The sequence below is a fragment of the Saccopteryx leptura genome, chromosome X, assembly GCF_036850995.1.
Source record: "Saccopteryx leptura isolate mSacLep1 chromosome X, mSacLep1_pri_phased_curated, whole genome shotgun sequence".
In the NCBI taxonomy this organism is placed as follows: Eukaryota; Metazoa; Chordata; class Mammalia; order Chiroptera; family Emballonuridae; genus Saccopteryx; species Saccopteryx leptura.
In genome coordinates this window covers 36,063,109-36,345,662 of record NC_089516.1, presented here as the reverse complement: position 1 = coordinate 36,345,662, position 282,554 = coordinate 36,063,109, and the positions used below count along the sequence as shown (strand labels likewise).

The 282,554-nt window shown below is 38.6% G+C and overlaps 4 protein-coding genes across 6 annotated transcripts; 1 reads left to right on the top strand and 3 right to left on the bottom strand.

Moving 5' to 3' along the window:
- Positions 1–42,397: 42,397 nt before the first annotated feature.
- On the bottom strand, positions 42,398–54,882 carry FUNDC2 (FUN14 domain containing 2). The gene is made up of 5 exons (XM_066357127.1): positions 54,709–54,882; positions 49,842–49,980; positions 48,755–48,830; positions 46,493–46,624; positions 42,398–43,543 (listed from the first exon to the last, which is right to left on the bottom strand). The coding sequence occupies exons 1-5, from the start codon at positions 54,839–54,841 to the stop codon at positions 43,466–43,468; spliced, it is 558 nt and encodes a 185-aa protein (XP_066213224.1). The 5' UTR covers positions 54,842–54,882; the 3' UTR covers positions 42,398–43,465.
- A 4,285-nt stretch (positions 54,883–59,167) lies between these two features.
- On the top strand, positions 59,168–276,007 carry F8 (coagulation factor VIII). 3 transcript variants are annotated; one of them, XM_066356154.1, is made up of 26 exons: positions 59,168–59,478; positions 96,416–96,537; positions 98,899–99,021; positions 106,429–106,641; positions 117,433–117,501; positions 120,418–120,534; positions 141,631–141,852; positions 142,994–143,255; positions 143,768–143,939; positions 167,789–167,882; positions 171,818–172,032; positions 173,746–173,896; positions 200,911–201,120; positions 216,423–219,525; positions 224,893–225,046; positions 227,328–227,540; positions 227,831–228,059; positions 228,271–228,453; positions 230,201–230,317; positions 231,172–231,243; positions 232,454–232,539; positions 238,340–238,495; positions 257,044–257,188; positions 257,599–257,747; positions 258,825–259,001; positions 275,811–276,007. In XM_066356154.1, exons 1-26 carry the CDS (start codon positions 59,333–59,335, stop codon positions 275,964–275,966), a joined length of 7,056 nt encoding a protein of 2,351 aa, XP_066212251.1. In that variant the 5' UTR covers positions 59,168–59,332; the 3' UTR covers positions 275,967–276,007. The 3 variants fall into 3 exon arrangements, 2 of the variants coding, with proteins under 2 accessions (XP_066212251.1, XP_066212252.1); XR_010747809.1 differs by lacking the exons at positions 231,172–231,243; positions 232,454–232,539; positions 257,599–257,747; positions 258,825–259,001; positions 275,811–276,007 and having other exon boundaries at positions 257,044–257,179; XM_066356155.1 differs by lacking the exons at positions 59,168–59,478; positions 96,416–96,537; positions 98,899–99,021; ... (15 more) ...; positions 231,172–231,243; positions 232,454–232,539 and having other exon boundaries at positions 230,269–230,317.
- Positions 245,775–248,005, bottom strand: F8A1 (coagulation factor VIII associated 1). Its single transcript, XM_066356730.1, has one exon. The coding sequence runs from the start codon at positions 247,833–247,835 to the stop codon at positions 246,690–246,692; it is 1,146 nt and encodes a 381-aa protein (XP_066212827.1). The 5' UTR covers positions 247,836–248,005; the 3' UTR covers positions 245,775–246,689.
- On the bottom strand, positions 247,936–249,218 carry H2AB1 (H2A.B variant histone 1). Its single transcript, XM_066356731.1, has one exon. It carries the CDS (start codon positions 249,102–249,104, stop codon positions 248,757–248,759), a length of 348 nt encoding a protein of 115 aa, XP_066212828.1. The 5' UTR covers positions 249,105–249,218; the 3' UTR covers positions 247,936–248,756.
- Positions 276,008–282,554: the final 6,547 nt, after the last annotated feature.

Below are 282,554 nucleotides of genomic sequence, written 5' to 3'. Positions count from 1 at the left end.
TTAGTGGGGTATTAATATCCCCTACTATTATAGTATTGCTGTTGATCTCGCCCTTTATACCCATCAAAATCTGCTTTATATATTTAGGTGCTCATATATTAGTTGCATAAGTATTTATAATGGTTATATCTTCCTGTTGGATTGTTCCCTTTATCAGTATGTAGTGACCTTCTTTATCCCTTAATATAGCTTTTGTTTTAGTCTATTTTGTCTCATATAAGTATTGCTACCCCAGCTTCTTTTTCATTTCTATTTGCATGAAATATTTGTTTCCATCTATTTACTTTCAGTCTATGTGTATCTTTTGTTTTGAGGTGTGTCTCTTGTAGACAGTATATGTATGCATCCTGTTTTCTTATCCACGCAGCCTCCCTATGTCTTTTGATTGGAACATTTAATCCACTTACATTTAAGGTTATTATTGATATGTAGTTGTATATTGCCATTTTATTCTTTAAATCTACCTTCCTCTTTTACTAGATTTCCCCTCCTTTGTTCTGTTTACAGCAGGCCCTTAACATTTCTTGTAGCATTAGTTTGGATGTAATAAATTACTTGAGTTTTTTGTTTGGGGTTTTTTTTTTTTTTCTGGCCTAGAAAGCTTTTTATTTCTCCTTCAATTTTAAATGATAGCCTTGCTGGATAGAGAAGTCTTGGTTGTAGGCTCTTGTTTTGCATTACTTTGAATATTTCTTGCCATTCCCTTCTGGCCTCTGTTTCTGTTGAAAAGTCAGATGTCATCCTTATGGGGGCTCCTCTGTAGGTAATAGACTGTTTTTCTCTTACAGTTTTTAGTGTTCTTTCTTTATCTCTTAATTTTTGTATTTTAATTATGATGTGTCTTGGTGTTGGCCTTTTTGGTTTCATCCTTAATGGAATTCTCGGTGCTTCATGAACTTGTGCGACTTTTTTCTTCATCAATTTATATAAGTTTTTCAACTATGATTTCTTCAATCAGATTCTCTATCCCATGTTCTTTCTCTTCTCCTTCAGAAACCCCTATGATGCAGGTGTTATTTCTCTTCATGCTGTCACAGAGCTCTCTTAGAGTTTCCTTAAACTTTTTGAGCCTCTTTTCTTTTTGCTGCTGTGTTTTCCTGCTTTCGTTTATCTTGTTCTCTAAATAGCTGGTTTGATCTTCAGCTTCATCCATCCTGCGTTTAATTCCTTCTAGTGTGGTCTTCATTTCTGATATTCTATTTGTCATTTCTGACTGATTCTTTTTTATTATTTCAATGTTCTGTTTTATACTTGCTATCTCTTTATTTAGGTGCTCATTATGTACATCCATTGTTGCTCTACGATTTTTGAGCATCCTAACAATCATTGTTTTAACCAGGGGTCCCCAAACTTTTTACACAGGGGGCCAGTTCACTGTCCCTCAGACCATTGGAGGGCCACCACATACAGTACTCCTCTCACTGACCACCAATGAAAGAGGTGCCACTTTCGGAAGTGTGGCAAGGGGCCGGATAAATGGCCTCAGGGGGCCACATGTGGCCCGCAGGCCGTAGTTTGGGGACGCCTGTTTTAAACACTGCATCTGGTAATTTGGTTATTTCTGTCTCATTCAAATCTTTTTCTGGGCATCTGTCGTGATTCATTTGGGTTGCATTTCTCTGCTTTCCCATTTTGTCTGTGTATAAGAAGGGTATGGTCACAGAAGTCCAATGGGTGTGGCCTCTGTGTTCCCTAGTTGTGTTCTATCTGCAGGCCTTCTACCCCCTCTGCTGCCACCTAGGGCCTTTGGGTACGGACTTTGCCGGCACCAGCCTGCTCCAGTAGTCACTGCAGTTTCCTCCTTGCATCTGCAGGCTGGACTGTGTTCACGTGCCCAGGCTGTGAGCCTTGGCCAGCCCGGCCTCCAAAATTCCACTGAGGGTGGGACTGTGCTCATGTGCCTGGGCTTCAAGCTCAGCCCAGCTCTGGCATTTGCCACACCCCTGCAGGTGGGACTCCATTCAAATTTTTGGGCTGCAAGCACTGATTCACCCCTCCCCTTTGGGTGGGAGTGCACTCCTGAATCCAGGCTACAAGCCTTGGCCGGCCCTGGCCTTTGCCCTTAACCCATGTGTGGGACTGGGCTTGTGCACTGAGGCTGAAAGCCTAGTCCTTGCAGGAAGGACTTCAGGCAGGACCTCTCTCACTTGCCCTGTCTACAGCAGCAAGTCTGACCACTTTTGTGTGCCACTTCCACTGTCATGGCCGCTCTCAGCCTCAGCCCCTGCTGGGCAGGACTGCACTTGTGCTAGGCCACAGTTGTGGCTGACCATGGCTTCTGCCCCCACAGGCAGGGCTGTGCTCACGCCCGAGCCACAGCCGCAGCTGGCTTCTGGCTTTTGCCTCCACTGATGGAGAGCACTCAGCAGTGTGGTGGTGGTGGTGAAGCTCAGACCTTAGCACTCAATACTGTATCCCTGATGGCTCCCTGCTTCTAAGTGATTCTTTGCTCTGACTGCAGCAGGGGAGCTTCTGTTTGGCTGGTGACCTGCTTCCCTTTGCTGGTATTGCTGGTTCCAGGAAAAATATTCACTTTAGTTTTGGGGAGTACCTCAACCCAGGTGTTAGCATGGCTGTCCCTGAAAGTGTTTCTCCTTGTGCCTTCTAGATTACACAGTATTCCTGCTACTCTGGTCCTCTCAGCTCTCCCCATCCCCTGGAGCCCCAGGTGAGTGGTTGTGAAAGAGGTTTTCTGCACAGACCCTTTAAGATGAATCTTGGGTCTGAGAAGTCTGTCTCTTTCTCACGAACAGTATCCTGGCTTGTTTTGCAGTTAAATACTGTCTGTATGCCTCTTCTAGGATCTGGGGCTGCAGGCTGGGTCTTCATTCCTGGGTCCCAGGATTTTCCCCTCTCCTCTAAACTCACTTCCCACCATATGAGTCCCTCCAGGCTGCCACTTGCTCCCGGTGGCTGGGAAGCCCTTTCCACGTTTCCGCTTTTCCTACCAGTCTCAGTGTGGCTTCTTCAGTGATCCTTGGTTAAAGAGTGCTCTTAGTTTAGTCCAAAGTTGGTTTTTCCAGATGGTTGTTCTTAAAATTAAGTTGTAATCTACTTTGGTTCTGGGAGGTGGAAGTTGATATGTCCACCCACTCCATCAACAACTTGCTACCCCTCTATTTATATTTTTTAGTTTATTTTTTAAAGTCCTAACAATACCACTCTCAAATGCCATTAAGGAAGAAGAAATAGGATACCATAGATACAGAAGACAGACAAGTAGCTCAGAAAGAAGAAAATATTCCAAAAAAACAAACAAACAAAAAACTTAATCACATGGAAACCTTGCAATTGAATGATAGAGAATTAGAAATTGAAGACCTGATATTACTCATTGAGATGCAAGAAAATACCAATAAGCAACTTAATGAGTTCAGAAAACAAAATGAATACCACATCAAAGAAATTAAAACTTTACAAACAGAAATGTAGAATGAAACACATAACTTAAAACTGAGGTAGCAAGTTTAGCTAATAGAAAAGGCCAGATAAAGGAGAGAATCATTGACATAAAAAATAGGCAACTATAAATGCTATGGAGAGAAGAGAGACTCACAAATTTAAAAAATAAGAGAGCTCTACAAGAATTGACTAACTCCATCAGAAAGAGCAATATAACAGTAAAGGGTGTTTCTGAAGAAGAGGAGAAGGAAAAGGAAATATAGAGCATATTAAAAAAAATAATTGATGAGAGCTTCCCAAGCCTATTGAAAGAGTTAGTCTGAAATCTAAGAAGCAAACAAAATGCCAAGTTATCTCAACCCAAAGGGATCTACTTCAAGGCGCATCATAATAAAATTGTCAAAAATCAATGACAAAGAATGAATCGTCAAGGCATCTAGGGAAAACAAGAACAAAATATATAAAGGACAGACCATTAGGTTATCATGAGAATTCTCAGCAGAAACTCTCCAAGCCAGAAGAGAGTGGACCCAACCATACACAGTACTGAAAGCGAGGAATTACCAGCCAAGAATACTATATCCAATGTTATCTTTCAAATATGAAGAAAAAAAACTTTACAGACATACAGAAGCTGAGGGAATTTATCACCAGAAAACCCCCACTGCAGGAAATACTCAAGGGGGTTATTCAACCAGACACAAAGAACCAAACAAATCAAAAACTACAAGTAAAAATTCCAAAAAAGGTCATAATAAAAACAAGAATAATCTGTGACAACAATAACTTATAAGGGAAGAGGATAAAGATATACAAGGGCAAAGGATAGAGTACTGCAACACTGATAAGACAAAGGACTCTTCTACAAGTGAATATTTTTCTATTAATAACCTAATGGGCCTGACCTGGGGTGGCGCAGTAAATAAAGCGTCAACCTGGAACGCAGAGGTCGCCAGTTCAAAACCCTGGGCTTGCCTGGTCAAGGCACATATGGGAGTTGATGCATCCTGCTCCTCCCCCCTTTCTCTCTCTCTCACTTTCTCTCTCTTCTGTCTCTCCAAAAATGAATAAATAAAATCTAAAAAAGAAAAAATTAAAAAAAATAACTTAATGGTAACCATGCACAAAAAAGCCACTACTGAAGCACACAGCTTAAAGAAACAGAAGAAATGAAGGAAATAAGTATAAAATACCCCCCCAAAAAAGATAAGGAGAACCAAACAAAACACAGAGCTACCAGAAAACAAAACATAAAATGGCTATAGGAAATGCCCCTGTGTAAATAATTATCCTAAATGTAAAAGGACTGAACTCACCAATAAAGAGGCATAGAATAGCAGATTGTATCAAAAAGCAAAACAAGGAGTGACGTCAGAGAAATGGCGCCATGAGGAGTGCTCCCGATACATCTTCCTGAAACTTCAACAAATTCAACAACTAGAGACAGAAAAACAATCTCAGGAGCATCTGAAATACACATACATCAAACAAAGGTTCAATTGGGTGAAAAGGTGGCTGAATATGTAACCAACTCTGAAGGAAATAAGATGGAGAACGAAGTATTCTGCTTTCCTCACTGACCTGAGCAAGGGCTGCTTTCACTTAGAACTGAGAGAAAGCAAGGACTAGGGGTACAGAAAAAGTTGGGCTAGGGCAGAGATATTCAAGCCGAGGAGAGAGTGGGCCTGAAGCTCAGCCCATGTGGAGCTAATGCCAGTGGCAGAACCTGGCAAAGGTGGGCAAGCAGTTGCCTTGTTTACTCCCAGTATCCCGGTCGGCAAGCATGGGCAGTGTGCGAGTGGATCCACCTGGCGCTTTGGGCGTGGGTGCCCACATTCCCGGATGGAGGGGCTGGGTCAGAGACTGTCAGTAGTGACCCTCTGTGTGGGCTGTGACCAGAGTTTCTGAATAACCCCAGCTTCCCAAACAACAGTGCATAGAAAGTGCATGAAAGCTGGCTTCCTTACACCCAGACCTGTCTGGGTGTGGCACCTCCACCAGTCATACAAGCTAACAAAGCACACTCCTGGGGAAGAGAACTGCAGAACTGGTGGGGAAAGGGCATGCAGGCAGCTTGCAAAGAGCCTTTGGAGAGCAGACCTGCGAAGTGCTGAGGCATACTAGATATGCCTGGAGGCTCACAGAAGGACATCTGAAAGGCAATCGAATCCTAGCCCTGCCTGATTATACTGGCAGCTCTGGCTGGCAAAGCCTTACCCAGAACCCTGCATTGAGTGGGGATAGAGGGGGGATTTCACAGCTCTTAGAGCCTCTTGCTCTCCAGGCAGTGACTGGGGCAACTTCACAGCTGGGCCAGAGGCAGCTGGTTCAGGAAGGAGAGATTTGGGGAGAGGCTCCAGGAAAACGGACTCTCCCATTGTCGGAGCCTACAAATGCTAACAAACCCCACCTAGCAATGGGACTGAGGTCTAGTTTATATCATCACCATAGTGACACAACAGCAAATCTCTGCCTAAGAGTGTAACAGGGGCAGAACCTGAGGTACAGCGCCTCTGGACAAAAAGAGAGAGAAGAAAAAAAAAGAAAGAAGATAACTTCTCAAAATCAGGAAAAATGTACAGTCTTTATAAATAACTTTTTCCATTTTTTTTGTATTTTTTTATCTTTTTTTTTCTTTTTACTCCTTCTACCTTGGTCATTTTATCCTCTTTCCACTTTATTCTTTTCTTTTCATTTTGAACATTATTACCCATAGGTGTTACATTTTTCATTCTTTTTTTTCTATGAGTGTTACATTTCAAAAAAACTCAATTTTTTTCCTCTCTTTCTTTTTGTTTCCTTTTTTCTCTTTCACTTTTTCTCTTATTCAAATCTCAGCCACAAACAAATTATTTTATTCTGGATTCAAATTTTATCTTTGTGGGATTTTGTGTGCTCTTTACTTCGCTTTTTATCTCTTTACCATTTCTCCCAACTCTGGCTCTCCATTCTATAGTTTTTGTGCCACTTAATACAATAGAATTTTCATTTTTCACTGTATTTTTTTCTTTTTCTTTTTAAAAGTTTTTCTTACACTATTTCTCTCATTTGACCATCATTTACAAACAAATTATTTTATTCTTTTTTTTCCTAATTTTTTTATTTATTCATTTTGAGAGGAGAGAGAGAATGAGAGAGAGAGAGAGAGAGAGAGAGAGAGAAAGGGGGAGGAGCAGGAAGCATCAACTCCCATATGTGCCTTAGACCAGGCAAGTGCAGGGTATTGAACCAGCAACCTCAGTGTTCTAGGTTGATGCTTTATCCACTGCACCACCACAGGTCAGGCAAAATTATTTTATTCTTGATTCAAATTTTTTCCTTGTGGCATTTTGTGGATTCTTGCCTCATTTTTGGCCTCTTTGTCACTCCCCAAAAACCCAGGCCCTTCTACGTATTTTTGTTCCACTTAGCACAATAGAATTTTCAGTTTTTCACTGCATTTTCTCAAAAAACTTTTTTATCAACTATTATTAGTGTTATTAACAATACCACTCTCAAATACCATTAACGAAAATGAAATAGAATATCATGGATACAAAGGACAGTGATGTAGCTCAGATAGATGAGGGAAAATCTATAGAAAAAACTTTCAATAGCTTAGAAACCTTGAAGTTGAATGACAGAGAATTTAAAATTGAAGTCCTAAAAATACTCAGGGATATACAAGAAATCACAGAAAGGCAATTTAGGGAGATCAAAAAACAATTCAATGAACAGAAAGAATATTTCGCCAAGGAAATTGAAACTATGAAAACTAATCAAACAGAGATGAAAAACTCAATTCATGAACTGAAAAACGAGGTAACAAGCTTAGCCAATAGAAGAGGCCAAATAGAGGAGAGAATTAGTGACATAGAAGATAGGCAACTAAAGGTACTACAGAGAGAAGAGGAGAGAGACTCACAAATAAAAAAAAATGAGATAGCCCTACAGGAATTGTCTGACTCCATCAGAAAGAGCAAAATAAGAATAATGGGTATATCAGGAGAGGAGAGAGAAAATGGAATGAAGAACATATTCAAACAAATAATAGACGAGAACTTCCCAGGCCTGTAGAAAGAACTAAAGCCTCGAATTCAAGAAGCAAACAGAATACCAAGTTATATTAACCCCAATAAACCTACTCCAAGGCACATCATAATGAAATTGGCACAAACCAACGGCAAAGAAAAAATTCTCAAGAGCGCCAGGGAAAAGAAGAATATAACATATAAAAGAAGGCCCATTAGATTATAATCAGATTTCTCAACAGAAACTCTACAAGCTAGAAGAGAGTGGACCCCAATATTTAAAGTCCTGAAAGAGAGGAACTTTCAGCCATGAATACTATACCCATCAAAGCTATCCTTCAAATATGAAGGAGAAATAAAAACATTCACAGATACAGAAATGATGAGGGAATTTATCATCAGAAAACCCCCACTCCAGGAAATACTAAAGGGGGTTTTCCAACCAGACACAAAGAACAAAACAAAACTACAAGTAAAAGCTCCATCAAGATTGCAATAAAAACAAAATTAATCTGTGACAAAGAAACAAAAAAGGAGAGAGGAAAAGATTAACAGTAGCAAAGGAGGATGGAGTACAGAATTACTCATGAGATAATGTACTACAATGAACATGATATGTATGCTTTCCATTACTTCATGGTAACCACTCCTGAAAAACCAACACAGAAGTACATGGCTTGAAAAAAGAAGTAACAGAGGAAAGAAGTATGGATTACAACCAAACAAAAACAAATGATAGAAAAATAAGAGAAGAACCAAACAAGATACAAAACTATCAGAAAGCAAAATACAAAATGGCAATAGGAAACCCTCAAATGTCAATAATTACACTAAACGTAAATGGATTGAACTCACCAATAAAAAGACACAGAGTAGCAATAGCAGAATGGATTAAAAAAGAAAATCCAACTGTATGCTGCCTACAAGAAACACATCTATGATACAAGGATAAAAACAAATTCAAAGTGAAAGGTTGGAAAACAATACTCGAAGCAAATATCCAAAAAGAAGCAAGTGTAGCAATACTTATCTCATAATGCTGACTACAAGACAGCAAAGGTAATCAGAGACAAATATAGTCATTTCATAATGATAAAGGGGACATTGAATCAAGAAGACATAACACTTCTTAATATATATACACCAAACCAAGGAGTACCAAAATATATGACAGCTACTGACTAACCTAAAAACAAAAACTGACAAAAATACAATCATATTTGGAGACCTCAATACACCTCTGACAGCTCTAGATCGTTCATCCAAACAGAAAAATAAAGAAATATTGGCTTTAAATGAAACACTAGAAAAACTGGATATGATAAACATCTACAGACATTTCATCCCAAAGTGCTAGATTATACTTTTTTCTCTAGTGTACATAAAATATTCTCAAGAATTAATCATATGTTGGGCCACAAAAGTAACATGAACAAATTCAGAAATACTGAATTTATAGCAAGCATATTTTCTGATTATAAAACCTTGTAACTAGAATTCAACTGCAAAAAAGAGGTAAACATGGACAGCTGGTATTTGACAAAGGAGGTAAGAGCATTAAATGGAGTAAAGACAGCCTCTTCAACAAATGGTGTTGGGAAAATTGGACAGCTACCTGTAAAAAAAAATGAAAGTAGACCACCAACTTACACCATTCACAAAAATAAACTCAAAATGGATAAAAGACTTAAATGTAGGCCATAAAACCATAAGCCCCTTAGAAGAAAACATAGGCAGTAAGCTCTCTGACATCTCTTGCACCAATATATTTGCCAATTTATCTCCACAGACAAATGAAATAAAAGACAGGATAAACAAATGGAACTATATCAAAGTAAAAAGCTTTTGCACAGCTATAGACAATAAGAACAGAATAAAAAGACAAACTACACAATGGGAGAACATATTTGACAGTACGTCTGATAAGGGGTTAAAAACCAAAATTTATAAAGAACTTCTAAAACTCAACACCAGGAAGACAAAAAATCCAATCAAAAATGGGTGAAAGAAATTAATAGACAGTTTTCCAAAGAGGACATACAGATGGCCAATAGGCATATGAAAAAATGCTCAACATCACTAATCATTAGAGAAATGCAAATTGAAACAACAATGAGATATCACTTCACACCAGTCAGAATGGTACTCATCAACAAAACAACACAGAATAAGTGCTGGCGAGGATGTGGAGAAAAGGGAACCCTCCTGCACTGCTGGTGGGAATGCAGACTGGTGCAGCCACTGTGGAAAACAGTATGGAGATTCCTCAAAAAATTAAAAATCAAACTTCCTTTTGACCCAGCTATCTCACTTTTAGGAATATACCCTAAGAACACCATAGCACTGTTTCAAAAGGAGAAATGCATCCCCATGTTTATGGCAGCATTAATCACAATAGGAAAGATCTGGAAACAGCCCAAGTGTCCATCATTGGACAAGTGGATTAAAAAGCTTTGGTACATATATATTATGGAATACTACACAGCCATAAGAAATGATGACATTGGATCATTTACAACAACATGGATGGACCTTGATAACATTATACTGAGGGAAATAAGTAAATCAGAAAAGACTAAGAACTATATGACTCCATACATAGATGGGACACAAAAATGAGACTCAGAGATATAGACAAGAGTGTGGTGGATAGGAGGGGAGGAGATGGAGGGCCATGGGGGAGGGGCAGGGCACAAAGAAAACCAGTTAGAAGGTGACATAAGACAATTGGACTTCGGGTGATGGGAATGCAGTATAATCAAATGTCAAAATAACCGAGAGATGTTTTCTCTGAACATATGTACCTTGATTTATCAATGTCACCCCATTAAAATTACTAATAAAAAAATAAATTAAAAAATAAATAAATAAATGTATGTTTTGTAAGCTGAAAAAAAAAGAGGTAAACAAACCCACAAAAATGTGAAAACTAAACAACATACTTTTAAAAAATGAGTGGGTCAAAGAAGAAATAAGCACAAAGATCAAAAGATACATACAGGGAAACAAAAATAACAATACAACATATCAGAATCTCTGGGATGCATCAAAGGCAGCAATAAGAGGAAAGTTCATATCACTACAGGCCTATAGGAACAAACAAGGGAGAGCCCAAGTAAACCACTTAGCTTCACATCTTAAAGAACTAGAAAAAGAAGAACAAAGACAACCCAACATCAGCAGAAGAAAGGAAATAATAAAAATCAGAGCAGAAATAAATGAAATAGAGAACAGAAAACTATAGAAAAAATTAATAAAATAAGGAAGTGGTTCTTTGAAAAGATCAACAAAATTGACAAACCCTTAGGAAGACTCACCAAGGAAAAAAGAGAAAGAACTCATATAAACAAATTCCAAATTGAAAGAGAAGAAATCACCACAGATATCATAGATATACAAAGAATTATTGTAGAATACTATGAAAAACTATATGCCACCAAATTTAGCAATCTAAAAGAAATAGAGAGTGATGTCAGAGAAATGGCACTGTAAGGAGCAATACCGATAAATCTCTCCCAAAATTCAACAAGATCTTCAACCAGAAACAGAAAAATCTATCCTTGGAATTTCTAGAAGTTCCACACTAAACACAAAGGTATCATCGAGTGAAAAATTGACTAAATATATAATCAACCCCGAAGGAAATAAGACGGAGGAAGAAACACTCTGCCTTCCTCACTAACCTAAATAAGGGCTACTTTCACTGGGAACTGAGAGTATAGAAACTAAGGCAGGCACCAGGCTGCGGCACAAACTTCCGAACCAGACTGTGGCACCGACATCCAAGCCGAGGAAAATCTGTGCTTGTGGCAACCCAGTCAACACAAGCTAATGCTTGCGCCAAATCCAGACAAAGAAAAGCAAGTGAGGCAGCCATCGGCCCCGATCTTCTGGTTGGCACGCGCAGATAGTGGGCAAGAGATTCCTCCTAGAACCCCGGGAGTGGGCATTCATGTTACCGGAGAGAGGGGCAGAGTCAGAGGCCTTTGTGTGGGCTGAAACCAGAGTCTCGGGATCAACCCTGTGCCCTTTGTGTGGGAGGGGCACCTCACCCAGAGTGAGAGGCAGCCAGTCTGATATCCTGGTCGGCGCGTGCTGATAGTGGGCAAGATATTCCCCCGGGAATGGGAGCCCATGTTACCGGACAGAGGGGCAGAGTCAGAGGCCTTTGAGTGGGCCAAAACCAGAGTCTTTGGGTCACCCCTGTGCCCTGAAAAACAGCGTGCAGGGAGTGAGTGGGAGTGAAATTCCCTATGCTCGAACTTCTCCTGGTGGACAGGGCACCACCTCACCCAGAAAGAGAGGCAGCCGGCCTGATATCCTGGTCAGTGAGCACGGACAGTGGGCGAGAGATTCTCCCAGGAGTGGGCACCTGTGTTCCCAGACAGAGGAGCAGAGTCAGAGGCCTTTGTGTGGACTGAAACCAGAGTCTCGGGTTCGCCCCTGTGCCCTGAAGAGCAGCGCATGAAAGCGAGATTCCCTACGCTCGAACTTCTCTTGGCGGGTGGAAGAAGATAACAGACCCATGAAGGATTAGCTTAACCCAAAGTTTGCTCGCCTCCCAACTGACTTATGCAACCCTAACTGACAAGATCTCTCTCAGGTCAGTGATCTAAGACAAGAGGGGAGATATTTTTTGGTACCTCTTGTTATGCTATGCACATAGGAGTGGGGGAAACCTCTGATTGGCAGAGCTTGTATACTCAGGGCTATATGTTTAAAAGAGGGATTTGGCAGCTTGTAAGTCCTCTTCCTTTGCAAAGAGCAACTAGGGCATCTTCTACCCAGCCAAAACAGGTTACAAAGTGCCAAAAGCCTGGGGAAAGTGGTCCCACAGAGTGCTGAGGCATTCGGGACACACCTAGAGGCACATAGAAAAGCACCTTGAAAACAATTGGCTCCAAGCCCCACCTGATTATACTAGTGGCCCTGACTGACAGAGCCTTACCCAGATCCCTGTGCTGAGTGGGAATAGAGTGGGGATTTGCCAGCTCTTTGAGCCTCTTACTCTCCAGGCAGAGGCAGCAACAACCTCAAAACTGGATCATCAGGCTACTAATTCAGGAAGGAAAGACTAGGAGAGAGGCTCTGGGAAAACAAACCCTCTCATTGCCGGAGCCTGCAAATGCTAATGAGCCTTGACTGCCAACGAGACTGAAGCCCAATATATGACATCGCCATAGAGACTTATCAACTGCAAACCTCTACCTAAGCTTGCCACAGGGGCAGAACCTGGGGTACAGAGTCACCGACCAGTAACGGGGAGAGAAAAAAAAAAGGAAGACGATAACCTCTCAAAATCAAGAATAATCCACAAACTTTATAACCTATCCCATTTTATTATATTTGTTCATTTGTTTGTATTATCTTCTTTTCTTGATTATTTTCTTCCTCTTCCAATTTGGTAGTTTAATTCTCTGCCGGTCTTACTCTCTCATCTCCTTGACCTACACTACCCATAAGTGTTACATCTTCCATTATCTTTCCTTTCTTCTTCCTTTTTCTCTATGAGGGTTCCACTCCAAAACCCTTAACTCTCTCTCTCTCTCTCTTGTTCTTTTTTCTTCTTTTTGTGTTTTCCTCTTACTTTTTTTCTCCCTCTATATTAGTTTCTTCTTTTCTCCTTTAATTTTCTTCTCATTCAATCCTCAATCACAAAACAAATTATTTTATTTGGGACTCAAATTTTTCTTTGTGGCGCTTAGGGGTTTTTTAACTTCACTTTTTTTAACTCACTAGCAGTGCTCCCAACCCTGGCTCTCCATTTTATCTAGTTTTTGCTCCACTAAATACAATAGTAATTTTTTAATTTTTCGCCCTTTTCCCTGTTTCCCTTTTATTCCTCTCATTATATCTCTTAGTTAACCATCACCTAAAAGCAATTCATTTTATTCTTGACCCAAATTTTTTTCTTTTTTGCATTTTGTGGGTTCATACCACCTAGTTTTTGCCCTTTTATCACTTCTCACCTACTCAGGCCCTCCATTATAGGTAATTTTTGTTCTATTTAGCACAATATAACTCACAGTTCACCACAAGATTTTCTCAAGAAGGAGAGGAGAGGAATAAAAAAAAGGGGGAAATAATATTTTTTTTATTTTTAATTCATTTTAGAGAGGAGAGGGAGAGACAGAGAGAGAGAGAGGAGAGACAGAGGGAGAGAAGGGGGGGAGCTGGAAGCATCAACTCCCATATGTTCCTTGACCAGGCAAGCCCAGGGTTTCGAACTGGCTATTTTTATTTTTTTAATTTTTTATTCTTTATTAATTCTCATTAGTACTATCAACAAAACCACCCTCAGATGCCGTTAACAAAAAGGAAATTGAATATCATAGAAACAAAAGACAGAGAGGTAGCACAGATAGATGAGGAAAAATCTATGGAGAAAAAATTTAATATATTGGAAACCTTGGAGCTAAATGACAGATAATTTAAAATAGAAATCCTAAAAATACTCAGAGATATACAAGAAAACACAGAAAGGCAATTTAGGGAGCTCAAAAAACAACTCAATGAACACAAAGTTTATATTAACAAGAAAATTGAAACTACAACAACAAATCAAACAGAGATGAAAAACTCAATTCACGAGCTGAAAAACGAGGTAACAAGCTTAGGTAATAGAACAGGCCAGATAGAAGGTAGGATTAGTGACATAGAAGACAAGCAACCTGAGGAACAACAGAGAGAAGAAGAAAGAGACTCAAAATTTTTAAAAATTGAGAAAACCCTACAGGAATTGTCTGACTTCATCAAAAAGAATAACATAAGAATAATAGGTATATCAGTGGGAGAAGAGAGAGAAAATGGAATGGAGAACATATTAGAACAAATAATATATGAGAACTTCCCAAGCCTGTGGAAAGAACTAAAGCCTCACATTCAAGAAGCAAACAGAACTCTGAGTTTTCTTAACCTCAACAAACCTACTCCAAGGCACATCATAATAAAATTGGCAAAAAGCAATGACAAAGAAAAAATTCTCAAGGCAGCCAGAGAAAAGAAGAATACAACATATAAAGGAAGGCCCATTAGATTTTCATCAGACTTCTAAGCAGAAACTCTACAGGCTAGAAGAGAGAGGACCCCAATATTTAAAGTCCTGAATGAGAGGAACTTTCAGCCAAGAATATTATACCCATCAAAGCTATCCTTCAAATATGAAGGAGAAATAAAAACATTCACAGATACAGAAAAGATGAGGGAATTTATCATCAGAAAACCCCCACTCAAGGAATTACTAAAGGGGATTTTCCAACCAGATACAAAGAACAAAACAAAACAAAACCACAAGTAAAAGCTCCACCAAGAAAATGATAAAACTAAATTTAAACTGTGACAACAAAAAAAAAGGGAGGGAAGAGGACAGAGATTAACAGTAGCTAAGGATGATGGAGTGCAAAAGTACTCACAATATAGTGCACTACAATGAACAGGGTAGGAACCCTTTTCATTACTGAATGGTAACCACCACAGAAGCACATGATTTAAAAAAGATAGCAACAGAGGAAAGATGTATGGAATACAACCAAACAAAAACAAAGGATAGAAAAACGAAAGAGAAGAATCAAAAGACACGAAACTAACAGAAAGCAATGTATAAAATGGCAATAGGGAACATACAAGTGTCAATAATTACACTAAATGTAAACAGATTAAACTAATCAATAAAAAGGCACAGAGTAGCAGAATGGATTTTTAAAAATCCAACTGTATGCTGCCTACAAGAAACTCATCTAAGCAACAAGGATAAAAACAAATTCAAAGTGAAAGGCTGGAAAACAATACTCCAAGCAAATAACATCCAAAAAAAAGCAGGTGTAGCAATACTCATATCGGATAATGCTGACTACAAGACAGGAAAAGTACTCAGAGACAAAAATGGTCATTTCATAATGATTAAGGGGATGCTGAATCAAGAAGACATAACAATTCTTAATATATATGCACCAAACCAAGGAGCACCAAAATATATAAGACAGCTACTTATTGACCTTAAAACAAAAACTGACAAAAAGAACAATCATACTTGGAGACCTTAATACACAGCTGACGGCTCTAGATAGGCATCCAAACAGAGAATCAATAAAGATATATTGGCCTTAATCAAAACACTAAAGCACCTGGATATGATAGACATCTACAGGACATTTTATCCCAAAGAGACAGAGTATACATTTTTCTCCAGTGTACATGGATCATTCTAAAGAATTGACCATATGTTGGGCCACAAAAATAACATCAGCAAATTCAGAAAAATGGAACTTGTACCATGCATATTTTCTGATCATAAGGCCTTGAAACTAGAATTCAGCTGCAAAAAAGAGGAAAAAACCCCCATAAAAATATGGAAACTAAACAACATACTTTTAAAAAATGAATGGGTCAAAGAAGAAATAAGCACAGAGATCAAAAGATATATACAGACAAATTAAAATGACAATACAACAGCAGAATCTATGGGATGCAGCAAAAGCAGTGATAAGAGGGAAGTTCATATCACTTCTGGCCTTTTTGAACAAATAAGAGAGAGCCCAAGTAAACCACTTAACTTCACACCTTAAGGAACTGGAAAAAGAAGAACAAAGACAACCCAAAACCATCTGAAGAAAGGAGATAATAAAAATCAGAGCAGAAATAAATGAAATAGAAAACAGAAAAACTATAGAAAAAATTAAAAGAACAAGGAGCTGGTTCTTTGAAAAGATCAACAAAATTGACAAACCCTTGGCAAGACTTACCAAGGAAAAAAGAGAAAGGACTCATATAAACAAAATCCAAAATGAAAGAGGAGAAATCACCACGGATACCATAGATATACAAAGAATTATTGTAGAATACTATGAAAAATTTTATGCCACTAAATTTAACAATCTAGAAGAAATGGATAAATTCCTAGAACAGTACCACCTTCCTAGACTGAGTCAAGAAGAAGCAGAAAGCCTAAACAGACCCATAAGCAAGGAGGAAATAGAAACAACTATTGAAAACCTCCCCCAAAATAAAAGTCCAGGGAAACACGGTTATACTAGTGAATTCTACCAAACATTCAAAGAAGATTGGTTCCTATTCTACTCAAAGTCTTCCAAAAAAATTGAAGAAGAAGCAATACTTCCAAACACTTTTTATGAGGCCAACATAACCCTCATACTGAAACCAGGGAAGGACAGCACAAAAAAAGAAAACTACAGACCAATACCTCTAATGAATACAGATGCTAAAATACTAAACAAAACACTAGCAAATCGAATACAACAACATATTAAAAAAATAATACATCATGAACAGGTGGGATTCATCCCAGAATCTCAAGGATGGTTCAACATACGTAAAACGGTAACATAATACACCATATCAACAAAACAAAGAACAAAGACCACATGATCTTATCAATAGATGCAGAAATAGCATTCAATAAATACAACACAATTTTATGTTTAAGACTCTCAACAAAATGGGTATAGAAGAAAAATATTTAAACATGATAAAGGCCATATATGATAAACCATCAGCTAACATCATATTAAATGGCACAAAACTGAAGGCTTTCCCCCTTAAATCAGGAAGAAGCAGGTTTGTCCACTCTCTCCACTCTTATTTAATGTGGTGCTAGAAGTTCTAGCCAGAGCAATCAGACAAGACAAAAGATAAAGGCATCCATATTGGAAAAGAAGAAGTAAAGGTATCACTTTTTGCAGATGATATGATCCTATACATCGAAAAACCCAAAGAATCTACAAAAAGACTACTAGAAACAGTAAGGTTACAGGATACAAAATTAACAACATAAAATGTCCATACCCTTTCTATATGCCAAAAATGAAACATTTGAGAACGAACTCAAAAAAATAATCCCCATCACGATTGCAACAACAACAAAAAAAATACCTGGGAATAAACATAACAAAGAATGTAAAGGACTTATATAATGAAAACTACAAAGCATAGTTAAGGGAAATTGAAAAAGATACAATGAGATGGAAGAATATTCCTTGTTCTTGGATAGGAAGAATAAATATAATCAAGATTACCCAAAGCAATATACAAATTTAATGCAATTCCCATTAAAATTCCAATGACATTTTTTAAAGAAATGGAACAAAAAATCATCAGATTTATATGGAACTATAAAAAACCCCGAATAGCCAAAGCAATCCTAAAGAAAAAGAACGAAGCTGGGGGCATTACAATACCTGACTTCAAACTATATTATAGAGCCATGACAATCAAAACAGCATGGTATTGGTAGAAAAATAGACACTCAGACCAATGGAACAGAATAGAAAGTCCAGAAATAAAACCACATATATATGGTCAAATAATTTTTGATAAAGGGGCCAACAACACACAATGGAGAAACAAAAGCCTCTTCAACAAATGGTGCTGGGAAAACTGGAAAGCCACATGCAAAAGAATGAAACTCAACTACAGTTTGTCCCCTTGTACTAAAATTAATTCAAAATGAATCAAACACCTAAATATAAGACCTGAAACAATAAAGTACATAGAAGAAGACATAGGTTCTAAACTCATGAACCTCGGTTTTACAGAGCATTTTATGAATTTGACTCCGAAGGCAAGGGAAGTGAAGGCAAAAATAAATGAATGAGACTACATCAGACTAAGAAGTTTTTGCTCAGCAAGAGAAACTGACAACAAAATAAACAGATAGCCAACTAAATGGGAAATGATATTTTCAAACAACAGCTCAGATAAAGACCTAATATCCAAAATATACAAAGAACTCATAAAACTCAACAGCAAACAAACAATCCAATAAAAAAAATGGGAAGAGGACATGAACAGACACTTCTCCCAGGATGAAATACAAATGGACAACAGATATATGAAAAGATGCTCATCTTTAATAGTTGTTAGAGAAATGCAAATTAAAACTACAATGAGATACCACCTCACAACTGATAGATTAGCTATTATTAACAAGACAGGTAATAGCAAATGTTGGAGAGGCTGTGGAGAAAAAGGAACCCTCATTCACTGTTGGTGGGAATGTAAAGTAATACAACCATTATGGAAGAAAGTATGGTGGTTCCTCAAAAAACTGAAAATAGAACTACCTTATGACCCAGGGGTATATACCCCCAAAACTCAGAAACATTGATATGTAAAGACATGTGCAGCCCCATGGTCATTGCAGCATTGTTCACAGTGGCCAAGACATGGAACAACCAAAAAGCCCTTCAATAGAAGACTGGATAAAGAAGATGTGGCACATATACACTATGGAATACTACTCAGCGATAAGAAATGATGACATCGGATCATTTACAACAAAATGGTGGGATCTTGATAACAGTATACAGAGTGAAATAAGTAAATCAGAAAAAACCAAGAACTGCATTATTCCATATGTAGATGGGACATAAAAATGAGACTAAGAGACATTGACAAGAGTGTAGTGTTTATGGAGGGGGAGGGAGAGGGAAAGGGGGAGGGGGAGGGGCACAAAGAAAACTAGATAGAAGGTGACGGAGGAAAATCTGACTTCGGGTGTTGGGTATGCAACATAATTGATTGACAAGATAACCTGGACATGTTTTTTTTTAACATATTTACCCTGATTTATTGATTTCAGCCTACTTAAATTAATAAAAATAAAAAAATAAATAAAATATAGATATTTCCAAAGACAGCTTGTCACCCCCTGGTTGTTTGGCACTTTTTCTTTTTACAATATGTTTTTTTTTTTTTTTTTACTGAAGTAACAAGCACAAGGGAAATAAAATGTAGTACTTCATTAAAGGTATAATGAGTTTTATGAAATGAATAAATAAATATTACAATAATAAAAAAATAAAAGAAATAGATAAATTCCTAGAACAATACAATCTTCCTAGACTAAGTCATGAAGAACAGAAAGCCTAAACAGACCCATAAGCAGGGAGGAAATAGAAACAACTATTAAAAACCTCCCCAAAAATAAAAGTCTAGGGCCAGATGGCTATACTAGTGAATTCTATCAAACATTCAAAGAAGATTTGGTTCCTATTTACTCAAAGTCTTCCAAAAAATTGAAGAAGAAGCAATACTGCCAAACACATTTTATGAGGCCAACATTACCCTCATATCAAAACCTGGCAAGGAAAACACAAAAATAAAAAACTACAGACCAATATCTCCAATGAATACAGATGCTAAAATACTAAACAAGATATTAGCAAATTGAATACAACAATGCATTAAAAAAATAATTCATCATGATCAAGTGGGTTTCATCCCAGAATCTCAAGGATGGTTCAACATACATAAAACGGTTAAGGTAATACACCATATCAACAAAACAAAGAACAAAAACCATATGATCTTATCAATAGATGCAGAAAAGGCATTCAATTAAATACAGCATCATTTTATGTTTAAAACACTTAACAGAATTTGTATAGAAGGAAAATATCTCAATATAATAAAGGCCATCTCTGATAAACCATCAGCTAACATCATATTAAATGGCATTAAACTGAGGACTTTTCCCTAAAATCAGGAACAAGACAAGGTTGTCCACTCTCTCCACTCTTACTTAACATAGTGCTGGAAGTTCTAACCCAGGGGTCTCAAACTCGCGGCCCGCGGGCCACATGCGGCCCGCCGAACAATTTTGTGCGGCCCGCAGACTAATCCACAAAGTTCAAAATATTTTGGATAAAATTAAGTAAGCCTAGGGGCCTACTTGTATTTTTCATTTCTCTAGCATCCTAGCTAGATATTAGCTTAGTTAACAGCAGTTGTGATGCGAACTACAGTTTCTGGTTGTTTTGTGACACTGAGTAAACTGCATGTACGATTGTGCTTGTTGTACTGATTTTTTTTTTTGTTTTCAACTGCAGTGAGAAAAGTGTTGCGTAACAGTTGCCTTTTGTAGACCTAGTGTGGCCCGCCAAACGGCTGTGATCTTGCTCTGCAGCCCACATGCTGAGTTGAGTTTGAGACCCCTGTTCTAACCAGAGCAATCAGACAAGAAAAAGATATAAAAGGCATTCATATTGGGAAAGAAGAAGTAAACATTTCACTTTTTGCAGATGATATGATCTTGTACATTGAAAACCCCAAAGACTCCACAAAAAGACTACTAGAAACAATAAACTAATACAGTAATGTCACAGGATACAAAATTAATATACAAAAGTCCATTGTCTTCCTATATGCCAACAATGAAACATCAGAAAACGAGCTCAAAAAATCAATCTCCTTCATGGTTGCAACAAAAAAAAAATTAAGAACCTAGGAATAAACATAACAAAGAATGTAAAGGACCTATATAATGAAAACTACAAAGCATTGTTAAGGGAAATCGAAAAAGATATAATGAAATGGAAAAATATTCCTTGTTCTTGGATAGGAAGAATAAATATAGTCAAAATGACTTTATTACCTAAAGTGGTATACAAATTTAATGCAATTCCCATCAAAATTCCAATGTCATTTTTTAAAGAAATGGAGCAAAAAATCATCAGATTTATATGGAACTATAAAAACCCCCGAATAGCCAGAGCAATCCTAGGAAAAAGAATGAAGCTGTGGGCATTACAATACCCGACTTCAAATTATATTATAGAGCCACGATAATCAAAACAGCATGGTGTTGGCAGAAAAATAGACAGACCAATGGAACAGAATAGAAAGCCCAGAAATGAAACCACATGTATATGGTCAAATACCGTTTTTGTTTTTTTTTTTCATTTTTCCGAAGCTGGAAACGGGGAGGCAGTCAGATAGACTCCCACATGTGCCTGACAGGGATCCACCCGACATGCCCATCAGGGGGCGATGCTTTGCCCCTCTGGGGCATCGCTCTGTTGCGTCCAGAGCCATTCTAGTGCCTGAGGCAGAGGCCACAGCGCCCGGGCCATCTTTGCTCCAATGGAGCCTCGCTGCGGGAGGGGAAGAGAGAGACGGAGAGGAAGGAGAGGGGGAGGGGTGGAGAAGCAAATGGGCGCCTCTCCTGTGTGCCCTGGCCGGGAATCGAACCTGGGACTCCCGCACGCCAGGCCGATGCTCTACCGCTGAGCCAACCGGCCAGGCCCAGTCAAATAACTTTTAATAGAGGGGCCAACAACACACCATGGAGAAAAGAATGCCTCTTCAAAAAAAATGGTGCTAGTAAAACTGGAAAACCACATGCAAAAGAATAAAACTCGACTACAGTTTGTCTCCTTGTACTAAAATTAATTCAGAATGGTACCAAGACCTAAATATAAGACCTGAAACAATAAAGTACATAGAAGAAAACACAGGTACTAAACTCATGGACCTTGGTTACAAAGAGCACTTTATGAATTTAACTCCAAAGGAAAGAGAAGTGAAGGCACAGATAAATGAATGGGACTACATCAGACTAAGAAGCTTTTGCACAGCCAAAGAAACTGACAACGAAACAAACAGCCAACTAAATGGGAGATATTTTCAAACAACAGCACAGATAAGGGCCTAATATCGAAAATATACAAAGAACCCATAAAACTCAACAAACAAGCAAACAATCCAATAAAAAAATGGGAAGAGGACATGAACAGACACTTCTCCCAGAAAGAAATACAAATGGCCAACAGATATATGAAAAGATGCTCATCTTCATTAGCTATTAGAGAAATGCAAATGAAAACTACAATGAGATATCACCTGACACCTGTTAGATTAGCTATAACAACAAGACAGGTAATAACAAATGTTGGAGAGCCTGTGGAGAAAAAGAAACCCTCATCCACTGTTGGTGGGAATGGAAATTAGTACAACCATTATGGAAGAAGTATGGCAGTTCATCAAAAAATTAAGAATAGAATTACTATATGACACAGCAATCCCTCTACTGAGTATATACCCAAAAAAACTCGAAAACATTGGTACGTAAAAAACACATGCACCCTCATATTCATTGCAGCATTATTCACAGTGTACAACACATGGAAACAATGAAAGTGTCCCTCAATAGAGGATTGGATAAAGAAGATAGGGTACAGATATACAACGGAATACTACTCAGCCATATAAAAGGATGACATATTGACATTTACAACAACATGTATGGACATTGAAAACATTATACTGAGGGAAATAAGTAAATCAGAATAATCTAAGAACTATATTATCTCACACGTCAGTGGGATATAAAACTGAGAGTCATCGACATACATAAAAGTAAAGTGGTTACCAAGGAAGTTGAAATGGAAGAAGGGGTGGAGGGAAGGGAGTAAAGAGGGATAAATATATGGTGATAACAAATGATTTGACTTTGAGTGATGGGTATAAAACATGATCAAAAGTTCAAATGCTATAGAAATGGTTACCTGATACAATTGTACTCTTATTAATCAATGTCACCCTGTTAAATTTAATCTTATAAATAAAATTTTAAAAAGTTATTAATTGATAGTGGTGCTAGGATTTACATTAAAATCACATAATCAGAATATGAGGTGGGCAAGATGGCGATGGAGTAGGTGGATGTACCAACTTCCACCTCCCAGAACCAAAGTGTATTACAACTTAATTTTAAGAACAACCATCTGGAAAAACCAACTTTGGACTAAACTAAGAGCACTCTTTAACCAAGGATCACTGAAGAAGGCACACTGAGACTGGTAGGAAAAGCAGAAATGCAGATAGGGCTGCCCAGCTCCCGGGAGTGAGCGGTAGGCCAGAGGGACTCACGTGGCAGAAGGTGAGATTAGAAGACAGGAGAGGATACTGGGACCCAGGACCTAAGCCCCAGCCTGCAGCCCCAGAGCCTAGAAGAAGCATGCAGACAGTATTTAGCTGCAAAACAAGTCAGGATACTGTTTTCAAGAAAGAGACAGATTTCTCAGACCCAGGATTTGTCTTAAAGGGACCGCGCTAAAAACCTCTTTCACAACCACTCACCCAGGGCTCCAGAGGACTGGTAGAGCTGAGAGGACCAGAGTAGCAGGAAGAATGTAATCTAGGAGGCACAGGGAGAAACACTTTGAGGGACAGCCATTCTAACCCCTAGGCTGAGTCACTTCCCAAATCTAAAGTGAATATTTTTCCTGGAACCAGCAATACCGGCAAAGGGAAGCAGGTCACCAAACAGAAGCTCTCCTGCTGCAGTCAGAGCAAAGAATCACTTAGAAGCAGCGAGCCATCAGGGATACAGTATTGAGTGCTAAGGTCTGAGCTGCACCGCCACCACCACACTGCTGAGTGCTCGCCAGAGGGTGGGTGGTGGCAGGACGCAGAAGAGCAGTCCCTTTGGTGGGGGCAGAAGTCAGCTGTTGGCCATGGCTGCAACCTGAGAGCGAGCATAGTCCTGCCTTCAGGGGCAGAATCTGGGGCAGGCTGTGACTGAGGTCCAGCGCGAGCACAGTCCCACCAGGCAGGGGCGGAGGCTGGGGATAGCTGCGGTTGTGGAAGGGGCACACAAAAACCGTACGACCTGCGGCTATAAGCCAGGCAAGCAAGAATGGTCCCTCCTGCAGTCCCGCCTGCAGGAGCAAGGCGAAAGCCGGGGAACCAGCTGAGACTTGCAGTTGGGCAAGGGAGCACAGCCCCACCTGCTGGTGCAAGGCTTGTGGGCCCCTAAGCACAGGAGCACAGGCCTGCCTGCAAGGGTGGAGCAAAGGCAAGGGGCAGGCCAGGGCTTGAAGCCCAAACGCATGACTGCAGTCCTACCTGTCGGGGCAAGGCAAAGGCCAGAGGCCAGCCAGGGCTTGCAGCCCAGGCACATGAGTGCAGTTCCACCATCGGGGGTGGTGTGGAGGCCAGGCCAGCCAAGGCTTGCAGCCAGGGTATGCAAATATGATCTTGTACATGGAGGCGAGGCGAAAACCACAGTGACCACCTCAGTGGGCCAGCGCTGGCAATGCCTGTGCCCAAATGCCCGAGGCAGCAACAGAGAAAGTTTTGGGCCTGCAAACAGACCACACCTAGGGAACACAGAGGGCACACCCATTGGACTCCTGTGGCCACACATTCTTATGTACAGAAAAATGGGAAGGCAGAGAAATGCAACCCAAAAGAATAAACAAGAGAAACCCCCCAAAAAAGATTTGAATGAGATGGAAATAACCAAATTACCAGATGCAGAGTTTAAAATAATAATTATTAGGGTGCTCAAAGATCTTAGAGCAACAATGGATGGACATAACAAACAACTAAATAAAGAGATAGTAAGTATCAAAAAGGACATTGAAATAATAATAAAAAAGAATTAGTCACAAATGACAAATACAATATCAGAAATGAAGACCACACTAGAAGTAATTAAAAGCAGGATGGAAGAAGCTGAGGATCAAACCAGTGATTCAGAGGACAAAATAAACAAAGGCAGCCCTGGCCAGTTTGCTCAGCAGTAGAGCGTCGGCCTGGCGTGCGGGGGACTCAGGTTTGATTCCCAGCCAGGGCACATAGGAGAAGCGCCCATTTGCTTCTCCACCCCCCTCCCCTCCTTCCTCTCGGTCTCTCTCTTCCCCTCCCGCAGCCAAGGCTCCATTGGAGCAAAGATGGCCCGGGCGCTGGGGATGGCTCCTTGGCCTCTGCCCCAGGCGCTAGAATGGCTTTGGTCACAGCAGAGCGACGCCCCGGAGGGGCAGAGCATCGCCCCCTGGTGGGCAGAGCGTTGCCCCTGGTGGGCGTGCTGGGTGGATCCCGGTCGGATGCATGTGGGAGTCTGTCTGACTGTCTCTCCCCGTTTCCAGCTTCAGAAAAAATAAATAAATAAATAAATAAATAAATAAATAAATAAATAAATAAAACAAAGGCTATAGTAAGGGATAAAGAAGGTCACTACATACTGATAAAGGGAGCAATCCAACAGAAAGATATAACCATTACAAATATCTATGCACCTAAATTTAAGAAGATTTAAGATTGAAATCATATCAAGCATCTTCTTGATTACAATGCCATGAAACTAGAAATCAAATACAATAGAAAAACTAGAAAACATTTGGAAACTAAATAGCATGTTATTAAATAACGAATGGGTTAACAATGAGATTGAGGAAGAAATAAAATATTTCCTTGAAACAAATGTAAACAAATATACAACAACTCAAAATTTGTGGGACTGCAAACGCAGTCCTGAGAGGAAAGTTCATAGTACTACAAGAATACCTTAAGAAGCTAGGAAAAGCTCAAATAAACAATTTAACCCTGCATCTAAAATAAATAGAGAAAGAACAGCAAGTAAAACCCAGAGGAAGTAGAAGGAAAGAAATAATAAAGATCAGAGCTGAAATAAATGACATAGAGGCTAAGAAAATGATACAGAGTATCAATGAAACCAAGAGCTGCTTCTTTGAAAAGGTAAACAAGATAGATGAACCTTTAACCAGACTCACCAAGAAAAAAAGAGAGAGGACTCAAATAAATAAAATTAGAAATGAGAGAGGACAAGTAAAAACTGACACAGCAGAAATACAAAGGATTGTAAGAAAATACTATGAAGAACTGTATGGTATAAAATTAGACAACTTAGGCAAAATGGACAAATTCTTGTAAACATATAATCTTTCAAAAATCAATATAGAAAAATCAGAAAACCTAAACCAACCAATTTTATCAAATGAGATTGAAACAGTTATCAAAAACTCCCAACAAACAAAAGTCCTGGGTCAGATGGCTTCACAGGAAAATTTTACCAAATATTCAAAGAAGAACTAACTCCTATCCTTCTCAAGCTATTTCAAAAAATTCAAGAGGAGGGAAGACTTTCAAACTCCTTTCATGAGGCAGGCATAATACCAATTCCAAAACCAGGCAAAGACACTACAAAAAAGAAAACTATAGATCAATATCCCTGATGAATTTAGATGCTAAAATTCTCAACAAAATATTTGCAAACCAGATCCAGTAATACATAAAAAAAATCATACATCATGATCAGGTGGGATTTATTCTAGGGAGACAACGCTGGTTCATTATCCACAAATCAATCAGTGTGATTCAACACATAAACAAAAGAAAGGATAAAAATCACATGATAATATCAATAGATGCAGAAAAAGCATTTGATAAAATCCAGCATCCATTTATGATCAAAACTCTCAGCAAAGTGGGAATACAGGGATTATATCCCCACATGATAAAGGCCATCTATGACAAACCCAAAGCCAACATCATAATCAATGTGCAAAAGGTAAAAGAAATCCCCTTAGGATCAGGAACAAGGCAGGGGTCCCCGCTTTCACCACTCTTATTCAACATAGTTCTGGAAGTCCTAGCCACAGCAATCAGACAAGAAGAAGAGATAAATGGCGTCCAAATTGGAAAAGAAAAAGTAAAACTATCATTATTTGCTGATGATATGATACTGTACATAGAATACCCTAACGTCTCAGTCAAGAAACTACTGGACCTGATAAATGAATTCAGCAAAGTGGCAAGATATCAAATCAATATTCAGAAATCAGTGGCATCTTTATACACCAACAATGAACTGTCTGAAAGAGAAATTAAGAAAAGAATCCCCTTCACTATTGCAACAATAACAACAAAATAAAGTACCTAGAATTAAATTTAACCAAAGAGGTTAAAGACTTGTACTTGGAAAATTATAAAACATTGATAAAAGAAATCAAGAAAGATACAAACAAGTGAAAGCATACACCATGTTCATGGACAGGAAGAATAAATATCATTAAAATGTCTATATTACCCAAAGCAATCTATAAATTCAATTCAGTTTCTATTAAAATACCAGTAATATACTTCAAAGATATAGAACAAATATTCCCAAAATTTATATGGAACCAATAACGAACATGAATAGCCTCAGAAATCCTGAAAAAGAAGAATAAAGTGGGGGGCATTACACTTCTTGATATCACATTATATACTAGAAGGCCATCATACTCAAAAAAGCTTGATACTGGCATAAGAATAGCGTTACAGATCAATGAATAGAACAGAGAACCCAGAAATAAACCCATATCTATATGGACAATTTGTATTTGACATAGGAGGTAAGAGCATACAATGGAGTAAAGACAGTCTCTTTAACAAATGATGTTGGAAAAATTGGACAGGTACTTGCAAAAAAATAAAACTGGATCATCAACTTACACCATTCAGAAAAATAAACTCAAAATGGATAAAAGACTTAAATGTAAGCCGTGAAACCATAAACATCTAGGAAGAAAACAGGCAATAAACTCTCCGATATCTCTCGTAGCAGTATTTTTGCTGATTTATCTACACAGGCAAGTGAAATAATGAACAGGATGAACAAATGGGACTATATGAAACTAAAAAGCTTTTGCACAGCAAAAGACACCATTAACAAAATAAAAAAACAAGCCACACAATGGGAGAATATATTCACCAATACATCTGATAAGGGGTTAATAACCAAAATTTATAAAGAACTTTTAAAACTCAACACCAGGAAGGCAAACAATCCAATCAAAAAATGGGCAAAATAACTGAATAGACACTTCTCCAAAGAGCACATACAGATAGCCAATAGGCATATGAAAAAATGTTCAACATCACTAATCATTAGAGAAATGCAAATTAAAACCATAATGAGATACCACCTTACACCAGTCAGAATGATGCTCATTAACAAAACAACACATAACAAGTGCTGCAAAGGGTGTGGAGAAAAGGGAACCCTCTTGCAAGGCTGGTGGGAATTCAGACTGGTGCAGCCACTGTGGAAAAGGGTATGGATATTCCTCAAAAAATTAAAAATGGAACTGCCTTTTGACCCAGGTATCCTACTTTTAGGCATATATCCTATGAATACCAAATCACTGATTCAAATGAAGAAATGCACCTCCATGTTTATTGCAGCATTGTTTATAATAGCCAAGATCTGGAAACAGCCCAAGTGTCCATCAGTGGATGAGTGGATTAAAAAGCTGTGGTACATACACACAATAGAATGCTACACAACTGTGAGGAAGAAGGAAATCTTACCTTTCACGACCACATAGATGGACTGGAAACTATCATGCTAAGTGAAATAAGCCAGGCAAAGAAAGAAAAATATCATGACTTCACTCATTTGAGGAATCCAATGAACAATGTAAACTGAGCAAGGGAACAGAAGCAGAGGTGGGATCAAAGGAACCAGAGGGAAAGTAGAAGAGAAGATGGGATCAGAGAAGGGAAAGAGATTAATGAAACTATATATACATAACACAACATTATAGAGAACAGGACAGCAAATTCTGGAGGGAAGGGGCAGGTGCTGGAACAGTTGCTGGAGAGGGAGCAGCAAGTTCAAGAGCTCCAGTGCAAGCTAGAATCTGAACACTGGCAATTGTTAGAGAAACAGCTGCAGGTTCAAGAGCTCCAGTTTCAGCTACAGGCCAAGAGCAGGCAGTCACAAGAGCTGAAGTGGTCACTGAAGAAGGAGTGCCAGTGAATTGACTCTGACTCAGTAGTATCAGGCATTTCCTTTCCAACTTCTCTGAGGATGAGGTGGAGTTTTGGGCTAAAACTACCATCGGCAGACTCAGATCCTGGCCAGTGGTCACCCAGAAGGTGAAAACCCAGCAGCAAAAAATTGCCTCAGGGGAAGGCTAACCCCTTCCACAAGCCAGTGGAGCACTCTTTGTTTAGGCCCTACACCCATACAGAGTTGATGGAGTTAAGAGTGAATTTAGGCAGAAACCCACCAAGTTTGTGGCAGCTTGGTTGCTTCAGTTGTGGGATATAGGGATGGATGGTATCATGCTCTCCAGAACAGAGATGGAGAAATTGGCTGCTATTGTTAGATTCAGGGAGTACTGGGGCTGCCAAAGAGTGTAACTATTGTAGGAACAATAAGTGCTGATATGGCTCCTGTGAGGCTGGGAACAAAGAAGGTCAGAGACCCTTATCAGAAGTTTAGGTTTGAAATTCACCACTAAGCTAAAACCGGCCCCTGTTGCTATGCCGGCCCCTGTTGCTATGCTGCGTATGACCTCCCTAGCCAATAGCTAAACTGCCACATCTGCTTCTGTCCTATGCTTGCTCACTTAGGATATATAAGGGCCTGGCTGTAAGCTCCAGGCGCGGCTCCCATTTGCAGTTCCTTGTGGGCACGGTGTCTCTGGACATCTCGGGAGTTTGCCCCTGCGCAGGTTAAACTGGCCAATAAAGTAACATCTTAACTCCTGAAAGTCTCTGACATTTGTTCTCGTACCCGGTGGATGCTACATTTTGGGGGCTCGCCCGGGATTCTCCCTTGGCGGAGTTTTGGGTCAGAGACCGGAAGGACAGCTCGAGCTGAGAAAGTATTCACGGAGGATCCTCATTTGGTTTGGTTTTGGGCTCCAGAGCATATAAACCTGAGGTAGTAGGTGGGACGCCACTGGTAACCTACCCAGGGCTTTCAGAACAGGACGCCGTTTTCTGAAAGGAATTGTTAACTCTAGGAGTTAACTTTGGGAGTGACCGGTCACATTAGAATCCGTTTTGCGCTGCGCTGCATTTTGTCTGAGCTCAAATGACTGAGTTGAGTGTGAGAGAGACAAGTGTGTTCCTTGTGTTAATAGTGTGTGTTGCCTGTATCCTACCCTTTCTCATTATTCCTGAGTCATCTAGGATGGGACAACAGGAGTCTGTGCCAGGATCCCTGCTCGAGTACCTGTTGAAGAATTTTTCTGATTTCCAGAAGAGGGCTCAGGGGTACGGAGGTCCGCAGCCGAGTCCAGGTTTCCTCCGGACCTTGAGCCAGCTGGAATGGCCTGCATTTAATGTGAGACGGCCCACAGAGGGCACTTTTGACCTTCCAATTTTGTTTGCTGTCAGAGCCACGGTCTATAGGGCTCCCCACCCAGACCAATACCTGTATATGGATGTGTGGGTAGATACAGCCATTTTGTCTCCTCCTCCGGGAGGGCAGCCATTTTGCCTCTCTGGGAGGCGCTGCCGGTACCAGATGCTGGCCCACGGGCACCTCCTCGCCTCATCTATGTGCCTTTTTCCACTAGTGATTTATACAATTGGAAACATCAGAATCCCCCATTTTCCGAGAAACCTCAGGGACTAATATCTCTCCTTGAAACCATTTTTAGGACCCATCAGCCCACATGGGATGATTGTCAGCAGATTTTACAAACCCTCTTCACTTCTGAAGAATAATGAGAGAAGCTGCTAAGGCAGTATTAGGAGAAGAAAGGGAAATAGAAGACGTTCTCCCGTCTCAACCTCCTACCTGGGACCCTAATACCACTGGGGGAAGGGACACGCTCCTCCAGTATCACCGGGCTCTGTTGAGGGGGCTCAAGGCAGCAGCTAGAAAGTCAACCAACTTCAGCAAGGTAAGTGAAGTCATCCAGGGAAGAGAGGAATCCCCAGCAGCCTTTCTAGAGAGACTCATAGAGGCTTATAGAGTATATACCCCTCTAGATCCTGAAGCAGAAGAGAACAGGAGATTAGTAAATATAGCCTTTGTGACTCAGGCCGCTTCAGATATTAGGAAAAAGCTTCAGAAGATTGAGGGGTTCGAGGGAGAGAATAGAAGCAAGCTATTAGAGATAGCCCAGAAGATGTATGTCAATAGGGATGATCCGGAGGTTGGCAGGGCGAAGGAAGTTGCCAAAATTCTGATTGCTGCCACTGCCCAGAAACCTCCTCCCAAAGGGAAAGGGGGACAGCAAAAGGGCCAGGGACGGCGAATAGCAAAAGATCAATGTGCCTACTGTAAAGAGAAAAGGCACTAGAAAAGAGAGTGTCCAAGGTTAAAGGCCGACAGCCAAGAGCCAAGACAGGGCCCAGAGGTCTTGCTCCAAACCTTAGGCTGACAGGGCCAGGGCTCCATTCCCGTCGGCTCCCAGGAGCCCATAGTCACCTTAACAGTCGAAGGAAAACTAATAGACTTCCTAGTTGACATGGGAGCCACCTACTCAGTCCTAAAGAAACCACAGGGCCAGATGCAGAAGACAACTACTAAGATAAGAGGGGCAACAGACAAAGCAGAAGCCTACCCATGGGCCACCACAAGAATTACTGACTTAGGTCGAGGCACCATCACCCATTCTTTCCTAGTCATTCCAGACTGCCCTACACCATAACCTTCCGACGGGGGGAAAGCCCTATGGGAACAAAGAGGCAGAGGTCAGCATAGAAGTAACTGTCCCACTGTCTGAAGAACACTTACTTGCCACCATCCTAGAAGGTAAGGAGGCTGAGGAAAGGGTTCCAGACGCCCTGCATGCCTGGGTACCTGAGGTTTGGGCGGAAATCAACCCCCCAGGTTTGGCTGCTCACCAACCGCCTGTCCTGGTGCAACTGCTTAGCACTGCTAGACCGGTTAAGATCAGGAAGTACCCGGTCCCAGCCCGAGCTAAACAGGGAGTCGCCTGGCACTTGCAATGCCTGCTGGAGGCAGGCATCCTTCGAAGGTGCCAATCAGCCTGGAACACCCCGCTGCTTCCTGTCCAGAAGCCAGGGAACCAAGACTATCGTCCGGTCCAGGACTTGCGGGAGGTGAATGTACAGGTAGAGACTATTCATCCCACGGTGCCCAATCCGTATACCTTACTGAGCTCATTGCCCCCAACCCATACCTATTATTCTGTCCTAGATTTGAAGGATGCCTTCTTTTGTATTCCCCTGGCACCTCAGAGCCAAGGGATCTTTGCCTTTGAATAGAATGACCCAGATAATAGACTGGTGGGGCAGTTCACTTGGACCAGACTACCACAAGGGTTTAAGAATTCCCCCACCATTTTTAATAAAGCCCTCAGCAAAGATCTGCAGGCTTTCCGCTTCTCCCATCCATCAATCGTACTGCTCCAGTATGTGGATGGCATCCTCATAGCTGCCAAGGATGAAGGAGAGTGTGAGGAAGCTATCCCGGACCTGCTACAAGATCTCAGGCGAATAGAGTATCGAGTCTCTGCCAAGAAGGCCCAGATTGTGATGCAAACTGTAAGTTATTTGGGTTATAACTTACAGGGAGGGCAAAGGACATTATCCAGCCAGCGAATTCAGATGGTCTTGCAGATCCCCGAGCCTACTAACAAGAGACAGGTACGAGAATTCCTGGGTGCAGTAGGATACTGCCGATTGTGGATATTAGGCTTTGCAGAACTAGCTGAACCCCTGCACGAACTGACCAGGGGTAAGGAAGAGCAGTTCACATGGACAGATAAGAAGAAGCAAGCGTTCCAAGCGCTGAAAGAGGCCCTGGTGGCTGCCCCAGCTTTGGCCCTGCCAGATCTGGCCAAATACTTTCAGCTATTTATAGCAGAAAAGGAGGTGTAGCCTTAGGGGTACTGAGCCAGGAACTTGGGCCGTAGAAGAGGCCTGTCGCCTATCTGTCCAAGAGACTTGATCCTGTAGCCTCGGGATGGCCAACATGTCTGAGGGCACTTGCTGCCACCTCCATACTAGTCAAGGAGGCTAGTAAATTAACTTTAGGGCAGGACATCAAAGTCATTGAGGAACACTACGTAGAACAAGTGCTGCGAGCACCTCCTGACAGGTGGCTATCTAATGTGCGGCTAATACAGTGTCAGGCTCAGCTGCTGAACCCTCCATCTGTTCAGTTCCTCAAAACTGCTGCCCTGAACCCAGCGACTCCACTTTGGTCCACAGTTGCAAACAAATCCTTGACACAGTAACTGGCTCCCCCCCGGACTTAAGGGATCAAGCATATGGGAAGGCAGACCTGACCCTCTTTATAGACAGGAGCAGTTTTATTAAGGATGGACAGCGACATGCAGGGGCAGCAGTGGCCATGGAAAATAAGGTCCTGTGGCAGAAAGCACTGCCCGCAGGAACATCTGCACAAAGGGCAGAGCTAATAGAACTAACCCGAGCCTTACAGATAGCAGAGGGAAAAGTTGCCAACATCTATACTGACAGCCGGTATGCATTCGTCACTGCCCATGTCCACGGAGCCATATACAAGGAGAGAGGCTTACAGACAGCAGGGGGGAAAGACATTAAAAATCGCAATGAAATTCTTGCCCTCCTAAATGCCATTTGGCTACCTACCAAAGTTGCCATCATCCACTGCAAAGGACACCAGAGAGGGGCAGCCACTAGGCCACAAGAAAGCCTTCTGCCATTGCTGCCTAAGCCAACGCTACCCCCGGATCCTAGATATTTCCCAGAAGAAGAGCAGGAAGGGATGCAGTTGAAAGGGAAGAAAAATCAGCAGGGATAGATAGAGCTTCCAGACTCCTGGCTCTATTTACCCCAGGGAATAGTAAGAGAAATAGTAGGAGTATTCATACTAGTACCCATCTAGGACAAACCAAGCTAGAACAACTTATTAGGAAGTATTATGTAGGGCCCAACATCAGAGATATTGTCCACTCCATTGTCTCGAGGTGCAGCATCTGTGCCAGAGTAAATGCACAGAATAAGAAGCTACCCCCCTTTGTGAGGTATCAGGGGAAAGCTCCGGGAGAACTGTAGGAAATAGATCTCACAGATATGACCCCTGGGAAGTCAGGTTATAAGTATCTACTAGTATTATTAGACACCTCAGGATAGGTGGAAGCATTCCCCACGTGAGGAGAGGCTGCTTCCACAGTCTGTAAAGTCTTATTAAGGGAAATCATACCTAGATATGGCATTCCCCTAGCCCTAGGATCAGACAATAGACCTGCATTCATATCCAGGATATCTCAAGAATTAGCCACTCAGTTAGGTATTAATTAGAAATTGCATTGCATTGCATTTATAGGCCCCAAAGTTCAGGACAGGTAGAAAGAATGAACAGGACTCTGAAGGAAACTATAATTAAGCTGAGAGGGGAGACTGGTGAAAACTAGGTTGAGCTCCTCCCTTTTGCCCTTTTTAGAACCAGATGTACCCCCTATCTCAATAAATAGACCCCTTATGAAATCTTATTTAGGCAACCTGTGCCCCTTGTACCTCGATTGACCAGAGGGGAACTAGAGATTTCTAATCATAATTTCCTCAAGTCCTTGCAGGCCCTGCTCCAGAGTAGAAAGAAAGGTCATTGAACTGAAAGCCTGCCAGGCTTCCCGGCCCCATCAAGGGACACGTCTGTGCTGTGGAAAGTAGGACATAAGAAGGTTTTACAGGTTACTCAGCAAACTGTTCAAAGACTGTCCAAGAGGCACTTCTAGCAGTACACCACCCAAGGACTGACTCCCACGTAGACGGGTCCACACACCATGATCCTGAGCACCCCCACTATTGCCAAGGTAGAAGGCATACCCGCCTGGGTCCACCGCAGCCGGCTGAAGCTTGCAGTCCCAGCAGAGACACCTTTGTGGACAGCGAAGACTGACCCCGCCAACCCTTGTAAGCTGACCCTGAGAAGGACAGCATGCCCTGCTTCAGCCACAAACCAGAAGTTAACTGGTCCACGCATAGCTAATGCCTAGAGGAACTAAGTAAGGACTCTTTTAATCAGGCTTTAGGAAAAGGGAAACTAGGATAAAAAGAAAGTCAACTTAATTGTCACTAAAGGTTAAAGATTTTTAAATCAAGAGTTTTGACTAGAAAGGAATTGTATGGTTTTGATAATAGAAAGTATGAAATGTAGAGGTACTTTTGAAAAGAAAAGGGAAAAGCAAGTTGTTATGAAGGCCAGTTATTTCTGGATAAGAAAGTGCATAAAAGTTGAAGGTTTATGTAAGTTGCAGAAGGTTTGTGAAAGTTGTAAGAAATTAGTACAGAGAAGAAAAATACAAGACAGGACACGTTCCTTGTGTATCAGCCCTGCAGATATTGCAGGAAAGCAGTTTATTATCTTAAAACAGTGTGTGCTGGTGTACTTTTGCAAAGATATTGTACAAATGTACTAAAAACATTGTAACCTTGTAGGTTTTCCCTCTCCCCCTGAGCTCATTGCTGACCATTGTGAGAGGCGTAGTAGGCTAATCACTAGCCAATGTATAAGACCCAATTAGCTTATAGCTACAGCTAAAGTAGAAAATTCTCATAAGCCCCAGCCTTATACTATTCTCCCCAATGATAAAGAATCAAGGGTTTGATTTATGCCCAAAAGAGATGGGGGAATGTTAGATTCAGGGAGTACTGGGGCTGCCAAAGAGTGTAACTATTGCAGGAACAGTAAGTGCTGATATGGCTCCTGTGAGGCTGGGAACAAAGAAGGTCAGAGACCCTTATCAGAAGTTTAGGTTTGAAATTCACCACTGAGCTAAAACCGGCCCCTATTGCTATGCCGGCCCCTGTTGCTATGCTGTGTGTGACCTCCCTAGCTAATAGCTAAACTGCCACATCTGCTTCTGTCCTATGCTTGCTCACTTAGGATATATAAGGGCCTGGCTGTAAGCTCCAGGCGCGGCTCCCATTTGCAGTTCCTTATGGGCATGGTGTCTCCGGACATCTCGGGAGTTTGCCCCTGCGCAGGTTAAACTGGCCAATAAAGTAACATCTTAACTCCTGAAAGTCTCCAACGTTTGTTCTTGTACCTGGTAGATGCTACACTATCACCTCTCCTCCTTGAGGCAGCATCTTCAGAACTGCCATGACAACCCAGGAAATCATACCCTATTAGAATGGCTGATGGCTGCCATTCATACAGCCTGGCAGAATGCCAGAGACTTGCCAAGGGCAGTGAGTCAATGGCAGTTGTATACTGAGTTGCAGCAGGTCCTTCTGGAACTGGTTATGAGAAATGCTGCTTTCAGCCTGTAGTCCCATTGGCCAGATGAGGAAGTATTTATGGCAGGGATAAGGGACCTTATTCTCAGGAGCACCTCATCAGCCATTTTTGGGTCACTAGTGGGTATCTCAAGCCCCTCTGTGGGGCAGCCCATTAATGCTGTTACATGGATGGTGGCAGATTTAGGGGAAGTAGAAGCAGTGCAGCACAGTAAGGACATGTGGGCTACTACTACCTGTGCTGCCCGGCTGCCCAACTAACAAGAGGAACAGCCCTGTAAAGGTTACCTGAACACAAATGTGGGTGGATTTGATTACAGCCAGGGCAGATAAAGAGAAATTAGATGGTAGGTCTAATAGAGTGCTGTCTATTATATTAGGTCTAATATATTAGACCTATTATAATAGGTCTAATAGCTTCTTAGCAGCAGCTTAAGCCAGAACAGAGGTTCCAGCCACTGAAACAGTGGGGGAAGCAGGCAGCCCCAGCTGCTCCCAAAAAAATGGCTGGTGTTTGTGCAGCATCGTGGCAAGATTACACATTGGAAGCAGCTGCCAAGAAAACGGTTGATACTCATGTCTCACAGCTGCAAGATTACTTGTTGAAGGCAGCTGAGGGAGAGGAGGTCCCCCCACACACCCATTGTTCCAGTTTGAATAGGGTGAAGGCCAAGGAACTCGTCTAATGGGGACAGGCAAGGCCTGGAGGCCCCACGTGGAACTGGCAACCCTCTGGTCCCCTTCTAATGTGCAGCAAGAATTGGCCGTAGGTAATAAATAGGTGCTTTTGCAGCAGCTAAGAGAACTGTCAAGGCAGCACAGGCCTTGAATATGTTCAACCCTGCCAGGCTCTGTAAAGCTTGCTGAGGGTTTTGAGTGGGGCTTGTGGCAACGGACAGAGTGCTTATGGAAAGGCACTGATGTCCATTATCAAAGAGTTGCCTGTAATGAGCTTTCATCTTTGGTAATTTGCACAGACAGCTGGGCTATCATGGACTGATCATTGAGCAGTATAATGAACTCTTGAAAAAGGGACTGTGACAAGAGGGGGACACTAGCTCCCTTGCTGAATGGACATGCCACTTGTGGATGAGAGACCCTGATGGGGGGGGCTAGCACCTGTGGAGGCCCTCCTGAACTGGGAAGCTGCTCCCATCCAGTTGCAGATACACACCAAGGACACTTGACTCAAGCTGGGCTTTGGGCAGCAGGGCAACATGCTCCTGCCTGTCCCAACAGTCCTCCTTAAAGACCAATGGCTTCGATGAACATGGCCCTGGACTCTACAGGCTCCTCACCTACGATGGGTGACTTTGTTGGTACCTTGGCATAGGGGGCTAGAGGTGGGCCTCCTGTTAACTCCCTCGACTACTAGCACCTGGCCACTTAGGTAGAAGTTTACTATCCCTTGAGTGCTCAGGGAGACATCATTGTGAAGGGCACCTTTGTAATTATTGTCATTTTTGGTATAACTTGTGCCTTAGTAGTCTGCTGTTATTGTGAGGCGAGCAACCCTAAAGGGGAGGAGTATAGGGAACAGCTGTTGTTAGGCTTACTCGCCTGTTTTCCGGCTGCAAGCACTTTGCATGATTAGTGTGTGAGCACATGGCAGAAAACCAAGTGGCTGTATAGCCTATATAAGGCCATAGGTACTTTCCCTTGGCACGGATTGCTTGCTCACCACTTCGAGGGGCAGTTTGCCTGTCTGCTAACCTGCTGCCACAAGAAGTGGTTTTTCCCCTGCCTGTTTGCTTGCCTGCCTCTGTGAGAATCCAATAAGTGGGAATGGCCTCATGCTTTCTGCCTCCGCAGCTCCTGTGCCCTCTGCCCGAGTCCTGTGTGAATTTCCCTTGCCTCTGCCACTGGCATTATAGCATCCTGCATTTTAGTGACTAAAGAGCTTGTAAGTAGGTTATTAGTGATAAGTTAGCTAAGCAGTGACAGACATCTTGGCTGGAAAGGTAGTTTTCTCTTTGTAATGGATCATACATGGGGTGATAAGTTGGCACCCTACCAATATCCCACAACCCTCCACCTAACAGCTTTAGCATCCACTGAGGACAAATGCCTCTGGTCTGTCATTATGCTCCAGTGTGACAACGCTCTTCCCTGCATCTACTCCACACCATTCCTATCAAATTTAATCAAGTGTAACATTTCTCTCATGCTCAGTATCTTAAGTTGTACGGCACTTAACTTAAATTACCTGTTAAGTAATCACTTTTAACAGCAGACTATAATTTTATTAGCACCAGCTGCCAACTCTGTATTGCAGTGGTTCTCAACCTTGGCTGCTCATTAGAAACATATGAGACATGTTAAAAACTCAGGCTGTCCCAGTGGTACCCCAGACCAGTGAAGTCAAGAGTCTCTATGGCAGGGGTCGGAAACCTTTTTGGCTGAGAGAGCCATGAACGCCACATGTTTTAAAACATAATTCCATGAGAGCCATACAACGACCCGTGTATATTACACCTTATCCAATAAAAATTTGGTGTTGTCCCGGAGGACAGCTGTGATTGGCTCCAGCCACCCGCAACCATGAACATGAGCGGTAGGAAATGAATGGATTGTAATACATGAGAATGTTTTATATTATTAACGTTATTATTTTTTTATTAAAGATTTATCTGCGAGCCAGATGCAGCCATCAAAAGAGCCACATCTGGCTCGCGAGCCATAGGTTCCCGACCCCTGCTCTAGAGTGACAGCCAGATGTCAGTAATTTGCAAAATTCCACAAGTTGATTCCCATGTGAAAACAAGGATGAGAACTACTGCTCTCAACAATTCCAGTGCCATTTCTTATCATTTCAAAGTCAGAAAGGTAACTAGTTTAGATGAGTTAATAAGCTGACTTAAGTTTTATAAAAAAGTGATAAAAGCATAACGCTCAGTTTTCTTCAGAAAAATAGTGCTCTTAAAATTCATGATTCCTTAGCAATCAAACATCACAGATGTAAACCACATCGTATGATTTCTGGGAAATCCAGGTTCAAATTAAGATATATTTTCTGCTCAGTTCTCCAAGAGACCACACTAACATTGTATAAGTGATTAAGAAGGTCAGATACCTGGACTTCATGACAAAGAAATAAAGCTAAGTTGGTGGAGGAAGCAGAGAAGTCAGCAGTCTTAATTTTCCCTATAGGGTCTAGAATTGGTCTTAAGTGAGTTTCCCTCAGAAAAGAAACAGATCATCCTGAAGATTACTGATACTCAGAAATTTCAAATCCATTCCTATACCATTTTTTTTTGACCAGAGATTTATTGTATTTTCCAAACTATACAGCCCGGCAGGGGAAAACCACTTCTCAGGCAAACAGCAAAAACAGCCCCTCACAGTGGCAGGCCGGCAATCCACAATCTGCCATCTACCATCTGTTACACTGCAGGCAAGCACCCATTGCCTTACAGAGGCTGTGCGCACGTGTCTCTGCCATGTGCTCACGCACTAATCAAAGTACAAGGAAGCAAGCCTAACACAGCTGTTTCCCAACACCATCTTTCTGGCAAATGCCAAACAAAAGGATGATGGAGAGATCATTGACTTAGTTAAACACAGTAACTGCATTTCAAAACCACGAGCACCCGCCCAAAGAGTATGTTAGCTACAATTGTGTGAGATTCATTACTTCAAGAAAAATTAGTAAGGGAGGGAAGGAGAAAGGTGGGGGGGAGTGAAGGTAGGGGAGAGGTAGAGGAGGTGAAGAGGGAGAGAGTGTGCATGAATATGAATAAACGAATCCCTTCTTCTATCGCTGTTATGTGATAATGCGAACAGATCCCCATGTGAAAATACTGTTAACCAATTTTATTACTCAAGAATACATTGGAAACAACAACAGAATAATGTCCTCCAACTTTAATTACCTCCTGTCTTCTGCCAGCATCCATGAGATGGATAACTGCCCAAGTCCAGTAAGGAGGGCTTTCACTGAAGGGGTAGGCCAGGCGGGGAAGTCAAGCCCCACCCCCACCCCCACCCCCGTCCTGTTATTGAAAGTCCCAGGCTGAGTGATGAGAGGTTGAAGTAAAAAGGACAGCAAGAGCAAAATCTTATTAGTTTGTTATCACAATGGCAGTGACACTCATGACAATACAGAAGCTCAGACAGTGGACAGCAACGAGGAGAATCTCCTTAGGGAGAATGAAAACATTGGAGTATTTGTTAAGCTCGAATGCAGCCATGTATAGCAAAACCACCCCTGGATTCCTCACCCCCTCTTCTGACAGCAGGAAGAACTTTGGGGAACAGAACTCCAGCATTATAGCTTTACTGTATCTGGCAAGTCCTCATCCTACTCGGTTCCTCCGCTGGAGGAACGCTGGGTCAAAAGGGTGGCCCAGAGTGGCAAGGACGCCGCGCTCTGAGAAGCCAAAGGGGAGAAAAGCTTCTTCGGGGTTTCAGCCACCCGGTGTGGATGTGTTTTGTTCTGGTACTGATATCATTCAGGGCCAGCGGAGATTCTCCCAATTGGGGTCAAGCTCAGGTAGAGAAGCCGAGGGCGCTGTTACCACATCTCTGCCAGTAGGGGACGACAAAACTCTGAACATGTTCCAAGTCAAGTTACTGGGGCGGAACCGTACAGAGGACGTTGAATCCCTCAATCAAAGGAAAACCTGCTGTCTCTTCGCCCTACAACCAACCACCGCCATCACTAAAAAGGATTCCCAGTATATTATTGGACTCTGAGTATGAGAGAAAAATACGTGCCTCGCTAAACAGGCCTCACAGTCAAATGAAAACAGCGCATTCATGGCTACAGTAGCCTGGCCCTGGTATCTTGATTTTGCATATGAAGAGGAGGAGATCTTTTGAGGGAAATCTCCCACTTCACCACCTGAAGCAAAACTGGTGACAATAGGGCCTCAATTTAGAAGCTCCCCTAAATGCCTGTTCCTACCTCACTGGCAGTTCAGCTCAGCTGAAACCCAAAATGTGAGCCAGAGCACTGGCACTATTTGACCTCAGCACCAGCTCTGCACAGCCACAAGTGGTGGCCTCACTCAGTGGGCACAACTCGAGGCCATTCTCTTAGCAGCAGGATGAGGCCAACATGGAATACTGACCTCAACCATGCCCCTCAGGGTCCCAGAAGCAGACAGTTGGGAATAAATTTTAGGAAGGACCGATAGATCTTATTTCAGTCTATTATCTACTATTACAACCCAATAAAAAGAGCTTAGACCAGCCTGCTAATTTTTGTTCTCATCATCAATAATCACAGAAAAAAAATAGATGGACAAAAGGCAACCCACACCCTACTGGAGAGGCATTCAGTGGCCACTCTCTCCAACATACAGCTGAAAGGTGCACAGGGCACTTCAGTGAGGTTTCATAGTCACCATTCCATGGGTCTGGGTGAATAACGTGAGTAGAGTCATCAAATGGCTTCAACCTTGATTGCCTTATTTAGCACAACCCAGGTACCTGGGCATCAGAAGCAGAATATGAGAGAGGAACTAGGGAACATATAACTCAGTGTCTTCAATAAATATAATGGAAGTCAAAATAAAAAGAACATATAAGATTGAGACTTAAGAGACATATCCAAATGTAATGTGAACCTTATATGGATATTGATTCAAACAAACCAAATGTAAAACTGGAAATTCTGAACTAGATATTTGAATTATTAGTTTTTGGTATGATAATAGAGTATTGTATTTGTGATTTTTAAAGAGTCCTTACCTTTTAGATATACATACTGAAATATAAAATGACACATTTGGTATTTATTTCAAAATAATTAATAAAACAAGCTATAATTTGATTATCATTGTAGGTGAGTGATGGATACATAGGTCACTGTACTAATTTCTCTACTTTCGTATATGTTTGAAAGTTTCCATAATAAAAAAGTGGAAAAACTTCAAGTTCTTGTATAAAAATATGCAAAAAAGAGGATCATAGTATTATTATTGGGGATGATTCATACACATTATAAGCAAAATAACTTATGCTGCCTTAAAGTACTACTGTAATGTATGAGAAAAATACAAATGGATGGAAGTTCCATACATCCACTGGTTGCTACAATTTCCACATTCAATACATCATCATTCCCAAGACAAGTAAAAAGGCAAACATTTTAAAAGGCCTTAAAACATATGTTTTGCAAGAGATTACCTGCAAGTTTAAGAATTAGTTCTAAGTTTTCTGAATTCTCAAAATTCATAAAGTCTGAATTCTTTGCAACAGTCCCTTTTCCAAATACCTTTGTATGATGTCATTATTCATATATTCGACATAATGAGTATTTGTGAAGTGCTAGACTTTGTGGGCATAATGAAGAACACACAAGCCTTGTCCTCTAGAAGCATATATTCTACATAGACTTGCAAATGTGGTATCAGAACATTAGAGCAAAATGTGCTAAGATTTTAAGCATGTGTGTGTCTATAAATGTTTATTTTAAAGAATAAGTCTAAGAGTCAGAGTCATCACGAGACAGCAGATTACATTTTATGATAGAAATAATTTATTTCACATGTGCTATTGCCAACATTCTCAGTTCTGAATACCTGGAATGCCACCCTTTAAAACTCTGGTTCAAATGTCATATATTTTATATTAACTGGATAAAGAAATAGCAGAATTGGCACAGAGGAGCTATGACTACCCCTAATGTTTTGACAAGAAATAAAGAATACTTTACATTTCAAAGCTTAAAACCTTGTATATAAAATAAAAACCCAAGGGCTTCTTCCTTCTCCCGCTTAAGGTTACTAATTTTACCATAAATAAACCCTTTGTTAACAGCCATGAGATGCATTATCCTATGTAGTGGAAACCTCTTGCCCCAGATCATGTCTTATTACCCCTAAACGATTCATTAAGTCTGACTATCTAATGATGTATCTATTGGTTAATTTCCCTAAATATTTTCCCACCAAACACAATTATCTTCAGCTCAGCATGTATACCTTTAACACAAGTTCATTCTATATTCAAAGATTTTCAATTTTAGTGCTTACATAGCCATTTTGTCAGGATAATTGTAACAGGTATAAATATCTCTCTTTCTGTAATCTAAAACCAACTAAAAAAGAAAGTAGACACCAAGATAACAAAATATTTCATGCTTAAAGGCAAATGTATTTACTTCCTTTCCATGTAGCGCGTAATAAGTTATCTATATGCTTGTTATTCCTTTTCCAAATTAAGTCGGGGACAGCCTTTGAAGATCTACTCATCTTCCACGGTGAGCTATCTTGCACTATGTTCTAGTAAGTATCTTATGTAGGGGGAAAGGAACATTCTTGTTGACTTACAGATTAGTCAACTGGGGAGTGTTCTGGGAGGAGAGTTGATGTATATTGTCTCTTCCGTTGTTGCTGTGAAGCTCACAGTAGGGTTGTATCAGTTTGCACCAACAGATGCCTATGGAAGCCATTCATATATGCTACAGCAGAAAGGAAGGCACAGGAGAAAAGGAGGAGGAGGAAGAGGAGACTCGTCTTATGATGGAGTGAAGTGGCTGCTAGGTGGAATAATCAGGAATAACAGAAGCGAAGTCATCCTCCTTAGGATGCCATGCCAAGCAGAAAGCCTCCGAAAAATCCACCAGTCACTAGAACATTCTTCTTCACAAACGACACCACCTAGGAACAGAAGATAGCACAATGGGCTATTTTGCTAAAAATATTATTAGAAATCATATCTATTATCTATGCAATCTTGACAAATGTCAGTCCCCTCATCTGTTGAGTGGTTTGTATTTTACTCACAGGGCAATGGAAGCCATGAATGGACTTACATGTGAAAATTACCCTGGCTGCTATGGGGAGAATAAAACTACAGGAAGCCCAACAAGAAGCTAGACACAAATCAGGAGATGAGACAATAGGTCTTTGGATCAGTGGTGGCCGGGATGCTAGTGCACAGTGATCAAATTCAAGAAATATTTCCAAGACAGCACTTTGTGTGACCAGATAACCGTCCATATGGGGGATGAGAAGAAGTCAAGGCAAACTCAGTGGATTCTGTCTTTAGTAATAGAGCCAAGAAATCCACCCAAAAACTCATGTAGAGACAGGGAAGAACAGTTCATGGGAGCAGTTAGGGGGAAAGAGTAAAGCTGCATTCAGTAAACTGGCTACAGATGCAATTCACAATTTTCAATTCCACTCCTTCCATTTTCTTCAGCACCTACTCTCCAGTGCAGGCTGCTTACTCTGAAGTCTCTTCTCCAAGTTTCTCGATACATTCATCCTATCCATCTGTCTTTACATTCCACCCATCCTCCTCTGAAACTTCCTCTCAAGTAAATGCTTTGAATTCATATTCTCACACTTCACCACATCAGAATGATTAACAAGTGAGGTCCTTATTTTCTTAAATTCCCAAAGCATCCTACATCCTGTGAAAGTTCCCAGTGATCTGAGGCATGGAGCATACACTTGGCCCCTTTGGCTCCCATGTCTGTGCTCTATAATCTCCATTTCAGAGAGAACTTTGGTAAGAGAACTTTCTTCCAACTACAACCACCACCTTAGAAAGTGTTCACAGGGACAACACATCCAGTATTCTGGCCTACTCATCTCTTGAACTGAGGTACAATGACTTCATCAGCCAACCATCTAAAGGTACTCACATCCTGACCTTCCTCTGATCTTGTCCACTCGACTACTCCATCCTCCTGGGACTCTAGACTCCTCACTATAACGGGGCCTAAGTCTTCTGAGTCACTTTCATTCCCCCTGACTGGCCTGGACCTCACATTTCCCAACTTGAGGCATTTGCCATCTGCCATCAGGAGAATGGGGGAAAAAAATCACACAGCTTCCTGAAATAATTTCTTTCATTCATTACCTTTACTTTCTTCCTACTCATTTCTCGAGTTGCTATAGTTTGGCTTTCAAGACCACCACCCCGCTAAAACTCTTACTGAAGTCACTGTTGTGGCTAAATATTGAATTAATCATTTTCATTACCTGCTTCCCAAATAAGACCATGGGCTCTAAGGGGGAAACCAACCACTACCCCTGAGATATGTGACAGTGCTGGGCCATGAATAGGAATACAAAACTTTGTGGCATAAACCAAGTCCAAACCTTTTAGTTAGCTTTTAACAAGTTCCCTCTGTGAGTCAACAGCTGGTTCTAATCAAACGTTAACCTTAGACTTATTATTTTATTATACTTCCTGTATCATAAAAGAAGTTTTCGACAATGATGTATTGCTCTTGTAACTGTTTGAGTAATAAAGGTTTCGCAAAATGAGAAAAGTGTAACTTTCATAACTTGAGTTTGAGGAAGAGGGATGGAAGGAGGGAAGAAGAAGAGGGACTATCTGTGCTCCCGGGCCCCCACAAATTCTACTCCGGATAAATGACCAGTTTTCGCCAACCACTTGCCACTATACAAAAGCTGCCATCATGTACCTGACAATGCAGTTACCTGTTCAGTATTTTTCTAGTCTGCTAAGTCATTTACTACTCATCTATCTGGTTTCCAACTCCTCAAAATTTGCTGACTTTTGTTGTCTACTGGTATTCCTCTCCTGTTCTCTTGGTCCTTGTGGATTTAAATGTTTAACCATTTTTATTGTCACTGTCATTTCAATACATTTCAGAAGGAAGCAGAGATAAATGCATGTGTTTAATCTCCATGTTTAACCTAACTTCACCTACCATGTATTCTATTTGATCCCATGACTTTCTCTTGTCACTGCTACTAGAGTGTGAGTGCGAGGACAAGGCCTATTTCAATTTACCCTTAAATCACAAATCCCTCCCCTTTCCTCTGTGAATCCAGAATTCCACTGCTCCAAACTATGGAAGGTGCCGAGCACCTTGATCCTGGTTTATTTCTCTCCAATTCAGTGCACTTACTTCTTTGGACATTTGACATGTTTTTAAAGGTAATAAATCAGGAACAAAATACATACTTTTATAAAGGAAAATTTTTCATGTTCCTCCAGTGCTAGCCAATATAAACTAGCCCAGTTTTATCGATTAGATCAGGGGTTAGCAAACTACACCCCATGGGCCAAATATAGCCAGTTGTGTGTTTTTAAATAAAGTTCCATTGCAACACAGTTATACCTACTTGTCTACATACTGTCTATGGTTATTTTCTTCATGCTACAGGGTGGAGTTCAGGAGTTGTAACAGAGACCACAAGGCTTACAAAGCTGAAAATACTTGCCATTTAGCCCTTTACAAAAAACAAGGTTGTCAACCCCAAGGCTAGAAGTTCTGCTAGTTATATATAGAAAAAGTAAAGTATGGATATTTCAGAGATGTGTGTCCATGAATATGAAATGATTATATTGGCTATACAATCAACATCGTTATTATCCTCCCCACTTGCTGCACTGCCTCCATCCCTACAAGAACTAGTTCAAGAGATGACTCACATACGTGCATATACCACTTTGCACTCTCAGTCACAAGTCACCAAACACTTCAATTACCCAGCTTTTAAAAAATGTCTCTGAGGTGAAGCTACTCCATACAAAGCTGACAAATAGGTGTGTCTAGCCCCATTTTTTTTTTACATACAAAACTGTACCCTTCTCACACTCCATGTAAACAAAACCAGTCTCACCTCCTCAGCTTTGCTTTTCACCCCTGTAGATATGGGGTTGTTCTTACGGATCTTCAGCTGTTCCTTCGCTTTCTTCATGTCCTTCTCTACTCGTTGCCAGTCAACTTTGATGTACCCAGTATGATTTGCAATCTATAGTTTCAACAGCAATAGCAAGAAATGAGAAATACAGGCCTGTTACTTTGTGTGTGTGTGTGTGAAAAGAAATCACTGAAATACATCATCGAAAACCCTTCTGACTTTCCATTTTTGGAGACATTTGCCATCTAGTTCTTTGTATGATAATGACATTCACTGGACATTCACCCAGCATCCACTCTACGTGAAGGCCCTATGTCTAGTGCCAGAAATCAATGCCCTTCAATGACTGCTAGCAATTCTTTTACTTTATTTATACTCTTACCTCTCTCTAAAACGTTTCAAGTTCGCTTAAAAAATAAAATGGTAAAATGGTAAAGCTAAGATGTAAGGTGAAAAAACAAACTTTACAGCCAACGTAAGTCTGAGTTTCTTGACTATAGCATGGCTATCAGGTAGTAATTATTGTTGCTCAGAAAATCTAGCACATGGCCGGACAGAGACTTCTCAAAAGTGACTTCATATAAGGGATATGGGGAGAAGCACAGCCAATTATAACTATAGATTATGCCTACTTCCCACACACTAAAACTCAGTGAAAACAATATCATCAAGAATGTGTGAACTGGATGAAACTGATCAAATATGCAGTTTTCTGATGAATTAGTATTATCCTTGGAAACAAAAAACTGATTACAGCCTATCAATCAATCCTCCACCAATATCATGTATCTCTATCAAATTTTTGTTTAGTCATATCCACTTGAATATCTCAAGTATCTAAAACTGAAACTCTTCTCCTCCTCTATAGCTTCCTCCTGCACTGTTGCCCTTCCTATAATCTCTATTTTAGTTAATGGAATCACCAATTTACCAAATCAGGCTAAAGAAAATATTTGCAATATATATAATAAACAAAATATTAATATTCATCAAAGTAAAATCCTTCTAGAGATCATTAAGAAAAAATGACCCACTTAAAAATGGGTAAAAGCAACTGACATAAGAAAGTGGCTAATAAAAGGAAAAGTTCAATGTCACAAGTAATCAAGGAAATCAAAATTAATAAGCTACTATAGATTTTTATCAAATTGGAGACAAAAGATTGAAAATATCCAGCAATTGTAAGGATATGGGAAGATAGACACCCTTATCTGCTCTTACTGAGATTGTTATCTAGTAGCCTTTTAAGAGGCTAATTTGACATTATCTACCAACACTGAAACCACATACACCATTCTGCCACATCCAGAATGACAGCTCAAAATAGCATCTTTACTTATAACAATCAATAACTGGAAATAACCCAAAGTCTTACAGGATCTATATGCTGAAAACTATGAAATGCTAAGAACTCAAAGATGACCCAAATAATTGTAGAGATAGGCCATTTACACGGACTGGAAGACCTGACATCAAATTATATCCAAATTGAGCTATAGAGTTATCCCAATTCCAGCAGGATGTTTTATAGATAGATGTACAACAAGCTTATTCTAAAATGTATATGGAAAAGAAAAAAACTAGAAGAGCCAAAGTGATTTTTTTTAAAAAAAGAACAGAGTTGAGGAATCATATTACCTGATTTTAACACTGACTATAATATTACAATAATCAAAATATTGGTAATGAATAAAGGATAGACACATAGATGAATGGGACAGAATAAAAAGTATGGAAACAGAAAACCCAATTTAAAAATGGAAAAAAATGCCTAGACACTTTACCAAAAAGGATGAAAAGATGTTCCACATTGTTAGCTGTAGCATTCTGTATCTATCAATTGGCAATAGCCTTAGGACTGAAGATGAGTGACCAAGGAAAGCCACAAGAGCAACTAAAGCTATCAGATATCTAAGAACAAAATCGAAACACAGGTATACCAGATCCATATGGAAAAAAACAATAAAAGGCTATGTAAATACATTAAAGAAGACCCTGAAAGGGAGGTATGATAAAAAAAAGATGTATACCTATGTCTCCATGTAATAAATGACAAAATAAAATGCAACTAGTCATTGATGAAGTTTGACTTAAAGGTCACTAGCATTTTAAATAGTACATGTAAGCAAGCGTAATGCTATTCTTGTCTAATATTGCCAGGGGTATATCACATCTCCTCACACCACATCTCTAATGGGAAAGTGCGATTTCCAAACTTCTAGGAATATTTCACATACAGACCTGAAGGAGAAAAAATCCTCCTCCCACAGCTGTTGCAGCCAACTTTCCAACCTTCTGGAATATGAAACCCGTGCACCTACAAAAACCAAATCAACACCAGAAAAGTTGATAGGCTGTTGGGCACACAGAAACAGTTGTGCTAAAAATATAAATATGTATATATGTGTATTTATCTGGATATAGATAGATACACACATATGTATATATATCACATATATATGTGTGCCTGTGATATATAATGAAATATTAAATATAAATATGATATATGTTTTAAAACATTATATGTATTAATATGCTACATATATCTAATATATATGAAATATGAAATATTACTCAACCACAAAAAATCGAGGAAACCTTACCATTTGCAACAACATGGATGGACATAGAGGACATTATGCTAAATGCAAGAAGTCAGAGAAAGACAAATTCTATATCATCTCATTTATATGTTGAACCCTAGAAAAAGAGATAGAGGGCAGGGGGAGGAACTGGAAGAAGGTGGTCAAAAGGTACAAACTTGCAGTTATAAAACAAATAACTACCAGGGAGGTAATTAGTGGACATGATGTTACCACTGCTATATGATAGATAGGGAAGTGATTAAGAGAGCAAATCCTAAGATGTCTCATCACAAGAAGAATTTTTTTCTTTTTCTTGTGTCTATATGAAATGATAAATGTTGACCAAATCTACTGTGGTAATAGTTTCCACAATATATGTAAATCAAACCATCATACTGTATGCCTTAAACTTATACAGTGATGTATGTCAATTATTTCTCAGTAAAACTGGGGTGAAATGAGGTTAGATAATAACAGTACCAATTTCAGAGTTGTTGTGAGAAGAAAATGAGGTACATATATAAATACTTTAAACAGTACCTGGCATGTAGTAAATACCATATATAACCATTAAATAGCACGTTAACATGACGTTTAGATAAATCCTACACATTAAGAAATCTATTTCACAGATGTCAATGTGTTTTTATTGGTTAAAGGAGATGATTCCTATAACCGCAATACTAAGCCATGTAAAATAATTTTTAAAAAAAGAGACACTGGACCTCTTTCACATCACTTACCATCCAGTGACACCTCCAATTAACAGCTGCGTTGCCACACTATACTTTTCAGCTGAGGGCCCAGACTCCTGCCCAAACAGCTTGCGCCACCATGGCTGCTTTTTGGCCAATTCTGCAAGGTCCAGTGAGTCAAAGTGTCCTACAAGAATTAAGATACTGAATAAGAAAATAGTTATTTTTTACAATAAATTACTAGTATTCCTAACTAGATTAAGAGATTTTTAAAGAGATAGTTATAATAAGAACCTCCAAATATTATTCTATTTTAAATGGTTAATTAACTCTTAAATTCTGACTGCCAATTTCTGAAAATCAGACTAAAATCAACAAATCATATCTGTCTTAGAGGGGAAAAAAAACCTAGACTACTTAAAATCAGTACTCTTAGTTTTTCCTGTCAAATTTAAAAACAACCAAAAGTACCTAGAAAAAACTGCTAGTAATACTTAATGTTATGTATCTTAAATGAAATGGATTTTCTTCTCCTTTTCAGGAGTAACTCAATACTATTCAATAACTCACAAATTCACAGCTTCTCAATATTATGTGGATCTCCAGGTACAGTAAATATGAGGTAATGTTTACTTGAACTCTTGTTTGGTACCAATGTGCTAAGCAATAAATACGTATATCTAATTAAATCCACAGAACAAGGTACTATTCACTAACCCCATCTTATAATAAGAAATGGAAGTTCAGAAGTTGAGCGATTTGAAGATGATTTGCAAACATAACTCCCGTCTCCCCAGATTGCCGGCCATCTGAATAAAACACCCATAAAGATTAAAGAAAAAGAAAAGAACTTAAGTGATTGGCTCAATAAGTAAAAAAGAGTTACTAAAATGTCTAATCCCTCTCTCAGTGGGAAGATAATATAGGAATAAATTTAATGAAAGATGCACTGTAAATAACAAATCACCACAGAGAGAAACTGAAGAATGGCCTAAATTAATGGAGATATATCATATATACTATGTCTATTTTTTGCAAGACTTAGTATTTTTAAGATATTCATCCTCTCCATGTTGATCTATAGACTCAATGTAATCCCAATTAAAAAAGCGGGATTTTATCTAGAAACTGACCAACTGCTTCTAAAATTTATATGGCAATGCAAAGGGCTATTCCAGTTACTATGAGTACTAATCCAGTTTCTATAGCTTAATCCAGTTTCTATAGCTATACAAAAAAATTTTCCCCAAGACTTCATGGAGAAAAACAATCATTATACTCTCAGAAATTTTAGATTAGGAATTTAGACAGGATACTGCATTATACAGCACATGTCTGTTTCATGATGTCCAAGACTTCAATTGGAAGACTTACAGACAGGGGCCAGGAATCTCCTACTAAAATCACAAATACAGGCTGCCCCTCTGTGTAGGTTAGTTTGGACTTACTGGACTTACTGAAAATACAGTGTCTAGGTTCAAGGGTGCCTGTCCCAAAGGAGAAAATGAGAGACAGAGGGAGCCCAAGTGGTAGGCAGAAGATGAAGCTATATTCTTTAAGACGTAGTCTCAGAAGCCAAGCAGTGTTACTTCCACTGCACCCTGTTGGAGTAGTTCATATAGAATCTGAATACAGAGACCCCATCACTCAGTGGTACAGTGTCAAAGTCACAAGGGAAAAAAAAGCATGCGGAATGGAAGACATCATTGCAATCATTTAGGAAAATAAAATGTGCCATAAGGGGCCAAAGCAATTTTGGGGGAAAAGTACAAAGGTCAAGAGACTTCAAGACTTACAAAGCTATTATATTTGACACAGTGTAGAGATGACCTAAGGACACACAAATATATAAATAGAAGAGACTACAGGGTGCAGAAGTAGATCTATGCCTGACCAGGCGGTGGTGCAGTGGATAGAGCATCAGACTGGGATGCAGAGGACCCAGGTTCAAAACCCCGAGGTCGCCGATTCAGTGCAGGCTCTAGTTTGAGCAGGGCTTTCCAGCTTGAGCCCAAGGTCGCTGGCTTGAGCAAGGGGTCACTCAGTCTGCTGTAATCCCCTGGTCAAGGCACATATGAGAAAGCAATCACTGAACAACTAAGGTGCCACAACGAAGAATTGATGCTTCTCATCTCTCTCCCTTCCTGTCTGTCCCTATCTGTCCCTCTCTCTGTCACAAAAAAAATAAATAAAAGTATATCTGCACATATAGTCATTTGCTTTTCAAAACATGGCACCAAGGTAATTCAATGGGGAAAGTCTTTTCAACAAATTGTGTGAAACTATTATATTTAAGTGTCTTTAAAAACAAAAACCTCAATCTCTATTTTACATATCATACACAAAATATAATCCAAGAATTCTAAAAAAGTCATTATCACCAGAAATCCCTCCACGAAAAGATAGTCAATTCTTTCTATGTGTGATCTACCATATACCTCCCTAGAGATGTCTTAATAAATTTTAGAAATTATTTAGCAGAAGATCTTGAATTTAAAGATCAAGATACTCTTTTTTAGCTCTAGATAAACAGAACCTATAAGTTTCCCTGTGGTCAGTTTGTACATTTCAAAGGCATAAAATGTATCTCATCCTCTCCTAATGTTGATGTATAAAACTGTTACTTTAAAAACATATATATTGCTGAGTTTCTATTACTAGAAAAAATAATTCAAGATGTTTTGTAGATCCCAATTCATCAGAACCAAAATATGGATGTTTGAGGAACTGGGCCTCCTATGGCCTCACAAGTAATTAATTTTTTTTAAAAAAAGTTTTTTTGGCTTGCTCAGTAGTAGAGTGTCCCACCTGGCATGTGGAAGTCCCAGGTCCAATTCCCCTGTCAGGGCACACAGAAGAGGCGACTATCTGCTCCTCTCCCTCTCCCGCCCCCGCTCCCATCTCCTCCCCCTCCTCCCAAAGTCATGGCATGATTGATCCAAGCACATCGCGCTGGGAACTGAGGATGGCTCCTTCGAGTCTCCACCTCAGGTGCTAAAACTTAACTGGGCTGCAAGCAACCCAAGATGGGCAGAGCATCGACCTCAAACGGGAGTTGCTGGGTGGGTCCCAGTCAGGGCGCATGCGAGAGTCTGTCTCTGTATCTCCCCTACTCTCACTTGAAAAATTATTTTCCAATATAATAACAAAACATGACTGCTATGATAAAGAAGAAACTCTCTCCTTGGATTAATTATAACTAAAAACAAGAATGAGTTTTGAGGGTTTTTTTTTTTTTTTTTTTTTTTTTTTTTTTTGTATTTTTCTGAAGCTGGAAACAGGGAGAGACAGTCAGACAGACTCCCGCATGCACCCGACCGGGATCCACCCAGCATGCCCACCAGGGGCGATGCTCTGCCCACCAGGGGGCGATGCTCTGCCCCTCCGGGGCATCGCTCTGCCACGACCAGAGCGGAGGGGAAGAGAGAGACAGAGAGGAAGGAGGGGGGAGGGGGGAGGGGGGAGAAGCAAATGGGCGCTTCTCCTTTGTGCCCTGGCCGGGAATTGAACCCGGGTCCCCCGCACACCAGGCCGACGCTCTACCGCTGAGCCAACCGGCCAGGGTCGAGTTTTGAGTTTTGCTTTAATGTAATTTTACCAAGCCCCTTAGCTCAAAAGGGGTATCAGTCCAAAGAGGGATTAAATTAGAAATGTTTAGTTTGCAGAACTTCATTCAGTCATTCAATAAAGACTGCTAAGCACTACATAGACAAAAATAAGTTACTAGCCTTGCTTATGGGAAAATCAATGATCACACTGAGCATCACTGTAATAAAGATTGAAATTCATGATGACAACCTCAAAATTTCTCACAACAATTTCCTACATGCAAATACTTGACCAACCTACTCATCTTAAGTAAATAAGGGCAGTCTGCTATGCAGGAAAATAATTACATTGTGCATTCCAATCCCTTAGTCACCTATATTCAGTGGTGTCTGATAAATATTTAACAACTGGTTTTGAGGGAGGGCTGATTTGTAGAAGAGGCAACCATCTGCTCCTCTCCCTCTCCCTCCCCTCTCCCCTCCCCCTCCCAGTTTCCATGGTAGGACATTATTGAATTGTGACATCACTGAATTGTGACATCACTGAAACTTTGGGAAGAGATGCACAGTTATCATTTAATACTGTTATTTCCACCACATAGACACAATAAACACAAATAGTCTTAAGAGCATAGATAACAGTAAAACATGGCAAATAAAAAAAGTGATGAGTTTTGAGTATTTTATTGCCTTTGTTTTCAACATAATTTATGTAACCTGTTTATATAATTGAATTTTCAATGATGGTTCTGTTTAGTAATCGGATCTTGTAAGCAAGTACAGTACCGAATTGAATATAACCATGGAGCATTCAAAGTAGAGTAAGAAGTATGAATTAAAGACGTGCTCCACTACATATTATATTATTATATTATTGGGAATCTTCGTTTGACTATGAAGACTAAATAAAAGACTATTTCAAAGTACAATCACTAGCATATAACTCTTTAAAAACCATCAAAAGCGCCACGAAAGGCGCCCTACACACAGTAAAACACTTGTCAGGTGGCAGAGTAAACACAGAGTAAACGGCTAAAGAAGCCGCTTTAGTCCCCAAGTGGCCAGAGCCTTCTGAGAACTGGGACGGACTGTCTCAGGGATTAGGCTTCTGGGGGCGGTGCCGGAAGTTTAAGCGAGACCAAGGGGAGACAACAGCCCGGGGCAGTTCGGCTCAAGCCGGCGCCTGACCTTGGCCGGACCCTGGAAGTGGCTGGGCTTGAGGCAAATCCCCAGCACTCATCACCCTCCCCGCTCCGGCGCCACTTGGGCCCCCTGGGGAGCTCAGCTGGGACGTGGAGCCCTTCCTCTTCCGCAGCCCAGGAAGGCGGCTCCTTCAAGGCGCCGGCAGCGCGCAGGCTAGTTCTTACCTTGACTGGACGCGGCCATTTCAACTAGCTGATCTCGCGATGACACCTGCGGGGTTTCGGCGCCGTAGGACAACGAGTGGCGCGCTGTCAGCGCCGCACTGTGGCTTCCGGCACGTGGGGCAGTTGTTTCCATTCCCAAGGCCACAGCGGAAGAGGGCGGGCTGGGTGCTCGCGGGGACACTCCCTATCCCTGCCTGCAACTGCGTCACAAAGCCTCCCCCGCCCCCGCCCCTCTCCCCTCCGCCCCCGCCCCGCCCCTCTCCCCAGCCCCGCCCCCTCCTCGCCCCGCCCCCCCCCGTGGTGTCTCAAGCCCAGAGGCCCGGCACCGCAGCTGCTCCTAGCTGCGCGTGCGCAGAAAGCCTACCCTGGCGGAGTATCTCCGTGGTACAGGGGGGCTAGATACTCACCTGATAGGGTGTTCTATAGGCATGATCATGACCCAGCTGTTCCCTAGTAAAGACTATTTAGCTGTCACTTTACTAAAAATAAAGAAAACAGGATTGTCATTTTTGTTAATGTGGACATTGAGCAAATATTTATCAGTGCTGGTATCTATGTGCCTGACGCTGTTCTAGTTCAGGAAGACAGACATTTTAAAAACATTTAAGCAATCACAATACGAGAAGCGCTTGGAAAGAAGAGTTTCATTGCCTGCAATGCTACCGCGCCCTTTAACTTTGTGCTAGGGCATATCTCCCCACCTTACCCCTAAGCTACTCTCGCTGTCACCCCATCTCAGTTAACAGACAACTTCACCGGTCCAAAAACCTTAGTGTTATTCCAAACTCCTCTCAAATCCCACAAATCCAATTTATTAGCAACCCTCATAAACTCTACCTTAACAGTAAATCCTGCCATTTTCCCCTCCTCCAGCACTACCATCTTAGCCCAGGTCACAATCTTGTCTCAATCTAGTGAACAGGTTGACATGCTCCTACTCTTGCTCCCCTAAAGTCTATTTTCTCCACCACGACCAAAAAGAGCAATATAAAAGGTAATTGAGATGAAAGAAGTGAAAGGATTAAGAAAAAAAAAAAAAAGGCCCTGGCCAGGGTAGCTCAGTTGGTTAGAGCGTCATCCTGATATACAGAGGTTTTGTGGGTTCCATCCCAGGTCAGGGCACATACAAGAAACAACCAATGAGGGCATGAATAGGTGGAACAACAAATTGATCTCTCTCTCTCTCTCTCTCTCTCTCTCTCTCTCTCTCTGTCTTTGCCTCTTTCACCTCCTCTATCTCTAAAAGTTCAACCAATAAAAATAATAATAAAAAAGACCAAAAAACACATACAAAAAAACCCCCAGAACTAATAGACACAGACAAACAGCACTGTGGTTACAGTAGAGAAAAGGGGGTAAGGAGAGGTAGAAGAGGGTAAAGGGGAATAAATGAAAGAGACTTGACTTTGGATAGTGAATACAAAGGACAAGATACAGATGATGTATTGTACAGTTGTACAATTGAAACATACAGTTTTATTAACCAATGTCACTGCAATAAATTCAATAAAAAATAAAAATAATAGGTAACTGCAATCACATCCCTCCTCTATTCAGAACCTTACTGTGACTCTTTGTTGCCCTCAGTGTAGAAACCAAAGTCCCTTTGCTGAAATGTAACCTTCTCAGTGAGACTTTCCATAACCCATCCTTTTTTAAAATTGCAAACTGGTACACCCCTTTCCCTTTTTATTCTTTGGTATCTGTGGGAGACTGGTTCCAGGGCCCCCACAGATACCAAAATCCTCAGATGCTCAATTCTGTTATATAAAATGGTGTAGAACAATGATTATCACTGGCCCTCCACATCTGACAATTCCCAACCCTGGGAAGCAGAACTCATGGATACAGAGGGTAGACTGTACTTTCTTTTTGTGCACAACATTTATTTTACCTTCTAATATGTATAAGGTACTCATGTATTATGAGTATTGCTTATTTTCTCTCAGTTGTTTTTATTTTTCACTACTGTGCCCCAGTGCCTAACACATTGTCTGGCAAGGACAAATGGGTAGTTGCATAGCCTTAGGCAAACCATTTAACCTCTCTGCACCTCAGATGCTTCATCTGTACTACTCACTTTGTAGTCTCATTGTGAGATAAATCAGATCATGTGTAACGTATCTGGCAGAGAATATATCACCCTGTATTGTGAATATTGGGCTACCTTTCTGTCTCCCCTATTGGATTATATCTCCCAGAAGGCAGGAAATGTATTTTATTCATCTCTGAGGCACAGGGGTTGGGAGCATGACTTCTGAGCTAGATTACATAGGTTTGCATGCTACCACTTATAACTGTGTGACCATTGCCAACTTGCCTAACCTCTCTATGCTTCAGTTTCATCACCTATGAAGTGAAGACAAGAATAGCAGCTGTGTTAGAAAGCATTTAGAACAGTTCCTGGCATATAGTGCATGCCAGCTATTACCTCTACATCCCAGTGCCTGGCAAAGAGAGAGCACATTTTTATCAAAGGACCTTCTTCCAGCTTGTTTCTAACCTGAACAATGTCTCACCAGTTGTTCCCAAACACATCATTACCCATGCAGAACTGGACTCTCAGCAGTAACCTTTCTTACTGAAACCCTGGTCAAGTTTTTTCTTATTATCTCCTATACTTTAGCAGGGATCCCCAAACTTTCTACACAGGGGGCCAGTTCACTTTCCCTCAGACCTTTGGAGGGCCACCACATACAGTGCTCCTCTCACTGACCACCAATGAAAGAGGTGCCCCTTCCGGAAGTGCGGCGGGGGCCAGATAAATGGCCTCAGGGGGCCGTAGTTTGGGGACGCCTGCTTTTTTTTTAATCTTATTTTTATTAATTTTAACACAGTGACATTGATAAATCAGGGTACATATGTTCTGAGAAAACATCTCCAGATTATTTTGACCTTTGATTATGCTGCATACCCCTCACTCGAAGTCAAATCATCTTCCGTCACCTTCTATCTGGTTTTCTTTGTGCCCCTACCCTCCCCCCACCCCCTTCCTTCCTCGCCCCCTCCCCACCCCTCCACCCCACTCCCTGTTACCATCACATTCTTGTCATGTCTCTGAGTCTCATTTTTATGTCCCATCTATGCATGAGTTCATATAGTTCTTAGTTTTTTCTGATTTACTTATTTCACTCCATATAATGTTATCAAGGTCCATCCATGTTATTGTAAATGATCTGATGTCATCATTTCTTATGGCTGAGTAGTATTCCATAGTATATATGTACCAAAGCTTTTTAATCCACTCGTCCTCTGACGGACACTTGGGCTGTTTCCAGATCTTCGCTATTGTGAACAATGCTGCTATAAACATGAGGGTGCATTTCTCCTTCTGGAACCATTCTATGGTGTCCTTGGGGTATATTCCTAAAAGTGGGATAGCTGGGTCAAAAGGCAGTTCGATTTTCAATTTTTTGAGGAATCTCCAAACTGTTTTCCACAGAGGCTGCACCAGTCTGCATTCCCACAAGCAGTGTAGAAGGGTTCCTTTTTTTCCACATCCTCGCCAGCACTTATTCTGTGTTGTTGGGACGCCTGCTTTAAGGCCTACTCCCCCTAATATACATTAACCTGAATAGGAGACATAGTATTGGATACCTGAGCCAAATGTAAACAACCTTAAGAAGTATCAGATAACAACAATGCAAGATAAATAAATACATAATTTCTGGTTAGTTATGAGTGCTATGTATAAAAATAAAACCAGGAGGGATATCAGGAGTGCCAGGGTAGGTAGAGAGCTTGTCATGTAAATGTGGTCCATATTTGAGCTCATTAGAAAGGCAAGATTTGAGCTAAGACTTGAAGGAGGTGTGAGAGTAGAAATGTGTGGGTATCTGGGAGAAAGGTGTTTCAGGCAGAGAAAATGGCGAGTGCCAAGGTGTAGGTGCAAGAATGTGGTTTGTAGATTAAGGAAGAGCAAGGAGGCCAGTAGCCAGAGTGCGATGAAACCACAGAGGTGGGATGAAGGAACATGCAGATTATGGCACATATTCTAGGCCCTGGTAGAGACTTAGGATATTACTCTGAGTGTAGTCAGAAGCCAATGGAAGGTTCTGAGCAGGGGAGTGACAGGATCTGCTTTATAGTTTTAAAAAGTCACATAGTGGTGTCTGTGTGAGGGGCAAAGGTATAAGTAGGAAAACTATCAGAATACTATATAGTTACTCTTGGTTATACAAATGGATTCCACAATCTTCTATGGCTAGTAAAGAAGAGGATTGAAGTAGTCTAGGAATATGAATACAGATTAAAGCTCCCTTTCACCTTGACCTCCCCCACCCTCTCTTCCTTTCCTAAAAGGTTCTGATTAAAGCAGTATTCTTGTGCCCCTACTGCACTCAGAGGTGAATGGGTTAAGCGTCAGCTCAGCCTCCCTTTTCCTATTCAGTTCTTCCTGTGGCTGCTTCCCACTGCCAGAAAGGAAGCGATCCTATCCCCCATGCTTAGTACTGCTGCTGTCACATTCAGCAGGTAAAGTTCCCTAAAATTCTCTGCAAAAATTTTGGGATTTTTCACGAAATCAGAGAAAATTTACCTTTTTTTCTCTTGAGAGCCAAAAGGTATTTTAGAGAAGAATTCATCTTTCATTTCTCCAGTTGAACAATTCCTAGCCATAAGAGCCATGCAAATAGAGCTCTCCACCTGCTTCTTTCTGTGCCTTTTGCCATTCAGTTTTAGTGCCACCAGAAGATACTATCTTGGCGCAGTTGAACTGTCCTGGGACTACATGCAAAGTGAACTGCTCAATGAACTCCATGTGGATACAAGGTAAAGGCATATTCTATAGGGTCCGACCAGGATTTTGGAGATGTGACTCTCGTTGGAGGAAGGTACAGACATCAGGTTAGAATGGCTGTAATGGTAGTTAAGTCCCAAAAAAGCATTTCCAGGTAAAGCATGTATGCATCTGTGTTATTAGCACAAATGCTAACTGCCAAATCTTTTCATAGATCTGACCTATTCGTTGATATTTTGTTCAATTTTGTTCTTTGATTCTTATTGCCACATGTTGCCACTCTGGAAACTAGAGCATAAGAGAGAGAACAAAGCTGCCATAGAAAAAAGCAGAGCAATGAAATCCCCTCAATATTACACACACGATTAGTCTCTATTTCTAGTGTGTGTGTGTGTGTGTGTGTGTGTGTGTGTGTGTGTGTGTGTGTGGTGTGATTTTGATCTCATTGCCCAGTTTTGGTGTAAGGATAGTAGTAGCCATTAGTTCAGAATCTTTTCATCTTTTATAGGTTTTGGTGGATTTGGAGGAGGTAGTATTAAATAACCTTTTCAATATTATCTACAGTCATCAACTTATTCAGATTTTTCTACCTCTTTTTCAGTCAAATGTGGTTATATATATTTTTCTGGAAAGTAATTATCCCTACATCTGATAGTCCATTGGTATCAAGTTACATAATAGTCTTGTGATATTGTTAGACTGTTCTGTAGTTATATTTTCTTTTTCATACATCTGACCTATTCGCTGATATCCATTGATAAACTGTAGTTATATTTCCTTTTTCATTCTTATATTGTGTATAGTTTTTTCCTCTCTAAAAAAATAATACTTCTAGAAACTTTCCCAGTTCTTTACTGGTTTTATCAGGAGTCATCTTTTGGTTCTATCAATTTCTGCTTTTACTTGTATTGTTTCATTCCTTCTTTCTAATTTACTTTGGTTCATTTTGTTGATCTATTTTTTTCTTATTACAAGTTGACTGCTGAAGTTATTTATTTTGAATTTTGTTTTGTTTTCTTTAAATGTGTATTATAAAGATTTAAATTCAATACTGTTAAATGTGTTCATGTCATACATTCTTTATAGTCACTTTTGTTCTTTCTGTTTGGCTCCCCACCCTCCTTCTACATTAGCCTTCTTCTTACTTATCCTCAACAAGGTAACCCTAGTGTAATAATATATCTACACACACATGCATATATATGCAAATATAGGTTTTCTTATTCTACAAAAATGGGATAATAAAACACTTTTCTTGCACATTAACACTTCGCAGAATTTTATCCAAGTCATTTGGCATAGCTTCAATTTATTCTTTTTAACGGCCATATAAGATTTCATTTTATTCCAGTTTTTGACCATTATAGCCTATCTCATTACATAGTGATCTTTTTATTCCTATGAGACAGATTCTCATGAGTGATATTGCTGAATTTAAGGTAATATTTTCCTTTTAGTTTTAATTTCCAAAAATTCCAGAACTCTTCAAATATTTCTATGATCAATGTTCAGGAATGATTTTCTCCCTACATTCACATCAAAAATAAGAGTTTATCTTGCTTTTTATTCTTTGCCAATCTAGTAGATAGAGAGTGATATTGCATCATTACTTAATTGTGTTCCCTTTATTTCTGATGAGGTTGAGTATCTTTTTAAATGTGTGTTGGCTATTACATTTTATATTTTGATATTTGATTATTCATATCTTTTGTTCATTTTTTTCTTTGGATTTTTTTCATTTTTTCAGTGCAAACCCTTTCTTTATTACAAGTGTTAACTCTTTGTTATTGACTTTGTTGAGAACTTTAACCAAAAATGTTTTTAATTTTAATTTTTAAAAATTTTAAATTTTATTTAGAAAATTAACTTTAACAGGGTGACATTGATCAATAAGAGTACATAGGTTTCAGGTGAACATTTCTATAGCATTCAAACTGATTATAATGTTCTATACACATCACCCAAAGTCAAATCATTTTCTTTCACCTTATATTTGTCCCTCTTTACATCCATCACCTCACCACCTCCACCCTTGCATTCCCCCACGTTTTCTTCCCCTCCAGCACATTCCCTTCCTCCTGGTTACCTCTTTACTTTTATCTATAGCCATAGGTTTCAGTTTTATATCCCACCTATATGTGAAATCATACAGTTCTTAGCTTTACCTTATTTACTTATTTCACTCAGTAAAATGTTCTCAAAGTATATCCATGTTGTCGTAAATGTCACTATGTCATCATTTCTTATGGCTGAGTAGTATTCCATTGTACATATGTACCACATCTTCTTTATCCAATCATCTATCGAGGGACACTTTGGTTGTTTCCATGTCTTGGCCACTGTAAATAATAATGCGACGAGCATAGGGGTGCATATGTCTTTACATACCAATATTTTTTAGTTTGGGGGATAGATACCAGTAAAGGGATTGCTAGGACATATGGTAATTCTATCTTTAATTTTTAAAGAAACCACCATATTTTCTTCCATAATGGTTATACTAATTTGCATTCCCACCAGCAGTGAATGAGGTTTCCTTTTTCTCCACAGCCTCTCCAACACTTGTTATTACCTGTTTTGTTCATAAAAGCCAATCTAATAGGTGTGAGGTGGTATCTCATTGTAGTTTTGATTTGCATTTCTCGATGCAAATAGCTAGTGAAGATGATTGTCTTTTCATATATCTGTTGGTCATTTGCATGTCCTCTTGGGAGAAGTGTTTGTTCAGGTCCTCTCCTCATTTTTTAATTGGATTGTTGGCTTGTTTTTAGCTGAGCTTTGTGAGTTCTTTATATACTTTGGATATTAACTGTTTAGCAGTGCAGTTTTTTGCAAATATCATCTCCCATTTAGTTGACTGACTACTTGTTTTCTTGTCAGTTTCTTTTGCTGTGCAGAAGCTTTTTATTTTGATATAGTCTTATTCCTTTATTTTTGCCTTTACTTTTCTTGCCTTTGGGGTCAAATTAATAAATTATTCTCTATGGCCAAGTTCCATGAGCTTAGTACCTATGTTTTCTTCTATGAATTTATAGTTTATGTCTTATATTTAAGTCTTTGATCCATTTCAAATTAATATTTGTGCAGAGGGACAAACTGTAGTCAAGTTTCATTCTTTTGCTTGTAGCTTTCCAATTTTCCCAGCACCATTTATTAAAGAGACTTTCCTTTCTCCATTGTGTGTTTTTTCGCCCTTTGTCGCAGAAGATTTGTCCATATATGTGTGATTTTATTTCTGGCCTCTCGATTTCATTCATACTCTGTATGTATGTTTTTCTGCCAAAGCATGCTGTTTTGATAATCACAACTCTATAGTATAATTTGAAGTCAGAGAGTATCATACTTCTGGCTTCATTCTTTTTCCTCAGGATTGCTTTGACTATTCAAGATTCTTTATGGTTCCATACAAACCTGGTAATTTTTTGTTCTATTTCTTTAAAAAATGACATTGAGATTTTGATGGGGATTGCACTAAATTTGTATATTGCTTTGGGTAATATGGCCGTTTTAACTATGTTTATTCTTCCAATTCATGAGCATGGAATATTTTTCCATTTCATTTGTCTCTTTCAAATTCTTTCAATAATACATGGTCATTTTCAGTGTATAGATCCTTCACATCCTTTGTAAAGTTTATCCCTAGGTACTTTATTTTATTTTTGTTGCATTTGTAAAAGGAATTGTTTTTTAGTTCATTTTCCAACGTTTCATAGAAAAGCTGTAGACTTTTGTATATTAATTTTGTATCTTGCTACTTTACTATATTGATTTATTTTTTCTAATAATTTTTGGGTAGAATCTTTGGGATTTTCTATATGCAGGATCATGTTATCTACAAAAAGTGATACCTTTACTTCCTCTTTTCCTACTTGAATGCCTTTTTATTTCTTTCCCTTGCCTGATCGCTCTGGCTAAAACTTCCACAACTATGTTGAATAAGAATGGAGACAGCAGACAGCCTTGTCTCGTTCCTGATTTTAGAAGAAAAGCCTTCATTTTTTTCACCATTTAGTATGATATTAGCTGATGGTTTGTCATATATTATATACCCTTTATTATGTTGAGATACCTTCCTTCTATTTCGATTTTATTGAGTATTTTAAACATAAAGGGATGTTATATATCATCGAATGCCTTTCTGCATCTATTGATAGGATCATTTTGTTTTTGTTCTTTGTATTGTTGATGTAGTGCATTACGTTGATAGATTTCTATACAATGAACCATTCTTGTGCCATAGTCATGAATCCCACTTGATTGAGATGTATTACTTTTTTTTTTTTTTTGAGATGTATTACTTTTTTAATGTGTTGTTGTATTTAGTTAGCAAGTATTTTGTTTAGGACGTTTTCATCTGTATTCATTAGAGATATTGGTGTGTACTTTTCTCTTTTTGTGCTGTCCTTGCCAGGTTTTGGTAGGTATCAGGGTTATGTTGGCCCTGCAAAATGTGTTGGGTAGTATTGCTTCTTTTTTTATGTTTTGGAAGACTTTGAGAAAAATGGGTACCAAATCTTCTTTGAATGTTTGGTAGAATTCACTAATGTAGCCATCTGTTTCTGGATTTTTGTTTTTTGGGAGGTTTTTGATAGTTGTTTCTATTTCCTCTCTGCTTATAGATCTACTTAGATTTTCCACTTCTTAGTGACTCAGTCTAGGAAGGTTGTATAGTTTTAGAAATTTACCATCTCCTATAGGTTGTTGAATTTGTTGGCATTTAATTTTCCATAATATTCTACTATGATTCCTTGTATATCTATGATGTCTGTGATAATCTCTCCTCTTTCATTTCAGATTTTGTTTATATGAGTCCTTCCTCTTTTTGCCTTAGTTGGTTGAACCAGTGGTTTGTCGATTTTATTGACCTTTTCAAAGAACCAGCTCTTTGTTATATTACCTTTTTGGTTTTTATTTTGTTCTCTATTTCATTTAGTTTTCTAATTTTTACTATTTCTTTTGTTCTGCTGACTTTGGGTTCCCTTTGTTCTTCCTTTTCTAGTTCTTTCAGATGTGTTATCAGGTTGTTTACTTGGGATCTCTGTTGTTTCTGGATATAAGCCTGTAATGATATAAACTTCCCTCTTATTACTGATTTCACTGCATCCCAGAAATTTTGATATGTCATGTCATTTTCACTTGTCTGTATATATTTTTATCTCCCCTTTCTTTTATTTCTTCTTTGATACAATCATTTTTTTAGAAGTATGTTGTTTAATTTCCACATTTTTGTGGGTTTCTTTACATTTTTTCTATAGTTGAATTCTAATTTCAAAGCCTTGTGATCAGAAAATATGCTTAGTATAATTTAATCTTTCTGAATTTGTTAATGTTAGTTTTGTGGCCCAACATATACTTTAACCTTGAGAATGTTCCATGCACACTGGAGAAGAAAGTATAATCTGGCATTTTGGGATGAACCGTCCAGTAAGTGCCTACTATGTCCATTTGGTCCAGTGTGTTTTTAAGGCCGATATTTTTTTTATTGATAATCTGTTTGGATGATCTATCTAAAGCCGTCAATGGTGTTTTGAAATCTTCAAGTATGATTGTGTTTTTGTCTACTCCCATTTTTAGATCAGTTAGTAGCTGTCTTATACATTTTGATGCTCTCTAGTTTGGTGCATACATATTAAGAAGTGTTATGTCTTCTTGATACAATTTCCCCTTTATCATTGTGAAATATCCATCTTTTTCTTTGGTTACCTTTGTTGTCTTAATGTCAGCATTGTCAGAAATGAGCATGGCTACATCTGCTTTTTTTTATATATTTGCTTAGACAATCGTTTTCCAACCTTTCACTTCGAATCTACTTTTATCCTTTCAGCTTAGATGTGTCTCTTGAAGACAGCATATGGTTGGGATTTGCTTTTTGATCCAATCTGCTATACTCTGTGCCTCTTTATTGGTGAGTTTAGTCCATTTACATTTATGGTAATTATTGACACTTGAGGATTTCTTATAGCCATTTTATGTTTTGTTTTCTGGTAGCTCTGTGTATTGTTTTGTTCTTCTCTTTTTTGTTTCTGTCGGTTGTTTTTGTTTGGTGTTATTCTGTACTTCTTTCCACTTTTTCTTCTTCTTTTTTTTTTTTTTTTTTTTTTTTTAGCTGTGTGTTTATGTAGTAGCTTTTTTGTGGGTGGTTTCATTACATGATGAAAAAAAATGTTCATATGTACCAGAGTCCTTTGTCTTACAAGTACTTCTGCACTCCATCCCCCTTTGCTACTGCAGATCTTTATTGTCTCCCCTTTAATGTTATTGTTATCACAGATTATCCTTGTTTTTACTGTGACCTTGTTGGAGCTTTTACTTGTAGCTTTGATTTGTTTTGTTTTTTGTGTCTGGTCAAGTGAACCTCTTGAATATTTCCTGCAGTGAGGTTTTCTGGTGATAAATTCCCTCAGCTCCTGTATGTTTGTGAAAGTTTTTATTTTTCCTTCATGTTTGAAAGATAACTTTGATGAATGTAGTATTCTTGGCTGGTAATTCCTTTCTTTCAGTACTTTGAATGTTTGAGTTCATTCTTTTCTGTCCAATAGAGTTTCTGCTGAGAAGTCTAATGATAACTTAATGGGCTTTTCTTTATATATTATTTCTTCTTTTCACTAGATGCCTTGAGGATTCTTTCTTTGTCATTGATTTTTTGACAATTTTATTACAATGTGCTTTGGAGTAGGTCTGTTTGGGTTGTGGTAACTCAGCATTTTGTTTGCTTCTTGGATTTGAGGCTCTAATTATTTCTATAGGCTTGGGAAATTCTTATCAATTATTTATTTGAATAGGCTCTTTATTCCCTTCTCCCTCTCTTCTTCTCATATACTCATTATACTTATATTGCTCTTTCTGATGGAGTCCCACAATTATTGTAGAGCTCTCTCATTTTTTTTTTAATTTGTGAGTTTCTCTCCTCTTTTCTCTGTAGCATCTCTAGTTACCTGTCTTCAATGTCACTGATTCTTTCCTCTATCTGGCTTGTTCTATTAGCTAAACTTGTTAGCTCAATCTTCAATTCATGTATTGAGTTTTTCATCTCTGTTTTTAAAGTTTAAATCCCCTTGGTGAGGTATTTGTTTTGTTCATTAATTTGTTTTCTGATCTCATTAAGTTGCTTATTGGTGTCATCTCACATCTCATTGAGTGTGTTCAAAACTTCAATTTTGAATTCTCTATCACTTAACTCCCAGGCTCCCATGTGATTGAGTTTTTTTCCTGGAGATTTTTCATTTTTTTTCTGAACTATATCTCTGTCTTATGTAGCAATGGTATTCGATTTCTTCTTCCTTGATGACATTTGTGAGTGGTATTGTTAAGAAACCTAACAAAAATACAGCTAAAAAAATGAAAAATTAAAAAATATACAATAAAGATATAAATTTTTTTTTAAATTATGACAGGTAAAATAGAAAAACCACTAGAAAAAGTATTGAAAGGAAACAAAAAAAAATCAAAAACAAAACACCCACAAGACATAAGAATAAAAAATATAAAAATTAAAAAAAATGAAATTCAAAAATGAAAAAGAGAAAAAGGTTTAAGGAAAAATGTAAAAAAGGGGGAAAAGAAAAAATAAATTTCAGTTTTGAGAGGTTTCTTCCAGTAACTGGCACTGTATTACAACTTTTAGTTTTGTGAAGTTCTTGAGCTGTCTGCTTAGATGTTGCTGTAGCAATTATGTAGTTGGGATCACAGTTGCATTGGTGGGTGGGGCATGTTGTGGAGGGTTTTTCTGCTTTTGCCTTATGACTTTGGCTTTATGGCTTCAACTTTCCAGCTTTATGGTTCTTGCAATGCCAATTTCATGCTTCTGGGAACTCCTTTCCACATCTCAGCAAACCTGGGGACCAAATTTGGATCAGTTCTGTTCTTCAGGGGAGAGAGTGGCTCTGGAGCCATAGCTGTGGGGTCTGTCTCTGCCACTCTCCATACCACGAGATGAAAGAGGCAGTGTCTGGGAGGCTGGGTGCTGCACTTCAGCTTTCTCTGCCTTTGCTGAGTGTGAGCTGCAAGCAGACTATGGGAACACTAGCCATGAACCCATACTCTGGCCACTTTGGTTTATCTCTCACTCTGCCTCTCTGACTCACCACTCTCCCAGTCACTCTGAGTTTCCTTCTCCATACACCCCAAACAAAATTCTAAGAGCCTGAGCTTCCTTCCTTTCCATAGTCCAGCAGAGGGGAAAAAAATTAAGTCACTCTAGGTTTGTCTCTTCTCCTCTCTAAAACCCACTGCAAATGCATTTTATCTTCTGCCCTCCTTTTCACCCTGTCCCTCCTTTAGTCCATCCAGTATGTGGATCTTTCAGGCACACCTGTGAGCCCAGCTTGGTTCCTTTGCTGTGTTATAGTTGTTCAACTTGTTGAAATTTCAAAGGGAGAGATCAGGAGTATCTCTTATGCCGCCATTACTCTGATGTCTGCTTTTAACTTTTATAATCACATTTATCTATCTTTTCTTTCATAGCTTCAGAATTGCCAGTGTTTGTTAAAAATGTTTTCTGCACATCAAGACTGTATGTATATTCTTTCAGATTTTCTAGCAAAATTACTACTGTTTTGCTTTTTACATTTATGGCTTCAATTCATATATATATATATATATATATATATATATATATATATATATATATATATATTTATATTTCTGGATTCATATTGCTGTTTCACTGATTTAATTTTATCTTGCTAAGTCAATACCATGTTGATTTGATTACAGTGGTTCTATAATATCTTCTAATATCTGGTAAGTAAAATAAATCATTGCTATTCTGTTTGTACATCTTTTAGCACTTCTTAGTAATTTTATTTTTCATGAAAAAATGTTAAAATATTTTCCAGTCAAGAAGAGCCCAAGTCTTGTGATTTTAATTTTAATTTTATTAAATTTAATTATGTAATAAATGTTAATAATTTGTTATTATACTTATTCTCATGCATTTTATAAATGTATTGCTATTGTTAATAAATTGTTTTCTCCTATTTCCATTTCTTAATGTTTAGTATCAGAATAGAGGAAAGCTATCTGTTTGTGTTTATTCATCATGAACCTGGGTATCTTACTGAATTCTCTTAATCTATAGTAATTTTACTCTAGAGTTTCTATAGGTATTAAATCATATCCAAATGAAAAAAAAAATAAGACAGATTTTAGCTCTTTTCCAGTGTATATAACCAATTATTTTTCTTATCTTACTGAATTTATTTTAAAAATACAATAAAATGTTAAGTAATAGTGAAAGCAAGCATTCCTCTATCCTCTGTAATTTTACTTGAAATAGTCTTAATATTTTGCTTTTTAGAATAGCATTTGCTGTTTGTTTTTTATAATCTTTGTTACTTCTAATACCATTTACTATAAAATTTTTTATTCAAAATGACTTCTCAGCATCTAGAATTACCTAAATTTTACTCTTTAATATGTTGATGAACAAGCAGGTTGCTAATAGATTTCCTGACATTGAATATCCTTACATGCTTGAAGTAAAATCTAATATTCATATCATCTCATTATTGCTGGGATCTATGTACTAATATTTCTTTAGATATTGTGTTCCTTTATTATGTAGGATTGATCTATATGTTTTTTACTATTATTAGGTTTTGATATAAGTTTTATTGGCTTTAGCAAATTATTGCCTAGAATAGCTCAAATAACATTAGAATTATCTATTGTTTCAAAGTTGTATAAGACTCAGTTATGAATTCATTAGTTCCAAGTGACTTTTGCAATATCTTTTGTCATCTCTTCAGGCTCTTCTATGAATATTTGTCAAATCAAGTTTTAACTTTTTTTTGAGTCAGCTTTAATAATTTTATACCTTTGGGCCTGACCTGTGGTGGCGCAGTGGATAAAGCGTCGACCTGGAAATGCTGAGGTCGCCGGTTCGAAACCCTGGGCTTGCCTGGTCAAGGTACATATGGGAGTTGATGCTTCCAGCTCCTCCCCCCTTCTCTCTGTCTCTCTTTCCTCTCTCTCCTCCCTCTCTCTCTCTCTCTATCTCTCTCTCTCTCCTCTCTAAAAATGAATAAATAAAAAATTTTAAAAAATAATAATTTTATACCTTTCCAGAAAACCATTTCTTTTATTTTTCAGCTTTATTGCCACCATGTTGCTTATAACACTCTCTCATGATTCTTTTACTCCACATTATCTGTAGTTATATGTCCTTTCTCATTCTTAAATTCCTATATCTTTGTTGTTTATCTTGTATCAGTGAGCAGGTTTGCCAGGGATTTGTCTATATTATTGATGTGGTCTTTTCAAAAAAATAGCTTTTGGGTTTCTTTGTTCTTCCTAGTTATTTTTTAATACCTAATTCATTTCTTAGATTTTGTCTTTATCAATGATCTCATCTTAGTTTCTTTTGGTTTATTGTGCTTTATTTTTCTAATACCTTAGAAAAAGTGATATGTTCTTTTCTCTTTTTTGTCCTTTTTTTTAAAACTAATGAAGATACTTAATGCTATATATGATATTTTTCTCTGACAACAACTTTTCCATATCCCATAGGTTATGGTATGATGTGTTTATTTTTTATTTTATTTAGGATCATGGTTTTAATTGCATTTTTATTTGCTTAACAAGTTATTTTTAATATTTAGATCAATTTTGAGTATCCTATTAGTTTTCTATCACTTTGCAACAAATTACCTCTAACTTAGAAACTTGAAAAAAAATCCATTTCTTATCTCACAGTTTCAGTGGGTCAGAACTCCAGGTGGGCATGACTGGGAACTCTGCTCAGGGTCACGAATATTAGTCACAGTATTTGGGTCATGAATATTTGGTTACAGTGCCAAAATCAAGTTATTGACATGGCTGTGTTCCTTACTAGAGGCTCTGGGGAGAATCTACTTCCAGGCCTATTTAGAATTTGATGAGTATACAACAAAATCAACAATTCAAATGATACAGAAACGTTTACCTGAAAACTATGTACTCTTACTGATCAATGTCACCCTGTTAAATTTAATTTTCTAAATAAAATAAAAAAAAAGGAATTCAGTTATTTCTCTCAATTTCTATGTAGTACCCTACATCTTCAAATTAGCAAGAGTGTATCAAGTCTTTCTCATGCTTTGAATCTGTCTGACTTAAAATTTTCACTACATCTCTCAGACTTTCTTTTCAGTCTACCTCTTCTGCTTTAAAAAACCTTTGTGATTACATTGGGCCTACCTATATAATCTCTCCTCTCAAAGTCAGCTGATTAGTAACCATAATTCCATCTGCAAGGTAATTTTTTGCCATGTAACATATTCATGGGCATAATACCAGAAGGCAAAGGTCATGAGGGACAATATTTTGCCTACCACCAGCAAAATTTACATACAATGAAATGCACAGATTTTAAATGTGCAGTCTGTTAAGTTCTCACAAATGCATACAATTTATATAACCACCACCCTAATCAACATATAGAACATTTATAGCAACCATCCTTCAACTTATCAGTGAGTTTCCTTACCCTAACCCAGCCCCAGGCAACAAACTGCTTTCTGGAATCAGAGACTCATTTTTTTACTTTTCAAGACTTTTATATCAATAGAATCATATAATATGTACTCTTCAGCGTCTGACTTTTTATCTTCAGCATCATAATTTGGAAATTCATACAAGTTGTTGCACGAGGTAGTTATATTCCTTTTATTGCTAATTATTGCTCCATTATGGGAATATATTATACTTTGCATATTCATTCCCTGTCTCATGGATGTTTGGAGTGTTTCTGATTTGGAGGCTAATATAAATAAACCTGCTGTGAACATTTCTGTACAAGTTCTTGTGTGGAAATCTGTTTTTATTTATTTTAGTTAAATATCTAGGAGTGAAATTGCTGTATCATATGGTAAATGCATGTTTAACTTTATAAGAGACTGCTAACAGATTTCCAGAATGGCTGTATCATTTTATATTCCCACCAACAAAATGTGAAAGTGCCAGTTTAAACACATCCTGGACAACATTTAATATTGACAGTACTTAATTTTCATCATTTTAATCACTGTGTAGTTGTATCTTATGGTATGTATATGGTACGAGGAAGGAATATAAGTTCTTTCTATAGTTTATATAGTTGGAAGTTGTGTAGTGTTAATAACCCAGAAGTAGAGGCCCAGATGGTCAATAATCTGGTATCTAACTAAACATTTAACTATGTATCCAATAATGTTGGTCTTGTTAAAAATTAATATTAAGGCCCTGGCTGGCAGCTCAGTGGATAGAGTGTCTGCCCGGCATATGGACATCCAGGGTTCAATTCTTGGTCAGGGCACACAGGAGAAGCAACTATCTGCTTCTCTTTCCCTCTTTCTGTTTCTTTTCTCCCTCTTCCCCTCTTGTAGCCAGTGGTTCGATTGGTTTGAGCATAGCCCCAGGCACTGAGGATGTCTCGGTTGGTCTGAGCACATCAGCCCCAGGCACTAAAAATGGGTCAGTACTCAATTATCAGCTCCAGACAGGGCTGCCAGGTAGATCCAGGTTGGAGCACATGTGAGAGTCTGCCCAACTATCTCCTCTCCTCTTATTTAAAAAATAATAATATTGATATATAGTTGTATTTAATACATTGTGTTTTGCTTTGTAGCTTCCAACTAACATGCAACATGTGGCACAGTGAATAACAGTCCAAGTGTAAAATTGAATTGAATGGAGAAAATGATTTATTTGTTATCTATCTTTCTGTTGTTGTATAAGCAGCCACATGTACTTACCACAAAAAAAAAAGTTTTTATTTTGATACCATTTTATAGTCTAGAATATTTTGATACTGATTAACAGGATAAGCTGACTCTGGACACATCCTGACAACTTCTGCCAAAGTTTGAAATAAACATTTGGGAAATTCAGTTTTATATTATCTGTTCCTGCAGCTGCTCAACTTCTTCTAAGCAAGGGTCAGGGAATATAATAGGTCTTCTGATTGGTTTTAGATAAAATGTGAAAGAACAGTTCGTGTCAAGGACATTGTTGCCAAATACATTTGGCAAGACTTATATATCAAATCACAAGGGAAATACACAAACAAAACCCCTGCAAAAGTTAGGAAAGAGTAAAACCTGTGAACGCTGGAACATTTTGTCACTTACTGTGCAGATTATCCTGAAACTGAGATAGGAACATAAATCACGTGCTTTTGTTCCAGTAAAAAATATTCATTATAATGTAAAAGGTCTCAGGCTGGGGAGCTATTGGTCCTGTATAGTCTCATCTCTGAACTGAACCTCACCCTGGGATGGTGCTGATTGTTTTAAGAATGTCTAGTATATCCCTTTGAATGGCAAATCCTACTCTGATCATAGGCCTAGGCCTTCTGTTTCTCTGTCTTACAACCTTGTTTCTTCATCTAGCTTCTGTTTTTTTCACTCTTCCCTAAGAGAGATAAAAATGTGTTTCTATATACTTTTGTTTTTGTTCCCTTTCTGCTTTTTCAAGCTCTTGTTCTAGTAAACATTTTCTCTGTGTCATATTTTCATTTTAGTTAGAATTATTAAACTCTGCTAGTGTATGTCAAAATACCTATCTTTGGACATGAATCTGAGTCTTGTTGACAACAAATGGAAACACTGGAGAAACTGGGTAAGGTAGGCTCAAGAGAACCTGAGAGACAAAATACAAAAAGAGGAAAAAGAATAAAGTGGGGATGAGTAAACAAGTTTGGAAGAACATAAGTCTCAAAGTAGCCAGGAGATGGGACAAACGGACTGAAGGGAGAAGTGCACACGATGATATAAGCATCAAATAATGTTGTTAAATGACTAAAAACCATGTAGGTCTATGCAAAGAATAGTGCCATGGAAATTTTTAGTGATGGAAGAAATTAGAGTACATTTAAATATGAGTTAGTACCACTAGCTGAGTTCCCTGGAAGCATACTGTGAGACTGAGATTAATGTGCAGAAAGTTTATTTTTTGAGTATTCTGAAGAAAAGACAGGGAAGAATCAAGTGGGCAGAGAAAGAAGCTGGGCTTCAGTGAAGGCTGGCCTTACAAGGAGCTGGAGTGACCCTTCTGAGTTGCCCCAAGTTGGACCAACATGTCAGGCCTTTATATCTCTGCACTGTTTTGTCATTAAGAACTGGTTATGGCCTGACCTGTGGTGGCGCAGTGGGTAAAAGCGTCAACCTGGAACGCTGAGGTTGCCGGTTTGAAACCCCAGGCTTGCCTGGTCAAGGCACATATGGGAGTTGATGCTTCCTGCTCCTCCCTCTGTTCTTTCTATCTCTTTCCTCTCTGTGTCTCTTTCTCTCTCTGTGTCTCCTCTCTCTAAAAAAAAATAAAAATGAATAAATTAAAAAAATGTAAAAAATACATTGTAAAAAATAAAAAAAATTATTAAAAAAAAAAGCTTTAAAAAAAAAAAGAACTGGTTATGAAGGAGCATGGCATGGCTCTCCTGGGGAAGGGGATGCCCTGCTTTGAGAATGGGGGTGTGCCTGCTCTGGGAAGGTGGGTGGCCTTCTCTGGAAAGGGCCTGTGGGCTGCTTTGGGAAAGCGAGGAGTCTTAGGCTCCTGATCCTAGGCTAGGCAGCTCTGTGAAGAAGGTCCGGTGAGGATCGAAAGCCAATCCCTAAGGTTCTGTATATGCATTCATTCAAAGACGGTTGTGTCCTCACTAAAAAGAATCTGAAGGCCATCCTGCAGCAGCCTCCTCCCCTCAAGTGCCAGGGGGTCAAGTTCTTTCCTGGCCATCCCATCCCTGTCTCCATCATAGCCTCCACTCACCTTCCACGTCCTCACCTATACTGGGGACAGTTTCTCCAGGTCCCAGTGGCCATTGTACCATGCCCCTCAGGTGGCATGGTTTCCCTTGAGTGTGGCACATTCCTGCTCATCCCCTGTGTGACAGCACCCCCTTTCTCATTATTACACTTTTGGGGCTCCTTTGTACTTAAGAGTAACCTTAGGTGCCACCCCTAGCTTCTCATTCAATGAGACTCTTGTGTTTCTGTTCTGGAGACGTTCCAGACTGCCAAGCCCAGAGGTGCAGGGAAGGGCAGCACAGACTCTCCAGATGGGTCACAGGGAGTGATGGTAAGTAGAGGGTTTTTTTGTTGTTATTTGTTTTGTTTTTGTTTTTGCCGCCACTCTTTGATTCCTAAACCTATTTGTTCTTTTTATTGAGGACACAACTATCTTTCTTTTTTTTTTTTTTTTTTTGGATTTTTCTGAAGCTGGAAATGGGGAGAGACAGTCAGACAGACTCCTGCATGCGCCCGACCAGGATCCACCCGGCACGCTCATCAGGGGCGAAGCTCTGCCCACCAGGGGGCGATGCTCTGCCCCTCCGGGGCGTCGCTCTGCCGTGACCAGAGCCACTCTAGCGCCTGGGGCAGAGGCCAAGGAGCCATCCCCAGCACCCGGGCCATCTTTGCTCCAATGGAGTCTTGGCTGCGGGAGAGGAAGAGAGAGACAGAGAGGAAGGAGGGGGTGGGGGTGGAGAAGCAAATGGGCACTTCTCCTATGTGCCCTGGCCGGGAATCGAACCTGGGTCCCCCGCACACCAGGCTGACGCTCGACCACTGAGCCAACCAGTCAGGGCCGACACAACCATCTTTGAATGAATGCATATACAGAACCTTCGAGATTGGCTTTCGATCCTCACAGGGCCTTACATAAGCTGGATCTTTATCTGTGCTTTTAAGAGGTCATTCCACTGCTCTGAGTGAAAGCTTTTGGAAGGGGAAAGATGTGATAAAGCCAATGAGCATCATGGTCCTGAGCTCACTTCAGCACATCCTTTGCTGTACAGTGGGTCCCCTGGTCTGACATGATATTATATGAGATCTCACATCAGTTACTTAAACCCTCTATAAACCCTCAGTGGCAATGACTAAGGGCCTGCAGTGGACCTGTTAACGTATACCTGGAATACGTGTCTCTTCCAATCAGAATAAAGTGCTATCCCTTCTAGGATAGAATGAGTCCAATGCAGTCAATTTGCTGGCTAGTCTCCATGATAGACATTGCCGTGCTGAGAGCTCAGCATTCGTTTCTGTTGCTGACAGATTGGACTATTAGGGACAGCACTAGCTAGATATATCTGCCTTAGACAGTAGGAACCCATGCTTTTGTGTCCATGCATAAATTCTCTCTCTGCCACCACCAGACACTTAGCTCATATTTTGCTAGCACTGAGATGGCTCATGCAGAGGCAGGCTGATGTTAATTGCTAGTCATTTTGTCCACATTATTATTTTGTGCTTCTTCCATGATAGATGCTCCCTGGTGGCATTAACATACGACATGAAGATCTTTCTGGTTTTTTATTTTGTTTTGTTTTGTTTTGTTTTTTTTAATTTTTCCGAAGCTGGAAATGGGGAGAGACAGTCAGACAGACTCCCGCATGCGCCCGACCAGGATCCACCCGGCACGCCCACCAGGGGGCGATGCTCTGCCCCTCTGGGGGGGTCGCTCTGTCGCGACCAGAGCCACTCTAGCACCTGGGGCAGAGGCCAAGGAGCCATCCCCAGCGCCCGGGCCATCTTTGCTCCAATGGAGCCTTGGCTGCGGGAGGGGAAGAGAGAGACAGAGAGGAAGGAGAGGGGGAGGGGTGGAGAAGCAGATGGGCGCTTCTCCTGTGTGCTCTGGCTGGGAATCGAACCCGCGACCCCTTGCACGCCAGGCCGACGCTCTACCACTGAGCCTACTGGCCAGGGCCAAGACCTTTCTGTTTTGTGTCCACCCACCAATAAGCCTCTATGGGAGACATCCTTGTCCCTGATATTCTAGTCTTTTCCCTGTAGGCCCCTGGCCAGACAACCAAGTCATTTGCTGCTGTTCATTCCTCTTAAGTATATTTGAACTTTAGGCTATTTCTCTTTCTACACCAAGTGGACAATCAACAATAATAGCTAAAGTTTGGTGCCTTGGGGGATTTAGAGCTGTCAATTTTTGGCTTGCACTGGTATATCAAGATGCTCCATCTGTAAATACAGCACAGGCTTTCTCTTCTACTAGCAATTGGTCATCAGGGATCCCCCATATGATCATAGGTGCAATTAAAATAAAAGTGGCAGATGTAGCAGTAGTGGACAAGATGTGCCTCTGACAACCTACTCCTGCAGCATGCTTCTGCCTTCTGGCCAATGCATTCCTTCTTCCATAAATCAACTCCTTTTACTGGAAGAGCTTTCTTATCAGTACTCTGGCCTCTGGCTCTCAGCCAACACAGAAAACCATTTGTCATGGCCTTGGGTTGGCAGAGCTGCTCCTGCTATGCGCTTTCTTGGCTGCTTGGAAACCCTGGAATGGAGTGAAATGCAGGTCTCTGTGGAAGGGAAGGGAGCCTGGAGAGGTGAGAATTAAGTCAGCTTCACCTTGCCTCTACTCATTTGTTCTCTTTGAGAGAGGTCTACTCAAAACAATGTACAGATTCAAGCAGCGTTCTCAGCCAATCTGCTGCTAGATCCCTTGAAGGGTTTGTTAAGGTCTTCCTCTGTGACTGTATGTTGCTGGCCAGTTTCTCCTTGTGCTTACAATAGTCTTTAGGTGAATGGATGCTAACTGTTAGGTGCATTTTACGGCTCACCTTGACCAGTTTTGTTTTCTTAAGAGGCAATCTCCCTGGTTTCTTCAGATAATCCTTTCTGCCTTGATTTTGATATTGATGTCATCTGGGGCTTAAAGAGCCTATTTCTTTGAGCAGCTGTCTGTTCATCTCTCACCTTTGACATCCCTGTGTTTGTTTTTTTGTATTAGGTAGGGCTACTACCTCTCCCAGGCTTGGTAAAGTGGCATTATGTAGTAGGCATCCTGTAAGGTCCTGTGGCACAAACTACCTGATCACCCAAGTTGGCACTCCAGGTGTGTCCCTGTGTGGGATATGTGTACCCTTCTGTTGTAGCTGAGCCTTAATTGCTACTGGCATTTCTGTGGGAAGGATTTGCCACAAAGCTGATTGGCTGTAAGGACCAGCTGCAACCATCCTGGAGGTTCACTTGTACAGGGGCTGACCCCACAGAACAGGACTTATGTCAGTGGGGCTCTGATGTCTGCTGAGTCAGCCTCTTTAGTGCATCCTTTGTGGAGAAGGTTGGGTGGTTCTTTGATTGGCCTGAAGCTCTCCACGAAGGGTACAGGCCCTGGGGCATTCCAAGAGGTGTAGGCCAAGGTGAGCTACCACCTGTGGCCTGCCTAGGCCATCCAGCATAAGCGGCGAAGCTATGCTGAGTTTGGAGATGCTCGGGAGAGACTAAGCTGTGAACCAAGGCTGGTACCTCTAGTGCTGGGCCTGCGACCACTTAGCAGGAGCTATGCATCATGTTGAGGCCAGATGCTGCTTGTCTGAAAGAGTTAAGGAAGTCCTGAAATATGAGCCATGACTGGAAAAGCCACTGGAAATGGCTTGAGTGGGCCTGAACGTTTGATGGAGCAGGGTCTCAAGGACTCACCAGGGTAGGAAGAACAGTATAAAACAGGTTAACAGAGACTCAGATATGGCACCCCTCTTCCAGCTCTGTGGGGGCAGGGCCCAGAAAAGGAAGAATGTCCTCGCCAGAACTCTGTCTAGGAGGAAGACTGCCTACCCCCAGCTCTTTCTTCAATGTCAAACTACTCAGTTGATCCCCATTTGTCCCTGCTGTCGCAATGCTGGAACTCAGTGAGTAAGTATGAGTGAGTACATGTGCAGGAGCTTTAAGAGAAATGCCTGGTAATCCAGTAACCTTCCATCTCACTCAGATATAATCTGAGCTGGCTTTTACAGCCAGAAGTTATGGAGACTTTTCTTCTTGACACTGGGTCCCTGGGCTGGGGGGCCTGGTGTGGGGCTGGGACACCCTACTCCTGAGGGGGGAAATCTTCAGCTGTGAAATCTTTCCCAACTTTTAACCAACACACATGGATTTGGGAACAGCCTGTTCCATGTCTCCAACCTTCCTACCAATATCCATCCAGCTTCTTCTTATATCCTTAGTTGTAGGCCTTCTGTTCAGCTAGACTGCAGTCAGTTCTAAATGATGGTTATTCTGTAGTATAGTTGTAACTTTGATATGATTGTGGGAAGATTTGACCACTGCATTTACTTATGCCACCAACTTAACTGAACTTTTTTAGACCTTTACTTTTATTTATTTATTTTTTTAATTTTGAAATTAATTTTAATGGGATAATATTGACCAATTAGAGTACAAAGGTTTAAGGTAATCATCTCTATGGCATGTAAACTGTTGATTGTGTTCTGTGCCCATCACCCAAAGTCAAATCATTATCCTTTGCTATATATTTGTCCCTCCTTACTCCCCTCACCTTGAACCCTCTCCCAGGTAACCACATAACTTTTATCTCTGTATTTCTTCCATAACAGTGGTACTAATTTGCATCCCCATCAGCAGTGAAAAAGTGGATATCTTTTTCTCCACAGCCTCTCCAACACTTATTATTACCTGTCTTGTTGATACTAGCTAATCTAACAGGTGTGACATAGTATCTCATTCTAGTTTTGATATGCGTTTATTGAATAGCTAGTGAAGATGAGCATCTTTTCATATATCTCTTGGCCATTTGTATGTGCTCTTGGAAGAAGTGTCTGTTCAAGTCCTTACCCTATTTTATTTTATATTGATAATTTATTTTTTAATTTTAATTTATTGTGTTTACATAGATTCTGGTGTCCCCCCCAAATGCATCCTCCTCCCCCGTGTTCTTCACAACATCTCCCTTTTCCCCTCCCCACACCGCCCTCACCCTTTCCCTCCAGGATTACCTTTTCTGCTCTCTATAACGTTGTGTTATGTGTGTATAATTTCACCAATCTCTTTCCCTTTCCTGATTCCTTCCTATCATCCCCTTTCCCTCTGTTCGCCTTCCCTCTGGACCCATTGATCCCACCTCTGTCTCTATTCCATTCCTCAGTTCATATTGTTCATTGGATTCCTCAAATGAGTGAGGTCATATGATATTTTTCTTTCTCTGCCTGGCTTCTTTCACTTAACATAATACTTTTCAGGTCCATCCATGCTGTTGCAAAAGGTAAGATTCCCTTCTTTTTCATGGCCCCATAGCATTCCATTGTGTATATATACCACTACTTTTTAATCCACTCCTCTTATGACAGGCACTTGGACTGTTTCCATATCTGGCTATTATAAACAACGCTGCCATAAACATGGGTGTGCATTTCTCCTTTTGAATCAGTGATGTGGTGTTCTTGCGATATATTTCTAAAAGTGAGATGGCTGGGTCAAAAAGCAGTTCCAGGCCCTGGCCGGTTGGCTCAGTGGTAGAGCGTTAGCCTGGCATGCAGGAGTCCCAGGTTCGATTCCCGGCCAGGGCACACAGGAGAAGCGCCCATATGCTTCTCCACCCCTCCCCCTCACCTTCCTCTCTGTCTCTCTCTTCCCCTCCCACAGCCAAGGCTACATTGGAGCAAAGTTGGCCCAGACGCTGAGGATGGCTCCATGGCCTCTGCCTCAGGTGCTAGAATGGCTCTGGTCACAACAGAGCATTGCCCCAGATGGGCAGAGCATCGCCCCCTGGTGGGCGAGCCAGGTGGATCCCAGTCGGGCACATGCAGGAGTCTGTCTGACTGCCTCCCCGTTTCCAACTTCAGAAAAATACAAAAAAAAAAAAAAAAAAAAAAAAGCAGTTCCATTTTTAATTTTTTGAGAAATCTCCATTGTTTTCCACAGTGGCTGCACCAGTCTGCATTCCCACCAGCAGTGCAGGAGGGTTCCCTTTTCTCCACGTCCTCGCCAGCACTTATTTGTGTTGTTTTGTTAATGAGCGCCATTGTGACTGGTGTGAGGTGATATCTCATTGTGGTTTTAATATGCATTTCTCTAATGATTAGTGATGTTGAGCATTTTTTCATCTGCCTATTGGCCATCTGTATATGCTCTTTGGAGAAGTATCTATTCATTTCTTTTGCCCATTTTTTCATTGGATTATCTTCCTGGTGTTGAGTTTTACAAGTTCTTTATAAATTTTGGTTATTAACTCCTTATCAGAGGTATTGTTGAATATGTTCTCTCATTGTGTGGTATGTATTTTTATTTTGTTCATATTGTTTTTAGCTGTACAAAAGCTTTTTAGTTTGATACAGTCCCATTTGTTTATCCTGTCCTTCATTTCCCTTGCCTGTAGAGATAAATCAGCAAATATATTGCTGCGAATGATGTCAGAGAGCTTATTACCTATGTTTTCTTCTAGGATGCTTATAGTTACAGGACTTACATCCATTTTGATTTTATTTTTGTGAATGGTGTAAGTTGGTGGTCTAGGTTCATTTTTCTGCAGATAATGGTCTAATTTTCCCAACACCATTTGTTAAAGAAACTGTCTTTACTCCATTGTATGCTCTTACCTCCTTTGTCAAATATCAATTGTCCATAAAGCTGCGGGTTTTTTGAGGGTTTTTTTTTTGTATTTTTCTGAAGCTGGAAACTGGGAGGCAGTCAGACAGACTATTGCATGTGCCCGACCGGGATCCACCTGGCATGCCCACCAGAGGGTGATGCTCTGCCCATTTAGGGTGAGGCTCTGTTGCAACCAGAGCCATTCTAGCACCTGAGGAAGAGGCCATAGAGCCATCCTCAGCGCCTGGGCCACTTTGCTCCAATGGACCCTTGGCTGTGGGAGGGGAAGAGAGAGACAGAGAGGAAGGAGAGGGGGAGGGGTGGAGAAGCAGATTAGCGCTTCTCCTGTGTGCCCCGGCCGGGAATCGAACCCAGAACTCCTGCACGCCAGGCCGAAGCTCTACCACTGAGCCAACTGGCCAGGGCCACTGCGGTTTTATTTCTAGGTTCTCTGTTCTATGCCATTGATCTCTATGCCTGTTCTCATGCCAGAACCAAGCTGTTTTGAGTACAATGGCTTTGTAGTATAACTTGATATCAGGAAGTATGAACCACCCACTTTATTCTTCTTTTTCAAGATTGCGGAGGCTATTTGTATTCTTTTTTAGTTCCATATGAGTTTTTGGAATATTTGTTCTATATCTTTGAAGTATGTCATTGGTATTTTAATAAGAATTGCATTGAATTTATAAATTGCTTTGTGTAATATAGACATTTTAATGTTGTTTATTCTTCCTAACCATGAACACGGTATATGCTTCCCCTTGTTTGTATCTTCCTTGACTTCTTTTATCAATGTTCTATAATTTTCTGAGTACAAGTCTTTAAACTCTTTGGTTAAATTTAATTCTAGGTACTTTATTTTTTTTGTTGCAATAGTGAAGAGGATTGTTTTCTTAATTTCTCTTTCAGACAGATCATTGTTAGTTTATAAAAATGCCTCTGATTTCTGAGTATTAATTTTATATCCTGCCACCTTGCTGACTTCATTTATTAGGTACAGTAGTTTTTTGACTGAGACTTTAGGGTTTTCTATGTACGGTATTATATCACCAGAAAATAATGATAGTTTTACTTCTTCTTTTCCAATTAGGATGCCTTTTATTTCTTCTTCTTGTCTGATTGCTGTGGCTAGGACTTCCAGAACTATGTAGAATAAGAGTGGTGAAAGAAGACACCCTTACCTTGTTTCTGATCTTAAGGAGATTGCTTTTAACTTTTGTCCATTGAGTATGATGTTGGCTGTGGGTCTTTCATATGTGGCCTTTATCATGTTAAGGTATGTTCCCTGTATTCTCACTTTGCTGAGAGTTTTGATCATAAATGGGGGCTGGATTTTATCAAATACTTTTTCTGAATCTATTGATATTATGTGATTTTTCTCCTTTCTTTTGTTTATGTGATGAATCACACTGATTGATTTGAGAATATTGTACTAGCCTTGCCTCCCCAGAATAAATCCCACTTGATCATGATGTATGATTTTTTTCATGTATTGCTGGATCCCGTTTACCTTTTCAAAGAATCAGCTCTTAGTTTCATTGATTCTCTGTATTGTTTCTTTAGCATCTATGTCATTTATTTCCATTTTGATCTTTATTATTTCCTTCCTTCTACTTCCTCTGGGCTTTACTTGCAGTTTTTTTCTAGTTCTTTTAGTTGCAGGGTTATGTTGTTTATTTGAGCTTTTCCTAGCTTCTGAAGGTATGCCTGTAATGCTATGAACTTCCCTCTCAAGACTGCATTTGCTATGTCCCATAAAGTTTGAGTTGTTGTATGTTCATTTTCATTTGTTTCAAGGAAGGTTTTGATTTCTTCCTTGATCTCATTGTTGACCATTAGTGATTTAATATCATACTGTTTAGTTTCCAAGTATTTGAATGTTTTTCAGTTTTTCTATTGTAGTTGATTTCTAGTTTCATCCCATTTTGGTCAGAGAAGATATTTGATATGGTTTTAATCTTCTTAAATTTGTTGAGGCTCATTTTATGCCCTAACATGTGATCTATCCTAGAGAATTTACCATGAGCACTTGAAAAGAATGTATATTCTGCTGCGTTAGGGTGAAAGGTTCTGAAGATATCAATTAAATCCAGTTGATCTAGTGTTTCCTTTACTTTTTCTGTTTCATTATTAATTTTCTTTCTTGAGGATCTATCTGGTGTTGTTAGTGGGGTATTGAAATCTCTTACTATTATAGTATTGCTAATGATCTCGCTCTTTATTTCCATCAAAGTCTGCTTTTTATACAGTGGTACTTGGAGATATGAACGGTAGACCAACATATGAATTTTTAAGATACGAGCTGCGACTCGGTCTGTATTTTTGTTCAAGATCTGAGTGAAATCCCGAGATACGAGTCTTGATTTGGGAAGCTGCCGCTAGTTGGCACATGGGTCCAATATCGGCAGTTTGATATATGAGTTGACTGACTTATGAGCTCAATTACAGAATGAATTAAATTCGTATCTCAATGTACCACTGTATTTAGGTGCTCCTATATTAGGTGCATAGATATTTATAATGGTTATCTCTTCCTGTTGGATTGCTCTCTTTAACATTATGTAGTGACCTTCTTTATCTCTTACTATAACCTTTGTGTTAAAGTCTATTTTTTCAGATATAAGTATTACTATCTTAGCATTTTTTCATTTCCATTTGCACGAAATATTTTTTTCCATCCCTTTACTTTCAGTCCATGTGTATCTTTTGTTTTGAGTTGGGTCTCTTGTAGACAGCATAAGTACAGGTTCTGTTTTCTTATCCACACAGCTGCTGTATGTCTTTTGATTGGAGCATTTAATCCATTTACATTTAAGATTATTATTGATATGTAGTTGTTTATTGCCATTTTATTCTTTTGATCTACATTACTCCTTTACTTTATATTTTCCCCTTTGTTCTGTTTACAAAAGGCTCCTTAACATTTCCTGCAGCATTGGTTTGGTTGTAGTGAATTCCTTGAGGGTTTTTTTTTTTGTTTGTTTGTTTTGTTTTGTTTTGTCTGGGAAGCTTTTTATTTCTCCTTCAATCTTAAATGATAGCCTTGCTGGATAAAGAAGTGTTGGTTGTAGGCTCTTGTTTTGCATTACTTTGAATACTTCTTGTCATTCCCTTCTTGCCTCAAGTGTTTCTGTTGAAAAATCAGATGTCATCTTTATGGGGGTTCCATTGTAGGTGATTGACTGCTTTTCTCTTGCAGATTTTAGTGTTCTTCCTTTATCTCTTGGCTTTGGTATTTTAATTATGATGTGTCTTGGTGTAGGTCTCTTTGGGTTTCTCTTTAATGGGATTCTCTGTGCTTCTTGAACATTTGTGACTCTTTCCTTCATCAATTTATGGAAGTTTTCAGCTATGATTTCTTCAATCAGGTTCTCTATCAGTTGTTCTTTCTTTTCTCCTTTTGGAACCCCTATTATGCGGATGTTGTTTCTTTTATGTTGCCACAGAGCTCTTTTAGAATTTTCTCAGTCTTTTTAATCCTCTTTTCTTCTTGCTTTTCTGCTTCCATGCTTTCACTTGTCTTGTCCTCTAAATCACTGATTTGACCGTCTGCTTCATCCAGCCTGCTTTTAATTCCTTCTAGTGTGGTCTTCATTTCTGATATTGTGTTAGTCATTTCTGACTGATTCTTTTTAATGATTTCATTGTCCTTTTTGATGCCTGTTATCTCTTTGTTTAGGAGCTCATTATTTCCACCTATTGTTGCTCTAAGATCCTGAAGCATCCTAACAATCATTATTCTAAACTCTGCATCCAGTATCTTGGTTATTTCTATCTCATTCAGTTCTTTTTCTGGGGATTTCTCTGTTGATTCATTTGAATTCCATTTCTCTCTCTTCTCATTTTGTCTTTGTATAGACTGCTGATTTGGATGTGCTATTTGTATAGCTAGCTGAGTATAGGGTTGGTGTTTTCTGCCTCCCGCTTTCAGTTTTGTTGTTTCTAGATCTTCTTGGGTTAGCCTCAGCTGTAGTTTGTAATCACTGTGGGCTACTTGTCTGCTGCTACTGCTCTTTTTGCTATTTGTGTCATTGTTTTATATACCTTAGCTGGGTCACGTGTGAGGAGCCTTTCCTTAAGATATCACTCTAGCTAGGGTTGTTAGGTCCTGAGCTGATGCTCTCAGTATCTGGCCACTGGATGTACCATTCCTGGATCTGCCTGGCTGGAAAATGGCATAGACCAGTGGGGGTCACTGCTTATGACTGGCCTATAGCTACCTTCTTGGAGCTACAGGCAATCCAGAATTTGTAGCTACCTCTGCTGAGCCCTGATGCCCTTGTAAATATCAGCTGCACTCCTAGGCTGGCTTTTATCTACTCTTGGCCAGTGTGTGTGGCCTTTCTATTCCCAACATGTGGTCTTTCTGCCAGCCCCCACTGCCAACGCCTCCTTAGACACTCAAGCACCAGCATTGCCAGGCACACGGGCTTGTAGCTCAAGCTTCCCCACTGATGTGGGGGACTCCTAGCCTCACTGGGCTCTGCTCCCCACAGTTGCATGGAAGGACTCTCTGGATTCCACCCCTCACCACTGATGTGCAGGCTGCCCAGCTCCACCCCTCACTACTGCATGGGCCAAGCACCACGGCCGCTGCCACAGCCAGGCCCTCCCACCCTTTGGAAGGTACTCAGCAGTTTGTGGGAGTGGTGTAGCTTAGACCTCAGGACTCAAAACCTGTGTCCTCGATGTGCCCCTGCTTCTAAGCATCTCTTTGCACTGACTGGACCAGGAGAGCCTCTGGTGGGTGGGGTAATTGCTTCCCTTTGTTGGCTTTGTTCTCCCAGGAAAAAATAGTCACTTTAGGTTTGGGGAGTGACCCAGTACAGGGGTCAGGGTGGCTATCCCCCACAGTCTCTCCCTGTGCCCCAAAGGCTGCACTCTTCTCTTGCTACTCCAGTCCTCTGAGCTCTCCCCATTCCCAGAGCCCTGGGTAAGTGGCTGTGAATGAAATTTTCTGTGTGATCCCTTTAAGGTGGAGCCTGGATCTGAGATTTCTGTCTTCCTCTCTCAAACAGTAAACCAGCTCTTCTTTCAGCTAAATACTGTCTGTAAGCCTCCTCAGTCTCCAGGGCTCCAGGCTGGTTTTCTGATCCTGAGGCTGAAGACCCACAACTCTCCAGGCAACTCTCCCTACAGCAAGATAACCTCCAGGCCGCCTCTCACTCCTGGGAGTAGGGCAGCCCTTTCTGCATCTCTGCCCTTCCTACCAGTCTCAGTGTGGCTTCTTCAGTGATGCTTGGTTATAGATTCCTCTTAGTTTAGTCCAAAGTTGGTTTTACAAGATGATTGTTCCTAAGTTAAGTTGTAATCCACTTTGGTTCTGGGAGGTGGGAGTTGTAACATCAGCCTACTCCATCACCATTTTCACTCTTCCTGTGGTGTCTTTATGAAGATTGGCTCATTGGTAATGACCACCAGGCCACTGGTTTTTCTTGTTCTAGGAATGCTTTTTGAGAGTACTATTTTCTCTTGTTGTATGTGAGTATTCAATGCAGTTGGTCTTTTCATGGGTATGGTTATCCCTTCAGGCTGGCTGTCTCTAAGTGTCAACCTTGATCACATGTATCACACACTGTGGAATGTTTGTTCTATTGGATGTATTTATTCCCCACAGTATCTGGTGCCTTCTAGACTCCACCTTTGTGCATGCTGCTTGTGTAGGTAGATGAGTCTAGGGTTGGTGTTGTCTGCCACCCACTACCAGTTATGTTGGCTCTAGATCTTTTTGGGTTGGAGTCAGCTGTTGCTTTTAACCTGCTGTGGGGTACTTATGTGCTGCTATGGCTCTTTTCACTGTTTGTGTCTGCGTTTTCTGTGCTTGGATAGTTTGGGAGGGGCCAGACTTTGTATAAGGAGTTTTGCTTAGAGATGACATTAGCTCTTTAAAGCCCCAAGCTCTGTAAAATTTGTCTCTACTTATCAGCTGCTCCACCTCCTCTTGTAGCTGCTTGGTCTTCACACAGAGTCTTCTGTAGTAAGACTATAGTGTGAGCTCAGACTGGCCTCACTCGACCAACCTCTCTATAGGTTGCATGCTTGGTGGTTTAGGGCAGCTGGGTTGGGAATACAACATTACTATGACCCCCTACCTCAGGAGTCTCTTGACCAGGAGCTCAGTATGGGGAATGTGGCCCTTAATCCAGAGCTTAATCCCTAAGCCACTGCTGGATACTCAAATTTCATTTCTCCCCAACAAGTTGAGCAGTAGGAGGTTTAGACCAAGTGTGGCCAACAGTCTCCTCTGCAGAAGTACTTTCAGCTGGTGAGACCCTGGTCTCAGGGAGGAAGACTGAGAGCTTCCTCTCCTGGGGCTGACTGTGCCCCTCCTGAAAGTGGCTAAGCTCCTCAACCAGATCCAACAATAGGCTCACAGGGACCCACACATTATATGTCCATGCTCCAAGCCTCTCTCTCTTCCCCCTGTGGAATCTAGCCCAGAAGGGCAGGATATCCAGTGCCCAGACTGACTGAATGTGAAGCTTCATCCTATCCAAAGCATATGAGCCACTGTGTCGGTGCTGATCACAGAGAGTGGAACTCATCTCAGCTGGGCCAGTTATGCAGAGCCTTTCCTTAGGATACCACTCTAGCAAGCACTGTTAGGTCCGGAACCAATGCTTTTCACAGCTGGCCCCTGGATGTGCCAGCCCTGGTCCTTCTTGGCAGGAATGCAGTGCAGACCAGTGGGAGACACTGCCTGTGACTGGCCCTCAGCAACCTTCTTGGAGCTACAAGCAATCTAGAGTTTGTGGCTGCCTCTGCTGGGCCCAGGTGTACATGGAACTACCAAGCTGCACTTCTAGTCTGGCTTTTACCCACACTGGGCCTGGGGGAGAGTCTGCTTAAAAGACCAAGTTTCCTTGTGTCCCACCACCTGCAGCCTCTTTCTGCTGGCTACTTATTGGGCTCAGCTGCTAAAAAAAGCCTCTGCTAGGGTCTAGCACAGGCATAGCCAACATACGGCCCGCAGGCCGGATCCGGCCCGCATAATGAGTTTATGCGGCCCGCAATCAAATTTTTAATATTCTTCGCTACTTTAAAATCTCAGCTACTCAGAAGCAGAAGCGTCTTTGATCATTGGAAATCGAGATATTTAAGAAGATAGTGATACATGGAAAAGAATTCCGCGTGTGACTAATCTAGGGTTAACTTCCAATAATTGGTCAAATGGATTCACGATACTTCTTTATTTTTTAAAAAAATTCCATTATAAAAATTTACAACTTTTGTACTTGTCTGTACTCGATATGAACTGTTTGACATTTAGCGGTGGCAATATGAAACCCACATTCTTTTTTTAAATTAATTTTAATAGGGTAACATTGATAAATTAGGGTACATATGTTCAGAGAAAACATCTCCAGATTATTTTGACATTTGATTATGTTGCATACCCCACACCCAAAGTCAAATTGTCTTCCATCACCTTCTATCTTGTTTTCTTTGTGCACCTCCCCTCCCCCACCCCCTCCTTCTCCTTCCACCCCGCCTTCCCCCACCCCCGGTTACCATCACATTCTTATCCATGTCTCTGAGTCTCATTTTTATGTCCCATCTATGTATGGAATCATATAGTTCTTAGTTTTTTTTCTGATTTACTTATTTCACTCAGTATAATGTTATCAAGGTCCATCCATGTTATTGTAAATGATCCGATGTCATCATTTCTTATGGCTGAGTAATATTCCATAGTATATATGTACCAAAGCTTTTTAATCCACTTGTCCACTGATGGACACTTGGGCTGTTTCCAGATCTTCGCTATTGTGAACAATGCTGCCATAAACATGGGGGTGCATTTCTCCTTTTAGAACAGTACTATGGTGTTCTTAGGGTACATTCCTAATATGTCTGATAAGGGGTTAATAACCAAAATTTATAAAGAACTTGTAAAACTCAACACCAGGAAGACAAACCATCCAATCCAAAAATGGGCAAAGTACCGGGTTCGATTCCTGGCCAAGGCACACAGGAGAAGCGCCCATCTGCTTCTCCACCCCTCCCCCTCTCCTTCCTCTCTGTCTCTCTCTTCCCCTCCTGCAGCCAAGGCTCCATTGGAGCAAAGTTGGCCCAGGCACTGAGGATGGCTCTAAGGCCTCTGCCTCAGGCGCTAGAATGGCTCTGGTTGCAACAGAGCAACACCCCAGATGGGCAGAGCATCGCCTCCTGGTGGGCGTGCCAGGTGGATCCCAGTCAGGCGCATGCGGGAGTCTGTCTGACTGCCTCCCCGTTTCCAACTTCAGAAAAATACAAAAAAAAAAGGCAAAACAAATGAATAGACACTTCTCCAAAGAAGACATACAGATGGCCAATGAAACCCACATTCTTTTATGCAGAGTTTGCCAGTACGCACTCAAGGTCAAACAATCCGTTATTTTTTTGGTCAAGTGTGCTGAATCAAGTGGCATTGTATCTTAGACAATAGCTGCAGTTGATAACTGAAAACATGTCCAGGCTGTTTATAAAATGAAATAATTGTTTTATTTGCAATATAACCCCTTGAAGCTCATTCTATTAATTAAATATTGTTTTGATAGATTGTGATACAGTTCAGATATTTATACAATATGTAATTATATTTTTATTAAAATAATATTGTATATTAAAATTTTTTCACTCACTTACACTTATTCATAAACCAATTACATAATAAAATTTTGTTTACTTAAATGAGTTGTTTTTGTATTTAACATTTTTTAATTTTAATATTTCGTTTGGCCCTTTAAAAAAGTTTTCTTTCTAATCTGGCCTGGGGGCATAAACTGTTGGCCATGCCCGGTCTAGCATGGGCAGCAATTCAGGTATTAGGAAGAGTGTTGGGTGTGGCTCCACCCCTCGGCCCCAGGTATCAGTCTGTCCAGACTATTTTCACAGTCCTCAGTAGGGTGTGGCCACAGTAGTCCAGTGGTTGTGTCCTCTGAGACCCAGAGGTGTGGTCTTCCTGCTGTTTGGAGAGTTTCTAATGAGTCTCCCATGAGGTGGAAGCACCAGACTTAGAATAAGGAGCTGTGGGGGAAAGCTCTAATCTCAACACAGCAAACCGAGTCACTGACGCTTCCCCTGCTTCCTGGCCTCTCAGAATGACCATCACCATGACTGGGTTAGGAGAGATGCCTGAGGGAAGAGCAGTTTCTTTTCCTCAGAATGATGCTGCACAGAAGGAACACTCTGCCCTAGAATGATGGCGACTGCAGTATTGGAGAATGATTCAGCACAGGGGTTCCAGTGGCCGTCTCTCAGTTTCCCTCCGTGGGCCTCCAACCTTATACTCTCTTCATGCAATTCCAGATCTCAGCTCTCCCTCCAACAGAGCCCCAGGGAAGTGGCTGTAAATGAGGTTTTCTGCATAGGCCCTTTAAGACGGAACCTGCATCTCCTAGAGTTTATTCTCTTTCTCGCAGACAGAAACCCTGCTCTTTTCATTGCCAAATGCTTTCTGGGCACTTCTTCTAGGCTCTGGGGCTCTACAATGGGGATCCGGGCCTGAGGCTGAGCACTCACACCTCTCAGGGTGACTCTTCCCACAGTGAGAGTCCCTTTAGACCCTCAGCCACCCATCCCTCCTGGGAGCGGGGCAGCCCTTTCCACATCTCTGCCCTTCTTACCAGTCTCGGTATGGCTTCTTCTGTAATCCTTGGTTATAAACTCCACTTTCTTTAGTTTAAAGTTCGTTTTTCAAGATGATTGTTCTTAAGTTGTAATCCAATTTGGTTCTGGAAGGCGGCAGTTGGTAAGTCTGCCTACTCCATCGCCATCTTGGAATTTCTTTGATCTCTGCTTTTATTTCTTCTTTGACTTAGTCATGTTTTAGAAGTATGTTGTTTAATTTCTACATTTTCATAAATTTCTTTGTGCAGTTGAATTCCAATTTCAAAGCCTTATGATCAGAAAATATGCTCAGTATAATTTCAATCTTCCTGAATTTATTGATGTTAGTTTTGTGACCCAACTTATGGTCTATCCTTAGGAATATTCCATGCATATTGGAGAAGAATGTATAATCTGATGTTTTGGGATGCAATGTCCTGTAAATGTTTATTTTGTCCATTTGGTCCAGGGTCTCATTTAAGGCCAATATTTCTTTATTGATTTTCTGTTTGGATGCTCTATCTAAAGCTATCGGTGGTGTGTTGAAATACCCAAGTATTATTACATTTTTGTCAGCTTCTATTTTTAGATCAGTTAGTCGATGTCTTATATATTTTGGTACTCCTTGGTTTGGTGCATGTATATTAAGAACTGTTATGTCTTTTTTGATACAGTGTCTCTCTTATCATTATGAAATGTCCATTTTTGTCTCAGGTTACCTTTGTTTGTCATAAAGTCAGCATTTTCAGATATGAGTATGGCTACACCTGCTTTTCTTTGAATATTATTTGCTTGGAAAATCGTTTTTCAACCTTTCACTTTGAGTCTACTTTTGTCCTTGCATTTTAGATGTGTCTCTTGAAGGCAACATTTGGTTGAGTTTTGCTTTTTGATCCAATCTGCTACTCTGTGCCTCTTTATTGGTGAGTTCAGTCTATTCATATTTAGGGAAATTATTGACACATGAGGATTTCCTATAGTCATTTTATGTTTTGTTTTCTGGTAGCTCTGTATTTTTGTTTTGTTCTTTTGTTTGTTTGTTTGTTTGTTTCTGTCTGTTGTTTTTACTTGGTGGTATTCCATACTTCTCTATCCTATTCATTTTTTATGCTATGTGCTTCAGTAGTAGCTTTTTAGTGGGTGGTTACCATTACATTATTAAAAGAAAAATGTTCATATGTACAGCAGTTCTTTGTCTTATGAGTGCTTCTGCACTCCATCCTCCTTTGCTTCTGCAGATCTTTATCCTTGCCCCTCCTATGTTATTTTGTCACAAATTATCCTTGTTTTTATTGTGACTTTGTTGGAGATTTCACTTATAGGTTTGATTTGTTTTGTTTCTTGTGTCTGGCTGAATAACCTTTTGAGTATTTCCTGCAGTGAGAGTTTTCTGGTGATAAATTCCCTCAGCTTCTGTATGTCTGCAAAGGTTTTTATTTCTCCTTTACATATAAAGGATAACATTGATGGACATAGTATTTTTGGCTGGTAATTCCTCTTTCAGAACTTTGAATGTTTGGGTCCATTCTCTTCTGGTATGTAGAGTTTCTGCTGAGAAGTCTGATAATAACTAATGGACTTTTTATTATATGTCATGTGCCAGGGTCCAGCCCCGGGGGGGATCCAGGGGTCCCACAGGAGGAGACAGCGTCGGCGATATCGAGTGAGAGAGCTGAATTCTTTTCTTTCTCTTTATTCTCTAGTTAGCATTTACTGCCAGGCATCTCTACCAAATGCTGGTCTAGCTTTCTTTTTATGCACACACACTAAGTTACAATCACATGGTATTTTGTTTCACTGTGGTTACATGTTTCCAGATAACAGTTAATTCATATCTATAAACTATAAATCAGGTGGTAAGTTATTCAAAGTACAGTTATACAATAGCAATAACAATATTGGTACAAACTTCTAAAAGATTAGTACTAATTAATAACTCTACTGTTGTTGTGAGTTAAGGGCACAGAGAGAGATTAGCAGACGAAATCATTAAGGACTAGCAAAGGCCCACCGCTTGCTCAGGCAAATGGCCTTGAGTTCATGCAGTGTCCTAATTTTTCTCACAAGACTTCAAAAGGCTTGCTTATTAAGAAATTGTCATAACATCAAGAGTAACTTTTGCTTAAAGATATATAGAGTGCACCTGCAAGATAGCTTAGTAGCAACATAATATCAGAAGGCATTAATTGCTATTGCTTCTATGGATTCTTCCATATTCCTCTTTATTATCTGAACAAAAAACCTTGGGAAAGTATATAAATCTCATGAGAATGTCTCACTGAGAAAGCCCAGTAACTGCCTTTAGTGACAAAACAAGTCTTTTAACAAAACATTCTTTACTTGCCAGCTGCACTCCTATCCAAGGCCATGCAACAGGCCACTCCACTACACTTTACCTAAGATTCTAATGTCTAGTTAAACTTTATTTATTTACTATATTCATATACTAGCTAAGTTCTAACTATATTCTTTCTAACATGATTAATAAGAAGAAATTCTCCTACAAACTTAACCCTTTATGAGGGATATCATGGCCAGCCTCTTATGTTTATGAGCCCAGTTCAAGGGGCTTACAGGCTTTTCTGTGGAACTTACACCTTCTGTCTCATTTCCAAAGAAATTACTACGAATCTACAGGGAAAGCACGGTACTATTATTCCTGTGCCATAAATAATAGCACACACCCAGAAAAAGGGGGAATATAAGGCCAGATTAATTCAAAAGATTAAAGGGGGAAGTATCGTTGTGCCTTTCCTTGCGGTGACTTTGTCAACCCGCAGCTGTTGGTCTTTACTGCGGTGACTCTATCTTCTTTTGCTGTGACTTTGTCAACCAGCAGTTGTGGATCTTCTCCTGCTGTGACCTAGTTAGCCAGCATTAGTGGATCGGCTCCCGACAGTCATGTTCTTTTTTTTTTGACAGAGACAGAGAAGAGGGTCAGAGAGATGGACAGACAGGGACAGATAGACAGGAAGTCAGAAAGATGAGAAGCATCAATTCTCTGTGGCACCTTAATTGTTCATTGATTTCTTTCTCATATGTGCCTTGACCAGGGAGACACAGCAGAGTGAATGACCCCTTGCTCAAGCCAGCGACTTTGGCCTCAAACCAGCAACCTTTTGGCTCAAGTCAGTGAGCATGAGGTCATGTCTATGATCCTAGCCAGTGCTCAAGCTAGATGAGCTCAAGCCAGTGACCCTGCACACAAGCTGGTGAGCCCGTGCTCAAGGCTGCAACCTCAGGGTTTTGTACCTGGGTCCTCCGTGTACCAGTCTGATGCTCTACCTTCTGTGCTTCTGCTTGCTCAGACTCTTATGTTTTTCTTTTCCTTAGCTACCTTGAGGATTCTTTCTTTGTCATTGATTTTTGACAATTTTAATATAATGTGCTTTGGAGTAGATCTCTTTGTGTTGAGGTAAGTTGGCATTATGTTTGCTTCCTGGATTCAAAGCTCTAACTCTTTCCATAGACTTGGAAATTTTTAATCAATTGTTTGTTTGAATAGGCTCTTCATTCCCTTCTCCTTCTCTTCTTCTTCTTCTCATAAACCCATTAGTCTTATATTGCTCTTTCTGATGCAGCCAAACAATTTTTGTAGAGCTCTCTCAGTTTTTTAATTTTTGAGTCTCTCTTCTTCTCTCCCTTTAGCATCTCTAGTTGCCTGTTTTCAATTTCACTGATTCTTTTCTCTATCTGGCTTCTTCTATTAGCTACACTTGCTACTTCAATCTCAATTCATGTACTGTATTGAGTTCTTCATCTCTGTTTTTAAAGTTTCAGTTCCCTTGGTGAGGTACTTGTTTTATTCATTAATTTTTTTTCTGAGCTCATTATGTTGCCTATTGGTGTTTTCTCACATATTGTTTTGTTAGAACTTTAATTTTGAATTCTCTATCATTTAACTCCAAGGTTTCCATGTGATTGAGTTTTTTCTGGAGATGTTTTATTTTCTTTCTGAACTATGTCTCTGTCTCTGTCTCATGTAGACATGGTACTCAATATCTTCTTGTTTGATAGCATTTGAGAATGGTATTGTTAAGAATCCTAACAAAACAATAACTAAAATGTTAAAAATTAATATAAAAATAAAATAAAAATTTAAAAATTATGACAAGAAGAATCACAGAAAAAAGATTGAAAACAAAGAAAAAATTAAAAACAAAACACCCACAAAAATAAGAATAAAAATATAAAAATTAAAAAAATAAAATTCAAAAGAGACAAAACTAATAAGAAGAAAAATAGGAAAAAAAGGTTGAAATTTTTTGGTTTTGAGATTTTTTTTTCTAGTAAGTGTCAATGTATTATAAGTTTTAGCTCTTAAAGTTCCTGGGCTGTCCTCCTCTGAGATGTTGCTGTTGTAATGATATAGGCAGGGCCACAGTCACATTGGTGGTTGGAGTGTGTTGTGAGGGCTTTACAGCTTCATCTTTACACCTTTACAGCTCTAGCAGTTGTGATCTCAGGCTTCCAGGTGCTCCTCCCCACTTAACACACCTAGGGACCAGATGTGGATTACCTCTGTTCTTCAGGGGAGAGAGTGACTCTGGAGAGCTAACTGTAGGGTTTGTTTCTGTCACTCTCCATACTGTGAGATGAGGAAGGAAGGATTGGGAAGCTGGGGGTCAGCACTTTAGTTTTCTCTGTCTTTGCTGAGTGCAGGCTGTGACCCTGTGCTCTGGCCACTTTAGTTTATCTCCCTCTCTGCCCCTCTATCTCACTGCTCCTCCCAGCAGGAGACCTAGTCACTCTGAGTTTCCCTCTCCATAATTCTCAGTAAAAATCCAAACAGCCTGAGCTTCCTTCCTCCCCAAAGTTGAATAGAAGGAATAAAAAAGAAAAATCAGTCACTCCAGATTTTTCTCCTCTCCTGAGCCCACCACAAATGTGTTTGATCTTCCCCCTACCTTTTCAACCCATCTCACCTTTAGTCCATTAGGTGCATGGATCTTTTGAGAACACCTGCAAGCCCTGCTAGGGTTCCTTCACTGCATTATACGTGTTCAAACTTGTTGAAATTTCAAGGGGTAAGATCAGAAGTATTTGTTAAACTGCCATTACTCTGATGTCATCCCATATTGGTCCTTTTGATTACTCAACCTAAACTGATACCCAGGAAACAACAACCTACTCTGTCAAGTAGAAAGACAGAAAAAGTTTGAGAGTCACCCTTTACCTAAAAGAATTTTAATAACTGAGGCATAACATAATATTTTGGGAACATTAAATAATTAATCATAAAATTTCTGATTTAATAGCTGATCCATTAATAAATGTATAATTGGAAGTATCTGACTGGAGACAATAATGAGCATTATTGGAGGAGTGACTGTAAATTGCAACTCCTGGCACCTGTAAGTCTCAATTTTACATAGTCCTTTTTGGAACATAATTTTCTCTGTGGTCTTCTTTATTTCTGGTATCTCTAAGAAGGGAAGTATAATTTTAGGTACATACTAACAGAATTTGAATACAAGGTACTTAGACAAAAGTTATAGTCTATTTTAGAGATGAAATTAAAGGATGCTGTAGTTATTGCTCTGGCTAAGGATTTTTTTGGCTGATGTAGTGTATGGGTATCAATTTTATTATTTATTTTATCACATGCAACCTAATGTATAAGATACCTTTTGAAAATAGTGGGGGCGCTTTTATAGATGTTAGGGATTTTATTAGTCATTTTGGGTTACTATAACAAAATACCATAGATTAGGTGGATTTTAAACAACAGACATTTATTTCTCACAGTTCTGAAGTCTGAAAGTCTAAGATGAAGGTGCCAACTGATGTGTTGCCTAGTCAAGACCCTCCTCCTGGTTAGTAGGTAGTCATATTTTTATTATAACTTCACATACTGGAAGAGGTAAGAGATCTGTCTGTGGTCTCTTTTATAAAGGCACTAATCCAATTCATGGGAGTTCTGCACACAGTCAGTCTATAGAAGGGATTTATATACAACTTCCAATTTGCTTTAATAGTCAAGGAGAGTGGAATGGAAACATTATTACCATCTACTTTGCCAAGTAGGTTCAAAGAAGAGTCCACTAAAATGAATGACTTTTTTTTTTTCTTCACACAGCTTTCCTCCTAGAGTGCCAAGATCTATTCCATTCAATACCTCAGTTATGTACAAAAAGACTATATTTGTAGAGTTCACGGATCACCTTTTCAACATTGCCAAGCCCAGGCCACCATGGATGGGTAATGAAAACAATACTTACTATTTATTATGAAACTGAGTATCTTATTTCCTAGTAAGTATTTCGCAGTCTTGGGGCTACAGTTGAAGGGAAATGCTGCCAAAGAAAATATTCTTCTCTACTACCACCTCTCAGGGAAGTACACTGGCTGAACATCTTTAATCATTTTGCTGGACCCTCATTCTCTGCTTGTTCTCTATATATTAAAGCACCCTGGGCACTTTAGTTGGTTCTGCAACCCTTTGCCTATCATGCACTTCCAACTTATATATTAAAATGCTAGGAACTTATAAAAGAGTTTAGATTTAAGGATTTATTTAAAAAGCATTTTTCATGTATTTATGTCCCCTACCCCATGGAGGGAGGGAGGCCTCTCTCTCATATCAAGCAATATTGAAGGAAACTCTAGGAGAATTACTTAGAAGACTTGAAATAAGACCTCATGAGTTTCAGAGAAACTGACTAGTGTCTGGTTTTTATCTGGAAAAAATTTCAAGGCCAGGGTCTTGGGGGAATCTCCCATGATGGTATAATAAGGAAAGTGGGTTATAGCAGAAGCTAACTGTATTTCCACTGTTAGTATGAAGATAGGAAGGTCACAGGACAAGACTTGCGTCTAGAAGACTCTGTATGAGAGGCCTTCCTCCCAGGGCTATGTGACCCCAACAGAAAGTGTGTGTGTGTGTGTGTGTGTGTGTGTGTGTGTGTGTGTGTGTGATTGTACTGCAAGAAGCAGAAACTGCGAGGAGATATAGAAGTGATAGCTGGAGAGGACATATCTCATGCTAAGGAGTGGTAGAGTGGGTTATACATATATTTGAAGGAATAGGATCTCCAGAGAACTCATATAAGTTTCCTAATAAAGAGCCAGAATTTTGGCATATGTCACAACTAGGGGATACCAAAACTACTTTACCACTGCTCCTTCTAAGAAAGATGTTATTATCATGCTTCTTTTTCCATCCTTGTTCTTTTCCCACTAACTCCAACCTTAGAGGGTCCAGAGGCAGTAAGGTGAGTGGGAAAGGCAAATGAGGATATGAAAGCGAAAAAGCAGTGAAACTACCACACAAACAACCTTTTCTCATTGAGGTTTCTGTGCCTGTCACAACTTTGCTGGAGGAAGGAGGAACCCTTAAATTGCAGGGGAGATCAAAAGTCTGATAGTAGACTGGACTGGACTCATTAGTACCTAAAAATTATACTATTAATAAGTAAAGGGGAAATTAGGATTGTTCAAATTTCAAGGAATGGAAATTCTACCTAACACAATTAAAAACTATGAAAAATAAAGCTATTTCGTGGTTTCACCCCACTGAATACAGCCTATTCAATAAACCATTTGTAGTCATCTTATACTTAATATGTCTATAAGTCAGAAGTCTGGATTTTTCCTTTTACTTTTCTGTGTCATGCCCTGATTACTGGTTGTACAAACCAAAATCACAAGAGTCATCCCTGTGTCCCCTTCCTTCCTTCCTTCCTTCCTTCCTTCCTTCCTTCCTTCCTTCCTTCCTTCCTTCCTTCTTTCCTTCCTTCCTTCTTTCCTTCCTTCCTTCCTTCCTCCCTTTTTTTCTTTTTTCTATCTCCAACATCCAAATCATCAGCGAGTCTTGTTGACTCTTCCTCCAAAACAAGTTCCAAATCTGCTTACTTCTTGCAAATTCCAAACTCCTCTAAATTCCTGTGGCCTACAAAGGCCTACATGTTATATTCCCTGCTTCACTCTATCCCACTATTTTCTATTATTCCGCTGATTATTTGCCTTGTTTCAACCACATGTTATTCAGCTATGCCAAGCTAATTTCTGGCTCAGGACTTTTGCATTTATATTATCTATGTTGAATGCTCTTCTACCAAATCTTTACAAATCTTGCTTTTTTTATTAGTTATATTTCTGCTAAAATGCTAACTCCTCAGAGAGGCCTTTCTTGACCACTATACTTGAAGTATCTGTCACCTCTTGCTTCATCATTTTCTAACACATCATCATATATTTTAGCATTTATAACAATCTGAAATTTTCTTGTTAATTATGTGCTTAATGTCTTTTGAATGATCTGTCTCATTCACTACTACATATCCTCTGCCTAGAACAGTTTCTAGAATATAATATAAACTCAGATAGTATTAGTTAAATGAATGAATGCATTGAATGAATTGCCTGGACTCTGTCCTTAAAACAACTATGAGGTTGAACTGGTGATAGAAGTTTCTACATTCATTCATTTAACCACTAGTTTTTATCAGTAATTATAGGGGCATGCTTCCTCCCTGTGTCTTTAACAATTACTTTTATAAAAACAAGTTTTTTGGAGTGCCACCTTCCAAGTGACCTTTGGTGACCATCTCATTCTTGCAGGTCTGCTGGGTCCTACCATCCGGGCTGAGGTTTATGACACAGTGGTCATTACACTTAAGAACATGGCTTCTCATGCTGTCAGTCTTCATGCTGTTGGTGTATCCTACTGGAAAGCTTCTGAAGGTGAATCCAATATCCTCTTATTTTTCTGTCTTCTAGATATAAACGAATATTGAGTATAAAGTCATGCAACTGTGAAGTTAAGAACATTGTCATTTTAGTCTAATACCCAATGTTTTTTATTTGGTTCCCTGTCATTCTATGGTGAACCAGGCTATCGACCCTAAAATTACAACTTCATCTGCCTTTCTATACCCAAAAAACGTCCTAGGGAGGAATCAAGACTCATGGTATAAACTTGAAACAAAATTCTCCTTCTCCTTCCTTAGATTTTTTACTTTTCACATATTTTCTCTTTCTCCTCCCCCAAATTTCCAAATATGTATGCCACATGTGATGAGAGCCAACCAGCAGAAGCACAAGCTGATCTTGTTAAAACAAACAACCAGTTTGGCCACAGTCCCCACTCCAACTATCTTCTCCTTAAACTTCACAGTGCAGGAAGGTAGTGAAGAGGATACTACAATTGACCATAATATTATCCAGATAGATTATGACATATGTAGATCAAGAAGATTTAATAAAGTCATTAATACATTATTAGAACACATGCCCTATGTTGTACCTAGCTATGCTTACATGTTGACCAATTTCTCATTCTGAAATTGGAAGGCCTTAATTTTCTGGGTTGCACTCATGAGGCCAGGATCAACTTGGGTTGGAAGAAGGAGACAGGATGGAGCAGATAGTATACAAGTTCTGGCTAAAGCCTGGATGGCTATTTCCATGAGGCTTATTGACTTGGGAGCTTCTAGAACAAATCCAGGGACATTTTAGGGAGGCCAGGATTCTCACAACTTTGCAGCTGGGGCTAAGCATACAGATAACTCTTTTGTACCCTAAGCTAGGTAAGGTCTGGGAAAGTAGATTATCTAATCTCTCATATAGGCATCTGCAGTGGTTCTGCCTAGGAACAACATAGTGAGATGATGTTCTGATGCCCATTTGGTTTATGGTCCTACCATAAGCCTTTATATTTTTATGTTATGATCCACAAGCTCCTGACCTTCTTATACTAGTCTGGGGGCCTCAGATTTTCAGGTAAATCTGTGATGATGTTAAATATCATTGTATATGTTTGTTGACCTTTCTGATATCTTTTTGTAAAGTATTGATCAAGTGTTTAAGTTTTTGCCTTGTTAAAATAAAGGAGTTGTTTATCATTTTCTTACTGATTTTTAGAGGTAATTTATATTTTCAGAATACAAATTCGATGACAGACAAATATTTGCATATCTTTTTATAGACTGTGTGTTGAATTTTCACTCTTTCAATAATTTTTCTGGTAAACAGAAGTTCTTAAAGTTAATGAACCATGAAAATTCAATAGTTAGTAAAGCACAAAAATGTATCACATTTTTCCTTTTTAGAGCTTTGTATCCTGTTTAAAGTAGTTTGATGACTTTTAGTACATTTAGACAGTTGTACAGTCATCAACACAATCCAACTTTAGGACACTTCTGGCATTTCAAAAAGTTCTCTCTTTGTATTTCAAGTCCCATTTCCACTCCCAGTCCTAGGCAACTACTGATACGCTTTATATCTCTATGCATTTGCAAGCCTATCATTTTTATCTTCCAGGCCAACTCTGGTAAAGTGTATTACTATTCAGCAAATTATCATTCCCTACCCTAGAGTAGGAGGAGTATATTCTCCCACCACATTGATGTTGAGTTTAGCCGTATGACTTGCTTTGGCTAGTAGAATCAAAAAGCATATGATGTAAGCCAAGATAGTTCACATGCAATATGTGTCAAAGGAACTAGAGCTGCAAAACTTGGAGGGAGATCTGAGAGACAGCCTGGGATGTAAAAGTCAAGAAGTATCAAATTCAGGCCCTGGCCGGTTGGCTCAGCGGTGGAGCGTCAGCCTGGCGTGCGGGGGACCCGGGTTCGATTCCCGGCCAGGGCACATAGGAGAAGCACCCATTTGCTTCTCCACCCCCCCCCTCCTTCCTCTCTGTCTCTCTCTTCCCCTCCTGCAGCCAAGGCTCCATTGGAGCAAAGATGGCCCGGGCGCTGGGGATGGCTCCTTGGCCTCTGCCCCAGGCGCTAGAGTGGCTCTGGTCGCGGCAAAGCAATGCCCCAGAGGGGCAGAGCATTGCCCCCTGGTGGGCAGAGCATCGCCCCTGGTGGGCGTGCCGGGTGGATCCCGGTCGGGCACATGCGGGAGTCTGTCTGACTGTCTCTCCCCATTTCCAGCTTCAGAAAAATACAAAAAAAAAAAAAAGAAGTATCAAATTCAAAGCTTCTGAGCAGAGATCAGAGAAAAGATAAATAGCTGACAGTACCAGAAAATAGGATGGAGTATCCCCTGAAGCATTTGGCTTGTGTTGGAGAAGTTATACCTAGGTGCCACTGAGCTGGGTCCTCTAGGACTGAGACCCACCAAAATCCTTGGCATGTGGACTCGGAATATGTTGTAACTCTTACTGGACATGGGAATTTGGGATATCTGTGCAGGCTAGCATCTAGGATCCCAGGCTAGGCCAGGCTCACCAGCAGCAGGGAATTGAATAGGGGTTATATAGAACAGACAGCAAATGGCCATAGTTAAAATAAAAATTACACAACCAAATGAAATTGTATCACTAAGTTCATAATACCTCAACTCAAGTGGTCCCTCAGCACTACCTGGCCATCCTAATGCTACATTTCTTCCAATCCACTCACCGTTGCTCTCCCCAAGAAAGCTATAGTATTTCATACATCCTTTACCTCTCGTCAAATCTCCCATACCTCTCTTAAAACCTTAGTATTAGGGAAAAGGACATCCTTTTCTTAATTAAATATTTCAAGCAAAGAAATGTATAGAGAATAATATAGCAAACATGTATCCATTACCTCACTTTGCCAAAACTTAACATTTGGCCATCTTTGCTTAATTTAAACATTCTAGATATATTTGAAGCCTCCTCTGTACCCCTCTATGATCTCCTCTCTCCCTACCCAAACATACCCACTATCCATAACTTGATAATGACCCACAATTACACAGACAACTGAACCACATACTCCATTCCGAGGTACCAACTCAGGTTTTCTAAATATCCACCAGGATGTTCCACGCACAGGTGTTGGTATGCTGTTGCTTCTTAATGAAACCAGTTGTCCCTAGTACCCACTGGAGGGGGTGCCCCTGTACCCAAGAGAGCCTGACTTTATAATGAGGACCATGCACCTGGAACTTGGGGATGGCTTTTGGATGCTGAGAGTTTGTAGTAAAAGCATTGGCAAAGCAGGGGCAGTGCAGGGGTCGCTTGCACTGCTCTGTTAAAGAAAGTGTATAAATATTGTAGGATAAGATGGTGTATAAATGAAGAGTGCCCTGAATGTTTTGGCTGCTCTGTAACTTCTGAGACCATTATGAAGCTATAGTGAGTTGCTAGAAAAATGTTTCAATAGAAGCCTAAATGTTATGGTGAGTGCCTTTAAATATTTTCTACTTCTGTCTATTGAAACGACCTAGATGCAATGACATTTCATTAACAATGAACACATTTAGTGCTCAAATTAGAATAGAAGTATCAGGCTAATCCAAGGATCAATTTTAACATCACTAAAGATAGGACAGCCAGAAAATATCTACCCCTGATGTGATATGCCCCTCTAGAGAGAACCAAGTTAAAAAGCATTTTTAACTCACCAGTGCTTATTAAAGAGTCTAGGACAAAGTATATAACTAATATGTGTCTGTTGAGTTGAATTGACTTCAATTAGTTTAAAATATGCAATAATGGAAACAGTTGGTTAGAGTGTGAAAGTCTCAACCACTTATGTTTGCATTAGTTGTCTAGAACAGTGGTCCCCAACCTTTTTTGGGCCACGGACCAGTTTAATGTCAGAAAATATTTTCACGGACCGGCCTTTAAGGTGGGACGGATAAATGTACAAAATAAAATTATGCGACTGGCATAAAAACTGTGGTATTTTAAATATAATTTTTGAACTTACGATATTTATTGGGCTAAGTTAAAGGAGGACTGAGCATGTCCTCATTATTCAGGCTGTATTTAAATTTGTTATTCTGGCCCTGGCCGGTTGGCTCAGCGGTAGAGCGTCGGCCTAGCGTGCGGAGGACCCGGGTTCGATTCCCGGCCAGGGCACATAGGAGAAGCGCCCATTTGCTTCTCCACCCCTCCGCCGCGCTTTCCTCTCTGTCTCTCTCTTCCCCTCCCGCAGCCAAGGCTCCATTGGAGCAAAGATGGCCCGGGCGCTGGGGATGGCTCTGTGGCCTCTGCCTCAGGCGCTAGAGTGGCTCTGGTCGCAATATGGCGACGCCCAGGATGGGCAGAGCATCGCCCCCTGGGGGGCAGAGCACCGCCCCTGGTGGGCGTGCCGGGTGGATCCCGGTCGGGCGCATGCGGGAGTCTGTCTGACTGTCTCTCCCTGTTTCCAGCTTCAGAAAAATGAAAAAAATAAAATAAAATAAAATAAATTTGTTATTCTGACAACGTTTCATGTCTGACATCAATATGTAATATGATAGGTTTGGGCTCGCTACCAATCATGAACCTAAGACAATAAAAATAAACATGAATCCACTGTGTACTCATATGCAACTTTATTAGAAGCATCCTCTTAACATCGCACCAACAACATAACATGAGTAACATCCTCTCTGCCTCCAAACACTTTCCAGTCGCTATGGTAACGTTTAAACATGCCTTAAAAAAGGATACAACACAAAAACAAATATAAAGTGCATGAAAAATACAACTCACCATTGTTATGAATATTGTAAGTTAAGGGTTATTTATTATAATGTTTATATAGAATGAGAGATAGTAGCCTATCTCTCAACAACCATAACGCTAAATCAGTGGGAGCCCTGAGCTTGTTTCTCTGTATCGAGACGCTCCCATTTAGGGGTAATGGGAAACAATGACACCCGAAGTGTGTTGCTTATGTCCAGTCTATTCCATAATTTTATTTTGGTTGCTGTCACTGCAGAAAATCCCGCTTCTCACAAATAGAATGTCGGGAATGGCAACAGGGTTCTAAGTGCTTTTGTGGTGATCTCGGGGTATTCTGCCATGACTTTAATTCAGAACACCGGCAGAGTTGTAGTCTCGAACATATTTTTTTTTTTTCATTTTTCTGAAGCTGGAAACGGGGAGAGACAGTCAGACAGACTCCCGCATGCGCCCGACCGGGATACACCCGGCACGCCCACCATGGGGCGACGCTCTGCCCACCAGGGGGCGATAATCTGCCCATCCTGGGCGTCGCCATGTTGCGACCAGAGCCACTCTAGCGCCTGAGGCAGAGGCCACAGAGCCATCCCCAGAGCCCGGACCATCTTTGCTCCAATGGAGCCTTGGCTGCGGGAGGGGAAGAGAGAGACAGAGAGGAAAGCGCGGCGGAGGGGTGGAGAAGCAAATGGGCGCTTTTCCTGTGTGCCCTGGCCGGGAATCGAACCCGGGTCCTCCGCACGCTAGGCCGACGCTCTACCGCTGAGCCAACTGGCCAGGGCCTCGAACATATTTTTAAGGCCGCCGTCATTTGCGATCTCCAGTAGTTGATCCTCTTCTTGCATAGACATGCTGGATTCACCTGGTTTGTTGACAAATGGATCGCGGATCCATTCCTTGGCAATTTGTGGGTCTTTTGTGGTTGGGAAGTAGCGTTCAAACTCTTTTAAAAGCAAATACAGGTGATTGTGCACCAGCTGGGACAATGAAGGCTTGGGCTCAGTCTCTTCCAAAATTCCTGTGAATGTTTGAAACATGTCAAATATACCCCTGTTCACGCGTCGTCCCACAAACCCAGTTTGGCTTTAAATGCAGCTACTTTATCTGCCAACTTGAAGACAGTTGTAATTTTCTCCTGAAGTGACGGATTGAGTTCATTGAGGAGGTTAAATATGTCGCACAAGTAAGCGAGTTTTGTGACCCATTCCTCGTCACTGAAATGTGCTGCTAGCGGTGACTTTTTTTCTGAGAGAAATCTCTGCAGCGGCTCTCATAATTCAAACACTCTGGCCAGGAACCTCCCTCGGGATAATCATCTTATTTCTGTGTATAAGAGAAGGTGTCTGTGCTCCGCGTTCATTTCCTCACAAAGCTGCTCGAACAGGCACGAGTGAAGGGCGTGTGCTTTGATGTGGTTAATAACTTTAACAACATCATTCAATACGCTGTTAAGTTCCGGTAATATAGTTCGGCTAGCCAGCATTTCCCTGTGAATGACACAATGCGTAGACTCGCATTCAGGTGCAACCTCCTTAATCCAAGTAGTTAAACCAATCATCCTTCCGGTCATGGCAGCAGCTCCATCTGTGCATATGCCTACATACTCTTGATAAAGATAACGCACGTAAACAAGTAGCATTGCCTTGTCAATATCTGTAGATTCGTCAACCTGGAGAGCGTACCACGGTGATATATTAATCCTCTCCAACAATTGTGATTCAATGTCCTCTGCTATTTCCTCAATGCTTTGTGTGACGATGGTAACCGAAAGAGGCATCTGTGCTATCTTTTTAACCGCAGCCTCTCCTAGAAGTTCACGACAAATGTCTTTAGTGGCTGGAAGGATCAATTCTTCACCAATGGTGAATGGCTTCTTAACCTTAGCAATACGATTAGCCACCAAGTATGATACTCTCAGTGCACTTGCATTTATTGATGTAGTGGCCACCAGTAATCGTTTCTGTCCTTCTTGTTCATGCTTTTTTCTTTCGAAATACTCAGAAGGCTTGTCTTTTAAAGTAGGGTGCTTGGTCTCCAAGTGGCAAAGCAGTTTTGAAGGTTCATTGCCTCATTACTTAGCTGGTCGCCACATATTATGCAGAGCAGCCTTGGTTTGCAAGAATCACCAGTTGCGATAAATCCATACTTCAAGTAAGACTCCTGGTATTGTCTGTTAAATGAAGCCTTCTTTTTCTTCGAGGTCGTAGGTTCTTCTTCTGTCTCCTCACTGGCCCTTTTTCACTTCATAAAAATACTTTTGATGGAATTTTGTTTTTCACTCATTTTGCTAGTTTATGGGTTTAATTTTAGCAGCAACATATCACATGACCAAGACAAGCATCAGGAGTTAGTCTTAGACGGATGTAACAGAGGGAATCTGGTCATTTTTAAAACATTGTTAAAATAAAACATTGTTCAGACTTAAATATAAATAAAACAGAAATAATGTAAGTTATTTATTCTTTCTCTGTGGACCGGTACCAAATGACCCATGGACCAGTACCGGTCCACAGCCCAGGGGTTGGGGACCACTGGTCTAGAACACCCCTAGAATGATGAGGCTTCTCTCCCTATTTATAGCTGCTGTTTGTTAGTCTTCCAAATTAAGTTGCAAAAGGTGTTTCTTTTATAGAAGCTACTAGTGACAATAAACTTGATATGTTTCCCTAAGTGGACAATAGTCATAAAAAGGACAATTTTATGCACTCTTGCTTTAGGTGCTGAATATGAGGATCAGACCAGCAAAAGGGAGAAAGAAGATGATAAAGTTATTCCTGGTGAAAGTCATACCTACGTTTGGCAGGTCCTCAAAGAGAATGGTCCAATGGACTCTGACCCACCATGTCTCACCTACTCTTATTTTTCTCATGTGGATCTGGTGAAAGACCTGAATTCAGGCCTCATTGGAACCCTGCTAGTTTGTAGAGAAGGTAAGTATAAAAAATGGTAAGATTAAGAGGAAATAAAAAGGGAAGTATATCTCTGGCCAGTTGGTTCAGTGGTAGAGCATTGGCCAGGTGTGTAGATATCCCAGGTTCAATGTAGTATTGCAGCCCACTGGGAACCAGTGTCGTGTGGAAAAAACCTTCTCAAGACACAAACTGACGTCAAGAGGAAAAGAGGGAGGCCTGCCAAGAGAGGCAAAGAAGATGTCCTGAATTTCCTTCTCCCTTAGCTTTTATTTATCAGAAGCATAACAAAGGTAACAGGATTACAATGGAGGGAGATCAGGTGATAAGGGGAAAAAATTACTAATAGACTTTATGCTGACCCAGAAAAGGAGTGAATTCAGTCAGTACATTCTTTTTCTTTTGATAATTAACAAGCACAAAGGAAGAGGCAATCTAGAACATCTAGGCTAATTTTCTAAAGCCTGTTCACATGCATTCCTTTCTGTCTGCACAAAGGTCACTCACTGACACAGTTTCTTGGTGTTTGCATCCAAGAGACATTCACTCAGGACTTTTAACTCAAGGTCCCCAATTCAAATCACAGAGGGTTTAAGGTTAGATGGCTGATTCCCTACAGTTCTATACCTGGTTAGAGTAGACAAGAGAAGTGCCTCTCTAGTTTTCCACCACTCCCCCTCCCCTCCTCTCTTCCTCTTCTACAACCATGGCTCAATCATGGCTCAATGTGCCCATGGCACATTGTCCCTGGGCACAGAGGATGGCTCTGCGGAGACTCCACCTCAGGTGCTAAAAATAGCTCAGTTGCAAGCATGGCCCCGGATGAGAAGAGCATCAGCCCCAAATGGATGTTGCCGAGCGGACCCTGGTCAGGGTGCATGTGAGAGTCTGTCTCTCTATCTATCCTTCTTTCACTTGAAAAAGAAGAATAATTAATTAATCAATTTAAAAAGAAGGGAAGTATAAACATCTGAGTCTATTCATAGAAGATAGAATTTATGTTATTTAATCTGAAAGAGGTTTCTTTTCCCCAGCATCATGCACATAAAAAGGAGAATAATCTAGTTTCTTAGAGGAACAGATGCCTGTCCTATGTTACCACAATGCACTTTTAAGGTCAAGAAAAGCCACCTTCTGGAATTAGGTCTCTCTTCTCAAAGCATTGCTACTTTCTACTTCAAATATCCTATGGACTGTCCCAGTAGTGCCTTTTGTAAATTTTGAGTTAGGTTCCTTGAAAGCTCCATGGAGGCAAACATCCAAATGTGTGATCAATGATGTATAGACTGCTTTAGGCAGTTTGTCATCTCTAACCCAAAAGAATACAAAAATCTGAGAAAAGCAACCATTTATTTTTGTTTATAACTTGTTATTTAAAAAATCATCTTAATTTTATTCAAATCATCTTTTAATTTATAGTTTAATAGTATAAACTAAATTAGGGAATAAACTTTGTATAATTTATTTTAATCCTAATTTTTAATGGTAAAATCAACTTCACTGGATTTTATTTTGTTCTATTTGTGAATTTGAGGAGGTATGGGAAGATGTGATACTGCATATCCCTACAATTTTGTGGCTTGAAACAATAACATTTTTTTTATAATTTTTTCATGGTTTTTGTGGGTTTCTTATGGAATTTAAATTTTTGGCCCTGGCCGGTTGGCTCAGCGGTAGAGCGTCGGCCTAGCGTGCGGAGGACCCGGGTTCGATTCCCGGCCAGGGCACACAGGAGAAGCGCCCATTTGCTTCTCCACCCCTCCGCCGCGCTTTCCTCTCTGTCTCTCTCTTCCCCTCCCGCAGCCAAGGCTCCATTGGAGCAAAGATGGCCCGGGCGCTGGGGATAGCTCCTTGGCCTCTGCCTCAGGCGCTAGAGTGGCTCTGGTCGCAATATGGCGACGCCCAGGATGGGCAGAGCATCGCCCCCTGGTGGGCAGAGCATCGCCCCTGGTGGGCGTGCCGGGTGGATCCCGGTCGGGCGCATGCGGGAGTCTGTCTGACTGTCTCTCCCTGTTTCCAGCTTCAGAAATGAAAAAAAAAAAAAAAAAAAAAAAAAGTATACAAATTTTTTTATTTAATGACTTGAAAAACTAAAAAAGCTGGAGTTTTCTCCACATGGTCTGTTCAGCAGAGCTACATACAGGGTAGCCATATTTTCCCCCCTCTTTTAAACAAATTTTTTAAAAGTTTGTTTTTAGGTTCACAGCAAAATCAAGCAGAAAATACAGAAAGTTCTTAAATACTAGCTGCCTCCTCACATGCACAGCTTCCCCTACTATCAATATCTTTCACTAAAGTGGTACATTGTGTGGTGAAAACTAAAAAGCGCTGATGAAAGAAATAAAGCAGACTTAAGTAAACAGAAAGAAATACTGGCTTCTGAACTGTAAGATTCAACATAGTGAAAATCTCAATTCTCTCCAATCTATATATTTCTTTGTAGTTATAAACAAGCTGATTCCAAAATTTACATGGAAAGGGAAAATACTAGATTAATTAAAATGATTTTGCAAAAGAAGAATAAATATTGGGGAATAAATCTAGCTGGTTTTAAAAACTTACTGCAAAGCTGAAGTAATCATAACATGTATTGGTTAATGGAATAAGCTCATAAATTAATGAAACAGAATAAAGTTCAGAAATAGATCCACACAAGTATAACCTATTTATTTGGTGCAAAAGCAGTTCAAGGGAAGAAGGTTAATGCATTCAACAAATGGTGTTAGAACAACTGGACGTCTATATGCAATGTTCCCAAATCTTATTACCTATACAAAAATTAACTCAAATGAATTGTATATCTAAATGTAATATGTAAAACCAAAAAAAATTTAGCAAGCATAGCAGAAAATCCTCATGACCAGGATTTAGGAGAAGAGTTCTGAGAAGACACCAAAAACACAAATAATTTTTTTTAAGTTGATAAATTTGACATCATCAAAATTAATAACTTTTGGATATCAGAGTAATGGCAGGGTGAGAGATACTACTGATCTTTCCCCTTGAAATTTCAACAAATTGAACAACTATAGTGCAATAAAGGAATCCCAGCCAGGCTCACAGGTGCACCTGAAAATCCACATACAAGGTGGAGTAAAGGTGGGACAGAGAGAAAAGGAGGCAGTCAGCTTTGGAGTAAAGGGGAGACAAACCTGGAGTGACTGGTTTTTTTTTCTCTGCTGGACTATGGAAAAGAGGGAAGCTTGGACTCTAGATTTTGTCTGAGTGGTACAGAGAAAGAAACTTGGAGTGACTAGGTCTCCTTCTGCTGGGAGGTGCATTAGGAGTAGACTGAGAGATAAACCAAAGCAACCAGAGCATGGGGTCATGGCCAATGTTCCTACAATCTGCCTATAGCCTTCACTCAGCAGAGACAGAGAAAGCTAAAGTGTGGCCTCCCCAAGCTCTCAGAACCAACCTCCCTTAACTCACAGTACAAAGAGTGGCAGAGGCAAACCCCATAGCTACCTCTCCAGAGTCACTCTCTTCCCTGAAGAACAGAGGTGCTCCACATCTGGTCCCCAGGTCTGTGGATATGTGGGAAGGAGAGCCCAGAAGCCTAAGATCTCCATTGCTAGAGCCATAAAGCTGGATACCTGAAGCCATAAAGCCAAAGACATAAGGCCCAAGCCATAAAGCCAAAGCTGAAAAGCCCTCACAACATGCCACACCCACCAACACAACTGGAGCCCCACCTACATCACTGCCACAGCAACATCTCAGCAGAGGACAGCCCAGTAGCTTCACAGAGCTAAAAGTTGTATTACAGTGAAATCTACTACAGGAAACCTCTCAAAACTGAAATTAAATTTTCCTCTAATTTACCCACTTTTCAAACTTTCTTCTTTTTTCTTCTTATTCTTTTTATCTCTTTTTCTCTTTTGAATTTTATTTTCTTTATTTTTTATATAAAGTATTTATATTTTGTGAGTATGTTTTGTTTGCTTTCGATCTTTTTTTTTCTGTGCTTTTTCTACTTTACTTGTCATAATTTTTAATTCTATATGTATTTTTTATTTTTATTTTTTTACTTTTATTTGGCTTTTTTTTTGTTAGGGTTCTTAAAAATACCACTTTCAAATGCCATCAAGGAAGAAGAAATAGAATATCATGGCTATGTAAGACAGAGACATAGTTCAAAAAAAAATCTCCAGGAAAAAAATCTGAATCACATAGAAACATTAGAGTTAAATGATGGAGAATTCAAAATTGAAGTTCTGAAAATACAAAACAAGATGTGAGAAGACACCGATAGGCAACTTAGTGAGCTCAGAAAACAAATTAATGAACAAAACAAATACCTCACCAAGGTAACTGAAACTTTAAAAACAGAGATGAAGAACTCAATACATGAATTGAAGACTGAACTAGCAAGTGTAGCTAATAGAACAAGCCAGATAGAGAAAAGAATCAGTGACATCAAAGACAGGCAACTAGAGATGCTACAGAGAAAAGAGGAGAGAAACTCAAGAATTTAAAAAAAAAACCTCAGAGAGCTCTGCAAGAATGGTCTGATTCCATCAGAAAGAGAAATATAAGAATACTAGATATATCAAAAGAAGAAGAGAAGGAGAAGGAAATGGAGAACCTATTCAAACAAATAATGGATGAGAAGTTCCCAAGTCTATGGAAAGAGTTAGAGCCTTGCCAAATCCAAGAAGCAAAATGAATGCCAAGTTACCTCAACAAAAACAGACCTACTCCAAGGTACATCATCATAAAATTGTCAAATATCAATGACAAAGAAAGAATCCTCAAGACAGCTAGGTAAAAGAAAAATATAACATATAAAGGAAAATGCATTAAGTTATCACCAGACTTCTCAGCAAAGAAAGAAATAAAAGGCATCCAAATCAGGAAAGAAGTAAAGGTATCATTTTTTGCAGATGACATAATCTTGAATATAGAGAACCCCAAAGACTCCACCAAAATCTATTAGAAACACTAAACTAATATAGTAAACTCACAGGATACATAATCAATATACAAAAGTCCACTGCTTTCCTATACACCAATGATAAACCAGAAAATGAACTTAAAAGATTCTTTTTACAAATGCAATAAAAAATACCTAGGAATAAACTTAATAAATTATGCAAAGTACCTATATACTGAAAACTACAAAGCATTATTGAACAAAGTTGAAAAAAACACAATGAAATGAAAAAAATATTCCATGTTCATGGATTGGAAGAATTAACATAGTTTAAATGGCCATATAACCCAAAGCAATATACAAATTTAATGCAATTCTCATCAAAATCCCAATGTCACTTTTTTAAAGAAATAGAACAAAAAAAATTATCAGGTTTGTATGAAATCATTAAAAACACTGTATATCAGTTGGCTCAGCGGTAGAGTGACAGCCCAGTGTGTAGAATTCCCAGGTTCGATTCCTAGCCAGGGCACACAGGAGAGGTGCCTGTCTGCTTTTCCACCCTTTCTCCTCTCCTTTCTCTCTGTCTCTCTCTTCCCCTCCTGCAGCCAAGGCTCCACTGGAGCAAGTTGGCCTGGGTGCTGAGGATGGCTCCATGGCCTCCACCTCAGGTACTAGAATGGCTCTGGTTGCAACGGAGCAATGCCTCAGATGGGTAGAGCATCACCCCCTAGTGGGCTTGCCGGGTGGATCCTGGTTGGGCGCATATGAGAGCCTGTCTCTCTGCCTCCCTGCTTCTCACTTCAGGAAAATACAAAAACAAACAAATGTATAGTCAAAGCAATTCTAAGAAAAAAGAATGAAGCTTGAGGTATCACACTACCTGACTTCAAATTATACTATAGAGCCATGATAATCAAAACAGCATGGTATTGACAGAAAAGCAGACCTTCTGACCAATGGAACAGAACTGACCACCCAGAAATAAAACTGCATGTATATGAACAAATAATCTTTGACAAAGCAGGCAAAAACATGAAATAAAGAAAAAAAAGCCTCTTCAATAAACAGGTCGGGGAAAATTGGAAAACCACATGCAAAAGAATGAAACCTGACTACAGTTTGTCCCCCTGCACAAAAACTAATACAAAATGGATCCAACCTAAACATAAGGTCTGAAACAATAAATTATGTAAAAGAAAACATAGGTACTAAACTCTTGGACCTTGACCATAGAGGACAATTTATGAATTTGATCCCCAAAGGCAGGGGAAGCAAAGGCAAAAATAAATGAATAAAACTATATCAAACTAAAAAGCTTCTGCACTGCTAGAGAAACTTAAAATGAGACAGGAAGGCAACCAATCAAATGGGAGATAATATTTACAAACAGTGGAGCCAATAAGGGGTTAATATTCAAAATATATAAAGAATTCACAAAGCTCAGCAATAAACAAGCAAACAATCCACATAAAAAATGGGGAAAGAACCTAAACAGACACTTCTCCCAAGAAAACATTCATATGATCAACATAAATATAAAAAGTGTTCATATTCACTAACTATTTGAGAAATGCAAATCAAAACTACAATAAGATGCCACCTCACACCCATTAGATTGGCTATTATCAACATGACAGGTAATAACAAGTGTTGGAGAGTCTGTGGGGGAAAAGGAACCCTCATTCACTGTTAGTAGGAATGTAAACTGGTACAACCATTATGGAAGAAAGTATTTGGTTCCTCAAAATGATGAGACTAGAGCTACCATATGACCTAGCAATCCTTCTATTGGGTATCTACCCCCAAAACTCAAAAGCATTTTTACATAAAGTCGCATGCACCCTCATGTTCATTGAAGCATTATTCACAGTGGCCAAGACATGGAAATAACCAAAGTGTCCTTTGAGGACTGGATAAAGAAGATGTGGTACATATATACAATGGAATACTACTCAGCCATAAGAAATGATGACATAGTTACATTTATGACAACATGGATGGGCCTTAAGAACATTATACTGAGTGAAATAAGTAATTCAGGAAAAGCTAAAAACTGTATGACTTCACACATAGGTGGGATATAAAACTGAGACTCATGGACATACATAAAAGTGAAGTGGTTTCCAGGAAGAGAGGGTAGTGGGGGAGAGGGTAGCAGAGTAAATAGGGACAAATACACAGTGATAGATAATGATTTGACTGTGGTTGATGGGTACACAACATAATTAACAGTTGAAATGCTATAGAAATGTTTACCTGAAACCTATGTACTCTTAGTGATCCATGTCACCCTGTTAAATTTAATTTTCTAAATAAAATTTAGTCCTGGCTGGTTGGCTCAGTGTATTGAGCATCCACTTGGTGAATGGACATCCTGAGTAAGATTCCCAGTCAAGGCTGCAATAGAAGCAACTATCTGCTTCTCTCCTCTTCCTCTCCCCCTTCTCTCTCTCTTCCCCTTTCACAACTGGACACTCGATTCTTTCAAATGTGTTCCTGGGTGCTGAGGATAGCTCCATTGAAGTGTATTAGCCTCAGGCACTAAAACTAGCACAGTTGATCCAGGCATTGGCCCTAGATAATTGTTGCTGGGTGGAGCCCAGTCAAGGCGCAAGCAGGAGTCTGTCTCACTATCTCCCTTCTTCTCACTTTAATAATAAAATGTAAATAAATATTATTCTGAAAAAGAAAAACTAGCCCTGGCCTGTTTCTCAAAGGTAAAGCAGTAGTGGTAGAGCATTGGCTTGGCGTGTGAAAGGCCTGGGTTCAATTCCTGGTCAGGGCACGCAGGAGGAGCAACCATCTGCTTCTCTACCCCTCACCCCGCCTCTCTGTCTCTTTCTCTTTCTTCCCCTCCCTCAGCCATGACTTGAATGCTGCAACCACAATTGGCCCCAGGCACTGGGGATGCCTCTGTGGCCTTGCCTCAAACGCTGGAATGGCTAGGTTGCCAAGCAGCAGAGCAGTGGCCCAGATGGGCAGAGTGTCACCTGGTAGGGAGCTTGCCGGGTGGATCCTGGTCAAGGTGCATGTGGAAGTTTTTCTCTGCCTCCCTGCCTCTCACTAAATAAATAAATAAATAAACAAACAAACAAATAAGAAACAGTGAAATATTGCTATATTCCTATTAGAATAGCTAAAATAATAATTTAAAAATTGTCACACATGCAGGTAAGAATCAAGAACAACATTGTTGTAACATTGTTGGTGAGAATTTCACAATGGTAAAGCCATTCTGAAAAACAATTTAGCAGTGTATTTTGTAATTTATAATAAAAAATATATATTTGATCTTCATCCAATTCCTAACAGAGTTCCTAAAACCTTTGAAATGCCCTATGATGACAGATATAAATGTGTTCTTGTTATGATAATCAGGTAGCTTTTGGAAAGCACCTAATCTTAGGGGCTGGTTGCCAATGGAACCAATCATGTAGTTAGAAGTTGGAATTTTTAGTCCCACTTGCCTGATCTTCAGGAAGGGATAAGGGCTTGAAGTTGAGTCCAATTACCAATGGCCAATGACTTAATCAATTATGCTTATGTAATGAAACTTCCATAAAAGCCCAAGAAGAAGGGGTTAGGAAGCTTTCCAGCTGGTGACCACCTGAAGATGCTCTGAGAGTGGTGCACCTAAAGAGGGCATAGAAGCTTTCCTCTCTTTCCTCATACTTTGCCCCATCTCTTCCATCTGGTTGTTTCTGTTATAACCTTTTATAATAAACTGATAATCTAGTAAGTAACACGTGTCTCTGCATTCTGTGAGCCAATCTAGCAAATTAATGGAACTCAAGGAGGGAGTCATTGGGACCTCTAAACTGTTGATCAGAAGCACAGGTGACAACCTGGACTTGCAGTTCATATCTGGAGTGTTGGGAAGAGGGCAGTATTTTAGGACTGAGCCCTTAACGTGTGATATCTGATGCTAACTCCAGGAAGCTGGAATCAGAATTGAGTTAAATTGTAGAATGTCCAGTTGGTGTCTTAGAATTTCTTGGTGTTGGGGAAAAACACACACACACTAAAATTGGTTTTAGAATTTTAGAGAAATGAAAGATGAACATCCACACAAAGTCTGCACATGAATGTTCACAGCAACTTTATTTCTAAAGCCAAGAAATAGAAGTAACCTAAATATCCTTCAATAAGTGAGTGGTTAACCAAACTGTGGTACATCCATACCATGAACTCAACAATAAACTAGAATATAGTATTGTTACATGCAACAAAATGGATGAATCTCAAAGGCATTATACCAAATTAAAAAAAAGTTATATATTATATGGTTCCATTTATATGGCATTCTCGAAAATACAACTCTGTAGTGATGGATAACAGATCAGTGGTTGCCAAGAGCATAACTATACACATAAGTCAACACATGAACATATACACACACACATATATGACTGTATATATGACTATAAAGCCATAGAAAGAGGGAGTTTGGGGGAATGTTGGAACTGTTCTATACACTGATGGTGGTGGTTTCATGAATCTATATCTGTGTTAAAACTCATAGACTTATTCACTAAAAGTAAAAATCCACTTCACTATTTGATAATTTAAAAATAAAATAAAAAGAATTAAAATGTTCTCAGACAGCCTTGCCTGTATTTTAAATTTGTATGAACAAGTTACTTTCTTTGTCCAATCTAACTTTTACTTTCGAAGCATTAAGGGTACAAGAAAGAAACAAGGGGAATATCATCAGAAAAATATCTTCCTACTTGAAATAAGCCTTCAAAGAAAACTTTCCAATAAAATGAAAAAATACAATGTTAAGAAAACCAACATATTCAACTATTAAAACATGAAGCAAGCTCATTTTCAACATTAACAACTTTCAATATTGGTGTACATGGTGTTTACTTACAGTGTGACTATAGGTGTTTAATATAGACAGTTGTTATTTTGCTCATAATATTTGTTTATTTATAACTGCAGAAGTAAAAAAATGTTAAAACATAATAGAAACACTTTTTATTAATTGCCTATATGCACATTTCCCATAAACAATGTGTATGATTTTTATAATTTTTTATCTTTTACATTTTCTCTGAATATATACATATATACAGGGTGGGGCAAAAGTAGATTTATAGTTGTGAGTACATGAAACAAAATTTATTCTTGTATTATTTATTAATTATTATATTATTTTTATATGAATAACTGTAAACCTACTTTTGCCCCTTCCTGTATATACAATATGATTATATGGGCTTGTATTTTGTATCTTTATAATTTTATTTTTAGTAATTCATTTTTATTGTATTCTACAAAAGTAGTGGTCTAGAGCAAATTTGAAGTTTAATAAAAGTTCTTTACCCCAGAGGCACTGATATAGGAGACCTGACACCAAAAAAATAATGTTATGGTAAAGTTAAGAAGAGTCAAAGGACTAGATTTGTGCTTACTTTCAAACTATTGATAAAGTAATATCTCCTCCTAGTGTCAATTTGCTATGACAGGATTTTCAATAGAAGATAAATGCAAGGATTGGACAAAGGAGATGTGGTACATATATACAATGGAATAATGCTCAGTCATAAGAGTAGATGAAATACTGCCATTTACAACATGGATGGACCTTGAGAATATTATGCTAAGTGAAAGAAGTCAGTCAGTAAAAGCTAAGAACTATATGATTTCACTCATACACAAGATATAAAAATGAGACTCATAGACATAAACAATAGTATGGCGGTTAGCAGAGAGGGGAATGGCAGGTTGTGGAGGGGGCTGAATATACAGTGACAGAAATTGGTTTGACTTTGGATGATGGACACACAACACAATGTACAGATCATGTGCCACAGAGATGTACATCTGAAGACTATAGATCCTATTAACCAATTTCACTCATTAAATTTAATAAAAATAAATAAGTGTCAAAAAATAGAAGACAAATGCTCTTACTTCTTTTGCAGGGAGTCTGGCCAAAGAAAAGACACAGACCTTGCATGAATTTGTACTACTCTTTGCTGTATTTGATGAAGGTTAGTGAGCTGCATCTGAATTTTGAGCTCCTGAAGAAAGCAAATATATTCATTGATTCTGGTACTTAAGATGAGGGCTGCTATTGTCCAGAAAAAAAGTGGTTATAGAAAGATCATTACTGTTCAGGAATAAAGGAGATGGAAATGACAATGAATCTTCCTCCAAAAAAGTCACCCTTAGTTTTATAGGTACCTATGATATAAGAAGATACAGGAGCTGAGTAACAGGTTAGCCTCATCCCTCTCATTAAATCCACCAACAAAAGCTTTTTGCTTAACTTGAGAAAATTTTAATAAAAGATGTATATTGAGTATATTTAAGGTGTACAACATGATGATTTGATATATATCTACACAATGAAATGGTTACTACAGTCAAGCTAATTAACATCCATCCACTGACAGTTACAACTGTATGTGACAAGTGTACCTAAAATCTACCCTCTTAGCATATTTCCAGTGTTCAACACACTCTTAGTAATTATAGATACCATGCCTATACCTTAAATCTCCAAAACTTGCCCATTTTAAAACTGAAAGTTTGTACTCTTTGACCAATATCTTCCCATTTCCCCCACCCCCAGCTCCTGGCAACCACCATTCTATTCTCTGCTTCAATGAGTATGCCTTCTCTTATCTTCATCTCTTGGCTTTTAAGTAACTTTGGCAAGTTACTTAACCTCCCTATGTCTCAGTTTCCTCAAATTTAAAATTGAAATAATAGTACAGTTTGCCCTCAAGCAACATGGGGATTATGCTGACCTCCTGTGCAGTCAAAAATCCATGTAAGGCCCTGGCCGGTTGGCTCAGTGGTGGAGCGTCGCCTGGCATGCAGGAGTCCCGGGTTTGATTCCCAGCCAGGGCACACAGGAGAAGCGCCCATCTGCTTCTCCACCCCTCCCCCTCTCCTTCCTCTCTGTCTCTCTCTTCCCCTCTCGCAGCCAAGGCTCCAGTGGAGCAAAGATGGCCGGGGCGCTGGGGATGGCTCCATGGTCCTGCCTCAGGCGCTAGAGTGGCTCTGGTTGCAACAGAGTGACACCCCAGATGGGCAGAGCATCGCCCCCTGGTGGGCATGCCGGGTGGATCCCAGTTGGGCGCATGTGGGAGTCTGTCTGACTGCCTCCCCATTTCCAGCTTCAGAAAAAAAAAATCCATGTAAAATTTTTTACTCTTCCAAAAATTAACCATATTTGTCCCTTGGTATCCATAGGGGATTGGTTCCAGGAACTCCCTCAGAAAACAAAATCTGTGGATGATCATGTCCCTTATATAAAATGGCATAGAAATACACACAGTTAGCCCCCCACATCTAATGATTCCCAATTGTAGATTGAAAACACTGTTTTCAACCCTCAATTGTTTGAATCCGAAAAGGTGAAATTCATGGATTCTGAAGGCCAGCTATATATTATTGAAAAAAATCAATGTGTAAGTGGATTCATGTAGTTAAAAACCCATGTTCTTCAATGGTCAACTGTACTCTTTATGTAAGATAGTTATGAGTGATTTCAATTGAGTAACAAAGCACTATGTGGCACAGAATAGGTCCTCAATAGTGTCTGTACTTCTGCCTCTTTTTCCTCTTAATAATTATATAATAAACAACAATGTAATCATCTTTTCTCCCCTCTTACCTTCCTACATTGTCATCTTCTGAATTAAGGCTCGCATTTTCTTTCTCTTGACTAGTTTCCTTGTCTTTTTGTGTGTCCTGACACTCCATTATTACTATAGCAGCCAGAAGGAGCCTATCGAAATGCCAGTGATCTTGCCACTCCAGGCCCTTCAATTTTATCTCAAAGCAAAACACAAACTTGTTAACACAAGGACATGTGAATTATTTTTCTATTTCTACCTCACCATCTGGGCTCCAGCCAAACTGAACACATTTCTTATTTCACCCAAATATGCCAAACATTTTCTCTCACCCAGAATTTTCCCTATGCTTTTTCCTCGCCTGGAAAGCCTGTTTCCACCTTCACACCAATAACTTTCTTTTTCTAGTTGCGGTTTATGCCTCTATATATTTCCACAAAACTTTGAATTTCTTCTACATCATCATTGCCTGCTTTATTTAACATTTATCTTCTTTGAACTCACGTCCCTTTCCCTTCAAGAAAAGTAAAGTTTCTTCTCCTTTCTGCTCCCATAACACCCTGTTCTCATTTCTATTACATCACTCTTCACTCTTTATTATAATTTTCAGCTTCTCTGTCTATTCAGGCTAAATTTTAAGTTTGAAGGCAGAGATTGTCTTCTCTGTTACCACTGCCTAGCACTCAATAGTGCACAGTATATATGTTTAGCTGAATGAACAAATTAGTGGATACAAAGATAACTTATGAGAATTACCCCCAAATGCTGAGTGTTTCAGGAAATTTCAGCATTGGCTGCTAGTCCCTTACACAAAGGGGAAACTTCAAGGAGTTGCTGACCAGTAATGCTATTTACAATGCTTTTACTTTTATTAATTTCATGGAAGAGGTTAGGAAGCTTTCAGGTTCTTGAGCTTTTATTACTCTCCTGAATAAAACAATTAGGTCAGTGACAGGGACTGACAAGCTTTTCTTAGGATGATTTTCATCTGCTTCCTCTTTAAATAATCTAAGGAATAGAATAAAACCCTCATGATGCAACTATTTTCTCTTCTCCTAGTTATTATTTGTCATTATCCCTTCCCTGTAATGGGCAAACAGAGAAAGAGAATATTAGTTTAAGCAGGAAATTTCTGCATTTTGGTTATTGTGTTCTCCTCTATTATTGATTTTGAGAGCAAGTCATCCATTCTTACTGTGCTGACAAAAATGCTGATGGTGTGAAGAGTCTCTGCCCCATGGGAGAGAAGGGAGGAGAAAGGGAGGGTCAGTCATAAGACAGACACTTAGCTGGCCCTATATTTGCATCCTCTCTCACCAGGGAAAAGTTGGCATTCTGAAACATATGAGGACTCCACACAAGCAATGTATCCTGCATCTGCTCAGCCCCGGCCTGAAATGCATACAATCAATGGCTATGTAAACCGGTCTCTGCCAGGTATGTACACACTGGCACAAGAATCCTCAGGGTCTTCAGCATTCACTACCAGAGCTCATTTCTCCAGTTCTCTGCAGATAGCCCTGCACCCTAAAGAAAAGCCCGCTAAATTCTGGCTTTTGTTGGGAGCATGTGTCTTAAAGTACAATGGTTGACTCCTCTTCCAGTTACATAAAAATGAAGGCCTGCCCATGTAAACAGAGCTCACAGATTTCTCTTTCTTTTTGCTCAAATATAAGTTGGCAACCAAGGATGAACATATATTTAAAGAAAGACTGAAACATAAAAGATATATTCAAATATAGACAAATAAAATAATAATCCCAGAAGAAAATATATAATGTTTAGAACAGAAGAGAACTTGTCAAAAGCTCTAATTAGTATTTTTACAAAGATTCAAGAAGATACTTCATCAATAAAGTATTAATAGAATTCAATGAAGAAACAATAAAAGCAAGAATATGCTCACAAAAATTTTGAATACAATAGACAAAATATAAACTCAATAGAAGGTAAGTAGAATAAAGAAAATCTTCTAGAAAGTAAAACAAAAGGAGATTGGAAATATATTTAAAAACAGATTTTGAAAATTAAAGGAATGTGTTAAAAATGAAAAGATTTGAATCTTTACATTAAAATTTCCCAATGAGATAAATTTTAAAAATGGTCCAACACAAAATTATGATTGTAAAATTGCAGAGAACACAGAAAAGATATATAAGCTTCCCCTGGGAGAAACAAGTCATATATACAAGGACAAGAGAATTAGACTGGCAAAATGATAAAGCAATATCTTTAAAATCTAAGATAAAAGTCATTTTCAACCTAGAATTCATAGCCAAATTATAAATCAGTGTAGGGGGTGAATAAAGGCATTTTGAGAAATGGTAGAACTTAGAAACCATTGAAGATGTATTACAGTAAAACTAGAGAGTAGACCAAGAAAAGGGAAAATCGGAAAATTTAGAAGCCACATGAAAATAATAAAGTATGAGGAAGAATATTTTTTTTTAATTTAGAAATTAAATTCAGTGGGGTGACAATGATCAATAAGAGTATGAAACTGTGGTGGGATTCAGCTGATTTGCACTGGTTCAGCAGAACTGATACCTAATTTTTTGTTGTTGAGTTCATCAAACCTATTGTTAAAATGGCACTTGTAATCAGGGTTCTCTCTAAAGTGGGTGCCAAAACAGCCACCCAATGTGAAAATCACAAATTTACATTCCTTACTCTTTTTTAACATTTTTCTGCACAACAGCCTATTCTAAGCACCCATAGTAATGTTCATTCCATCCATACGTGAAAAAAAATTGCAAGTGAGGATGCTAATTAAGAAGCAATATGGAAATATCTTAAATAACAGTTTTATTGTTTTTTATCAAGTATTTAATATTTTTTCATTAATATTTAAAAACTTTCTTATCACATAATCTAATTTTGTGTATCCCTTTTATTGCTCTTATTTAAGTACAGGTACTAAATGCATGTAATAATAAACTATCTTTCGGTATATCATTTTTTTATACTTACAATAGTCATTAGAGCAGAGAGAGAACTGTTTGTTAAGTTATTTGAATCCCACCACTGAGTACATGGGTTTCAGGTGAACATCTCTATAACATTTAAACTGTTTATTGCATTGTGTTCCCATCACCCAAAGTCAAATCATTTTCTGTTACCATATATTTGTCCCCCCTTACTTCCTGCCCCCTAAATCCTCCCCATGGTAACCACAGTAGATTTATTTATGCCCATGAGTCTCAGTTTTGTATCCCATCTATGTGTGAAATCATATAGTTCTTAGCCTTTTCTGATTTACTTATTTCACTCAGTATAATGTTCACAACGTCCATCCATGTAGTCGTAAATGGCAATATATCATCATTTCTTATGGCTCAGTAGTATTCTGTTGTATATCTGTACCACATCTTCTTTATCTAATCCTCTATCAAGAGACACTGGTTGTTTCCATGTCTTGGCCACTGCAGATAATGCTGCAATGAACATGGGAGTTCGTGTGTCTTTGTGCACCAGTGTTTTCAAGTTTTTGGTGTAGATACCTAGTAAAGGGATTTCTGAGTCATATGGTAATTCTATTCTTAATTTTTTGAGGTACTACCATACTGTCTTCCATAATAACTATACCAGTTTGCATTCCCACCAGCTGTGTGAGGGCACTTTTTTCTCCACAGCCTTTCCAACACTTGTTATTACCTGTCTTGTTGATAACAACCAATCTAACAGGTATGATGTGGTATCTCATTATAGTTTTGATTTGCATTTCTCTAATAGCTAGTGAAGATAAGCATCTTTTCATATATCTGTTGGCCATTTGGATGTTTTCATGGGAGAAGTGTCTGTTTAAGTCCTCTCTTCATTTTTTAATTGAATTGTTTATTTGTTGTTGAACTATATGAGTTCATTTTATTTTAGATATTAACCCCTTATCCTGGCTGTTGTTTGTGAATATCATCTACCATTTGGTTGGCTGTCTTTTTGTTTTATTGTCAGTTTTCTTTTCTGTGCAGAAGACTTTTAGTTTGATATAGTCCCATTGATTTATTGTGGCCTTTACTTCCCTTGCTTATGGAGTCAAATTCATAAAATGTTCTTTATAGCTATGGTACATAAATTTAGTACCAATGTTTTTTCTATGTAATTTATTGTTTCAAATCTTGTATTTAGATATTTGATGTATTTTGAATTAATTTTTATGTGTGGGGACAAACTATATTCAAGTTTCATTCTCTTGCATGTGGCTTTCCAATTTTCCCAACACCATTTATTTATTTTTATGTTTATTTTATTGATTTTGGAGAGGGAGGAAGAAAAGAGAGATTAAGAAAAAGAGACAAGAACATCAATCTGTTTCTGTCTGTGCCCTGACCAGGGATCAAGTTGGAAATCTTCTACCCTTTAGGACAATGCTCTAAACAACCAAAATATTTAACCAAGTCAAGTCAGCACCATATATTAAAGAGGCTTTCTTTTTTCCATTGTGTGATTTTGGCTTTTTTGTTGAAGATTATTTGTCCATATATATGTGTTTTATTTCTGGGATCTCTATTCTGCTCCATTGGTCTGTATTCTGTTTTTCTGCCAATATGATGCTGTTTTGATTATCATGGCTCAGTACTATAATTAGAAGTCAGGTAGTGTGAGACCTCAGGCTATATTTTTTTCCCCTTGAAATTGCTTTGCTATTCAGGGTTCTTTATAGTTTCATACAAACCTGGTGATTTTTTTGGTTCTATTTCTTTAAAAAGTAACATTGGGATTTTGATAGGGATTTGATTAAATCTGTATATGACTTTGGGCAATATGGCCATTTTAATTATGTTAATTCTTCCAATCCATGAACATGGAATATTTTTCCATTTCATTGTTTCTTTTTCAATTTCTTCAATAGTGCTGTGTAGTTTCCAGTATATAGGTCCTTGACATCCTTTGTTAAGTTTATTCCTAAGTATTTTATTTTACTTTTTTTTTTGTAGCAATTGTTAAAGGAATTTTTCCAGTTTATTTTTTGAAGTTTCATTGTTGGCATACAGGAAAGCAATAGACTTTTGTATTTTGAATTTGTGTGCTGCAACTTTATTGTATTGGTTTATTGTTTTCAATAGTTATTCAGTGGAATGTTTGGGGTGTTCTATATATAGGATCATGTCATCTGAAAAAGAGTGAAACTTTTACTTCTTCCTTTCCAATATGGATGCCTTTTATTTCTTTCTCTTGTCTGATCACTCTGGCTAAAACTTCTAGCATTATGTTGAAAAGGAATGGAGAGAATGGGCAGCCTTGTCTTGTTCCTGATATTAGAAGAAAAGTCTTCAATGTTTTACCATTTAGCATAATATTGGCTGATGGTTTGTCATATATAGTCTTTATTATGTTGATGTATGTTTCATCTACACCGATTTTGTTGAGTGTTTTAAACATAAATGAATGTTGTATTGTATCAAATCCTTTTTCTGTGTCTATTAAGAGAATCATCTATTTGGGGCCTTTGTTTTGTTGATGTCATATATCACGTAGATTGATTTGTTTTTTGTAACAGAGACAGAGAGAGGGACAGATAGGGATAGACAGACAGGAAGGGAGAGAGATGAGATACATGAATTCTTTGTTGCAGCACCTTAGTTGTTCATTGATTACTTTCTCATATGTGCCTTGACCAGGGGCTACAGCAGACTGCGTGATCCCTTGCTCAAGGTAGCGACCTTGGGCTCAAGCCGGTGAGCCTTGCTCAAACCAGAAGAGCCCACACTCTGGTTTCAAACTTGGGTCCTCCGCATCCCAGTCCAATGCTCTATCCGCTGTACCACCACCACCTGGTCAGGCTCAGATGATTTCTTCAAACAAGTTCTCTATCCTTCGTTTGTTCTCTTATCCTTCAAGTATCCCTATGATGCAGATGTTGTTTCTCTTCATGTTGCCACAGATTTCTCTTAGAATTTCTCAGCCTTTTAAAACCTCTTTTCTTTTTGCTTCTCTGCTTCTGTGCTTACATTTATCTTGTCCTCTAAATTACTGATTTGATTATCCACTTCATCCAGCCTGCTATTGATTTCTTCTAGTGCAGTCTTCATTTCAGATAAGTGTACTTGCCATTTTTGACTGGTTCTTTTTTGGTATCAATGTCCTTTTTAATGCTTACTAAGTTCTCATTCTAAGACCCTTGAGCATCCTATTAACCATCATTTTTAACTCTGTGTCTGATAGTTTGGTTATTTCTCTTTTATATAATTCTTTTTGGGGGGATTTCTCTTATTGATTCATTTGGGTCATATTTCTTTGTGTGCTAATTTTCTCTGTGTATTAGGTAGTGCTTCTCTGACTCCCAGATTGTTGTGGCATCTTTATGGAAAAAATGGGCTCGGTGGTACTAACCTCCAGGTTGGTTGTGTTCTTGGCTCTAGGAATGTTTCTTGAGGGTTGTATTTTTGTATTTACCCTCCTGTTGTATGTGAGTATTGAATGCAGTTGGTCTTTTCTTGGGTATGGTTATCTCTTCAGGTTGGGTGGCTCCAAGGGTCTACCTTGATTGTGTTGTATTAGACACTGTGCAGTGCAGTGTCTGTCCTGTGGGGCATATTTATTCTCCACAAGTATCTGGTGCCTGCTGGATGCCTTCTTTGGGCATACTGCTTGTGTACCTAGCTAAATCTAGCATTGGTGTGGTCTGCCACCCACTCCTGGTTGTGTTGCGTCTGGGTCTTCTTCAGTTGGCATAAGCCCTTGTTTGTAACCTGCCACGAGCTACTTATCTGGAGCTACTGCTCTGTTCACTGTTTGTATCTTCATTTTTTGTGCCTGGTTGGTGTCAGAGGGGCTGAGTTGTGTATAAGGATCAGCTTCTTCCTGCTTAAAAATGCCAGCAGCTCTGTGAAAGCCCCAAGTTTGTAGGATTTGCCTCCACTTTTCAGCAGCTCCACCTCCTCTTGCAGCTTCTTGGTCTTCTCACAGTGTCTTCTGTAGAAAGACTGTAGTGTGAGCTCAGACTGGCCTCATCTCACCAAACCCTCTACAACAGGGGTCAGGAAACTTTTTGGCTAAGAGAGTCATGAATGCCACATATTTTAAAACAGGGGTCCCCAAACTGCGGCCCCCTGAGGCCATTTATCCGGCCCCTGCCGCACTTCTGGAAGGGACATCTCTTTCATTGGTGGTCAGTGAGAGGAGCATAGTTCCCATTGAAATACTGGTCAGTTTGTTGATTTAAATTTACTTGTTCTTTATTTTAAATATTGTATTTGTTCCCGTTTTTTTTTTTTTCTTTAAAATAAGATATGTGCAGTGTGCATAGGGATTTGTTCATAGTTTTTTTTATAGTCCGGCCCTCCAACGGTCTGAGGGACAGTGAACTGGCCCCCTGTGAAAAAAGTTTGGGGACCCCTGTTTTAAAATGTAATTATGTGAGAGCCATACAACGACCCATGTACATTACGCATTATGCAATAAAAATTTGGTGTTGTCCTGGAGGACAGCTGTGATTGGCTCCAGCCACCCGCAACCATGAACATTAGCAGTAGGAAATGAATGGATTGTAATACATGAGAATGTTTTATATTTTTAACATTATTTTTTTATTAAGGATTTGTCTGCAAGCCAGATGCAGCCATCAAAAGAGCCACATCTGGCTCACAAGCCATAGGTTCCTGACCCCTGCTCTAGAAGTTACAAGCTTGGTGGGTTAGGACAACTGAGGTTGAGAATAAAATGTTAGTGAGACTCCCTGCTTCAGGGGTCTCTTGGTCACAAGCTCAGTACAGAGAAAGTAGCCCTTATTATGAAATCTAATCCCTCAGACACTGCTGGATACCCCAATTCTATTTCTCCCCAGCTAGGTGAGCAACAGATTCAGATTGGGTGGAGCTGACCTTCCTCTCTGCAGAACTTCTTCTGGCTGGGGCATCCCTGATCTCAAGGAGGAAGACTAAGAGAGTACTGCCCTGGGGCTGACTGTGATCCCCCTAGAAAGTGGCTAAGCCCCTCAACTGAACCAAACAATAGGCTTCAGGAGACCCACACCTTGAATGTCTTTTCTCTTTTTCTTGATACAAGCCTGTAGTGATATGATCTCTCACTTATTACTGCTTCTGCTCCATCCCAGAAGTTTTGATATAGTATCATGTTGTCATTTTCTTTTGTTATTATTGTTATTATTATCTTTTTTATTATTATTCAGTGAGTGGAGGGGAGGCAGAGAGACCAACTCCCACATGTACCCCAACAAGGATCCACCAGGCAAGCCCACTAGGGAGTGATGCTCTGCCCATTTGGGGCATTGCTCCATTACTCAGCAACCAAGCTCTTCTTAGCACTTGAGGCAGAGGTCATGGAGCCATCCTCAGTGCCTGGGGCCAATTCGCTTTGATTGAGCCATGGCTGCTGGAGGGGAAAAGAGAGAGAAAAAAGAGAGAGAGAGATGGAGGGGGAAGGGTGGAGAAGCAGATGATCATTTTTCCTGTGTGCCCTAAGAATCAAACCCAGGACATCCACATGCTGGGCCAATGCTCTACCACTGAGCCAAACAGCCAGGTCCTGTGTATGTCTTTTGATCTCTGCTTGTACTTCTTCTTTGACCCAGTCATATTTTAGCGTGTGTTGTTTAATTCCACATTTTTGTGGGAGTCTTTACTTCCTTTCTGCTGTTGAATTCTAATTTTAAAGCCTTATGGTAAGAGAATATGCTTGGTATAATTTTAAACTTTTTAAATTTGTTGAGGTTAGTTTGTGACCCAAATATAGTCTATTTTTGAGAATGTTCCATGCACACTGGGAAAAATGTATAAACTGATATACTAGGATGAAATGTTCTGTAAATGTCTATTATGTCCATTTGGTTTAGTGTGTCACTTAAGGCCAATATTTCTTTATTGATTCTGTTTGAATAATCTATATAAACTGTCAATGGTATATTGAAATCTCCAAGTATGATTGTGTTTTTTGTCTATCTTTTTTTTCTGTTAGATGTCTCATATATTTTGGTGCTCTCTTATTCAATGCATATATATTAAGAAATAGTCATCTTTGTCTCTTATTACCTTTGTTGTCTGGAAGTCAGCATTGTCAGATACGAGTATGGCTACACCTGCTTTTCTTTGGGTACTCTTTGTTTGAAAAATCATTTTCCAACCTTTCACTTTGAATCTACTTTTGTCCCTCCAGTTTAAATGTATCTCCTGAAGGAAGCATAGGGTTGGGAAGCTCTTTGATTCAATCTGTTACTTCATGCTTTTTTATTGGTGAATTTAGTTCATTTACATTTAGGGTAATCATTAATACATGAGAATTTTCTATATCGATTTTATGTTGTTTTCTGGTAGCTCTGTTTCTTATTTAGTTCTTTTCCTTTGTAGTTATGTCAGGTTTTTTTGTTTGTTTGTTTGTTTGGTGATTTTCCATGCTTCCTTTCTGTATTTCTTCTGGATTTTTTTTTTGTATTTTTCTGAAATGAGAAGCACGGAGGCAGAGAGACAGACTGCCCATGTGGAGTGTTGCTCTATTGCAACCAGAGCCATTCTAGCACCTGAGGCGGAGGCCATGGAGCCATCCTCAGTGACTGGGCCAACTTTGCTCCAATGGAGCCTTGGCTGTGGGAGGAGAAGAGAGAGGAAGAGAGAAAGGAGAGAGGGAAGGGTGGAGAAGCAGATGGGTGCTTCTCCTGTGTGCCTTGACCGGGAATTGAACTCAGGACATCCACACTCCAGGCCGATGCTCTATCAGTAAGCCAACTGGCCAGGGCCTGTATTTCTTCTGTTTTAAAGCTATGTATTTCGGGGGGGGGGGGATTGTTTGTTTTTTTACAGAGACAGAGAGAGAGTCAGAGAGAGGGATAGATAGGGAACAGACAGACAGGAACGGAGAGAGATGAGAAGCATCAATCATTAGTTTTTCGTTGTGACACCTTAGTTGTTCAGTAATTGCTTTCTCATATGTGCCTTGACCATGGGCCTTCAGCAGACCGAGTAACCCCTTGCTCGAACCTGCGACCTTGGGCCCAAGCTGGTGAGCCTTGCTCAGACCTGATGAGTCCGCACTCAAGCTGGGGACCTTGGGGTCTCGAACCTGGGTCCTCTGCATTCCAGTTCTATGCTCTATCCACTGCGCCATCACCTGGTCAGGCTGTATATCAGTTTTGTTTAGGTTATTGAGAAAAAAAAGGTTTGTATATACAAGAGTTTTTTGTCTCATGAGTACGTCTGTCTTCCCTCCTCCATTTATACTTCAGACCTTTATCTTCTCCCCTTTTATGTTATTGTTGTCACAAATTATCCTTGTTTTTATTGTAACCTTGTTGGAGCTTTTATTTGTCATTTTGATTTGTTTGGTTCTTTGTATTTGGTTGAATAACCCCCTTGAGTATTTCCAGAAGTGGTTTTCTGGTGATAAATTCCCTCTACTTCTGTATGTCTGGAAAAGTTTTTATTTTTCCTTCATATTGAAGGATAACTTTGATATGTATAGTATTCTTGGCTGGTAATTCCTCTCTTTCAGTACTTGAATGTTTGGATTCACTCTTTTCTATATTGTTGAGTTTCTGCTGATAACTTGGTGAACGCTCCTTTATGTTTTATGTTCTTCTTTTCCTAAGCTGCCTTGAGGATTCTTTATTTATCATTAATTTTTTTAGGTTTACTAAAATGTGCCTTGGATAAGGCCTGTTTGTGTTGAAGTGCCTAGGCTTTCTGTTTGCTTCCTGGATTCGAGGCTCTAACTCTTCCCATAAGCTTTGGAAGTTCTCATCAATTATTTGTTTAAATAGGCTCTCCATTCCCTTCTTCCTCTATTCCTCTTGTAGTTATGTCAGTTTTTTTGTTTGTTTGTTTGTTTGGTGATTTTCCATGCTTCCTTTCTGTATTTCTTCTGGATTTTTTTTGTATTTTTCTGAAGTGAGAAGCATGGAGGCAGAGAGACAGACTGCTCATCTGGAGTGTTGCTCTATTGCAACCATAGCCATTGGTTGCAACACCTTAGTTGTTCATTAATTGCTTTCTCATATGTGCCTTGACCATGGGCCTTCAGCAGACCGAGTAACCCCTATTATTATTATACCTATTATTCTTATATTGCTTTTTCTGATATGGTCAGACAATTCTTGCAGAGCTCCCACATTTTTTTTAATTTTTTAAATTCTTGAGTCTCTATCTTCTTTCCTCTGTGCCATCTCTAGTTGCCTGTGTTTGATGTCACTGTTTCTCTCCTTTATGTTGCTTTTTCTATTAGCTTTACTTGCTAATTTTTTTTTTTTTTAGTTAGAAAGGGAGAGGATGACGACAGACAGTGACAGACAGACAGGAAGGGAGATGACAAACATCAACTCATAGTTGTGACATCTTAGTTGTCCATTATTGCTTTCTCATATGAGCATTGACTGGGGGCTCTAGGCAAGCCAGTGACCCAGTGCTCAAGCCAGAAACCTTGGCCTTAAGCCAGCGACCTTGGTCTTCAAGCCAATGACCTTGGGCTCAAACCAGTAACCATTAGTTCATGTCTATGATCTCATTCTCAAGCTAGTGACCTTGGGGTTTTGAACCTGAGTCCTCAGCATCTCAGGCCAATGCTCTATCCATTGAACCACCATCTATTCAGGCTGTAGCTCATTTTTTAATTGCTGTATTGAGTTATTCATCTCTGCTTTTAAAGTTTCATTCTCCTTGGTGAGGTACTCATTTTCTGAGCTCATTAAATTGCTTATCAGTGTTTTTTAAATCTCATAGAGCAGTGGTCTCCAACCTTTTTTGGGCCACAGACTGGTTTAATGTCAGAAAATATTTTTATGGACCAGGCTTTAGGGTGGGACGGATAAATGTATCACATGACAGAGACAAGCATCAAGAGTGAGTCTTAGACAAATGTAACAGAGAAATCTGGTCATTTTTTAAAAATAAAACATCGAAATCGCAACGTCAGAGAAATGGCGCTGTAAGGAGCGATATCAATAAATCTTCCCCAAAATTCAACAAGATCCTCAACTAGAGACAGAAAAATCTATCCTTGCAGCCTCCAGAAGTTCCACACTAAAAGCGAAGGTATGATCGAGCTAAAAATTGACTAAATATATAATCAACCCCGAAGGAAATAAGACGGAGGAAGAAACACTCCGCCTTCCTCACTAACCTAAATAAGGGCTGCTTTCACTGGGAATTGAGAGTATAGAAACTAAGGCAGGCATAGGGTGTGAATAGAACCAGGTGGTGGCACAAACTTCTGAACCAGGCTGTGGCACGGACATCCAAGCTGAGGAAAAACTGTGCTTGTGGCAACCCAGTCAACACAAGCTAATGCTCGTGCCAAACCCAGACAAAGAAAGGCAAATGGGCAGCCATCGGCCTGATCTCCTGGTTGGCAAGTGCAGGTAGTGGGCGAGAGATTCCTCCTAGAGCCCTGGGAATGGGCGCCTGTGTTCCCAGACAGAGGGGCAGAGTCAGAGGCCTTTGTGTGGGCCAAAACCAGAGTCTCAGGGTTGCCTCTGCAACCTAAAAAGTGGAGCGCAGGGTGTGAGTGGGAGTGAAATTCCCTATGCTCGAACTTCTCCCGGCCTGATATACTGGTCGGCGAGTGTGGATAGTGGGTGAGAGATTCCCCCGGGAGTGAGCACCCGTGTTCCCGGGGTAGAGTCAGAGACCTTTGTGTGGGCCAAAACCAGAGTCTCAGGGTCGCCCCTGCACCCTGAAAAGCAGCACGCAAAAGTGAGATTCCCTATGCTCGAAGTTCTCCGGACAGGTGGGGCTTCTCAGCCAGCCATACAAGCTAACAGACCCGTGAAGAATTAGTTTAACCCACTGTCTGCCCGCCTCCCAACTGACTTATGCGACCCTAATTGACAATATCTCTCTCAGGTCAGCGATTTAAGACAAGAGGGAAGATGTTTTTTGGTACCTCTTGTTATGCTATGCACATAGGGGTGAGGGCAACCTCTGATTGTCAGAGCTTGCCTGCTCAGGGTTATATGTTAAAAAGAGAGATTTGGCAGCTTGTAAGTCCTCCTGCTTTGCAAACAGCGACTAGGGCATCTTTTACCCAGTCAAAACAGGTTACAAAGTGACAAAAGCCTGGGGGAAGTGGTTCCACAGAGTGCTGAAGCATTCAGGACATGCCCAGGGGTGCACAGAAAGGCACCTTGGATTATGCTAGTGGCTCTGACTGATTGAGCCTAACCCAGAGCCCTGCACTGAGTGGGAATAAAGGGATTTGCCAGCTCTTTGAGCCTCTTACTCTCCAGGCAGAGGCAGCAGCAACCCCATAGCTGGATCATCAAGCTGCTAATTCGGGAAGGAAAGACTAAGAGAGAGGCTCTGGGAAAACGGACTCTCTTATTGTCGGAGCCTGCAAATGCTAATGAGCCTCGACTACCAACGAGACTGAAGCCCAATATATGACATCGCCATAGAGACTTATCAATTGCAAACCTCTACCTAAGCATGCCACAGGGGCAGAACCCGGGGTACAGAGTCACAGACCAGGAAGAAGGAGAGAGAAAAAAAAGCAAGAAGATAACCTCTCAAAATCAAGAATAATCCACAGACTTTATAACCTATCCCATTTTATAATATTTGTTCGTTTGTTTCTCTTATCTTCTTGTCTTGATTATTTTCTTCCTCTTCCAATTTGGTCATTTAATTCTTTGCCAGTCTTACTCTCTCATCTCCTTGAACTACACTACCGATAAGTGTTACATCTCCCATTATCTTTCCTTTCCTCTTCCTTTCTTTCTATGAGGGTTGCACTTGAAAACCCTTAACTCTCTCTCTCTCTCTCTCTCTCTCTCTCTCTCTCCTTTTGTTCTTTTTTCTTTTTTCTTCTTTTGGTGTTTTCTCTTTCTTTTTTTCTCCCTCTATATTAGTTTGTTCTTTTCTCCTTTACACTTCTCCTCATTCAATCCTCACTCACAAACAAATTATATTATTTGGGACTCAAAATTTTCTTTGTGGTGCTTTGGGGGTTATTTACTTTGCTTTTTTAACTCACTAGCAGTGCTCCCAACCCTGGCTCTCCATTTAATCTAGTTTTTGCTCCACTAAATACAATGGTAATTTTAAAATTTTTTTCCCTTTTTCCTATTTCACTCTTATTCTTCTCATTATATCTTTTAGTCAACCATCACCTAAAAGCAAATCATTTTATTCTTGACACAAATTTTATCCTTTTTTTGCATTTTTGGGTCCATACCCACTTTTTTTGCCCCTTTATCTCTTCTCCCCAACTCAGGCCCTCCATTATAGGTAGTTTTTGTTCTATTTAACACAATATAATTCACAGTTGACAACAAGATTTTCTCAAGAAGGAGGGGAGAAGAAAGCAGAGAAAAAAAAGGGGGAGGAAATAATATTTTTTATTTTTTTTACTTTTTATTTTTTTTAATTTTTTATTCTTTATTCAGTCTCATTAGTACTATCAACAAAACCACCCTCAGATGCCATTAAGGAAAAGAAATAGAATATCATGGATACGAAAAACAGAGAGGTAGCTCAGATAGATGAGGAAAACTTTATGGAGAAAAAATTTAATATATTGAAAACCTTGGAGCTAAATGACAGAGAATTTAAAATAGAAATCCCACAAATACTCAGAGATATATAAGAAAACACAGAAAGGCAATTTAAGGAGCTCAGAAAACAACTCAATGAACACAAAGAATATATTACCAAGGAAACTGAACCTATAAAAACAAATCAAACAGAGATGAAAAACTCAATTCATGAGCTGAAAAACGAGGTAACAAGCTTAGCTAATAGAATAGGCCAGATAGAAGGTAGGATTAGTGAAATAGAACACAAGCAACTTGAGGCACAACAGAGAGAAGAAGAAAGAGACTCAAATATTTTAAAAAATGAGAAAGCCCTACAGGAATTGTCTGACTCCATCAAAAAGAATAACATAAGAATAATAGGTATATCAGAGGGATAAGAGAGAGAAAATGGAATGGAGAACATATTCAAACAAATAATAGATAAGAACTTCCCAAGTCTGTGGAAAGAACTAAAGCCTCAAATTCAAGAAGCAAACAGAACTCCGAGTTTTCTTAACCCAACAAACCTATTCCAAGGCACATCATAATAAAATTGGCACAAACCAACAACAAAGAAAAAATTCTGAAGGCAGCCAGGGAAAAGAAGAATACAACATATAAAGGAAGACTCATTAAATTATCATCAGATTTCTCAACAGAAACTCTAGAAGATATAAGAGAGTGGACCCCAATATTTAAAGTCCTGAAAGAGAGAAACTTTCAGTAAAGAATACTATACTCATCAAAGCTATCCTTCAAATACAAAGGAGAAATAAAAACATTCACAGATACAGAAAAGATGAAGGAATTTATCATCAGAAAACCCCCCACTCCAGAAATTACTAAACGGGGTTTTCCAACCAGGTACAAAGAACAAAACAAAACAAAACCACAAGTAAAAGCTCCAAGAAGAACACAATAAAACCAAATTTAAACTGTGACAACAACAACAAAGAAAAGGGAGGGGAGAGAACGGAAATTAACAGCAGCAAAGGACAATGGAGTGCAAAAGTACTCACAAGATAGTGCACTACAATGAACAGGGTAGGAACCCTTTTCATTACTTAATGGTAACCACCCTTGAAAAAACCATTAAAGAAGCACATGATTTTAAAAAAGAGGAAAGATGTATGGAATACAACCAAACAAAAACAAAGGATAAAAAAACAAAAGAGAAGAATCAAACAAGACACAAAACTAACAGAAAGCAATCTATAAAATGGCAATAGGGAACCCACAAGTGTCAATAATTACACTAAATGTAAACAGATAAAACTCATCAATAAAAAGGCACAGAGTAGCAGAATGGATTAAAAAGGAAAATCCAACTGTATGCTGCCTACAAGTAATTCATCTAAGCAACAAGGATAAAAACAAATTCAAAGTGAAAGGCTGGAAAACAATACTCCAAGCAAATAACATCCAAAAAAAAAGCACGCATAGCAATACTCATATTTGATAATGCTGACTACAAGACAGCAAAAGTATTCAGAGACAAAAATGGTCATTTCATAATGATTAAGGGGACACTGAATCAAGAAGACATAACAATCCTTAGTATATATGCACCAAACCAAGGAGCATCAAAATATATAAGGCAGCTACTTATTGACCTTAAAACAAAAACTGACAAAAAAACAGTCATACTTGGAAACCTCAATACACTGCTGATGGCTCTGGATTGGTCATCCAAACAGAGAATCAATAAAGATATATTGGCCTTAAACAAGACACCGGAGCACCTGGATATGATAGTCATCTACAGGACATTTCATCCCAAAGAGACAGAGTATACATTTTTCTCCAGTGTACATGGATCATTCTCAAGAACTGACCATATGTTGGGCCACAAAATCAACATCAGCAAATTCAGAAAAATCGAAGTTGTACCAAGCATATTTTCTGATCATAAAGCCTTGAAACTAGAATTCAACTGCAAAAAAGAGGAAAAAAACCCCACAAAAATGTGGAAACTAAACAACATACTTTTAAAAAATGAATGTGTAGAAGAAGAAATAAGCACAGAGATCAAAAGATATATACAGACAAAATGAAAACGACAATACAACATATCAGAATCTATGGGATGCAGAAAAAGCAGTGATAAGAGGGAAGTTCATATCACTTCTGGCCTAAATGAACAAACAAGAGAGAGCCCAAGTAAGCCACTTAACTTCACACCTTATGGAACTGGAAAAAGAAAAACAAAGACAACCCAAAACCAGCCAAAGAAAGGAGATAATAAAAATCAGAGCAGAAATAAATAAAATAGAAAACAGAAAAACTATAGAAAAATTATTAGAACAAGGAGCTGGTTCTTTAGAAAAGATCAACAAAATTGACAAACCCTTGGCAAGACTTACCAAGGAAAAAAGAGAAAGCATTCATATAAACAAATTCAAAAATGAAAGAAGAAAATCACCATTGATATCATAGATATACAAAGAATTATTGTAGAATACTATGAAAAACTTTATGCCACTAAATTCAACAATCTAGAAGAAATGGATAAATTCCTAGAACAATACAACCTTCCTAGACTGAGTCAAGAAGTCGCAGAAAGCCTAAACATACCAATTAGTAGGGAAGAAATAGAAAAAACTATTAAAAACCTCCCCAAAATTAAAAGTCCAAGCCCAGACGGTTATAGCAATGAATTCTATAAAACATTCAAAGAAGACTTGGTTCCTATCCTACTCAAAGTCTTCCAAAATATTGAAGAAGAAGCAATACTTCCAAACACATTTTATGTGGCCAACATAACCCTCATACTGAAACTGGGCAAGGACAGCACAAGAAAATAAAACTACAGACCAATATCTCTAATGAAGACAGATGCTAAAATACTAAACAAAATACTAGCAAATCAAATACAACAACATATTAAAAAAATAATACATCATGATCAAGTGGGATTCATCCCAGAATCTCAAGGATGGTTCAACATACATAAAACGGTTAATGTAATACACCATATCAACAAAACAAAGAACAAAAACCACGTGATCTTATCAATAGATGCAGAAAAGGCATTCAATAAAATACAACACAATTTTATGTTTAAGACTCTCAACAAAATGGGTATAGAAGGAAAATATCTCAACATGATAAAGGCCATATATGATAAACCATCAGCTAACATCATATTAAATGGCACTAAACTGAAGGCTTTCCCCCTTAAATCAGGAACAAGACAGGGTTGTCCACTCTCTCCACTCTTATTTAATGTGGTGCTAGAGGTTCTAGCCAGAGCAATCAGACAAGACAAAGAAATAAAAGGCATCCATATCGGAAAAGAAGGAAAAGTATCACTTTTTGCAGATGATATGATCCTATACATCGAAAAACCCAAAGAATCTACAGAAAGACTACTAAAAACAATAAGCCAATACAGTAAGATCGCAGGATACAAAATTAACGTACAAAAGTCCATAGCCTTTCTATATGCCAACAATGAAACATTTGAGAACAAACTCAAAAAAATAATCCCCTTCACGATTGCAACAAAAAAAAATAAAATACCTAGGAATAAACATAACACAGAATGTAAAAGACTTATATAATGGAAACTACAAGGCATTGTTAAGGGAAATCGGAAAAGATACGAGATGGAAGAATATTCCTTGTTCTTGGATAAGAAGAATAAATATAATCAAGATGGCCATATTACCCAAAGCAATATACAAATTTAATGCAATTCCCATCAAAATTCTAATGACATTTTTTAAAGAAATGAAACAAAAAATCATCAGATTTATATGGAACTATAAAAAACCCCGAATAGCCAAAGCAATCCTAACGAAAAAGAATGAAGCTGGGGGCATTACAGTACCTGACTTCAAACTATACAAATTATAGAGCCACGACAATTAAAACAGCATCGTATTGGCAGAAAATTAGACACTCAGACCAATTGAACAGAATAGAAAGTCCAGAAATAAAACCACATATATAGTCAAATAATTTTTTATCAAGGGGCCAACAACACACAATGGAGAAAAGAAAGCCTCTTCAACAAATGGTGCTGGGAAAACTGGAAAGCCACATGCAAAAAGATGAAACTCGACTACAGTTTGTCCCCTTGTACTAAAATTAATTCAAAATGGATCAAAGACCTAAATATAAGACCTGAAACAATAACGTACATAGAAGAAGACATAGATTCTAAACTATGGACATTGGTTTTAAAGAGCATTTTATGAATTTGACTCCAAAGGCAAGGGAAGTGAAGGCAAAAATAAATGAATGGGACTACATCAGACTAAGAAGTTTTTGCTCAGCAAGAGAAGCTGACAACAAAATAAACAGACAACCAACTAAATGGGAAATTATATTTTCAAACAACAGCTCAGATAAGGGCCTAATATCCAAAATATACAAAGAACTCATAAAACTCAACAACAAACAAACAAATAATTCAATAAAAAAATGGGAAGAGGACATGAACAGACACTTCTCCCAGGAAGAAATAGAAATGGCCAACAGATATATGAAAAGATGCTTATCTTCATTAGTTATTAGAAAAATGCAAATCAAAACTACAATGAAATACCACCTCACACCTGTTATATTAGCTATTATTAATAAGACAGGTAATAGCAAATGTTGGAGAGACTGTGGAGAAAAAGGAACCCTCATTTACTGTTGGTGGGAATGTAAAGTAGTACAACCATTATGGAAGAAAGTATGGTGGTTCCTCAAAAAACTGAAAATAGAACTACCTTATGACCCAGCAATCCCTCTACTGGGTATATACGCCCAAAACTCAGAAACATTGATATGTAAAGACACATGCAGCCCCATGTTCATTGCAGCATTGTTCACAGTAGCCAAAACATGGAAACAACCAAAAAGCCCTTCAATAGAAGATATGGCACATATACACTATGGAATACTACTCAGCCATAAGAAATGATGACATCGGATTATTTACAACAAAATGGTGGGATCTTGATAACATTATATGGAGTGAAATAAGTAAATCAGAAAAAAAACAAGAACTGCATTATTCCATACGTAGGTGGGACATAAAAACGAGACTAAGAGACATTGACAAGAGTGTGGTGGTTATGGGGGGGAAGGGGCACAAAGAAAACTAGATAGAAGGTGACGGAGGACAAGCTAAATTTGGGTGATGTGTATGCAACATAATTGATCAACAAGATAACCTGGACATGTTTTCTTTGAGCATATGTACCCTGATTTATTGATGTCACCCTAATAAAATTAATTTTTTTAAAAAAAACATCGTTCAGACTTAAATATAAATAAAATGGAAATAATGTAAGTTATTTATTCTTTCTCTGTGAACCGGTACCAAATGTCCTATGGACTGGTACCAGTATGTGGCCCCGGGGGTTGGGGACAACTGTCATAGAGTATTTTCAGAACTTCAGTTTAGAATTCTCTATCATTTAACTCCTAGTTTTCTATATGATTAGGATTGGTTTCTGGTGATTTTTTATGTTCTTTCTGAACCGCATGTTCCTCTTGAGTAGCCATGGTATTACTTTTCTTCTGCTTCAATAGCATTTTAGAGTGGTATTGTTAAGAAATCCATCAAAAATCAACAATAAATAGAAATGAAATTGAATTAGAATTAAAAAGAAACAATAAAATGAAAGTAGGAAAAATAAAACTACAAAAACAAAGATAAAACAATAATCAAGAACAACCAAAACAACAAAGAAAAACAAATAAATAGAAGAAAAAAGAAAAATCCTCCTTAAAACCAGCACAGAGGAAAAAGAGACATTTCCAAGGGTTTTTTCCTTTTTTCCAGTTGGTGGCAATATTTATAAGTTTTAGCTCTGTAAAATTTCAGGCTGACTTCTGCTTAGAAGTTGCTGTCAGATGATGGATGCAGGTCTGCAGATGCAATGGTGGGTGGGACATGTTGTGACAGTTTTACAGCTTTAATGTCAGCAATCTCAAGACTTTGGGTGCTCCTCCCCATGTCTCAACAGACCAAGGAACCAGACACCAAGCAATTGTGTTTTTCCAAGGAAATAGTAGCCCTGTAGAACTAGCTGTGAGGTTTGTTTCTGCCACTCTCCATACCACATGAGGGTAGGGAGAGGGATCTGGGAGGCTGGGGGGAAGCACTTTGAATTTTTGTGTCTCAGTCCCAAATGCATGTTGCTGGCAAACCATGAGAATACCGTCAGTGACTCCACATTTTGCTGCCACTTTGGTTCAGTATCTCTCCAAATGCGTTCCAATCTCTCCACTTCTCTAGGCAGAAAAAGACCCAGACTCTCTGGGTCTCTTCCTTCTCTGGAGCCTGACTGCCAGTGCTGCTTATCTTCCTTCCCCCATTTTTGTTTTACCTTTCCCAACTTTAGTCCATTTGATGAGTGGATCTTTCAGTGAAGCCTGCAAGCCCAGCTGGGGTTCCCTTGCTGAGCTATTGCTGTTCAACTTCGAGAAATTTCAAGGGGAGAGACCAAGGGTATCTCTCATGTTGCTATTACTCTGACATCCGAATATTTTCTTAACTCTTTTCTGTATTTCCAATAATTCTATAACTAACATGCATAGTTTTAGAATTAGGAAAGAAATTAACTTTCAAATCATGCAAGTCCCTGCTCCCACACGGCTTATAGCAAAATAGGCAGACATGTAATAATAAAAATAATAAATACAAAATTATAAAGTAAGAATTACTCTGAAGGAAAATTACATAATTGTATGTGAACAAATAATAAAGGAAATTGAGCTAGACTAGGGAATTGGAGAAGCCTTCCCTAAGGAAATGCCATTTAAATTGAGCATTGAAACATAACTAGTAATAAGAAAATGAGGCGATGTGAGATGAGACTGGAAAAGTACCAGGGATCAAGGCATTTGAGGCTTTTTAGGCCTTTCTAGAGAGTTTGGACTTGATCCTATATAAAATGGCAGCCATTGAAAAGTTTTGGGCTGAAGGAGATACTATAATCAGATCTGTAATGCAAACATATCACAGTAGTTTCCTCGTGGGTGAAAAGCTTGGAAGGGAGTATGACCAGATGTGGGAAGACTTGTAAAAAAGCTATTCCAGTGGTTCAGATAAGAGATAATAGTAGCCAACTTGGTTTAAGATGGTAGGGTAGTAATTATTGAAAAACAGATATATTTAAAAACTTCAGATGCCAAAATAGAAAACAGCTTTTCCCTAGTAACAGTGTGATATCTAAACATACAGCCACTTGGATCAAAATGTGAACAACTTAATTAATGTTCCTTGGCATGAGTTACCTCTCCTCTAAGAGAAGGATGATGATACTGATTTCTACATTCATAGGGTTATTGTGAGGAGTGAGTGAGTTAAAGCTTGTAAAATACTTTGGACAGTGCTTAAAATAAAACAATTGTTCAGTAAATATTAGTGTTATTAATTACATTGTTATAATTGGTATTAGATTGGATGTGAGAGTGGAGACAAAAATAACTCTCACTTGCATAACTAAATGTAGGATGATGCCATTCACTGAAATAAAGAACTCTAGAAGAATATAAGGTAAAGAAGATCTCAAATTTTGTTTTGGATGTGTGAGTTTTATAAAATATCCTGGTGAAGATATTGAAAAGGTGACTGTATGAGTCAAGTTATTGAAGAATATGAAACATGAGAGTTGTCAGCATATGGATGTTATTAACATCATGAGAATGATTGGTATTGTTCAGGGAGAAAATATTGATTAATAAGAGAATAAGGCTTAATGCTGAGCACTGAAGTGATCTATCATTTAATAGGTGAATAGAGAAGGAAGGATCAGGGAAGGAGACAGAAGAAGGAGCAGTCTAAGCCACAGGGAAACAAAACCCAAAGAAGTGTTGGAATAGAGGCCAAGGGAGGAAAGAATTTCAGTGCAAATTAAAACCAAAAATTATCCACAGTATTTAGCAGCATGACAGTCATTGGTGACTTTGGCAAAATCTGTTGCTTTCACAGTACCCCAGTGTCCTTAAAATGTTTGATTCCAAGTCAAGACAATAAAACTTATAAGGTCAATTTGTTTATCCTATCTTAGAAAATGTTTTCCATTTCAAATTCTCTATTTCATGACCATGGCTATCTTATGCCTACTCTACAGGTCTGATTGGATGTCTCAAAAAATTGGTATATTGGCATGTGATTGGAATGGGCACCACCCCTGAAGTGCACTCAATTTTCCTTGAAGGTCACACATTTCTTGTGAGGAACCATCGACAGGCCTCCTTGAAGATCTCACCAATGACTTTCCTTACAGCTCAGACACTTCTGATGGACCTTGGCCAGTTTCTGCTCTTTTGTCAAATCTCTTCCCACCAACATGGTAATATCTATGGATCTTAAAAACTAGTATTATAAGTATGAGACCTCAATTGAGATTCCTTGCTTGTCAGTTTTCAGAGTAAATATTTTGCCTTGAGTGTAAGAAGGCTTGAGTACTTGTAGTATTGGTGATTTTTTTAGTTAAATAACTGTGATTGTGGTAGGGAAGATGGCTTAGGGATAAATAAGGATAGAAGTGGTAGAAGCAAGGACAGAATATTACTAGTTTTCAAACCTGATTCCATTAACTAAGCTTTGATCTTGTGGAGAGAGAAATGGCATGTTATACATACATAGCTGAAGAGATGTTTTATGAGAAATTTAGGGAAATGAAAAGAAACATCACTTCCCAGACTGTAATCACAAGAGATATGCAGGATATCAGTAGAGGTTCCCAGAGCAATAACTAGCAAATAAAAGGATATTGGAATGCTCAGTATGAGACAGAAGACAGCTAGTGCACATGGAGGCACTACAGATACCTGGTAGGAAATTAGAGACATCCTACATGCCATAAGGCTTATATCTGGTCACAGGCAGATATGCTCTTAAAATAGATAACATATTTATTTTATTTCATGTTGTACCATTTCATTTTCTTATGAACTTAGAATGCATCTTAAAATTTTCTACCTTAACATTTTTCCTCATAAACTGTTATTAAATCAATGTTTTGTGTCATACTTCAATGGAGTAAATATAGAAATCATTAAGTAACTGTAGGGATGGGGAATCGGTCTGATCTAAGCTTCCATCCAAGATGCTGAAAATATGTAGTTCCTTAAGTCTCCTTGTTTATAATCTGGGAGTTTGGGAGTGTTAGGCTCAGATTCAGTTCCAGAAAGAAAATATTTACATGTATTATAAGAACAAATGAGTGAGTCTTGAAAAGGGGGTAAAACATGTATTGGAGAGTCAAGCAAAAGAGAAAGAGTGAGTGCAAAGACCACAAAAAGAAACTAGAAAGTCCCAGATATGGGGAAGGTAATTCATATAGGAGAATTGCAGGAAAGAGTACTGGTGTAGAAAAGGGAACGCTTAAGAGAGGACCTTAAAGGCCAAATGAGAGGGAATGATGTTATAGAAGTTAAGGCAAGAAACTCTTGTAAGAATATGACATTGTTTGGTTTGTCTAACTCCAGATGGTATGGAAGCTTATGTCAAAGTAAATAGCTGCCCAGAGGAACCCCAACAATGGATGAAAAATAATGAAGAGGAATCTTATGATGATGATGATCTGGATGACTCTGATATGGACATTGTCAATTTTGATAATGACAGCTCTTCTCCATTTATCCAAATCCGCTCAGTTGCTAAGAAACATCCTAAAACTTGGGTCCACTATATTGCTGCTGAAGAGGAGGATTGGGACTATGCTCCGTCAGTCCCCACCCCCAATGACAGGTAAGCACCTTTTGACTCTTGCTATTGCCTCTTTCTCATACTCAAAATGTTCCTCCTAGTTATTCAAAATAACAAATCCTCAAACTACATTTAGGTAGGTGCAGGTATGGAATCAAATATCAAGGGCATTAATATTTTTGGAAACTAAAATAGCTAAGCATCAAGGATGTTTGTATTTTTCCCGCTCATTCCTTGATTAAATCATATCAGCTGTTTTTGCCTGACTTGTGGTGGCATAGTGGATAGAGTGTCGATCTAGAATTCTGAGGTCACCAGTTCATATCTCTAGGCTTGTCCAATCAAGGCACATACAAAAAGCAATCAGTGAACAACTAAGGTAAAGCAACTGTGAGTTGATACTTCTCATTCCTCTGCCCCATCCTCTTGATGTAAACTCAATAAATCAAATCTTTTTTTCAATCATATCAGCTGTTTTAGAGTTGGATTTTAGCCACCTATCCTTTACTTAGAATTATCCTTTCCAACCTCTCATCTTTTTGTGTCCCATACAGAAGTTATAAAAGTCTATATTTGAATAACGGTCCTCAGCAGATTGGTAAGAAGTATAAAAAAGTCCGATTTATGGCATACACAGATGAAACATTTAAAACTCGTGAAGCTATTCAATATGAATCAGGAATCCTGGGACCTTTACTTTATGGAGAAGTTGGAGATAAACTCTTGGTAAGTTGAGAAAAAAGTATAAGGTTGGGTAGGAAGAAAAAGTCTGGAGGGGTTTGAGATTCTTAAAACTTCATAATTCAGCTTTATCTCTAATGAACAATACCTTTTGAAAATTAAAAATGTGACACAAATACATGTGGATTATAAAATTTGTTTAAAAATATACCTGCAGCATTCTTTTGAAATATTCATTGCTTAGCCTTCTATAATTTTTTCCACCAATTATATAGTACAAGAATCAGAAAACTATGGCCTGTGAGACAATTTGGCTCAGAGTCTGTTTTGGGGCAGCCTTTGTACTTAGAAGAATTTTATATTCTTAAAGAGTTATAAAGAAGAGAATAAGAAGAAGAGTATGTGACAGAGACTAGATACGGCTCACAAAGCCTAAATAATTTACTATCCATCCCTTTCCAGAAAATGTTTGTTGACCTTTGGCACATAACATTAAGAATGCTTACGCTACCCTGGTCGGTTTGCTCAGTGGATAGAGTGTCAGCCTGGTGTGTGGATATCCTGGGTTCAATCACCAGCCAGGGCTCACATGAAAAGCGACCATCTGCTTCTCTTCCCTGTCTTTTCTCTCTTCTTTCTCTCTTCTCCTCTCACAGCCAGTGGTTGATTGGGTTGAGTGTTGGCCTCAGGCATTAAGGATAGCTTGGTTGATTCAAGCATTGGCCCCAGACAGGGGTTGCTGGATGGAACCCAGTCGGGGGGCATACAGGAGTCTGTCTCTCTATCTCCCCTCCTCTCACTTAAGAAAAAAATACTTATATTGCACTTAACTAATGGTGGTGCAATGGTTAGAGCATTGACCAGGAACACTGAGGTCCTAGGCTCGAAACCCCAGGTCGCCACTTTGAGCACAAGGTTGCCGGCTTGAGCACAGGATCATCAACATGATCCCAAGGTCACTGGATTGAGCCCAAGGTCGCTGGCTCAATGTGGCTAGCTTGAGTAAAGGGTCACTGGTTTGGTTTGAGCTGCCCTCCTTAGTCAAGACATATATGAGAAGCAATCAATGAACAACTAAGTGAAGCAACTACATATTGATGCCTCTCATCTTTTTCTTCCCTCTCTCCCCCCCCCCCAAAAATGCTTATGCTGCAAAGAATAGATCATTCATTGAGCAGTGATTTTAAAAAGGAGGTTTATTTTTTCACAGTTTGGAGCTAGATGGTTGGTTGTGTCAACTCAGCAGCTTAAAAATGTCATAAAGGACACCGATTATTATACATGGAGTGTCAAACAGAATACCATGCATTAGTTACCTATGACAGAGGAGGACTTTACATGGGAAATAGCAAAATCCATCACTATGCCAACCACCAGGAATAGAGTCCAAATACCTCTGTTCTCTGTTCATTGCATCTGGGTATTGGAATGACCAAGGTAGACACAACATAGTCAAACACTGCAGGAAATAATGCTTTTACTTTCATAGAAAAGAGACATATTAGAGCAAACCAGCTTCAATAGTATACATGACTCCCCCTTGGCTAGCGGGTCTCTCCTGCCAGCCAATGCAGGCCATTTTGCCTATGTGCACTCCTCTTATGCAGCAGCAGAAAGATCTCAACCCCTCCCCCATGGAGTCTGAAATACTGAAAGCTGAGGGCATGCCTGAAGCCCACTGATGCATACACTTAAGCAGAACAAAGGAGCATTCATTGAGAGGGAAACAGAGAAAGATATTCTCACACCAGGTCATAAGCCTGGAACAGGCTGTGGAGGCTCTTTATTTCCTAATAAGAAAATTTTCCAGGCCCAAGACCCATTCTTTTTTTAATTAATTAATTTATTTTTTATTAATTTTAATTTATTGTGTTAACATGGATTCAAGTGTCCTACTGAATATAACACCCTCCCCCCCCCTCCCCTGTGTCCTTATTTATACCCTTTTTAACACCCTCCCCGTAACTCCTGCCCTCCTTCCCTCTAGGATTTGCTGATCTGTTATCTGTGTTATGCATATATAATTTCACTAATCCCTTCACCTTCTCTGATCCCATTCCCTCATCCCCCTTCCCTCTGACAGCTGTCCCTCTGGTCCCAGTAACCCCACCTCTGCCTCTGTTTCGTTCCTCAGTTCACTTTGTTCCATTCTTATTTGGCCAAACGAAAGTCAAAAGACTGTGCATGTGAGACTGCCTTTCCCAACATGGGATTTTGTTAGATATTGCCAAAATGCTTTTCAACAATTATGTATCAATTTATATCTTTCCTAAGAGTATATAAGTACCCTTTGTCCCACACCATTGACAACTATATATACTATAGTATAAACCTTCAGAAAAAATTTCAATTTGATAAGCAAAAGATTTATGTGTTGTCTTTATTTTCATTTCCTTGGCTCATAGTGAAATTGCATAGTGTTTTATGTTTATAGACTCTTTCCATGACACCTTCTGTAAATTGCCTGTTTGTAATTTTTTTCCACTTTTCTATTAAGATGGGTATCTTTTGCTTATATATTTGTAAAGGGCTTTAGGCATTATAGATATTGGCACATTGTTATCTTTCAAATATTTTTCTCAGTCTGTCACTTGTACTTTTTCTTTATGATATATTTTATAAAGGTTTTGATCTTTATATACTCAATCTTTTATCAGTCTTTTTATTTATGATTTCTGCCCAGGAATGTCTTCACCACCTGAAGAGATTATAAAATAGTCTACTATATTTTATTCTTTACTTTTATGGTTTCATTTTTACCATAAGCATTTTAATTGCTCTGGAAGTTATTTTTTGGATGCAGTACATAATGTCAAATAAGGATTCCCCAAGTGACTGTTAATTGGCCCAATCACTTCTTTCTTAGCTAATTTAAAAATGCCTTCTTCATCAAACACTAAATTGCTAAAATTTGTTCTCTTTAAGTGAACTGTTATCAAACTGTTTTAATGACTATAACAACTTGCAATATGTTTTGATATATGAAGGCCAAGTCTCTCATTGTACTTCTTCAAAATTTTCATTAGCTTTCCTTGTATATTTTTCTTCATAAATTGTATTTACTTATTTTTGAATTAGCCAATAAGAATAATTCAAAATAATTCAAAAAAAGAATAATTCAAAAGGCAAAAAAGAATATACAATGAAAATCAAATTATTCTCTCTCTTAAACTTCCAATTTCATAGTCTGACAGTCATTGCTGTTTGTTTTTATATTCTTATTCAGAAATAGTATATATGTATGTAGTATATGTGTGTGTATTCAGTAATAGTGTATTTGCATACATTTTACACAAAACAGGAGCACTATGGAAATTGTTCTGAACCTTGATTGTTTAAACATTAACAATATATTGGATAGCATGTCACATCAAGATAATAGGTATACCTCATTCTTTGATTTATGTAAATTATGCTCTGGATACCTTGCTGAATCTTGTTGAACTTTTTTTTAATGTAAGAATTTGAGGATTATTATTTAGTTTTTATATAGATATTTTCAAACATACCCAGAAGTAAAAGGAATAGTAGAATAAATTTCTTTGAACCCATTACTCAACTTCAAAAGTTATCAACAAATGCTTAATATCATTTCATCCATAAACCAATCAAACCTAACACACATCTATAGAAAATTCACCCAACTGTTATAGAATACCTGTTCTTTTTAAGTGTGCATAAAATACTGTCAAATATAAACCATGCATTAGGCCTCAAATCTCAAAATTTTAAAGAAAGCTAGAGTCTAGTACCCCTTGTGAATATAGATACATAAATTTTCCACAACACATTAGCAAACCTAGCAAGTCCAGCAACATTTAAAAAAGATTATATACCATGATCAAATGAGATTTATCTCATTGCAAGAATGGCTTAACATAGGAAAATTAATGAACTACACCATAATAAATCAATAAAGGACAAGAAGCACATGATCATGTAATAGGCAAAGAAATGGATTTGACAAAATCCACTACTCATTCATAATGGAATGAACTTTCAATGAACTAGCAACAGAAGTCAAGGTCCTAATAAAAAACAGCTAAGAAAAATTTATAATATGATGAAAAACTGAGTATTTTTTCCTTGAGATTGGGAACAAGCTAAGATGTCCACTCTTGTCATTTCTATTTAATATTGTATTGGAAGCCAGTAATGTAAGCCAAAATGAGAGACATTTGGATTGAAAAGGAAGAAATAATACTGTCTTTATTTGCAGACAACATGAACTTATATGTAGAAAATCCTACTAAAAATCTGTAGAACTAATAAACAAGTTTAAGGAGTTGTGAGATAGATGCTCAATATTTTAAAAATAAGTTATATTTCTCTATATATTTCTGTATATTCTTTTTTTTTACAGAGATAAAGAGAGAGTCAGAGAGAAGGATAGATATGGACAGATAGGAACAGAGAGAGATGAGAAGCATCAATCATCAGTTTTTTGTTGTGACACCTTAGTTGTTCATTGATTGCTTTCTCATATGTGCCTTGACCGTGGGCCTTCAGCAGACCAAATAACCCCTTGCTCAAACCAACGACCTTGGGTCCAAGCTGGTGAGCTTTGCTCAAACCAGATGAGCCTGCACTCAAGCTGGCGACCTCGGGGTCTCGAACTTGGGTCCTCCACATCCCAGTCCGATGCTCTATCCACTGTTCCACCACCTGGTCAAGTGTATATTTCTGTATATTCTTATCAATGAATACTCTGCAAATGAAATTAAGAAAACAATTTTATTCACTATAACATCAAAGAAAGAATAAAATAATTTGGGATAAATTAAAGAGACTTGTGCACTGAAAACTACTAATCAGTGCTGAGATAATTTAAACATCTAAATGAATAAAAAACATATTACGTTCATGAATTAGAAGAGTCAAGTGCTATTGACTCTTCCAAATTTATCTACAGATTCAATTCAATCACTATCAAAATTCCAACTTCCTTTTTTGCAGAAATTGACAAGCTAATCCTAAAATATAGATATAATTACAAAAGACCCCCTAATAGACAAAAGATCTTGAAAAAAAGAACAAAGTTAAGGACTCACACTTCCCAACTTCAAAACTTACAATAAACCTTCAGTAGTCAAGACTGTTGTACTGGCACAAGGATAAATATATAATTCAATGGAATACAATTGAGAGACCAGAAATAAATCTATATATCTATGGTCACTTGATTTTTTACAAGAGTCTCAAGACCAATCTATGGGAAAAGAATAGTCTATTCAATAAATAGTGCTGAGACAACTGTATACCCACATATAAAATATGACCCCTTCCTTATACCATACATGACCATTAACTTAAAATAAAATCACATTCACAAATGTAGGAGCTAAAACTATAAAACCCTCAAAAGAAAATATAGGAGTAATTTTTGTGAGCTTGGAATAGATAATTTTCTAAAACTATAACTCAAAAGCAACAAAAGAAAGAATAAATAACTGAACTTCATCACAATTAAAGACTTTTGTGCCTCAGAGGACATCAACCATAAAATGAAACGAAGAAGTGGAACAGGAGAAAACAATAGAAAATAGTATATCTGATAAAGGTCTAGAATCCAGAATAGGTAAAAGACTCTTACAACTCAGTAATAAAAAGACAAAGGATTCCAAGATGGTGACAGAGTAGTGACGTTCCAATTGCCACCTCCCAGGCCCAAAAAGAAGTTATATTAAATTTAAGAACAATTATCCTGAAAAACCAACTTAGGACTAAATGAAGAGAAGTCCATAAATAAGGAGACATCGAAGAAATCACATCAAGACTGGAAGGAAGGGAAGAAACATGAAAAGGGTTGCCCCTGCTCCCAATTATCAAGCAGCCCCTGAGGTTCCAAAGGGATTCTCAGCTGTTGGGAGGTTTTTCTTGAGATTTATGGGTCCTAAGCCTCAGGCCAGGTGCCTCATCCTAGAGCACAACACACTAGAGACAGTGCCCATATAGCATTCGGCAGTGAAAAGAGGTGAGGTTTCTGTCTGCAAGAAAAAGATGGGAAATCTTAGAGATGCAAGCACCCTCTTATTAAAGGGCCAATGAAGAAAATCTTGTTCACAGCCACTTACCCTGGGCATCAACAAAGGGAGGGCTGAGAAGACTGGAGGTGCATGAGGAGAGTATGAAATTGGTGGCCTTGGGAGAGGTGCACTGAAGTGCAGCCACTGGAACCCTTATATTGAATCATTCTCTAGTACTGCAATTGCCATCTTTCTTTCTTTTTTTAATTTTTTATTTATTTTTTACAGAGACAGAGAGTGAGTCAGAGAGAGAGATAGACAGGGACAGACAGACAGGAACGGAGAGAGATGAGAAGTATCAATCATCAGTTTTTTTCATTGCGCGTTGCAACACCTTAGCTGTTCAATGACTGCCCCCTCACACATGCCCCAACTGTGGGCCTTCAGCAGACCAAGCAACCCCTTGCTGGAGCCAGCAACCTTGGGTTCAAGATGGTGGGCTTTTGCACAAACCAGATGAGCCCACGCTCAAGCTGGCGGCCTCGGGGTCTCGAACCTGGGTCTTCCGCATCCCAGTCTGACGCTCCATCCACTGCGCCACTGCCTGGTCAGGCCCATCTTTCTTGGGTGGAGCTCCCCACTGCACAGCATCAGTTTGGGAAAAAGCAACTGCTCACCCTCAAAAATCTCACTTGTCCCGCACTATGGAAATTGGGCCCTGGTGAGAAGTAAGAAGCCTTGGCCAGGAAGTAGGGGATGTGACAGTGACTCAGTTGTCTGACATTGAGGCCTGAGTTTCCCTACACACACGCTTTTCTGAAAATGTGACTGGTGCTTCTACCTCATGGGAGATTCTGTAGAAATTATCCAGACTGTGGGAAGACCAAATCAATTAGTTTCATAGGCCACACCCACCAGACTCCTAGTGGTCACACCCTACTGAGGTCTGTGAAAAAAGTCAGGATAGACTGACACCTAGGGCCCTGGGGTGGGAGCCACACCCACCATATTTCATAATCCCTAAATTTCCCCTGTCTTTAGACCCTACCAGAAAATTTTTTTAGGGGCTGAGCACAACAAGCGGCAAGCTGACAAAGGCAGCAGGAGACATATCTCAGAAAATCTTGGCCCTTGTGCTGACTTGCTCCCAGCCAAATGCTGATAAAAGCCAGCCTAGGTGTACAGCTAGGTCCTTCCATATGCACGTAAGACAAGTAGAGCCAGCCACAAATCCTGGTTTGTTTAGAGCTACAAAAGGGTTGTTGAAGGTCAGTCATTGTCGGTGTCTTACACTGGTCTGCACCAGGTTACTTCCTAAGAGACCAAGAACCAACACATCCAGTGGCCAGTTACAGACTACACTAGAGCAGGACCCAACTAGCCTTTCTAGCAGTACATCCAAAGAGAGCTCATCAGACACCAAACCCAGTTGAGGCAAATTCTGCTTTCTGTGGTTAACACGAGCATAGCAGTTCACACACTTTGGACAAGGTAGTCTTACAGTCTGCTGGCCCAAGCCCCAAATATGCTGCCCCACTGGGCCGAGTCCCACAGGGGGAAGGGAGAGAGGCTCAGAGCACATACATACAAAATATGAGTTTTGTAGAGCCTGGAACATGTTGAGGGGCTTAACCATTTTTGGGGGGAGTAAAATCAACCCCAGTGGAAAACACTCTCAATCCTCCTTCCTGATACCAGGGATTCCACAGCTGAAAGAACTTCTGCAGAGGAGACTGTTGGCACCACTCAATCTGAATCTGCTGATAACTTTGCTGGTGAGAAATAGAATTGGAGTATCCACTGGTGCCTGAGGGATTAGACTCTGGAGTAGGGGCTACTTTCCCCATACTGAGATCCTGTCCAAGAGAACCACAAAGTAGGGGATCCCACTAATGTTGTCATCCCAACCTCAGCTGCCCTAGTCCGCTAAACTTGCAACTTGTAGAGGGGTTGGTGGGGTGAGACCAGACTTGTCCACTCTATAGACTTTCTTCAGAAGACTAGATGGGAAGACTAGGCCAATGTAAGAAGAGGTGGAGCAGCTGAACGGTAGAGGTATTCTTAAGGACCTTTGACAAAGCTGCTGTCAACTATATGCAGGAGGAAACTGATCCTTATACAGTAATTGGCCTCCATCACACACACACAGGCACAGAAACCACAAGCACAACTACTGAACAGAGTGGTAGTGGCAGACAGATAGCCCACGGTGAGTTACAAACAACATCTGACATCAACTCATACTCAAACCCCAACCCAGAACCAACACAACCAGTCATGGGTGGCAGACCACACCAACAATAGACTCAACTAGCCATACAGATGGTACACCTAAAAAATGAGTCCAGCAGTCATCAGACCCTGCTAAGAGTAACTATGCCCCATAAGACAGACATTGCACAGCATCTAATACATGTGATCAAAGTTGACCTTAGAGTCATCTAATCTGAAATATTAACTCTACCCATGAAAGGGCCAACAGCATTCAAGAATCACATACAAAAGACTCACATATAACCCTCAAGAAAATTGCCAGATCAAGGAGCTTAGGTGATCTGGATGTTAGTACTTCTGAGCCCATAAAGATGTTACATCAAATCTGGGAGTCAAAGTAGAGCTACCTAACACACAGACAAAATGAGCACACAAAAAAATATGAACCAAATGAATTAATAAGAAAAACCCCCTAAAAAAGAAATAAATGAAATGGAAGTAACCAAACTACCTGACACAGAGTTAAAAATAATGGTAATTAAGATGTTCCACAATCTTAGAGTAAGAATGAATGAATACAATGAGAACATAGTAGGCATTAAAAAGGACATTGAAACCATAAAAAAGAACCAGTCAGAAATGGCATATACAATAAATGAAATGAAGGTTGCACTAGAAGAATTCAGCAGCAGTTTAAATGAAGGGGAAGATCAAATCAGCAACTTAGAGAATAAGATAAACATAAGGACAGAAACAGAGAAGCAAAAAGAAAAGAGACTCAAAAATACTGAGGAAACTTTAAGAGACCTCTGTGAAAACAAGAAAACAAATATCATAGGGGTTCCTGAAGGTGAAGAAAATGAACAAGATATAAAGAACTTATTTGAAGAACTCATAGATGAAAACTTCCTTAAATTAATGAAGGAAAATGTCACACAAGTTCAAGAAGCACAGAGAGTCCCATTAAAGATGAAACAAAAAGGCCTACACAAAGACACATCATAATTAAAATGCCAAGGTTAAGAGACAAAGAAAGAATACTAAAAGCTGCAAGAGAAAAGCAGTTAATTATCTACAGAAGAGCCCCCATCAGGATATCAACTTCTCAACAGAAACACTTGAGGCCAGAAGGGATTGGCAAGAAATACTCAAAGTGATGCAAAACAAGAACCTACAACCAAGACTACTTTATCCAGCAAGGGTATTGTTTAAAATTTAAGGGGAAATAAAAAACTTCCCAGACAAAAAAAAAAAAAAAAAAACTCAAAGAATTCATTACAACCAAACCAATACTGCAAGAAATGTTAAGAGGCCTGCTATAAAAAGAGCAATGGGGGAAAAAAATCAAGAAAAAGAGGAACGTAGATTTAAAGAATAAAACGGCAACAAATAACTACATGTCAAGAATAACCTCATATGTAAATGGATTAAATGCTCCAATCAAAAGACATAGGGTAGCTGCATGGATAAGAAAATAGGACATATGCTGTCTACAAGAGACCCATCCCAGAACAAAAGATACATATAGACTGAAAGTGAAAGTATACAAAAAAGTATTTCACACAAATGGAAATGAAAAAAAAAAAATCTGGGGTAGAAATACTTATATCTGACAAAATAGACTTTAAAACAAAGGCTATGGTAAGGAATAAAGAAGGTCACTACATAATGATAAAGGGAGCAATCCAACAGGAGGATATAACCATTGTAAATATATATATGCACTTATATAGGAGCACCTAAATATATAAAGCAGATTTAGGTGCACAAAAAGGGCAAGATCAACAGCAATACTATAATAGCAGGAGATTTTAATATCCCACTAACATCAATGGAGAGATCCTTTAGACAGAAAATTAACAAAGAAACAGAGGCCTTAAATGACACACTAGATCAACTGGATTTAATTGATATCTACAGAACCTTTTATCCCAAAACAGTAGAATATACATACTTTTCAAGTGCTCATGGTACATTTTCTAGCATACACCACATGTTAGTATTCAAAACAAGTCTCAATAAATTTAAGAAGATTAAAATCATATCAAGCATTTTCTCTGATCACAATGATATAAAACTAGAAATCAAGTACAGTAGAAAAACTGAAAAACATTCAAACACTTGGAGGCTAAATAACATGTTATTAAATAATGAATGGGTTAACAATGAGATCAAGAAAGAAATGAAAAATTTCCTTGAAACAAATGAAAATGAACATACAACTCAAATTTTATGGGGCACAGCAAAAGCAATCCTAAGAGGGAAGTTCATAGCATTATAGGCATACCTTCAGAAGCAAGAAAAACCTCAAATAAACAACTTAGCCCTGCATCTAAAGAATTAGAAAAAGAACAAATAAATCCCAGAGGAAGAAGAAGGAAAGAAATAATAAAGATCAGAGAATAAATAAATGACATAGAGGCTAAAAAAAAACAATACAAAAGATCAATGAAACCAACACCTGGTTCTTTGAAAAGGTAAACAAGATTGATGAACCTTTAACCAGACTCATCAAGAAGAAAAGAGAGAGGACTCAAATAAATAAAATTAGAAATGAAAGTGAAGCAGTAACAACTGACATCGTAGAAATACAAAGGATTTTAAGAAAATACTATAAAGATCTGTGTGCCAAAAAACTGGACAAACTAGGGGAAATGGTTAAATTCCTAGAAACATACAATATTCCAAAACTCAATCTGGAAGAATCAGAAAACCTAAACAGACCAATTACAACAAATAAAATTGAAACAATTATCAAAAAACTCCCACCAAACAAAAGTTCTGGACCAGATGGCTTCACAAGTGAATTTTACCAAATATTCAAAGAACTAACACCTATCCTTTTCAAGTTATTTCAAAAAACTCAAGAGGAAGGAAGACTTCCAAGCTACTTTTATGAGGCAAGCATAATCCTCATGCCAAAACCAGGTAAAGACAGTACAAAGAAAGAAGACTATAGGCCAATATCCATGATGAACTCAAATGTTAAAATTCTCAACAAAATATTAGCAAACCAGATCCAGCAATACACACAAAAAATTACACATCATGATCAAGTGGGATTTATTCTGGGGAGGCAAGGCTGGTACAATATTCACATATCAATCAATGTGATTAACCACATAAACAAAAGGAAGGATAAAAATCACATGATAATATCAATAGATGCAGAAAAAACATTTGATATAGTCCAGCAGGCACTTATGATCAAGCGACTTATGATCAAAACTCTCAGCAAAGTGGGAATATAGGGAACATACATTAATGTGATAAAGGCCATCTATGACAAATCCACAGCCAACATCATACTCAATGGGCAAAAATTAAAAGCAGTCCCCTTAAGATCAGGAAAAAGGCAGGGGTGTCCCTTTCACCACTCTTATTCAACATAGTTCTGGAAGTCCTAGCCACAGCAATCAGACAAGAAGAAGAAATGACATCCAAATTGGAAAAGAAATAAAACTATCATTCTTTGCTAATGACATGATACTGTATGTAGAAAACCCTGAAGTCTCAGTCAGAAAACTACTAGACCTGATAAATGAATTTAGCAAGGTGGCAGGATATAAAATTAATATTCACAATCAGTGGCATTTTTATACACCAACAATAAACTGTCTGATAGAGAAAGTAAGGAAACAATTCCCTTTACTATTGCAACAACAACACAATAAAGTACCTAGGAGTAAATTTAACCAAGGAGGTAAAAAAAGACTTGTACTTGGATAATTATAAGACTGATAAAAGAAAACGAGAAAGATATAAACAAATGGAGGCATATACTGTGTTCATGGATAGGAAGAATAAACATCATTAAAATGTCTATATAATCCAAAGAAATTTATAAATCCAATGCAATTCCTATTAAAATACCAATGGCATACTTCAAAGATATAGAACAAATATTTCAAAAATTTATATGAAACCAAAAAAGAACACAAATAGCCTCAGCAATCTTGAAAATGAAGAATAAAGTGGGTGGTATCACTCTCCTGATATCAAGTTATACTACAAGGCCATTGTACTCAAAACAGCTTGGTACTAGCATAAGAACAGGCATATAGATCGATGGAGCAGACCAGAGAACCCAGAAATAAACCCACATCTTCATGGACAATTGATATTTGACAGAGGTAAGAGCATACAATGGAGTAAAGACAGTCTCTTTAATAAATGGTGTTGGGAAAATTGGTCAGGTACATGCAAAAAAAATGAAACTAGACCACCAACTTACACCATTCAAAAAAATAAACTCAAAGTGGATAAAAGTCTTTAATATAAGTCATGAAACCATAAACATCTTAAAAGAATTCATAGGCAGTAAACTCTCTGATATCTCTCGTAGCAATATTTTTGCCGATTTATTTCCATGGGCAAGTGAAATAAAGGACAGGATGAACAAATGGGACTATATCAAACTAAAAAGCTTTTGTACAGCAAAAGACACCATTAACAAAATAAAAAGACAACCCACACAATGGGAGAACATATTTGCCAATACGTCTGATAAGGAGTTAATAACCAAAATTTATAAAGAACCTCTAAAACTCCACACCAGGAAGGTAAACAATTCATAAATGGGAAAAAGAAATGAATAGACACTTCTCCAAAGAGGACATACACATGGCCAGTAAGCATATCAAAAAATGCTCAATGTCACTAATCATCAGAGAAATGCAAATTAAAACCACAATGAGATATCGCTTCACACCTGTCAGAATGGCACTAATTAACAAAACAACACAGAATAAGTGCTGGCGAGGGTGTGGAGAAAAGAGAACCTTCCCGCTCTGCTGGTGGAAATGCGGACTTGTGCAGCCACTGTGGAGAACAATATGGAGTTTCCTCAAAAACTTAAAAATGGAACTGCTTTTTGACCCAGCTGTCCCACTTTTAGGAATATATCCTAAGAATATCAAATCACTGATTCAAAAGAAGATATGTACCCCCATGTTTATGGCAGCATTATTTACAATAGTCAAGATCTGGAAATAGCCCAAGTGTCTATCAGTGGATGAGTGGATAAAAATGCTGTGGTACATATACACAATGGAATACTATGCAGTCATGAAGAAGAGGGAAATCTTACCTTTTGCAACACCATGGATGGACTTGGAGATTATTATGCTAATTGAAATAAGCAAAGCAGAGAAAGAAAAATATCATATGATCTCACATATATGTGGAATCTAATGGACAAAGTGAACTGAGGAACAGAATAGAGGCAGAGGCAGGGTCACAGGGACCAGAGGGAAAGCTATCAGAGGGAAGGGGAATGAATGGATGGGATCAAAGAAGGTGAAGGAAAAAAAAAAAGAAGGTGAAGGGATTAGTGACATTATATATACATAACAGAGATACCAATAACAGGACAGCAAATCCCAGAGGGAAAAGGAGAGGGAGTTAGGGGGAGGGGACAAAGGGGGTATAAATAGGGACATGGGGGATGGTGGTGAGAATGCTATATTTAGTGGGACACTTGAATCCATGTAATCTCAATAAATTAAAATTAATAAAAATTTAAAAAGAACACAATGAGGCATTACCTCATACCTACCAGAATGCCTTTCATTAACAAATCAACAAACAACTTAGTGCTATGAAGGTGTAGAGCAGGGGTCAGGAAACTTTTTGGCTGAAAGAGCCATGAACGCCACATATTTTAAAATGTAATTCTGTGAGAGCCATACAACGACCCATGTACATTACACATTATCCAATAAAAATTTGGTGTTGTTTCAAAGAACAGCTGTGATTGGCTCCAGGTACCCACAACCATGAACATGAGCGTTAGGAAATGAATGAATTGTAATACATGAGAATGTTTTATATTTTTGTTATTTTTTTATTAAAGATTTGTCTGTGAGCCAGATGCAGCCATCAAAAGAGCCACATCTGGCTCGCAAGCCATAGGTTCCCAATCCCTGGTGTAGAGGACAGGGATCCCTCCTAAACTGCTGATGGGAATGCAGACTTGTGCAGCCACTGTGCAAACAGTATGGAGTTTTCTCAAAAAGTTAAAAATGAAACAACCTTATGACTCAGCTATCCCATTTCTAAGAATATATTTTAAGAATCCCAAAACGCTCATTCAAAAGAAGATATGCACCTCCATGTTTATTGCAACATTGTTTATAATGGCCAAGATCTAGAAACAGCCCAAGTGTCTGTAATTGGACAAGTGGATTAAAAAGCTATGGTACATTTACACTATGGACTACTATGCTATCATGAAAAAGAAAATCTTACCTTTTATTATGACATGGATAGACCTGGCAGGGTCACATGGAACAGATGGACAGCTGTCAGAAGGAAGGGTAAAAGGGTGACAAGATCAAAGAAGGTGTAAGGATTAGCCAAATTATATATACATATCACATAGATACAGTCCTCAGGGTAGCAATTTCCAGAGTGAAAAAGGGGATGGATGTGGGTGGGGGAACAAAGAGAGTGAAATGGAGGTGGAAAAAGACTTTGCATTGGTCATGTGAGGTACAATGTGGTGGGTAGAGAGTGTTCTATTGAGCAGGACGCTTGAAACCGTGTCAACACAATAAATTAAAAGTTAAAAAAAATAATTTAACAAAGACAAATGACCCAATTGAAAAATGAGCAAAAGATTTAGATAGACATTTCTCCAAAGATGATATACAAAGTGACCAAACAGATACATAAAAAGATTAGTCTTACATCACTAGATAGATCCTAAAGAAAGAAAATTAACAAAGAAACCGCAGACTTAAAGGACACACTAGATCAACTCGATTTAATAGACATCTTCAGAACCTTTCACCCTAAAGCAGCAGAATATACATTCTTTTCAAGTGCTCATGGTACATTCTCTAGGATAGACCACATGTTAGGGCACAAAAGTGGTCTCAACAAATTTAAGAAGATTGAAATCATACCAAGCACTTTCTCAGATCACAATGGCATGAAATCAACAACAACAGAAAAGCTCAAAAATACTAAAACACATGGAAAATAAATAGCAGGTTATTAAATAACGAATGCATTAAGAGTGAGATCAAAGAAGAAATAAAATAATTCTTAGAAACAAATGATAATGAGCATACAACAACTCAAAATTTATGGGACACAGCAAAAGCAATACTGAGAGAGAAGTTCATAGCACTACAGGCACATTTTAAGAAATTAGAAAAAGCTCAAATAAACAACTATATCCTGCATCTAAAAGAACTAGAAAAAGAACAGCAAGTAAAGCCCAAATGTAGTAGAAGGAAGGAAATAATAAAGATCAGAGCAAAAATAAATGACATAGAGACTAAAGGAACAATGCAGAGGATCAATGAAACTAGGAGCTGGTTCTTTGAAAAGGTATACAAGATCAATGAACCTTTAACTAGACTCACCAAGAAAAAAAGAGAGAGGACTCAAATAAATAAAATTAGAAATGAGAGTGGAGAAATAACAACTGACACAACAAATATACAAAATATTGTAAGAAAATACTATGAAGAACTGTATGCCAACAAACTAGACAACCTAGATGAAATGGACAAATTCCTTGAAACATACAATCTTCCAAAAATCATTCTGGAAGAATCAGAAAACCTAAACAGACCGATTACACCAAATGAGATTGAAACAGTTATCAAAAAACTCCCAACAAAGAAAAGTCCTGAGCCAGATGGCTTCACAACTGAATTCTACCAAATATTCAAAGAAGAACTAACTCCTATCCTTCTCAAGCTATTTCAAAAAATTCAAGAGGAAGGAAGACTTCCAAGCTCCTTTTATGAGGCGAGCATAAATCTGATTCCAAAACCAGGCAATGACAACACAAAGAAAGAAAACTATAGGCCAATATCCCTGATGAATATAGATGCTAAAATTCTCAACAAAATATTAGCAAACCAGATCCAACAATATATGGAAAAAATCATACACCATGATCAAGTGAGATTTATTCTGGGGAGGCAAAGCTGGTACAATATTCACAAATCAATCAATGTGATTCATCACATAAACAAAAGAAGAAGAAAACCCACATGATAATTTCAATAGATGCAGAAAAAGCATTTGATAAAATCCAGCACCCATTCATGATCAAAACTCTCAACAAAGTGGGAATACAGGGAACATACCTCAACATGATAAAAAGCCATCTATGACAAACCCACAGCCAACATTATACTCAATGGGCAAAAATTAAAAGCAGTCCCCTTAAGATCAGGAACAAGGCAGGGGTGCCCCATTTCACCACTGTTATTCAACATAGTTCTGGAAGTCCTAGCCACAGCAATCAGACAAGAAGAAGAAATAAAAGGCATTCCAGTTGGAAAAGAAGAAGTAAAGCTATTATTATTTGCAGATGATATGATATTGTATATAGAAAACCCTAAAGTCTCAGTCAAAAAAATTTGAACCTGATAAATGAATTCAGCAAAGTGGCAGGATATAAAATTAATACTCAGAAATCAGAGGCATTTTTATACATCAACAATGAACAGTCAGAAAGAGAAATTAAGGAAACAATCCCCTTCACTATTACAACCAAAAAAATAAAATACCTAGGAGTACATTTAACCAAGGAGACTAAAGACTTGTACTCGGAAAATTATAAAACATTGATAAAAGAAATCAGGAAAGATACAAACAAGTGGAAGCATATACCGTGCTCATGGTTAGGAAGAATAAACATCATTAAAATGTCTATATTACCCAAAGTAATTTATAAATTCAATGCAATACCAATTAAAATATCAATTACATACTTTAAAAATATAGATCACATATTCCAAAAATTTATATGGAACCAAAAGAGAACATGAATAGCCTCAGCAATCTTAAAAAAGAAGAATAAAGGAGGAGGTATCACACTTCCTGATATCAAGCTATACTACAAGGCCATTGTAATCAAAACAGCCTGGTACTGGCATAAGAACAGGCACATAGATCAATGGAACAGAGCGGAGAACCCAGAAATAAACCCACAGCTCTATGGACAACTGATATTTGACAAAGGAGGTAAGGGCATACAATGGAGTAAAGACAGCCTCTTTAATAAATGATGTTGGGAAAACTGGACAGCTACCTGCAAAAAAATGAAACTAGACCACCAACTTACACCATTCACAAAAATAAACTCAAAATGGATAAAAGACTTAAATGTAAGCCGTGAAACCATAAGCATCTTAGAAGAAAACGTAGGCAGTAAGCTCTCTGACATCTTTCGCAGCGATATATTTGCTGATGTATCTCCACGGGCAAGTGAAATAAAAGACAGGATAAACAAATGGGACTATATCAAACTAAAAAGCTTTTGCACAGCCAAAGACAATAAGAACAGAATAAAAGGACAAACTGCACAATGGGAGAACATATTTGACAGTACGTCTGATAAGGGGTTAATAACCAAAATTTATAAAGAACTTGTAAATCTCAACACCAGAAAGACAAACAATCCAATCAAAAAATGGGGAAAAAAATGAATAGACACTTCTTCAAAGAGGACATACAGATGGCCAATAGGCATATGAAAAAATGCTCAACATCACTAATCATTAGAGAAATGCAAATTAAAACCACAATGAGATATCACCTCACACCGTTCAGAATGGCACTCATCAACAAAACAACACAGAATAAGTGCTGGCGAGGATGTGGAGAAAAGGGAACCCTCCTGCACTGCTGGTGGGAATGCAGACTGGTGCAGCCTCTGTGGAAAACAGTATGGAGATTTCTCATAAAATTGAAAATTGAACTGCCTTTTGACCTAGTTATCCTACTTTTAAGAATATACCCCAAGAACACCATAGAACGGCTCCAAAAGGAGAAATGCACCCCCATGTTTATGGCAGCATTGTTCACAATAGCGAAGATCTGGAAACAGCCCAAGTGTCTGTCAGAGGACGAGTGGATTAAAAAGCTTTGGTACATATATACTATGGAATACTACTCAGCCATAAGAAATGATGACATCAGATCATTTACAATAACATGGATGGACCTTGATAACATTATATGGAGTGAAATAAGTAAACCAGAAAAAGCTAAGAACTATATGAACCCATACATAGATGGGACATAAAAATAAGACTCAGAGACATGGACAAGAATGTGATGGTAACGGGGGTTGGGGGTGAGGGATGTCGAGAGGGTGAGGAAGGAGAGAGAAGGAGTGGGGGGAAGGGAGGGGCACAAAGAAAACCAGATAGAAGGTGACAGAAGACAATTTGACTTTGGGTGAGGGGTACGCAGTATAATCAAATGTCAAAATAATCTGGAGATGTTTTCTCGGAACATATGTACCCTGATTTATCAATGTCACTGCATTAAAATAAGAAAAATAAGATTTAAAAAATGGTTAGTCTTTAGGAAAATGCAAATCCAAACCACAATGAGGGATATTTCCCACCCATTAGAATGCTTATAATCAGTAAGACAAATAATAAGTGTCAGAAAGGATGTGGAGAAGCTGGAACCCTCATAAATTCCTGATAAGAATGTAAAATTTTTTAGCCACTTTAGAAGATAGTTTGGCCATTCCTCAAAATGTTAAAAATGTGAGCCAGCAATTTCCTCTTAGACATATGCTCAAGAAAAATGGAAACATAGGTGCACACAGTCTTGTATGTAAATGTTCATAGAAGCATTATTCCTAGTATCTCCAAACTAGAAACCATTAACATGTTTACAGTTGGTGAATGGATAAACACAATGTGGTATATTCATAGAACTGGAATTCTATTAAGCAGTTAAAAGAAATGAACTGCTAATCCATGATACAAAATACATGAAACTGAAACATTGTAAGTTTAAATAGTCAAACAAGAAAGATATCTTACATGATTTAATTTATATGAAATATCAAGAAAAGGCTAATAATTTATAGAGCAAAAAAGCATATTTGTTTGTGGTTGTCAAAAGCTCAGAGAGGGGGCAGGAATTGACTGCAAGCCAAAATGAAGGATCTTTTGGAGGTGACAGAAATGTTCTATTTCTGGATGATGGAGATGATTGCAAAATTCTACAAATTTACTAAAAATCATTGAATTATACAACCTAAAAATGGGTGAATTTTATGGTGTATACATTATATTTCAATAAACATTTTTAAACGGACAGAAAAAAGCAGATTACAGTCAAAGGAATGATAATTAAACTGTTCTGGTTACTACTTCTATGTACCCCACTACATCAAAAAAAGTGGTTGAAACAATAGTCATTTTCTCATCCTCACAGATTGCATGTATAAGGAATTCAGACAGGCCTTAGTTGAGCAATTGTTTATCTCTTTGGCTTTGACTGAGGTCACTTGGCGGTAATCGGCAAATTTGAAGGGACCAAGACTGCTTTGCTCATATGTTCAGCACCTGAGTGGGGATGACTCAAAGACTAGAAATGCCAGCCAGAATACATGGCTTTCCATATGGCTTCACTTCCTCATACCATGGTGGCCTCAGGATAGGAACTTCTTACTTCGTGGTTTAGGGCTCCAAGTCTGTGTGTCCACTAAGCAAGTTAGAAAGTGCATTGCCTTTAGGCCTTGGCCGGTTTGCTCAGTGGATAAAGCATTGGCCTAGTGTGCAGATGTCCCGGGTTTGATCCCGGGTCAGGTCACACATGAGAAGCAACTATCTGCTTATCTTCTCATCCCTTTCCCCGCTTTCCCCTCTAGTAGCCAGTGGCTCTATTGGTTTGAGCGTCAGCCTCAGGCACTGAGGATAGCTAAATTGATTTAAGCATTGGTCCCAGACGGGGGTTGCCAGATGGATCCCCGTCAGGGTGCATGCGGGAGTCTGTCGCTCTATCTCCCCTCTTCTCACTTTAAAAAAAGCAAGAAAGTGCATCACCTTTTATGACTCAGCATCAGAATTCACCCAGCACTTTATGTCATAATCCGTCAGTCAAAGCAGCCAAAAACCACCCAGAATTAAAGAGAAAAAACATTTGGTCTATCTTTTGATGTGACAAAGAATTTGGGAGCCATATTTTAAAACTGCCACATAAACTGACAGCTTACTTCTCTAGAGCAACAAAAGTGGCCAGAACACAATGAAATCATGTCTTTAGTCTGTTGAAAGAAAACCACTATCAATCTAGCAATAATTACTATTTTATTGGTAATTTATACTAATATTGAAGGAAATGTAAATCATGTGATTTTATATTAAAAATTTTAATGTAAAGTACAAGAAAAAAGGAAAGACCCACTAGTTCTTTTTTATTAAGTATTATAACCTTGGTTGTAAACCTGACCAGGAAAATATGAGAAAGAAAATTTTAAATCACAGACCAATTGTATTATAAACATAAATTCAAAAATCTTAAACAAAATTTAAACCCAATACAGTGATATATAAAAATGATAATACATTATGACCTAGTTGATTTATTCCAGAAGTACTAGGTATATTTAACATTAGAAAATCAAATATGGTAATCTATTATATTATTACATAAAAGGGAAAATATTATTTGATAATATCATTAGTTTCAGAAAAGCACTTACCAAAATTCAACATCAATTCATAATAAAAAGTCATAGGAAATTGGGATTGCAAAGCAAGTCCTTACCCTGAAAAAGATCTGCAGAAAACCTATAGTCACCATTATACTTGATGTGGTGAAGCTCAGAAATTCTTCTGTTTAAGATCAGGACAACACACAATTTATAGGTATCATCAATTTTATTTAATATTTTACTAGAAATCTTAACCAGTGTTCTTAGGGAAAAAAAGATGGAACGATGTCCAAGGGTTAGAAGAGCCAACTTAAAGAGCTCTAATGTCTCAGCTGGAAGAATTCAAGCAACAAAATAAAGTAGTATCAAATTATACCCCAAAGTATAAACTAAATATCCATGAGCCTTTACTGATACAAATAAATAATTGAATAAAAACAATGATGGGGGAATCAGGCATATCTCACATACAGAATAATTCTTTTAAAAAGTATATAGGTCTATGATCTATTTGAGGTTAATTTTTGTGAATGATGTAAAATCTGTAACTAGATTCCCTCTATTTATTTACTGCATGTGGATGTCTAGTTATTTCGGAGCCATTTGTAAATATATATATATATATATATATATGTATATATATATTCATTCTATATTCTTTTTTGGTTTTTTTACTTTAAATTTGTTTCAGGTGTACAACATAATAACAGTGGTTAGACAGTCACATACTTTACAAAGTGTTCCCCCTGATAATCGCCGTACCCATCTAGCACCATGTAGTTATTACAATATTTAACTATATTCCCTATGCTGTACATCCCTGTGACTATTTTATAATGTCTACTCCTTTCACTTTTTTGACTCATCCCATACTCTTTCCTCTTCTTTATTGTCTTTTTCACTTTTTAATTTTTTCAATTATAGTTCACATTCAATATTATTTTGTATTAGTTTCAGGTATACAGCATAGTGATTAGACAATCACATACTTTACAAAGCGTTCCCGCTGATATTTCCAGTACCCAACTGGCACTGTACATGGCTATCACTCCTTTTTGCTGTTTTTACCTTTCGGTCAAAGATCAGTTGACTATACAGTGTGTCCATAAAGTCATGGTGCACTTTTGACCCGTCACAGGAAAGCAACAAAAGATGATAGAGATGTGAAATCTGCACCAAATAAAAGGAAAACTCTCCCAGTTTCATACCTATTTTCAGTGCAGTTTGATGTGGGCTCACACACAGATTTTTTTAGGGCTCCTTAGGTAGCTGTCCCGTATAGCCTCTACAGACTCGTCACTGACTGATGGCCTACCAGAACGGGGTTTCTCCACCAAACTGCCAGTTTCCTTCAACTGCTTATCCCACCGAGTAATGTTATTCCTATGTGGTGGCCCTTCGTTATAAACGCGCTGATATTCACGTTGCATTTTGGTCACGGATTCGAATTTAGCGAGCCACAGAACACACTGAACTTTCCTCTGTAACGTCCACATCTCGACTGGCATGGCCGTGGGCTGCTCCGCTGTATACACGGTGTTACGTCATCATCTGTGCATGCGCACATGCTGCCACATCATCCTACAGAAACTGGGAGGGTTTTCCTTTTATTTGGTGCAGATTTCACATTTCTATCATCTTTTGTTGCTTTCCTGTGACCGGTCAAATGTGCACCATGACTTTACGGACACACTGTATATGTGAGGGTCTATTTCTCGGCTCTCTATTCTGTTCCAAAAGGAAATTTTCTTTTTCTATATTTTTAAATTTTTTATTTAGAAAATTAAATTTAATAGGGTTACATTAATTAATAAGAGCACATAGGTTTCAGGTAAACATTTCTATAGCATCTGAACTGTTGATTATGTTGTATACCCATCATTGAAAGTCAAATCATTTTCTGTCACCTTATATTTGCCCCTCTTTACACCCTTCCCTCTACAACCTTATTGTGTACTAGTATGAAAGAAGAGATGTTGGCATTAGAAAGGAGTTGATTTTAACATGAGTGAATATGGTCACATATGCATATAGATGGGTATATTTGATGATGGAAAGAGGAGGAAGTTCTCTTCTGAATGCTTCTCTTTTCTCAGTGAAAAAAAGAAAATACCTGAGAGTGAGGATCAGGAAGCAAATAGTCAACTAAGTAGGTTGAGAAGGTGAATTTTTAGGAAAACATAATAAAATGGCTAGGTACCTTGAGTGTCCATTTGAGATTTATGGTTGTGAATTTAAAGAAGCTAGTTGCAGAGCTGTGTGATGTTTCTCCTACATCATTCTAATGCTTAGGTGAGGGTAAGGAAAAAGCTGTTTAGTGTGCTTTACCAAATGAGTGAAGTTTAAGACAAGAATGCAAGTGGAAGTTGGTTTTCTATCCACAGATCTAGAGGCTGGGTTGATATCCTCAGGGTTCTCAACTGCTGTGTCCATGTTATTACTTGTCCATCCTTTCTCTCTTTCAAACCTCATGCAGTCAGATGATGCTGAGTGCCACCCTTGCTTAATGACGAGTGTAATCAGTTATCCTATTGGTCATGCTTGTTCACTCACCAAACTGCCGAATATTTTATCACCTGAATCACTGTTTCCTTCTCCACTATCAGGGAATTCAATGCCTAAATGGTGAAAAAGGCTGAGGAGAAGCAGTGTCCTCAGCAGACATTCAAATTTGTTTATTTTATTTTATTTAGAGAATTAACTTTAACATAGTGACATTGATCAATAAGAGTACATAGGTTTCAGGTAAACATTTCTATAGAATTTGAACTGTTGGTTATGTTGTCTATCCATCATCCAAATGAAATCATTTTCAGTCACCGTATATTTGTCCCTCTTTACTCCCTTCCTGCACTCCCTTCCCTCACCCTCTCCCCCATCCTCCTACTCCGGGTAACATCTTCACTTTTATCTATGTTCATGAGTCTCAGTTTTATATCCCACTTACATGTGAAATCATACAATTCTTAGCTTTTTCTGATTTACTTATTTCATTCAGTATAATGTTCTCAAGGTCCAAATTTCAATTAGTGTGTGAAGGTGCAAGGAACACTTCCTGAAGCAATTGAAATAATTTAAAAGAAATGTAAAGGGGCCTTTAGTGAGAAACCTAAGTAGCTGTCTAAACAATTTTATGAAAAGAATAAATAATTTGAGCTTTATCTAGACTCAAACCCCTATAAAGTGGATGCCAAACAGTTTTTGTTTTCTGGAGATAAGCCACACTTTTCTTCTTGATCCTGGTTGTCTTTGAACTTGATCTTATAGGTCATTTATGCTTTCAGATTATATTTAAGAATCAAGCAAGCCGACCATATAACATCTTCCCTCATGGAATCACTGATGTCAGTCCTTGGCATTCAGGGAGATTGCCAAAAGGTAAGTGTTACCTCAATTTTATAGTTCTTACTTACCTGTAGGGACAGATAAGGTCACAGTCTCAATAACAACTAAAATTATGTTGGTCCTTGCTTCAGCTGTTATGCAGTATATAGGCACATTTTCACCCACCATCCTTTTATGCTATAATTTCTAGATGTATTACATCTATGTAGTCTACAATATCCACAAGAAAATGCTATACTTTTTGCTTTAAACATACATATGTAGTTTTAGAAAATTATGAGGAAAATTATTCCTTGAGATTTATCCAGTTATTTACCATCATCAACGCTTTTCATGCCTTCCTGGAGATCCAAAGTTCCTTCTGACGTCACTGCCATTCAGCTTATTTCCCTTCAGCCTAAAAAATTCTTTAGCATTCCTTATAGTACAAGTATGCTAGAGATAAACTCCCTTAGTTTTAGTTTATTTGAAAATGTCTTTATTTTGTCTTTACTTTTGAAAGATAATTTCACTGGACATAGAATTCTGGATGGAGTTTTTTTTCTTTTAGCACTTTCGATATACTACTTTACTGGCCTTTATAATAGCTAAGTCTAGATTCCATTGAATCATTCCTCCCTTGTATGTCACTTTTCTCTGGCTGTGATTTTCTTCATACTTATCCTACTTGGGGTTCACTGAGTTTCTTGGATCTATAAATTTAGGGTTTTCATCAAATTTGGAAAGATTGTGGTCATTATTTCTTCAAATATTTTTCTGACCTGTTCTCTGTCTCCTTTCCATTACATATATGCTTGATCTTTTGGGATTGTCCTACATGTCTTAATGTTATGATTATAATATTTTTCCTTCTCTTCTGTAAATTAGATAATTTATACTGATTTATCTTCAAGTCCACTAACATCAAACTGGAATTTCTGAGTCACAGTATATATATTTTTTATTTTTATACATAACCAGACCTTTGTTCCCAAATGAAGTAATAACTTGTATTTCTAATAATCATGTATGAAAATATAACTTCTCACATCTTTGATAGCTAGACAATAATAATCTTTTAAAATCCTGCCAATCTGGTGAATGAAAATGGTATCTCATTGCTGCTTTAATTTTAATTCTTTAGTTTCTTATGGATTTGACCATCTTTTCACATTTTTATTGGTCATTTGGGTTTCCTCTATTGTGAATTTCCCTTTTGATTATTTTTCTGTTGGGTTGTTTACATCTACTTATCCATCTATAAATCATCTATCTATCATTTATCTTCTTAGTTTACTTAATTATAGGCATTATTTTTTCCTGGTAAATGCACTTAAGGTAATATTTTTTTTTCTGAATATAATTTTTGGCTACATTCCATGCTTTTGATGTCTAGTAATCTCATTATCTTTTGTTTCAAGAAGAGCTCATAACTTGTTTGCTACAGTGCTTGTTTAAAGATTCATGACATATCTGTCTCATGTATTGCATCCCTTATCAATTAAAATATTCTTCTTGGTTCTGTTTTATGCTCCTTAATTTGAATTCAATTTTTCTCATTTTAGTATGGCCATACATCCTGAGCTAGTTTATCTTTTCCATGTTGTTATCTCCCCATATTTTCATTTTTTTTTATATTAGGTCTAACCCATGTATGTAAAGAGCATACAAGAGTGGGCAAAAATAAGTTTACCATTTTAATACAAATAAATAACAATAATTAATAAATAATAGTTTTAAAATAAACTCTGTTTCGCATACTGTCAACTGTAACTTACTTCTGCCAACTCCTGTATATCTGAGTTTTGTTTTTAAAATCAATTTCTACCCTTCAAAAGTGGATTTTAGCCAGTGGTAGGATTCAAATAATTTAACAACCAGATCTCTGCCCTAATGACCATTATAAGTATATAAAAAATTATATACCAAAAGATAGTTTACTATTTCATGCATTTAATACTTAAGAACAATAAAAGAAGTACTCAAAACTAGATAAGAGTTTTAAAATATTAATGAAAAAATATTAAATAATACCTGACAAAAAAGCAATAAAACTGTTATTTAAGATATTTCCATATTGCTTCTTGATTGGCATCTTCACTTGCAATTTTTTTCACCTATGGACAGAATGAACATTACTACGGGCACTTAGAATATGCTGTTGCGCAGATGAACATTAAGAAAGAGTAAAGAATGTAAATTTGTGATTTCTACATTGGGCGGCTGCCCAGGCACCCACCTTAGAGAGAACCCTGATTACAAGTACCATTTTAACAACCAGTTCGCCGAACTCAACAAAAAATTAGGTATTGGTTCTGCTAAACCAGTAAGAACCAGCTGAATCCCACCACTGATTTTAGCCCTATTTGACATATTTGTGTTATTACTGATATGTTAGTATGTATTTTAGTAATTCCATATTTTATCTACATTTAGTTTATTGTTTTATTCTTTTTGCAAGTAGTTTTATTTGTTATGTATCTTTCTGTTTAGTAGATTTGCTGTTATATGTATTTTTTCTATTCTTTACTTTTCAGTGAATATTTACTTTATCAAAATAATAGATGCTTAACACTACAGAAGGGCTGTAAATCTCACTCATTAGAGGCCTCCATTTTAAAGCATTTTTGCTTGATGTTTTTGGTAGTTATCTCTGTATCTCTAAAAAATTACTTATATACTAATCTTTAGTTTCTCAACTTTAGACATACATTTACTTTATCTTGTGTTAAATGAGGATTTAGCATTGTGCTTTTTTCTACTTCAGTTGCTTTAGACTTCTGTCAGTGTTTTTAGTTCCTCAATTGGCTATCACTAGAACTTTAAAAATTTACTGAACACCCACTTTTATATTTTAATGATTGAATATTTCTTGGCTCTGTAAGTTAAGGATATTAGTAACAGTGTCTTTTCCCTTTTCCTTGCCTCTAATTCTTTCATTTTTCAACTGATGGTCAGCCATACCTTTACTTTTATGAAACTAAAGTTGATAACATATATTTTTGTACCGTATTGTTAAATAACTCCTTCGTCTGTATATTTATTCTAAACTTTAAAATTTTTTAAATAGCATTTATATTATTTTAGTATGGTTTATTATTATAGGTATATGAGCTTACTGCAGAACTATGTGATATGCTGTGATAGTTCTTCTGTCTATACTTCCAATGTTTTATCATGTTAAATTTTAATTTATTTTATATTAGGACCATGCTGATCTTGTAATTTTTGTGTTTGTATTCATAAAGACTCTATTTTCTTTTATTAGAAGAAATGTATGCTTTTCACGATATAACTTAGGTCTTCCAGCTTCTTAAGCATTCTATATACTGCTTAATATCTAATCCTTTCATCTTCTTAAATACATTCTTGAATTTCACCAGCTTACTGTGCTAATTTGGGTTATAAGCTTTCTAATCAAGCTACAAAGTGGCCGTCTTCAGATTTTTTTCTTTGAACTTGTATGTTAGTGTCATTATTTCTCTTATCTTGTATAATTCTGTTTTTCTTTTGTTTTTTCTATAAGTCTATCTTCCAGTAAGTCCTGAATACATTAGTATCTAGAGGGTAAACTTTATGAGTCATTTTTGCTTCTTCATACATATTCAGCTATGCATTTAAAATATATAAAAGTTATCTATTATTTATATATATACTGCTCACAAAAATTAGAAGATATTTTATTGCTTCAATTCATTTTGAAATATCCCCTAATTTTTGTGAGCAGTTTATTTGTAATAATGTGTAAGAACTGCCCACCTCAGTTCAAACTAACATACTAGCAAAAATCACCTGGGCCCATTTTTATTGTAATAAATTGTATGAATCTTAAATTTATAATTGGTAAAAATTTAGTTTTCATTTATTGAGAAACATCATGTGTACATATAGACATATAGATTTGTAAATCTCTTGCAACATCAACATTATTACCAATACATGTCTTGTTATATTCTAATCAAGTTATTTTGGTGTTTGGATGTGGGTAGGTGTGAAACATCTGAAAGATATGCCAATTCTGCCAGGAAAAATATTCAAATATAAATGGACAGTGACTGTAGAAGATGGGCCAACTAAATCAGATCCTCGGTGCCTGACTCGATATTACTCAAGCTTTGTTAATCTAGAGAGAGATCTAGCTTCAGGACTCATTGGCCCTCTCCTCATCTGCTACAAAGGATCTGTAGATAAAAGAGGAAACCAGGTGAGTTCTTCTCTTTCCAAATGCTGTATTTGAAGCTAAAAATGGAATAATAATGTATATAAACTTTCAGATAATATTTCCTATACTTCCTCAGTATGTGTTTCCTAGTAGCATGCAGAAAATATAGCCATCTGCAATACTGGCCAATAAAAAAAATGAGTTGGGTCTCTCATAGCTGTTCATTGATTTTGAGTTCGGTGTGATAATTTTGCCTGCTAGGTGGATAGGCAACCTGATTCTTAGATTATTTCCATAATTCTCATATCCAGTCTAAAATTTTACTTTCTGTAGGTGATCTTGCTCATTTTAACATGCTCAATTATCACCTATTTTTAGATGACCCATATATATTTATAGCTTAGACTTCTATAGAGTTCAAAAAGCATTTGTTGAGCAAAATGTAGGGAAAGATATAAAATATTTCAGAATATGACTATAATTTGTACCACTTCTGCTACTTTAAAATTAAAGTTAAATTCTCTGAATAAGAAAACCTTACTCCTCCACAAAAACTCATTGCCGTATTGCAGAAGCTTGACTACATGTCCATTTGAGATACATAGAATTCCTACTAGTCTCAAAACATTTCATTGGTTTAGAGACTAAAGCACATGAATTTTAATGCAGGAAAAATGTGATATACAGACCCAAAGATGCATAAATTTGGCCAAGTACTTATATTTTACTAATTATTTTCCACAAATTTTTGAAAGAGGACTAAAATGTACTTCTATATTCTTTAATTTCCTCCCCTCAGCATGCTGGTTTCTGTTAGATAGGTTTTGCAAAATGAAATTGATATATACTAGTGAAGTTTACACATTCAATCTTAGAAGATTCAATTAGCAAGTGACTAATTCATAACTTTGGTTTATATACACACTGCTCTACTAAAAATACTTAAAATTTTTTAAACAGGAAACTGAAGGTATTACTGTTAGTTAACATTTTACAATTCATCTTAGCTTTGTTATTTGATCTCTGTTTTCTATATTTAATCTTTTTATAGACTGGTAGCCTTGTGGAAGGACAGTTGCTAGATGGAAGTTTTGGAAAGGCATTAATCTTATTTGATATGACTAACTTGTTTAAGAAAGACCCTGAATAATTACTCTGGTTTTTAACCCATTTATGCCAGAGGTTGAAATTTTTGAAATTCAATTCTTCAAAGAATTTCCAAAAATTCACATTACTTTTTGACAAGCTTCCAGAATGCTAGTATCAACAGCAGTGACTAATTCCATGAACCACATACTAACGTGTACCCTCAGGAGGCAGACATGTGTGAAAAATCAGACCTCAGCAGTGACCTTGAGCAGTAGGATATAAATAACTTCCATATCACTACTGTTCCGGTAATAGAACACCAGGCATAAACGGGTTAAAAGTAAAACTCTTCTGTTCTGAACATGAAAAGAATGAGCCTACAGACTATACCAAAAAATCAGCCAGAATATGGTTTTGGCTCCAGAATAAACAAATTTTATGGCCCAGTCACCCTATTTCCCTGAGGACACATTTGCTCTAAACATAGACTTACTGCTCCCACTCCCAGGCCCTGGTACATACCATAATAGTGACCCTATGGAGAAATAGAATTGAACCAAACGATTATAGAAATATCACATGCATATTATCACTTCTTTGTAGACTGCAAATTCCTACCTGGAAATAGTAGTAGCATTTCCTTCTTTCAATGCCTGTAATTAACAGATGATGTCAGACATGAGGAATGTCATCCTGTTTTCTGTATTTGATGAGAATCGAAGCTGGTACCTCACAGAGAATATGCAGCGTTTCCTCCCCAATGCAGATGAAATGAACCCCGAAGATCCAGAATTTCAAGTTTCCAACATCATGCACAGTAAGTAAAGTAGCACCTGAGCCCAATGGGTAATAGATAAAAGGAAATTGAAGCCATCAAATTGATGTTCATATAATGAATTAATTTGTATTAACTCCAGCAAGAGTCATAGTTTCTTAAAAATTGTTACATATGAACATATATGATTTTATATAAATTTATATGATGCTAAAACATATTTTTAGAAAGCATCAAATATTCAGATAACATTTTTTTTTACTAATTTTACTAGGGTGATATCAATAAATCAGGGTACATATGTTCAAAGAAAATATGTCCAGGTTATCTTGTCAATCAATTATGTTACATACCCATCACCCAAAGTCAGATTGTCCTTTGTCAATTTCTATCTAGTTTTCTTTGTGCCCATCCCCCTCACCCTTTTCTTCTCCCTCCCCCCCCCCAACCACCACACGCTTATCAATGTCTCTTAATCTAGTTTTTATGCCCAACCTACGTATGGAATAATGCAGTTCTTGTTTTTTTCTGATTTACTTATTTCACTCCGTATAATGTTATCAAGATCCCACATTTTGTTGTAAATGATCCGATGTCATCATTTCTTATGGCTGAGTAGTATTCCATAGTGTATATGTGCCACATCTTCTTTATCCAGTCTTCTATTGAAGGGTTTTTGTTGGTTGTTTCCACGTCTTGGCCACTGTGAACAATGCTGCAATGAACATGGGGCTGCATGTGTCTTTACGTATCAATGTTTCTGAGTTTTGGGGGTATATACCCAGTAGAGAGATTGCTGGGTCATAAGGTAGTTCTATTTTCAGTTTTTTGAGGAACGACCAAACTTTCTTCCATAATGGTTGTACTGCTTTACATTCCCACCAACAGTGAATGAGGGTTCCTTTTTTTCCACAGCCTCTCCAACATTTGCTATTACCTGTCTTGTTAATAATAGCTAATCTAACAGGTGTGAGGTGGTATCTCATTGCAGTTTTGATTTGCATTTCTCTAATAACTAATGAAGATGAACATCTTTTCATATATCTGTTGGCCGTATGTATTTCTTGAGAAGTATCATGTCCACTTCCCTTTTTTTTATTGGATTGTTTGTTTGTTTGTTGTTGAGGTTATGAGCTCTTTATATATTTTGGATATTAGGCCCTTATCTGAGCTGTTGTTTGAAAATATCATTTCCCATTTAGTTGGCTGTCTGTTTATTTTGTTGTCAGTTTCTCTTGCTGAGCAAAAACTTCTTAGCCTGATGTAGTGCCATTCATTTATTTTTGCCTTCACTTCCCTTGCCTTTGGAGTCAAATTCATAAAAAGCTCTTTAAAACCAAGGTCCATGAGTTTAGAACCTATGTCTTCTTTTATGTACTTTATTGTTTCAGGTCTTATATTTAGGTCTTTGATCCATTTTGAATTAATTTTAGTACAAGGGGACAAACGGTAGTCGAATTTCATCCTTTTGCATGTGGCTTTCCAGTTTTCCCAGCACCATTTGTTGAAGAGGCTTTCTTTTCTCCATTGTGTGTTGTTGGCCCCTTGATAAAAAATTATTTGACCATATATATGTGGTTTTATTTCTGGACTTTCTATTCTGTTCCATTGGTCTGAATGTCTATTTTTCTGCCAATATCATGCTGTTTTGATTGTCGTGGCCCTATAGTATAGTGTGAAGTCAGGTATTGTAATGCCTCCAGCTTCGTTCTTTTTCTTTAGGCTTGTTTTGGCTATTCGTGGTTTTTTATAGTTCCATATAAATCATGATTTTCTGTTTCATTTCTTTAAAAAATGTCATTGGAATTTTGGCAGGAATTGTATTAATTTGGTATATTGCTTTGGGTAATATGGCCATCTTGATTATATTTATTCTTCCTATCCAAGGATAAGGAATATTCTTCCATCTCGTATCTTTTCTGATTTCCCTTAACAATGGTTTATAGTTTTCATTATATAAGTCTTTTACATTCTTTGTTATGTTTATTCCTAGGTATTTTTTTGTTGTTGTTGCAGTCGTGAAGGGGATTATTTTTCTGAGTTCGTTCTCAAATGTTTCATTGTTGGCATATAGAAAGGCTATGGACTTTTGTATGTTAATTTTGTATCTTGTGCTTACTATATTGGCTTATTGTTTCTAGTAGTCTTTTTGTAGATTCTTTGGGGTTTTCGATGTATAGGATCATATCATCTGCAAAAAGTGATACCTTTACTTCTTTTCCGATATGGATGCCTTTTATTTCTTTGTCTTGTCTGATTGCTCTGGCTAGAACCTCTAGCACCACATTAAATAAGAGTGGAGAGAGTGGACAACCCTATCTTGTTCCTGATTTAAGGGGGTAAGCCTTCAGTTTTGTGCCATTTAATATAATGCTGATGGTTTATCATATATGACCTTTATCATGTTGAGATATTTTCCTTCTATACCCATTTTCTTCAGTCTTGAACATAAAATTGTATTTTATTTTATCGAATGCCTTTTCTGCATCTATTGATAAGATCATGTGGTTTTTGTTCTTTGTTTGGTTGATATGGTGTATTACATCAACATACGTTTTACATATGTTGAACCATCCTTGAGATTCTGGGATGAATCCCACTTGATCATGATGTATTATCTTTTTAATATGTTGTTGTATTCAATTTGCTAGTATTTTGTTTAGTATTTTAGCATCTGTATTCATTAGAGATATTGGTCTATAGTTTTCTTTTTTTGTGCAGTCCTTGCCTGGTTTTGGTATGAGGGTTATGTTGACCTCATAAAATATGTTTGGAAGTATTGCTTCTTCTTCAATTTTTTGGAAGACTTTCAGTAGAATAGGAACCAAGTCTTCTTTGAATATTTGATAAAATTCACTAGTACAACCGTCTGGGACTGGATTCTTATTTTTGGGGAAGTTTTTTATAGTTTTTTCTATTTCTTCCCTAATAATTGGTCTGTTTAGGCTTTCTGCTTCTTCTTGACTCAGTCTAGGAAGGTTGTATTGTTCTAGGAATTTATCCATTTCTTCTAGATTGTTGAATTTAGTGGCATAAAGTTTTTCATAGTATTCTACAATAATTCTTTGTATATCTATGATGTCCGTGGTGATTTCTCTTCTTTCATTTTGGATTTTGTTTATATGAGTTTTCCTTGGGAAGTCTTGCCAAGGGTTTGTCAATTTTGATGATCTTTTCAAAGAACCAGCACCTTGTTCTATTAATTTTTTCTATAGTTTTTCTGTTCTCTATTTTATTTATTTCTGCTCTATTTTTTATTATCTCCTTTTTCAGCTGGTTTTGGGTTGTCTTTGTTCTTCTTTTTCCAGTTCCTTAAGGTGTGAAGTTAAGTGGTTCACTTGGGCTCTCTCTTGTTTGTTCATATAGGCCAGAAGTGATATGAACTTCCCTCTTATCACTGCTTTTGCTGCATTCCATAGATTCTGATATGTTGTATTGTCATTTTCATTTGTCTGTATATATCTTTTGATCTCTGCGCTTATTTCTTCTTTGACCCATTCATTTTTTTAAAGTATGTTGTTTAGTTTCCACACCTTTGTGGGGTTTTTTTCCTCTTTTTTGCAGTTGAATTCTAATTTCAAGGCTTTATGACCAGAAAATATGCTTCGTACAACTTCAATTTTTCTGAATTTGCTGATGTTGATTTTGTGGCCCAACATATGATCAATTCTTGAGAATGATCCATGTACACTGGAGAAAAATGTATACTCTGTCACTTTGGGATGAAATGTCCTGTAAATGTTTATCCTATCCAGGTGCTCTAGTGTTTTCTTTAAGGCCAATATATCTTTATTGATTCTCTGTTTGGTTGACCAATATAGAGCCATCAGCTGTGTATTGAGGTCTCCAAGTATGATTGTATTTTTATCAGTTTTTGTTTTAAGGTCAATAAGTAGCTGCCTTATATATTTTGGTGCTCCTTGGTTTGGTGCATATATATTAAGAATTGTTATGTCTTCTTGATTCAGTGTCCACTTAATCATTATGAAATGACCATTTTTGTCTCTGAGTACTTTTGCTGTCTTGTAGTCAGCATTATCAGATATGAGTATTGCTACGCCTGCTTTTTTTTTTTTTTTTTTTTTGGATGTTATTTGCTTGGAATATTGTTTTCCAGCCTTTCACTTTGAATTTGTTTTTATCCTTGTTGCTTAGATGAGTTTCTTGTAGGCAGCTTACAGTTGGATTTTCTTTTTTAATCCATTCTGCTACTTTGTGACTTTTTATTGGTGAGTTTAATCCATTTACGTTTAGTGTAATTATTGACACTTGTGAGTTTCCTATTGCCATTTTATACATTGCTTTCTGTTAGTTTTGTGTCTTGTATGATTCTTCTCTTTCATTTTCTATCTTTTGTTTTTGTTTGGTTATATTCCATACATCTTTGCTCTGTTGTTATCTTTTTTAAATCATGTGCTTCTGTGGTGGTTACCATTAAGTAATGAAAAGGGTTCCTACAGTGTTCATTGTAGTGCACTATCTTGTGAGTACTTTGTTACTGTTAATCTCCATCCTCTCCCCCTCCCCTTTTTTTTGTTGTTGTCACAGTTTAAATTTGGTTTTATTGTGTTCTTGGTGGAGCTTTTACTTGTGGTTTGGTTTTGTTTTGTTCTTTGTATCTGGTTGGAAAATCCCTTTCAGTAATTCCTGAAGTGGGAGTTTTCTGATGATAAATTCCCTCATCTTTTCTGTATCTGTGAATGTTTTTATTTCTCCTTCATATTTGAAGGATAGCTTTGATGGCTATAGTATTTGTGGCTGAAAATTCCTCTTTCAGGACTTTAAATATTGGGGTCCACTCTCATCTATCTTGTACAGTTTCTGTTGAGAAATCTGATGATAATCTAATGGGCCTTCCTTTATATGTTGTATTCTTTTCCCTGGCTGCCTTCAGAATTTTTTCTTTGTCGTTGGTTTGTGCCAATTTCATTATGATGTGCCTTGGAGTAGGTTTGTTGGGGTTAAGAAAACTCGGAGTTCTGTTTGCTTCTTAAATTTGAGGCTTTAGTTCTTTCCACAGGCTTGGGAAGTTCTTATCTATTATTTGTTTGAATATGTTCTCCATTCCATTTTCTCTCTCTTCTCCCTCTGATATACCTATTATTCTTACGTTATTCCTTTTGATGGAGTCAGACAATTCCTGTAGGGCTTTCTCATTTTTTTTAATTTTTTTTTCTTTTTTCTTTCTGAAGCTAGAAACGGGGAGAGACAGTCAGACAGACTCCCGCATGCGCCCGACCGGGATCCACCCGTCATGCCCACCATGGGCGACCCTCTGCCCACCAGGGGGCGATGCTCTGCCGCTCCGGGGCGTCGCTCTGCCATGACCAGAGCCACTCTAGCACCTGGGGCAGAGGCCAAGGAGCCATCCCCAGCGCCCGGGCCATCCTTGCTCCAATGGAGCCTTGGCTGCGGGAGGGGAAGAGAGAGACAGAGAGGAAGGGGGGGTGGAGAAGCAAATGGGCGCTTCTCCTATGTGCCCTGGCCGGGAATCGAACCTGGGTCCCCCGCATGCCAGGCCGATGCTCTACCGCTGAGCCAACTGGCCAGGGCCCATTTTTTTAAATTTTTGAGTCTCTTTCTTCCTCTCTCTTTGTCCCTCAAGTTGCTTGTCTTCTATGTCACTAATCCTACCTTCTATCTGGCCTGTTCTATTAGCTAAGCTTGTTACCTCGTTTTTCAGCTCATGAATTGAGTTTTTCATCTGTTTGTTTTTATAGTTTCAATTTCCTTGGTAATATATTCTTTGTGTTCATTGAGTTGTTTTCTGAGCTCCCGAAATTGACTTTCTGTGTTTTCTTGTATATCTTTGAGTATTTTTAGGATTTCTATTTTAAATTCTCTGTCATTTAGCTCCAAGGTTTCCAATATATTAAATTTTTTCTCCATAGATTTTTCCTCATCTATCTGTGCTACCTCTCTGTCTTTTGTATCCATGATATTCTATTTTCTTTTCCTTAATGGCATTTGAGAGTGGTTTTGTTGATAGTGTTAATGACAATTAATAAAGAATAAACAGTTAAAAATAAAAATAAAAAAGAATAAATAAAAAAAGTTATTATACCCCCCCTTTTTTCCCTCTCCTCTCTTCTCCCCTCCTTCTTGAGAAAGTCTTGTGGTGAACTGTGAATTATATTGTGCTAAATAGAACAAAAGCTACCTATAATGGAGGGCCTGAGTTGGGGAGAAATGATAAAGGGGCAAAAAAGGGGGTATGGACCCACAAAATGCAAAAAAGGAAAAAATTTGGGTCAAGAATAAAATGATTTGTTTTTGGGTGATGGTAGACTAAGAGATATGATGAGAGGAATAAGAGGGAAATAGGGAAAAGGGGAAAAATTTTAAAAATTACTATTGTATTTAGTGCAGCAAGAACTAGATAAAATGGAGATCCAGGGTTGGGAGTACTGGTAGTGAGTTAAGAAAGCGAAGTAGCCTGACCTGTGGTGGCGCAGTGGATAAAGCATCGACCTGGAAATGCTGAGGTCACCGGTTCGAAACCCTGGGCTTGCCTGGTCAAGGCACATATGGGAGTTGATGCTTCCAGCTCCTCCCCCTTCTCTCTCTCTGTCTCTCTCTATCCCTCTCTCTCTCCTCCTTAAAAAAAATGAATAAATAAAAAATAAATTAAAAAAATTAAAAAAAAGAAAGCAAAGTAAAAAAACCCCAAAATGCCACAATGAAAAATTTGAGTCCCAGATAATGTAATTTGTTCATGATTGAGGATTGAATGAGAGGAAAAGTAGAGGAGAAGAGAAGAAACTAATATAGAGGGAGAAAAAAAAGAAAGAGGAAAACACAAAAAGAAGAAAAAAAGTATAAAAGGAGAGAGAAAGAGAGTTAAGGGTTTTGGAGTGCAACACTCATAGAGAGAAAGGAAGAAGAATGAAAAGATAATGGGAAATGTAACACTATGGGTAGTGTAGTTCAAGGAGAGGAGAGAGAAAGACCAGCAGAGAATTAAAGGATCAAATTGGAAGAGAAAAAAAATAATCATTACAAGAAGATAAGAGAAACAAATGAACAAATATAATAAAATGGGATAGGTTATAAAGTCAGTGGATTATTCTTGATTTTGAGAGGTTATCTTCTTGCTTTTTCTTTTTTCTCCCTCTTCTTGGTCGGTGACTCTGTACCCCAGGTTCTGCCCCTGTGGCACACTTAGGTAGAGGTTTGCAGTTGATAAGTTACTATGGAGATGTCATATATTGGGTGGGCTTCAGTCTCCTTGGCAGTCGAGGCTCATTAGCATTTGCAGGCTCCGCCAATGAGAGAGTCCGTATTCCTGGAGCCTCTCTCCAAGTTTTTCCTTCCTGAATTAGTAGCCTGATGATCCAGCTATGGGGTTGCTGCTGCCTCTGCCTGGAGAGTAAGAGGCTCAAAGAGCTGGCAAATCCCCACTCTATTCCCACTCAGCACAGGGCTCTGGGTAAGGCTCAATCAGTCAGAGCTGCTAGCATAATCAGGCGGGGCTTCAGCCCACACAAAGACCTCTGACTCTGCTCTTCTGTCCGGGAACACGGGCACCCACGCCTGGGGGAATCTCTCGCCCACTCTCCAAGCTCGCCGACCAGGAGATCAGGCCAGCTGCCTCTCACTACAGGTGAGACACCCCGCTTGCACAGAAAAGTTCGAGCATAGGGAATTTCACTTTCACTCCCTCCCCGTGTACTGCTTTTTCAGGGCCCAGGGGCAACCCTGAGATTTCGCTTTCAGCCCACCAAAGGCCTCTGACTCTGCCCCTCTGTCCAGGAACACGGGCGCCCACTCTCAGGGCTCTAAGAGGAATCTCTTGCCCACTATCTGCACTTGCAGACCAGGATACAGGCCGGCTGCCTCTCACTCCAAGTGAGGTGCCCCGTCCGCATGGAAAATTTCGAGCATAGGGAATTTCACTCCCACTCACTCCCCACACGCCTCTTTTTGGGGCACAGGGCGACCCTGAGACTCCGGTTTTGGCCCCCAGAAAGGTCTCTGACCCTGCCCCTCGGGCCAATAACACAGGCGCCCACTCCCGGGGCTTTCAGAGGAATCTCTCACCCTCTATCTGCACCCGCTGACCAGGAGATCGGGGCAGATGGATGTCCCAAGTGCCTTTCTTTGTCTGGGTTTGGTGCAAGCATTAACTTGTGTTGACTGGGTTGCCACAAGCAGTTTTTCCTCAGCTTGGATGTCCGTGCCACAGCCTGGTTCAGACATTTTTGCCATAGTCTGGTTCTATTCACACCCTATGCCTGCCTTAGTTCCTATACTCTCAGTTCCCAGTGAAAACAGTCCTTATTTAGGTTAGTGAGGAAGGTGGAGTGTTCCTTTCTCCATCTTTTCCTTCAGGGTTGATTATATATTTAGTCAATTTTTCGCTCAATCATACTTTCTCATTTAGTGTGGAACTTCTGGAGGCTGCAAGGATAGATTTTTCTGTCTCTGGTTGAAGATCTTGTTGAATTTTGGGGGGATTTATTGGTATCGCTCCTTAAAGCACCATTTCTCTGACGTCATCTCCAGATAACATTTTTTGTGACAGAGACAGAGAGCGGGACAGACAGGGCAGACAGGCAGTAAAGGAGACAGATGAGAAGCATCAATTCTTTGTTGCAGCACCTTAGTTGTTCATTGATTGCTTTCTCATATGTGCCTTGACCGGGGGCTACAGCAAACCGAGTAACCCCTTGCTTGAGCTAGTGACCTTGGGGGTTTGAACCTGAGTCCTCCGTGTCCCAATCCAATGTTCTATCCACTGTGCCATCACCTAGTCAGACCAGATAATTTTATTTTTATTTTTAATTTTTATTTTTTCTAGATTTTTATTTATTCATTTTTAGAGAGAGAAAATAGAGAGAAAGAGAAAGAGAAAAGAGAAGGAGGAGCAGTAAGCATCAACTCCCTTATGTGCCTTGACCAGGCAAGCCCAGGATTTTGAACTGGTGACCTCAGCATTCCAGATCAATGCTTTATCCACTGCACCACTGCTGGTCAGGCAATAAATCAAATAAGACATATCTTTTATTTACACAAACATGCATAATTAATACTTAATATAAAATACAAACAGAATACAATTTTACGTATATAAAACAATTGCCAGCTATAGCAATTTAAGTCAAATTAATGAAGATAGTGTATATTAAAAAACCAACATCTTTTTTCCTAGCTTTATTGATGTATAATTGACAAATAAAAATTTTATATATTTAAGGTATAGAATGTGATCCTTTTGATGCCCCCTTCCTTTTATCTCCCCCTCTCTTTCCATAGTACACCTTTTCTTTAACCATTCTGTATTCAGGTAGCTTATGTTATAACATTTTCTCCATGATTATATAATCATATATGAGCACATATATATGTTCTATCCATTTGCTAGGCCTTCCATAACAAAGTACCACAGACTGGGTGGCTTCAACAACAGAAATTTATTTCCTCATATTTCTGGTAGCTGGAAATGTAAGAGATCAAGATATCTGCAGGATTGGTGTGTTCTAGGGCCTCTTTCCTTGGCTTGTGGATGGATATCTTCTCCTTGGGTCCTCACATGGTCTTTCTTCTGTGTGTGCACATGTCTATGTAAAAATTTCTTCTTCATATAAGGACACCAGTCATAGAGAGCTACAGCTCACTTTAAGCATCTTATTTTAATGAATTACCTGTTTAAAGACTTACCCCTAATTGCAGCCATATGAGGTATTATGGGTGAATCTGGGTGGGAGCACAATTCAGACTATCTACAAACACATACAAACTGGAATGGTAAAAAAAAAGGATAAAAAATTTCAATCTCACAAGGAAATACAAAAGTTTGGCAAAATTATATGACAGTTATTACTAGTGGGCTTGTGAGTGAAAGAGTATTCTCACACAATGATAGTAGATAACTAGTACAGACTTTTTGAAAACAATCTTATTTAAACCATTAAATAAAAAATATATGTATTTTGGAGCTCTGGTTCTCATTACCATGGCATTAACATATGTCATCCTGTATATCCCAATGAATTTCGCTAAAAATCCTTAAGAAAATGCATGGAGCAGCTATCAGAGAACCCTGAAAAGCACTTGGCAGCAGTTAAGTTGGGAAAGGAAACTAGAAAGATTTAAAAGTATTCAGACTGTAATTGAAGAAATAAAACTAAATATGACATGACTATCTACATAAAAAATGTGAAGAACTCTACAAAAAAGCTTCTGGAACTAATAAGAGTCTTTAGCCTCATTGCAGACTACAAAGTCAACATACAAAAGTCAGTCATATATTTATGTACTAACAGTGAACTGTTGGAAACCTAAATTACAAAAATAATACCATATACAACAGCTCAAAAAATGAATTACCTAAGCATAAATCTAACAAACTAAGTGAAGGATCTGTACACTGAAAATTATGATAAAAGTAACTTTTTTATTGATTTTTTTAGAGAGAGAGGAGTGAGAGAGAGAGAGACAGAGAGAGAGAGAAGGGGGAGGAGCAGGAAGCATCAACTCCCATATGTGCCTTGACCAGGCAAGCCCAAGGTTTGGAACCGGCGACCTCAGTGTTAAAAGTAACTTTTTAAAAATATAGAAAAAATTAATAAAACTAAGAGCTGGTTCTTTGAAAAAAATCAATAAAATCAACAAACCATTGGCTAGGCTCACTAAGGAAAACAAAGAAAGGACTCATATAAACAAAATCTGAAATGAAAGAGGAAAAATAACCATAGACATCATAGATATACAAAGTATCATAGTAAAATATTGTGAAAGATTATATGCCGCCAAATTCAACAAACTAAAGTAAATGGATAAATTTCTAGAACTACACAATCTTACTGGACTGAGTCACAAAGAAGTGGAAACCCTAAATAGACCTATAAACAGGGAGGAAATAGAAACAACTATCAAAAACCTCCCTCAAAACAAAAGTCCAGGACCAACTGGCTACACTAGTGAATTCTACCAAACATTCAAAGAAGATGTGGTACCTACTCTTCTCAAAGTCTTCCAAAAAATAGAAGAAGCAATACTCCATAACAAATTTTATGACACCAACATAACCCTCATACCAAAACCTGGCAAGGATAACACACACACACACACACACACACACACACACACTCACACACACAAAAGCTACAGACCTATATCTCTAATGAATACAGATCTCAAAATCCTAAACAAAATACTATCAAATCAGAAACAACATATTAAAAATAATAATACATCACGATCAAGTGGGATTCTTTTCAGGAGCACAATGATAGTTCAACATAAATAAATTGATCAACATAATACACCACATCAACAAAATATAGATAAAAAATTATATGATTCTATCAAAAAAATTATATGATTCTATCAAAAGATACAGAAAAGTCATCTGATAAGATCCAACATCCTTTATGTTTAAAATACTCAATAAAATCAGAATAGTAGGAAAGTACCTCAACATAATAAAGGCAATATATGAAAAAACATCAGCTAATACGATACTAAATGGTAAAAAAAAAAAAAAATGAAGGCTTTTCCTCTAAAATAAGGAATGAGACAAGGCTGCCTGCTCTCTCCACTCTTATTCAACATATTGCTGGAAGTTTTAGCCTGAGTAATCAAGCCCGAGAAAGAAATAAAAGGCATCCATATCAGGAAAGAAGTGAAATTATCACTTTTTGCAGATGACATGATTCTGTATTTAAAAAACTCGAAGACTTCACCAAAAAACTATTAGAAGCAATAAATCAATACAGTAAAGTCACAGGATACAAACCACTGCTTTCCTACACACCAATGATGAAACATTGGAAAATGAACTCAAAAGAACAATTCTTTTAACAATTGCAAAAACAATAAAAAATACCTAGGACTTAACAAAGGATATGAAAGACCTATGTACTGCAAACTATAAAACATTATTAAGTCTGACCTGTGGTGGCACAGTGGATACAATGTCGACCTGGAAATGCTGAGGTCGCCAGTTTGAAACCCTGGGCTTGCCTGGTCAAGGCACATATGGGAGTTGATGCTTCCAGCTCCTCCCCCCTTCTCTCTCTCTGTCTCTCCTCTCTCTCTTTCTCTGTCTCTCCCTCTCCTCTCTAAAATGAATAAATAAAAAATTTTTTTTTAAACATTATTAAAAGAAATTGAAAAGACATAATAAAATGGAAAAATAGTCCATGCTCATGGATTGGAAAAATCAACATAGTTAAAATGGCCATATTACCAAAGCAATATACAAATTTAGTGCAATCCCCATCAAAATCCCAATGTCATTTTTTAAATAAATAGAAGAAAAATCACCAGGTTTGTATGGAACCATAAACACACACACACACACACACACACACACACACACACACACACACACACACAAATAGCCAAAGCAATCCTGAGGAAAAAGAATGAAGCCAGAGGTATCACACTCCCTGACTTCTAAGTATATTATACAGCCTCAATAATCAAAACAGCATTGTATTGTCAGAAAAACAAACATACAGATCAATAAAAAGTCCAGAAATCAAGAGTCCAGAAATAAAACCACACATATATAGACAAATCATCTTCAACAAAGTAGCCAAAAACACACAGTGGAGAAAAGAAAGCCTCTTCAATAAATGGTGCTGGGAAAATTGGAAATCCACATGCAAAAGAATGAAACTTGACTACATTTTGTCCCCCTGAACAAAAATCTATTCAAAATGGATCAAAGACCTAAATATAAGATATGAAACAATAGAAGAAGATTCCAAGATGGCAACTAATTAGGCAGACAATTCAACTGCCACCTCACAGGACCAAATCGGATTACAACTTAATCTTGTAATTGTTCTCTTAATTTGAGAACAATCATCTTGAAAGACTAGCTTTGGTGGAGAAAAAGGAACCCTCATCCACTGTTGGTGAAAATGTAAAGTAGTACAACCATTATGGAAGAAAGTATGGTGGTTCCTCAAAAAATTAAAAATATAACTACCATATAACCCAGCAATCCCTCTACTGGGTACATACCCCCCAAAACTAAAAAACACTGGTATGTAAAGACACATGCAGCCCCATGTTTATTGCAGCATTGTTCACAGTGGCCAAGCCATGGAAACAACTAAAAAGCCCTTCAATAGATGACTTGATAAAGAAGATGTGGTACATCTATACTATGGAATACTACTCTGCCGTAAGAAATGATGACATCAGATCATTTACAACAACATACATGGACCTTGATAACATTATACTGAGTGAAATAAGTAAATCAGAAAAAACTAAGAACTGTATGATTCCATATATAGGTGGGACATAAAAATGAGACTCAGAGACATGGACAAGAGTGTGGTGGTTACAGGCGGGGGAGGATAAGAAGGGGGTAGGGGGAGGGAAGGGGCACAAAGAAAGCCAGATAGAAGGTGACAGAAGACAATTTGACTTCAGGTGATGAGTATGCAACCTAATCAAATGTCAAAATAACCTGGAGATGTTTTCTCTGAACCTATATACCCTGATTGATCAATGCCACCCCATTAAAATTAATAATAAAGGGGAAAAAAGACCAGCTTTGGACTAAACAAAGAGTCTATAACCAAGGATCACAGAAGAAGCCACATCAAGACTGGTGGGAAGGGCAGAGACATGGAAAGGGCTGCCCCACTCCCAGGAGCAAGCTGTGGCTGAAGGTCCAGAGAAACTCTCATTGTGGGGAAGGTTGCCCTGAGTGGCAACCTGCCTCAGCTCCAGGCTCATAACCCCAGCCTAGAGCCCCACAGCCTAGAAGAGGCACCCACACATCATTTAGAGGTGAAAAGAGCCCTGTTTCTGTCTGCAAGAAAGAGATGGAGCTCTCAGAGATGCAGGCTCTATCTTAAAGGGACAGCACAGAAAATCTTGTTCACAGCCACTTAGCCGGGGTTCTGGTGGAGGGATAGCTAAGAAAACTAGAGTTGCATGAGGAGAGTGTGAAGTTGGAGGCCCAGGGAGAGACATGGTAGAGGACGACCACTGGAATCTCTGTGCTGAATCATTCTCCAATACTGCAGTTGCCATTTTTCTTGGATGGAGCAGTCCCCTTTGAGCAGCATCAGCCTGAGGAAAAGCAACTGCTTCACCCCTGGGAGTCTCTTCTGTCCCAGTCATGGAGACTCCTTTGTTCTGAGAAGCCAGGAATCAGTGGACGTATAAGTGACTCGGTTTTCTGGTGTTGAGGCCAGAACTTCCCCCCACACTCTCCTGAGTCTAAAACTGGTGATTCTTCCTCACAGAAGACTCAGTAGAAACTGTCTCCACTGCAGGCATACCACACCAACTGGACTCCAGGTCCACACTCTACTGAGGTTTTTGAAAAAAGTCTGGATAGACTGGGCCCACCTTGAGCTGAGGGGCAGAGCCATACCCATCATCTTTCCTAATTCCTGAATAGCAACAGGCTCTAGACTCTACCAGGGTTTTTTTCAGTGGCTAAGCCCAACAAGCAGCCAGCACACAGAGGCTACAGGAGGTGGGACTCAGGGAACCTTGGCCTTTTAAGCGGATCTTCGCCCAGGCTCAGGGTGGGTAAAAGCAGCCTAGCTTGTATTTCCATGAGCACATGGGCCCAGCAGAGGCAGCCACAAACTCTGCACTGCTTGTAGCCTGAAAAAGGTTGCTGAGAGCCCATCACAGGCAATGTCTCCCACTGGTCTGTGCCAGGTTCCTGCCAGGTAGGCCCAATGTTGAAATATCTGGTGGCCAGCTGCAGAGAGCATTGGTTCAGGACCTAACAACCCTTGCTAGAGTGGTATCCTAAGGAAAGGCTCTTCATACCTGGTCCAACTGAGGCGAGTTCTGCTTTCTGTGATCAGCACCAGCACATTAGCTCATTTGCATTGGATAGGGTGGAGCTTCACAGTCACCTGGCCTAGGTGCTGGATATCCTGCCCTGCTGGAATAGATTCAACTGGGGGAAGGGAGAGAGGCTTGGAGCATGGACATTTAAATTGTGGGTCCCTGTGAGCCTATTGTTGGATCTAGTTGAGAGGCTTAGCCACTTTTGGGGGGGGGCACAGTCAGCCCCAGGAGAGGATGTGAGGCAGATATGTTAGGCTTTCTCACAGGTTTACCAGCTGCAAGCTCTTTACTTGGTTAGTTTGTGGGCACTATGCAGAGGCACATGCACATTAGCCTATATAAGTCTATGGATGCTTCCTCTGGCCGGCAATTCTCCCAGATCGCTTTCCCACCACTGTGAGGTATGGTTTTCTTGCTCCCTTGCCCTTACTGTGAATAGCAGATTTTCCTTTGTTTATTAGTTTTTGCCCTTTTGTTTATTTGCTCACCTGTCTTTGCAAGCCTCCATTAAATGGGTATGGCCCGACACTTTCTGGCTAAGCAGTTTCTTTACTGTCTGCCTGAATACAATGTAAACTTACCTGGCCTCAGCCACCAGCATTACAGAAAACTCTCTCAGTCTTCCTTTCTGAGACCAGGGTCTCACTAGCTGTAAGACTGCTGCAGAGAGGACTGTCATACCAACCTGATCTGAACCTCCATCTCACTTTGCTGGGGAGAAATAAAATTTGAGTATCTAGCAGCAGCGGAGGGATTAGGCTCTGGAGTAGAGGCCACATTCCCTGTACTGAGTACCAAGAGACCCCTGAAGTAGGGGTTCCCACTAATGTTGTATTCACAACCTTAGCTGCCCTAACCCACCAAGTGTGCAACCTGTGGAGAGATTGGTTGGGTGTGGCTAGTCTGAACCCACACTACAGTCTTTCTACAGAAGACTCTGGGGGAAGACCAGGCAGCTACAAGAGGAGGTGGAGCAGCTGAAAACTGGAGGTAAATCTTACAGAGCTTAGGGCTTTTATGGAGCTGCTGTCATCTCTAAGCAGGAGAAAGCTGATCCTTATACATAGGTTGGACCCTCCTACACTACCCAGGCACAGAAAACACAGACACAAACAGCAAAAAGAGCAGTAGCTGCAGACAGGTAGCCCACAGTGGGTTAAAAGCAATAGCTGATGCCAACTCAAGTAGATCTAGAACCAACACAACTGGTAGTGAGTGGCAGACAGCACCAACCCTAGACTCAGCTACCTACACAAGCAGCATACCCAATGGAGGAGTCTAGCAGACATTAACACTATAGAGAATAAATATGCCCAATAGGACAGACATTGCACAGTGTGTAATACACACGATCAAGGTTGACCCTTAGTGCCAGCCAGCCTGAAGGGATAACCATACCCAAGAAAGAACCAACTGCATTAAATACTCACATACAACAGGAGGAGAAATAGTACCTTCAAGAAGAATTCCTAGAACAAGGAAAACAAGTGGCCTGGAGATCAGTACCACTGAGCCTATCTTTCTCATAAAGACACCACAACAAATTTCAAAGTCAGGCAGTGCTACCTAATACACAGACAAAATGGGCAGACAAAGAAATGTGACCCAAATGAATCAAGAGAAGAAATCCCCAGAAAAAAAAAACTAAATGAAATGGAAGTAACCAAACTAACAGATGCAGAGTTTAAAACAATTATTTTTAGGATGCTCAAGAATCTTAGAGCAACAATGGGTGGTCATAATGAACACCTAAATAAAGAGATAGCAAACATCAAAAATGACATTGAAATCATAAAAAAGAACCAGTCAGAAATAACAAATACAATATCAGAAATAAAGACTGCGTTTTTGTTTTTTTCTGGTTGGTTTGTTTTTGTGGCATTTTGGGTCCTCCCAACCCAAGGTCTCCATTGTATTTGGTCTTTGCTCCACTTAATACAACGTATTTTTACTTATTATTTTTATTTTTTCTTCTTCATTATTCCTTTTTTTGTCCTTTTTTCTGGTTCCCTCTTGTCCCTCTCATTATATCTCTTGGTTGACCGTCACCCGCAGGCAGATCAACTTATGCTTGTCTAAGATTTTCTTCCTTTTTTTATTTATTTTTTTTATTTTTTTTTTTATTTTTTGCCCCCTTGAACTCTACACCGCAAACCAGGCCCTCCATTATAGGCACGATATTTCCCTGAGGAGGGGAGAGGAGGGAAGGAGAACAAAGAAAAAAAAAAGGGGGAAATAATAAATTATTACTGCTTTTTTTTGTGGGGTGTTTTACCCTTTGTTTTTTGTTTTTTTTTTTTGTTTTTTTTTTTGTTTTTGTTTTTGTTTTTTTGTTTTTTTGTTTCTTTGTTTTTTACTTTTTACTCTTTATTAATTCTAATTAGTGCTATCAACAAGACCACCCTCAGATGCCAATAAGAAAGAGGAAATCGAATATTATGGATACAAAAGAAAGAGAGGTAACACAAATAGATGTGGAAAAATCTATGGAGAAAAGACTTAACATATTGGAAGCCTTGGAGCTAAATGACAGAGAATTTAAAATAGAAATCTTAAAAATACTCAGAGATATACAAGAAAACACGGAAAGGCAATATAGGGAGATCAGAAAACAACTCAATGAACACAAAGAATATATTACCAAGGAAATTGAAACTATAAAAACAAATCAAACAGAAATGAAAAACTCAATTCACGAGCTGAAAAACGAGGTAACAAGCTTAGCTAGCAGAACAACCCAGATTGAAGATAGGATTAGTGAAATAGAAGACAAACAACTTGAGGCACAACAGAGAGAAGAAGAAAGAGACTCAAAAATAATAAAAAACGAGAAAGCCCTACAGGAATTATCTGACTCCATCAGAAAGAATAACATAAGAATAATAGGTATATCAGAGGGAGAAGAGAAAGAAAATGGAATGGAGAATATACTCAAACAAATAATAGACGAGAACTTCCCAAGCCTGTGGAAAGAACTAAAGCCTCAAATTCAAGAAGCAAACAGAACACCGAGTTTTCTTAACCCCAACAAACCCACTCCAAGGCACATCATAATAAAGATGACACAAACCAATGACAAAGAAAAAATTCTCAAGGCAGCCAGGGAAAAGAAGAGTACAACATATAAAGGAAGGCCTATTAGATTATCATCAGATTTCTCAGCAGAAACTCTACAAGCTAGAAGAGAGTGGACCCCAATATTTAAAGCCCTGAAAGAGAGGAACTTTCAGCCAAGAATACTATACCCATCAAAGCTATCCTTCAAGTATGAAGGAGATATAAAAACATTCACAAATACAGAAAAGATGAGAGAATTTATCACGAGAAAGCCCCCACTCCAGGAAATACTAAAGGGGGTTTTCCAACCAGATTCAAAGAACAAAAGAAAACAACACCACAAGTAACAGCTCCACCAAGAACACAATAAAACCAAACTTAAACTGTGACAACAAAGAAAAAAAAAGGGGGGAGAGAATGGAGATTAACAGTAGCAAAGGACGATGAAGTGCAGAAATACTTATAAGATAGGGTACTACAATGAATATGGTAGGTACCCTTTTCATTACTTAATGGTAACCACCCTAGAAAAAACCACCACAAAAACACATGACTTAAAAAAGGTAGCAACAGAGGAAAGAAGTATGGAACACAAACAAACAGAAACAAATGATAGAAAAACAAAAGAGAAGAATCAAACTAGATACAAAACTAAAGGAAAGCAATTTATAAAATGGCAGTAGGGAACCCACAAGTGTCAATAATTACACTAAATGTAAATGGATTAAACTTACCAATAAAAAGACACAGAGTAGCAGAATGGATTAAAAAAGAAAATCCAACTATATGCTGCCTACAAGAAACACATCTAAGCAACAAGGATAAAAACAAATTCAAAGTGAAAGGCTGGAAAACAATACTCCAAGCAAACAACACCCAAAAAAAAGCAGGTGTAGCAATACTCATATCTGATAATGCTGACTACAAGACAGAAAAAGTACTCAAAGACAAAAATGGTCACTTCATAATGATTAAGGGGACACTGAATCAAGAAGACATAACAATCCTTAATATATATGCACCAAACCAAGGAGCACCAAAATATATAAGACAGCTACTTATTGACCTTAAAACAAAAACTGATAAAAATACAATCATACTTGGAGACCTCAATACTCCGCTGACGGCTCTAGATCGGTCATCCAAACAGAGAATCAATAAAGATATAGTGGCCTTGAACGAAATACTAGAACACCTGGATATGATAGACATCTACAGGACACTTCATCCCAAAGCGACAGAGTATACATTTTTCTCTAGTGTACATGGAACATTCTCAAGAATTGACCATATGTTGGGCCACAAAGACAATATCAGCAAATTTAGAAAAATTGAAATTGTACCAAGCATATTTTCTGATCATAAAGCCTTGAAACTAGAATTCAACTGTAAAAAAGAGGGGGAAAAACCCACAAAAATGTGGAAACTAAACAACATACTTCTAAAAAATGAATGGGTCAAAGAAGAAATAAGCGCAGAGATCAAAAGATACATACAGACAAATGAAAATGAAAATACGACATATCAGAATCTCTGGGATGCAGCAAAAGCAGTAATAAGAGGAAAGTTCATATCACTTCAGGCCTATATGAACAAACAAGAGAGAGCCGAAATAAACCACTTAACTTCACACCTTAAGGAACTAGAAAAAGAAGATCAAAGACAACCCAAAACCAGCCGAAGAAAGGAGATAATAAAAATCAGAGCAGAAATAAATGAAATAGAGAACAGAAAAACTATAGAAAAAATCAATAAAACAAGGAGCTGGTTCTTTGAAAAGATCAACAAAATTGACAAACCCTTAGCAAGACTCACCAAGGAAAAAAGGCACAGGACTCAAATAAATAAAATCCAAAATGAAAGAGGAGAGATCACCACAGACATCATAGATATACAAAGAATTATTGTAGAATACTATGAAAAATTATATGCCACCAAATACAACAATCTAGAAGAAATGGATAAATTCCTAGAACAATACAACCTTCCTAGACTGAGTCATGAAGAAGCAGAAAGCCTAAACAGACCAATCAGCAGGGAGGAAATAGAAAAAACTATTAAAAACCTCCCCAAAAATAAAAGTCCAGGCCCAGACGGTTATACTAGTGAATTCTATCAAACATTCAAAGAAGACTTGGTTCCTATTCTACTCAAAGTCTTCCAAAAAATTGAAGAAGAAGCAATACTTCCAAACACATTTTATGAGGCCAACATAACCCTCATACCAAAACCTGGCAAGGATGGCACAAAGAAAGAAAACTACAGACCAATATCTCTAATGAATACAGATGCTAAAATTCTAAACAAAATACTGGCAAACCGAATACAACAACATATTAAAAAAATAATACATCATGATCAAGTGGGATTCATCCCAGAATCTCAAGGATGGTTCAACATACGCAAAACGGTTAACGTAATACACCATATCAACAAAACAAAGAACAAAAACCACATGATCTTATCAATAGATGCAGAAAAGGCTTTTGATAAAATACAACACAATTTTATGTTCAAGACTCTCAACAAAATGGGTATAGAAGGAAAATATCTCAACATGATAAAGGCCATATATGATAAACCATCAGCCAACATCATTTTAAACGGCAAAAAACTGAGGACTTTCTACCTTAAATCAGGAACAAGACAGGGTTGTCCACTCTCTCCACTCTTATTTAACGTGGTGCTAGAAGTTCTGGCCAGAGCAATCAGACAAGACAAAGAAATAAAAGGCATCCATATTGGAAAAGAAGAAGTAAAGGTATCACTTTTTGCTGATGATATGATCCTATACATCGAAAACCCGAAGGACTCCACAAAAAGATTATTAGAAACAATAAACCAATACAGTAAGGTCGCAGGATACAAAATTAACATACAGAAGTCCATAGCCTTTCTCTATGCCAACAATGAAATATTAGAAAACGAACTCAAAAAAATAATCCCCTTCACGATTGCAACAAAAAAAATAAAATACCTAGGAATAAACATAACAAAGAATGTAAAGGACCTATATAATGAAAATTACAAAGCATTGTTAAGGGAAATCGAAAAAGATACAATGAGATGGAAAAATATTCCTTGTTCTTGGATAGGAAGAATAAATATAATCAAAATGGCCATATTACCCAAAGCAATATACAAATTTAATGCAATTCCCATCAAAATCCCTATGAGATTTTTTAAAGAAATGGAACAAAAAATCATCAGATTTATATGGAACTATAAAAAACCCCGAATAGCCAAAACAATCCTAAGGAAAAAGAATGAAGCTGGGGGCATTACAATACCTGACTTTAAACTATATTATAGGGCCACAATAATCAAAACAGCATGGTATTGGCAGAAAAATAGACACTCAGACCAATGGAACAGAATAGAAAGCCCAGAAATAAAACCACATATATATGGTCAAATAATCTTTGATAAAGGGGCCAACAACACACAATGGAGAAAAGAAAGCCTCTTCAACAAATGGTGTTGGGAAAACTGGAAAGCCACATGCAAAAGAATGAAACTCGACTACAGCCTGTCCCCGTGTACTAAAATTAATTCAAAATGGATCAAAGACCTAAATATAAGACCTGAAACAATAAAGTACATAGAAGAAGACATAGGTACTAAACTCATGGACCTGGGTTTTAAAGAACATTTTATGAACTTGACTCCAATGGCAAGAGAAGTGAAGGCAAAGATAAATGAATGGGACTACATCAGAATAAAAAGTTTTTGCTCAGCAAGAGAAACTGATATCAAAATAAACAGACAGCCAACTAAATGGGAAATGATATTTTCAAACAACAGCTCAGATAAGGGCCTAATTTCCAAAATTTACAAAGAACTCATAAAACTCAACAACAAACAAACAAACAATCCAATAAAAAAATGGGAAGAAGACATGAATAGACACTTCTCCCAGGAAGAGATACAAATGGCCAACAGATATATGAAAAAATGCTCAGCTTCATTAGTTATTAGGGAAATGCAAATCAAAACTACAATGAGATACCACCTCACCCCTGTTAGATTAGCTATGATCAACAAGACGGGTAATAGCAAATGTTGGAGAGGCTGTGGAGAAAAAGGAACCCTCATTCACTGTTGGTGGGACTGTAAAGTAGTACAACCATTATGGAGGAAAGTATGGTGGTTCCTCAAAAAACTGCAAATAGAACTACCTTATGACCCAGCAATCCCTCTACTGGGTATATACCCCAAAACCTCAGAAACATTGATACGTGAAGACACATGTAGCCCCATGTTCATTGCAGCACTGTTCACAGTGGCCAAGACATGGAAACAACCAAAAAGCCCTTCAATAGAAGACTGGATAAAGAAGATGTGGCACATATACACTATGGAATACTACTCAGCCATAAGAAACGATGACATCAGATCATTTACAGCAAAATGGTGGGATCTTGATAACATTATAAGGAGTGAAATAAGTAAATCAGAAAAAAACAAGAACTACATGATTCCATACATTGGTGGACCATAAAAATGAGACTAGGAGACATGGACAAGAGTGTGGTGGTTACCAGGGGTGGGGGGAGGGAGGACAGGGGGAGAGTTAGGGGGAGGGGGAGGGGCACAGAGAACTAGATAGAGGGTGGCGAAGGACAATCTGACTTTGGGCGAGGGGTATGCAACATAATTTAATGACAAAATAACCTAGACATGTTTTCTTTGAATATATGTACCCTGATTTATTAATGTCATCCCATTACCATTAATAAAAATTTATTTTAAAAAAAAATAAATAAAAAATAAAATAAAATAAAATAAAATAAAATAAAATAAAAAGAAATAAAGACTGCACTAGAAGGAATCAATAGCAGGCCGGATGAAGCAGAGGATCGAATCAGTGATTTAGAAGACAAGATAAACATAAACACAGAAGCAGAGCAGCAAAAAGAAAAGAGGCACAAAAACACTGAGGAAACTCTAAGAAACATCTGAGACAATATCAAGAGAAACAATATTCATATCATAGGGGTTCCTGAAGGAGAAGAGAACTAACAAGAGATAAAGAACCTGTTTGAAGAAATCATAGCTGAAAATTTCCCTAAATTAATGAAGGAAAAAGTCCCACAGGTTCAAGAAGCACAGAGAATCCCATTAAAGAGGAACCCGAGGAGGCCTACACCAAGACACGTCATAATTAAAATGCCAAAGTTAAGAGACAAGGAAAGAATACTAAAAACTGCAAGAAAAAAAGCAGTTAATTACCTACAGAGGAGCCGCCATCAGGATGACATTCGACTTCTCAACAGAAACACTTAAGGCCAGAGGGATTGGCAAGAAATATTCAAAGTGATGCAAAGCAAAAACCTACAACCAAGACTTCTTTATCCAGCAAGGCTATCATTTAAAATTTAAGGAGAAATAAAAAGCTTCCCAGACAAAAAAAGACTCAAGGAATTCATTACAATCAAACCAGTACTGCAAGAAATGTTAAGGGGCCTGCTGTAAAAAGGGCAAAGGAAAAAAAGAAATCCAGAAAAAGATTATTGTAAATTGAAAGAATAAAATGACAATAAATAAATACATATTAATAATAACCTTAAATGTGAATGAAATACTACTTAGCCATGAAAAAGAAGGAAATCTTACCTTTTGCGATGGCATGGGTAGACCTCGAGATTATTATGCTAATTGAAATAAACCAGGCAGAGAAAGAAAATATATGATCTCACTTATATGTGGAATCCAATGAACAAAGTGAACTGAGGGACAGAATAGAGACTGAGGCAGGGTCACAGGGACCAGAGGGACATCTGTCAGAGAGAAGGAAGATGAGGGGACGTTATCAGAGAAGGTGAAGGGATTAGTGACATTATATATACATAACACGTAGATACAGATAACAGGACAGCAAATCCCAGAGGGATGGGGAGATGAATTAGGGACAGGGGGGCAGAAGGGGTGTAATGAGGGACACGGAGGTAAGGATGAAGGTGTTATATATAGTGGGACACTTAAATGCATGTTAACACAATAAATTAAAATTAATAAAATTTAAATAGGAATTAAAAAATGAAAAGAAAAAGAAAAAATCTGAAACAATAAATTACATAGAAGAAAACATAAGTACTATGCTCATGAACCTTGGCTTTAGAAAACAATTTATGAATTTGACCCCAAAGGCAAGGGAAGTAAAGGCAAAAATTAATGAATAGGACTATATCAACCAAAAAACTTCTGCACAACAAAAATAAACTGACAACAAAACAAATAGGCAGCCAACTAAATGGGGAATGATATTTGCAAACAACAGCTCTAATAAGAGATTAATATCCAAAATATATAAAGAACTCACAAAGTTCAGCAAAAGACAAGCAAACAATTCAATTAAAAAATTGGGGAGAGGACCTGAACTGACACTTCTCCCAAGACGACATACAAATGCTAAACAGATATATTTAAAAATGCTCAATTTCACTTGCTATTTGAGAAATGTGAATCAAAACTACAATGAGATACCACCTCATACCAGTTAGATTAGCTGTTATCAACAAGACAGGTAATAACAAGTGTTGGAGAGGTAGTGGAGAAAAAGGAACCCTCATTCACTGCTGGTGGGAATGCAAATTAGTACAATGATTATGAAAGAGAAAGTATGGTGGTTCCTCAAAAAATTAAGAATAGAATTATCATATGACCCAGCAATCCCTCTACTATGTATCTACCCCCAAAACTCAAAAACATTGGTATGTAAAGACACATGCACCCCCATGTTTACCACAGCATTATTCACAGTGGCTCAGACATGGAAACAACAAAAATGTCCCTTGATAGAGGATTGGATAAAGAAGATGTGGTATGATGAAATACTACTCAGCCATAAGAAATGATGACATAATGACATTTATGACAATATGGGTGCACCTTAAGAATGTTATGCTGAGTAAAATAAGTAAACCATAAAAAGCTAAGAACTGTATGATTTCACACATAGGTGGTATATAAAACTGACACTCATGGACATAGATAAAAGTGAAGTGGTTACTCTGGGGAAGGGGATGTGAGGGAGTGGACCAGGTGGCAGGTTAGGGGAAGGGTGTAAAGAGGGACAAGTATAAGGTGATGAAAAATTATTTGACTTTGGGTGATGGGTATACAACATAATCAACAGTTCAAATGCTATAGAAATATTTACCTGAAACCTATGTACTCTTATTGATCAATGTCACCCTGTTAAAGTTAATTCTCTAAATAAAAATTTAAAATTAAAAAAAATAAATGAATTAAAGTTAAACCCAGGCCACTTAGAGAAATTTCTTAAAGGTACTGTTGAATAAGATATAGATGCAGAAAACTGTGTGTAATATGATCATTTTTTGTAAAATAAACAATGACTACAAAACAGAAACTGTACACATACTTATGTGTATATGTAGAGTGAGATATGCTTTTCGAGCCAGTATGGTATGTGCTAATCATTCTGGGTTAGGAGTCTTACCTCAGTGTTTTTATGCATATCTCTATCACTTTATTTCCATATTGTTTCAAGAACAAAATCATAAAAGTGTATCATGAAAAAGTGTGGCAATATAAGTCTAGAGAAGAAGGATTAGATGTTCTATCTTGTTCAAAATCAATTTAACCTTATCTCCTTGTGAGTTTAGCCCAATTGCATAGGATTTATTTGTACTATTTTATTTTGTGTTTGCTTTTATTCTGGATTTTACATTGTTCTCTTTATTGCTTTTTTTGGTTGATTAGGATTTATTAATTACATATTTTTCTTTTCTATTTTGGAAGTCATACCCCTTTTATTTTTATTAAGCAAGGATTATCTTTGAAATTTTACAAAGCTTGTTGTTTGTTTTATTTTGTTTTTAGCTTTATTGTGATATAATTGACATATAACAATTCCGTGAGTGTAAGGTATTCAATGTGTTGATTTGATACACTTTCATATTGCAAAATGACTACCTCCATAGTGTTAGCTAAACCTCCATCACATCACATAATTATTTCTGTTTTGTAGTGACAGTATTTAAGATCCACTCTCAGCAACTTCCAAGTATAAAATACAGTATTGTTAACTGTAATGACCAGGCTGTACATTTGATCCCCAGAACTTACTTGTCTTATAACTGGAAGTACCCTTTGCCAACATTTCCTATTTTCTCCATCCCTTAGCCCCTGGTAGCTACCATTCTACTGTTTCTATGAGCTAATTTTTTTAGATTACATGTAGAAGTGGAATCATACAGTTTTTGTCTTTCTCTGACTTATTTCACTGATGATCACATTTCCTTTATGATTAGTGATGCTTAGTATCTTTTCATGTATCTGTTGACCATTTTTATATATGTTTTGGGAAAATATTATTCAATTCCTCTGCCCATTTGTAAAATCAGATTTTTCTTTTTGTTATTGAAATATGTGAGTTCTTTATATATTTTGGATATTAACCCCTTATCATATAAATTATTTGCAAATATATTCTTCCATTCCTTATGTTGCCTTTTCATTTTGTTCATTATTTTTGTTACTATATTTGCATTATCATTCTCTCATTTCTTTAGACACACACTTTTATTACTTATTTTCCATTCAAAAATAAGTTAAAGACACCATGCCTTTTCATTTCTTAATACTTCATTATATAATCCCTATGAATAAAAATATTGTCTTACATAAGCAAAGTAGAGTTATAAAATTTAGAAAATATAACATTGATACAATACATTTTACCTAATTGGCAGCCAATATTTCAATTGTATCAATCAATGCTGCCTTTTGTCGCATTTCCTGCCTCCAATTCAAGGTCCTGTCCTGGATACTGCAATGGATCTAATTTTCCTGCTTTTCTAAAACCCATTAGTTTCCTTGAATCTGGAACATTAACAGATGTTAATTTTCATCACTTGATCAAGGTTTTTTTTTCTTCTGGTTTCTTCTCTGTGTAGTTACTACTTTCTCCCTTGCAACTAATCAGCATTTTGCATGGAGACACTTTGAGACCATGCAAATACCTTGCCTCCCCCATCATATAGCATCCAAATCCTTCTTTATCATGGTGGTCTATGACTCTCTTCACCTTGAGATTAGGACCTAGCTGATCAAGTATTAATAGTCTACTTTTCTGGAAGGTATAATGTTATCTCTTCTTGGGCATAACATAATCATTTCTAATCATGACAATTCAAAATAAAAAATCCTGATACTGTTAAAACCTCTTGTTCTCATTTCTTTTACAGGCATCAATGGCTATGTTTTTGATAGTTTGCAGCTGTCAGTTTGTTTGCATGAGGTGGCATACTGGCACATTCTCAGTGTTGGAGCACAGTCTGACTTCCTCTCTGTCTTCTTCTCTGGTTATACCTTCAAACACAGAATGGTCTACGAAGACACACTTACCCTATTCCCGTTTTCAGGAGAAACTGTCTTCATGTCAATGGAAAATCCAGGTTAGTTATTTATATTATTTTTTAAATAAAATCTGGTAATTGCTTCACTGGTCATTCATATGCTCTTTTGCTCACTAGCACACATTTGGGCAAATACTAACTGTTTTAAGTGATTTTGGAAATTGCAAGGTATTTTAATGACACAAACACACAGGTATTTTATTTAAACATCTTTGCTCTAAAAAAATGCCTTTACCTGCCATGGGACAAAATGTTATGTGTATTTACTAAATTAAGAATAGAGCAGAGCCTGACCAGGTGGTGGTGCAAAGGATGGAATGTTGGACTGGGATGCAGAGGACTCAGTTTTGAAACCCTGAGGTCTCCAGCTTGAGCACAAACTCATCTGGTTTGAGCAAGGCTCACCAGCTTGAGCCCAAAGTTGCTGGCTCGAGCAAGGGGTCACTTGGTCTGCTATAGTCCCCTGGTCAAGGCACATATGAGAAAGCAACTAATGAACAACTAAGGTGCCGCAACAAAGAATTGATGATTCTCATCTCTTTTCCCTTACTGTCTACCTGTCCCTGTCTGTCCCTCTCTCTGTCTCTCTCTTTGTCTCTGTCACACAAAAAAATAGAGTGAACCTGGCCTGTTGGCTCAGTAGTAGAGTGTCAGTTCACCATGTGAATGTCCCAGATTCGATTCCTCATTGGGGCACAAAAGAGAAGCGATCATCTGCTTCATCATCCCTCCCTCTCCCCTTTCTCTCTTTTTCTCTCTCTCTCTTCTCTTCCCACAACCATGGCTCAATTGGTTAGAGTGCATTGACCCCTGGCACTGAGTATGGCTTAGTGGAGCCTCCTCTCAGGTGCTAAAAATATCTTCCTTATGAGCATGACCCCAGATGGGCAGAGTGTCAAACCCAGAAGTTGGTTACCAGGTGGATCCCGGTCAGGGTACATGCGGGAGTCTGTCTCTCTATCTCCCATCCTCTCACTTAGAAAAAGAAGGGGGGGAGAAATAGAGCTACTGGTCCTGGCCAGTTAGCTCAGTGGTAGAGAATCGGCCTGGTGTGTGGAAGTCCTAGGTTCAATTCCCAGCCAGGGCACATGGGAGAAGCGCCCATCAGCTTCTCCACTCTTCCCCCCTCTCCTTTCTCTTTATCTCGCTCTTCCCCTCCCACAGTCAAGGCTCCATTGAAGCAAAGTTGGCCTGGGCACTGAGGATGGCTCTATGGCCTCTGTCTCAGGTGCTAGAGTGGCTCTGGTTTCAACAGAGCAACAGACCAGGTGGGCAAAGCATTGCCCCTAGTGTGAATACTGAGTGGATCCCGGTTGGGCCCATGTGGGAGTCTGTCTCTCTGCCTCCCCACTTCTCATTTCAGAAAAATACCCCCCAAAATGAAAATTTATAAAAAAATAAAAATTTTAAATTTATGACAAAAAGAGAAACCGCAGGAAAAAAGATTGTCAACAAACAAAAAAATCAAAAACAAAACACCCACAAAAAATAAAATAAAACTGAAAGAAAATGATATTCTAAGATGAATAAGAAGAAAAACAAGAAAAAAAGAGGGGGAAATAGGAAAAATAAATTTTAGTTTTGAGAAATTTCTTCCAGTAGGTGTTGCTGTATTACAACTTTTAGCTCTTTGAAGTTTCTGGGCTCTCCACTGAGATGTTGCTGTTGCAATGATGTAGGCAAGGCCACAGTCATGTTGGTGGGTGGGTCATATTGTGAGGGCTTTATGGCTTCATCCTTATGCTTTATCTTTATGGCTTCAACTTTCCAGCTTTGCAGCTCTAACAATGGTTATCTGAAGCTTCCAGGTGCTCTGTCTCTCCTCTCAACAGACCTGGGAACTGAACGTGAAAAATCTCTGTTCTTCAAGGGAGTAATTAGTTCTGAAGAGCTAGCTGTGGGGTTTGTCTCTGCCACTCTCAGTACCATGAGGTGACAGAGACATGATCTGGGAGGCTAGGGGGCCACACTTTTTCTTTCTCTGTATTTGCTGAGTGCAGGCTGCAGCCGAACCATAAGAACACTGGCCATGACCTCGTGCTCTGGCTGCTTTGGTTTATCTCCACTCTACCCCCTCTGTCTCACCATTCCTCCAGCAGAAAACCCAGTCACTCCCAGTTTTCCTCTCTGTATCCCTCAGACAAAATCCAGAGAGCCCAAGCTTCCCTCCTTCCCATAGTCTAGCAGAGAGAAAAAAAATCACTCCAGGTTTATCTCCTTTCCTCTCCAATGCCCATCATGATTGCATTTTATCTTCCACCCCCCTTTCCACCTTATTTTACCTTTCAGGCAGACCTGTGAGCCCTGCTGAGGTTCTTCACTGTGTTATAGCTGTTCAACTTGTGGAAATTTCAAGGAAAAAATCAGGAGTATCTCTCATGCTACCATAACTCTGACATCATCTTTGATATCAATTGTTTTAAATTTGTTGAGACTTGTAATTTGTTCAGCATATGATTTACTTTGGTTAATGGCCCATTTACAATTAAAATGAATATGTCTTCTGCAGTTTTTGAGTAGACTAGTACATATTTGTCAAGTATGTCAAGTTGATATCTCATGTTGCTAAAATCCTTACAGGTTTTCTGATATTTTGCTTCTTATAGTTACTGAGAGAACTACACTGCTCACAAAAATTAGGGGATATTTCAAAATGCACTTTCAAGATCAGGGAATGTGCAGATAACTCCAGTACTTTCAGCCTTTTTTATAGTGCACTTTCACCATGAAATAAAAGTTGGTTTTGTTTCTCATTTGCATCATTGAACAACTTTTTTTGACTTGTCATTTGCTTTTCTGATGTTCTTGTTTGATAAAAAAAAATCAAATGCTTCTTTTGTATCGCTTCATATTCATTTGAAATATCCCCTAATTTTGTAAGCAGTATATGTTAAGAGCTCTAACTATAATTGCTGAGGTTATTTTTCTCTTTATATCTTTTAATAACAGTGTTTTGAAATAAATGAGGCAAAATAAAATTAGGTGCTGACAAATTTAAGATAGTTGTGTATTCTTGTTAAATTAACCATTTTATCATTGTGAAATGTCCTTTGTTGAAGCAGTACTTGTTGCTTTTAAACCTGGTTGGTCTGAAATTTATATGCTTCAACCACCTTTGTTTTTGTTCATGTTTGTGTGGTATATGTATTTCCCTGCTTTCACTTTTAACCTATCTATGCCCTTATATATATAGTGCAGCTCTTCCACACTTCTTGTAGTGCAAGTCTGATGATTAGTTAATTCTCTCAGATTTTGCTTGTCTAAAAAGTCTTTATTTCTCCTGAATTTCTTAATAATATTTTCACTGTGTATAAATAGAACTTGGGGTTGATATATTTGTTTTGTTTTGTTTTATTGGGCTTTTCCCCCAGCACTTTAAAAATGCCACTTCAGAGTAGTCGGCATCAAGATGGTGAAATAGAGGTCCCAATGTTTATCACCCTCACAAATCCAACAAATAAATAACTACATACAAAGAAAATAGCTCTAGGACAACTCCAGAGCACAATGGACAAGCATCAGAAACACTATGGAACACAAAAAATGAGGATGGCTACATAAAAAAGCATAGAAAATATATTACCTGTGTCATGCCATCTGTAAGTCTGGAGCAGCTTGGTGATGAAGAAAATATTTGCAAACTGTATGTCTGATAAGGGACTAAAATTCAATATCTATAAAAAAAATTATACAACTCAATAACAAGAAAATCTTATTTTTAAGACAGAGGACCTGAATAGACACTTGCAGCCTTCACTACCTGAGGACCCCACAGTTTTCACAAATACTGAAGCCACCTGACAGAGCTGCTCAGGGTCCAAGCCACTGTACTCTTCCCAGACATGGAGTTACATTCTTTCAGGAGGGACTAGGGATGTGTTGTTGCTGTGTCCTGCACTGTCACCTCCTTGGCCTAGGCCTCCATTGCACTTGCCATCACCATACTCAGAGCTTAAGTTACTGTTGTGCCTCACTCCCTGGACCTAAGGCACCACAAGTGCCTCATCATCCGTATAGGTCAATGCTGCTGCTGTACCCTGACTTTCAAACACCAAGCCACCATTGCTTCACTTCCACCAGAGCCTGAAGTTCTGTCACATGCCACAGAGACCTGGCACCCAGTTCCATGGGCAGTCTGTGCATGCCTGTGCCTTGGACAGTGGCACCACTGCAGTAGGTGCATCCATGTTCCAAGATCCAAGAGCCATAGTAGATTCACACACACCTGAGCTTAAGACCCTGACTCCACTGCCATTCTGAATGCCTGTACCCTGAACACCAACACCACCACAGAGAACATACCTCTGTCCCGGAACCACCAACAAGGCCTATGTGCTCACTTTCTAGACCCAGAAACAAGAAAGATCCCATCAGTGAGTACTTCCATCTGTGGGTAAAAACAAAACCAAAAAGATCCCAGCAGCCTTTGCCACAAGGAATCCAGCCTTCACCATCACTGCCATGATAGATACAGCCTTGGCCACCAAAAACCATCCTACCCAGTCTTTTCTGATATTGACCTCAGCTGACAGAATTGCATGGAGACTATGTCGCTGTGCCTTCCTTGGAACTGGAACCTGACTCTGCTGCCACACTCACAGCCACCCACAGATGACAGTCATTCTCCATTAAAGTCAGTCCATAAAGACTGGAAGAGGTAATTGCTCCCTCAAATGTGCAGACACTAAGGCAAGCCCACAAAATACACATACACACATAAAAAGTAAAAAATAAAAAGCAAGAAAACATGACACCACTAAAAGAATACAATAATTTTCCAGTAACTGACCCCAAGGAAATGGAGACCTACAAATTGCCTGAAAAAGAATTCAGAATGATTATTTTAAGGAAGCTCAGCAAGATACAGGAGAATACAGACAATTCAACAAAATTATAAAAATAATACATGCACAAAATAAGAAATTCAACATAGATGACAGTTTTAAAAAACAGAAGTCCTGGAACTAAAGAATACAATGAATCAAATGAAAAATGCAAGAGCTTCAACAGCAGACTTAATCACTCAAAAGAAGGAAATCAAAGAGAAATTTTTTGAAATTATTCATTCTAAGGAAAAAAAAATGAAGAAGGCCTACAGGACTCATGGGATATTATTAAATTTGTCCAAGAAGACACACAAAAGGCCAACAGGTGTATGAAAAGATACCTAACATCACTAATTTTCAAGGAAATGCAAATCAAACCACAATGAGTTATCACATCACACTTGTTAGAATGGCTACCATCAAAATAACAAGAAATAGCAAGTGCCAATGAGGATGTGAAGGAAAGGGACTCGTGTGTTGAGGGTAGGAATGTAAATTAGTTCAGTCACTATGGAAAACAGTATGGAGTTTCCTAAAAAAATTAAAAATACAACTACCATATGATCCAGCAATCCCACTTCGAGGGAAATGAAATCAGAATTTCAAAGAGATATCTGTGTTCTCATGTTTACTGCATCATTATTCACAGTAGCCAAGATATGGAAATAACCTATGTCTATTGATGAATGGATGGATAAGGAGAATGTGATGCATAATAAAGAACCTGTTTTCTAAGTCAGAGTAATAGGAGCAAAAGAGATACTCTTAATCTCTCTCCTTGGAATTTCAACAAATTGAACTACTATAATGCAGAAAAAGAACCCCACCTGTGCACACAGGTACACCTGAAAGATCCACACACTGAATGGACTAAAGGTGGGACAAGGTGAAAAGGGGTGTGGAAAATAAAACACATTCATGGTGAGTTTTGGAGAGGAAAAGAGACAAACTTGGAGTGGCTGAGTTTGTTTGTTTGTTTTCTCTGCTGGACTATGAAGAGGAGAGGAAGCTTGAGATCTCTGGATTTTGTCTGAGGGATACAGAGAGGGAAACTCAGAGTGACTGAGTCTCCTACTGCCAGGAGTAGTGATGAGATAAAGAGACAGAGAGAAAATAAACCAAAGCAACCAGAGCACAGGGTCATGGCCAGTGTTCCTGTGGTCTTCCTGCAGCTCACACTTGGCAGATACAGAGAAAACTAAAGTGCAGCCCCCCAGCCTCCCAAATCCAAACTCCCTCACCTCAAAGTATGGAGAGTGGCAGACACAAACTCAACATCTATCTCTCCAGAGCCCCTCTCTCTCCTGAAAATCAGAGGTGCTCCATGTGTGGTCCTCAAGTCTGTTGTGACAGGGGAAGGAGCATCTAGAAGCCAAAGATCACCATTATTAGAGCCATAAAGCTGAAGTTGAAGCCGTAAAGCCAAAGCCATAAGGCCGAGGCCCTAAAGCCTTCACAAAACACCATACCCACCAAAACAACTGCAGCCCTGCCTACATCATTGCAACAGCAACATTTCAGTGAAGGACAGCTCAGGAACTTCACAGACTTAAAAGTTATAATACACCAACACTTACTGGAAGAAACCTTGCAAAAGCAAATTATATTTTTTCTTTGTTTTCCTTTTGTCCCTTTGTCCTTTTTTTCTATCTTTTTCTTTTTTCTTTTTTCCCTTTTGAATTTTATTTTCTTTAATTTTTATATTTTTATTCTTATTTTTGTGAGTGTTTTGCTTTTGATCTTTTTTACTGTGTTTTTCTTCTTCACTTGTCATAATTTTTTAACAGACCTACTCCAAAGCACATTGTAATAAAATTGTCAAATATCAATGACAAAGAAGGAATTCTCAAGGCAGCTAGAGAAAAGGAAACCATAACATATAAAGAAAAGCTCATTAGGTTATCATTAGACTTCTCAGCAAAAACTATATAAGCCATAAGAGAGTGGACACAAACATTCAAAATACTGAAAGACAGGAATTACCTGACAAGATTACTATAACCATCAAAGTTATCCTTCAAATATCAAGAAGAAATAAAAACTCTTACAGACAAACAGAAGCTGTGGGACTTTATCAACAGAAAACCCCCACTGCAGGAAATACTCAACGGGGTTATTCAAACAGACACAAAGAAAAAAAAAACAAATCAAAACTACAAGTAAAAGCCCCAACAATGTCACAATAAAAACAAAGATAATCTGTGACAACAATAACATTAAAAGACAGAAGATAAAGCTCTACAGTAGCAAAGGAGGATGGAGGGCAGAAGCACTCATAAGACAAAGGACTTTTGTACATATGAACATTTTTCTCTTAATAATCTAATGGTAATCACCCATGAAAAAGCCACTACTGAAACACACACCTTATAAAAAGAAGAAGCGGATTAAAGAAGTATGGAATACCACCAAACAAAAACAACTGACAGGAACACAAAAGAGAAGAACTAAATGAGACACAGAGCTACCAGAGAACAAAGCATACAATAGCTATAGGAAATCCTCAAGCATCAAAATCACCCCAAGTGTAAATGGACTGAACTCACCAATAATGAGGCACAGGGTACCAGATTAGATCAAAAAGCAAAACCCAAACATATTCTGCCTTCAAGAGCATCTAAGCTGTAAGAACAAAAGCAGATTCAGAATGAGTCTCCAAGTAAATAATATCCAAAGAAAGCAGGTGTAGCCATATTGATATCTGACAATGCTGACTTCCAGACAAACAAAGGTAACCAGAGACAAAAATGGACATTTTATAATTGTAAAGGGGACATTGTATCAAGAAAACATAATACTTCTTAATATATATGCACCAAACCTGAGAGCAACAAAATATATGACATTTACTAACTGATCTAAAAATAAAAGCAGATAATCATACTTTCAGATTTCAAAACACCATTGACAGCTTTAGATAGACTATCCAAATAGAAAATTGATAAAAAAAAATATCAGCCTTAAACAACACTCTGGACCAAATGGACATGATAGACATTTATAGGACATTTCATCCCAAAACGTCAGATTATACATTCTTCTCCAGTGTGAGTCAAACATTTTCAAGGATAGTCCATTTGATGGGCTACAAAACTAACATTAACACATTCAGGAATACTGAAATTATACCAAGCATATTTTCTGATGACAAATCTTTTTTTTTTTTTGTATTTTTCTGAAGCTGGAAACGGGGAGAGACAGTCAGACTCCCGCATGCGCCCGACCAGGATCCACCCGGCACGCCCACCAGGGGGCGATGCTCTGCCCACCAGGGGGTGATGCTCTGCCCCTCCGAGTCGTAGCTCTGCTGCGACCAGAGCCATTCTAGCGCCTGGGGCAGAGGCCAAGGAGCCATTCCCACCCAGCACCCGGGCCATCTTTGCTCCAATGGAGCCTCAGCTGTGGGAGGGGAAGAGAGAGACAGAAAGGAAGGAGAGGGGGAGGGGTGGAGAAGCAGATGGGCGCCTCCCCTGTGTGCCCTGGCCGGTAATCGAACCCGGGACTTCTGCACGCCAGGTCAACTCTCTACCACTGAGCCAACCGGCCAGGGCCTGATGAAAATCTTTGAAATTAGAATTCAACTATAAAAAGGAAGTAAACAAACCCACAAAAATGTGGAAATTAAACACAGTATTTCTAAAAAATGACTAAGTCAAAGAAGAAATAAAACAGAGATCAAAATATATATACAGGCAAATGAAAATGACAACACGACATATCAAAATTTCTGGGATGTAGTGAAAGCAGTATAAGAGAGAAGTTTATATCATTACAGGTCTATATCAAGAAACAAGAGAGATCCTAAGAAAAAACAAACTAACATCACACCTTACAGAACTAGAAAAAGAATAACAAAGGCAACCCAAAGTCAGATAAAGTAATAAAATAGTAAACATTAGAGCAGAACTAAATTACATAGAGAACTATATATATATATATGTCAGTGGCCTGACCTGTGGTGGCCCAGTGGATAAAGCATTGACCTGGAACACTGAGGTTACCATTCAGCTCTTTGAAAAAATCAATAAAATCGACAAACCTCTGGCTAGACTCACTAAAGAAAGAAGAGGAAGGATGTATATAAACAAAATCCAAAATGAAAAAGGAGAAATTACTATGGACATCATAGACATACAAAGACTCATAGTAGAATATTATGAAAGATTATATGCAACCAAATTCAACAAACGAGAGGAAATGGATAATTTCCTGGAACTATACAATCTTCCTAGACTGAGTCACAAAGAAACGGAAAATATAAATAAACCTATTAGGAGGGAGGAAATACAAACAACTATAAAAAACCTCCCCCAAAACAAATCCAAGACCAGATGGCTACACTTGTGAATTCTACCAAACATTTAAAGAAGATTTGGTGCCTCTCTTTCCAAAAGAGTTGAAAAAAATAGAAGAAGCAATACTCCCCAACACATTTTATAAAGCCAACATAACCTTTATACCAAAACCTAGCAAGAACAACACACACACACACACACACACACACACACACACACACACACACACTACAGACCAATATCTCTAATAAATACAGATACAAAATTACTAATCAAAATACTAGAAAATCAAGTACAACAACACATTAAAAAAAAGAATACATCATGATCAAGTGGCATTCATTCCAGGAGCATAGGTTAGTTCAACATACGGAAATCAATCAATGTAATACACCACATCAACAAAACAAAGAACAAAAACTGTATGATCCTATCAATACATGCATAAAAGGCATTTGATAAGATACAACATCCTTTTATGTTTAAAACGCTCAATAAAATTGGAATAGAAGGAAAGTACCTCAACATAATAAAGGCCATATATGACAAACCATCAGCTAATATAATACTTAATGGTGAAAAAATGAATGTTCTTCCTCTAAAATTAGGAACAAGACAAGGCTTCCCACTCTCTCCACTCTTATTCAACATAGTTCTGGAAGTTTTAGCCAGAGTGATCAGGCAAAAGAAATAAATAAAAGGCATCTATATCAGGAAAGAAAAAGTAAAGGTATTACTTTTTGCAGATGACATGACCTTGTGTATAGAAAACTCCAATGACTCCACCAGAAAGCTATTAGAAACAATAAACCAATACAGTAAAGTCACAGGATACAAAATGAATATACAAAAGTCTATTGCTTTCTTATATGCCAAAGATAAAACTTTGGAAAATGAACTCAAAAAAACAATTCCTTTTATAATTGCAACAAAAATAAAATAAAATACTTAGGAATGAACTTAACAAAGGATGTGAAGGACCTATATATTGAAAACTACAAAGTATTGTTTAAAAAATTGAAAAAAACACAATAAAATTGAAAAATATTCCATGCTTATGAATTGGAAGAATAAACATAGTTAAAATGGTCATATTACCCAAAGCAATATACAAATTTAATGCAATCTCCATCAAAACTCCAATGTCATTTTTAAAAGAGATAGAACAAAAAATTACCAGGTTTGTATGGAACCATACAAAACCCCAAATAGCCAAAGCTGTCCTGAGGAAAAAAAATGAAGCTGGAGGTATCACACTGCCTGACTTCAAATTATACTACAGAGCCACAATAATCAAAACAGCATGGTATTGGCAGAAAAGCAGACCTACAGACCAATGGAACAGAATCAAGAGCCCAGAAATAAAACCACATATATATGGACAAATCATCTTCATCAAAGGAATCAAAACATACAATGGAAAAAAGAAAGCCTCTTCAAAAAATAGTGATGGAAAAGTTGGAAAGCCACATGCAAAATAAGAAAACTTGACTATAATTTGTACCCCTACACAAACATCAATTCAAAATAGATCAAAAACTTAAATATAATATCTGAAACAATTAATTACATAGAAGAAAACAGATACTAAGCTCAAGGACCTTGACTGTAGAGAGTATTTTATGAATTTGACACCAAAGGCAAGGGAAGTAAAGACAAAAATAAATAAATGGGACTATATCAAACTAAAAAGCTTCTGCATAGCAAAAGAAACCCACAACAAAATAAATAGGCAGCCAACGGAATGCGAGATGATATTTGCAAACAACAGTTCCGATAAGAGATTAATATCAAAACTATATAAAGAACTCACAAATGTCAGCAACAAACAAGCAAACAATCCAATTAAGAAATGTGAAGAGGACCTGAACAGACACTTCTCCCAAGAAGACATACAAACACCCATCAGATATATAAAAAGATGCTCATCTTCACTAGCTATTTGAGAAATTCAAATCAAAACTACAATGAGATACCACCTCACACCTGTTAGATTGGCTATTATCAACAAGACAGGTAATAACAAGTGTTGAAGAGACTGTGAAGAAAAAGGAACCTCATCCACTGTTGGTGGGAATGCAAATTAGTATAACCATTATGGAAGAAAGTATGGTGGTTCCTCAAAAAATTAAAAATATAACTACCATATGACCCAGAAATCCCTCTAGTGCAGGGGTCGGGAAACTTTTTGGCTGAGAGAGCCATGAACGCCACATATTTTTAAATGTAATTTCGTGAGAGCCGTGTACATTACGCATTATCCAATAAAAATTTGGTGTTGTCCCAGAGGACAGCTGTGATTGGCTCCAGCCACCCACAACCATGAACATGCGCGGTAGGAAATGGATTGTAATAAATGAGAATGTTTTATATTTTTAACGTTATGATTTTTTTATTAAAGATTTGTCTGTGAGCCAGATGCAGCCATCAAAAGAGCCACATCTGGCTCGTGAGTCATAGGTTCCCAACCCCTGCTCTAGTGGGTATCTACCCTCAAAACTTGAAAACATTGATACGTAAAGACACATGTACCCCCGTGTTCATCACAGCATTATTCACAGTAGCCATGAAAACAACCAAATTGTCCCTTGATAGAGGATTGGATAAAGGAGAAGTGGAACATATATACAATTGAATACTACTCAGCCATAAAAAATGATGACATAGTGATATTTATGACAACATTGATGGACCTTGAAAACATTATTCTGAGTGAAATAAGTAAATCAGATAAAGCTAAGAACTATATGATTTCACATATCGGTGGAATATAAAACTGAGACTCATGGTAATGGACATAGTCAGGCGTCCCCAAACTACGGCCCGCGGGCCACAATGTGGCCCCCTGAGGCCATTTATCCAGCCCCCACTGCACTTCTGGAAGGGGCACCTCTTTCATTGGTGGTCAGTGAGAGGACCACTGTATTTGGCAGCCCTCCAATGGTCTGAGGGACAGTGAACTGGCCCCCTGTGTAAAAAGCTTGGAGACGCCATAAAAGTGAAGTGATTACCAGGGGGAAGGAGGTTTGGGGAGGGGTACAGGAGAGAGTTGGGGGAAGGTTGTAAAGAGGAACAAATATAAGGTGACAAAAATTGATTTGATTTTGGTTGATAGGTATACAACATAATCAACAGTTGAGATGCTATGGAAATATTTACCTGAAACCTATGTACTCTTATTGATCAATGTCACTGTGTTAGTTAATTTTCTAAATAAAATTTAAAATTTTTAAAAAGAACTTGAAATAATAGAAATAGATAGTAGAATGCTGTTTATATCATGTTTTGTAGCCTGCTTTTTTCAGTTAATAATATATTTGATGCTTATCTATGCCAGTAAATATATATGGACATCATCCTTAAAAAAGATTGCTTATTATTCCATACCAGGATATTGTACTATCCTTGGATGATTAAAGAGCTCTTGTTTATTAAAGCCTGAGATGTGCTCCTACTCACTGTGGTCAGCTGGGCTCTCTGGGTTACATAGATAGAAACAACTTCCACAATTGACAACAGCTTACAAAATTAGTTTACTGAAATCCCCAGTTATTTTACTGAGCCGGAAGACTGACCCATATATTTGTAGTTCTGACCAAGTCTTATACTTAGCCAGGCAATTTTATATCTCTTTCAGAAGTCGGAGGAGGAGAATGGCAGCTGAATTTTCTTCAAAGGAATTATGATTTTTATATCTCCATTTTATTTCAAATTTTATATATGTGGAACTTCTTGTTTTTATTTGGTTATTTATTTTATTGAAGTTTTCATCAAAAACAACTCTTTAAGATCTTGGATTGAGATTTATTAATTAATGGTTTTAAATTTATTTTTATTCATACATGTAATACAAAAAGATGTTCTTATTGAAAAAATTCATCCAATACAGATATAACTAAAGTCTCTCTTTATCGTTGTTCTCAATTACAGACCCTTCTTAGAGTTTGGTGTATGTCATTCCAGTCCTGGTTCTGTTTATAAGTTTAATTTTCATTTTCTCACCCAATTAATGTCTGCCTCAGGAAAAAGAAGATATTAGTTTTGTCTAAGTTATAACAGTGAAATTTTTAAGAGTCAAAAACCTTATTTAAATTATTCATTTCAGCTCCAATCTGGTCTACTGAGACCCAACCTGTTTTTATATGATAAAACTTTGCTTTAAATATCATTAAATTGTGTCCTGGCCAGTTGGCTTAGTGGATAGAGTGTTGGCCCAGCATGCAGACGTCCGGCTTTAATCCCTGGTTAGGGGATTAATCCCTAACCAGGGATTAAAGGGTACAGAGGAGAAGGAGAAGCAACCATCTGCTTTTCTTCCCCTTCCTCTCCCCCTTCTCTCTCTCTTCCTCTCTTGCAGCCAGTGGCTTGATTGGTTCAACTGTCACCCTTAGGCACAGAGGACAGTTCAGTTGATTTGAGCATCAGCCCCAGACAGAGGTTGCCAGGTGGATCCCAGTCAAGGAGCATGCAGGAGTCTGTCTCTCTATCTCCCTTACTCTCACTTAAAATTAATTAATTAATTAATTAATCAATTAAAAATTTTTTTGTATTTTTATGAAGTGAGAAGCGGGGAGGCGGAGAGACAGACTGCTGCATGCATCCAGCCTGGATTCACTTGGCAAGCCCACTAGGGAGTGATGCTCTGCCCATCTGGGGTGTTGTTCTGTTACAACTGGAGCCATTCTAGCACATGAGGCAGAGGCCATGGAGCCATCTCAGCACCTGGGCTAACTTTGCTCCAATGGAGCCTTGGCTACAGGAAGGGAAGAGAAAGATAGAGAGAAAGGAGAGGGGAGGGGGAAGGTTGGAGAAGCAGATGGACGTTTCTCCTATGTACTCTGGCCAGGAATCAAAATAAATATCATTAAAATGGGCTCTCAACCCTCAAACATATGATATACTTATATCCCTATTTTTAGTGAAATCACTGTGAAGTACATAAATGCTCACTGTAGAACCAAATAGGATTACATTTCTTATTTTTATAACTTATTTAACTGAAACTTCTAATTGTTTTCCTTTCTTCTTGTAATGTTTTTCCTTTAATTTTTCTCTTTTTTAATAGTCATATCATATATTACATATATAAAATATTCTTTCTTGCTTAGATACTGACCTCCTAGACTCTCATCCTCCCTCAGGATAGAAAATATTCTCTAATCACTTCCTGAAGATGGTTGCATTAGAGGTGGATTTTCTGAATCTTTGTGTATTATAAAATGTTTGTATTCTCATTTCCCATTTGATTAGTTATCTGGCTGCACATAAAGTGCAGTGTGAATTAATTCCAAAATGTGTTTGACCATAGAAACCTTTCCCATGGAATCCCATAGTTTCACAGAGCTCTGTGGAACTATACATTGGGGAAAGTCTTCCTTTTGAGGGAAAGCTAGATTCGGTTAAGATTTTGCTTGCAGATATTGTATCTGATGATAAGGTTGTTTAGGTACCTGATGAGTAGCTTGGTAAAGGTGTATTTTTATACTTATACTTATGCATCTACTTTACTACCATGAAATTCCTTCACTTGGATAATCCTGTCTGCAGTAGAAATTAATATTGCTAACATTGTGGTGAGATTTGTATATGTATTCTGAACCTAAGTTCTGCTCCTTGTACTTACTTATTCTGCAAATTGGTGATGATAGGTGTTAGACATTGTGCTATGTGATTAAAACAATTATATGATGGTCTAGATACTATTAGCCTCATTTACAAATTAGAAAACTGGAGCACAGAGAACTCAATTGACTTGCTCAAAGTCACACAGCTGCTAAGTGATAGAGCTAGGATTTGAACCTAGGCAATCTGACTGTAGAAACTGTGTCACTATGTTATATAACAATAACAGGTAGTCTATATAAATTTCCCTGAATTAAGTCATTGGCATCATCAGAGTTTTATGAGTAAGATTCTCTACTCTTACGTATGTTAATTACATTTCGCTATTTTTATTCCAACATCTATTAACTTTTAATCACAGCACTTTTCTATGATTACAAATAGATATATCACAACAATAGCAATGCAAAAACCACTTTTGTTACCACTGCTAAACTACTCTTACATGTCTCATGGATTTAACCCAATTACTTGTAAATATAATGGTACCAACTAGTACTTTTTATATTTCTCTAAAAATAGTAGATACCTTCTAACACAAAATTAGCTTGGGACCTGGGTTATGAGTAACTAGAGTCTTATTCTTCCTCATCTCCAGGTCTGTGGGTTCTGGGGTGCCACAACTCAGACTTTCGAAACAGAGGCATGACAGCCTTACTGAAGGTTTCTAGTTGCAACACAAACACTAGTGATTATTATGATGACAGATATGAAGACATTCCAACTTCCTTGATGAATGAAAATCCTGTCATTGAACCCAGAAGCTTCTTCCAGGATTCAAGGCACCCCAGCACTAAGCAAAAGCAGCTTGAGGTCACTGCAACTCCAGAAAATAATATGGAGAAGATAGACCTTTGGTCTGGAGAAAGATTACCACTGCATGAAGTTCTAAATGTTTCTTCTGGTAATTTGTTGATGCTCTTGAGACAGAATCCTAGTCTACATGGATTAGCCTTATCTGATCTCCAAAAAGCCACATATGAGGCTGATGATCATTTACCTGGAGCAGTAGAAAGAAACAAAGGCCCATCTGAAGTGGCACATCTCAGACCTGAGCTTCATAACAGTGACGACAGAGTATTTACTCTTGAGCCAGAACTACAATTAAGATTAAATGAGACTTCGGGGTCAACTATAAAAGTAGATTTGAAGAAACTTGATTTAGCAAGTTCTAGTTTATCAAATAATCTAATGACTTCAGCAACAATTCCATTAGAAAAGTTGGCAGCAGATACTGAAAAGACAGGTTCCTTAGGACCTCCAAATATGCCAGTTCACTTTAGTAATCAATTAGGCATCATTGAACTTGACAAAAATGCATCTCACCTTATTGGGTCTGGTGTACCTTTGGCCTTAAGTAAGGGATATAATGATTCCAAGGTATTAGAAGCAGCTTTAATGAATAGTCAAGAAGGTTCATGGAAAGGAAATGTATTATCAATGGAGAGTGGTAGTTTGTTTAAAGAGGAAAGAATTCATGGACCTGCTTCACTGACCAAAGGTAATTCTTTATTCAAAGTTAATGTCTCTTTAATAAAGACACAAGTCAAGCCTACAACAAATAGAAAGACTCACATTGATAACCCAACATTATTAATTGAGAATAGCACATCAGTCTGGCAAGACATATTAAAAAATAATGCTGAGGTTCAACAAGTAACTTCTTTGATTCATGATGAAATGTTTATGGACAAAAATACTACAGCTTTGGGACTAAATTATGTATTAAATAAAACTACTGCATCAAAAATTATGGAAATGGTTCATCAGAAAAAAGAAGGCGTTATTCCAGAAGGTGCAGAAAATTCAGGTAAATCATTTTTCAAGATGCTGTTCTTGCTAGATCCAGCAAATTGGGTAGAATGGACGCACGACAATAACTCCCTAAGTTCTGGGCAAAGACCTAGTCCAAAGCAATTGACATCTTTAGAATCAGAAAAAAATGTAAAAGATAAGAATTTCTTGTCAGAGAAGAATAAAGTGGTAGTAGAAGAAGATGAATTTACAAAGGGCCCGGGACTCAAAGAGATGATTTCTCCAAAGAGCAAGAGCATATTTTTTACTAAGTTGGCTAATATCCAAGAAAATAATACACTTGATCAAGAAAAAATGTTCCAGGAAAATATAGAAAGAAAGGAAAAGTTAATCCAAGAGAATGAAGGTTTGCCTCATGAATATGCAGTGAATGGCACTAAGAATTTCCTGAAGAAGTTTTTCTTACCAGATACTAAGCAGAATGTAGACAGTTTAGATGAGGAGACATATACTCCAATACTTCAAGACACCGGGTCATTACAGGATTCAGCAAAAACAGCAGAGATTAACATGGCTCATTTATCAAAAATAAGAGAGGAAGCAAACTTGGAAGATTTGAGAAATCAAACAAAGCAAGTGTTAGAGAGGTATCCAAGCACCACAAGGATATCTCCTAATCCAAGTCAGCATAATGTTATTGCTCAACATGGTAAGCAGGCTTTAAAACAATTCATACTCCCAAAAGAAAAAATAAAGCTTGAAGGGGGAGTAACTTTGAATGATACCTCAACCCAGTGGTCCAAAAACATGAAATTTTTGACCCAGGGCACCCTCACACAGATAGAGTACCATCAGAAAAAGAAAAGGGCCATTACTCAGTCTCTCTTATCAGATTGTTGTACGAGAAGCCATGGCACCATTCAAACAAATAGCTCTGCATCACCTATTGCAAAGGCATCAGCATTTCCATCAATTAGACCTGCAGATCTGAACAAGATCCCATCCCAAGACAACTCTTCTCATCTTCTAGCATCCGACTATAGTTATACTTTTAGAGAGAGAAGTTCTGGCATTAAAGAAAACAATCATTTTGTACAGGGAACCAAAAAAAATCTTTCCTCAGCATTCTTAACCTTGGAAATGATTGGAGGGCAAGAAAAGATTAGGTCTCTGGGGAAAAGTGCCACAAACTCACTAATATACAAAAAACTTGAGGACACTGTTATTTTGAAATCAGGCTTGTCTAAAACATCTGGCAAAGTTGAATTGCTTCCTAAAGTTCATGTTCATCAGGTAGATTCTTTCCCTACAAAAACTAGCAACGGTTCTCCTAGCCACCTGGATCTGATAGAAAAGATCTTGTTTCAGAAAACACAGGACACTGTTAAATGGAATAAAGTAAATAGACTTGAACGAGTGCCCTTTCTGAAATGGGCAGCTGAAAGCTCTGAAAAGACTTCTTCCAAGGTGCTAAATCTCCTTGCTTGGGATAATCAATATGCTACCCAGATACCAAAAGAAGGGTGGAAACCCCAAAAGAAGTCACAAAAAAACATAGTTCTTAAGACAAAAGACACCATTTTACTCTTAGACCCTTATAAAAACAATCATTCAATAGCAGCAGTAAATAAAAGACAAGATAAGCCCCAAAGAGAAGCCACCTGGGCAAAGCAAGGAGAAACTGGAAGGTTGTGCTTTCACAATCCACCAGTCTTGAAACGCCATCAAAGAGAAATAACCCCTACTACTCTTCAGCCAGAGGAGGACAAAATTGACTACGATGATGCCTTCTCAATTGAAATGAAGAGAGATTTTGATATATATGGTGAGGATGAAAATCAAGGCCCACGTAGCTTTCAAAAGAGAACACGACACTATTTTATTGCTGCAGTGGAGCGGCTCTGGGATTATGGAATGAGTAAATCACCACATGCACTGAGAAACAGGTATGGATATATTGATTATTGCTTTGTCTTGCTTTTATGATATTTGACTTTACCAGGTGCAGAAACAACAGAAAAGGCACAGGCAAGCTGCTTCAGTGAGACTCCCAAAATTGCTTTATAAAGGAACCCTGAGAACCAGATGGCAAATCTAGATGAAGCTGAAGAGGAAATGTGAGATTAGATGATGACACAAACAATGAAAGTCAGAGGATGGTAAATTCAGAGGCATGAAACTCATACTCTGGCAGGATGGAAGAGGAGAGGGGCTTAAAAAAGGACAAAAGAGTCAGAGTCAAGAAGCAGCAATGGAGACTAGGAAGAATGTCAACTTTACCTATCAGCTTTATGAGCTGCAATAGAAGTCATAGTTTCATGAGAGAGCCCTTAAGAGGCAGAAGGAAGAAGTGAAGTGTGTGGTAAAAAGTTTGAGGATGTAGGAAAAGTTGTTTCCCATGGTGCTGAGGATACAGAGAGCAAATTTAGGGGAGCAAAAAGAGTTAGGCACAGAATAGAAAGCACAGAGAAATTTGGGAGATAAACATAAGGAAGTCAATCAGTAAACAAATATTTATTGAGCACATACTACATGCCAGACAATTTTGTAAGCACAAGTGCAGCAAAGTAGAAGCTAACATTCTATTGGGGAGAACAAAAGATAATAAATTAGTAGAAAAATAGGGGGTCTTGATTATATATTCAGAAGATAGAATTGAATAATATGGGAGAGTAACATTGGAGTATTTTGGAGTATTGCTTTAGCTGTGGTGGTCAGAAAAATCCACTGTGGAGTTGAGACGTAAGTGAGGACAAGAAACCAGCTGACCCGCCTGACCAGGCGGTGGTGCAGTGGATAGAGCATCGGACTGGGATGCGGAGGACCCAGGTTTGAGACCCTGAGGTCTCCAGCTTGAGCGCGGGCTCATCTGGTTTGAGCAAAGCTCACCAGCTTGGACCCAAGGTCGCTGGCTTGAGCAAGGGATCACTCAGTCTGCTGTAGCCCCCCCCCCCATCAGTGCACATATGAGAAAAGCAATCAATGAACAACTAAGGTGTCACAACGAAAATCTAATGATTGATTCTTCTCATCTCTCTCTGTTCTTGTCTGTCTGTCCCTATCTATCCCTCTCTCTGACTCTCTCTCTGTCTCTGTAAAAAAAAAAAAAAAGAAAAGAAAAGAAAAGAAAAGAAAGAAACCAGCTGACCCAACCTCTAGATAAGGTCTTTCCAGGCAAAGGGAACAGGAAGTGCAAAGGCCCTGAGAATGGAACATGTTTAGAATGAGGAATGTAAAAGGACTGCCATGACTGTAATACGGTGAAAAACTAGTGGGGGAGTGGGACAGGTTGTGGAATAAGGTAGTAGAGATGAGCAGTAGTCAAATAATATAGATGTCCTCTTTATTATTCATTGTCACTTGCCAACCATGTTTTCTACTTCGAATGTACCCCCATTGCTGCACAGTAATGATAAAATATTTCTCTAGTTCACCAGCTTCCTATTCTCCTCTATCTGACATTTTCTGCTTTTCCCTAAAATCTCCAAAACCTTTTGCCCATTCTCAACACCCTTTCTCACTCTTACCTGATGCTGTGCAATGAACCTCCACGAACTTCCAATACATTTATCAACTTCCATACCCATTTACTGTCTTCATGTTTATGACAATAAATGGACTGTGTTTCTAAGACCAACCTCTCTAGTTTTGCACTTGATTCCATCCTTGCTCCTCTTTTAAAAACTGTTGCTTAAGATCAAGGAATCATCAAATTAAAATACCTATGCATCATGTAGAAAAAACTGATGAACTAGTGGGTAAGTAAAAAGAAATAATATGAAATGCAACATGCAGAGATTTTTTAATGGCAAATACAAAAGAAATAATAAAACACTATGACCAACTGTGTTTTCCAAAAATGAATGTGCCAATATATCCTGTCCTACATGCTCTTGTACAATGTGACCTTGCCACTCTCCCATCCAGTAGGTAGAGTTTAATTTTCCTTCACTTGATCTAGGCTGGCATTATGATTCTTATGTAACCAGTAGAATATAACAGAAATATGTGACTTGTAGGTGTGATAGAAGTGATACTGTGTGATTCATGAGGTAGGTCAGAAAATACCATGCAGCTTACATGTAGTTCTCTTGAGATGGTCTCTCTGGAAGAAGTTAGCCACCATGTATGAAATCTAACTACCTTGGTACTTCCATGCTGGAAAGGTCATATGTAGGCCTTCTGATTAAAAGTCCCTAATAACTCCAGGTTTTCAGCATTCTTTACCAAGGCACCAGATATATGATTGAAACCATTTCAGACCTTTGAGATCATACCATGTGCCAGTTTAATACCCCTGAGTGGCCACATTTGACACAATGAGGAGCAAGACTATTACCCAATCAAGCCCTGCTAAAACTCCTGACTTAACAAAATCAGCAAGAATAATAAAATGGCTCTTTTAAGCCACAAAAGTTTTTAGGTAGTTTGTGATACAGCAACAGATAACCAGAATAGAGACATAGAGGAAAGTATTAAGGGCTAACCTATTTTTATTTGAAATCCCAGAAGGAAAGGAAAGAGTGATTAGAGGAGAAGCAATATTTGAAGAGGTAATAGCTGAATATTTTCCAAAATTGAAAAAAATTATATCCTCAATTTAAGGAGCTCAACAAATCCCAAACAAGATGAATAAAAATAAAATCAACACCTAGGAACATTTTATCAAAATAAAAGTGCAATGAGTCTCTTAAATGGAAAAAATAAATATCTTAATAACCTCAGAGTTGTGAAAGAAAGAGAATCAGCATTAAGATACAAAAAGCAGTAACCATGAAGATATTTTATAAACTTTACAACATTAAAATTATGAACTTATGCTCATCAAAATATAAGAAAATAAAATTAAAAGATTAGTCATAGAGCCTGACCAGTAGTAGTGCAATGGATCGAGTGTCGACCTGTCCCAGGTTCGAAACCGTGATGTCGCAGGCTTGAGCATGAACTCAACAGCTTGAATGTGTGGTCATCGGCTTGAGCGTGGGATCATAGACATGATCCCATAGTCACTGGCTTGAGCCCAAGGTTGTGGGCTTGAGCAAGGAGTCACTCACTTGGCTGGAGTCCCCCAGTCAAGGCACATATGAGAAGCTATCAATGAACAAATTAAGTGTCACAACTATGGGTTGATGCTTCTCATCTCTTTCCCTCCCCCCCCCTCTCTCTTGCAATATGTGCACACACACTAAGAAAAAAGAGCGATTAGTCACAGAATAGGAGATGTTTAAAGCACAAATAACCAACAAAGGACTCATATCAAGACTCTTTGCTACATTCCTTTGCATCAATTTCCAAAAAAAAACAAACAGATTATCTAATAGAAAAATTGGCAGAAACAAACAACCCAAGTTTGGATAGGCATTCTACAAAAGTAGACTATTACTCATGAAGAAAGATGCTCGACCTCATTGCTAATCAGGGAAATTCAAAATAAAACAACAGACACAACGTTATGCAGCCACTAGAATGGCCAAAATGTAAAACTACAGTCAATACCAAGTGTCTGTGAAGATTTGAATCAAATGGAACTCTCGGACATTGCTCATGAAAATAGAAAATGGTACAGAAGCTTTGGAAAACAGTGTGGTAGAATCTAACAAAGCTGAGTTGCATACTCAGCAATTCTAATTTTCGATATGTGCCCAACATAAATGTTTGTATATGTTCACCAAAAGACATTTACAAGAAGGTTCATAGCAGAACTTTGTATAAGCACCAACATTTAGAAACAACTCAAATGTCCATGACTGTGGTCTGTTCATACAATGGAATATTATACAGCAATGGGAATGAACAATCTACAGCCACACACAATGTAGGTAAATCTCACAACTATAATGCTGAGTGAAAGAAGCCAGAAACCAAAGAATGTATATAATATTGTCCCATTTACATACTTCAAAAAACAAGCAAAGCTAAACTATATTCTTTAGGGTTGTATACATAAGTAGTATGATTATGAAGAAAAGCAAAGAAATAGTTATCATAAACATCAGAATGGTGGTTATCTTTAGTGGGGAAGGAGAGAATGTTATTGGAAAGGTGAGAAGACAGTGAGTCTTCTGAGTTGCTGGCAAAGTTCTTAATCTGGATGATGTTTGCATTTTTGTACCAAAAGCATTTGTTTTATGCCCTTTGTTGTACGGTTTTAGTTCACAATTTTAACAGATTTTTTAAGTGAAGAAAAGAGGCCCAAGGACTGAATTCTGGAATTCTCTTATATTTAGGATATGTTTATAAACCCTACATCCATTCAACAAAGAGTTTTTGAGCACTTACCATATGCCAGGCACTTGTTCCAGCTGCTGAGAATATACCAGTGGGCAAAACACAAAAACAAAAAACAAAACAAACAAAAAACCGCTGCTTTCATAGAACTTAAGTGAAACTGGGAGAGAGTATGTCAAGCAGGATGGAGTGGATAACTATGCAAATATTTCATAGATGCCGAGTAAGATAATACTATAACAAAATTGACATTGTGTTTGATAAGTCATTCACATGATTTGGATACCATCTAACTATGGATGAGCTTCATCTAGACCAGTATTTTTCAACCGCTGGTCCATGCATGGACCAGTGCCAGTTCACCAGAAATTTCCAGCTGGTCGGCAAAAGTGTTAACCACCCTGATGTTGTATGAAGATTATAGATCCAAAGATCATAGTCAAATTTGCTTATGCTCAGGGTGATCGTCACTTATCAGCCTGAATCATCAATGAAAATACTATTGACGTTGTCTTAGATATCTTTGAAACTGGTAGGTTTATGTAAACAACCTTTTGCACTTTGCAGAGTATTTCCAAATCATGTGCAATAGACAAAAATCATTTAGACAAACTTATGTAGTATTCAATGCATTGTACATGTGGAGTTTGGAAGTCAAACACCAGCTTGTACCATGTTGCACCATTATTTGTTGTATGTTTCTATTTCCAGCTAGCTAGGTCACCAATTCCCAAGTGTAAAAAGGTTGAAAAACCACTGATCTAGACCTATTTTGTGAACTCCTAATCTCTACGTATTTACTAATTTAATGCACGATGTTTGTGTGTCCAAAACTGTAAACCCCAACCTATTCCTCCTCTAAGGTTCCTTATCTCAGTGAATTGCATTATCATCCACCCATTTGCCCAAATCAGAATCCTGAAAGTTATCTTTAATCCCTCTTTTTCCTCTCCCTTCCCAATTACAATTTCAATTTATAATCAATTTTACTAAATTTATCTCAAACACAAAGAAGGCAACAATATGAGGTATTTCTATACACCTGGCCCATGAAGATAGTGCTTTTCTTCTGCTTTTTTCTTCAGGGCTCAGAGTGGAGGTGTCCCTCAGTTCAAGAAGGCAGTTTTTCAGGAATTTACTGATGGCTCCTTTACTCAGCCCTTATACCGTGGAGAACTAAATGAACACTTGGGACTTCTGGGGCCATGTATAAGAGCAGAAGTTGAAGACAACATCATGGTGAGTTGAGGACAATGGAATTACAGTAAAACTAATCATGTACATTTTTTGTCTCTGCAAATAAAAATAATATATTCTCAAAAAAAATAATACAGTCTCACATTTGAAATTTTTAAAATATAGAAAATAAAGAGGTTGAAAAATAATCTCATAGTTATCATTTTGGTGTACATTCTTATTTTTCCTATGTATTCAGCTATTTATGTATTCAAAATTATAAAATGTATAATTATACTTTTTTTGACTAAATATCATGTCATAAACATTTCTTGTGTCATTTAAAAACCCTTCCTAAGTATCTTTTTAAAGTGATGGCATAACAGTCTATTATATGAATTTATGTTACTTAACCATTTATTTGAATAACTGTTTAGATAGTTATTTCTCACTATTTAAATAATGCTTCAATCACAACTCTTTTTCTAGGATAAAATTCTAAAAGTTCAATGTACATGAACATTTTGCGACTTTCTGTAATGAATTATTTGTTAATGTCCTTTGCACATTTCACATTTTTGGAGGAAGTGCTTTTTTTATTAATTTATAATACCTCATATATTTATTATACCTCATTGATTTATTAATAAGCATTGACTTTAGTAAATAGTATTTTTCCAAGTTTGTTGTCTCTTAATTTTATATATAGTGGTTTTAAAATTAAAACAAGTTTTATATTTTAGAGAGTAACCTATGAATCTTTCTTTTATGACACTTTTATAGCTTTATGTTCTTAAAAATTCTTCCTTAAACAGAGATTTTTTTTCTTAAAGTCACCTATACAGTGTGTCCATAAAGTCATGGTGCACTTTTGACCCATCACAGGAAAGCAACAAAAGATGATAGAAATGTGAAATCTGCACCAAATAAAAGGAAAACTCTCCCAGTTTCATACTATTCAGTGCAGTTCGATGTGGGCTCACACACAGCTTTTTTTAGGGCTCCTTAGGTAGCTATCCCGTATAGCCTCTACAGACTCGTCACTGACTGATGGCCTACCAGAACGGGGTTTCTCCACCAAACTGCCGGTTTCCTTCAACTGCTTATCCCACCGAGTAATGTTATTCCTATGTGGTGGCCCTTCGTTATAAGCGCGCTGATATTCACGTTGCACTGTGGTCACGGATTCGAATTTAGCGAGCCACAGAACACACTGAACTTTCCTCTGTACCGTCCACATCTCGACCGGCATGGCCGTGGGCTGCTCCGCTGTGTACACGGTGTTATGGCATCATCTGCGCAGCGCACATGCTGACACATCATCCTACAGATACTGGGAGGGTTTTTCTTTTATTTGGTGCAGATTTCACATTTCTGTCATCTTTTGTTGCTTTCCTGTGATCGGTCAAAAGTGCACCATGTCTTTACAGACACACTGTACTTTCTTGAACTTTCTTTTACAGTTTAATTTATTAACGTTTAACTTTTTAATTCATCAGTAATTTCTACAGACCAGAAGTTATTTTGATGCATTGTGAGAGCCAAATTAGTTCAATTTTTTCACAAATATAGTCATTCGTTTTCCCAATTGATGCTTTACATTGTAGATATAGAAGGGTCTAAAATTATGGGATTATGAGTGAATGTTTTTGCCTTGAATTTAATTTTACTGTTCCTATGTTCTATGAAATATTTATCATTTTTTCAAATCTGAAAATGAGTCTTTTTAAAATATTGCATTCATTCTGGAATTTGAGATCATGGTCTCTTAAACCCCCTGTGGTGATATTTTCCCTTTTACTTTGGAAATGCTTTTTTGTATTTAGGAATTTTCTCCTTTGAAAATTTGAGTGCATGCCTTTTTTGAGAGAGAGAGAGAGAAAAAGAGAAATAGAGAGAGAAACAGGAAGAGACGGAAAGAAGACAGAGAGTAAGAAGCATTAACTCGTAGTTGCTTCACTTTAGTTGTTCACTGATTGCTTCTCATATATGACTTGACCGAGGAGCTCAAGCTGAGCCAGTGACACTTGATCAAGTCAGCAAGCTTGGGAGTATGTCAATGATCTCGTGCTCAAGCTGGTGGCCTCGGGGTTTCGATCCTGAAACCTCAGTGTTCCAGGTCGCCACTCTGTCCACTGTGCTGCCACCTGTCAGGCTTAAACTTTTTTAATTCAAACATTCCTCAGAATTTCCTATGTAGATCTTTAGGTTTGGGTTCTAACAACATCCATCTTATGCCAGTTTCTGTGGGTATTAAAACTTGGATAAAGCCCTCCCAAAATAAGCATTACTATTTGAAATGTAAATGCCAAATTACTTGTATTTTTTTTATTTCACTCCGCAGGTAACTTTCAAAAACCAGGCCTCTCGTCCTTACTCCTTCTATTCTAGCCTTATTTCTTATGAGGAAGATCAGAGGCAAGGAGAAGAACCAAGAAAAAAGTTTGTCAAGCCTAATGAAACCAGAACTTATTTTTGGAAAGTACAGCAACATATGGCGCCCACTACAGATGAATTTGACTGCAAAGCCTGGGCTTATTTTTCTGATGTTGACCTGGTAAGCAGGTTTACATTGTGCTAGCCGTTTTCTGGTTTAAAAGAAATGGTCTTTGCAATATCTTCTAATAATTTTGTTACTTATTCTAAGTATAATGGGAAGCTGTAAATAGGGGAAGGTGGCATCATATTTGTGTTTTAGAACTATCATTCTAGAATCTACTGAGGAGAATGAATTATACTGTGGGAAGATGGGACGTACTTTGGAGTGGCATAAAAATTGATGAGAAATCCACTCTGGTTCATAAGTGAGAGAGCTCATACTCACAAGATTGATGTCTTCCTTCTCAGGAAAAAGATATGCACTCAGGCTTGATTGGACCCCTTGTAATCTGCCGCACTAACACATTAAACTCTGCTTATGGGAGACAGATGACAGTGAGAGAATTTGCTCTGTTTTTCACTATTTTTGATGAGACCAAGAGCTGGTACTTCAATGAAAACATGGAAAGGAACTGCAGGGCTCCCTGTTACAACCAGATGGAGGATCCCGCTTTCAAAGAAAATTATCGCTTCCATGGTAATATATCCCACACCCAAATGTTACTCACTGTGAAACGCAGCATGCACTATGCCAAATGAGCCTTGCGCCTGAGACTTGGACATTGTACGAATTGAGAGCATGTGTATGGGAGCGTAACCGTGATAGGAAGCAATATTTTTTATTGTAGTGAAGGAAAAGAAATATGTATAGTAGATTTTAACAGCCTTCTCTGTGTTACTTTCTTCAGCAATCAATGGCTATGTAATGGATACTCTACCTGGCTTAGTAATGGCTCAAGATCAAAGGATTCGATGGTATCTGCTCAGCATGGGCAGCAATGAAAACATTTATTCTATTCATTTCAGTGGACATGTATTCACTATACGGAAAAAAGACGAGTATAAAATGGCAGTCTACAACCTCTATCCAGGTTTGTGCTCTTTCTTCTACCTACTGTACTTGTTGAATATTTACTGGAAATGGTTTAAGCCAGGGGTCAGGAACTGATGGCTCATGAGCCAGATATGGCTCTTTTGATGGCTGCATCTGGCTCGCAGACAAATCTTTAATAAAAAAAATAATGACGTTAAAAATATAAAACATTCTCATGTATTATAATCCATTCATTTCCTACCGCTCATGTTCATGGTTGCGGGTGGCTGGAGCCAATCACAGCTGTCCTCCGGGACAACACCAAATTTTTATTAAATAATGCATAACACACATGAGTCATTGTATGGCTCTCACAGAATTACATTTTAAAATATGTGGCATTCATGGCTCTCTCAGCCAAAAAGTTTCCCGACCCCTGGTCTAGGCACCTGGTCTAGAATACGATCAGTGAATAAAGCAGACAAATTTCCTGTTCTCAAGTAACTTACTTTTTCAAGTAACTTTACCCTACAGAAAGATAAAAAATAAATTAGCAAATAAGCATGATAATTTCAGATACAGATAATGTGCTATAAAGAAAATGGAACAGAATAAATGGATAATTAATGTTGTAACATTTTCCTAGGAAAAAAGGGGATTTTTTTCACCTCAAATCCTACATGGCACCAGTAGTTATTGAAGCAGTGATTTGTTTATATGTTACCAGTATGTTGATTAAGCACTACTTACAACTTTGATCAAAACACAACTTCATTTTAGTTCTCTACTGCCCCTTTAAAAAAGATTTAATAGTGGGAGTAAACTTGCCCTGTTTCTGCATAAAAATTCTGTTAATACCCATGACTTTTCTGCTTATTCTTATCTTAAATAATAAATAGTCTTGTGATCACTTTACATCACAAATATAATTCATCAGAAATTACAATGTCCACACTAAGATATTTGTAAAAATTCTGAACTTGATTTAACTTGAATCTCTCCTTCCCTAATTTGAGCCTCCATCTGGCTAAAAGCCTGCATTGGGGAAGGGAGGTATGATTGAGTCCTGTGTTTCTCTAGCTTATGCTTACTGTTCTTTCCCACAACTCCTTGCTGACTGCTGCTTTGAAGTCCAGCATGGAAAGGGTCAAGGTAAGGGAATGGACAGTTGTTATTTACTTACAACTGGCACCACTGTAGCGAGCAAGCTTCACACTTTGTGCCCTGGCAGGTATTTAAGGCTAGCTCTTCTTGTTGCAGAGAATATTCCAGGGGTTCTTCAGAGACTCCCTTTTTGGACCCTCTATCATTAAATCCCCTTCACCTGGTTCGTTCCACCTTTATTTCAGGTAATTGTTCACTTATTCCTCAGTCCCTGATCCTTCACTTCCAGCTTTTTGCTGCTGAGGTTACTTCAACCCTCAAGGCAACCTTAATGGACTAGGTCTGGGAGGACCTCCCTAACTTTTCTCTCCCAGGGAGCTTGCATCTGGTCAATGAGAAACACACCTGTGGCTCTGAGAAACCCTAAGAGTACAGGTCTAATGCAGTAGCTTCTTCCTGTTTCTACCATCAAAGCATTCTGTTGCACTCTCTCTCATTTCCCAAGACGGGGGAGCTGTGAGAACTCAATCTCTAGTGCCTCCAACTGTGGGGTCAAATCTCAAGCACTCTGGGTTCCTGAGGTCCAATAGTGGTAGAACTGACTTAGGTAGATCTCTGTTGATATTCTGAATAAGCCAATGTATCTCAGGCTCAATTTTTAGTAAAAAATAAATATTTTTGTTCCTTTTGTTTTTGATAAGGTGTTTTTGAGACAGTGGAAATGCTACCATCTAAAGTTGGAATTTGGCGGATAGAATGCCTCATTGGTGAACACCTACAAGCTGGGATGAGCACTCTATTTCTGGTGTATACCAAGAGTGAGTAGCAATGTGGGCAGAGGCTCCATGCCTGCACTCAGCCTACATCTATACAGCTTTTCTCTTTCCTAGAATAGGTGCCTTTGTCAAGAAATAAATACAAGCTCATAGTCATAATTAAATCTGAAGTGAACAAATATTGCTGGTAGAAATCATAAGAGTCTTCAGAGGAGAACAATTATGCTTGAAGCTTTGAACGCTTTGAACGTGAAGCTCTAAATACAGAGTGAGGCAAAATTGGGTTTACAGTTGTGAGCAAATGTAACAGATTATTCTTGTATTATTATTTATTGATTATTTTATTATTTTCCATATGAACAACTGTAAACCTACTTTTGCTCTTCCCTGTATTTAACAACTGGTGCTAAATATATATTTATTTATTTATTTCTTAAATATATATACATTTATATATGAAGAGGTATATGTATAATATATATACATATATATGTATATATATAATACATATACCTCTTCATTTTCACAACTTTGTGCAGCTCCAAGATCTCTAAGAGCAAATTTTGAAACTTAATTTTGATTCAACTACTAATGATAACTTACAAATATTGTTTGGAGGAACTTGAGATTTAACCCTAAACAAGTAAGAAAACCATTGGTCTACTCATGTGTAGACCCTAATTTCCTCAGCTAAAAAATGTGAATACTTCTAGTACCTACCTGTTGGGGTGAGTTAAATGAGGTTATACAATAAAATGTTTCATACAATTCTTAGTACACAGTAAACCCTAAAAGATATGAGCATTTGTTGGTATTCTCCCATTTCCATTGACTTGCATTTGTGAAGCTCAATTTTCTGCACTTCTAGCTATTGTGTTCCCTTCCTTTGATTTCAGAGTGTCAGACTCCACTGGGAATGGCTTCTGGCCACATTAAAGATTTTCAGATTACAGCTTCAGGACAATATGGTAAATATTATTTTCTCTCCAAGAACTGGCCTGACATCTTTTTTACTTTTGTTGGAAAAGTTCAGGTAACCACTGTATCTATATCTTCTATTAATTTTACTCCATAGGTGCCTCTCAAATCTATTTTCTCTTCATTTCCCACTGTAACAATCCTAATTCAAGCCACCATCACTTCTCACTTGGGTAATGCCATTGCCTCCTTAAATGTCTTGCCTTCCTTCAGTATTGCTTCCCTTAAGTCCATTCTCTTCACTATAACAAGAGGCTACACTTTTTTATGAGCAGTGATAGTTAAGCTTGAATAAGATCTATAGAAAGTTCTCAAACATTGTTTTAGAACAGGGTTTGACAAACTGCAGTTTACAGGTCAGTTCTAGCCTGCCACTTGTTTTTGTATGGCCTTCAAGCTAAGAACAATTTTTCTATTTTAAAATGATTGGAAAAATACAAAAGAAGAATAATATGACATAAGGAAATTATATGAAATTCATAAACAGTCTTATGTTAGCACACAGCCACATATGATTTATTAACAATCATATAGCTACTTTCACTCTACAACAGCAGTTAAATAATTACAACAGAAACCAGATGATCTGCAAAGCTAAAATTATTTACTATCTGGCCCTTTACAGAAAAAAGTTTGCCAACCTCTGTTTTATGGGGGAAATTTTTTTTTTATAAATTTTTATTAATGTTAATGGGGTGATATCAATAAATCAGGGTACATATATTCAAAGAAAACATGTCCAGATTATCTTGTCATTCATTTATGTTGCATACCCATCATATGGGGGGAAATTTTTTAAATAAAATTTTTAAAATAAAATTATCTTTCTCTAAGTGGAAGAGTAATTTTTCTGCTTCTATATTTACTTATATTTTATTTTTATTTTTCTAATTTTTCTAATTGTAATGAACATAAATTGCATAATAAAGAAATAACAATATTTAGTAATGCTGGTAACACATTCCAGAATCAGCTAATTAGAAGTGCTAATGATCCACAAAATTATTAAATTTTTGGAAATAAAAAGAACAAGAGCAAACAAGAAAAAAAACTTAGGTAGTTAATAATTGATACTACTGTACTTTATGCCTTTATCTTCTTCACAGCTAGGATTAACCTTTCTCAAGGGAGTAATTTTATTCCTAAGTGTCTAGAACCAACCCAGTTGAATCTAATCTCTCTCCCCTTTCTTGGGCAAAGGACAGTGGGCCCCAAAGCTGGCCAGACTTCATTATTCTGGATCAATCAATGCCTGGAGCACCAAGGATCCCTTTTCCTGGATCAAGGTTAGAAAATGTGTTACATATTTTTCTTGCAAGCTGACAGCACTATACATCTATTTTATACATTTTCATCAAACTCCCGGTAACAGATGAGGAAAGAACTCGGAAATGGAATTGAGCATGCTGCATGTGTTCTATTTAGGTGTTTTTAACCCTTCTACTGGAATTAGAACATCTGAATACTTTCTACAATATTGAACTCACCACCTCCCAAGATCGTGTACTCTATTACTAGATGCTTCCAACTGCCTAGGTGTCCTGTGGTCCTCCAATCTCTTTATTTAAAAAAAAATAGGCTCAACCTCCCATCACCCAAGCCAAGAAAAGGTGACTTACTTATTTTAGAGAGTTGAATTCATCTTCTTCACAAATTCAATACCACTGGGTAGTAGAAAACACCTACTGAAGTTAGTCTAATCTTGTGAACTAACTTGGAGCCAAGAGCTGAAACAGTGTTTTTAGATTAACTCGATTTCTTTTTAAATGACTCAGTCTCTCAGATTTTCTCATTTCTCTATTTCCTCTAGAGCAGCACTGTCCAATAGAAATATAATGCAAACCACATGTGTAATTTTACATTTCCTAGTAGTCACATTATAAAAGAAACATGTGGTCCTGGCCGGTTGGCTCAGTGGTAGAGCATCGGCCTGGCGTGCAGGAGTCCCAGGTTCGATTCCTGGCCAGGGCACACAGGAGAAGCACCTATCTGCTTCTCCACCCCTCCCCCTCTCCTTCCTCTCTGTCTCTCTCTTCCCCTCCCGCAGCCAAGGCTCCATTGGAGCAAAGTTGGCCCGGGCACTGAGGATGGCTCCTTGGCCTTTGCCTCAGGTGCTAGAATGGCTCTGGTCGCAACAGAGCATCACCCCAGATGGGCAGAGCATCGCCCCCTGGTGGGCATGCTGGGTGGATCCCGGTCGGGCGCATGCAGGAGTCTGTCTGACTGCCTCCCCATTTCCAACTTCAGAAAAATTAAAAATTAAAAAAATATATAAAAGGAACATGTGAAATGCATTTAATATATTTTATTTAACATGATACATACAAAAATATTATGTCAATGTGTGGTCAGTCATGAGTGTGACCCCTTCAAGGGCATACACATGGGAACTTCTGAGTCCCTTTCATGCCACATGAGAGCTGAAGTCAACTTGGAATTGCCAATGCAATCTCTCTGCCTAATCATAAGGGTAGGTTCCTTCTAGAGCCCAAACAGGAAAAGGGAGAAAACTTTTCTGCTTCCACCTTTGTTCTCAACCTAACATGCCTCGCACCTCTGGTACTTACAGCCTTCAGCGAGACTAATGTACACATTTTACCACCTACTTCCCACCACTCCATCCACTCCTCATAATGTACCAACTTCCTTCTTTCTCTTCTTTGTTGGCTGAGAACATTCCCTTACATATTTTTTTCTTTTGTGAGATGGCATCTGTTCTTTTATTTTTCCTGAGATTAAAATAATAAGTAAGAGTCTAGGAAAAAAAACTGACTTACTGCCTGACCAGGTGGTGGCACAGTGGACACGGAGTGTTGGATTGGGACGCAGAGGACCCAGGTTCAAAACCTCGAGGTCACCGACTTGAGCGCTGGCTCACCAGCTTGAGCATGGGGTTGCTAGCTTAAGCATGGGATCATAGACATGACCCCATGGTCACTGGCTTGAGCTGAGAGGTTGCTGGCTTGAAGCCCAGGTCGTTGGCTTGAGCAAAGGGTCACTCGCTCTGCTGGAGCCCCCTAGTCAAGGCACATGTGAGAAAGCAATCGACGAACAACTAAGATGCCACACAAAGAATGGATTCTTCTCATCTCTCTCCCTTCCTGTCTGTCTGTCCCTATCTTCCCTTCTCTCTGGCTCTGTCTCTGTCAAAAAAAAGAAAAAAGAAAAAAAAGAAACTGACTTACCAGTAAGCAGATGCAAAGAGCACATCTGTTAATGCCACATCAGCTTCCAGAGAGCTACATCAGCTTATCTTTTTTTTGTTTGACGTAATTTGAAAGGACTGTTCATTAATCCCTATGTATTTTTGTTTGTATCTTTGTTTGTGAGGCTGCCAAACTACATGTTCTCACCTTGTATTTCTGTGGCTATTACTTTCATTAGACCTTACATATATCCTTGTGTAGTGGACATTTTAATCTATTTGGCTGTCCTTCATCTGTTCTATGTACTTATTTTTGTCATAGCATCCTCATGTCCACTTGGGGCATTATATCTCCTCACTGGACACAACCTGATGAGACTAGTAGAGTGGGGTTTTTTTATGTCAAAGAATCCTGAGTGATATACCCTGTTAAGATTCTGCTCATTAGATTTGGCACATTGTTCTAGTTTGCCAAGATTCTGTCTCTCAAAGTATTTCCTAGTTTTCCCAATTTCACATAATTTACTGACTTCATCACTCAACTTTTTTTATATATTAGCAAAGTTATGAAATAGCCAGGGCTTTCTTACTATGTGCTTAAAACAAAGCAAGCTCTTAAATCCTCACCACAACCTTATGGGGTAAATGTTATTATCATCTTCATTTCAAATAAGGAAGTTGAAGCATAGAAAAGTTAGATAAGTTGCCCCAAGTCATAAAACCAATAAGTGGCTGAGCCAAATCCAAATCTGATAGTTGGTCACACAGCCTTAATTCATAATCATTATACTGTACCATTTCTAGAATGCTCCCATTAGGCTAATCACCTATTAACTACCACTATTTATGCATGGAAATTGAACCAGTTATAAATTTACCTAATTGTATTGTCATCCAATCTGAATTAAATCACCTGATATTTAAGGTGTTTTTGCCACTTGTCTTACTTAAGTCCACATACACATTTTCTTGATCTAGTAACTTTAAAGAACAAAGAAATTTAATAGTTATGTGTGGTGCCAGGTGGTACTAGAATTATTTCATAAATTATCTAAGTGTTTCATAAATTATCTAAGTGTTTAACCACTATGCATTATGCCTGAAACTAATATAAAATAATATTGAATGTCAACTGTAATTGAAAAATAAAAAAATTAAAAGCAAAAACAAAAAATGGTTCCAGAGAGCCAGCAGGCAGGAAGTTGGAGTTGAGGAGAGTTGCTGATAGGGAGGAGAGTTGGGGTAGCCATCTATTCTAGGGAGAAGACCTGACAAGTGCACAAAAGCCAGGCTGCCAGGCATGAGAACACTGGGCTGACTTGAGAAGCATTGGGTTACCAAGACCAGGCAATCAGCAGCAGGCAGTCAGCAAGCTCCATAGAGATGCTGTAATGTTTGTATTTGTATGCTATGCGACTCATTAGCACCTTGCTTACTTCCTCATAGAGATGTGTCTTGCTGTCACACTCAAATATTGGGCTGGACACATAGGTAGAAACATTAAATCTGCAATTGCCAAATTGCTCCAACATTCCAATTATAATGTAGAAGAGGCACAACAAGAAGATGAAGTAGATAACATTGGTAATTTGCCAAGAATTCATCAGTTACAGAATATAAGTGGAAAAACAGTCTGGCAAGACTTTATTAAAACTACTACAAGGGGATGACCAGTGGTGGCACAGAAGAAAGAGCACCCACCTGGAATGTTGAGGTCTCATGTTCAAAACCCCGAGGTCAACAGCTTAAGTGTGGGCTCACTGACTTGAGCACAGGGTTGTTGGCTTGAGCGCTGGATTATCAACATGATTCCAGGGTCACTGGCTTGAACCCAAGATCACTGGCTTGAGCAAGGGGGTCACTGGCTCAGATGGGGTCACTGACACCCCCCAAGGTCAAGGCATGTACAAGAAGCCCTCAATGAACAACTAAAGTGAAGTAATTATGAGTTAATGCTTTTCACCTTCTCCTCTCTCTCTCTCTCTCTCTCTCTCTCTTTCTCTCTCAAAGCAAAAAAAAACAAACTACTAGGCTGACCTGTGGTGGTGCAGTGGGTAAAGTGTCAACCTGGAATGCTGAGGTCAGTAATTCAAAACCCCGGGCTTGCTCAGTAAAGGCACATACAAGAAGCAACTACTATGAGTTGGTGCTTCCCACTCCTTCTTCCAACCCCCACCTCTCTCTATCCTCTTTCTAAAATCAATAAATTTTTTTAAATCTTTTTTTTAAAAACCTACTAGAAGGTACAATAGTCAGTAGTCCAAAAAAGACCTCTCATATGCTTCATGAAGAAAAAGTAAAGCCAATTCAACAAAAGACATGATTTTTATACCGGGTATTTTCAATTGTTTATGGCATGAGACCAAGAGAAAAAATGAAGTGTTTTCATTGGAAATACCATCTAACTTGGGAAAATACAGTACTGTAGCCTGACCTGTGGTGGCACAGTGGATAGAGCATTGACCTAAAATGCTGAGGTCACTGGTTTGAAACCCTGGGCTTGCCTGGTCAAGGCACATATGACAAGCAATAAGCAAGCAATGAACAACTATACTGAAGCAAATATTAATTGATACTCCTCGCTCCCCCCCCCCATAAATCAATAAATAAAATCTTTAAAAAAAACAGCAATGTAGCTTTTGAAGACTTTCATACTTTGTTCTGTTACCCTGCTTCATTTTTCTCCTGCACTCATCACTACTTGGTGCTGTAAACAAAAACATTTATAAAATAGATAGTATATCTTTCCAACTCAAAAGTATGTTCCATGAGGGCAGAACTTTTTTTCTTGCTCACTATTGTATTCCTGGGACCTAGAACAGTGTTTGGAACATAACAAATACAAAAAACATACTGTTTGAATGAATGAATGAATGAATGAATGAATGTTACAGTCAATTGAAGGAGACAGTTATTAAGCAAAAGAGTCATGACCAGTCCAATCGAGTGTGCCAAACAACTGTGAGAAGTAAGTTTGACTTGCTTGTTAAGGCAATAACTAATGCCAAAATTCCTGTAGTGGATATCCCTTTTAATGTTTGCATGGTCCATGCCCTCTTCTTTAAATCTAACCATTCCTTACCACTCTGCCATTTTTCACTCATTAATTCCATAAAATTTGCTAAGCATCAGTATTTTAGCAGATGCCATGTCAGGTGCTAGGGCTAGAGAGAATATAAAAGCTAGCATTTATTGTTTAGTATGTGTCAGGCACTGAACTCAGCACATTACATGTATTAATTCTTTAATCCTTCTGGTAACCCTTTGAGATAGACACCATTATTATCTCCACTTTACAGATAAAGAAGTTGAGAAACAAGGGTTAGGTGATTCAAACAATTCCATCACCTTTAGGACCTCAGTGCCTTAAGGAAGGCAGATAAGCAAACAAACCTTTATAATATGGTACAATAATTTGTTATAATGAAGTCATTGTACAAAATGAAATGGAAGCGTAGAAGAAGCAGCATGAAATTTATCTGTGTACGTCAGGAAAGGCTACCTAGGAGAAATGGTTTCTGGACTAACATTTGAAGGAGGGATAGGACTTTATCACTAATAGAAATGTTAAGGTAGGGACTGGTCTGGAGGGAGGGGAGAAAATTGGAAAATGGCTTTGACTAGCCTGGAAATGGGCAAAGGACTAGGTTATGTGGATTTATATGTGCAGCATAAAAGATATAAGTAGAGGAAATGGGGCCTCAATTATTTCAAAGTGTTCTGGTTTTACAGATAGGCTGGAAACTCAATAAATACCTTCCCTACTCATTCCCATCATATACCCCACAGCTTCACACACACACATTTCAACATTGGTATCTGCTTCACCTGCACATCCAAGGTAATACTGGCTATCTGTGTCAATGTAGATTCTTCTGAAACAATAATTAATTTTAAAGGTAGTACATACATTTAAAATAAAGTGTTGTTTTAATTGGCAGGTGGATCTGTTGGCACCGATGATTATTCACAGTATCATGACCCAGGGTGCGCGTCAGAAGTTCTCCAGCCTCTACATTTCTCAGTTTATCATCATGTATAGTCTTGATGGGAAGAAGTGGCACAGTTATCGAGGGAATTCCACTGGGACCTTAATGGTAGGTAATTAGTCCTGTCACCAAAAAAAAAGAAGAAGAAGAAGAAGAAATGCATTAATCTTTTAAAGAACTTTTGACAGGTTTAAGATATGCATAATAGGAGTGATTATGGATATATGGACAAAAAAAGTGGTAGTATCAAGGATCTCATAGGTAATAAAAATGAAGAGATGCTCTATTGACAGAAATATGTGATTCAGGACTGGGTTTTGATAAGATTGTCAGTTTGCTTGTGGATATTTTAAGTTTGAGGTGACAGTAGGGCAATCAGTTTAAATGTCCAGAAGGCAGAAGATGAGAGAATTGAGTTTAGAGGGCAAAAACATGAATGGAGGTAAAATAAAGATTTGTAGCTTTCAGGTCCTGGCCGATTGGCTCAGTGGTACAGCGTTGGCCAGGTGTGTGGAAGTCCCAGGTCCAATTCTGGGTCAGGGCACACAGGAGAAACGCCCATTTGCTTCTCCACCCTTCTCCCTCTCCTTCCTCTCTATCTCTCTCTTCCTCTCCCACAGCCAAGGCTCCATTGGAGCAAACTTGGCCACGACGCTGAGGACAGCTCCATGGCTTCCGCCTCAGGCGCTAGAATGGCTGGGTGGAAATGAAGCAAAGCCACAGATAGGCAGAGCATTGCCCCCTGGTGGGCATGCAGGAGTCTGACTGCCTCTCAGCTTCTAACTTCGGAAAAATACAAAAAAAAAAAAAAAAGATTTGTAGCTTTCACACAAAGGGATAAGTGAAAACTTAGGAAATGATGAATTCTTTAGAGGTGAGCTTAAGACCCTTAATTAAACAAACTTAAAACCTTAGCAGCAGCATCTACTCTTCCCTCGCTTTTACGCCCTCTTATGAATTGATCCACAAATCCAGCCAATTCTTTGTGCTCCCTCTCACGTCTCTTCTGTTTCATAATACTGCTATAACTATAGCCCAGGGCCCCACCACCTCACAATTGACCTATTATGTAACATTCCTAACTAGTCTCTTCTCTAATAAAGCTGCACATCATTTTAGGGATAATCATCTTACCATTTCATTACCCAAAACCTTTCAACCTCTCCCTCTTGTCTTCAGAATAAAGTTCAAAGTCCTCAAATGGCCCTGTGCAAGATAATTTCTCTTTGCCCATTTAGATCCATCTTCCTGCATCCCTCCTTGCTCCTTGTTCTGGGAGCCTTACCTGTGTAAATACATTAACAAGGTACCTTATCCTCTGGTTTTTGATTGGGCTTCAATGGAAAGAAATCAGAGGAAAATAAGATCAGGGTATTTATTCTCCTGGCTCTCTCCTTGTAAAGGATTTGTCTATATCTCTACACTGAAGGTCACTGCTCGTCTCAAAATGTCTTTCTCTACCTGTTCCAGTTATTATTGCTGATAACCAAACCACCCAAAAACTTAGTGTTGTAAAACAATCATTTTGTTTTGTTCATGTATTCTGTGGGTCAGGGCCTTGAACAGGGCATAGCAGGGATGGCCTGTCTCTGTTCCACAATATCTGGGACCTCAGCTGAGAAGTCTGGACAGCTAGGGGCTGGGATCATTTGAAAGTATCTTCACTTGCATATTTGGTGGTTGGTGCTGACTAACCTAATTAGGACAGCATCTGAGGCTATTGACTGAAGTAACTTTATATGGCCTCTCCTTGAGGCCTGGGCTTCTCACAGCATGACAGTTTCAAGGTAGTTAGACTTCTTACATGGCATCTTAGGGACTCTAAGTGTGAGTGTTTCAGCTAACAAGATGGAGACTATATCACCTTTTCTGACCTACTCTTCTAAAACACATAGCATAACTGCCATAACATTCTATTGGTTATAAGCAAGTCACACATTCATTAAGGTTCAAGAGGAAGGGACATAGACCCCACTTCTCAATAGAAGGAATGTAAAGAATTTGAGGTCATTTTTGTAAACCACTACAATAATCTACCTAATTCTCTCCTTTAGGATTCTGCTCCCCCTCTCGTCCCTCCAGGCCTAAAAATGGTAATACTTTCCCCCACCTGCCTATCTAGTACCTTTATTAAACATTCCTCAAATTATCCTAACTTGAATGTTACCTGTTTCTTGTTGAAACCCTGTTTCATACAACAGTTGATGCCAGACATAGCCCCAGTAAAGAGTCCTCAAAATGGAATGCTAGAATTATATTGTTGATATATTCAAGGAACATAGGTATAATTTCCTTGTTTGGGGAGAAGGTTGGATGTACATGACATGTGGTGGCATCACAATTTCTCATATTACCACCAGTGATACTATAGGACAAGCTACAAATGGTGAGGAAAATACTGGGAAATTAAATTGACAGTGGCATTTAGTTACTGTGGCAACAACTGTAGTGTCACCTGATTGTTGAATGATTTGTCTTTTTTTTTATGGCACACATAGGGGAAAAATAAATTAAATGTTATGAATATATATAAAGAAGAGCATCCTTGAATATACATGGAGAATCAGGACACACCCATGGAGTTCTGGAGGAGTCTTTCATATCCTGTGGTTGTAGGCAGGTAGTTGGACTGAAGACCAAGTCTAGGCACTGAGTACATGAATTGCAGAGTTGCAGAGACAATTAAATTCTCACTCCCATGAGGACTATTAGGCTACTAGGGTAAGGGCACTGCTGGAAAGGAGTAGAGCTCTGAGACCTGAGATAGGTACATTTAGGTAGGCAAGAATGAGGCTAAGAATTGCAAACCTCCAAATTCCCCTGAACCTCCTTTCCCTAAGGAGGTAACTTTTCCCCAATTTCTGAAGCAGTCATCCTTTCTCTACATAAGTCTTTCAGTGGTTACACCTGGAATAGTTGACTAGGGCCCCTGTATGGCCGCTACCAAACCCAGATGAATCATGGGAAAATGACAGATCATCACAAATTTAATCAGGTGGTGATGACAAAAAATTGCAAATTCTAGACATGATATCTCCTCTGGAACAAATTAACACAGAACCAGGCACCTGATATGGAACTATTGATCTGAAAAAATGTTTTCTTTATCCCCATTGATAAGCAAAATCAGAATATATTTCCATTATGAAGTAGGAACAAAAGTATTAACTTTACTGTTCATGCCCCAGGGTGATGCCAGCTTATTTTTTCTTTGTCATAATATAGACCAAAGTGACTCCAAACATCTTGACACCCCAAAACACACCATACTGGTCAATTACATTGATGACATTGTGCTGACAGGACCTGTTAAACAATCTAAATGTTTTTGTAATTGATATATTACTGTACATTCCCACAGACACACAGTCATATGTGTGTGTGTATATATATATATATATATATATATATATATATAACAAATTAGCCGATTTTGTTCTTGACCTTAATAGGAATGGATCCCATATTTCACTGTTCAGTATTATGTTCATTGTTAGTTTCAAACTAATACTTTTTATCATGTTTTGAAAGTTTCCTTCTATTCTTACTTTATTTGGAATGGCTGCAGAATTTCATCAAATGTTTTTTGATCATCTTTGATATGATCACATTTCTTCTTTCCTATTGTCAAATTATACTTAAATTCAGTGGTGTGCTGGAAGATGTTTAACTACTAGCCCTGGGACAAAGTGCAGGGGAGGAGCTATTAGGGAGTAAGACTTTATCTGTTGCATTTGCTGATTTGTATGAATGTAAATACTCCCATCACACCCGGTTCCAAGCTGCTGGTGTAATGTCACTGAATGCAGAGTTTGGAACACATGAGCACAACTGGCTCTCACAGTTGAGGAAACTGCTCTCAGTCATCATTTAAAACTTATCTGGATCAGGCCCTGGCCGGTTGGTTCAGTGGTAGAGCGTCGGCCTGGCGTGCAGAATTCCCGGGTTCGATTCCTGGCCAGGGCACACAGGAGAAGCACCCATCTGCTTCTCCACCCCTCCCCCCCTCCTTCCTCTCTGACTCTCTCTTCCCCTCCTGCAGCGAGACTCCATTGGAGCAAAGATGGCCCGGGCGCTGGGGATGGCTCCTTGGCCTCTGCCCCAGGCGCTAGAGTGTCTCTGGTCGCAACAGAGCAACGCCCCAGATGGGCAGAGCATCGCCTCCTGGTGGGCAGAGCGTCGCCCCCTGGTGGGCATGCCGGGTGGATCCCGGCCGGGCGCATGCGAGAGTCTGTCTGACTGTCTATCCCCGTTTCCAGCTTCAGAAAAATACAAAAAAAAAAAAAAACTTATCTGGATCAAATTTGCTAGTATCCTATTTAGAACTTTTCTGTCTATACTAATCAATAAAATTGGTTTACCATTTTAGGGGCTCTATTTATCAGGTTTTGGCATAAGAGTTATACTAAAACTTGAAAGTAAAGTAGAAAAGTTTCCATTTTTTTTCTATTAAACCATTGCTCTAAAATAGTTTAATTAATGTAATAATAATGTTTAATGAAAGTTAGATGGAAAAGCCACTTCAGCCTTGTGCCTTAAAGTGGTAGATACTTAACTGTTGGCATTCTTATTTTCTTACCTGTAATTAATTGTTGTAAATGTGTAGAGTCCTATCTTCCTTCTCACACTATATATCTATATACACAATATACATATACATATACGTATATATATGTATATATGTGTATGTGTGTGTGTGTATATCTTTTTCCCCGTTTATCAGAGTTAGCGGGTATTTGTCTATTTTTTTGATGTTCAAAGAATCAACTCTTGGTCTTAAAATCAAACAAATTTTAAGGTGTTGTTTTGTAATTCATTAATTTCTGTTCAAAACTTTAAAAATTGTCTTTCATTTTTGGTTTATTTTTTGTCTTTTAGAACCTGTAGTTGAATGTCTAGTTAGTTCATTCATTTTTTATCTTGTTCAATGATAATGATAAAATAGTTACTACTCTCATAAGGTTCATTCTCTTAAGTCAGTGGTCGGCAAACTGTGGCTCACAAGCCACATGCAGCTCTTTGGCCCCTTGAGTGCGGCTCTTTGGCCAGCTTAGGAGTACCCTAATTAAGTTAATTAAAATGTACCTACCTATATAGTTTAAGTTTAAAAAGTTTGACTCTCAAAAGAAATTTCAGTCATTGTACTGTTGATGTTTGGCTCTGTTGACTAATGAGTTTGCCGACCACTGCCTTAAGTTATTAACTACAGTTGACCCTTGAACAACTCAAGGGCGTTGGGGTGCTCAAGGCCCAAGAAGTTGGAAATCTGCTTATAATTTAAGATGGCCCTCCACATATGTGAATTTCCAATAGCCAGTTGACCCTTGAACAATATGGGTTTGAACTACATGGATCAATTTAAAATATCTGAGTATAAGTGCACCAGCATGGTTCAAGCGTCAACTGTACTCTGTTCTAGTTTCCAGCAAAGGGGTGAGCAAACTAGAACTCATAGATTTGGACTACAATCAGCTTTTGTATGGGCTGTGAGTTAAGAATGGTCTTTACATGTTTAAAGTTTGCAAAAACAAAGAAAACTGCAACAGAGACCATTTGTGGCCTGAAAAGATTAAAATATTTCCATCTGATCCTTTACAGAAAGTTGGTGGACTGGTAGTTTAGTCTAATGGCAGTAGAGATACCTACAGTTAATATAACCAGAACCCCTCCTTCCCAGAGCTTGACAAATTTATAAATTTCAGTCTAAGTAATCTCCCAGTGTGGTGGTTCTCAAATGTTTTTATATCTTTGTACCATTCACATACAAAATATATTTTTTTCTGTGAGTCATAAAATAGTTTTATTTTTCATAAGCAATATTTCTCACCATAGCAGTCTCTTATAAAGGGGGAAAGGGAGAACCCCCAACACACTTTAAAGATCAGCGATTCAAGTTTACAATATTTTGAATGTTAATTTTGAATTGTCAATGAACATTTCAATAATGCAGATCTTTCCCTCTGGTTTTCAAGTTAAAAAGAAGATTTTAAAATATTTTTAGTCATGTTAGAAATCAGTATTAATTTTGATATTTAGTCAATATGTAAGAAAAAGATCTGTCAAAATCACTGAAATCTGTCCTTGACTCAGATACCAAACTATGAACTTTCCAAGGGACATACATAAATGTGCCAATGGCAAATGGAAAACAACCTTTAGTGTTTCTTAAAATTACTTGTATACCTAACCTCTCTGGTAACCCCTCCACCAACCTACTCAAAGCAAGGAGTTTAGATCAGAGGCCTACGGGGGATTTTTCTTAAGCCCAAATCCAAATACTATCACCAGTCACATTACATAACTCCCAAGCATTCATGTTATAAGATAGTAAAGCAGCCAGCCAGGCCCACAGCCCAGGTTAATATATCAAAAAATAAATAAATAAAGCAAAAGCACAAAGGAGCATGCACCCTTACCACTTTTGCAATAAATTGAACTAGGTGGGGTTTTTTTGGGTTTTTTTTTTTTTTTTTTTTTTTGGTTATTTTTTTGTATTTTTTCTGAAGCTGGAAACGGGGAGAGACAGACAGACTCCCGCATGCGCCCGACCGGGATCCACCCGGCACGCCCACCAGGGGCGATGCTCTGCCCACCAGGGGGCGACGCTCTGCAGCAACCAGAGCCACTCTAGCGCCTGGGGCAGAGGCCAAGGAGCCATCCCCAGCGCCCGGGCCATCTTTGCTCCAATGGAGCCTTGGCTGCAGGAGGGGAAGAGAGAGACAGAGAGGAAGGAGGGGGCGGGGGAGGAGAAGCAAATGGACGCTTCTCCTATGTGCCCTGGCTGGGAATCGAACCCGGGTCCCCCGCACGCCAGGCCGACGCTCTACCGCTGAGCCAACTGGCCAGGGCTGAACTAGGTTTTTAGGGTGTCAAAGGACCCTTCCTAGAAGCCAGGTGAAAGCAAGGGAATGATGGCTCAATCGGTCTCAAAATGGGCATATCCTGTAGTTCCTTACCTATTGCTTCAACACTGTTGAAACAGAAGCAGAAAAGAATACCCCAAAAGTCCCACCCATATTGAGACACTTAACTGATAGTAATAACCATCCACATATTCCCCCAAGAAAATATACAACAAAAATTTACCCTCAAAATGTGTCCCCAAAAGATTAGTACTGTATAGAACCTCGGCCTAAAAGATGCATTTTCCAAAGCTGAATGATAGAGAATGAGATTATACTCTTAAGAGCTCTCATTATCACTCTCAAAACTGTAAAGAAAGTAAAATTGAATTTCAAAAAACAGCTAAATGGGTTTGCATGGAACATTTGGATCAGAGTCTTAGAAATTTAGTGTTTTAAAATGGAATTCCATCCTGGTTTTGGGGAACAAGGACACTGGTTTGCACATACATGATCAATCACACAACACCAAAGAACCATGCTGATTTTACATATTTAATTTAAATAAGTTGCAGAAAGATCCCTACTACAAATAAAAAATGGTCATGTGGATTACAGGTACCTCTCAGAATAGAACCATGATTTTCTATGCACATCTAACACATTTTCATTGTACCCCCCTTCTCAATCCACACCCCATCCCTACCTTGCACCAGACACATTTGTATTGTAGCTTAGTAAAAAGCCTATCACAAATGATCTCTGTAGATCCATTGCCTGGTATAGCCCACACACTAGGCACACTATCAATTTCAAATTGATGAATACACTTTGGAACTAAAAAACAATTATTTCTGCTTTATGCCTCCTGACAGGTCGGTAAGTTATACCCATTTTATAGATGAAGTAAACCTAAATAACAAGTTAGGAGTATTGGAATAGCTTTATCATGGACTTATGGCTATAGCAATGACTGTAAAAATCAAATGATTCCTATGAATACATATGGGGCAGATAAAACAAAGGAGAAATCAAGTGATCTAATAGCCAGATATAGCAATATGCCAAGAAATTAGTCATTATTTTTTAAAAATCACATAGCTTGAGTATTTAGACAGCTGTGCAAAATAAAATCCTGAAAACAAAACAAAGATGGGGGGAGTCGTGGCAACATGATTATAAGAGCAAAGGAATAAAATAATTTTCATTATTATGTTGCAGTTTTTGAGAAATGAGCCATGTGCTGTACTTAGTTCCTATCATATTGGTTTCCCCCCACACACTATTATAGAAATAAGTCTTTGGGATGCAGGTAATTTTCAGCTAAATTCATATGATGGCAAGAGGAATAAGCTAAACAAAGATAGAACTGCTGTGATCATTTTTTTTTCCCCCAAGTGCAAGGCAGATATGCATGAGGTCTGGTAACAAGCAAAAAGTCACTTGGTTAGTGTGAGTTATCAGATCCCATGTCCTGAGGGGGAGATGGTTTCTTGCAGAACGAGGTGAAGGAGCTGGTTCTGCTCCGCACTCAACAGCGGCCACATCTCCACCTGCAGCGATTTGACAGCTTCCGTGTCCTTTTCGTGGGTAGCCATGACTAAGGACTGAAGTAGCAGGAAGAGCTCCTCGGGAAGCTGGCCACTGGTCTCCTGCCCGTGGCTGTCGAAAGCCTCCCAGGAGTACTTCTCCAGAGTGTGAGCGTGCTCCGGGAGGAGCTTGGCTGGTGGTGGTTGCAGGAGCAGCAGCAGCAGCACGCGGGACACCTCGCAGCGGACCAGGACGTCCGAGAAGGCGCCCAGGACTGCAGGAGAGGGTGCGGCCGCAGAGCCGGCACTCGGAGGGAGCATCGCGGCCTGCAAGGCTGGGGCCGAGCCGGGTCCATGCTGGAGGCCAAGAGGCTGAGATTGTACTTGAGACTGTGGCTGCAGGGGAAGCGGAGGTGGCGGCTGCACCGGGTGGCTGCCATACTCCCGCGCCAGGCGCTGCATACGCGTGAAGACCTCTAAGGCGCCATTGTAGTCGCGCGCCAGCAGCTGGCAGGAGGCTGCATCGCCGAGCGCCTGCAGCGCGGCCAGTGGCAGCTGAGGCAGCTGCAGCTGAGCGGCGCGCTGAAAGTGGCCCGCGGCTGAGGCTGGTTGACCCAGGTCCCGTAGGGAGGCGGCCAGCTCCAGGCAGAGGGCAGCTGCGGCAACAGGTTGGCCCAACTCAAGGTGCACACGCACTGCGGCACCGAGGGCGCTGGCAGCAGCCTGCAGCGGCTCTCCGTAGGCAGCGGGGCAGAGCAGGCGCTGGCGCGCGTCGCGCTCCTGCCGCAGGAAAAGGCGGGCGGCCTCGGTGAGCGCCAGAGCTTCCCCAGGCCCGTGGAAGAGCGCCTGATGGCAGCGCGCAACCGCCAGCTGGCACCAGGCCGCGTAAGGCAAGCACTCCTGCGCGCGCAGCTCGCGCCCCAGCTGTCCGAACTGCTCGCCGGCCTCCGCCACATTCGGCTTCCGTAGGAACCGTTTCTTCAGCTTGTTCGACACCTGACGGTACCTGGCCAGGAAGTCCCCAGCCTCAGGACCCAGGCCCGCGCCGCCGCCAAGTCCGCTTGCTGACACCGCCATGCTTCCATCCCAAGAACTTCCGGGCGCGCTTACGCAGCTGGGTGGACGTGCGGGTGCTGGCTGCTCGCTGGGACGTGCCTTGCGTCCAGCTCGCTTAGGCCACCGCGCGACCGCACCTGCACCAAAACCCCGCGCCCCCTCGTTGCCTTGGTGATATGCAAAATATCGCCCTCCTGGGGTGGGACCTGGCCTGATATAAAGAGCAAAAACAAATCACGGATCCCGGGGCGGAGTGTAACCAGGCGCCCTCTGTTGCTAGGTGGCAGCTTGTTTACCAAGGTTGCTAGGGTGTCGCCTACCATTTTTACCCATAATGAGCCAAAACTAAATTTGTGATTCTACATGACCCTAATTTCAAGTTTTCATCTTTCTTCTTTATTACCCCCCCATCATGCCTCAATCTTCCTGTCAAAGCCCCATTAGAGTCATGCCAGCCGTTCTTTCTACCCCTCTATCCAGCAAGCACCAGGTTGGCATTGCACATTCACTCTATCACGATCCGTTGGTCATGGTCTTGCACTCCACTGCGATGACCACCATCCTTCTGAGTACTTTACCGGGCTCTGACTTGCTCAGAGGCAATGGGGGAGTCCTCCATACCCCAGCATCGCCTCCACCCCAGCCAGCCTCTCCCACCCAGGGCCAACCTCTGCACTGTCCCCATGAGAGGCCATCCCCTCCCGTCGTCCCTGACTCCACGCCCACCCCCAGGAAGACACCACTACCACCCGCATTCCTCCAGTGAGTTACTTCCCACAACCACCCCCTACACAAAGGGACTGAAACAGGCATGTGGGTTTCTTTAAACACTTTAATTTCAATGACTTGAACCAAGGCACCATTCAGCCTGGGCTGCGGGGCTGTGAGCGGGCCTGGCATCCTAGGAGGGAGGCCCCAGGGAACCCGCGTCACGTTGGGCAGCTACTCGGAGCCAGGGGCCACCTGGGAGATGGTAGCGTTCCCCAGGAAGGCGTTGAGCAGTGGGTTGTTGTGGATCGCCATGTCCAGAAGCTGTGGGGTGATGCGTCTGTAGCCAAGTTTCTGGGCTTCGTCGCCTGCCAGCTCCAGGACCATGGCGGTGAGGTACTCGATGATGGCCGCCATAAAGACTGGTGCAGACGAGCTCAGGCGCTGGGAGTAGTGGCCTTCCCGCAGGAGACGCTCCAGATGACTCACGCAGAAGGACAGCTCAGCTCTCACGGTGCGGGCGCAGGTACCGGTCCGCCTGTTGGGACGGGACGACCCTCTACGGCTCCTTCGTCCGGACATGCTGCGCGTCGTGTGCTCCGACAGGCCTAGTAGCTCTGCTGTGCGCTGGGGTGTGCTGCAATATGGTGGTGCCGTCAAGTTCTGTTAGGTGCCGTTAAGGGGCGTTAGGGGCCGTTAGGGGCCGTTAGGGGGCGTTAGGTGTCGTTAGGGGGCGTTAGGGGCCGTTAGGTGCCGTTAGGGGGAGTTAGGGGCTGTTACTTACCGTAAGGTGCCGTAAGGTGTGAAGCGCCAGTTGGTCCCAACGTCCAAAGAAAGCCAGTAAGCAGGGCTGTGCATCCTAGCAGCCATGAGCCAACGCCTCATTGGTCGAAGCGTAAATTCTGTGAGGTTACTGCTTTCCTATTGGCCCCGGCGCACCAGCTTAGGCCTGCAAAGAAATGGCGCTGCTAGCAGCCTGCTCACCCTGCTCACTGGACCCTCTTTTTGAGGGAACTCTCACTTTCCACCAGACGGGCAATTTGTGCAGAAAAAGAAAACAACAAACGTGTACGATCCAGTGACACCAGGTAAACACTGGTGGTTGTGGACAGCCATCACAACTATCTACTTCCAAAACGTTGGAACGCCCCCAAAAGAAACGCCTGTGCCCGTCAGGCAATCAGTCCCCACTGCACCCTCCTTTTCCCCACCCCCCACCGCAACATCCCCTCTCCTCCTACCCTGGACCCCAGGCAACCACAAACTTTATTTCTGTCCATAAAGGTTTGCCTGTTCTGGAAACTTCCTAAAGAAGGAAGGAAGTCTGCAATAAATAGATGGCCTTTTGCGCCTGGCTATTTCCACTAAGCATCATGTTCTCATTACAATTTATTCATGTGCTAGCATGAATCAGCATACGTCGTTCCTTTTCATGACTGAATAATATTCCATTGTATTGACAGGCTACAGGGTGTGCATCCACTCATTACTTGATGTATGTTTGTGTAATTTCCACCTTTTGGCTATTGTGAGTAGTGCTGCAATGAACATTCCTGTACAGGGTTCTGTTTGCACACCTGTTCTCATTTCTTTGGAGTATATACCTATAAATAGAATTATGGGTTTATTTATGGACTCGATTTTATTCCATTGATCTATGTGTCTTTTCTTATGGTAGCACCACATAGTTTTGATAACTGCAGCTTTATACTAAGTTTTGAAATAGGAAAGTTTGAGTCCTCCATCCTTTTTCCTTTTTCAAGAATATTTTGGCTATTCAAAATCTCTTGAAATTACAGTTGAGTTTAGGATTGGGTCTGATCTCCAGTCAGCACACACATGAGAAGCGACCATCTACTGCTCTTTTCCTCCTTTTCCCCCTTTTCTCTCTCTTTCCCTCTCACAGCTAATGGCCCAATTGGTTGGAACATTGGACCCAGGCATTGAGGATAGCTTGGTTGATTTGAGCATTTGCCCAAGATGGGGTTTGCCAGGTGGATCCCTGTCAGAGCACTTGCAGGATTCTATATCTGTACTGTATCTCCTCTCCTCAACTTAAAAAACAAAGCCTTATGTTCAGAAAATATATATACTTGGTGTAATATTCTGGGATGAAATGTGCTTTAAATGTTTATTATGTCATTTTGTTTAATGTGTCACTAAAGGCCAATTTTTCCTTATTGATTTTTTGTTTGGATGATCTACCTAATGCCATCAATGGTTATGCATATTTGTCTATGATTGCATTTTTGTCTATTTTTATTTTTAGATCTGTTAGTCAAGGCTGTATATATTTTGGTGCTCCCTGCTTTGGTGCATATATATTATGAAGTGTTATATCTTCTTGATATATAGTGTTCCCTTTATCATTATGAAATGTCCCTCTTTGTCTCCTTTTACCTTTGTTATCTTGAAATCGGTATTGTCAGATATAAATATGGCTACACGTGCTTTTCTTTAGATATTATTTGCTTGGAGAATTGTATTCCAACCTTTCACTTTGAGTCTACTTTTGTCCTTGCAGCTTAGATGTGTCTCATGAGGCAGCATATAGATGAGTTTGGCTTTTTTATTCAATCTGCTACTCTGTTCCTTTATTGGTGAATTCAGTCCATTTATACTTAGGGTAATTATTGACATATGAGGATTTCCTATAGCCATTTTATGCTTTGTTTTCTGGTAGCTCTGTGTCTCATTTGGTCCTTTCCTTTTGTTTTTCTGTTAGCTGTTTTTGTTTGGTGGTGTTCCATGCTTTTTTCTTCCATTTCTTCTTTTTCTAAGCTATGTATTTCAGTTTTTGGTTTTTTTCATAGGTACTTACTGTTAGGTTGTTTAAAAAAAGAAATTTCAGGGGGAGGGGGAGGGGCACAGAGAACTAGATAGAGGGTGGCGAAGGACAATCTGACTTTGGGCGAGGGGTATGCAACATAATTTAATGACAAAATAACCTAGACATGTTTTCTTTGAATATATGTACCCTGATTTATTAATGTCATCCCATTACCATTAATAAAAATTTATTTAAAAATATATATATATATAAAAAAAAAAAGAAATTTCATATATACAAGAATCCTTTGTCTTATAAGTGCTTCTGCACTCCATCTTCCTTTGCTTCTTAAGACCTTTTCCCTCTCCCCTTTTATGTTTTGGTTGGTGCAGATTATCTTTGTCTATACTGTAACCTTGTTGGAGATTTTACTTGTAGTTTTGTGTTGTTTTGTTCTTTGTATATGGTAGAATAACTCCCTGGGTATTTCCTGCAGTGGTCGTTTTCTGGTAATAAATTCCCTTAGCTTCTGTATGTCTGGGAAAAGTTTTATTTCTTCTTCATATTTGAAGGACAGCTTTGCTGTATATAGTATTCTTGGCTGGTAAATCCTTTCTTTGAGTACTTTGAATGTTCAGGTCTACTCTCTTCTGGCTTGTAGAGTTTCTGCTGAGAAGTCTGATGGTAACCTGATGGGTCTTCCTTTATATGATAAGTTCTTTTTTCCCCTAGCTGCCTTAAGGATTCTTTCTTTGTTATTAATTTTTGACATTTTTATTTCAATTTTCCTTGGAGAAGGCTGTTTGAGTTGAGGTAACTAGGTGTTCTGTTTGCTTCTTGGATTTGAGGCTTTAACTCTTTCCATAGGCTTGGGAAGTTCTCATTAATTATTTCCATTCCCTTCTCCCTCTCTTCTTTTCCTGATGTACTCATTATTCTTATATTGATTTTTCTGATAGATCCAGACAATTCTTGTAGAGCTCTGTGATTTTTTTTTAATTTATGTGTCTCTCTTTTCTCTCTGTAGCATCTCTAGTTGCCTGTTTTTGATGTCACTGATTCTGTTCGCTATCTGGCCTGTTCTATTAGCTAAACTTGCTTACTCATTTTTTAATTCATGTATTGAGTTCTTCATAGCTTTTTTAAGGTTTCAGTCTCCTTAGTGAATTATTCAGTTTGTCTTCTGAGCTCATTAAGTTACTTACTGGTGTTTTCTCACATCTCATTGAGTAATTTCAGAACTTCAATTTTGAATTCTTTATTTTCTTACTCCAAGGTTTCAATGTGATTGAGATTGCTTTTGGAGATTCTTATTTTTATTTCTTAACTGTGTCTCTTTCTTGGTTAATCATGGTATTCCTTATTTTCTACCTTGAGTACATTTGAGAGTAGTATTGTTAAAAATCAAATCAAGCAAAGAATATCCACAAAAAAATAAAAATAAATTTAAAAATTAAACTAAATTGAAAATTAAGATTAAAGAATAAGATTTCAAAGGACAAAAACAAAAAAATACAATCATTAAATACAAATGATACAACAACAACCACAAAAAGAACTTAAGAAAAACAAAAAATTAGGCGAAATAATGTTCAAGTGGTTTTTCTATTTTTTCCATTAGGTGGCACTGGATTACAAGTTTTAGCTCTATAAAATCCCAGGTTGAGCTCTGCTGAGAAGCTACTTTCACAAAGGTGGAGGCAGAGCTGCAGTCACTTGTGAGGGCTTTACAGCTTTAGCAATGGTGATCTCAGGCTTCTGGGTGTTCCTCCCTGTGTCTGAAAGAGCATGGCATCAGACACAGAACACCTCTGTTTTTTAGCTATGCAGTATGTCTTTGCCACTCTCCATACTAGTGAAGGGAAGGAGGCCATGTCTGGGAGGCCGGGTGACTGCACTTCATATTGTTGTGTCTCTGTCCATGTGCAGGATGCAAGCTGACCATAGGAACACTGGTAGTGACCCCATGCTCTGCCAATTTGGTTCAGTATCAACCAGACTCCCCTCAATCTCTCCGCTCCTCTCAGAAAAAGAAGATCCAATCACTCCAGGTTTCTCTCCTCTCCAGAACCCTGGCAGACAGAAACCCAGTCACTCCAGGTTTCTCCTCTGTCTGGGCCTGCAGACAAAAGCTGGACCAGTCCTGGCACCTCCCCTCTCCTGAGCCAACCACAAGGCTGTCTTATCTTTCATCCCTGGTTTTTTACCCTTCCCACCTTTAGTCAATTGGGTGCATGTATTTTTCAGGCAGGACTGCAAGCCCTGTTGAATTCCTTCAATGAGTTATAGCCATTCAATTTGCTGAAATTTCAAGGGGAAAGATCAAAGGTATCTCTCACCTTGCTATTACTCTAACATCATCCCCAGACATTTCTTATAGTGGTATTTTTTTATATATCTCCTCAGGCAAGAGAAACAAAAGAAAAAATAAGCAAATTGGACTGCATCAAACTATAAAGATTTTGTACAGCAAAAGAAATCATCATCAAAATGAAAAGATAACCCACTGAATGGGAGAACATATTCATCAATGATACATATGATAAGGGATTAATTTCAGAAATTTATAAAGAACTCATACAACTGAACACCAAAAGAACAAACAATCTAATTTAAAAATGGGCAAAGTTCTTGAATAGACACTTAGGCAAAAAGAACATACAGATGGCCAGTATATATATAAATAGATTCTCAACATCACTAATCATCAGAGAAATTAAAATGAAAACCACAATGAAATATCCCCTCACATGTGTCAAAATGGCTTTCATCAATAAAATAAGTGTTGACTGGGATATGGAGAAAAGGGAACCCTCATACACTGCTGGTGGGAATGCATATTGGAACAGCCACTATAGAAAACAGTATGGAAGTTTCTCAAAAAACTAAAAATGAAATGGTCTTATGACCCAGTGATTATACTTTTGGGTTTGTATTGGAAGAAACCAAAAAAATAATTCGAAAAAATATGTGTACCTCTATGTTCACTGCAACATTATTTATAGTAGCCAAGCTATGGAAGCAACCCAAGTGCCCATCAATAAACTAGTGGATAAAAAAGTGCATATATGCAATGGAATATTATTCAGCCATAAAAAGAACAAAATGTCACTATTTGCAACAGCATGGATGGACTTAGAGGATATTATGCCAGGAGAAATAAGACAGAGAAAGACAAATACCATATGATTTCACTTATATGTGGAACTGAAGAACAATATAAATGCACAAACAAAACAGAAACACATTCATAGATACAGAGAACAGACTGGTGGTTGCCAGAGGGGAGGGGGTACTAGGTAAAAAAGGTAAAGGGATTGAGAATGAAAGATTGGTAGTTTCAAAGTAGTCATCAGGATATAAAGTATAGCATAAAAAATACAGTCAATAATACCATAATAACTGTCTATGGTGCCAGTTGAGTACTGGAAATATCAAGGGGATTTGTAAAGTATATGATTGTCTAACCTCTACACTGTACACTTGAAACTAATACAAAATAATATTGAATGTAAACTGTAATTGAAAAGAAAATTTTTTAAGAAATGTAACCCATACGAAAAAAAATGTTATCAATTTTTGAGAAACTGGAAGGCTGAATCTTTTTTTTTCTTGGTCAAAAGGTGAGCTTATCCATTCTCCAGTTCTTTTAAGTGAAATAAAGACAGTTTGAAAATGCAAAACTAAATAAATAAGTAAATGTTAAATTAAAAAATCATAAGCCTGACCAGGCGGTGCTGCAGTGGATAGAGTATTGGCCTGGGATGCAAAGGACCCAGGTTCGAGACCCCAAGGTCACAGGCCTGAGCATGAGTTCATCCAGCTTGAGTATGGGCTCACCTGCTTGAGTCTGGGGTTGCTGGCTTGAGCATGGGGTCAGAGACGTGACCCCATGGTCTCTGACTTGAGCGCAAAGATTGCTGGCTTGAAACCCATGGCCACTGGCTTGAGCAAGGGTTCACTCACTCTGCTGTGGCCCCCCAGTCAAGGCACATATGAGAAAGCAATCAATGAACAACTAAGGAGCCACAACAAAGAATTGATGCTTCTCATCTCTCTCCCTTTGTCTGTCTATCCCTGTCTGTCCCTCTTTCTGTCTCTCTCTGTCTCTGCCACACAAAAAAAATCATAAGGTTTTTTGACTACTATATCGTAGCAATGGGAGTTGCACTTGGTTTAATGTAAAAGGTTATTTTATGTATCATTTAATTATCTTTTGGTCTTGACCTCTTACTTTGCTTATAATATTGTTATTGCTACTTGTTTATTTGTGTGATGTTATGTTTTATGCTTCTATAAGCATTTCTGTTATGTACCACTAACTTTTCTTCAGTGAACAGATAATCCAGGGAGGGAAGGAGAGAGGGAGGGAAAAATACAGAAACTCAATTATTGTGAGAGCTTTTTTGGGTTTTTTTATCATGAGTAAGTTGGGAAAAACAATAGTAAATTAATAAACGACTTGATTAATATAAAAAACCATTTATTAGAATTCACCAGTGAAGCCATCTTTCACAGTTTCTCATACATAATGTATGGAATCTAGAGTTTGTGTACTCATTAACTATTTGTTGAATTCATACATTATCTCCCTAAGAGGTTTCTAATCAAGACATAAGGATTGAGTAAAAATAAAGCAAATATATTTGTCAAAACAATGCTGTGGTCTTGGGGAAAAAAGCTATATATTTATTAATTTTTCTCATAGAAAAAAATTTGTCACATGGCAGAACATTTTTTTTTATTCTTCATACTACTATAACTCTGATGTTTGACTCAGGGTAGGCAAAAGTAGGTTTACAATTATGAGTATGCAAAATACAGTTTATTCCTGTATTATTTATTAATTATTATATTATTTTCTATACGAACAACTATCAGCTTATTTTTTTCCACATCCTATTTGGTAACTTACATCAATTCCTACTTTAGTGTATTCAAGCAGATACAGAATGCCAGGCATTTTATGAGAGATGTTTTTTAACTTTCCTTACATTATATGCCATGTTTTAATTCTAGGTCCTCTGAATTAGCAGCATTACTACCATATTTCTAAAACTATGTTCCTTTCCCCTTAAATGTGTCATGTACTTTTCTCTAGAATGTAGACATGTTAAGGACTTAAATCCCATATGTTGAGTATTAACATTTTTCTCATGAATTCATACATAAGAAAACATTCATTAATGCCCTGCAGGTCATACATGCACACAAAGCCCAAAATTTTAAAATTTATTGGGTTGACATTGGTTAGAACATTTGACTGCAGAACCCACATTCTCAGAAGATTGTTGAGACCAGTGTGGTAAACTGTTGCCTCCCAGTCCTCTTTCACAGCTGGCTCTGCCCTAATCTAGTGCTTTTCAAATTTCATGTACTGATAAAGAAGATCTGGAATAATATTCAAGACACTACATTTCTATTTGCTCCCAAGTGATGCTGATGCTGCTGGTCTGCAGCCTGCACTGGATTAGCAGAGCCCCAAATGGCTTCCTCCATATTGGTGAGCCTTTCACAGGGCCCCAAAATAAACTACTTCACCTTCCCAAATCTAATTTCCCTTGATCCATTCCTCTTCTTGGTGTTTTTCTCTTTTGTGGACTCTATCTTAATATATGTCTATCCAGAATGGTTTTGAGTGTTGGATACTTTTGAGAAATGCACAAAGCAAAATTAGAAGATATAATCAGGATGAATTGCTTTTTACTCTGTATTCACTGTCTATGTATCTGTGCTAATCTCTCTGCACAGGTCTTCTTTGGCAATGTGGATTCATCTGGAATAAAACACAATATTTTTAACCCTCCAATTATTGCTCGGTATATACGTTTGCACCCAACACACTACAGCATCCGCAGCACTCTTCGCATGGAGTTGATGGGCTGTGATATAAACAGTAAGTGTCAAGTCATCCTATATCCTTCTGTCTTCCACCATAAGTAGGATAATTAAAGCTCCTAGTTTTCCAGAGACTGCATGTTTTCTCAGAACATAGAACTATTAATACTAAAACCGGCACAGTCCTGGGTTTTTCTGGTCATTTTAACCATGGGATTCCCTTTGGGCAGCCACTTTCTACATTACTATTAACAAGGCGAATCCAAGTCAAACAAAGTTGAGCAGAGCCGCCCAGAAAATGGCGGGGGCGGGAGGGAGCATGTTAAAAATAACAGAATCAGTGCAAAAGTTAATTCCTGGGAAATAACATCATGATGACAGCAGTCCGAGAGTGTCAGTGAAAGCAGACTAGTGGAACCAAAGCTGCATCTTGTCCTTGTGATCACATTTTCCTTTCATTTCTTTGAGGCTGCAGCATTCCACTAGGAATGGAAAATAAAGAAATATCAGATGCACAGATTACTGCCTCATCCTACTTAAACAATAAGTTTGCCACCTGGTCTCCTTCACAAGCCCGACTCCACCTCCAGGGCAGGACTAATGCCTGGAGACCCAAGGTAAGAGGCAAGGTATTTTCCATTTAATTGATACAGAGTGGGAAGTAGTGGTTGGAAAAAATAAAGCCCTTGACGGTTCCTTCCGAGGTATTTCTGTCAACTGGTTTTCCCAAAGAATGTCAAGAAAGGTTGACTATGGGCAGAAAAACCCACAGAAATTTAGTGGTGCCATGTTATTTCATAGTATTCATTGGGGAAATGATCTCTAATTGAGCCTTCTGAAAATAGAATCTCTATATACAGTACTAGGCTAATACTGTCAAAGAATTATAGTAACTGAAGTCCAGTTTTATAGAGAGAAATATCAAAAATTAGTTGTCTCTGCAGGTTTCTCAGTGCCTCAAAGAAAAGGGTCACAGTCATGTACAGTTCACTGGGCACAGTTCTTTTCCAGAACCACCCAGTTTGTGATTTTTCAATCACTGAATAGCTTTTGGGGATGAATGGAATTAATGGTCTTTGCTCCTCCAGAGACTTATTTTAAACAAAATAGGTCATATAACACATTGCTAAACTTTTAATACTGTATTCAGTCTGTACATGGCTGACATATTCATTCAGTAAACATTCACTAAGCACCTGTTAAATAGGTGATCCTGAGGATACCGAAATGAATCATGAACAATTTCAGCCCTCAATTTACCTGGAGTCTAAAAAGGAAGAAAGAATTCACCAAAAAAAAAAAATACACACACACACACACACACACACACACACACATAACACATAAACACAGACATTGTGGAATCCAGAGGGAAAAGAGGTGGAGGCTAGGTGGAGGAGGGCAAAAGGAGAGGGAGAAATGGAAACAAAAAAAGACTTTGGGGAGATGGGTGCATGATGCAGTGTGAATATAATGTTTTTTTGAGTGGTACACTTGAAACCTGTATGGTTTTGTGAACCAATGTCACCTGAATAAATTCAATTTAATAAATAAATAAATAAAAATAAAAAGAAAGACTGACAGACAATTAAAATGCAGAATGTATGCACTGTGACATGGTTAATAAGAAGAGATTTGGGCATTTCTAGGAGCAAATAGTGACCAACAGTAAACTAGTCTAACTAACTTCTCAGGTGAACAATCCAGAAGAGTGGCTGCAACTGGACTTCCAGAAGACAATGAAAGTTACAGGAATAATCATCCAGGGTGTAAAATCTCTCCTTACCAGCATGTATGTGAAGGAGTTTCTCATCTCCAGTAGTCCAGATGGACATAATTGGACTCCATTTCTTCAGAATGGCAAAGTAAAGGTATGTTGCTCTCATAGGAAAGGCCAAATTTGTCCTAGAGCTTGACATTTAGAAACAAAACAAGGTTGATATGCTCAAACTTTCAGGATAAACTTTACTGAGTATCTATAGTAGTTGGACACCATGAAAAGCATTTGGGGAGGACACAGTGACTCCAAGCAGAGATGTATAATCCTCAGGAAGGGGCAGAGTAGAGTCAAAAGTTGATTATCCTCATGAATTTTAATATCATCCAGGATAGTGGCAAGAATCAGAAGGGTGAAGAAGAATAACAGTTACTTATAAAATGCTTAATAGTGTCTGTATCTTCATCAGCAACTTAGATTCCTAAGCCTCATTAACCTTTCATTTTAGTGACCCAGACAGTCTTCCTTCTTGATGTTGATTTGCTGGATAAGTCAACAAACTAGAGGACATGACATAAAGCCTTGCTATCTCATGAGTTATGAGAGAATGTATAATTAATCTCTATGGTCTTTTTTGTGGCAGAGACAGAGTCAGAGAGAGGGACAGGTAGGGACAGACAGACAAGAATGGAGAGAGATGAGAAACATCATTTCTTCATTGCGGCTCCCTAGTTGTTCATTGATTGATTTCTCATCTGTGCCTTGACCAGGGGGCTACAGCAGACCGAGTGACCCCTTCCTCGAGCCAGCGACCTTGGGCTTAAGCTGGTGAGCCTTGCTCAAACCAGATAAGCCCGCGCTCAAACTGGAGACCTCGGGGTCTCGAACCTGGGTCCTCCACATCCCAGTCCGACACTCTATCCACTGCACCACTGCCTGGTCAGGCTTTCTATGATCTTTTTTATCTTCTTTTTCACTAAGAATAATGTGGTCTTTACCAGTCTACAGATTACCAGATTTAGTAATCTTTTGCCACTTGCTCCTTTGTTCTCTAAACTCCACCATACTAATAAACTTTGAGGTCCCTAAAAACTGCATGTTCCTTTTGAAAACAGGCTTTTATATGTATTGTTTCTTCTACTAAGACATCTTTTCTAGGCACTTCCCACTGCCCCTTTCCTCCTGCTCTTTCTTCAAAAGTCTTAGGTAAATATTATCTCCTCTAAGAAGAACTCCCTGGTTCCTCAAGGCTGGATTAAATACTCTGCTTCTGGCAGTTTACTGGACTAAAGTATAGATAATATATATTCTGGAGGGCATTCCCATTTTTAAAAAGGTGTATCTCTGATACATGCTACAAAATGGATGAACCTTGAAAACGTTATGCTAAATTAAATAGGCCAGACATAAAAATACAAATATTGTATGATTCTACTTCTATGAGTGTACTAGTCAGGATTCTCTAGAGAAACAGAAACAATAGGATGTGCATGTGTGTATGTAAAGAGTTTTATTGTAAGGAATTGGCTCATATGATTATGGAGGCTGACAAGTCCCAAGATCTACAGAGTGAAGCAGCAAGCTGGAGACCCAGAAGAACCAATTGTATAGTTCCAGTCCAAGTCTGAAAACTTGAAAACCAGAGAGCTAATGGTGTAAGTCCCAGGCTGAAGGCTAAAAGACTTAAGACTCAGGAAGAGCTGATATTTCAATTTAAGTCTAAAGGCTGGTAAAAGCCAGCATCCTAGTGCAGAGGCACCCAGGAAGAAAGAATTCTCTCTTGCTCAGAGAAGGTTCAACCTTTTTGTTTTATTCAATTGACTGAATGATGCTCACCCACATTAGAGAGGGCAGTCTGCTTTACTGGCTCTACCATTTAAATGTTCATCTTACCTGAGAACATCCTCAGAAACACACCCAAGATAATATTTGACCAAATATCTGGGCACCGACGGCCTAGTCAAGTTGACATATAAAATTAACAATTACAATGAGGTACCTAAAATAGACAAATTTATTGAGACTGAAGGTAGAATTGTGTTACTAAAGAATGAGAAAGGGGAGAATAAAGAGTTATTGTTTAATGTGGGTGGAGTTTCAGTTTTAAAAGTTAAAGAGTTCTGGAGATGGATGGTGGTGATGCTTGTGAACATTATAAATGTGCTTAATGCCACCAAACTGTACACTTAAAATGGTCAAAATGGTAAATTATACATTATGTATATATTGCCACAATAAAAAAAGGTTACATCACTGATAGTACAGATTTCTTAATGCTCTGCTACTAAGTAAAGAAAGGGGAATTTCCACCCTCTCATCAACTGCAAAAAAAAAGGGCATAATGATCTTAAATTAGAGCAAAGAGAGGTACTAATGAGATAATTTAAAATAGCGAATCTTTCCTAATGGAAAATGTTTATATAACTGTTATTGGGAGACAAAGCTTTGAGTGAAAAATGCAAAGAAAACTGAATGTGAGACTTATACATTAAATAAGTTATGCACCCAGAAGGAGCTGACATAGTTGCAAATAAAAAGCACCTCCTGACATCTGAAAGAACCTTTTTCAAGTCCACTCTAAAAGAAAGTACTCCTATTTTAGGTCTCCAGGAGTCCCACATATTAAAATGATAAGATCATAAACATAGATCAGCAATCATAAAACACAACAAAACAACTTGACTACAAGTGAGCAGAAACAATATAAATTTAGAACCTAAAGAACATCAAATTGACATCAGATATATATTATGAAGTAATTATGTATAAAATATTTAAAGCTAGATGACGTCAGAGTAATGGCGGGGTAGGAAGCAATACCGATAAATCTCCCCCAAAACTCAACAAGATCTTCAACCAGAAACAGAAAAACCTATACTTGGAGCTTCCAGATGCTTCGCAATACACCCAAAGGTATGATTGAGTGAAAAATTGGCTAAATATATAACCAAACCCCAAAGGAAATAGGGAGTAAGAAATGCTCCACCTTCCTCACTAACCTAAACAGGGCGGCTTTCTCTGGTAACTGTGAATATAGAAACTGAGGCGGGAAAAGGGGGTGAATACATCCAGGCCGCGACACAAACGGCCGAACCAGGCTGTGGCACGGAGATCCAAGCCAAGGAAAATCTGATCCTGTGGCAACCCGGGCAATACAAGCTAACACTCGCGCCAAACCCAAACAAAGAAAGACAAGCGGCGCGGCCATTTTACCCGGTCTCCTGGTCGGTGCACAGTTAGTGGGCGAGAATTTCTTCCTAGGCCCCGAGAGTGGGTGCCCGTGTTGCCCCACGGAGAGGCAGGGTCAGAGGCCTTTCTGTGGGCCGAGGGCAGAGTCTCTGGGCAGCCCCAGCACCCTGGGAAAGCCGCGCACGGGAGGGAGTGAGAACTAATTCCAATGGTGGAGATTTTCCGTGCTGGAGGGTGTTTCACTCAGAGGGAAACGCGGCCGGCCTCATATCCGGGTTTGCGCGCGCAGATAGTGAATGAGAGATTCCTCCGAGTGCCTCGGCAGTGCGCGCCCGTGTTATCGCACAGAGGGGCAGAGTCAGGGGCCTTTGTGTGGGCCAAAGCAGAATCTCGGGCCGCCCCAGCGCCTTGCAAAAGCCGCGCACGGGGACGGAGCGAGACTCAATTCCAACGCTGCAACTTTTCCCTGCGGTTGGGGGTTTCACTCAGAGCGTGAGACTGCTAGCCGGATATCCTGGTCGCAGACAGTGAGTGAGAGTTACCTCCAAGCACCCTGGAAGTGGGCGCCCGCTTGTGTTACTGGACAGAGTGGCAGAGCCAGAGGTCTTGGAGTGGGCGGAAACCCCACCTGATTATGCTAGCAGCTCTGACTGACTGAGCCTTACCCAGAGCCCTGTGCTGAGTGGAAATAGAGTGGGGAGTTGCCAGCTCTTTGAGCCTCTTACTATCCAGGCAGAGGCAGCAGTAACCCCATAGCTGGATTATCAGGCTACTAATTGAGGAAGGAAAGACTAGGAGAAAGGCTCCAGGAACACGGACTCTCTCACTGTCGGAGCCTATAAATGCTAATGAGCTTCGACTGCCAACGAGACTAAAGCACAATACATGACATTGCCATAGAGACTTATCAACTGCAAACCTCCACCTGAGCGTGCCAAAGGGGCAAAACCCGGGGTACAGAGTCACCGACCAGGAAGAGGGAGAGAAAAGAAAAAGCAAGAAGATAACCTCTCAAAATCAAGAATAATCTGCAGACTTTATAACCTATCCCATTTTATTATATTTGTTCGTTTGTTTCTCTTATCTTCATTCTTGATACTTTTTTTTTCCTCCTCCAATTTGGACGATTAACTCTCTACCGGTCTTACTCTCTCCTCTCCTTGAACTACACTACCCATAAGTGTTACATCTCCCATTATCTTTTCTCTTCTCTTCCTTTCTCTCTATGAGGGTTGCACTCCAAAACCCTTAACTCTCTCTCTGTCTCTCTCCTTCCTTTTTTCTTCTTTTAGTGGTTCCCTCTTTTTTTCTCTCTCTCTCTTTCTTTTCTCCCTCTATATTAGTTTCTTCCTTTCTCCTTTACATCTCCTCTCATTCAAACCTCAATAACAAACAAATTATCTTATCTGGGACTCAAACTTATGTTTGTGGCATTTTGGGGGGTTTTTACTTCACCTTTTTAACTCACTAGCAGTGCTCCCATCCCTGGCTCTCCATATTATGTAGTTCTTGTTCCACTAAATACAATAGTAATATTTTAATTTGTCCCCCCATTTTTCCGTTTTCCTCTTAATCCTCTCATCATAACTCTTAGACAACCAACACCTAAAAGCAAATCATTTTATTCTTGACCCAAATTTTTTCCTTATTTGCTTTTTGTGGGTCCATACGCTTTTTTTTTCTTTTTTCTTTTTTTTTTCTTTTTCTTTTTTTTTTTTTGCCCCTTTATTACTTTTCCCCAATTCAGGCCCTCCATCACAGGCATTGTTTGTTATAATTCACGGTCCACCACAAGACCTTCTCAAGAAAGAGGGGAGAGGAGAGGAGAGGAAAAAAGGAGGGGGGGGGAATAATTTCCTTTTTTAAAAAAAATTTTTATTTTATTTTATTTTTCTTTATTTCATTATTAATTTTTTAAAAAAAAACAACTCTTTTCGATTTTTTATTTTTTTTATTATTTTTTTAAACTTTTTATTCTTTATTAAATCTCATTAATACTATCAACAAAACCACCCTCAGATGCCATTAAGGAAGAGAAAATCAAATATCATGGATACAAAAGAAAGAGAGGTAACACAGCTAGATGAGGAAAAATCTGTGGAGAAAAAATTTAATATATTGGAAACCTTGGAGCTAAATGACAGAGAATTCAAGATAGAAATCCTAAAAATCCTCCGAGATATACAAGAAAACAGAGAAAGGCAATTTAGGGAGCTCAGAAAACAACTCAATGAACACAAAGAATATATGTCCAAGGAAATTGAAACTATAAAAACAAATCAAACAGAGATGAAAAACTCAATTCACGAGCTGAAAAACGAAGTAACAAGCTTAGCTAATAGAACAGGTCAAATAGAAGAGAGGATTAGTGAAATAGAAGACAAGCAACTTGAGGCACAACAGAGAGAAGAAGAAAGAGACTCAAAAATTTTAAAAAATGAGATAGCCCTACAAGAATTATCTGACTCCATCAAAAAGAATAACATAAGAATAATAGGTATATCAGAGGGAGAAGAGAGAGAAAATGGAATGGAGAACATACTCAAACAAATAATAGATGAGAACCTCCCAAGCCTGTGGAAAGAACTAAAGCCTCAAGTTCAAGAAGCAAACAGAACTCCAAGTTTTCTTAACCCCAACAAACCTACTCCAAGGCATATCATAATGAAATTGACACAAACCAACAGCAAAGAAAAAATTCTCAAGGCAGCCAGGGAAAAGAAGAATAAAACATATAAAGGAAGGCCCATTAGATTATCATCAGATTTCTCAGCAGAAACTCTACAAGCTAGAAGAGAGTGGACCCCAATATTTAAAGTCCTGAAAGAGAGGAACTTTCAGCCATGAACACTATACCCATCAAAGCTAGCCTTCAAATATGAAGGAGAAATAAAAACATTCACAGATACAGAAAAGATGAGGGAATTTATCATCAGAAAACCCCCACTCCAGGAATTACTAAAGGGGGTTCTCCAATCAGATACAAAGAACAAAAAAAAACAGAGCCACAAGTAAAAGCTCCAAGAAGAACACAATAAAACCAAATTTAAACTGTGACAACAACAAAAAGAAAGAGGGGGAGAAGATGGAGATTAACAGTAGCAAAGGACGATGGAGTGCAAAAGTACTCACAAAATAGTTCGCTACAATGAACAGGGTAGGGACCCTTTTCATTATTCAAAGGTAACCACCATTGAAAAAACCACCACAGAAGCACATGAGATAAAAAAGATAGCAACAGAGGAAAGATGTATGGAATACAACCAAATAAAAACAAAAGATAGAAAAACAAAAGAGAAGGATCAAACAAGACACAAAACTAACAGAAAGCAAGATATAAAATGGCAATAGGGAACTCACAAGTATCAATAATTACACTAAATGTAAACGGATTAAACTCACCAATAAAAAGGCACAGAGTAGCAGAATGGATTAAAAAAGAAAATCCAACTGTATGCTGCCTACAGGAAACTCATCTAAGTAACAAGGATAAAAACAAATTCAAAGTGAAAGGCTGGAAAACAATACTCCAAGCAAATAACATCCAAGAAAAAGCAGGTATAGCAATACTCATATCGGATAATGCTGACTACAAGACAGGAAAAGTACTCAGAGACAAAAATGGCCATTTCATAATGGCTAAGGGGACACTGAATCAAGAAGACATAACAATTCTTAATATATATGCACCAAACCAAGGAGCACCAAAATATATAAGACAGCTACTTATTGATCTTAAAACAAAAACTGACAAAAATACAATCATACTTGGAGACCTCAATACACCGCTGACAGCTCTAGATCGGTCATCCAAACAGAGAATCAACAAAGACATAGTGGCCTTAAACAAAACACTAGAGCACCTGGATATGATAGACATCTACAGGACATTTCATCCCAAAGTGACTGAGTATACATTTTTCTCCAGTGTACATGGATCATTCTCAAGAATTGACCATATGTTGGGCCACAAAAACAACATCAGCAAATTCAGAAAAATTGAAGTTGTACCAAGCATATTTTCTGATCATAAAGCCTTGAAACTAGAATTCAACTGCAAAAAAGAGGAAAAAAATCCCACAAAAATGTGGAAACTAAACAACATACTTTTAAAAAATGAATGGGTCAAAGAAGAAATAAGTGCAGAGATCAAAAGATATATACAGACTAATGAAAATGACAATACAACATATCAGAATCTATGGGATGCAGCAAAATCAGTGATAAGAGGGAAGTTCATATCACTTCAGGCATATATGAACAAACAAGAGAGAGCCCAAGTGAACCACTTAACTTCCCACCTTAAGGAACTAGAAAAAGAAGAACAAAGACAACCCAAAACCAGCCGAAGAAAGGAGATAATAAAAATCAGAGCAGAAATAAATGAATTAGAGAACAGAAAAACTATAGAAAAAATTAATAGAACAAGGAGCTGGTTCTTTGAAAAGATCAACAAAATTGACAAACCCTTGGCAAGACTTACCAAGGAAAAAAGAGAAAGAACTCATATAAACAAAATCCAAAATGAAAGAGGAGAAATCACCACGGACACCGTAGATATACAAAGAATTATTGTAGAATACTATGAAAAACTTTATGCCACTAAATTCAACAACCTAGAAGAAATGGATAAATTCCTAGAAAAATACAACCTTCCTAGACTGAGTCAAGAAGAAGCAGAAAGCCTAAACAGACCTATCAGTAGAGAAGAAATAGAAAAAAACATTAAAAATCTCCCCAAAAATAAAAGTCCAGGCCCTGACGTGTATACCAGCGAATTTTATCAAACATTCAAAAAAGACTTGGTTCCTATTCTACTCAAAGTCTTCCAAAAAATTGAAGAAGAAGCAATACTTCCAAACACATTTTACGAAGCCAACCTAACCCTCATACCAAAACCAGGCAAGGATGGCACAAAAAAAGAAAACTACAGACCAATATCTCTAATGAATACAGATGCTAAAATACTAAACAAAATACTAGCAAATCGAATACAACAACATATTAAAAAAATAATACATCATGATCAAGTGGGATTCATCCCAGAATCTCAAGGATGGTTCAACATACGTAAAACGGTTAATGTAATACACCATATCAACAAAACAAAGAACAAAAACCACATGATCTTATCAATAGACGCAGAAAAGGCTTTCGATAAAATACAACACAATTTTATGTTTAAGACTCTCAACAAAATGGGTATAGAAGGAAAATATCTCAACATGATAAAGGCCATATATGATAAACCATCAGCTAACATCATATTAAATGGCACTAAACTGAAGGCTTTCCCCCTTAAATCAGGAACAAGACAGGGTTGTCCACTCTCTCCACTCTTATTTAATGTGGTACTAGAGGTTCTAGCCAGAGCAATCAGACAAGACAAAGAAATAAAAGGCATCCATATCGGAAAAGAAGAAGTAAAGGTATCACTTTTTGCAGATGATATGATCCTATACATCGAAAACCCCAAAGAATCCACAAAAAGACTACTAGAAACAATAAGCCAATACAGTAAGGTCGCAGGATACAAAATTAACATACAGAAGTCAATAGCCTTTCTATATGCCAACAATGAAACAACTGAGAAGGAACTCAAAAGAATAATTCCCTTCACGATTGCAACAAAAAAAAATAAAATACTTAGGAATAAACATAACAAAGAATGTAAAGGACTTATATAATGAAAACTATAAACCATTGTTAAGGGAAATCGAAAAAGATATAATGAGATGGAAGAATATACCTTGTTCTTGGCTAGGAAGAATAAATATAATCAAGATGGCTATATTACCCAAAGCAATATACAAATTTAATGCAATTCCCATCAAACTTCCAATGACATTTTTTAAAGAAATAGAGCAAAAAATCATCAGATTTATATGGAACTATAAAAAACCCCGAATAGCCAAAGCAATCCTAAAGAAAAAGAATGAAGCTGGGGGCATTTCAATACCTGACTTCAAACTCTATTATAGGGCCACGACAATCAAAACAGCATGGTATTGGCAGAAAAATAGACACTCAGACCAATGGAACAGAATAGAAAGTCCAGAAATAAAACCACATATATATAGTCAAATAATTTTTGATAAAGGGGCCAACAACACACAATGGAGAAAAGAAAGCCTCTTCAATAAATGGTGCTGGGAAAACTGGAAAGCCACATGCAAAAGAATGAAACTGGACTACAGTCTCTCCCCCTGTACAAAAATTAACTCAAAATGGATCAAAGATCTAAACATAAGACCTGAAACAATTAAGTACATAGAAGAAGACATAGGTACTCAACTCAGGGACCTGGGTTTTAAAGAGCATTTTATGAATTTGACTCCACAGGCAAGAGAAGTGAAGGCAAAAATTAATGAATGGGACTACATCAGACTAAGAAGTTTTTGCTCAGCAAGAGAAACTGATAACAAAATAAACAGAAAGCCAACTAAATGGGAAATGATTTTTTCAAACGACAGCTCAGATAAGGGCCTAATATCCAAAATATACAAAGAACTCATAAAACTCAACAACAAACAAACAAACAATCCAATAAAAAAATGGGAAGAGGATATGAATAAACACTTCTCCCAGGAAGAAATACAAATGGCCAACAGATATATGAAAAGATGCTAATCTTCTTTAGCTATTAGAGAAATGCAAATCAAAACGGCAATGAGATACCACCTCACACCTGTTCGATTAGCTGTTATTAGCAAGTCAGGTAATAGCAAATGTTGGAGAGGCTGTGGAGAAAAAGGAACCCTCATACACTGTTGGCGGGAATGTAAAGTAGTACAACCATTATGGAAGAAAGTATGGTGGTTCCTCAAAAAACTGAAAATAGAACTACCTTATGACCCAGCAATCCCTCTACTGGGTATATATCCCAAAAACTCAGAAACATTGATACGTAAAGACACATGCAGCCCCATGTTTATTGCAGCATTGTTCACAGTGGCCAGGACATGGAAACAACCAAAAAGCCCATCAATAGATGACTGGATAAAGAAGATGTGGCACATATACACTATGGAATACTACTCAGCCATAAGAAATGATGACATCGGAACATTTACAGCAAAATGGTGGGATCTTGATAACATGATACGAAGCGAAATAAGTAAATCAGAGAAAAACAGGAACTGTATTATTCCATACATAGGTGGGACATAATAGTGAAACTAAGAGACATTGATAAGAGTGTGGTGGTTACGGGGGGAGGGGGGAATGGGAGAGGGATAGGGGGTGGGGAGGGGCACAAAGAAAACAAGATAGAAGGTGACAGAGGACAATCTGACTTTGGGTGGTGGGTATGCAACATAATTGAACGACAAGATAACCTGGACTTGTTATCTTTGAATATATGTATCCTGATTTATTGATGTCACCCCATTAAAAAAATAAAATTATTAAAAAAAAATATTTAAAGCAATGAACTATAGCAACATAAACACAAATGGCAAATTATCCAAAGTTATTAGGCAGTTTTGGGAAAAAAACCCAGTACATTTACAAATTAAAAACATGATTGTTGAAGTTTAAAAATCAAAAAGACAATAGCAGATTAAGCACAAAGAGAATTTAGTTAATTGAAAGATATAGCTAAAGGAATTACCCAAAATAGCACAGAAGATGAAACATATGAAAAAGAAATTAAGATAAATATGGTATACAGAGAAAGCCTATCATACATATAATTGGAATCCCAGAATGAAAGAAAAGAAATAGTGGAGAAGTGGCAAACAAACAAGGTCAACCATTTTTGCCACTTCAATTTAACATTATACTGGAGTTATAGCCAAATTAGGAGAGGAAAAGAAATGAAAAGCATCCAAATTGGGAATAGTGAAGTAAAACTATCTCTTCCAACGATATAATTTTATATGTAGAAAATCCTAAGGAAGCCACAAAAAAATTATTAGAGTTAATAAATGAATTCAGCAAAGTTTTAGGATACATGATCAACATGCAAAAATTAGTCATATTTCTATACACTAGCAATGAAAAATGCAAAAAGAAAATTATTTCATTTACAATACCATACAAAAGAATAAAATATTTAGGAATAAACTTAAGTAAAAAGTGCAAAGCTTATACACTGAAAACTATAGAACATTGTTAAAAAATACTTAAAGATGACCTAAATAAATAAATAAAAAGTCTCGGGTTCATAGATTGAAAGACTTAATACTGTTAAGATGACAATAATATCCAAAGCTACCTACAGATTTGAGGCAATTTTATTAAAATCTCAATGGACATTTTTGCAGAAATGGACAAACTGATCTTAGAATTCGTGTGAAATTTCAAGGAACCCAGACTAGCCGAAACAATCTTGAAGAACAACAAAGTTGGAGGACTCACACTTCCCAATTTCAAAACTTACTACAGAGATGATGTCAAAGTTATGGCAGTGTGAGAGATACCCTTGAACTCTGCCCTTAAAATTTCAACAAATTAAACAGCTACAATGCAGTGAAATAACCCAAGCTGGGCTCACAAGCTTGCCTGAAAGATCCATGCACCAAATGGACTAAAGATGGAAAGGGTGGGGGTGGGAGGACACAGAATATAAGACACACTGGCAATTGGCTCTGGAGAGGAGAGAGGCCTGGACTGGCTGGGTTTTTATCTGCCGGGTCTCTGGAGAGGGGAGAAACTGGGAGTGACTTGGTCTTCTTCTGCCAGGAGGAGTGGTGAGATTGAGTGGTAGAGGGGAACATACTAAACAAAAACAATGGCAGTCTGACCTGTGGTAGCACAGTGCAAAAAGCATTGACCCGGAACACTGAGGTTGCTGGTTCAAAACCCTGGGCTTGCCTGGTCAAGGCATGTATGGGCGTTGATGCTTCCTACTCAACCTCCTTTCTCTCACTCACTCTCTATTTCTCTTTCTCTCTCTCTCTCTCTCTCTCTCTCTCTCTCTCTCTTTCTCTCTCTCATGAATAAATAAAATCTAAAATAAATTTTTTTAAAAAAAAAAAGCAAGAGCAGAACAAGGGGTCATGGCCAGTGTTCCAGCAGTGTGCTGGCAGTGCTCACTTGGCACAGAGACAGAGAAAACCAAAGTGCAGCCCTCCATCCTCCCAGATTCTACCTTCCTCGCCTTGCAGGGAATGAAGAATGGCAGAGACATACCTTACAGCTAGCTATCCAGAGCCACTCTCTCCCCTGAGGAACAGAGGTGCTTTATATCTGATTCTCTGGTCTGTTGAGACATGGGGAGGAGCATGCAGAGACCTGAGATTGCCATTGCTAAAGCAGTAAAGCCCTCACAACAGGCCGACAAATCTTCAAAAGTGCAGCCCCAACTAAATCATTGCAACAGCAACATCTCAGCAGAGGTTAAGCCAGGAATTACACAGGGCTAAAACTTGTAATATAGAGACACCAAGTGGAAGAAAACAGAAAAACCTCTCAAAACTGAAATCACTTTTTTTCTTTTGAATTTCATTTTCTTTAACTTTTATATTTTTCTTTTTATTTTTTGTGGGTATTTTCTTAGTTTTTGATTATTTTTTTGGTTTTTGCTCTTGTTTTTGCAATTTTCCCTACATTTCATTATTTGTAAATTCTATCTATTTTACATTGTATTTTTATTTTATTACTTTTTGGATTTTTTTGTTAGATTTCTTAAAATTTCCACTCTCAAATGCCATCAAGGAATAAGAAATTGATTAGCATAGGTACACAAGAAAGAGACATAGTTTAGAAAGAAAATGAAAAATCTCCAGAAAACAATCTCAATCACATGGAAACCTCAAAGTTAAACAATAGAGAATTCACAATTGAAGTTCTGAAAATTCTCATTGAGATGTTAGAAAACACTGATTGACAATTTAATGAGTTCAAAAAACTAATGAACAAAATGAGTACTTCAAGGAGATTGAAACTTTACAAAAAGAACCAAACAGCCTGACCAGGTGGTGGCCTAGTGGATAGAGCATCAGACTGGGATGTGGAAGACCCAGGTTCAAGACCCCGAGGTCGCCAGCTTGAGCATGGGCTCATCTGGTTTGAGCAAAAGCTCATCAGCGTGAGCCCAAGGGCAGGGAGGCAGAGACAGACTCCCACATGCACCCCGACCAAGATCCACCTGGCAAGCACCCTAAGGGCGATGCTCTGCCCATCTGGAGCTGCTGCTCCATGGCTCAGCAACAAGCTATTTCAGTTGTGAGGCAAAGCCACAAGCCATCTTCAGCGCCCAGGGCCAACTTACTCAAACCAAGCCATGGATGTGGGAGGGGAAGAGAGGAAGAGAAAGGAGAGACAGAGAGAAGGGGGAAGGTGAGAGAAGCAGATAGTCACTTCTCCTGTGTGCCCTGACTGGGAATCAAACCTACAACTTCCACATACCAAGCTGATGTTCTATCACTGAGTCAATTGGCCAGGGCCTCAACATCTATTCTTAATTTTAAAAATAGCAAACTAATAAGGGACAGAGGGAAAGGAGATGAGAGGATGGGATCAGAGAAGGGAAAGAGATTGGTGAAATTATATATACATAACACAACGTTATAGAGAGCAGAAAAGCAAATCCTAGAGGGAAAGCGGAAAGGCATAGGGGAGAGGGGGGCAAAGGGGAAGTTGAGGGGAACACAGGGGTGGGGGGATGTACTCAGTGGGACACTTGAATCTATGTAAACACAATAAATTAAAATAAATAAATAGCAAACTAAGACTACAAAGAAAATTTCATAATGTGATAAGAGTATTCACAAAATTCTTACAACAAATATATTTTAGGTGAAATAGAGGAAGCTTTCCCTTTGAGATTGAGAATAAGATAAAGATGCCTACTCTACTAATTATGTATTACTGCATAACGAACTACCCCAAAACTTGGTCACAATTTTGTGGATTGGCAATTGAGGTTAGGCTGGCTGGTTGGTTTGTCTGTGATCCATGTGACATCAGTGGAGATAGATGGATGAATCCACTTTTTAGATAGCGTCTTGACTCACAAGTCTTGACTCTTCTATCCACACAGTGTCTCTTCAGGGCCTCTCTACATGTCTTGGGTTACTCACAGCATCATGGTCTTAGCACAGTCAGTCTTCTTACATAAGATCTAGATTCCAAGAAACCAAAATAGAAACTACCAGTCCTCTTGAAGAGCCCAGGCCCACAACTGGCACAGCATCATTTCTGCCATATTCTTTCAGTCCAAAGAATCAATGGCCAGTTCACGTTTAAAACAAAGCAAAATAAACTTACCTCTTTATGGGAGGAATGTCAAAGAATTAATAGCCATTTTTAATCTAGTACATCCATGTTTATTAAAAACTGCATTTGGTGTCTTAAGCTGTGCAGTCAGGTAAGAAAAAAAATGTGTAAGGATTGAAAGAGATGAAACAAACTCTCATAATATGTGGAAAATATGGTGGCATACATAGAAAAATCCAAAAGAAACTATCTATCTATCTATAATTTATTAGATTTAATGGAATAGTTTTACAAAGTTGCTAAACACAAAATAAATGCAGATTTTAATTGTATTTCTATATGCCAAAAACAAATAGTTGGAAAATAGTTTAAAATAGCATTTAAAATTCCAAGTACTGTGTTACACATTCTCATCAGATAATAGCTGCCTAAATCTCTCTATACAGCTTTCAAAAGTATATGTATATAAAAATTGCAAATAAAGCCACCTATAACTCACTTACAGAATAACTGGAAGACAAAATTACTATAAGATTAAAGTTACAAATAAGTAAGAAACAAGCATACAAAGCCAGCTGACCTAGCTCCAGAGCTCTCTGGAAAGAATTAAAGAGAGACTGTGAAAAAAAGAGGAAAGGTCAGGGTGAGACGCAGTGGTGGTAAAACACAGATAAAATCACTTCAAAAGAGAGAGAGTCATACCCTGAGTAATAAAACACTAATATTGGAATCCTGCTGGATCATAGCATTGGCTTGTGCGACTAGAGGTGGCAGATTTGGAAAGGCATTTTTTTCTGGGGAAGGGGGATACATATCTAGAACGCTTGGTAGTGAACAAAAAAAGTCAAATGGTGGAAACTAAGTGTTCTGTAAACTCAAAACAATCACAAAATCACAAGAAACAAACCTCTTACTGCCCCATCATGTGTCCCTTGACGTGATGTAGTGGGAAGGACACATACCTACTTAATATTCTTACTAAAAGTGTTTAACCAAAATCGCCTGACCAGGTGGTGGCGCAGTGGATAGAGCATCAGACTGGGATGCAGAGGACCCAGGTTCAAACCCGAGGTCACCGGCTTGAGCGCGGGATCGCTGGCTTGAGCATGGGATCGTAGACATGACCCCAGGGTTGCTAATTCAAGCCCAAAGGTCACTGGCTTGAAGCCCAAGGTCACTGGCTTGAGCAAGGGGTCACTCGCTCTGCTGGAGCCCCTTAGTCAAGGCACATGTGAGAAAGCAATCAATGAACAGCTAAAGTGCTGCAACTATGAGTTATTGCTTCTCATCTCTCTCCCTTCCTGTCTGTCTGTCTCTGTCTGTCCCTTTCTCTGACTCTCTCTCTCTGTCAAAAAAAAACAAAAAAAAAACGTTTAACCAAAATCAAATAATGAGGAAACAGTCACACAAATTTAGAATGTGGGACATTCTACACCACAGTGGTACTGGACTTTTAAAAATATCAATGCCCAAAATTTCCAAAGTAAATTTTCCAAATCTTAATTAATTAATTAAAATGTGAATGTCACAGAGGTAAAAAAAAAAAAAAAAAAGCGGAGCATAGGAGTCTGTTCAAGATTTAAAATGATTCAAAGAGATATGATAAGTAAATGCAATGTGTGATCTTTTGTTAAATTTTGGATTGGGAAAACTATAAAGATATTGTGATACCAATATTACTTTTGCTGCGTATAATAATGTTATCCTATGGGTATGGAGGAAAATGACTTTATTTTTTGGTTTGGCATGCTGAAGTACTGGGAAGTAAAATGCCCTCATGGTTGCAACTTCCTTTCAAGTATTTCAGAAAATTGTGTGTGTGTCTGTGTGTGTGTGTGTCTCTGTGTGTGTGTGTGTGTGTGTGTGTGTGTGTACAGAAAGAAAGTAAACAATTGATATTAACAATTGATGAATCTAGTTGAATGATTTAAGTGTTCATTGCATTGGTCTTTCAATTTCTTGAGGTTGGTAATATTTCAAAATAAAAACTTGAAGGGAAATAATCAAGAATAAATCTGACAGATGTGGAAGCCTCCTAATATACCATTAACATTTATCAAAGAATGTTAGAACAGGGACCTTAATGTTTCTCAAAATTTTTCTCACACTTTAACAAACGTTTATAGTGTATTTGCCATGTATATACATTATGCTATATATTCTACATGTAGAAGTGACTAAAGTCTCTGCCCTCATGGAGCTGACATTTGGTGATGAAAACAGAAGGAACAATCAATAATCATGTAAACCGATAATGAGAAGAAACTGAATGCTATGAAGAAAACAAATAAGTTGATGTTTAGAATCAACAAGAGTCCTATTTTAGATAGCATTGATCTCTCTAAAGAGATGGCATTTAAACTGAGACCCAAAGGGTAAAAATGGGGTAACAGATGAGCTAAGAGCATTCTGAACACAGCGGACCACATACAAAAGCTCTCATGATCAAAAGAGTTAGCATTGTCTAGGAACTGAAGGCAAGGTCCTCCACAGCAGGCAAGCAGGGTGCTCTTAATTCTAGATGTCACACCCACTTTCCCTGACCACGTTGGGAAAACACAATTTCTTTTCCCTGTAGGACAACTAATAAATGCTATCATCACCCTTTCAGGTTTTTCATGGAAATCAAGACTCCTTCACACCAGTGGTGAACTCTCTGGACCCACCGCTATTGACTCGCTACCTTAGAATTCACCCCCAGAGCTGGGTGTATCAGATTGCCCTGAGGCTGGAGGTTCTGGGCTGCGAGGCACAGCAGCTGTACTGAGCGTGACAAGAAATAAAGTATGAGACCTTTGACATTTTCAAGGGAATAGTTCTGAGATCTTCATAAATTCTCCTGATACAATAAAACCATTTATAACATAGAATCCCCTCAATAAAATGCAGTAATATACAGTTGTTTATATAGTATGCAATCATAAGATTGTCTTAAGTGCCTCTCCCACCACACTTGACCTGGTACCACTGGAATAACCAACCATCCCAGTTTGACCTGCACTGTCCTGATTTCAACAAACCCCTTGCCAGTCCTCTCACTCTCCCTCTTAGGTCCAGACCGTTCCCTGACTTCAGTCCAACATGCTTCTCAGACTTGCTTTCTACCTCTGAGCCTGGCCTCTGGGTTACTTCCTGCCTTACATTGCCCATGGTACTGTCACTTTTCTATGTATTTCAACTATGCAGTCCAAACAGACACTGCCCTGAAGCTTCCCAAATTAGTTGTCATTAATCCTGCAGTTTAAGGAAATGTTGCATCATACTTAACTCTTAAGCTCTTCTTCAGCTGCTCAAAGACTGGCAAAAAATATATATATATATATATATTTTAGATTAAGCTTGAAACATTTAAAATAAAACTCACTTTTTTATTATCCTAGTCAAGCATGGGACAAAACATATTTGGGGCTCATATCATTATTGCTTTGAAGTTAAAAGGCAAGTCATTTTGACAATTTGCAAAATAGAGATAATATAAGAACTTTTAAAATCTATTTTTGCCTTCTTAAAAATAGATATAATTATCTTATCTAGCTATCTCTTGGGGCATTGTTAGTGGTACTTTTTTTTAACTCAAAATCTAGTATTCTTAAACTGAGGCTCATAGATGGGATTTAATAGTCCCATTATTTGTGAATGCATGTGTGCATTTTTCTGACAGGAGTGTACAAAGATTTAATAAGATTTTTAAGGGATGCATAGCTTTAAAATTTTTTTCAGAAAGATGCAGAAATAAAGCCATTTGGTCTTAATTCTAATCAACAGAAAATATAATAAGTTTGGATCACAGAGGTATTGGGAACCTTGAAATAAAATAACTATGTCCCCTTGAAATGGTGGTGACCAAGAAAGATAATAATCATAATAAGCTTCTACAGGACACATTTTTAATATTTCCACTGAAAAATGAGGAAAATCCAAAGCTCTCTGGGAGAGGAGATGCAATATTATAATTCTAATAATGCACTCATTTTACTCTCTCCCCCAGCTAATTTTCTACTGAAATGATGCAAGAATGAAATGGGGAAATTCTATACCAGGACTGAAAACTACAGTCCCACTTACATAGTTGAAATATCAAGTCGGAAGAAAATTGAGGCCTGGCAAGTTAGCTCAGTCAGTTAAGAGCATCATCTTGAAGTGACAAGGCTGCGGGTTCAATCCCCAGTTAGGCATACACGGGAAGGAATCAATGAATGTATGACTGAGTAGAACAACAAATAAATGCTTCCTTTCCCCACCCCGTCCTCTCCTTGCCTCTCTCAAAAAGGGAGAAAAAGAAGAAGAAGAAGAAGAAGAAGAAGAAGAAGAAGAAGAAGAAGAAGAAGAAGAAGAAGAAGAAGAAGAAGAAGAAGAAGAAGGCGGAGGAGGAGGGCAGAGGGGGAAGAAGGAGGAGGAAGGGGGAGGGGAAATTAGGAGGGGGGATGGGGGAGGAGGAGGGGGAGGGGGGAGGAGGAGAAGGAAGAAAATCAGCCAGTGAAAGTGCAAAAAACACTCTAGTCTGCCACATCCATCACAAAAGAAGAACCTCTCACCTTGCTCCATGGCCAGTAGATATGGTTGTAAAGGGTTTACTGCTTCCTATATCTCTTCACTATGACACACAACCATCTCTTGGATGGTAAAGGGGGCTACAGGCAAGACTATGCCATAGAGCAGGCGGAGGAAACATTCAAAGTTTACAATCCAGGGCAATTTGGAAACAAGAGTGCCTAGAATAAGAGAAAAAATTGCAATCTCAGAAAAGGGAAGAGACTAGTTGTTTTGTGTGTGTGTGTGTTTTTGTTTTTTGTTTATTTCTAATTTTTTTATTTTATTTTATTTGCATGCTAGAGCATTCTCTAATAATCCTGCTTGACCCTGATCTGATTTTGGAGGGACTGTATCATAGCTGTCACAGTACAGGGGTGGGCAAAGTAGGTTTACAGTTGTTCATATGGAAAACAATACAATAGTGAATAAATAATAATACAAGAATAAATTCTGTATTTCAAGTACTCACAACTGTAAACCTACTTTTCCCCCACCCTTTGTAATCACAATCCACAACTGATCAAGGTGCAAATGGTTTATAGTCCTGTAAGACTCTTTTAAGGTTAGCGGTCAATTTACAGAAATCAGGAAATTGTTTTGATTTGTAGTCTGGTAGAGAATTTCACTCCAAAGCTAATATGGTTTTATTTTCTGTAAAAGGTTAAGTACTCTTCTATCTAATTTAATAATCTGTTTTTATTACAGGCTCCAAAGGGAAATGCTATTATTTCATTGATTAACAGTAACAGTTTTCTTAGAGAATATTCAGGGAGCTTTGTGCCACAAGGTGTATACATTTATAATAGGCAGTCACTACTGAAATTATCTTTGACTAAATCTGAAATAGTGTAATTTAATAATTGCGTTTTGGCATTATTTTCCCCATTGGCCATATATATCTCTATTTCTCAAACATTCTTAGAAGTAGCTCTTTTGTCTTCCTGCTGGTTTCCTCAATAAATAGTTAAATAAGACATTGACAAATACAAACAAATGGTCTTTGAGAATTGTTTTTATACTTGAAATAAAAATGTGAGCAAGATATTTTAAAAATAGAGGCACTGATATGATTTATAAGAAGCAAAATAAAGATTTAAAAATCAGAAATGAAACTTTGATGCAGGAGAAGAGCTTATGTAGGAGACCAGGAGGGCAATGGAGAGCTGCTGTTCAACAGGTATAGTTTCAGTTATTCTAGGTGAATAAGTACTAGAGATCTGCTGCACAACACAGTTTCTATAGTTAACTCTAAACTATTGTGCAAGTCAAAATTTCTTAAGAGGATAGATCTCATGTTAAGTGTTCTTATTACAATAAAAATGGAAAGTCCTAAAGGAAAGATCAGAGTGGTTGTGGTCAAATAAAACAATAGAATAAAATGTATTTGAGATGAAATAATAGTAATAAAAAAACAAATTTGAATCTTCAAATCAAACAGTCTCTCAGTACAAGGCAGAATTTTAAAAAGACCAGAACAGGCCTGACCTGTGGTGGCGCAGTGGATAAAGTGTCGACCTGGAATGCTGAGGTCGCCGGTTCGAAACCTGCACTTGTCTGGTCAAGGCACATATGGGAGTTGATGCTTCCTGCTCCTCCTCCCTTTCTCTCTCTCTCTCTCTCTCCTCTCTAAAATGAATAAATAAAAAAAATAAAAAGACCAGAACAGAACATAGATTGGGACCAATGTTAAATTCCAGAGACAATGTAGAAGAATGAGACTGTGCATTGTTTACCGGCATAAACCTTGTCAAGTAGGAAAATAGACACTTGTTAATGCCAGAAAATCCTCACCATTTTATAGTGCTGGTTGAGTTATTTGTAAGATCACTGACATCATAGCAAGCTAATTATTAGAAGATTGGTGAGCTAATGCAATCTCTTATGACAAATATAGTTTGCAGCTTTAAGTGAAACAATATAATTTTTTGTCACAAACATTTTATCACACAATCTCAAGACTACAAACCAAAAATCTTTGGAAGACACATATTACAAGTCTATCTCTCAATGTTATATAAAAATTCTGTATCCTTTTTGTAAACAGAGTATACAGAACTCAGCTTTATAATGACAAACTAAGTAAAGGCTAAACTTTAATGTTTATGAACTGATTGTAACCATTCTTAACCTCTTTCTTTGGCTATCTAATCCAGGGGTAATGACTGATATAACACTCCCAGAAACTTGTGGGTATGATTTAATCCATATTTTCTAACCAAAACTGAGACTTTCAGTCACATGCTTTTCTATTTTATAAAATAAAATGTTCAGAACATCCTGTCAAGATAGACCACTTACAAAAAAGAAAGAATTGGGATGATCTCAATGTGGTCACCTGTCCTTTGTCTAACTAGCGTCCCTTCCTTTAGGAATCTGCCCTTCTCACATTTCTGCTTGGCCCATGTGTTCTGAACCAAAATTCCTCTTTGCTCCTAAACAAAAAGTTGAATTTCTTTCACTTGCAACCCAAACAGTACTTACTAAACACATCATTTTCAACTGAAATCTTCAATTCAACAAGGCAGTGAAAAAACATTTACAGAGATGTGAAGAAAATATTTCCTCAATGCAATTCAAGAATTTTTCCAACCAAGGTATCACATATCTCTATTTTTATGCCAACCTTTCTCTTATGCACAATATCTAAATATCCCATTGTCTACTGTACACCTTGCCTCGAATACCCCACATATTATATTAATTGTCCTCTCTCCTAGATCTCTACTCAGTATTTGACATGACTAGTCACCAAACCAGAAACTCAAGTTTTATCCTTGACATCTCCCTCTCCCTCACTGCAGCATTTTCTATAATTCAATAGGTGCTATCCATTTTCCCTCAAATATTTCTTAATCCACATCCAGCTTCATCATGCATCAGTCCTCCATCTCCTACTTTGCAATTCCTTTATTTGTCATGTTTCCTCTTGCCTCCAATCTTTTATAACACTGTATCTTCTGTATCAATCTCTCCCTCCCCCTTCACCAATCTAGCTAATTCCTATTCATCTTTTAGGTCTCAACTTAAATATCACTTAAATATAATTTCCTCTGAGGAACATTTTCCTTCCGTGAATCCCGTTCATATTGTTTGCATGGCACTCCTCCTGATGCTCCCCCAGCAGCCTGTTATTAATATTTTGAAATTGCTTGAGAACTTCCAACTAAAGATGGTAAATTGAATGAAAACCTTAACTTTCATTCTCCAATAAAATAACCATAAAATTTTTAAAGAGGAGAAGGGCTTCATAAATTCTTAAGAGAGAGGAGACTAGGGTAATAAAAATTTTAAAAATAGAAAGAATACATATAATTAGAAACTAACTTTGAATTCCCTAGAAAGCAGAATACTAGGCTGTCAACTAGTATTCTGAGAAATAGTATTCTAAGAAAGCCCAGAAACAACTGGATTTGCACTACAGAATCTTCCAAAACAGCCAGGAAATTGGTGGCTTTGTGTAACTCTGGAAATGAAGGTACAAGTGGTGTGTTAAGTAAGGAAAATTGCTTGAGAAACTGTTGATTTAGACAATTTGAAAAGTAGTTTAGGCCCTGGCCAGTGGCTAAGTGGATAGAACATTGGCCCAGCGTATGGACGTCCTGAGTTCAATCTCTGGTCAGGGTACACAGGAAAAATGGCCATCTGCTTCTTTCCCTCTCCTTCTCCCCCTTCTCTCCCTATTCTCCTCCTGCAGCCAGTCAGAGCTTGGTTGGTTTGAGTGTGGCCCCAGGCACTGAGGATAATTCAGTTGGAGCACATCAGCGGCAGGTGCTAAAAATAGCTTGGTACTCAAGCATCAGGCCCCAGATAGGGTGCCAGGTGGATCCCAGTCAGGGCTTATGCAGGAGTCTACCTCACTATCTCCCTTCTTCTCACCTAAAAAAAGGGTAATTTAATCCTACAACCTATGATTTTCTATTCGGTTCCACACAGCAACACTAGCAGAAGCTGGGAAATTTATTTTTTCAAGAGGGAGGAGGGAGGTGCTAAGAACTGGGAGATACTAAGCAGATCAAGAGAGAGATGCTTACTCAATTAATAGTCTTTCCTTTCTTACTTCACAGACAAGAGTTGCCATACTAGTAAGAGTAATTGACCATTCTATTCATGAGGAGTTGGAGCTGATGATACACAATAGGGACAGAGAGTAATATGCTTGACACTCAAGTGATCCAGTGGGTTATCTTTTACGACTGTATACAGCAGTGGAGACTGTGGTTCATCCCACTAACCCTCCTTTTATAAGTTTTCTAGAGGTTGAGACCAACCAGAATCCTTGAGAAGCTGTCATATATGTTAAAAAATGCATTATCTTATTTGTCATTAATCTTCTATCTTTCTCTACAATATTTTGCTGTATGAAAGCATTAGATTTTTATGCAATAAATTTACCTATATGTTTATTTATGGCTTTGGAGTTTTATGACATGCTTACAGTAGCTTTTTCACATTAAGATTATAAAAATATTCATTCATATTTTATTTTAATATGTATATGTTTTTATTTTTGTTTCATTCTTAATCTTTAATTTAAAACTCTAGAATTGATTTTTGTAAATAGGGTTTTCACTTTAGTGTATCCAAATATATAGCCAATCATATTAACCTATCTCTGTTTCTCCTACTGATATAAAAATACCACCTTTATCATCTATTAAAGTCTCACATATACACTATTATAAACTATAGTAGATACCACGTGGCAAATAAAATATTTCAGAATTCTTCAAACCTAAGAGGACATAGCTACTGTAAGGATAGGTTTTGGTATCAACAAAGATGTTTATGCATAGACAGAAAAAGATGTCTGTATGCTTAACTG

Bases quoted from the DNA above. Each gene is read 5' to 3' on its own strand.
- FUNDC2 (XM_066357127.1), bottom strand. From the start codon at position 54,841: ATGGAAACAACTGCCCCACGTGCCGGAAGCCACAGTGCGGCGCTGACA. The intron at 49,981-54,708 runs GTAAGAACTAGC...TAATTCTTGTAG, and splicing joins AATGGCCGCGTCCAGTCAAG to GACACTTTGACTCACTGGAC. The intron at 48,831-49,841 runs GTAAGTGATGTG...TGGTTTTTGTAG, and splicing joins ATTGGAGGTGTCACTGGATG to GTGCACGGGTTTCATATTCC.
- F8 (XM_066356154.1), top strand. From the start codon at position 59,333: ATGCAAATAGAGCTCTCCACCTGCTTCTTTCTGTGCCTTTTGCCATTC. The intron at 120,535-141,630 runs GTATGTACACAC...CCTACTCTACAG, and splicing joins TGTAAACCGGTCTCTGCCAG to GTCTGATTGGATGTCTCAAA. The intron at 238,496-257,043 runs GTAGGTAATTAG...CTCTCTGCACAG, and splicing joins ATTCCACTGGGACCTTAATG to GTCTTCTTTGGCAATGTGGA.
- F8A1 (XM_066356730.1), bottom strand. From the start codon at position 247,835: ATGGCGGTGTCAGCAAGCGGACTTGGCGGCGGCGCGGGCCTGGGTCCT.
- H2AB1 (XM_066356731.1), bottom strand. From the start codon at position 249,104: ATGTCCGGACGAAGGAGCCGTAGAGGGTCGTCCCGTCCCAACAGGCGG.